This window comes from Triturus cristatus, chromosome 6 (assembly GCF_964204655.1).
Source record: "Triturus cristatus chromosome 6, aTriCri1.1, whole genome shotgun sequence".
Taxonomy (NCBI): domain Eukaryota; kingdom Metazoa; phylum Chordata; class Amphibia; order Caudata; family Salamandridae; genus Triturus; species Triturus cristatus.
The window spans coordinates 1689971381-1690259738 of record NC_140589.1 but is presented as its reverse complement, the minus strand read 5'-3'; the positions used below and the strand labels follow the sequence as shown (position 1 = coordinate 1690259738).

The 288358-nt window shown below is 45.1% G+C and overlaps 1 pseudogene; it reads left to right on the top strand.

Annotated features, from left to right (window-relative positions):
• The first annotated feature begins 140058 nt into the window (after window positions 1-140058).
• Window positions 140059-140209, top strand: LOC146821843 (U4 spliceosomal RNA; annotated as a pseudogene).
• Window positions 140210-288358: the final 148149 nt, after the last annotated feature.

Sequence of the window (288358 nt, the reverse complement as noted above, 5' to 3'; positions counted from 1 at the left end):
ACAATGAACTGAAGCAGGCCTATAATATATGACCGGACAAAGGAGGCCTGCTAAACAACACAGCTTTAATACACAAATGAAAATGAACATGGCTACGAAATGATTGGAAAGAAGTTACACATCAAGCACACACATCCCACAAAGGTATTTCACACACACACCAACAGAGAAATACACCACAGCCACATTTAGCATTTCAAATAATCCTATGCCATCCATGCCCTACATGATGTTGAAAATTCTACAGACACCACGAAACATGAACCCATGGGTACCCTACTGGCTGAAATTGCAGAGAAAAACAACTAGGCCCCTATTGAAAGCACAGGCCACCCGCCACAACAATAATTTTAAAAAACAATGAAAAACCCAGAAAAATGTAGGTAATACAAATACAAGCCCCAATGAAACAAACACACCAATTCTCCAACTTACTTGTAGTAAATTAAATCTCAAATCAAAAAGTCCTCAAATAAATCCAATCCAATGGTATGAGCAGACAGACACAAAAAGTGATCCTTCCAGCTCCAAATCCAAATGAAAGTGAACAGCACATGCACAAAGCACTGGGAGGAGCCTGCTGGACAGGAGCAGGAAGTTGTAGACTCAGGGGCACTTCCTTCCTCTTGGAAAAAAAGAGTTAAAAAAATTAAAGGACTCCTCCTTACACAAAAGACTACAGCAAAATCACAATCTGAGGAGTTTTATGAGCTAAAGGATCATTTTAGAGAAGGTTTTATGAAGATCGCGAGATATTCTTCGCCAGATTGTAGTTTTTGCATGTTCGGGATCGCGATCTTACCAAGACAGCCGCCGGAAGTCAGCTCGCGCTCCCGAATGATGTGTTCGCGTTCACACACTCTCGCGGGATTGGGCAGCCATAGTACAAATCTCGTGGCGCTCGCGAACGGATAGAAAAGCAAGTTGGCGATCGCAGAATCACGGTAAGACGTTACCGCGCACGCGAGAATGAATATTGAGCGCGCGAGCAAGCAAAACTACTACGCTACGTGCTAGATTGCGTAGCAATCTGCAACTTCACGCTCTATGCGGATCGCGAAGTTGCCTAAACTTCGCAAGCTCCGTGAACGGAGCGTAGTTCAACGCCCAGGCTTAGCGTACATACACCCATGGAGTTGTGCTCATCTGATCATGATGTACCCACCCCCATGACTCTGTCCACTGCTGGGAGTGATAGGCACCCACCCCTCACATGTCTCTGTCCACTGCTGGGAGTGATATGCACCCACCCCTCACATGTCTCTGGCCACTGCTGGGAGTGATATGAACCCACCCCTCACATGTCTCTGTCCACTGCTGGGAGTGATATGCACCCACCCCTCACATGTCTCTGGCCACTGCTGGGAGTGATATGCACCCACCCCTCACATGTCTCTGTCCACTGCTGAGAGTGATATGCACCCACCCCTCACATGTCTCTGGCCACTGCTGGTATTCCTCTGCACCCACCCCTCACATGTCTCTGTCCACTGCTGGCAGTGATATGTACCCACCCCTCACATGTCTCTGGCCACTGCTGGGAGTGATAGGCACCCACCCCTCACATGTCTCTGTCCACTGCTGGGAGTGATATGCACACACCCCTCACATGTCTCTGTCCACTGCTGGGAGAGATATGCACCCACCCCTCACATGTCTCTGTCCACTGCAGGGAGTGATAGACACCCACCCCTCACATGTCTCTGGCCACTGCTGGGAGTGATATGCACCCACCCCTCACATGTCTCTGTCCACTGCTGGTATTCCTCTGCAGCCACCCCTCACATGTCTCTGTCCACTGCTGGGAGTGATATGCACCCACCCCTCACATGTCTCTGGCCACTGCTGGGAGTGATAGGCACCCACCCCTCACATGTCTCTGTCCACTGCTGGGAGTGATATGCACCCACCCCTCACATGTCTCTGGCCACTGCTGGTATTCCTCTGCACCCACCCCTCACATGTCTCTGTCCACTGCTGGGAGTGATATGCACCCACCCCTCACATGTCTCTGGCCACTGCTGGGAGTGATAGGCACCCACCCCTCACATGTCTCTGGCCACTGCTGGGAGTGATAGGCACCCACCCCTCACATGTCTCTGTCCACTGCTGGGAGTGATATGCACCCACCCCTCACATGTCTCTGGCCACTGCTGGTATTCCTCTGCACCCACCCCTCACATGTCTCTGGCCACTGCTGGGAGTGATAGGCACCCACCCCTCATATGTCTCTGTCCACTGCTGGGAGTGATATGCACCCACCCCTCACATATCTCTGGCCACTGCTGGTATTCCTCTGCACCCACCCCTCACATGTCTCTGTCCACTGCTGGGAGTGATATGCACCCACCCCTCACATGTCTCTGGCCACTGCTGGGAGTGATAGGCACCCACCCCTCACATGTCTCTGGCCACTGCTGGTATTCCTCTGCACCCACCCCTCACATGTCTCTGTCCACTGCTGGGAGTGATATGCACCCACCCCTCACATGTCTCTGTCCACTGCTGGGACTGATATGCACCCACCCCTCACATGTCTCTGGCCACTGCTGGGAGTGATAGGCACCGACCCCTCAAATGTCTCTGGCCACTGCTGGGAGTGATAGGCACCCACCCCTCACATGTCTCTGGCCACTGCTGGGAGTGATATGCACCCACCCCTCACATGTCTCTGTCCACTGCTGGGACTCCTAGGCAGACATCCACCCACCCACCCGCACCCTTGGTGCTGTACACTGCTGTCCTGGCCATGAACACACCCCAATATACTGGTTATATGCTGCACCAGGCCCTAAGCCAACATTCGTGGCGTGTGTACGCCTTGTATCACTAATGTACTGGTACCCTAGAGGTGCAGGTGATGTGGTCCGTACCCCCGCTCTGAGGGCGTGGGTACGGCCCGTGCCACCATTGTAGTGGTGATGTAGGAGTACGCGCCGTACCCACGCCCTCAGAGCGTGTGTACGACCCGTACTACGCGTACCCCTACATCACCACTACAATGGTGGTACGGGCCGTACTCACGCCCTCAGAGCGTGGGTACGGCCCGTACCACCATTGTAGTGGGGATGTAGGTGTACGCGCCGTACCCACTCCCTCAGAGCGTGGGTACGGCCCGTACCACGCGTACCCCTACATCACCACTCCAATGGTGGTACGGGCCGTACCCACGCCCTCAGGGCATGTGTACGGCCCGTACCACGCGTACCCCTACATCACCACTACAATGGTGGTATGGGCAGTACCCACGCCCTCAGAGCGTGGGTACGGCCCGTACCACCATTGTAGTGGTGATGTAGGAGTATGCGCCGTACCCACGCCCTCAGAGCGTGGGGACAGCCCGTACCACGCGTACCCCTACATCACCACTCCAATGGTGGTACGGTCCGTACCACCATCAGCGTGTCCCTATGTGACTATGTCAGGTGTGTGTCATGTGTTCCCATGAGCTTGCTGTTAGTTTTCCGTCAACTGCATCTGCTGTTGGTGCATCCAACATCGGTCTGTGTGGAGATGGGCATGGCACACATCTACGCACACCATGCCACATGTGGATTCCCACGGCTGTAGGGTCTGTGTGCATCGGACATCATATTTTCCCAGGCATACATGTCTGCGTTGTCTCAATGGCTGTGTTTAATTGTTGTCACGTGTACCCCTTCATTGCAATATGTGTCATATGTACATTTGACATTCCATGTGACCTGTGTGTGTGCCTTGCAGTCAACTGTCTGGATGAGATGACATCCTTCCAATGCAGCTATGTGGATGTGTGTCACTCTGGTGATATCTCTGGCTGTTCACTCAGACTTGCCCCCAGCTCATTTCAGGGCCTGTCATGTAGACTTGACAATCAACAGGTGTATCTGGCTTTTGGTAGGAGTGCCAGCAAGGTGGCATATGTGTCCTGGATGTATTGCACACACCAGACTCCATAGTTACCTGATGTGTAGTAGCAGTTTAGCATGTGCTATGTTCATTGACATTGATGTTGGCAGACTCTCAATCTTCATGATTCCTAACAATGTCTTGCAGGGCACCGCCTGTCCCAAGAACAATGCCAGACTCGGCTGCCATGGGGACGTGCCTGCATCCGACGTTACAGATTCACTCAACAGTTGATTGAGGACTTGACCGACAGGCTGGCACCACACCTCCAACCGCGACACAGGTATCCTACTGCGCTGACCCCAAAGATGAAGGTGATGGCAGCCCTACATTTTTTTTGGCACAGGTACGTTTCAATTTACCATAGCTGATGTTGGTGGGATGTCACAGACAATGTTCAGCCGTGTCCTGCGTGATGTTTTGGCAGCCATGTTGGAGCACCTTGATGAATTCATCAAATTTCCTACTCCTGGGGAGTTGACAGATGTCAAGGGTGATTTCTATGCCCTGGGAGGGATGCCCCATGTCATTGGGACCATTGATGGGACACATGTGGCTTTGGTACCACCACAGACACAGGAGCACGCCTATCACAACCGTAAACATTACCACTCAATAAATGCCCTTGTGGTGTGTCTTGCTGACATACTGATTTCCCATGTCTGTGCACGTTTTCCAGGATCAGCACACGATGCCTACATCATGAGGCGTAGCAGGGTGCCACGAATGATGCTGCGGCTGCATAACGAACAAGCATGTCTTGTTGGTGGGTATACTCTGTTGGTCCTGTGTGTTGTGGTATCTTTGGCTCTTACGGCATCTCCTGACCCACTTATTTACATGAAGTTTCCATGTAGGGGACTCTGGATATCCCAACATGCCATGGCTAATGACACCTCTCTGCAACCCAAGAACAGCTTCAGGTCACAAGGTACAACAATGCACACGTTTGGCCTCCTGAAGAGCCGATTCCGGTGCCTTGACAAGACAGGCGGGTCCCTCCCATATGCACCGGAGAAGGAGTGCAAAATCTTCATTCTCTGCTGCATGCTGCACAACATGGCCGTTGAGAAGGCAGTGCCACTCATCCTTGATCCTGATGAGGAGCATGTTGTGGTACCATGTATACATGTCTTCTCACCATGGAGCATATAACATGTAGCATCACTCCCATGACATGATAGTCACCCTTCTTGACAGTCATCTGTAGTGGAGTGTGGAGTCTGATGAAGGCATCAATGTGCGTAAACCTTGCCTCTGAAACATTGCGGATGCTACGGGTGGACATAGTGTGGGACATCACAACAACAGGCTCTATGGTGAATTGCAGCCTCTCCGTGTGCAGCAGGATGTGTTTGGCTCATCCCCTTGACTTGTGTGCCAGTCCATTGGGATTTACAACATCCGTGTTGTGAAGGAAGGGGGGTCCAGCGTATGTCCCACACGTTTTGTCAACTGACCTGTGAGTCTGTTCGTATGGATGCATTTCCCTTTGTGTGAGTTTGTGCAATAAAGGTGTTCTGCACAATCCAAAGTTCCTCATCTCTGTCACTGCATATCTCTTGCCAGTTTGCATGCGTCATCTATGGCATAATTGTCAAAGATTGAGCATATGAGTGTATGTGTACTTCGGCAACATGCATGCATTTCTTCATGGCTAATAATCTCTATTGTGCATGAAGTGCCTGGTGCCTGGTTGTGTATGTATTTGTGCAGGTTGCTCCCCACGACGGGACGTCAATGCCTGCTGATGGTGTGTCTCCTGTGCGCAGCTCCGCATTTTGTTGCCTGATCCTGTGGCCGTCATTTTTGTTGATTCTTCATACATTTTCTCGGAGTGACCCATGAGTAACCTGACACTCCTTCCTTTACATACACCTGTTGCACTGTGCCTTTCTGACCTCCTTGTCTTTGTGTGCTACTTTTTGCCTAGTTTCTCACCCCTTCCGCCTGCTGCTGCCTCACCTGCGGCCCCGCCCCACCGAGTGCCCTGATTCGGCAACCTACACGCCTACAAAATGCTCCTCCCTTCCCCCTCCACCCATTCTAAATGCAGCCAGCAGCTTGTCTGTGCCACTGCTGCACCAACGCCGTGCCAAAGGCAGGACCGTCTGCGCCTGCAACGTGCACAGTGCACGACCCTCTGGTCTTGCATGACCCACGTCACACAACAGGCTCATGCTGCAGCCACCCTCCAAGCAATGTCCTCCAGACAATCAACCGCCTGCTATCAGGCAACCCCTAAGCGCATACATGACACCTTTGCATGCTGAGTGTGCAACTCCAACTGCCTACACAGCGCTGCCCCGCCTACCGGACCCTGTCAGAACAACCAGGTCATGTGCCTCCTACTCCACACCCGCTCCGTCCACAAGCACGCCATTGGACTCTGTTACCTCCTCAACACAACGGCCCCACACATCACCTTCATGACAGTAACCTGGTCAAAAGCATCCTCAGCACACAACTTCTTCATTGCCATCTCAGACGGATACAAGATCACCCGCAGGGACGGCAACAACAATCCCGGAGGATGAATTACAATTTATTTCCAAGTACACCCTCTGAGTCACAAATCCGGTTTTGCTCCAACCACCTGGCAACCCTCAGAGTAACACTCATCTACAGATCTCCAGGCCTACATCCACAATTCCGCAAAACCATCAACACGTACATCTCCACGCATGCCCTCACCTCCACAGGCTACATGTGGCTGGGGGCCAGTAACTTCTTGCTGGAGGAGAACCACACCACCATCCAACATTGGTCCATCAACATTTGCATCCACGTCTCCGACAAGTAACACACTGGGCCACACCCCGCTACCGATCCCCCAAAGATGCTTGATGTAAGTCACCACAGACCAGCTGTGTGGGACACTCGAACCAACACCACCGCCACACCCTGCAACCTCACACACTGGATCAGCTACTGATCCAACAATCTTGCCACATTGACGGACTTTCCTGTGAAGCACAACAACAATTAAGCCACCTGGGACAAGGCAGACCTACTGGACTCATACCGATCGAGCCGAACTCTTGTGCAAACCTTGCAACACAAAGTACCTTCATTTACCTTACAGCCCTGGAAAACGCCACATACAGCCATCACCATATCATCAGCAAGGACAAGTGGAGATCCTTCAGATAGGGCCGAGGCACCAAAACACACGACATCAAGGAGCTCATCAGCATTGTGAGTGAACTGACAGCAGAGCAGATCTCCATCCAAAAGACACCCCACCCTTGCAAGGCAGATCACATCCCTTGCAACTTTCTACCACTGCAAGCTCATAGCCATACACGACAGCCTTGGCACACAGAGGCAGACAGCACTATTATCCGCGTGACAAACCCCCCTCAGGTTCTGGACTCCCGTCAGCAACAAATACACCACCTGGCTCATGTGCACCATCTCCATCAGGCCCCTTCCCACACAACATCTCAACCACATCATTCCCCATCCTTGAAGCCCACGACCAGGGCGTCCTGAATGTCTCTTTTGAGTTCGCCACATTCCATGGGAGCTGGACGCATTCCGAGACCCAGGCCCTTCTTCAACAACGGATGGCAGTACCGCAGGATCTCCTGGAACATCACCCTGCTTCCCTACCCAGCAAATGTCATCAGGAAGGCACTCAACAAGCGACTGACAAACTTCCTCCGCGCAAACAGCTCCAGGCAACCGGCACCAGAACATCTTCCACAGTAATCACACCACTGCAACCGTCATCATTGCCACCACCAACGACAACTTAGCCCTACTAAACAATGGTGAGACCACCCCCCTTGACCTCTCAACGGCATTCTACACCATGTGCTACCACACTGTCAGCTCACACATCTCCAACACTGGTATCCAGAGGAGGGCACAGGATTAAATCACCAAGTAGCTCACCAGCAAGGCCCAGGGAGTCGGCCTCCACCCAGCAGCATGTAGTACACTGGGGTCATGTGGCCCATGCCCCAGGCCTAATCTCTCAGCGTGACAATCTTCAATGTCTCCATGACCCCCCTCTCCACCATCACATGCGCACACGACCTCATCATCATCTTGTATGCCATTGACACCCAGCTGCTCCTCAACCTCAACAAAGACCCAGTCATTGCCAGATCCAACATTCAAGAAGGCATGAGATCCGTTGACGAATGGCTGACCATCAGCCACCTGAGGCTGGACTTGGACAGGACTGAGGTCATCATCTGAGGATTGTCCCCTTACGGCTGAGTCAACTCCTTGTGCCCCACCGGCCTGGGCACCGCACCTGTACCCAGGAGCCACGCACGCAAGCTGGTGTTCATCATGGACTCAGCACTCACACTTACTATGCAACTCAACACCATCTGTACCTCATGCTGCAACACCCTCCGCATGCTGCAAATGATCCACAGATAGATCCACTCCAAGGCAAGACAGACCTTCCCCCAGGTCCACGACACCAGCCGGGTCAACTACAGCACCACCCTCTACGGAGGAACAACAGCAAAACTGCAGGAGAAGTTGTCCACATCCAGGGTGCATCCGCACACCTCATCTTCAACATCCCCCGCCCCAGCCACATCACCGTCCACCTGAGATAGCTAGAATAGCTCACTGTCTGCTGCAGGATCACCTTCAGACTCCTGAACCACACTCAGGAAGCAGTCCACAACCCCAGACCCAAAACCGACCTTGGACGTCTGTCTTCCAACACCTTGTTGGCCCAACTTCGTGCAGCCCACCTTGCCCTGGCCACCATTCATCACATCCACAGAACAACTGCATGCAGGAGATAGTTCTCCCACCTCGCAAAACAGACCTGGGACTCCCTCCCCGGGCACCTCAACATGACTCATGATCTCTACACCTTCATGATACTCTGCCAAATTGGTCTGTCTGAGCAGTATTGCAAGACCCCCTCAGCAGCTTGAGGCCATCACGTGTGAGTATTGGGCTCCATGTCTGTATTTGGTGATACATTGTGACCCATGTGTGTCCTCGACCGGACTCAGATCCAAGTGTATGGATGGCTGGAGTTAGTTCCACACTCAGGCATACTTTGACATATCCCCACACGTATGTTGTGGACTCATGCTAAATGACTGCAACATAAAATTACAATTATAAATGTATTTATTATAGGTCTGGGGCGTGATTTGTGCACAGAAAAAGGTGCAATACAGGGACCATAGAATCCAAAGTTCACAGGGGGAGATGGGATCCTTGGCATTTGAAGTCATCAGAGTCCAGGCCACAGTGTTTGGCAGAATTGGTCAGACTGTGACCAGCAAGTCCATGTGGCAGATGATGTCAGTCAATGAGGTGATGCTGTCACACATGGAGGCCAGGTGCCACGCCAGGTGACCTGGGAGATGTGGATGGTCCGCTGCCTCTCACGGTCTTTTCCGTGGACGACCCACCTTCCTCCGGGGACCCTCAAATGCAGACCTTGATGATGCTTGGGACGCTCCGTCGGACAAATCCTCCTCCTCCTCCCTCCCTGTGGCTGGTGGTGGTCTTCGCCTGGTGGCACAGGGAGGGTTGACCATGTTGTCGGCGATCCGATGGAGTGAATGGCTTATGTCCCTTTGCACCGCCAGGAGCTCAACCAGTCTTGCCTCCATCCGTCCTTGGTGTTCTTGTTGACTGGCATGTTGCTCGGCCTGCTGGTTCTTAATCTCTGTGAGGGTCACAACTACCTGGCTGAACTCCCTGGTGTCACGCCGGTATGCGTCCATGATGTTGGCTATGTGTGACATACCGGTCCCTTCAGCTGGCTGGTCAGGTTCTCGCCTCCGCCTGCCTCCACTCCCACCACCCCTGCCCACATGAGCCTGGGCTGCCGTTGTGGGCACATCGGGTCTACAGGACCCCTGAGGGATGGCAGTGGCAGTGTTGTCTGCCTCCTCCTGGGTGCCCGGCGCACCTTGTCCCTCCTGGTCAGACTGGCTCAGGTGTTCACTGCGGGCAGGGCTCCTCGGTGTCTCCTGGGATGTGGCAGGAATGGGGGTGGTGGTTGGCACAGATGTTCCTGAACCAGGTGCTGCAGGGGCTTGGACACCAGAGGCTCCAGGTCGGTCGGGTTCACCCGCGGAGGGTTGAGAGGCGTCGTGGCCGGTGGGATCAGGTTCCTCCCAAGCCTGGGACTGTGATTGTTCACCCCCATTGTTGGGTGGAGAATCATCACGTTGCCCTGTGTGTGAGAGACAGACAATGTTAATGATGTTTCATACACATTCAAGTTGGCACTGTTCCTCCAGGTAGTTGTATGTGCCTTGCATTCTCCTCAATGTTCACTTGTGGATGGGTATGTTGCGGGGGACAGATTGATATGTTCTCCTGAGTCTTTAACATGTAGATTTGTGGCTTGGATGCTTCTTCGGCTATTTATTGGTGTTGTTGTGTTACATGTCCATTGTGACAGTGGGTAAATCCATTGCGTGTCCCGGGGTGTCTGCTTGTGTAAGGGGTGTATGTGACAGGGCCTGCTGGTGGGTGTAATGTGATTTGGCAGTGGGGCTCCCAGGTGATGTAGCTGTCCCCCCATGGAGGATGCTGCCATGACAGTGAGTGTGAGTTCCTGTCCTAGATATCTGACCTTGTTGTCTTGGTGTTTGTGTTTGCACTGGTCACAGGAGGGCCTTGTGCTGCCTACACCCGGGCCAAGTGTCAGCTATCTTGTCAGTACTTTCCCAATCCCTGTGCATTGCGCATGGTGCATGGGTATGTACCTGGGCCATATGGGATGAGGGCAATTGTGTCTGATTTGGAGTTCAACAATGCGTTTAGTGACACCCACCCTCCCAGCATTCGGGACATCCATTCTTGGGTTGGTGCTTCGTGTAGCATGGGACATAGCATGGCCTTGCTTTCTCAATGGGGCATACGCATGTTATTGGCATTAGTTGTTTTTGACTGTGGTTGTGGCCGGTGAGCGCTTGGGGGTAGTTGTGTGCATTTTGTGTAGTTGGGGTGTGGAAGCCATTACCCCCATGTTACGTAAGTTGTTTGTGTACTCACCAGGCTCTGGAAGTCCTTGAAGTCCATGTACTCCCACCGGCTGAAGCAGGGCCATCACCTTCTCCTCCCAGGGATGGAAATGTACTGGTCTGCGGGGCTCACCCCCTCCAGTGATGTTGCTCTGGGCGTAGTCGTCATTCATTTTTCGCTTGACCGCCCTCCGCAGATCGTACCACCTGGCTTGGCATTAATTCCTGGTCCTTTTGATGGGTGCAACAGCATTCACCCTATCGACGATCCTCTGCCACAGGCGTGATTTTTCGGGTATGCTGGTCTGTCTGACCAATGTTCCAAACAGCTGTGGCTCGACTCTGATGGCTTCATTGACAAGGATCTCCAGCTCCTCCCTTGTGAACTTTGGATTCTTGTCTGTGGGCATGGTGTGGGGTGATGGTGTGGATGGTTGTGGGTGTGTGGGTGTGAATGTGAAGTTGTGGGTCTGAATGTGAATAGGGGGTATGTGTGAAGGAGGTTGTGTGAAGGTGTATATGTTAAGGTGGATGGGTGCAGTTGTTGGTGTGTGCTGCAGTGAGTCTGTTGCAAAGGCTCATGGTTTGTGTGTGTGGGCCCTTTTTATTGGTCCATTTGTGGGTGGGCCTCAGTTTGAATTTTTGGTGGGTGTGTTATAAGGGGTGGTTGTGAGTTTGCCCCTCTGTTTGCCTGTTTGGATGTGGCCAGGTCAGTAATTTCCATGTTTTGTGCACTGTAGACGTGTTTTGTGGTGTTGTGCGAGTCGAATAGACCCTCCTTGTGCTGTTTTACATTGCCTATGTACGGTGCGTACATGCGCGATGATGTTGTTGTGAGGTGCATACATACGTGATGTTGGGGTACGCACTGTACATACGCGATGATGTTGTTGTGAGGTGCGTACATACGTGAGGATGTTGTTGTGGGGTGCGTACATACGCGATATTGGGGTACGCACCGTACATATGCGGTGATGTTGTTGTGAGGTGCGTACCTAGGTGAGGATGTTGTTGTGGGGTGCGTACATACGTGATGTTGGGGTACGCACCATACATACACGATGATGTTGTTGTGAGGTGCGTACATACGTGAGGATGTTGTTGTGGGGTGTGTACATGTGCGATGTTGGGGTACGCACTGTACATACGCGATGATGTTGTTGTGAGGTGCGTACATACGTGATGATGTTGTTGTGGAGTGCGTACATGCGCGATGTTGGGGTATGCACCGTACATACGCGATGATGTTGTTGTGAGGTGCGTACATACGCAATGTTGGTGTACGCACCGTACATACACGATGGTGTTGTTGTGGGGTGCGTACATACACGATGTTGGGGTACGCACCGTACATACGCGATGATGTGAGGTTGGGGTACGCACCGTACATATGCGATGATGTTGTTGTAAGGTGCGTACATATGCAGGGGGAGGCCTGTACAACTCGTACCCCTGTACGACTCGCACCCCGGGAACTACTTTTCCCGGGATACGAGTCGTACAAAGTTTGCTTTGTAGTGGGTGAAGTCATTCCCCGTGTACGGGACGTTTTCCATACGAATCCTAAATCGGAAAGCCGGTCCAGATCGTACTTGTACGGTCGGACTGTATTTTTAGGCTTCGTACGGAAAAGTGTCCGGCTCCGTCTCGTACAACTTTTCCCGATCTAATTCGTACGGATCGGGACGATCCGTATGTATTTTTCCCGTACGAATCGTACTTCACGGGTGGGACGGGACTTGTACGATTCGTACGGGGAAAATTACGGATGCGAGTCGTACGGGAAAAAAAAATACAGGATCGGAATCGGCCCCTAAATATTTGCCGTCAACTTTTTTTTACATTATCATATCATGATTTACAAAAGTTCAGGAGTTGGAATATATATACATTGTACATTTTATTACATTATGTTTTATTATATAGCATATTAAATATTATTTTAATAAAATAAAATGTAGTATGTTAAATAATTTACAACTTGTTTCCAATGATATTTTGCAAAGTACTTATATATGTTTGAACATTTGTATAATATTTGGAAATTAAAAGTTTATGTAATAAACATATATTTTGATATACATTAATGATTATGTTATAAGTTTTTTTATAATAAAATAATTAATGTATATTTTAAATTTTTTATCTGTTTATTTTAAACATTGTTTAAAAAAATATATATATATACAATTTTATACAGTTTTAAACTTTTTTAAAGCATTTTTTATTATTTTCCATTCATTCCTATTGGGAGTTAGTCCTATTTTTGTTTTAATTAAGTTGCCATTTTATTTTTCTTTATTAACTTTTTGACCTATCTACTTCGTTGTTTGGGTCATTTATGATGACGGAACCTCACGGTTGGGAGCTGCGCCGTCTCCGTTCCTGTAAGTTTACTTTTATTTACTTTTAAGTTAGTTTTAAGGTAGTGGTAAGTTAGTGGTAGTGTCAATGTATTTGTAAAAGTGTTATTTAAACGTTTTTACAAAAATTACGTGTTGTTTAGATAGGTTAGTGATTTTGTGTTTTATTTACTATCGAATGTTATTAGAATGCAATGTAATTATACTTATTACTTTACTATGTGTGTTTATATTTATTATATGTTGTTATTTCGATTTGTGGGTTTATATATTTGTTATGGGTGGCTGTTGTTTGTTTCTATTAACAGGTTCTGGCTTTGGTGAACAGATGGAGTTGTACATGCACTTTTTGTTTTTTTTAATAAAGGCAATTGTTTCTTGTTTTAAAATAAGTTGCTATACATTTCCTTTTTTTGATCAGGTTGTTAGAGCGTTTTTTACAGCTAAATATTTTATGGTTTAAGAAAAAAGAAAAAAATATTTTCTGGCTTTTTTGGTTCCTTTATCGAGAGGATTGCCGCGTTGGATTTTTTATCTACAGTTGTATTTTTCCATTTTTTGGGGTGTTTCGTTACTATATGGATTATTTTTGCCTTGGATTGTTTTTTATTTCATCTATTTCGAGGATATTCTACAGCTACACAACTGTAAGTTGTTTTTAATATTATTGAAGGTGGGCAAAGTCTATTTGTGAATTTCATTTTTTTATTAGTTATATTATGTCATATGATATTGAGTTATATAGAACATTTTATGACATCATTTAATTAATATAAATATAAAAAATACTTTGTGTGTTTGATATGTTTTTAATGTTTGCTATTTGTTCTACATTAAAGAATGGATTTTGCAATCATGTCTATGTATTGTAGACCTTGGATATCTGGATACATTCACGTTTTTTGTTGGAGGTATTCGTACATACTACTTGTTTGTTTACTCAGTTTTGGTCCTAGTTTGCTCAGAGATTGTTCCACTCTGAGCTCTTGGTAACTTTGTTCTTTTTTTATTGATTGTATAAGTTTGTGGAGTGCTGGTTGCCCTCTCCCTATTGTGGCCTGGAAGACATTATGCCATCCTTCTACAGCGTTTTTGCTTTTTGTGCAATAGTGCTGGCGTAGACATTCCACCAGGGAATTTGACATTTTGGCTGTTTACGGTGACCTGAATGATGCAAACTCCCCACCCAAGTGTCCTAAAAGTAATCCAACAAGGGACTTAATTTTGTTTAATTTCTGCGGTAGAAAGGACTCTCTATTAACAAGTTATAATAATTTGCTACTTATGTTGTTGGCACGTATGCTAGTGCAATCAATTGTTTAATTTCATATGCAAAGTTGCTGTTAGTAGAGTACTCTATACTTAAGGTAGATTTTTGGAGGTGTCTCCACATACTTTGATTAAAATGGAAGTAACACCCTTGAATTGCAGTATGTGGGTATATTTTAAGAATAGCTTAAATCATAGCTAGTTCAAAATTTATTATTATCCTTTGAGGATAATTATTATCAGTTAATTCTTTTATTGTTTTTAATAGTTCAGTATAGGTGGGATTATTTTTATTTGGCAGCAATGAATAAATGAAGGGAATATTGGTTTCCTGAAATTCACCATGAATGGTGTAAAGTTGGTAAAATGGTTTTGGACACACATTAAAAGTTCCGTCCATCATCCATGTTTCACAGAGTTTCAATCTCTGCAAGTTATTATTCGTTGCAAAAACAAGAATTCTTTTATCTTTTCTTTGGTTGTCATATATCAAGAATTAGTCCTCTTTGTGGGTGATAATACATTCAGGCAGTATTTCAATTTCCTCAAAGGTTTCGGGAGTGGGTGGAGTTGGATCGGAAGCTCTTTTAGTTTTAGCGATTAATTGTTTCAGGTTGGGAATAGATGACAATTGTCATGTGACATGTTCTGGTAATTTTGTCAACACATTCTTCAAGATTTTAGTGCTTGTCTGTTGGGAGCCTGTGCTTGCTTCTGAAATTGTTTCTAAGGCTTCCCTTACTTCTAATTCTGTCACATTGGGTGGATGGTTGTGCTCTCTAACTTTCACAACGTTGTTATCTATAGTTGTAGCTCGACCATAACATGCAGTTGAATAGTATTTGCTACATTTCCAATGTGTCTTATTATCTTTCACCTTTTCTTGGGTGTAGGTATAACTAAGGTTCCCTGTTTTCCGTTTTTACTGATTTTTACACATAAATAAAGACAGAAAACCATTTATTTTCTTATCTGTATTTATTTTTAGATGTGGATAGAAACGGAAATTGGGTGCTTTTTGAGTGATTCTAAATACACTTTGCCATGATTGCTAGGCCAATAGCTGTGTGGATTGATAGGTAAGGGGGTTAAAAAGGATTTTTAGTAAAGAGGCTTAAACAGCAGTAGATATGCACAAGGCTGATACTGAAATGTGCATATTTTCAAATAAGTCCATTTTTATTATTTTCTGCGGGTGTTCATATCACTGAAACCTGGCAGGCTTTCAAGCAGGACTATATATTTATTTGTGAAATTAATGTGGAAATATACCAGTTTCAGCTTTACTTTTTTCACAAAACCCTTAATAAATATGGATAAATACAGACGGAAATGTCCAAAAATAAATACTGTAAAACCAGGAGCCCTAGGTATAACCCATGTAGCAAAGCATTCATTTTCCCTTTTGCGATGTAATAAAGCTTGCTCCTTCAGCCATTTCTAGGGTATATCTGTGATGATATATACATATGTGTTGAGTAAATATGCTTTTGAGATTTATAAATATGCTAGTTTTAGTAGTAATTTAAAGAAAATACTTACATTATTGTTCTTTCTGTTTTGTTGATGGCTTTATGTGCTGCTTTTTTATTTTCACAGTTGTAATTTCTATATATGGGGTAGAAAATTGTTTATGTTAATTATATTAGAGATTATTTTTAGTTTCTTTGTCCTAATCATTTTTTTACACTGAATGTATACTTACTTTTTGCAGTAGATGAATTTATTTGGTGGATGTTCTTTTGTAGATGCAGTTTGTCAAAACTGTGAAGAAAAATGTATTTATTAGTTTTGTTTTCTCATTTAAAGCATGTAACAAAATCAGAAAATTTTCTTTTATTTCTAGGTAAAGTTGCTTTTTTAATAGTTCATGTTTTTTTAATATGTAGAGTTAGATAAGGTACTGAATCACATTTGCATTTTTTTTTGCTGTGCTTGTTAGCAAGTTTAGTTTTGATTTAAAAAGAGGAGAACATTTAATTAATTTAGGTAGTTAAGTTAAGGAGGTTGAGGCATTTATAATTAAAAAAATGTTTTTTCTTACCTGTGTTGTAGTATAATCTGTTATAGTAGTTTTTGTAGATCTTCTTTCTCTCTCTCTCTCTCCAGCAAAGTAACTTTCTCCCTCCGGCTTGGCCGATAGACTGTAAAGTTAATTCTTAGTTTGTACAGTGTTTAGTTAATTACTTCTCAATTTAATTGGTTTGTGCTCTTTTAGTTTAAAATCATTGGTTGAGTTACGTTTTTTGAATTTTGTAGCAGTTACTTTTTAATTGGGTAAATATATGTGTTGTTTGTTTGATGTTTATAATATATAATTTTTTGTACTTATTTTAAAATATTTGTTTATAATGTTACTTTATAACATTAATAATTGTTGCATATTATATATATGCGAATAATTATGTGTTAGTGAGTATATTTATTGTTTTTTGTGAATTGATATATTTATTAGGGCTTTTATAATTGTTTTAAATATATATTAATTTTATATATGTTAGTTTTATTTAATATTATTTGTTTTAACATATTAAATAATTATATAGTTGTAAGGAGTGTTTATTTAATCTTGAATAGTATTATTGATATGTTTTGTTTAAGTTATAATTATGTTTGTAAGTCGATATTAGTGTTATCGATATTTTTGTTGTGTCTCTTTATAATTTGAATTTTTTTATATTTTTGTTATCGATATTTGTAGTTGATATTTTGGTTCCCTATATTTATTATGGGGATATTTAAATATCGTTCTTTGTGTAAAATCTTGTTTAAGTATAGGATGGCGATATTTTTGTATACGATATTTTTATATCGATATTTTGGTATGTTGGTGTTTTTGTTATCGATATTTAAACAGTGATCCGTTATTCACAATTCAACCACATATCCCAGGTCATGCCCAAGGGTCTTCTGATCTTAGTTTGGGTTTGAGTAAGATTTCCCTTTAGATACATAACAACTTGCTCAAACTCAATGGCGATAAAGTAGAAGTCATGATATTGGGCAATAGGCCCGATCTTTGGGTACCTTGTCACTGGCCTGTTGATTTAGGTGTTCCACCTACACCTTCACACTAGGTTAAGAACCTAGTTTTTATTGTAGGCGAATCACTATCCATGAAACCACAAGAGGCTAAGGTTACGGCTACTTGCTTTTTGGTACTTAAATGGTTAAAAAAGATCCTTTGGCTGCTCCCCTTCTTGGTATAAAGGACTGTGATTCAAGCTCTCTTTATCTACAGATTGGATTACAGCAATGTGTTATACCTGGGAGCTGATAAATCTGCTATCCATCGACTGCAACTTGTGTAGAATGTGGCCGCTAGGCTTCTCTATCGATTACTCAAATTTGCCTCAGTTTCTAACCTTCTCCGTGAGCTGCACTGGCTTACTGCATTAAGTTTAAAGCTTTATGCTATATGTTCAAGGCAGAATCCGGAGTTGGTCCCAAATATATTTTGGACTTGGTCCATCCATATCATCCATTCCATCCTCTGAGATCTTCTCAACAGACCCGGTTTATTGTACCAAGATTCTGCCTCTTCCATATGAAAGGCCGTTCTTTTGCCTAACTAAGCACTCAACTCTGGAACTTCCTTCCACTATCTTTGAGGAACTCTGCATCTCTCTCTGCTTTTCGTAGGGGCATAAAGACCTGGGTCTTCTAACTCACTCATTTAGCTTTCAGAATCCCCCCTACTTTGCCTTGTGCTGGGAAACCACTTGGGTAGCTGTGCGCATTATAAGTCCAATATACTAATAATAATAATGTGATATTTCCGGATACAACCCCTGGATCCATATACATACTCTTCTGCTTCAGGCGGTAGTCCATAGCCTAAGTCCATTCCTTGATCGGAGGCACCCTCTCAGCCCACTAGTATTGAGCCATGTCTCTCTTGGCTATCATCAGAACCAATGCCAAGTGGTTCAGTGGCCTCCCAAACATCCATAAGTCCCAGTAGGGTCATCTTGGATTAATGGATAACATGTCTACCCGCAACTCTAGACAACATATCTACGGAGAAACATTATACGAAATCTGTGTTACTGGAGATATCGGATAACTTGAAATTCATTACAGATAGCAGCAAAAAGGCAGTTCTGATCCTTTTGGATCTGTCTGCCACGTTTGATACCATCTCTCATGAAATCTTGCTAGCCAGATTGAAATCTTGTGGCATCTCCAATTATGCCCTGGCATGGATTACATCCTTCCTGATGAACAGGAAGCAAGCTGTCTCCCTGGGAACCTTTCTCTCCTCTGTACGCCACAGGGGGCCTCCCTCAGTCCACTCCTTTTTAATATATACATGGCCCCACTTATCTCGCTTATCTAGGCTTATGGGATCGAAACAACGTCTTATGCTGATGATACTCAGCTGATCCTGTCCCTAGAAAAGAACTCCACGGAAGCCAAAGAAATCTTCAACGCCTGTCTTACGGCGGTCATTAAATAGATGCAGAATAACCATCTCTGCTGCAATACCGATAAGAACGAAATCGTATTGATAGGGAAAAATAATCAATTTCAACCCAAGGATTGGTGGCCTTATGAGGCAGCAGCCCCTCCATCTACTGTGGAGGTGGCAATAACTTGGAGGGGGAAGTGTTTGTGAACAAGGACCGCTGTGCCCCAGAAGCTATTGGTGTATCCTGAGTGGTAGGCTCTGGTGTAGCTATTGCGAGCCAGAATCATGCGCTTATTACCTAGTAGGTGAGTTTTCTGACATAGAAGTAACTGTGGACCATATCATTTAAGATACTAGAAAATTGTCCCTGCTTGACTTTATTATTTGAGCTGTACACTTTCCAGGAAATCAGGCTAAAAGTGTCAAAGGAAAATGTTATGGCAGTGTGTGTGTGTAAGATAAGTATGGAAGCATTTGGCTGTGTTACTGCTTTTGACAAAAAGAAAATAAAAATCTGAAATTCAAACATGTTAAAAAGTGGGTTGTTAGCAGTGTTCCCAGGAAGCTGCGCGCATGTGCGCATGCGCACCTCTTTCACTTCGAGCGTGCAGTGTCCTATTTGAAGCGCGCACACAGCAGAACCCTCAAACCATTAGAATCGCCGGGAGTGGCAGGAGGTAAGTTTGCTTTTTTATGGCAGCCTGTGCACGCATTCAGCAGTAAGAAGCTCGTGCACTTGCTGCATTTTATTTCTTAATGGGGCTCTGCTGGGGGCTGATTGTGGGCCATTGTGAAAATATTTCTGTTAATTGCAGCGCATGACGGTGCTGCGATTAACAGGAATACTTTCACAAAGGCCCACAATCAGCCGGTAGCCTCACTCCGTTAAGAAATTAAATGTAGCAAGTCCAAAACCACGATGTGTGCTTTACACGTTGTGGTTTTGGACTTGGTGCAAGTTTTTTTGTTAGTGGAGCGCTGCCGCGGGCTGACTGTGAGCTTTTGTGAAAATATTCCTGTTAATTGCAGCGCATGATGGTGTTGCAATTAACAAATACTTTCACAAAGGCCCACATTCATCCCTTAGCCGCGCCCCATTAACAAAACAAGTATTTGCAATGTAATAGGTCTCGCATTTATGCGAGCTTAAGCTATTGGCATTGTAAATGACAATGCCTTTTATTTATGTTTAAAAAAATTAAATAAATAAGGCATTGTTATTTGCAATGTCAATAGCTCAAACTCGCGTAAATGCGAGACCTATTGCATTGCAAATGTGATAATGCGCTGCCCCCAGGGTAGCCGCTTACTCTTGCTGCCCATTAGTGAAAGATGGACCACCAAACTGAAGCAGTCTTTCAAAGTGTGGGTGAAACCAGCCTGCACTTTCAGAGGGACAAAGACTCCCATGCAGGTGAGCACAGTGAGTGACTGCACTCACTGGCATGGAGAAGCATAAAGGTGTCCAAGGGACCCCCTTTCAAATGGTGCACTGACTGCGGGCTATCTAGGACCAGGGTCCTTTCTCAAGTGTCTAGGTCTGCTCCAAATAATTTGGAAATGATCTCGTACGAAGTAACCACTTGCAGGCTTTAAATTGTCAGAGTCTGAAATAACCTGTCACTACCTAATAAACTAGCAGTCTTATTAAATAAGTTTTTAGCTCGAGTTCACAACCCAGATCTGAGCTTTGACAGTGGGTCTGACGATTCACGATAGCCTTTAAAAAAGGATTTCTAGCTAGGCATGTGCAAACCAGTCCAATTATTCATACACCATTTTGTGCATGTGAATGTGCCTGATGTGTCTTTTCAATTAAGGATTTGTGGTTTTATGTGTTATTTTTGTGGGATTTAAGTATTTGTGAACTTTATAAAGGCTATTTTTCATGTTACAAGGCACTGTTGTATTTTCTGAATGAAAAGAACATGAACATTCGATATCTGCGATGACAAGCTACATTGTGTTCTGCCACTTTCTTTGCCGAACTTTCCACATACATGTGCAATTAAAATGGCTTTGATGTAATGTAATTTGTCTTGATTTACGTTACAAGGAATACACTTTTCAATGCATTTCTGCTTATTAGGGGTTGATTCTGAACCGGGTCATGCAGCTCTCCGAGAGCTGTTCGCAGCCTTACCTTGCGACCGACCCGTACCCAGAGCTGGTCTGTCCTGTTGATGAAGTAAGATGCGCATAACTGCCAAAAATCCGACTGACACGTAGGCTGTGATTCAAGCTCCATTCTCCGTCCGAGCCGGAACTCCTAACGCCGAACCGAGTCGCCCGGAAGCAGTATCCATAGCAGTTTCCGCCCGGACAAGTACGATGCGTACTTCCTACGCGCCGGATGGGTCACCATGTACGGCACGTCACAGCATCCGGAAAAGAAGCATATCAGCTACGATTCGCGCCAGAACTCAATCCATGGCTACGAGACGGACCAGCTTGCAATGGGTACGAGACGGAGCAACAAGCAGCGTGTACGAGATGAACACATCATGAATCCCATCGCGCAGGTCATACCAGTACTCTACATCTATGACCGGATCAGGATCAGACGCGGACAGCGCAGACGGTAAGTCAGACACCCACCACACAAACAAACAACACGTACCCACAAAATGTCACACACACCCAGGGGATCCATATCCTGGCCACTAGCAACAGGCAACCATAGGGGTTGCATGGCCAGAACCACAACCACCCCCACCCATAGGGCTTATGTTGCCCATCACTACTGCCACCCCCACCCATAGGGGACCTGTTGCCCATCACTACTGCCACCCCCACCCATAGGGGACTTGTTGCCCATCACTACTGCCACCCCCACCCATAGGGCTTATGTTGCCCATCACTACTGCCACCCCCACTCATAGGGCTTATGTTGCCCATCACTACTGCCACCCCCACCCATAGGGGACCTGTTACCCATCACTACTGCCACCCCACCCATAGGGACTATATTGCCCATCATTACTGCCACCCCCACCCATAGGGGACCTATTGGCCAGCACTCTTGCCACCCCCACTCATAGGACTTATGTTGCCCATCACTACTGCCACCCCCACCCATAGGGGACCTGTTGCCTATCACTACTGCCACCCCACTCATAGGGCTTATGTTGCCCATCACTACTGCCACCCCCACCTATAGGGGACCTGTTGCCCATCACTACTGCCACCCCCACCCATAGGGACTATGTTGCCCATCACTACTGCCACCCCCACCCATATGGACTATGTTGCCCATCACTACTGCCACCCCACCCACAGATATGACCATGCAAATGAAATTTACAGAGTGTCCACTAATTGTTATTCATGACACACCCAGTTAGCTGCAAAGGTTGATATGGATAACGACCAGAATAGGATACATATTTCATGGACCACATGGAGCACCTCACATCAACACCTCAGTATTCAGCATTTGAAATACAGCATTACAACTGCAAGGTCATGCTAAACATCATCAACATAATGTACAGCTAAATCAAATTCACAAGGATAAAGAAAAAAGCTTTATTCAGCAGATGAAAAATTAAAAGTCCGTTCAAAACAAAGGCCAATGGCCAGTCCATATCCAAATGACAAAAAGTTAACTTGAGTGACAACTGTCAAACATTGCTTGCCTGCACTGGTAAGGACAGGGGACATCCCCTTGGAGGGGCATACATGGGGGCAGGCCTGCCACTGCATGGACAGGATCAGGGCACAGCAGAAGGAGGTAGTGAAGGGGTGGTGAATGCAGGAGAGTCACTGGCAACAGCAGTGGAGATGACTGAAGTAGTGGCGCAGTCACAACTGTGGGGCACAAGTCAGATGGGGTGTGTGCCGGCACAACTGCAGTGGGCAGGTCAGATGGAGTGGACTGGGTCCCCACTGCAGTGCCCAAGTCAGACAGGGTGGTCGTGGACTCCACTGCAATGCCTAACTCAATGTGAGTGGAATGGGGTTCAGGTGAGGTCGGCAGGACAGAGGAGGGACACGGTCCCCACATCAGTGGCACTAACTGTCTGACCGGGGTGGAAGAGCAAGTGGTAGGGGGGAGGGCCTCAGCATTTTGGGGATGGTGTATCTGTGGGTGGGGGAACCTGGGGCAGGGTGTGGCAGGGAACCTCTGGAGTGTTGGCCTGGGGGATGGAGGACAGAGACTTCGCCGTGGACCTGCGTGGTGGGGTGGGGTCTTGCTGTTCCGGCTCTGTGGGGACTTGCGGGTGGGGGCCTCAGTCTGACTGCGCCTGGGGAGGGTGTCCGGGTGTGAGTGGCACTCCCCTCTGTGTGTGGGGACTTCCTCTTCCCCTTGTAAGATGGATCTGCTGGGTCGGTGGGGAAGAGGCCAAGGTCACAGAGGAAGAGCTTCTGTGGATATGGGGTTGCAGGTTAGGCAAGGGGGCTGGGAGGGAGATGTATCGAAAGACTGCGGAGTGGTTGTGGATGACTGTGTGTGCAAACCATCCCCTGTGAGTGTGGTATCAGTCCCCTGCGCTTGCTTGTGTGCACGTCTAGCCCTTGGTTTGGGTGTTTGTGTGCTGCCCGTGTCTGTGAGTTTGTGAGAATGTGTAGGTGTGTGTGTGCTTGGGACAGGTAGGGTGCTAGGAATCGTGGGTGGTGCATGGGTAGGAAGGGTGTGGGACTGTTGGAGGAGGGACACTGCTGCCGTCAGGGAGGAGGCCACGGACTGATTGGTCCTCTGTAGGGCAGACATGCCCGATGAAATGCCCTTCATGAATGACACCAGTTGTGTCAACAGACTGGTATGCATTGTCACCCGCGTCGAACCTCATTGCATTCAATGGCAAAGCGCACGCACGGCTCAGTCATGAACCGTGCAATGCGTACACATTGTCACCCGCTTTGGGCCTCATTGCATTCAATGACAAAGTGTACGCACGGCTCGGTCATGAACCGTGCAATGCGTACGCATTGTCACCCGCGTCAGGCCTCATTGCATTCAATGGCAAAGTGTATGCACCGCTCGGTCATGAACCGTGCAATGCGTACGCATTGTCACCCGCGTCTGGCCTCATTGCATTCAATGGTAAAGCGTCCGCACGGCTCGGTCATGAACCGTGCAATGCATACGCATTGTCACCCGCGTCGGACCTCATTGGTGTGACTATTTGACGGCTTCAACACACAATTACTTGCCAGGGACTCATGTGCACACCTACCACACTACAGCATTGGCCACACAGTGTCCCATGGCATGTAAGGCTGCATTCCCTGTGTGTTGGGGGGGCAACATTTGGTTTGTTGTGTGGCACTTTTGTTCAGCCACTCCCAGGCTGTGCACGTGTTCATGGGGGCAGAATCCTTTGTGTGTTGTGCACATTACCACTGTGATGTTGAACTGTACAGTTATGGGCATGAATCATGGACACAGTTACAGGTTGGATATGTTTCGGACATGTCACATACACTCTGAGTCCTGGGGTGATGGCATGTACGTCACAGTGAGACCTGTAGCCACAATTCTGATGTACACCCACAGTCTATGTGCATGTTTTTTTTTATTTTTTTTATTTTTCTTTCTTCTTTTTGTCCTCATATTACGTGCTTAGCTCCAATCTATCAAAACCAAAGGACCGCCACAGAGCAAAGGAAAGAGTGGTCGAGTGCAGTGCTGTCTCAGCTTATAGCTGGTAGGAGAAAGTTCATTCGGGAGGGAAGAAGACCGGTTCCCCACAGCAACAATCGCAACAGCCAAACATGATTTTGCTTAGGGAAGTGCCTCCGGAGATAGTGCCCAAGTTATCGAGACCCCCATAGCTCCAAGACTGTTGGTCATGGCAGCGAGGATAAGCAATGTACGTGTTAATCATAGGACCTGGGAAAAAAAAAAAAAAAAAAAAAAAAAAAAAAAAAAAAACCCAGGTTTATCGCTGCTATCCCAGCATTGCCCAAAAAGCTCTCCTATTGGGGTTTCCTGCTCTGGCGAGATCGAGTTTGGAAATTTGAAGAAGTGAAACTCGCCATTCATGCTCTGTAGGTGGTTGAGCATCTTTCCAATGCCTACATATCTCCCTACGCGCCGCTAAAATGGAGTAGAAAGTTAGATTGGTTGCGGCATTGCGGATTTTACTCTTGAGACCAAATATAACAAGAGCTAGGTCTATGGAGATATGTTCACCCAGAAATTGTGAAAGCTTATTACTAATGGCTTCCCAAAAAGCGGATAAATTTGGACAATCATAAAACATATGAGTGTCTGATGCTGCGATTAACCCGCATCTTGGGCATAAGACTGGGCCTGTTAAAGAAAACTTAGTCAACCTCTGAGGGGAATAGTATGCCCTATGTATAGTGAATAAGTGGTTTCTACGAAGTCTATGTGCATGTTGTGTCTCAGATGTGGCTGATCAAATGTGCCCAATGTGAGACAGTCTCCACATCCATGTGGTTTGTTCATCAACCTTGTTGTTGTGTGTGTGTCTACGAGACATACATGTAGGGCCTGAAGAGACAACAGTGGCCACTACCTGTGGGACTCACGGTTGCCTTGTGGCGTAAACATGATATGCCATGTCATACCAGTGTCGATGTGGCAACACAGGGACCTGGGGTATCTGCATGGCAAAGATCTGTGATGCCTGGGAGACATCAGGACTCACTTGTCACTGTGGTGTGTGTTTGTAACGTCACAGCAGTACATAGCTAGGGTGACACAGCCCAATGATTGGCCATTGCAGTACATGGGACTTATGTGGACATGTGGACTTGAGATGTGAGGTGATGGCCATGTAGGTGACATATGTGGCCATGCCCAACAGCACACACCTCAGTACATTGTGTATTGTCATGATGTATCATGTAATATTTTGCTTGGTCATGGCCACATGGGTGGATGAACCGACAATCTTCCTTTGTGCATCTCTGTTCTGCAGGGCACCAGATGGCCATAGACCGTTCCCAGACCTTGAAACCATGCAGGAACGCGACTGCATCCGATGGTACCGCTTCACCAGGCCCCTGATTGGGGAGTTGGCAGAGCAGTTTGTGCCACATCTGCTACCTGGCCGGACATACCCTACAGCACTGACCCCAGAGGTGAAAGTGATGGCAGCCCTGCACTTCTTTGCTACTGGTACCTTCCAGTACACTGTGGCTACTGCTGGTGGTATGTCGCAAACTATGTTTAGTCGTGTGCTACGCGATGTCTTGGAGGGGATGTTGCATTTCCTTGACCTGTTCATCAAGTTCCCTAGCCCAGCTGAAATAAAGGATGCCTTTTATACACTGGGGAGAATGCCGAACGTCATCGGATCTATTGATGGTACACATGTGGCCCTGATACCACCACAGGCACATGAGCAGCCATACCAGAACAGGAAACATTTCCACTCCATCAATGCTCTGGTGGTATGTCTTGCAGACATGTGTATCACACATGTGTGTGCACGTTTCCCCGGTTCTGCGCACGATGCCTACATCATGAGGAGTAGTCGCATTGCAACACTGATGTCACAGATGCCAGACCAGCGTGCCTGGCTTGTCGGTGTGTACTGACTGTTTACCATTGTGTGTGTTTGGCAAGTTGTATTCCGCCCTCCTACAAAACTCTGCTAATTGTTCAATTGTTTGTCTGTAGGTGACTCCGGATACCCCAACATGCCGTGGTTGCTGACACCCCTCAGGAACCCTGTGACACCAGCCGAGATGTGCTACAATGAGGCACATGTTCGGAGCAGGAGGGTGATTGAGCGGACATTTAGTCTCCTGAAAAGCTGCTTCCGCTACCTGGACAAGACCGGAGAGGCCCTCCCATATGACCCTGCAAAGGTGTGCAAAATGATCCTTGTATGCTGCATGCTACACAACATGGCAGTGCGGAAGAAGGTGCCTCTCATCCAGGATGACGATGACCGCCCTCCGCCACCTGTTGAGAATCCCGGCCTGGGACACGATGCCAGTGATGATGATGATGAGGGTGACATCCGCAGACAGCTCATCAACAACTTCTTCACCTGAATGTGAGTGTACAGGATTGTTATGTCAATGTAGGGAGTTAGACTGAAATGTGTTGTGGCTGCTCTGTTGCTGTCTGAGTGTGTCTGTGTGCCACTTGACTGGATGCGTGCAGTGATGTGTCCATTCAGGTGGTCTGTACTCCACAATAGTGTAGTACTGCTAACTTGTTTCTGTGTAGGTTTCTTGTGACATGTTTTGTGCATGTGTATTGCATTTCTCTCCTGTTCTGCTGTGCTTTTGACTGTGTCTTGTGTCTGTCCTTCCCAGGGTACTTTGCCTGTTGATTGGTCAACACTGACCCCCAACACCCAGAATCCGACACCAGTGTGGGAGTAGTCAATTCCCATCAAGTGATGTGCCACACACCCCTGGACTTCAATTCTCAGACACTCTGTGACCGTGTGTCCACTGTAACGTACAATTGCCTTGCAACTATTTTAGAATAAACATGTTGCTGATGTGTAATGAACCTGTGCTATGCTTTGTTAGGTGCGTTGTCTGTCTTCCCACATCTGAGTGACATTTGCTTACCTCACCTGTGGACTTGTTACCACTGACTGTGGATAGGTGTTGTGTCTGTGCATACCAATGTGTTTCAGGTCAACATCATTGTGTGGGATGAGTAACATGGCCATGGTGAGTATGTGTTGTGGTGCCATAGTGGTGTGTCTCCCTCACATGTGTCACATCACCATGACTCACATAACGGTGGTCACATTGTTGTAGTATTCGGCATGCACTGTGTTGTTTAGCAGATCAACATCTCCATGACACATGACAAGTTGGAATCAAGTATGGTGTACTGGTGAGTTTATTTACAAACATGTGTGAGGATAGTGCACAGGATGGTGGGTGCTGTACATTGAGTTTTGAATCCAAAGTTCACAGTAGAGTTGGAAGTGTTGGTAGATGAAATGTCCAGAGAAAGGCCACAGTCATCTGCTACATTGGACCAACATGAACCCTCCATGGCATGTAGGCGAGTTGTGTCCGATCCGACAAGGTGAACGGGTTGCGCACAAAGAACATTGTCCAGAACAGGTTTAGAGGCCCTTGTAGATGTGCAGGGACATCTGCGTCTCACATGTCCTTCTTTGGACGACCCCTCTTCTTCTTGGGGGGGGGTAGCCTCAGGTGCAGGCCTCTGCAGTGCGGGGGACTCTCCGCCAGAGTCCTCCTCCCTCCCTGTGGCACTGGCAGATGGTGTGGCAACAGATGTTGTGGCCACACAGGGAGGTGTGGACATGTTTGTGCTGATCTGGCGGAGGCATTGGAGTATGTCCCGATGCACCGCAGTAAGTGCATCCCACTTTGCCTCCATGCGGGCATGGTGGGCAGCCTGCTCTTGTTGTATGTCCTTGAGGATCCCCACTACCTGGCCAAATCCTCCGGTGCTATCCTGGTACGCATTTAGGATGCGTGCCAGTTGGGGGTCATCATGCAGTCCAGACCCCTCTGCAAGGTGCGCCCTCTGCCTCCCACCCCTCCCAGCACCCCTATCCACATGGGCAGGACCAGCGGCGGCACGCACAGGTGACACTGGGACCCCTTGGGTGGTGTTGATGGTGGTGTTGGCTGTAGCTTCCGGGGGGTCCTGTGTCCCTGTGCTGTCGGTGTTCTGTGGCCATGGTCTGTCCGTGTTGGCGGGGGTGCCCTGTCTGTTTCCAGATGCTGGAGGCATGGGTACAGGGGGTGCAGATGTTGGTGCTGCTGGTGCTGCATGATGACTCACAACAGAGGTGCCAGGTTGTTCGTCGTCATCCGAAGAGGACAGAGACAGATTCAAACCAGAGAGCTCTGTGTTCACCAGAGTCTGGGACTGTGAATCCTCTTAATTTGGTGCTGTGTCCCCAGCACCACCTGTGTTTGGAATAGGGGTGGGCGGAATTTGCAAAATTCACTTTCGCAAATTATCGCGAAAATGTTAAAAATCTCCGCAAACACGCGGAAATATCGCGAAGATGCAGAAGTTTTTTTCCCGCCCGTTCGCAGTATTTTCTGCGTGGTCGCGGCTCACCAACTTACCCATGCGGTTGCTCGCGGGCGCGGCCATCTTGTTTTCACTTGTTTCACGGTGCATGATCGCGAGAAGAAAGACGTGATCGCGCGACGCATGACGTTACAGCGCAAATGGCTACCAACAATCCAACATCTCGTGGAGAACGCGACCAGATCGGGAAATCTTGTCGGCGAACGCGGGGATTCAGGTAAGGCGATCGCGTTCACGCGAGAATGTATTATTTTACAGCGCGAGCAAGAAACAAATTATCGCTAAGCTGCGGAATGCGGAAATTTTGACATTTTCGCGCTTTCCGCGGAAAGCGAAAATGCCAAATTATCGCAATTTCCGTGAACGGAACAGAATTTTGGCCCAGGCCTAGTTTGGAAGAGACACACAATGTAAGTTGTGTTTCTACAGACATCAATGGTTCACAAACATGACATTTTCTACTGTACGAACGGATGCCTGCCTGTACACTGCTTTGTCCAGGGTTGTCACGGACAGAGATTGATATTGTTGTTGTACGTTGCCCAGCCAAAATGAAACATTTCAATGTGCATATCGAAGTGTGAGCATGCCCAGCTCATGGATAGATTTGTCTGTACATGACCATTACTACTCAAGTGCCATCACGTTGCTGACACAGGTGTGTCATTCCTGAACACATGTGAGCTTTAACAAGGACATACGTGCTATTCCACTGGGGATATGTTGTACTATTGGGGCATGTGTGGTAGCAGAGTTTGCTAGTCTTTGTGTGCCACATTGGTGTGTTGGTACGAAATGGTCACCGTCTGGTATGCCTGTGATATCTTTGGAGGAAGTGTTTTTTTACAGTGTTCCTAGTTCCCATCTCATTTCATACAAGTGATGATGTCACCATCGTTAAGGAGTCTGGTGCTGAGTTTTGTACGTGCCTATGTGATTTGACTTGTCAATGTTCTCCATGGTGACATGGATGGGCAAGGTAGCACTCTGGCTTTTCAATCCTCATGACAGTGAGAGCTGTTGGTGTGTGTGTTGCAGTTTGGCTGCTGTGAGTAGCATGTCTCCTCCAATGCAGTCCAGGTTTGACCTTGTGTCTACAGTGTCTATGTCAGTGAGTGGTGTGTTGTGTGAATGATGGATATGTTTCAGCACGATGTAGGAGTGGAATGCAGCTCACAACAGCCCAAAGTGTGAATGCGAACATGCTATGGTGTCGGCTATATTGGTGTGTCCATTCCATTCACTGTCAGATGTCCCCTGTCAATGATGTATATGTGAGTTCCTGTGTGTTTTGTGCAATGTACCATATATGGCTCTCCACATTTGTCATCTGCAAGACACACCTCCCCAGCCCGGCCAGGGGGCACCCCTGGACACTGCATCCCCAGACAATGATTTGGAACATATGGTTGCAATGGCTGTGTGTGCGACCGGGTTTTGTTTGGCCAGTGCATATGTGTGATTATCAGCCACATCATTTCTCAGGCCCAGTGTCAGACATCTTGTCAGTCCCTTCCCACTCCCTGTGATGCGAGCATGGTTCAGTGTGAGCTTGCTGGGCCATGTGGGTGGGTGGGGAATGTCTGTGACTGTAACTCCCATCATACTTTTGGCTACACCCCCTTCCCAGCATGCCCATACTTCCTTCCTTTTGACTCTGCTTCCCTGTGAGGGAGTGTGACAGCAATGGCAAGATGGCAGTCAGTGCAGTCCTGGTGTTTGTTGTTGCCCAGTTCCCAGCATGGCCTTGTGCTCCCCACAACAGAGCCCAGTGTCAGACATCCTGTCAGTCCCTTCCCACTCCCTGTGAGGCAAGCATGGTTCAGTGTGAGCTTGCGCGGCCATGTGGGTGGCTGGGGATTGTCTGTGACTGCAACTACCATCATGCTCTTGGCTACACCCCCCTTCCCAGCATGCCCATACTTCCTTCCTCTTGACTCTGCTTCCCTGTGAGGGGGTGTGACAGCAATGGCAAGATGGCTGACTGTGAAATCCTGGTGTTTGTTTGGCTACAAGTCCAAAGAGAGCCCCTGTGCTTCACACAGCAGCACCCAGTACGGTGTATCTTTTGCTGATATTTCACTGAGGTGCGGGTCAATGCATTCTACCCGGTGAGTTGTGTGGAGTTTGTGTTGAGGGGTGTGTGTGTCTCCACATGCTGGTAAGTATGGTCAGAGCTGGCAGTCCTCCTTCCCACCCGGCCAGACATCCCACCATGAAACGTACTTCCATTGGAGGGCGTGCAAGATGTCTTTCAGGATGTCAGCCAGTGGTGTCCTGCTTCTGATTTGTGCACAACCCCTACCAGGGCCTTGTGCTCCCGACAGCAGGACCCACTGTCAGCCATCTTGTCATTCATTTTCCACTCCCTGTGATGTGGGCATGGTTCAGAGTGGTGTTGATGGGCCAATTGGAAGGGGGAGCATTATCTGTGACTACAAACCCCATCATGCTTTTGCCTACACTCACTTCATCTGCATACACACTATTCCTTCCTGTCAGTCAGCTGCACTGTGAGGTAGTGTGTTTGTGGTGGCAAACTGTCTGACAGTGTTTATTTGGCTTTGTGCCACTGCCTTGCTCTATTTGTTTGTAGGTTGGTACATGTCATGTCACAGTTCCAAGTCACTATGAGATGGCAGTTATTGTGTTTGTCTGACTGGCATACACATCTTGGGATGATTATTTATTGGTTACTGTTGCTTTGCTAACGGTGCACGGTTTCACTATCCCCTTGCCACACAATATTGAGCATGTTGTTTGTGTACTCACCAGGCTCTGGTATGTCTGCTAGACCATGGACGCTCTCTGGAGGTATGAAGTTCCGCACCTTCTCCTCCCAGGTCCTGAAGTAGACTGGTTAGGCAGGAGGGCCACCGCTTGTGTGCTGACTCAAGGCGTGATCCTTCTCGATGAGTTTCTTGACCCTCCTGCACAAGTCATATCGCCTGTTCTGGATATCGTCCTTTGTGCGCCTTGTTGGTGCTTGTGCGTTCACCTTGTCCACAATCCTCGCCCACATCTTGGTTTTCTGTGACATGGGGCCCTTTGGACCAATGTACCAAACAAATGTGGCTCTACTTTGATGATCTCGTCTACCAGCACTTCTAACTCATCATCTGTGAACTTTGGATTCTTCTTTGGGGGCATGGTGATGGGTGGTGGTGATGAGGGAGGTGTGTGTGTGGGTGCAAGTGAGGGTGGGTTAGTGTTGGTTTTGCTAGCTGTATGCATGTGTGCTTTTGGTGAGGTGCTAATGGTGTGAGAGTTGTGTGATGGGTGAGTTGTGAGTGTGTCTGTGGTTGCTGTGTGATGGTGTTTGCTGCTGGCTGTTGTCTCCTTTTGCAAAGGGATCATGGTAGTGATTGATGTCCTTTATATAGGTGAAGTTGTGGGTGTGTCTTTGTTCCAGGTGTTTTTAAAAAATATTTATTGGCTTTGTCATTGCTTGTTTGGTCCTTTTTTTGTCTTTTTTCCTTTGGGTTTTCTAGGCATGACGCTGATGTTGGCTCGTGCGGGCTTCTCCGCCTCTTCACGCTGACTTTCTTCTGTGTTTCATACACATCGGCCGCGGAGATCTCTATTGCTTGGGCTCCCTGTTTTCTGTGCGTGGCGGTCATGCGGCTTGGGCTCCGTACGAGTCAGTCTGGGTTTACATGCATTGCATCGTACTGCGCGGATCGGACATCGCGGGTACGTGTCAGTCGGGTTCATTCCGGGTACGTGTCGGTCGGTGCAACTCGCGTCGGTTTTCCGGCCGAATCACTGTTTTCCCTACGGCTCGGTCGTACGGCTTGTATTCTGTACGTGTCGGTTGTAATTCGCACGCATTGCATCATACTGCACGGGTCTTACGGCGCCGGTCCATGTCGGTCGATCTCCGTTCCGGGTCCGTGTCGGTCGGTACGATTTGCGGCCGGAATCGGAATCGGCCCGTGAGTCTGTGATTTCATGGGACTGAAGGTCATTTTTCACGCGCAGTGACTGAAAACGGACCGGCTCATGTCTGCATGTGATTGAAAATGAATGCTTTTGTTACTTTGTGACTGGACCAATTCTCCACTCCCCCATATACACATGGAATGAATGAGCAGCATTATCTGTAAAATAAAAAATGCGTCTGTTGTTCTGTTGTCATGTTTGAGTTTGCGTCAAACTTGAATGGCATATGAGACATCTACACAGCTTACAAGGTGTGGAAAGCCGTGCGAAAGTATTATGGGATAGAGAGGATATCACAGTATACCCCCCTCACAGCTACAATACTCCTCCCACCGATATTTTGGGATAGGATCATAGATAGATGGCGGACTAAAGGGATCCATTATTTAGGAGATCTATATGCCAATGGGAGTTTAATGTCCTTTGAAATGTTAATAGACAAATTCCATCTTATTAGGTCTGAATTTTTTTAATATCTACAAGTGCGTGACTATCTAGGGAAACATCAATTGAATCGAAGCTGTGAGGAACAACGCATGCATTGGGACATTGTATAATATATTGTTAGACACAAAGGGCAGTGATTTAGAAATTCATAATACTAAATGGGATGGGATGGGCTGGGGTGTACTGGTGTGTGGATAGAAACCTCCATTGAATTGGCAGGGAGATTGTTAATATCTGCGAATCTCCGAGCACAACACTATAAGACTGTGTTCAATCTCTATTACACCCCAGCCAAGCTGTCTAAATGGGGGGGGGGATAATGAGAAATGATTAGCGGAAATCCTGGGGGGCCCAGTCAGTTTGCCTTCTGGGACCTTATACACTTGCACTTTAATGAATTTTATGTATTTAGTACTGCTACCTTTTTTCTATGTATCATGAAATGTGTGTGTTTTAAGACATCTTATTGTAATTTTAAACCATTGTTTGTAATATATTGTAACTTGTGGTAACTTTCATGGATTAATAAAAAAAATTTTTTTTTAAATTGAATGGTCTATGAGACATCTATTAAACGTGTTATATGAACCACTTTTTGCACCAGCAGCGTGCTCACTAACCACGTTTGATTTACGTGAAAGAAAAGAGGGCCTGATAGAAAGTTTGCTGACGGGTGTTTGAGCGCATGCATGAAGGATATCCCATTCCATTATTTTAAGTGCATAGGCATTTAAAGCACTTATAATAAGGTGGAACAAAAACATAAGGAGGAACAGAAACAAAAAAAGGTACAGCTTTAGCAGCCATTTGTGGAGAACCCCCTACGGACGGAGCTTTTGCCTTGAAGTATGTTATACCTACGAATGAGGGTGCCGTGCTTAAGCAAAGAGTGGCACTCAGGATAAACACAAGGAGAGGACACCAGCCCGGCAGAGGCCTCCCTCCTCCCTCCCACCGGAGGCACCAGAGGCAGCCGAGGGAAGCGCCCCAGAGCCATGCAGCTGCCTGCGCTGTGAGATCTGCACGGATGTGAGCTGCGGGGGCTGGGATACCTGAATAGGGCAGGCGCCCACCAGGGCAGGACATGGTGACCTCATCAGGGCAAGGTGAGCTGGTGGGATGTGCACTGGAGTGCTGGAGGGGCAGGGTGAGTGCACCTGGAGGCGCGGGAGCATGCCATCCTGACGCAGCAGGAGGCACTGCAATCTGTTGCAGAGCAGGGATGGCTGTGACCAGCGGTCACCAAAAGCACGTCCATGGCCCACGAGCTGCAAGACAATGTACAGCGGGAGGGGGTGGGAACAAAAGGAACACCGACAACGGGAGGGGGGCGGGAACAGTACACTAAACAGAGCAGCACTGGCTCAGACGCGACCTAAACAAGCTGTTGCCATTGCGCGAATAAAAAAAAGGGCTTATAGACTAATTGAAGAAGACAGTATAGCGCTGCAAGTAAACAATCCAGTCCTGATGGGTGGTCCCAAAAGGAGACAGGGCGGTAACAAGAAGGGACTAAGAAGCCTCATTATCAATCGGAAGCCAGCGTTTACCATGGACGATGACACCAGCCAATGAAAAATATGGGCGGGGCTTCCACACCACTTTTAAAAAATACCCTGATACAGCATGCCTCGCAAAGCATGCAGCGCTTTGCGCTGCAACGCTAGGCAAGACCTAAAAACATGCATCAAGTCCTAAAGCACGACTTGCACAGCTGCTATGGTTTCAGACTGCTATGTGTGACTTTTAATAATTTCAGTGATTACTAGAGACACTGTAGTTTGACGTGGTGTTTGTAAAGTGGCTGAAATGGTCTAGGCAGTTCCTTTCCACCTTTCAAAAAGTCCCCTATAGTGTGCTGTTGCTCATCGATCTTACCCATTAGATTGGGATGCCTGGCTTTTATGAATGTCTACCATGTACAGTCTGATAATAACATATAATAAGGATGGTTAAGCTTTATATACAAAACATTTGCAGCCTCTGATGAAAATCTGAACATGATATATGAACGTCTGCATGGCGTTGGATTTATGGTTCAGAATTGAAGATATATTTGATATTCCTAAAGGGTCTACCTTTCTGTCAGATGCTCAGAAGGTTACTGATATTAAAAAAATAATATGGCCGCGCCCCTTTCTTTAGATGCTGCACCTACGTGCGTGGTCTGGTTCCTGGCGCACATAAGCTTGGCTGCAGCGCCTTACACTGCCGCACACAGAGGAAAAAAATTAGAGGGAACATTGGTTATTAGTAGTGGTTAATGTGTATCTACCACTTGCAATAAGGCCACTAACACAGTCTAATGCTTAGTACAGGTCTCAGTAAATTATTCCTATGCTCAACCCTGGGTAGCTTGCTACGAGCAGGCAGGCTTAAGTTAGGAGACAGTTATGTAAAGCATTTAAAAACACCAATTCAGTGAATAATTCGAACACAACACACCATAAAAGTCCAACACCAATTTTAATAAATAGGACATATTTTTATCTTTAAAATGACACCAAAACAATAAAAATTCAATATACGGAACCAGAGATATGAATTTTTAAAGATTTAGCAGTATATATCACATAGAAACCTATAGTGTCATCTTGTGACTAAGTCTGGGCGGTGAACTCCACTCCGCTCGCAGAGATTTCAGAGTTTTCTGCACTCTGCATTACGCAGAGCTCGCGGAGTTCCGTAAAACTCCGCTCTGAGTTTTTTTCCTCGCTTGCGTTAGTCAAAGTCAAGTTGGCGAGCACGAGCGAAGAAAATCTACCTCCGGGCGAGATTTTTCCTCATTCGCGATCGTCAACATCAAGCACTCGGCAAGATTTTTCAACGCGATCGGTCAGATTTCTCGTTGCAAGTGGTCACTTATGCACGCTACCGCTCGCGTTGGAAAAACCATCCATTTGCGTTGAGAAAGCTGCTGCTCGAGTAAAAATCTACTTGAGCAACAGAAAGGAAGCAGCGCCCGCTTGCTCAGTGCAAGGTGCCATTCACGATGATTGCATAGCACGGACAAGCACCTGGCACTGAAAATCACCCCGAACTTCATTTATCTAACGCACTCCGCTGCTTGCGGAGCTCCGAGTAGTGCAGCAGAGTTTGTTTGCACTTTGTGGAGTTCCGCCCAGCGGAACTCCGCGAACTCCGCCCAGGCTTACTTGTGACCAGGATAAAGTTAAAGTTTGAGGCCGACCGGCATGGATCCCTGCTCGGATTCCCCTTGCAGTAAGCCTCGGTTGAGATTTTACCTTCGGACTAGAAAACGTTTCTGGAGCTTTTTCTGCCGGGGGCCCTCGATGTTCTTCTCCAGTACGTATTCAGTGAGGGTTCACCGGCTTGCTTTTCAGGGACCTCCTGGTCAAAGTCGAACTTCCAGAGCTTTTTAGTGGGACGAAACAGCAGGTCAGGCGGGCTCGTGGTTGAAGGTGGCCAGCTTGGCTCTCACGGTTGAATCTGTCTGTTCCCTTATGGAGTATTTATCCAAAGTTGCTCCAAACTTCTGGAACTTCTTCCTGAAGTTCCTCTTAAGGGTCTAAAGTGTTCAAAACACAATCCAAGAGTCTGGATTAACCAAGATGGTCCTTAAAAGATTGGGACAACAATTCCCACAATGCCCCTGGCCAAAACCCTTACAAATTCATGGGATGCACTCCAGGCAGGGCATTCTTGGTGGTGATGATCCAGGTGAGCTGTTATCCTGTAGCTTGTAGGGAGTCCACTCTTTATTCCTCTTGAAGCAAGGTACATCCAAAGGGCTGTACTTCCTGATAATGCAGCAGGCGTAGTCAGTTAGAATACAGGGCCTGATGGTTCAAATCAAGTTTCCAGCTTGGCAAGCCTTCTTCTCTCTTAGTTTCAAGCAGAAGATCTGAGAGGCTCTGCTCCTCTCACATATTTATTCAGTGTTCTCTGGGGTCAAGCAGGAGAGCACTCCTGTTCAATGAGGTGCAGGGCAACACCCAAGAGCATGACCACTTCCTCCAAAGTGTGGCATAATCTTCTCCCAGAAAGCACTATTCCTCCAAAGTTCTGCATTGGCTGAAATCTCAGCAGAGGAGCCAAAACTAGTTAAACCAACCTCCAGTATGGCTCATTTCCATAGCTCTTCTCCCCATACCATCTTCCTGCCTTAAGTCTGCTATCTGTCTGGGCCATAGGGGGTGGGGGGTGGAGGGGGTAGATGGAACTAGCATTCTCTGCCTGTCCTATTCCTCCTTTTAAGTTCATGCTTTACACCCCTCCCCCTGCTCTGGTATTCCTGTGTAGCAGAGCTCTCTCAAACAGTTAGGCTTTCTCTGGGGGAGCCATTTATCCCTTCATCGAAGCAGCTTGCTAATCCTGTTAACTCTGACCAATCAGGGGAGACCACAGGAAGGCTTAATTGTGGCTTACAGACAAGAAAGTCTTATAACTTATTTTCTGTATATTTTAGGATAAATTCAACAATAGCATATTGTTGAATTTATCAATAGCATTCTCCCAAGTCCTTGAATGCTATTTCTTTAATTCATATAGATAGTTAGGCATTAATAAACTATTGCCATGTTATCCTAAGGGGCTAGGTATCTACAATGGGGAAATGAAATGTGCAATTTCTCCATCACCAGGCATATGAAACATATTTTATAAAGGTCCTGCTTATAGTTACATGACCCCCCACCCCTGGCACACCTAGGGAAGACTTTATGGGTCCTGAATATGCAACAATAGTGTAGATCCCCACTCCACAATTCTCCTAGCACTAAAGTTGATTTTGGTAGGCACTTAACTACATTGTGGGAAGTGAAACGTGCAATTTCTGTATCCCAATGGCACATAAAACATCTTTTATAAGGACCCTCCTTATAATGACATTACCCCTTGCCCTTGGGACACCCAGGGGAGACAGTGGGGGTCACTAGTATGCCACAATATTGTAGGTTACCACTTTTTAAGTGCCCCTACCATCAACGTCGACTATGGGTGCGATTTATTTTTTAAAGCAGTGCTGCAACTTAGGGGCTGATTCCGATGTTGGACGGACCTGAGTCTGTCTGACATCGGTCAGGAACCTTAACCGACCCACCCACTGTCGTCGGTCACACCCCTGCAAGTACGATGCGACCGAGCCCTGTTTGGTCGCAATCGTATCCCACACAATGGGAGCATGCATTCCGGGCGGAATGCATGCCCGCATTGTGCAATGGAGGGGTGCAGTCCATCCCTGCGCCCTGTGGCCGGCACCCCAGGGTGTCTGCCACCGGGTGCAGTGATCTACACAGGGGCACCATAGGTGCCCCCAGGCCACCATTCGGTGGCCTTGCACCCATGGGGGCCCTACTGGGGGCCCCCAAAGACAGTTTCCGACTGCCTTTTCGTGCTGGAAAGACCGGGACGAAAAGGCAGTGAGGAACTGCCATCATACTCCCTCGGTCGTAAAGAGGTGGCCGGGGGAGTACTGAAGGATTTCCAGATGGCGGTCGGGCTCTCCGAGCCTGTCGTCAGCCATCTGGAAATCCGAGTCGGATTCCTTTCCGACCGAGCCCATCAGAAGGAATCGGTCGGAAAGGAATCTGGCCGGCAAATTCCGACCGGAATCGGAATCGGACCCTTAGTGTTGCTTTTAGAATGAACGCAGGCTCTCAGCATTGCACACATGCAAGTGTAACAAAGGCTGCTGGCCTCTAAACTGCCATGCCATATTATATACTGGGGATCTCTAGGTAGTTTTAATCCCACTGCTCTATTATCTACTATGGACGTATAGGGTAGGTCATGCCAATTATAAGTGTACCCTAATATATCGTGTCCCTTCTTGTATGTGTCTGTTTTCACTGGGTTTTCATCATAGCACTGGCCTAGGACCTGGTAAGCCAGAGCCCAGGGACAGTCAGAGTCAGTTACCACCAGTGCCAGTTAGCAAAACAAATGGGGGTGCACAGGGCACACAGGATGACTTTGCAACAAAACATAACTAAAATCTCAACTCTCCACCCAACATTTCCTAAACAAAGTACCTGTCACCCCAACCTAATTTGTGGACCGTAAGGCAGGGAATGAAATCCATAAAAGTCATCTAAGTGTCATATGAAGACGAATAAATATAGACAATCCATCGAATAAGTATATGCAACATTGCAAGCAACCACAAAGTACCTACCCTGGCCTTGACCCAACAATTTGACCCTGAACAGCAAAAGAAAGTTCTGGCGATACAGAAAGGAGCTAAAGTCACTCTTCATAAGTGTTAATTGGTGCCCCACTGAAGTAGTCACTGTAGCGAAAAATGCTTAATGCCTGATGCCATCAAGGATTTTTCACTACCACCGTTCTCATGACCCTCACCGTTTGCCTGCCATCCAGTCCAGCCACCGAAACCCTATTGTATCGGATACCTCTGCAGCAACACCCCCAGCGCCACCCCTCACAGGGGGTGGGGTTCGAGGATCAATCTCCCTCACTGTGTGTCCCCTGCTTAGGAACTACTGGTTCCCATGTACCAGGAGGGTCCGCTCCTCATGCCAGTCCCACGCCTCCTGTGGTGTTTCAAAGAAATGTGTTTCCCCCTCATGGATCACGTTTCATTTTGCTGAAAACAGGAGCATATAAGTAAGCTGCATTGTCTTCATTTTTGGTTTAACCGCAAGGAAAGATTTCCTCATTTGTTGCACTTGTAGCAGGTAGTCTGGGAAGACAGTAACTCTGAGGTCTCTCTCTGTATATGTCATGTAAAGCATAACTGGCAGAGTATTACTGCCAGCAAAGTTTATGAAATGGGCTATTATAGCTCTTGGCGGAGCCCCTCAGGGGGGCCTCACTACCAGGGAAGGGCCAGTTGTCCCACTCTGTAAGAAAACATGTGGACAGGAATTCAGCAGGCATCACTTTATGCATCCAGGTATCCAGAAAGTGCTCCTCGTTTGTCCCATTCAAGGACGTCTGAAGCTTCCATGAAATGGGGCTTGTTCTGTAGGGATCTTGCCTTTGCGCCCTCGATACAACCTTCCAGATGATTTACCATCTGCTTTAGGCAAATGCCATCTGGGTTCAAAGTGCGCACAGTGTCTTCCATCCTAGATATTCTGTTTTTGGTCTCTGTTACAAAAGCTGCTATTTTCCAGAGTTTCAGTCGCAAAAAGGCCAATTTCAGATTCCACACCTCCGATCTGAACATTCAGGGCTGTGCGTGTGGTGCAATCATTTCTCTGAAGTAAATTTTGACACTCGAAGGGTTGGGATGAGAGGTCACTTTTTCCTGACAATTAGGAGCCATTGTAGGTTTGATGGATTTGTCAATTTTGGTCAGTCGCTGGGGTGACCCCCAAGGCTGTTTCTTCCCCATTATTGTAGCAGCGTATGGGGGCTAGTCAGGACACGGAACTCACCCCGATGGGCAGGTCGATGGCCACAGGTCCAAGACACAAGCCTAGTCTCTCTACACTGGTCACCAAACAAGCCGTAGGGCTAAGAGGGAACCCGGTTACCCAGTTCGGGGCAGTCACTAGAAATACCAGCCTTATGGGTAACAAGCCACCTTCCCTTCCACAGCAGCCTCGGAGACCTGGCCCAATGTGTCCTGCCTAGATATTGTACTTCTAAGGGGCCCGGGTGTGTCAGCTATGTAGAAGAAGTGAACCAGCTAATCTCTGACCCAAAATTATATAGCGAGCATCAAGGTGTGCTCGGGTTCCAACATCATTTGTGCTTGCAAAGCATTCCAAGGCAACCCCACTACCACTGGCCTCGATAATTATAATTCTCTACACATGCTGGGAGGAACACCAATCAGGAAATTCCAATTCCATGCTGTTTTAATGCAGGTGTGGAAGGGAGAAAAACATATTGCACGACCAGGAGGATCTCTGCTGAGAAAGGCCCCCCTTCCTGTGGCCAGTAGGGCCAGAATCCCAGCACTCAGTTGCTGCCCACACCATGGGCCTAGCATTCATCCCTGAGAAGGCACGGGGAGCAGCTGGGTTGAAGACAGTAGGAGACTCACCGGTGGAAACAAATTAGAGTCAGTCCAGGCTCTCCATGTGCACCAAGGCCCACTCCACCACCATGGTCTCCTCAACTCAGCGTGGCCCTGTTCCATCAGGTATATTTGCAGACCCACCACCCACAAGCCCTGCAGCAGTTACCGAGTCCTTAGCCGCTGCACAGATGCTTGGAATTTTATTGTTTCAACAGGCCATGGGGGATCGGCTCCCCTGATTGGGATAAGACATGGCTGATAAAATCTTGGTTCAGCTAGGATGATTACGGATGGTCAAAAGTGCCCTAGAATTCATCTGTCATCCTGTATATCTCAGATGAGTCAATCTCAACTCTCCATACAGGATGCTAACATCATGTACAGTATGGAGAGACAACATGACAATGACATAAAGGTCACAAATACTTGGGTGCCAATTACGATCCGGTAAAAAAAATTCCCGTACGACTCGTATCCGGTCTTTTTACCGTACGAATCGTACAAGTGCCGTACAAACTGGCAATCACGATTCGCATGGGAAAAAGCCCATACGAGTCGCATTGGGAATAATTCCCCACACGTCCTCGGGTCGGAAAAAGTGTCCGACACGTCCTCGGACAATTTACCGTACAAACGTGAAAAGCGAAGTCCGACCGGGGAATCACGATCCGTCCCGGGCGTCCGAATGTACAACCGTATGGTTAAAAGACCGTCCGCACCGAACTCCTATAGCAACCATGGAGACGTCCAAACAGGTGCCCGGTATGCGCCGTACCCCCCGCAGCCCCCGCATGTACGCGCCGTACCCCCCGTGTATGTACACCCGAGTGCGTGTCGAACTGTACGTGTCGAACCCCCCCGTGTATGTACACCCGAGTACGTGTCGAACTGTACGTGTCGAACCCCCCGTGTATGTACACCCGTGTACGTTCGAGTCGTACCCCCACCCGTGTATGTACGGTGCGTACCCCCAGCGCTACGCCCTGGGGGTACGCACCGTACATACACGGGTGGGGGTACGACTGGTGCAATTATGATTTATTGCTGACAGTCCGCCATTACGCTTTTCGACCTGAGCAGGTCTTGATCACATGACGCCACTGCATTGTGGGACAAAAGTATTTAAAGTGACAATTGCTCAACTGTGGCATAAACACTGTAAACAGACTGCTCAAGCGCTCAAATCTATGGTATTCTGCCTCCTTCTCCTCATTTTTCACCTTTATCTTGACTCTTTCTGACCATTGTTGACGATAATTCTGCCTCTTTCTGCAGCAATAAAAACCACGATTTTAAATACCTGATTATTGCAATTTCAATAAAATGCCTAATTGCATATTGTAAAAAAATGCATATAATTAATACCTTAAATGTTATATTTTATTACATGAAAAGATGTGAGAAAACTTTTGTTATTACCCATGGCCATATTCTCATTGTCTAAAGTGGGAACCTCTTTGTTTAGAGGGGCTCTTTCAGGGCATGATAAAAGGAAATCATAGAGGCACTCCTAATATGAGCCTAAAATATATTTACAGAGATTTTACTATTGCCTTCAGTGGTGATGATTCCTTTGATCTTTTGGGGATCTTGATTGCATGTTCATCACCTTGATTCTCATCTGTCTTGCATGTTATATGATATATCGGGTCTTCACGTTTCTTAATACTGCTTCCCTGTTGCCTCCTCTTCTATGGCTAGGAGTAGAGTCCAGTAGATAATATCTGAACTGTTCTAGATTGTTATTATGCCTTTCCGTGAAGTGGCAGGCACCGGGATAGGTCGGGTCTGAGTTGGTGATCACCCGAATGTGTGGGAGGATCCGCTTGTGTGCCTGTAACTTGGTACTACCCACATAGCGTAGTCCACAAGTACACTCCTAAACATACACCACGTGATCTGTTTTACATGTCAGAAATTCATTAATTCTGCAATCTTTGTCACTAAAAGCAGTTGTATTTGTTGTCTTATTGACCCCAAACTTGCAGGCTTGACAAGTTGTACATTTGAATAAACCTTTTCTGGATGAAATGGAAGGGTTTCTAGGGAGAAGCTTGACAATGATAGGGTCATCTAACACTAATGGCCTATTTCGTCTGACAATGTTTCTCAGTTGTTTTTCCTGTTTGTTAAATGTGAGAATTAGTCTTGTTTGATCTTTCTTCTCATCTTTCTCCTTAATGGCTTTGGAGATTGATTCGCAACTGTTTTTGTTGATATTTTTATTTATATTTTTATTGAGTAAAAGCTCAGATCTGTTCAGCAACCTTGTTTCAGTAATCGTCACATTTATATTTTTTTCCGATTGTTGGTGATTATCTGATTGAGTTTATTTTGTCTTGTATTAGTGCATATAAAGACTGCTGATTAAATAATGAGGCGAATAAGATTCAAACATGTTAGTGGCCATCCTGATGGCCTAGTTGCTGCATGGTGGCCAAGTTAAAGGCAGGTGAACAGATCCCCAGTGGCACTGAGATCCCCCGGTGTTTTGGTCTCTAATTCCCAAATATATCGGGTCTTCAAGTTTCTTAATACTGCTTCCCTGTTGCCTCCTCTTCTATAGCTAGGAGTAGAGTCCAGTAGATAATATCTGAATTGTTCTAGATTGTTATTATGCCTTTCCTTGAAGTGGCGGGCACCGGGATAGGTCGGGTCTGAGTTGGTGATCACCCAAATGTGTGGGAGGATCCGCTTGTGTCCCTGTAACTTGGTACTACCCACATAGCGTAGTCCACAAGTACACTCCTAAACATACACCACGTGATCTGTTTTACATGTCAGAAATTCATTAATTCTACAATCTTTGTCACTAAAAGCAGTTGTATTTGTTGTCTTATTGACCCCAAACTTGCGGGCTTGACAAGTTGTACATTTGAAAAAACCTTTTCTGGATGAAATGGAAGGGTTTCTAGGGAGAAGCTTGACAATGATAGGGTCATCTAACACTAATGGCCTATTTCGTCTGACAATGTTTCTCAGTTGTTTATCCTGTTTGTTAAATGTGCGAATTAGTCTTGTTTGATCTTTCTTCTCATCTTTCTCCTTAATGGCTTTGGAGATTGATTCGCAACTCTTTTTGTTGATATTTTTATTTATATTTTTATTGTCAAGTCAAGTCAAAGATAGCTTTATTCGATTTTAAAATTAAAATCATAAAAGCACAATTAATGATACATGGTTAAAAACACAATCAAATTACATACAGGTTATATTCATCATGAAAAAAAAGGAATGGCAGAGATAAAAAAGAAGAAAACATTAAAAGTTAATCCAGGGTTGATCTGCATCGAATTGCGAATTTTAGAAACTTAGATACAGCACTAATTGTTAGTTCGTCATCTAACAGGAGTAGCTTTAAGTACGCAGGTCTGCAGCGTCTTAGGCCCCAGTGCTTAAGAAGGGGAATCAGGTATTTCTTTCTTCCCCAGGCATAATACTTGCAAAAAAGAACACAATGTATCGAAGATTGCAGAGCAATGTCGTCGCAGGGGCAATTAATTAATTTTAAAGACCAATCATTTCTGGCTGGAAATGTTATCAACCTATGATAAGTACCAGTTCTCAATCGCGATAGCAGCATTCTGTCATATGCTGGGTAATCAGGGGACAAGTAAAGCAGTAAGCCGGGGCTCTGAACAAGTGCATTGTATTGAGTTACTGATGTCTTAGTCCTCTCCTCGAGGCATCTTTTGTTCTCGAGGAAAGCAAGGCAACTTATCTTAAAAGCCTTTCTAGAGATCAGAGATAGCGAAGAGGGATTATCAAAAAAAGGTTCATGCCCCATGTTAGTCATGAACTCCTTTACATAGGAGATCCAATGAATATCTTTCCATCTCTCTAGTTTAAGGCAGTCACTCAAAATGGTTCTATTAAAAACGGTTGCTTCTGAGGTCCATATCTTGTGCCATAGGAGTAATGGATTGATTTTAATGAGGTCCGAAATATAGACTAAATCCAATTCCCTGTGACATATATATGTGGAGGTCGATTTAGGGACCGCTAGCAGATAGCGTAGGAAAGTGTTTTCTTTTACTTGGATTTCCTGTGAATCTGCGATGCCCCATATGCCAGATCCGTATAAAGCAGTTGATGTGCATTTGGCCTTATAGATGTCTAGTAAAATACGTACGGGTCTGCCTCCTAATTTATTAGCAAACTGTCTGATTGCTCCTAACGAACGGGCAAATGCGAGACTCCTGGCCCTAATTGCTGCTTTCCAAGTACCTTTTTGATTAAAAACAATCCCCAGATATGAAAAAAAGCTAGTGAGTTCTATCTTAGACTTGTCAATAAAAGTCTTACAAGAGAGTTTATTCTTTGACGAGCAGCACATAGTAAAGGTTTTCCCTATGTTTATTTTTAAACCCCTAGAACTCATAAAAAAAGAAAAGCTGGTCAGAGCCTTTTGAAGACCCAGCTGAGTTCTGGCCATGATAACTGCATCGTCCGCATATAATAAAATGGGAACTGGGGTGCCGTCAATTTGAGGATAATCTAACTCTTGTTTAATTAAAAATTCTGCCACTTCATTAATATACAGGTTAAAAAGAAAAGGTGCCAAAATACAACCCTGTCTGACACCTTTCATAATAGGAAACTTAGCAGAACACTCCCCTTTGTTGCCAAAACGCACCTTGGCCCCTGCGTCTCTATACAATGCTTTGATAAAATTAATAATATTTAAATCTATGCCCAAGCCTATTAAAGAATCCCAAAGTACGTCGTGGTCCAGGCAATCAAATGCTGAGCTAAGGTCAACAAAGGTCATGAAAAGGTTACCCTTTTTTGCCAGTGTGTATTTGCCAGTTATTAAGGCCAGGTTGAGCCCTTGTTCGATAGTACCTAAGCCAGCCTTGAAGCCATACTGGAACTTAGATATAACGTCGTATTCCTCTGCCCAGATGTGTAATCTGTTTAAAATAATTCTGCCTGCCACTTTCATCAATGAGTCGAGTAGGGAGATAGGCCTGTAACATTTGGGATCGGTTCGATCTCCCTTTTTAAAAATGGGCACCACAATGGCTTCCTGCCAGGTTAATGGGAACCCCTTAATATTAAAACTGTTTAACACATTAGTCAACAAAGGGGCCCATAAAGGGAGAGTATCTTTATATATATCTGTAGGGACCCCGTCAGGCCCAGGGGCTTTGTTTCTGGCACTTTCCTGTAGGGCCAATTCTACTTCTGAGACAGAAAAGACAATCCCCAGGGGAAATGAAACAGGTGCAATGGGTTCAATATCAGCCTGCTGGATTAATGGTTTAGAGGCTGTAGTGAGCGAAATATCTTTTTTGTAAAGCTCGGTAAAGTGATCCACCCAGATTGATTCTTCTATCGCAGGTTCCAGCTTATCAGAATTTCTTTCTGCGAAGAAGGGGGCATTTACTGCTTTCCAGAATGCAGTGTTATCTCTCAAGGAGCTTGCCTTTACCAGTGCGTTCCACGCATTCTCCTTGAGCTCTTGTTTCCGTTTTTTTAACGATATTTTATAAACTGCCCTGGCAGCTCCAACTTCCAACCTGTTCCTAGGTTTTTTCTTTAAGATCTGCTTTAAGTTAGAGTGTGCTTTGGAACAATCCGAGTTGAACCACCCAATGGTTTTTTGATTAGCCTTATCTCGTAGAGTTCCTGTTAACTTTTTGGCAATAAATGAAGAAATCTGGTCAAAGGCACTAATAATCAAACTAGGATCTGGATTGATCTCTAGACAGATCCTTATATTTTCGTGTTGATCCAGAACCAAGTTCTGAAGAAAGTTTGATGGGTCGACCTTCTTCCATTTTATGGCATAGCCATTTTGTCTTGCCAAAGAAATAGCATAGTGGGAAAGATTTTCCACTACGCTCTGGGCAGATCTAGCACCCCTATCAATATCAAAGATTGAGCTGATTGGGAAATGGTCGCTCATTGCGATGTCTAATGTTTTAAACAACAGGACTTTGCGATTATGAATGGTGCTAACCATAGTGTAATCTATAACAGATTCAAGACCGCGACCATTAAAGGTAGGCTGGAAATAAACCGGAGGCGTGCACAGTTCATTTGCAAATCCCAAGTCCCAGTCAGAAATTAAGTTATTAAACATATTTCCCAGTGGAGTGTGTGTATTTTTATTGAGTAAAAGCTCAGATCTGTTCAGCAACCTTGTTTCAGTAATCGTCACATTTATAGTTTTTTCCGAATAGCCTCGTGCTGTGAATCTGAGCTTACTCTCCTGTTGGGCCACCTCAAGGTCTGTATGGTTGCTACAGATTCTCTTTAACCTAAGCATTTCCCCATAGCGTATGCTTTCTATTAAATTCCTGTGATGGAAACTGATAGCATGCAGCACAGTATTACCGGCTGTTTCCTTGCGGTGTAAATTAGTTTAAATTTTATTATTCACAATGTAGACCTGTACATCCCAAAAATTAACTGTGTTCTCCTTTACTATGGCCGAGAAATGTAGATTAATTTCATTATCATTGATTGTTGATACAAATTCCAAGGCACTTTCTTTTGTACCCTTCCAAACCACAAATAGGTCATCCATAAACCTTAACCAAAACATTACATGCTTGTCTAGGATTGTCCCATATTTTATTCTGAGAACCAGCTCCCCCCACCACCCATGTGTAAACATGCATAGCTTGGGGAGAAACTGTCTCCCATAGCAACTCCACGCATTTGTTGGTAAATCTGATTCTGAAACATAAACAAATTGTTGTTATTTATATATATATATATATATATATACAAACATATGCAGTTAAAGTTCCGCCATGTTATTTTGACATCAATATTTTGGCATAAATAATCAAAGGGGGAGGGATCACTAGTTACTGGCACCAGGGTTCAAGTGGTTGTCTCTGGTATAGGTAAAAAACCCTCAATCACGTTAAACGTATGTCGGGGCGGTATATCTTGATTCTCCGCCGTTTAAATACGTGATAGCATCATCATTGGGTTGATTCCATGCATCCTCCACCCGGAGGGAACCACTGGGTTTTTCAGCAGTGATCAGGGAAAAAATGATAAAATAAAAAAGTGAAGAGTGCTCAAGTGAGTGATAAAAAAGGAGTTGTTCCTCATGCTACCTATAAAAAACTTTATTCTGATAGGTGCTGGGGAGACGTTAAAAAGAGATAAAGTTGCAGGTAGGATGAGTAATGGACCCTCTGCAACTTTAATCGTGGTGATTGGTCGACATGTTTCAGCTCATACACAGCCCAAAGGTCAGGGAGCTTTCTTCAGGACCACAGGTGAGTAATGTGAATTGAGGAAGTACATCAATTGGAAGTTCTAAGGTTGATTCAAATGAACTTCAAACAGGACTAATACCTATATACAGAGAAAAAAACCTTAATGAGGGTAGAAAAGGTGCCAAATGAAGTTTTTTTAAAAGAAAGGGGGGGGAAATGTAAAAGCAAATATAAATGGCAAATCTTTATATACTTATTGGCATACATTTTGATCTGCAAGTGAGGTTGCGAACCATCGCTCTTACTTAAGAGAGTAAACAGCAAAGTCCCTAGGAGACAACGACTGGTGAGAGATAATTCAAACATATAACAATTCATCAGACATACATGTAGAATAAATATATGCAGCGGAGGTGGTGAAGACTGCTCGTAATGTACGTGTGTTCAATTCGCAGGTAAATTGTTTAGCCATACCTATTGGGAGTTAGAGGTTCCTTAGGTCTAACGTTTGTAATTATAGACATGCGAAAGAATTTATAATCAAGTAAGGTGTGCTATTTGGAGACAAGTATCAATAATACCTCTAATATGGAATTAGCGTGCAATATTCACTGTTAAATACCTGAATGTTTCAAAGTACGAACTCCGTACGAAGATACAAGGCTGCGTAAATACTAGACAATGAAAGAGAGGAAAAGAAAAACAAACATTACAAGGGGAAACCCCAGGTTAACGTTACGTGTCTTCCAAAGGCTGCAGAGGTGGAGGTCTCCATACCGCATGGTCCGCTACGACTTGTGCTGACTCTAGTTTCCTGTGTGAGTACGTAGGCATAGGGGTGTGTCTTAAATAGTTGGTAGCGTAGAGACAGTGAAAGGACTAGAGAGGGCCGGTTTGTAGCCTTGAAAACTTTATTCAATTGTTGTCTACGGTTGCCGTGAACAGAGTACCAATCAGCGTATCAGTTTTATTCCGTCTGCTGCGTGGTTTCGGAAGAAGTTTCTTGAGAGATAAAGCGGCAACGTTGTTTCAATGCCAAATGTAGTTACCAAGAGCGGATGTGACCTAAATAGTTACTAATATAAAAGGGCCATCGTTTTGGGAAACTTTAGGGATCCTTGTTTACCATGAATAGAGTGTAAGCTCTGAGTAGCGCATATGTTTCATTTCGTCTGTTGCTTGCTTTTTTGCGCTGTGTCTTGACAGATAAGGAAGGCACAGTTGATGGTAATACGGTGATACAAAAGAGTTGAAGTGCCAATGGGGAGCTCGAAAGGGTCACATGAGGGAGACAGTTGTGGCTGGTGGAAATCTCCGTTTATACGCTCAACCATGGGATATCATCATTCAGTCCTATGATGTTAGTCTTGAGTCGATGAACCCAACGCTGTTCTTTCTGGAAGAGTAATTTTTCTGCATTTGATGTTTTTAGTACCAGTGTTTCAAGGACTATCCAGCTCAGCTCATTGACTGTGTGAGGATGTTCAATGTAGTGCGAGCTCAATTTGGTTGTTCCTCTACCGCATTTAATGTTGCTGCGATGTTCGCATATTCTTTGCTTAATCTTCCGGCAGGTCATTCCAATGTATCGGAGATGACATGGGCATGTAATCATGTAGATTACATGTGTCGTGTTACAATTAGAATGTTGTCTCATCGTCCAGGTCAGTTTAGGTGATAGGATCACACTCTTAGTGATTGTAGTCAGGGAACATACAGAGCAATTGCCACATGGAAAGTGGCCCGTTACTGGGGGAAGGGACCACAGGGTGCTCTGACTTGAATTTGGTTTCACGTCAGGTGGACGAGTGTGTACCAGGATATCTTTGTAGTTTCGAGTTCGTCTATTGGCAAACATGGGTTTTGGCCAAGTCAGATTTCCAGATGTAATGATGCGCCAATTTTTGTTGATAATTTTCTTTACAGAGTTTGTAACAGGACTGTAGGTGGTGACACACGTCAGTTTTTCTGTAGATTTTATTTGTGGTGTCGGTTCCAAGAGGCTTTCTCTAGGCTGGTTCCGGGCTCGTTTCTGACATTTTTTGATAATCTTTTCTGGATAGTTCCTTCTCTTGAGTTTGTTTGAAAGGTCTTGAGCTTGTTGTTTATACTCACTTAGTTCACTACAATTCCTTTTGAGGCGAAGGAATTGGCTATAAGGCAAATTCTCTCGTAGTGGGCGCGGATGGAAGCTGTTGAAAGAGAGCAGGCTATTCTTAGCTGTTGTCTTAAAGAAAGTCTTAGTTTTAATGGTGTCATTTTCAATGTAGATGGTAAGGTCTAGGAAGTCCAAGTGATCATTATGTGCCTCCAAGGTAAACCTTAGACAAGGGTCTTGGATGTTCATCCAGTCGTGAAATGTTTGTAGATCGGTTTTGGTACCTTCCCAGAGCATGATGACATCATCTATATACCTTTTCCAGAAAAGGATTCTTGGAAGGAAGGGATTGGTGTCATTAAGGATGTATGTACTCTCAAAATTGCTCACGTAGAGCCCTGCCACACTGGGAGCAAAGGTACTTCCCATGGAAGTACCGTGGCATTGTTGGTATAGAGTATCCTCGTATTCAAAAAAGTTCTCAGTTAGGGCCAGTCTGCAGCATTCTAGGACGAAGTGTCTTGGCGTATGGTGTGGCCATTCGTCTTGAAACAGTAGATCTTCTAGAGTGTCTAAGGTGGCTTGCTGAGGTAGGCTCGTATAAAGACTCTCAATATCGAGTCCTACCAATAGCATAGTTGCACTGGAGAAACTTCTGTCCGTGAGATGATCTTCTGAATCATCTCACGGACAGAAGTTTCTCCAGTGCAACTATGCTATTGGTAGGACTCGATATTGAGAGTCTTTATACGAGCCTACCTCAGCAAGCCACCTTAGACACTCTAGAAGATCTACTGTTTCAAGACGAATGGCCACACCATACGCCAAGACACTTCGTCCTAGAATGCTGCAGACTGGCCCTAACTGAGAACTTTTTTGAATACGAGGATACTCTATACCAACAATGCCACGGTACTTCCATGGGAAGTACCTTTGCTCCCAGTGTGGCAGGGCTCTACGTGAGCAATTTTGAGAGTACATACATCCTTAATGACACCAATCCCTTCCTTCCAAGAATCCTTTTCTGGAAAAGGTATATAGATGATGTCATCATGCTCTGGGAAGGTACCAAAACCGATCTACAAACATTTCACGACTGGATGAACATCCAAGACCCTTGTCTAAGGTTTACCTTGGAGGCACATAATGATCACTTGGACTTCCTAGACCTTACCATCTACATTGAAAATGACACCATTAAAACTAAGACTTTCTTTAAGACAACAGCTAAGAATAGCCTGCTCTCTTTCAACAGCTTCCATCCGCGCCCACTACGAGAGAATTTGCCTTATAGCCAATTCCTTCGCCTCAAAAGGAATTGTAGTGAACTAAGTGAGTATAAACAACAAGCTCAAGACCTTTCAAACAAACTCAAGAGAAGGAACTATCCAGAAAAGATTATCAAAAAATGTCAGAAACGAGCCCGGAACCAGCCTAGAGAAAGCCTCTTGGAACCGACACCACAAATAAAATCTACAGAAAAACTGACGTGTGTCACCACCTACAGTCCTGTTACAAACTCTGTAAAGAAAATTATCAACAAAAATTGGCGCATCATTACATCTGGAAATCTGACTTGGCCAAAACCCATGTTTGCCAATAGACGAACTCGAAACTACAAAGATATCCTGGTACACACTCGTCCACCTGACGTGAAACCAAATTCAAGTCAGAGCACCCTGTGGTCCCTTCCCCCAGTAACGGGCCACTTTCCATGTGGCAATTGCTCTGTATGTTCCCTGACTACAATCACTAAGAGTGTGATCCTATCACCTAAACTGACCTGGACGATGAGACAACATTCTAATTGTAACACGACACATGTAATCTACATGATTACATGCCCATGTCATCTCCGATACATTGGAATGACCTGCCGGAAGATTAAGCAAAGAATATGCGAACATCGCAGCAACATTAAATGCGGTAGAGGAACAACCAAATTGAGCTCGCACTACATTGAACATCCTCACACAGTCAATGAGCTGAGCTGGATAGTCCTTGAAACACTGGTACTAAAAACATCAAATGCAGAAAAATTACTCTTCCAGAAAGAACAGCGTTGGGTTCATCGACTCAAGACTAACATCATAGGACTGAATGATGATATCCCATGGTTGAGCGTATAAACGGAGATTTCCACCAGCCACAACTGTCTCCCTCATGTGACCCTTTCGAGCTCCCCATTGGCACTTCAACTCTTTTGTATCACCGTATTACCATCAACTGTGCCTTCCTTATCTGTCAAGACACAGCGCAAAAAAGCAAGCAACAGACGAAATGAAACATATGCGCTACTCAGAGCTTACACTCTATTCATGGTAAACAAGGATCCCTAAAGTTTCCCAAAACGATGGCCCTTTTATATTAGTAACTATTTAGGTCACATCCGCTCTTGGTAACTACATTTGGCATTGAAACAACGTTGCCGCTTTATCTCTCAAGAAACTTCTTCCGAAACCACGCAGCAGACGGAATAAAACTGATACGCTGATTGGTACTCTGTTCACGGCAACCGTAGACAACAATTGAATAAAGTTTTCAAGGCTACAAACCGGCCCTCTCTAGTCCTTTCACTGTCTCTACGCTACCAACTATTTAAGACACACCCCTATGCCTACGTACTCACACAGGAAACTAGAGTCAGCACAAGTCGTAGCGGACCATGCGGTATGGAGACCTCCACCTCTGCAGCCTTTGGAAGACACGTAACGTTAACCTGGGGTTTCCCCTTGTAATGTTTGTTTTTCTTTTCCTCTCTTTCATTGTCTAGTATTTACGCAGCCTTGTATCTTCGTACGGAGTTCGTACTTTGAAACATTCAGGTATTTAACAGTGAATATTGCACGCTAATTCCATATTAGAGGTATTATTGATACTTGTCTCCAAATAGCACACCTTACTTGATTATAAATTCTTTCGCATGTCTATAATTACAAACGTTAGACCTAAGGAACCTCTAACTCCCAATAGGTATGGCTAAACAATTTACCTGCGAATTGAACACACGTACATTACGAGCAGTCTTCACCACCTCCGCTGCATATATTTATTCTACATGTATGTCTGATGAATTGTTATATGTTTGAATTATCTCTCACCAGTCGTTGTCTCCTAGGGACTTTGCTGTTTACTCTCTTAAGTAAGAGCGATGGTTCGCAACCTCACTTGCAGATCAAAATGTATGCCAATAAGTATATAAAGATTTGCCATTTATATTTGCTTTTACATTTCCCCCCCCTTTCTTTTAAAAAAACTTCATTTGGCACCTTTTCTACCCTCATTAAGGTTTTTTTCTCTGTATATAGGTATTAGTCCTGTTTGAAGTTCATTTGAATCAACCTTAGAACTTCCAATTGATGTACTTCCTCAATTCACATTACTCACCTGTGGTCCTGAAGAAAGCTCCCTGACCTTTGGGCTGTGTATGAGCTGAAACATGTCGACCAATCACCACGATTAAAGTTGCAGAGGGTCCATTACTCATCCTACCTGCAACTTTATCTCTTTTTAACGTCTCCCCAGCACCTATCAGAATAAAGTTTTTTATAGGTAGCATGAGGAACAACTCCTTTTTTATCACTCACTTGAGCACTCTTCACTTTTTTATTTTATCATTTTTTCCCTGATCACTGCTGAAAAACCCAGTGGTTCCCTCCGGGTGGAGGATGCATGGAATCAACCCAATGATGATGCTATCACGTATTTAAACGGCGGAGAATCAAGATATACCGCCCCGACATACGTTTAACGTGATTGAGGGTTTTTTACCTATACCAGAGACAACCACTTGAACCCTGGTGCCAGTAACTAGTGATCCCTCCCCCTTTGATTATTTATGATTAGCCGGAAGACGGTCGGATCACATCTTCTCTTTCCCTATCCTGATTGTACCATCAATATTTTGGCTACAATACTGGTGGATCTCAGAATCCAATTATTAAGGAAAAAGGCCCTAGGGATTGAGAGGAAAATGGGCAGTCACTTACTTGCATCCTCCCAACCTGAACTAAAACTAACAAAATGGAAGAAAGTGACAAAAACTAGAGCAAGAAAAAATTAATTTACTGGGAATTTCCCTTTGTCAGAAATAGTGTTTCTAGTTGGCAGAGCTATGCCCCTCTCCAAGCAGGAACCACAATCCTGGGCAGGGTAAATCAGATACACACCACAAATTAACCTATGACCCCCCCTCTCATAGCTTGGTACAGAGCAGTCAGGCTTAACTGAAGAGGCAATGTGTAAAACATTTGTGCAACACTTAAAACAGTAAAACTGTGAAAACACCACAAAAAATATACCACAACTGATTATAAAAATAGAACTTAATTTATTGAACAAAAGACCAAAACGACTAAAATCTAATAAGTAGAACCGGGGTTATGAATTTTTAAGGAATATCTTGAAATATAGTGCTTAAAAGCCTAAAGCGTGATCTGGTCACAATGGAATGGGTCAAATCTGAAAGTTAAGCCCAACCTCAATGGAGCACAGGTTGGATACAGGAACCAAGTTGGTCCCACTGAAAAGTACATTTGTTGCACCGTCGATGGAGCCGATATGCATGCAGGATAAGGTGATGCGTCGTGCCAAAGTAGAGGATTTGTAGATGATGCGTTTTTGTTGAGCCATGCAAATCTTGGATGCTTCGACGACGAGCTGCAGACTGTAAGGTATTGAGGGTCAAGAGCCACGCAGATGGCAATGTGATGTCCTCAGTCGTTGCGGTGGTGGTGATGCATTGACGTTGAGGAAGATGCATCGGTTCCAACCGTCAGAATGTCATCAATTCATAGATTTTGGTACTTACAGCACTTTTTACCCACTTCCAATGTCCCAGGACTGGATTGATACCACTTTGCAGAGCAGAATTATAGCAGGCAAAGTTTAGGTGCTGTTGCAGGTGAAAGAAGTTTCTTTGATGTCCCTCAGAACAGCCCTTGGAGCAACTCTGTGTTCAAGTGGGATAGGTCCAGTCCTTCTCACCCAGGCAAAGATGGCAGCAGGCAGGTCAGCACAAGAGAAAAGCGGTTTTTCCAGAGCAGCAGCCCAGCAGAGTGGCAGTCATTAAGCAGCACAGCAGTCCTTCTTCCTGTCAGAGTATCTACAAGTCCAGTAGTATGCTGAGTTGGTGATGTCAGAGGTCCAGTACTTATACCCAGTTGTGCCTTTGAAGTGAAGGAGACTTCAAAGAGAGGCCGTTGAAGATCACAGAGCCCCTGCCCTTTCTGCCTTGACTCCAGATTCACTCGGGGGTATGCAGCCCTTTGTGTGGGGACAGAATCCAGCCCATTGAGGTGTAAATGTTCAGCTCTTCCCTCCCAACCTGCCCTGGATTGCACATCAGTATGTGGATGACCCATGAGTCATACCTAAGCTCTCTGTGTGTGTGCCTGTCTGAGGAGAATGCACAAAGCCCAGCTGTCACCCACCCCAGACGTGTATTTAGAGATGGTAAGAAAAAGCGAATTTTCTAAAAGTGGCATTTTTAGAATTACACTTTAAAATCTGACTTAACCATAAATTAAGATTTAAATTGTGATTCCAGAGACACCAAACATGGGGGTCCCAATTCTTCCCAATTGGAAATTACACTTATAAGATGTAATAATGTAATCTCAATGTTAAGCTATGGGAGAGATAGGCCTTGCAGTAGTGAAAAACGAATTTGAGAGTTCCTTAATACCTGGACATGTAAACCTTAAAAGTACATGTCCATCTTTTAAAATACACTGCACCCTGCACTTGGGGCTGTTCAGGGCTACCTTAGGGGTGACTTATATGTATTAAAATGTAATTTTTGGGCCTGGCAAGATGTTTAACTTGCCAGGTCAACATTGCAGATTAAAACTGCAGATACAGGCTTGACATGGCAGATTAAAGCTGCACATACAGGCTCTGCAGTGGCAGGCCTAAATCATGTTTAAAGGACTACTACATTGGGTGGCACAATCAGTGCTGCAGACCCACTAGTACCATTTAATTTGCCAAGGATGCCATTTGAAACAGCCTTCAATCAGGTGTCTTTAGTACTATATCTCAAGACATGTGTAGGACACACAAGATTTTTAAAAAATGATAGTTCTGGCCTCAACCACCTCCCTAACCCCCAGATGTCATTCTTCATCATCGGCCACACCTCATTGTTATGTTATGTTAAATGAATTTATATAGCACAACATATTCCAGAGGGTGTCCTGGCACTAATAGCTAAGCATAGTACGGGAGCATGGTGGAAAAGACAGTTCACAAGTTAAAAAGCCAAGTTTTAAGACGTTTTCTAAAGGCCAGCAAAGAAGATTAACTAATGAAACTCCTAGTGTTGAATGGGCTCCTCACGATCATGAGGAGAACTTTTGAGAAAATGAGTAACTGTGGGAACAAGATCTAGAAACTATAAAAATCCCTGTATTGACACACGGGATTAGCTAGTATCACTGCATCTGTAGGGTTTGAAATTTTTCAGCCTATCAACTGGCACAAAGCGAATTCCAGGATTTCTTCAGGACACCGGATCCCTATTTTCTTGACTCCTAACTGCAAATACAGGTTAACAATCATACGTCATCAGGCACACAATACTTGTTAGTATGGTTCTGTGGACCAGCGTGTGCTGCAGTTGCATGGTTGCTGGGCCTGCAAAAATCGTGAAATTTATGATACAGAAGGTCATTATTACAATCACATAACAGAAGACATAGGGCCTGATTACGACTTTGGTGGTGTGAGAGCAGACCGCCACGCCAGAGCCCTGCTCCCACAAACACCAAAGTAGGTTGCTGCCCACCCACCAGAATACAAGTTATTTCACGGTCTGGTGGACGGGTGGCGCGGCGGTCCTATGGCGGTGCAGTTCAAAGGCTTATATGTTAACCTTTGAACTGCAGTGCCGAAGGAGTGCCAAAGCAGTCCATGCAGTGCAGGAACTGAGGTGCATGCACACAGGGGGCACACTATGTGCCACCCTGCATGTATCCCCAGGCCCTGTAGGGCCCCTTAGTTTCCTCACCACCAGCACTTTCATGGCATCAGCATCGCCATGAGACTGCTGGCGGTAAGGAAACTCTTAATAAACTTGACTGTGCCGCAGCGGCTCAGTCAAGCATATTGCGGACTCAGGTCGCAGTGCCACTGCTAGGGATTGCAGATCCCTGGTGGTTGTGGCAGTCCTATGGTGATCCGACCGCCGTAGTTTTAATACGGCATTTGGACAGCTAGTGTGGTGGTCCTTTACTGCCACTGCACATCCATCGCGAGTTTGGCGGTCCGATGGACCGTCAAACTCGTAATTAGGCCATAGACATACTAGACATAAAAATAATAAGAATAAAAGACATTAATTTTCTTGTCTGGGTTTATCTGTTTGTAACTGATGTTTACATGTGTTTAGTGCGCACAGTAAACTAATATAATCCTGTGTCAATAGTGCAAAACATGCCGAACTTCAATCACACAACTCATCATTCGCTTACCCTAAGTACTACAAAGGAAGGCGCCATGGATTGGTTCACAGACAAATCTGTGTAGTCAAACACTGTGAAATAAAGATATCCGTACAGAAAAATATTGTGAATAGCTTTGGAGGAAATGTGTCCACCCCGTGGGTACCCAGCATGTACTTTGCCAAAGGTATTACCCCTCTGTCGCACCTATAGAGGTCTAACGAGGACTCTGTATGATAGCCAGTATTATAATGAACCAGCAGTTAAAAGCATTTTGCCTTTGTCGAGGAGTCCCTGTGATGTAGGACGGCACTCCGACCCCATGTGAATGGATGTGAATGAGGTGCTGATGTCATAGAGAGCATTATATGCCACCCAGGAAGATGGGAAATTAAGTATTTGGCAAAAACTAGATGCTACACATGTATATACTTCAGGGAAAAATAAAATATTTTGAGATATGGAGGTTCCATGCTCTATATGCCCATAATTGATTACTAGTGTGTAGAACTTGTCCCTTTACATGGGAAGATTAAAAAATGGACATGGGTACTGGATTATATATATTTTTCATAATGGACCCTGGATGTTTCAATGTCCCCTATTGTTATAATTTGACCGAGCATGCGTAGAGAAGATGAGCTGATGTATGTATTAGGAGGGTTCTACTATATATATATATATTGGTATTTACAGAAGGCACTTACTCATTTTGGTATTCACAGAAGTTAGGAGTCCTAACTTTAGGACTCCTAAATGTCTTCTGTGAATACCGAAAGTCTTAAAGTTAGGATTGTTCTCAGTTTAGGAGTAGAAAAGTTAGGACTCCTAACTTTACTACTCCTAAACTGAGAAAAATCCTAACTTTAGGACTTTCGGTTTTCACAGAAGGTATATAGGAGTCCTAAAGTTAAAAGTCCTAAATTAGTTCTGTGAATCGGGCCCGTTATTTACAAGATAACTTATTCAAATGGTTTGAAATATATTAGGAGGACCTCATGGAAAATATGCATCAAGATCAGTGAGCATTGGAGCAACATAAGATGTAGGAAAAGTTCCACCAATGTTTAATCTTGTATAGTTTAGTGCAGATACTTGCAGACGGGGTTTGGTATATAAATTAAATTATATGGTATGACTCTAAAATTTTCTTTTCAAACTCCCAAAACAACATTTGTACAAATACACATCAAACATGGATTAGAAGATAGTGTATCGTCCAAATCACACTCGGGAAATTTGTTCCACAGATGGAAAATTACAAGAGGTATCTTGCAGCTGGAGTTTGTGAAGTGGTTCATGAATGAAAATCTGAGTCTCCCTTTGGAATCTAAATCAAGGAGACACTGAGGTACCATCGCCCAAATATAAGTTCAGAAACCTACTCTCCTAGTTAATGATGGCTTATTAGTTTGGTAAGTATTGTAGAGCCCTGTGAGTGCAAGACGGATGAACCAAAATCTAAGGGAAGACTACGGCAAACCCCAGAGTAGTGGTAAAGCCATAGTTCACATATAAAATCATAGATACAGGTTTAATGAACTATCTCACCTACTGCATGAACCACTATCTTTTCTAAACCTGTTTACTTCCATGGTGCCAAAACAATACTTACAAAGTACCAGAAAAGAAGGTAAAAGGTAAAAACATATTTTATAGAGTGAAGGGCATGGGGCAAGAAGGTGGCAAAGGCAATAGATCCATAGTTTAACTGGCACAGCTGAAATCTATGAAGCACATGCTCTGGGTGCATAGACGTGTGGCATGGGGCATGACCAAAACCACAGCCTGTGACCACTGCCCATTGAACACAGGAAAAAACACACCTTTGTTCTGCTAATAAAGGCTTCTTGTAAAACATTGTATTAATATTTGGTGTGAGTGAATACCCACCCAGGGAACAATCACAACCCTTGTCAGGGTGAACCATCAAAGCTACTAAATTAACCTGAGCTCAGCACCCTTCTACCTATAGCCTAAATGTTTAACTTAGGGCAATGCGTAAAGTATTTATGCAGTAGCAAAACTGTAATAAAGACAAACTGCATAACAATAAAAATCCTAAACTGGATTGAAAAAATAGAGTACAATTTAGCAAACAAAATGACACCAAAAGGACACAAATCCAATAAGGGGAACTGGAGATATGAATGTTTAAAGCTTTAAGTAGGAATAGAACCAAGAACCACCAAGTAGCAATGATAGCCAATGGTTGTGGTAGGCTGGGACCTAGGGACAATTTGACACTGATCCCAATGGTGCGCAAATATACCAACTATATTCATGCTTGTCAAAAAATGTTCCTTCTGACTTTAGAAGTGTCTTCACGTCTTGTTCCTGTCCTTTCAAATGTGCCCCAGTGTTATATGTACACCCAGCAGGCCTGTCAAGCAGGATTTGACTTTGCAGAGTCAAAAACAATGCTCAAAGCCCTCACCTTTCTGCTGAGCTCAAATGAGTCATCCCTGCCTATTCAGGTCGATCTGTCAATTGCAGTCACCTATTGTGTAGGTTTTGGAAGAAACTTCTCATTCACACCAATTCAAATGCTAATCCCTTGCTGGGAACTGTTGGGGAGCAAATGCAAATTAGCCTCCAGAAACTTTAGGCAGGGAAAATGCAAGTTTTTAAAAGTTACTTTTCCTTTATATTTATTTTAAAAATCTGACTTAACTATTGATTTGGACTTTTAATAACTGTTAAAAAATAGATAATTATTTTTCTACAGAGTCACATTCCCGAGACACAGTATTAGGATTTTAATCTGTACTTTTCTACAAGAGACAGCTAGGTCTGCCACAGTGAAAAATTGCTTTTGAGTGCTAATAACTTTAAGGACATACACATTAAAATTACATTTCTACATGCTCTACTTTTAAATGCCATGCACCCTGTCTTGTGGGCCACATGGCATACATTGGGGTGACTTGTTAATATTTAAAAAGGAGGTTTTTACTCATCAAAATGCAATATTTTGTCAGGTCAAATTGCAGTTTTTACACATCTAAAGACAGGCTACAATGGTAGTCCTGAAGCCATGTTTGCACTGCCACTGTAGTAGATTGGCAAAATAGGTGCTGCAGTCTGCGAATAGTATTTAACTTCCAAGCCCTGGATACATTTTGTACCATATACTGGGGACTTATAGGCAAATTCAATGTACCAGTTAGGAGTACACTAATTCAACCATGTGAAAAGCGGTAGCACATGCACTTTACCAGGGTTGAAGTACACAGAGTTCTTCAACCAGCAAAAAAATATAGGGTTCTTCAAAAGGCAAAAAATACCAGTGACCATGCAGAAAAGGCAGATTTTGTGGACCATTGCAGATACATTCATCTGCAATAGAAATTGTAAAAACGAATAATATGGCTGTAAGACTGTAGTACCACTACATCCAGAAGCTCCCAAATAGATTATATATAAGAACATACTTAATTTCCTTATATTTGAAACAGTAAAAATTATTGTGATAACATGTATTATGCCAGTGGTTAAGTCATATTCTATGTCATATGTAATGCCATGTGTGAGGCTTGAGCAATGCACTGAGAGCCTTATAGTTGTGTAGCTTGCTTTAACTGTGGAATTTGTCATTTTAGGCTTTGTAGTGTAACCATAAAGTCCCTTCAACTGATGTCTTAAAAGTAATTCATAATGTTTTTTACATTGTTTGTTAATTATAGTAGACAGTTGATGTCTAATAACAAAAGTTGCTTCAGTGAATATTTAGAATTTTATAATAGATGTGATTCTGTAATCCCTGTGTAAATGTATGTCTCTAATTTCTATATAATCGGCGACTAGTGATGCACTCAGTCGCTGATTTTGAAGAAAAGACGTCAGAACTCAACTGTTATAGGTTAGTACACTTAAGTTCTGATGTCACAGTGCTTGTTGCCTGAGCCAGCAGCTGAGGTGAAAGGCGGGTCAGGTTGCAAAGCATAATTGAAGCAGCTGTTTAAAGCAAAAATACTGACAGTTGTTTCCCTTTCTTCTGCTCTATTTTTAGAGCTTAAAGTGACAAGCAGAGAGAATGTATTTACTTTTTATGGGGCATATTATCAAGGGTGGCGTTAAAATTATTGCTGCTTTAGCGGCAGGAAACTGCCGCTGAAAGCGGCGATAATGGGCTTGATAATATGCCGCAGAGAATTCCAATAGAAGCCCATGTTCTAGTGTGAACCTGGGCTTCTATTGGAGTTCTCTGCGGCATATTATCAAGCCCATTATCGCCGCTTTAGCGGCAGTTTCCTGCCTCTAAAGCGGCCATAATTTTAACGTCATCCTTGATCATTTGCCCCTATATTCCTTAGCTAGAGAAAATCTGGGAACTTCCTGCACGCTTTTACATATTCCAAGCCATGGCATCTTTTTTTTTGTTTAAATGACTTGTATCGAACTGTTTCTAATATCTGTTTGCAACAAATATCGAACAGGTTTTTGATATGTTTCATTTGGCACTAGAGGTTTTATTTTTATTCTTCATGTTTGCAAACATGTTTGCTCTTACATATGAAAGAGCTACGCACCAAGGTTTTAAATGTAGGAGTGTGTAATCATGTATTATATGGGATAAAGTAGCCCCTGGTGTATATGTTAAGGATATTGCAAGTTACCTCAGAGTTCCATACCCCTATAAAGGAACTGGACAATCGAAAACTTTTCTATGTATGGTTATGGAACTTCTCTATGACCTGCAAATCATAATGTACGGCATGGGGTACTTCATCCCTTATAAAAAAATAAAATTTTCAAGTGCCTGGTATTATTCTATATCTCTTTCTTCAGTGCCCCTTGGCCATAGCCTCTGGTTGTTCCAAGTCAGGTTTCTCAAACTGGGGCAAATGAAAAATTACATTTGCCAAATGGATTAATCTTCCCAGCTCTATATACAGGGCATGATTCACAAAGTAAACTTACCCTTTTGTGTAAGTTTACGAATGTTTGCTCTTGAAAAAGGGATTTACGATTAGTATCATCACGAGTGCGGAGTCTCCACACATATAGAGATAGGACTGTCCAATCTTTTTATGTGAGGGGACTCCACACTCCTTAAGATACTACTCGTAAATCCTTTTGTGAATATCAAATAATCATAAGCTTACACAAAAGTGTAAGTTCACCTTTGTGAATCAGGTCCACAATGTATGGATCACCAACGCTATTTTATAACATAACTACCATAGTACACTCAATGCAGATAAGCTGATGTTGTGGTCGTTTCACTAAAGCATTTCTAAGTGCACAAAGTGGAACTACAGGATTATTATTTTACCGACTCTAACATGTCTAAAGATCAGCCCGAAGTGTCCAATTCCCTATCAGAAAAAGTGAAAACAAGGCACAGTTCTATTTGTACTAATTATATATAAATAGTCCCTTGTTATTCCCTCTCTATTCTCATTTTTAGATGTTTTGGGGAAAATTCACAAAGGCATGTAAGAGTATGTAAAAGAGCACAAGAGTACTTCAACATTTTTGCATTTGTGACCCCATAATTTTTATAACAAATCCTCTGCATGTTAATTGTCAGTCGCCCCTCCAACATACAATCTGAAAAGAAAAGCCATCCAATGTCTAATCAAACGCCAAGCGACCAGTCCAAGGCATCAGATGCTTGTCCCAATCTGAGAGACTGCTCATTAGCAATATATAGAACAAAAGCTGAAGGCAAGTCAAACAGCACCAAATGACAATGCAGTGGCTTCAAGTCGAGGTTAGCAGAAGAATGTTGATGCAATTGTGCTTCGGGAAGTGCAGTTTAATTTGCAGCTCACTAATCGGGTTAAGAGTTACTGGAGCCAAAATAATTAGCAGTGAGCTAGCAGATCTTGACACATGAATCAAGCCGGGTGCTCCTCTGAGTGTTTCGCCCTTGGGGGAATGGAAGGTAAAGAGAAGAGTGAGGGCATTGGGGGTGACCTTGCATGACTGAGTGGAAACAAGCTGCTGAATCAATGGCAGGGCTGGCAGAGGGAAGCCAGCAGCAGGGCTATAATAGCATGTCTGTGTCTCACTATTGGCAGAGCTCTGTAGGGGAGAGGGGCCAGAACATGAACTTGCAACAGTGGAGAGGGTCTGGAAAATTAGATATATATGATACACTCACTCTGCCAAGGTATCCGTCCATATTATATCTGCAAGTAATGTGTGTAAGTTGCCATGTCTCCAATGGGTCCTATCGCATATTTGAGAGATATGGGAAATTCTTCGGGTTTTAATAATCTTGGTGCAATGTGATAATATTGCCATAAATATTTTCTTGAAATGCCTGATATGGGGCTCAAAATGCCCTGCTACTTGATAGAGGCCCCATCTTGATTATGAGATCTGTGTCAAAATTACAGAGAGTGTTTTCGGGGCACTACAGCTATTTACAGTGCCTTCCTATTTTTTCTGCCTTGTTTTTATAACACTAACAGTGAATAATCCGATATTATTTACTATTAGTGTAATAAGAAATGCTGGCACTCGCTGTGAACAAGGGTCTAGCAGCCAGACGAGACATGTGTCTGATGCAAGCACCAGCAGTAACTCTCAAACAGGGTGTCTAAGGCTGTCAAAGCCCCAGCCCTGGCCCTAGGGGCCCTCCACATCTCAGGGCCCCATGTGTGACATGCTGCAGTATCACTGCTAAAGGTAAACCCATGCACTTTAGGCTTAAACCCTGCACAGGCAGCTGAGATACATAGAGAAATATTTCAAATGTATGTTTTGTGCATGCATGCAGGTGAATGTGTATGTGTGTGGATTTAAGAGAACATGCACATGTGTAAGTGTATGTGTGAGTGTGTGTGACTGTGTGAATATGTGTGTGTAGGGGGAGTGAGAGTGAGTGACAGGGAGTGAGTGAGAGTAAATGAGTATGAGTTTATTAGAGTCAGAATGAAAGAGTAAAAGGGACTGCATGTGAATGAGAGTCAATAAAAATAATGTGTAAGAACGAATGTGATGGACTGTAAGAAAGTACAAGGAAATGTGAGCGAGAATGAATATCAGTGAGAGACAGTGAGAATCAGTGAGTGAGTTAGAATGAGTGGCTGAGAGTAAGAGTGACTGTAAATTAGTACGAAAGTATGACTGAGTGAAAGTAAGAGGGGGAGTGAGTGAATGCAAATACATTATTGAAAATGATAAAGTTAGAGTATGTGAGGATCAGTGAGACTGAGTGAGAATGAGTGAGTGAGAGTAAAATGAGAGTCTTTGGGTGTGAGAGAATGAGAACATACGAGTAAATGAGATAAGATTAAGTGTAAATGAGTGTGAGTAGGAGTGGGCAGGTGTAAATGAGTGAGAATGAGGGAATAAGAGTAAAAAGGTGAGTGTAAAAAAAACGTGTGAGAATGAATGAATGAGAATGAGTGAGAATAAGAGAGAGTGAGAGTGAATGTGAAGTGGGAGTGAGTGAGGGAATGTAAGTAAGCATGAGTGACAATGTTGTGTTATGCTTGTATGTGTGCCGTTGGCCCAGGGTAAGTAATTGCTAAATGTTGGCACTGGCATACTGGAGGCAACAGTGACCTAACACTGATATTGGAATACTTTAGGTAATATTTAGAATATTGGACACTATAGTAAAATGCTGGTGCTAGCACACTGGATCAAATTCTTTGTGTTGGGACAGCCAAGGCAAAATCCTGGCATATTTAAAGTGTTTTGGCACAAGGAAGGGCAACAACAGCATGTGGGTGGGTGCACCCATTACTCACAAATGCTGGCCCTGCCAATCTAGAGGTAGGGTTTGACATAAGAGTCACTCATGGCATTTGGATAACATCAGAGGCAAAATTCTGGCATTAGCATGTACTACGTAACTTTTGGTATAAAGGGGACCCTATGGCATATTTGGGCACATTACAAAATACTGTCCCTGCCACAATGGAATTAATTTTTGACAAATGAGGGCACCCTTAGCACATTTGAGAAAACTGAGCAAACTCCCTCGAAGTATCAGGTATTGGTTTAGCACACCGTGAAAGGACTTGAATATTTCATTAGTGCCTGATCAGAGACTAAACTTTGAAGCAAACCTTTGTGAAAATTGTGCTTCAAAGTACACCTTTTGGACTATTTTCTTTTAACCCCCCTACCCTCGTAGCCATCTAGAAAAAGTCAGTCTCCATCACTTTGCTCAATACAATTCAAGCCATAAATTATTTTCCTCCTATGCAAAGATCCCCAGTTGCAACAGCCACCAGTGCACTGTAGTATTTTTTTTAAAGTGCAGCATCTGCTTGTGCAGCTGCTTCTATAATACACATCGCACTAGTGTGCATTTGGCACTGGCACAATCAAAATTTGTTAGGAGGCATGACCCTATTCAAATGAGAGAACACTTTGTCTTTTCCTTTGTGCCATTTTACAGAAGTAGGCACAGAGGCAAAGAAATGGTCAAGAGGTGCATTGGCAGTGTGGCTGACAGAGATGGCACACAGTCATTGAAGAGCCACTTGAGAGGAGGGGCAGAGATCCCCTCCTAAATTACTGATACCCCTGTATCAGTAACTGTGGGGGGTGGGGGAGGAAATAGCAGATCAAAGGTCACGGAACCTGTAACCCCACCCCAGAGGTGTGGATCCATGCTCTGTTGAAGAACAGATTTAACCTTACAAGCCCTGAAAAGTTTTGTGGCAGCACACATCTACTAATCACTTGAGAGACTGGGTTGAACCGACTGACATTACATGCAAAACACAAGTGGACTTCTACAAACCGCGCTGGAAAATTAAACATTATTTACATGTAGCCACATATGTGAAAAATACCTAACCATAAGATGGCCATATATTCTCAGGAGACCTGTCATACTTGTTGGAATTTATTTTTATTATTTTATGGACAATAGTCACCATCAAATGAGGAAACAGTGAGTGTCTCCTACTGTTCAATCAGTATTGCTCTTAAAGAGCTCAGCCTAAATTAAGATCTTATCTGTTCCAAAATGATGTTAGGGTCTGAGTAGTTATCCCTGCTGAAAACACATGGTGTGCCTAAATCCCTTTGTGGTGCTGCTGCTGGGTAGATGATAGGCTTATCAGAGAAACTGAGGGAAAATAGGGAAAAGTGGGAAGATAAGACCAAGATTGAATTAGCCCTTTAGGTGGATTTGTCTCAATCAGTTGAGTTGTCAGAGGAATATAACTTCTGGGACTTCAAGGAATTATGGACTGACTATAAAAGGCAAGTAGAAAACAACAGTTAGGAAAATGAAACATGCTATAGAGATGAGACCAGAGAAACTATGCAGATTGGTGGAAGGTTCTGTAAATGAGCAGAAGACCAGAATAACAGACAGGAACCCCAGAATGTGTATACAGTAAGGAGCTGTAGAGGGAAAAAAACCCAGGTCGCCCTCCACTCAGACAATCTATTACTACGAAGACCTAGGTTTCCGAAGGTATACCAGCCATACAAATTGGTTCAAAACCCTATAGGTATTTTGTACTCCCCTTAATTTGAGAATTTTTGGGTAGTTACCAACCAGTTGGCCACCTTCACTTTTTTAAAAAAAACACAATAAAAGATTTTACTTCAAGCAGTCTCCCAAATGATCGTCAAGGTGTCTAAACTCATGTATAGTACACCATGAGTTTTCTCAATTAACTTGCCTTATGAGAAAAACGTGGAAAAAGAAATGTGAAAAAATGTGAAAGAGACGTGATGGCACCTCACGTGCGCAACCCCAATCGAGCCTGCTGGCTGGTACTCATCAGCTCTGCCCACTCTTCTCATCATCGGTAGCCATCACGCTCGAAAATAATAAACGAGGTGTCCACAAAATAAACCCAACGAAAAATTTGTAGGTAAGTGATGCGACTGAATAGTGAAGAATAAAAAGTGAAACAGGTACACCCTCTATAGGTTCAAACTTTATTCCGCCTTAGGAGTGCACCTACTTCAATGCTTAAAAAGGTTGCTAAATATGCATACCATTCTTATATGCCAACATGTTTCATCGCCTGGAGTCCTTCTGGCGATTTCGTCAGGGCAACAACAGTCGCTTGGCACACGATCGGGACACTTCTTAGAGTCACATTCGGGGACTGCCAAAAGTAAAAATAAACAGACACACACAACACTTTACCATTATGATCACCCTTTCTTCATAGAACAACATGATATCTCTCTGTTGGATCTATAGAAAATTACCCTCGTGGAGCCATGGCCTCGCGTACCAGCTCATTCAATGAGGTCACCCTAAGGCTCCTTGTGTGAGTCCTCGTGGTTAGTGCAGCATTCAACCGTAATGCCAATCTGTCGATAACATAAAAACACTTAAAATCTTCTTGTGTAGAGACTCTATTTGTCAATTAGGGTACCACAATCCTAGCCAAATGTCATACTACTGAGACAAATCCCTTATTGTTCCTAATATCGTTTTTCTCTCCATATTTATCACTACTACGTTTAGGATGCTCTTGCTCGGCCTGTTATTTAATCACCCACGTGACTTGTAGTGCTCATGTGTCTTTTAGTCAAAATGGGGCTATGATTCCGGACACTTTATTCCCCAAGTAATTTCCCTCTTCTCTGGAGACCCTCAGAAGCCATATCATGATCTTGTGGTATTCCTCTGACACTAGGAATTACTAAAGCTTTCCCTATCAGTAACTCCAGGTTGGGGATATCGGACTAATTTCTGTCCCATCAATAATTGGTCCCATAGTCATTGATGGCAGAAAAGAACGAGAATCCCCATATGTCCTACCTAGTTCACTGCATCTTGCAACACAGGAGGTGTTGTTTTCACCTCGTTTATAAGCAGGTTGAAAAGTGGAGGAGTATTGGACCTAGCTAACCCTTTCTGCAAGGTCTCTCCCAGATTTTGGCCTTTTGTTGCAGAACCCGTTTCTGTTGGCCTTAGGGCTCTGGGCCACTGTTTTTTTTCCCCTTGCGAATCAGTTGTAAAATGCTTGTGCTCTCTCTTTAATAATGGTAAAATTGGACTGCACCTAATTGGCACTTTTAATTTACTTGTAGGTCCCTAGTATATGGTACTACATGTACCCAGGTCCTGTAAATTAAATGCCTGCAGCACTTATTGTGCCACCCACTAAAGTAGCCTTTTAAAACATGTTTCAGGACTGCCACCAACGTTCCCTTTAGGTTTTTCTCCATGTGCGACAATAAAGGTGCTTTGTGCACTGAAGCCAAGGCTGTGCGCTGAAGGTAGGCAAAAACTTAATATACAAGCATGTGCAGTGTGCAAGGTACCAAAATCAGTGGCATAGTAAGGGTTCCATGGGCCCTAATTCAAACCAGTAAAAAAAGAATACCCCCAAACACTTACACACTACTCTGGGTTGGTATTAAAAGACACCCATTATTGGGGAGCAGAGGGCTCCTTGTACCCCTGGGCATAGGTGCCACTGCATCTTGTGTCCTAATCATTCTACCTATAATTCCTCTCTATTTGCTATCTATATGCCACTATTATCTCCTACTCGCACCTTTTGATATCTCTGTCCACTGCCACTTGATCTTCTAGATTGTCCTTAATCACCTTCTTCCCCTTTTTTAGCTTTTTTTCTCTTCCTGCTCTTCCTTACAATCCCACTTTTCTTTCTCTATTTCCACTCTGCTCCACTTTTCCCTCATTCTGTCTCCTCTCCTCTATCTATGTCCTACTCTTCTCTCTCCTACAAAGTCTCTCTAATCTCCCTGTTATCACTCATTCCACCATTACTCTGTCAAATCTATATCTTGACTATTCTTCTCTCTCATCTTGTTCCTCTCCTTGGCTCCGACCTCCTTGTATGCCACGTCTTGGTCCACCTACTCCCTTTAGTTTGTTTTATCATCCTTTTCTTTTTTCTTTCCCTACCTTTTTCCTTTACTTTCTATGTTTCACTCACCTTTCTTTCTTTTCCTGCCATATCTCATCCTCTCCATACATGTTTCCCTTTCTCTCTACACTCAAATCTCCCCTCACACTCACAAATCGTCTTTCTTCTCCAACTCTTTATTATTTCTGTCTTTCCTACTTTTCTAATTTCCTATCCAGTACCTTTTCCTACTTTCAAATCCCTGTTCTCTTCCAATCTGAAAGATCTGTCAACAGACATTTGGCATGCTCAGTGCCAGGCGCAAATCATTTTTCTCTCATGCTTCAGTGGCCCCTTCTCTGTGGCATCTTCATTGCCTTCTGGTTTTGCACAGTAAAGCAACATTGGCTCATCATATTGACAAGTACCTGTTTAGAGGTTCTGATCTATATTTATTAACTCTTTGCACTTTGTTTGAATCACAAAAGTGACACAAATCCCCCACCTAATGATGTGGTTGGATTTACCTTCCAATGCACATCATGATTTGTGGAAGTAGGTTGCCCCCAGTAACGCAAAGTAGCACTGTGTACTAAATTGTGCTACTTTGCATCAAGGGGCATACTATAGGTGGTACATGGGCATTCCAAGCAATGTCCCATGGGTTTTGAGGCAATGCCTATCTAATAAAATTTATAGATGGGGAATTTAGCCCAAACCTGATGTCCCCTCAAGGCAGGCGTAACAGTGGAGTAATTTTTAAAAGCCTGCATATTTTTCAAACTTTGCAAGTATAATGCACTTTACAGCACACATACAGTGAAAGATGTCTAATGGATATTTTTTGTAATGGAGGGATCCCATTCCAGTATAAAACTTATGCTTGACAGAATGCTCACATCCTTGTTCTGAGGGGAGGCACTGGAATTATAAGATTTTACATCCGTGTATGACGCCACATGTGCCACATAATTCATCATCTGCTGTATAATATGCAGATTTTAATCCCCAAAAAGTTGCTTCTAGGTTGAATGGATAAAAAGTTACTAAAACTGGCTCTGTCCCTGTTGCTGTGAAGTGGAAGACCTTTTGCAAAGGTTGACTGGTCACCTATCTGTTGCTTATTGTTGTATTTGGGTGTTAAATGGTACTAATGAGGTGACGCATTTGCCCAGTTAGTGTTAGCATGTGTAACATGCCAAAATAATAAAGTAAAACTATCATAAAATATACAGCATTATGCTGCATATATTTTCTTTTCTTGCCACATAATTCAACCCTGTTGCATAATTTGGTCCTCTCCTGACGCATAATTCCAGTGACCCGGACTATGGCAAAAGGCAAAGGTAGGCGAGACAACAAATTAACAGGGATAGCTGAGCCATGGGTCTGCTCTGGCTCTTAAGAACCCATACACAATCCAAGCCTTGAAAATATGTGGCATGTCAATCATGCAGCACAGATTATGTTAGACTACAGTAAAATATCGGAAGCACCTCTTTTTTTTCATATTTCAAATACTTTATTGGTTTCCATAAAATACAAAGAGTAATACTGTTTCACGATTAGCTTAACATACTTGTAAAGCAAAAATATAACGTGGATAAAAGCATATAATAAGCATATAATAAGGTTATTATCCCTATGAGAGTATCAAGAGGCTAACCCAAATGATCAATTGAGAAAGAAGAAGAGAAGTCGAGAGAAGGAAAAAAAAGAAAGGAAAAAGAGGAGAAGGAAAAAGAAAACAAAGATTAGACGAGTGGTATAATCTACATCCTGGATTTATCCAGCTCTTTTTTTAGTACATCAGATTACGTTCAAAGTATTTATAAAACATGAACCGAGAATCGTTCCAGCTTCCCCACCACCTCCACCCAGAAGATAATGCTATTAGTGAACTAAAAGGCAAGTCAGGGGTTGTGTACAGTGCAAAGCCTGAATTCATGTATTTGAAGGTGTATTCTTTGTGATGATAAATAAAAAGGAGGATTGTTTAAAAGTATTTGCCTATACTTTAAGATGAATATTTAATGGGTTTTTTTACAGTTTTTTGAGTGGCCTCAACTGGAAAGTATTAGAGCTCTTTATTTGAGCATCAAGACGGGAACCTATTTCCAGGTCCGGCTTTAGCGCTGGTGGTGCCCAGTGTGACACTGTTTGTTAGCACCCCCAATGACCACCTTCGCCACAGAGTCCCTTACCACCACCCTTTAACAGTATTTAAAATGTAACACCATGGTTGGGGGTTCTCTGTAATAATAACAATTGTTTACTACCCAAACAAATCTTTTTTGCAACACTAAAAAAATGAAAGACTGGGGAAAAAAATCTTAACACTCTAATATATACCTTGTAGTTTACATGCAGCTCTTTGATTACAGTTGATATCTCGCTGTTCTACTTTAGGATTTTAATTTATAAACTTCAAGTAACTAAAGGATCCCTCTAACAAAAGCAGTAATCCACTGAGCTATCTTCATAAATACAGGTCTGTTATGTGCATGGTACACGTCTTTTGCATCGGGCAGCTTAAACCTCTATGCTACCTCACAATAAGTCAAAACTTTCACTAGATAAAACTCCAATCTCACTCCAGGAAGAACATTAATCACTGGAGATATCTTACAATTTTTATTGTGGCTAGGAACGAGGCAGCAGGTGTTTTTTAAACTTTAATATATTTGTCCTAGAGCCGGCCCTGCAATGTTCCCCGAGTTCCAATGTCAGCAGCACTGGCCGTAATGACACATCCACACCCTCTCATTGCAGTGTGAAACACATTCACATATGATAAGTTTCACACTGCCTGCTAGGGGCCTCTGGGAACACTGTAAGCAGCCCCTTTGTCATTGCTGTACTGGGCCTCCTGGTGCGCTGCCCGCTTTGAAAATGGGCGCTTTCGCAATGCCCTTTTGTTATATATTCTGCTTCTCGAGGGGGGAGCGCGCTCCCACAGTGTGTCTGGGCACTGTAAGAAGCAAGACTGTGCACACGTGAAGCCTAGAGGGAACATAGCCTGCCACTGCTGCCTATAGTGCAGGTTTAAACTGCCATTTCAAAATAAACTTTTTGCCAGGCCTAAACCTTCTTTTTAAATACATATAAGTTACCCCTTAGGTCGGTCCTAGAGGTTCATAAGGCAGGGTGCATTGTATTTAAAAAGTAAGGCATGTGTGATTATGTTTTACATGGCCTGGGAGTGAAAAACACTTATTACATTATTACCTTATTTCATTTAATAAGTGATAATGTTTGATTGGGAGCAGATAGAAATATGGTGTTTACACTCAAATGAATTGCAATTTAAAATACTCTTAAATTGTAAAGTCAGATTTTATGACATAATTCTTAAAATGCCAATTTTAGAAAGTTGGCATTTTCTTGTCCTTCCTAGTTTCCCTTCTGCCAGTGTTCTGGGTCACATGATTGTGAATGGTTCTGCTGTTGGGGTTTGTGTATCCTTCCCACAGACTGACATAAGGGGTACTAGGTGTGGACAATATGGGCCACCCAGGATGGCTGGGGTCGGAGGTATGCCTTGCCCTACTTACACTTCAAAGGGCTGCCTCTAGTGCTCTCAAAGGAATCTGACACTAGTCTTTTGATGCTGCAGACTTCCTGGAGCCTTAACAGTGGAAGGGAAGAACTTTCCAGAACCCCATGTGGGGGAAATATAGGGAATCCCTCCACTTTAAAGGCTGGCACCATGGATAAATATTGAACCTCTTGAGCCACTCATCACTACACTCCTATCTATGGAGACTACAGAAGAAGGACTACCTTGTCCCCCAGAAGGCTGCCCTGCTGCAACCATAGGACTGCCCTGCTGCATGAGGACTGCCTCGTTTTCTGGGAAGGAATATGATTTGATTTGACCAGGATTTGTAGCACACGAAAAATACCCGAAGGTGTTAAAGTGCTGAAGCAAACGGAGGTCCAATTCAGCCCTGAAGCACTTAGACACAGTCCAAGAGTACTAAGGGGTTCACTATAAAGTAAACAACCAGGTCTTTAGGGCCTTACTAAAGGGCAAATGCACTTTGATCAAAGTCAGAGAATGGGAAAGCAAGTTCCACTGTCTGGCTGTTGCGATTGAGAAAGTTCTACCATCCCATCTCTTCTCCCGGAGTCTGGGCAGAGTGACCAAATTAAGATGAGCTGAGTGGAGATTTCTGCCTAGAATGTACTGATGGAACATCTCACTGATCCCAACTGGGCTAGCATGATGAAGAGCCTTATGTACTATACAGAGGGCCTTAAACATGATACATTTTTTAATAGGAAGCCAGTGCAATTTGCGCAGCCCAGTAAAAACCGACTGATGTCTGGGGATGTCAAGTATAGCCGTGGCTAAGGCATTCTGCCCTACCTGCTAATTTGCCTGGCAGCTGTTATTAGTGCCCAGAGAGAGCGCATCATAATAATCAATTCTGGAAATAACCAGGGCCAGGGTGACCTGTTTCCATGCAGGGAAGGGGATAAATGAGAAGCTTTTCTTTAGCCTTTTTATAAGTCAGAAACAAGTCGCAACTGTACAATTGGCCTGTCCATTCAGAGAGAGCTCGCTGTCCAAGATTAACCCGATATTTTTGGCCTGCTCTGCTGGAAAGGGCAAAGTGTCTAGTATTTCCAGCCGCCAGCTGTTGTACCAAATGGAAGCTTGCATACCAAAGAGCAACACTTCGGTTTTCTCCCCATTGAGCTTCAGGAAGTTCCTTACCATCCATCCTGCAACAGCTGACATACAATGGGGGAAATTGGCTGTGGCAGCTGTCATGTTTTTAGGAATCAACACAATGATCTGGGTGTCATCGGCTTACAACACCGCTTGTAACCCATTGGAATGGATGATGCTGGCTAGTGGAGAAACAGTAAGGTTAAATAACATAGGGCACAAAGATGAGCCCTGTGGTACTCCACATGGCAAGGAAAACAAACGTGACTGGTATTGGTTCAGCATCACCCACTGGGATCTAGCCTTGAGGAAGGCGAACAATAATGACACAAATCTCTATCTGTGATGCCCATTTTCTATAGGCGTTCAATCAGCAGAGAAGGGGAGAAGGTATCAAAGGCAATGAATGGATTCAACATGATCAGAGCCGCGCCTACCCTTTGTCCACTAGCCACCTAATATAGACCGCGGTTGACACCAGCTCCATTTCAGTTCCATGTAAATAGCCATCCCTGCTCTTCAACAAACTCCATCAAATGGCCATTAAGATGTCTTTCCAAGATCTTAGCAGATAATGGAAGTAACAAGATTGGACGAACGTTTTTAAGGTCTTCAATGTCAAGTTTGGGCTTCTTAAGAAGGGGCATCACCACCGCCTCCTTCCATAGCAGCAAATAGCAGCCAGAGGAACTAGCCTTATTCATCAAGGATGAAAGAGAGTGTGCGACAGTACCAGCCACTATGTGCAGAAAAGCAGGTCCACATGGTTCAAGGAGAGAACCCGACCTGGTATTAAGGAGGTGCTATTCAACAGTTTCAGGGCTAAGTAGAGGAAATACTGTGAGCAAGTTAACCTCTTTATTTTTTAATAGGAAGGAAGACTGAACCTACTTCCTTCAGGCCACGCTAACCTGAGTGAAGCTGAGGGTCAGTTGTCTAACCTTCTGTCTGAGCTACAGGGACACAACGACCTCCAAAGGTCTCCATGCAACTGTCCAGCTGACCTGCCGCACTGGACCTGCTTCCACCTGGACCTGCTAGAGCCCTGTTGGCCTCTGCTGGAGTGAGTTCCTGATCCCCAAAAGGTACTTTCCCAGGTCCGGGACCCTTGGCTTGCATCGTTCAAGCTTCTCCTATAAAGAAAGGTAAAAATCCTGAAGCTTAGGGTTCTTCACAACAGTTCAAGCACTCCTTTGTGCTAAGACTCTGCTGGCCATGATGATCGGCAATGCGAAGCTCCTATGAACCCGACTCTTTGCGCTACAGCAACCACGAGTGACGACCGGCAAAGCGAGATATACACTTTGCCCTACTGCAACGACCGTCTGCGATACCTGACTGGCTCATGGTGCTAGAGAAACAACAGCCTTGCCAGGCGGCCTGCTCATCGTACTACAGCGACGACTATCCGGGCTGCTCTCCTTACTCCTCGCAGCCACAAAGGGACCTCTTGGGGCCAGACTTTGAGACGGTATGTTTTTAGCGGACTACCCTAGCCCCCATATCCAGCCCACACTCCATCGTCGTCGGCCTGAAATTGTGACTTTAATCTGGTCTAGCACTAACAGATGACTACGAGTGATGCTTAAAGGTGGCTATTTTAACCTAAAACTTTAACATTCAATATCTTCAGTTGCACTGATTGGATTGTTGTCATTCTGGTCTCATGTTATTTATCAAAATGTACTCTGTTTTTTCTAAATTGGTTTTTTGTGCGCTGCATACATTCTTTACATAAATTGTAATGGGGTAACCCAGTGTCCCTCAGAACCTGGGCGTCTAGAAAATATACTGCAAATGGTTCTGTCGGGCGAACAATTTCTTAGCATTCCATCATTAATGTACAGAAATATAAAAAAGAAACACACAGAGGTGAGATTAATCAAAATTAGTATATTATGCTCTTTTTTCTTTTTCTTTTTTGTATATGCGAGGCTGTAACAAAAACAAGTTCATAATTGAAAAGAAGAAAGAGTGACGTATCAGTGAATAAGTGATCTTAGAGCGGCCAAGTGTTTAGTGAAGGCATTTGTTTAAAAACAACATATAAAATGTTTAGATCAATCGACATCCGCCCCTAAGAACGCAAATCTCCAGCAACCCTCCTATGGGTTCTTTTATTTTTTGTGGTGTTGGAGAATGTAGGGTATGGATTGTCAGGATACGTCGATGTTTCGACCCAAGAATATGCGTTAATGCTAAAGAGTCACCGTGGGTAATCTTCAGGACAAGGGCATGGCCACGTAATTAGTGAACGAAAGGCTTGACTGCAGTTCTGACCATCAGAATCAGACTCTACCCTCAGCAGACTGGTTCTTTAATTACTCCAGCGCATGCTGACCGAAAGAATCCATTAATTCCCCTAAGGACTAAAAGTGGTATGCAACACCACTAACACTGGCTGTCCACATCCTTGTCCTTGTTGTAAAATAACCCATAGGAGGGTTTCTGGATATTTGCATACATTCTTTACACTTTGACTCTAAGTTAAAGCCGATTGCTTTGTGCGATGCTACCAAAGGGTTAAGCACAGGTTAATTTAGGGACTTTTGTGTTTCACCTAGACAAAAATTGTGGTTGTTGCCTGAGTGGGGCTTCCAACACCCCTCAACCAAGAACCTCTTTCTAAGAAGGTGTAAGTGGAGTATTTCAGTTTTCAGATATATTTATAGCTCAGCAGTATCATAAGATTATCAATATATCATTACCGATTATTACAGTGCAATATGTAACCAGCAAAGTTTCCCATCAGCTATCAGTTGTAGGAAAGCTCTTCTGTAAAGAAGCTATATTCACCAGCAGTAATGTTATTTACACTGGTTATTATTCATATCTATCACAAAATAGGTTTCATAATGTGTTAAAACCTCATTAATGTGTTCCCTATTTTGAGCCCAGTATTGATAAAATTGTCCCCCCCGGCACGTAAATTGTTCTTACAGTTCCGCTATATGACTCTACCCACCAAACTGTTTTGTTCTAAATGGTCCCAAAATGATTTTACAGATGATCTGTGTCCTATGTGTAAATCCTGCCCGGAATCCATTGTCCACTTACTTTTCTTTTGTCCTCATTATTCATCTCTGAGGAATAAATTGATATTTCCATTGTGTAGATTGGCAGGCCGGGGAAACTACCTCGAGGTGCTACGAATTCTGTATACTGATACACGAAAAGTGATGGTGTATGGCCTCCCGAGATATTGGTATGCACTGTGGATCAGGCATGGGAAATCATTTGTATGAAGCATTTTTATTCTTTTTCTAACTTTGTGTACTATGCATTTGTAAACTACTCTATACCAATGTTGTTTTTATAATATTTATCTACCAATGTCTTTTTTTATTGCTCTGTGCTGCGTGCTTTAATGATCTTTGTGATTAAAATAAAGTTGTAAAAAAAAAGCTCACTATATCTGTATTACTACCATACTGTAAGGAAGTTGTTCATTTACAGTGACTCTCTTGTGTCTTTTAAAACTCTGATAATTTCCTCTCCCAGTTCCACTCATTAAGGAGCTTTTTGTCAAGCATTTCCTAATATTTTTGTAAGCTACCCTACCTTACTGGCTTCAGAACTAAATGCAGCTCTAAGACACTGACTATCCAAGTTGTGTTTAACTCCTTCAGTGCCCATGACGAGATGGTCTCGTCATGGAGCGCGGTTGCGCTGTGCCCATGACGAGACTATCTCGTCATGAACCCCGCCCGCTAATGCAACGCCCGGCACAGGGCGGGGAAAGGGCGTGGCACTGAAGGGGTTAAAGTCCTGCGTATCACTGGCATGGGTGATCCCTGTCTCCTCAAAGATCTCTGCAGCATTCAGTACCTTCAGGCTCAAGCCTGATCATCAGGAACGGAACAGAGGATTTGTGAATTACTCACACCTCAAATATGGGGTCCAACGCAATACTGTTGATTCTACTTAAATCAGGTATTTTAGACTAAAGTATCATGACAATTTTCATCCTCAAGGCAATTAACTAAAAATGGACAGTGGAAGAAGTTTGAGCAACGAAGTTAACACTGTATGTACACTCTTGACAAAGGCGCAGAGGAGCTTAATCCCCGAAGGCATTTTTTTTTCATTCTTTTTTTGCATAATATATACTTTTTAAGTACCCAACCACTGCTTGTCAAATGTTTTATCAACTGAAGTTTAATGACTATATCTTACTTTATGGTAATGTATCTGTAGTTTAGGTTATGAATACATAATGATAGCATTACATAACATTGTATTAAAAATGAAATATGTTCAATTATCACTCCCTCATCTTGGTGACTGCTATTAATTGAGATGATTTTGTTACTTATGCAGCTTATTGGACCCATGATGTCACAGAGATGCGTTAGGGTCCAAACACCAATAAAATGTTGATGTTAAAGCTAAATGGCTATTGTATGTTGCTGTGAAAAAAACTATTTTTAATCATGATAAAAAGGTGTAATAAAATAAACATTAACACAAACGTATTGGTTGATGTATGCATTTGCACGGCAATGCAACATGTTCTCATAAGAGCAAGCATCATGATGTAACCCATGTGTTAAAATAAAATTCATTAGTGAGAGCTCCATTAATGATAACAAGGTATTCGATGGCCAATAATGGCTGGTATCAACCTTCTGTTCTGTAGTGCTATGTGTGTTAGAGATAGCGGAACCCCTCAGGTCCCTGATGAACTCCGTAGAATAGTGACATAAGTAATTGGGTGTGGTTAACAAAATTAATGAGGTAGTACGTGCAGTTGACGGTTACACTCTGAACAATAATATAAACCTCACAACTGGAAGAACCGAGAATGCTCTCCCTGGGAGTTTGTCTTGGTCTAGCAAACTGCTTCTGTGTGCCACTATGTGCCTCAGTCAAAGTGAAAGTCGACAGTTGGCATACATGGAGTCAAAGCGCTACTCCAGCCAGTTCACAGCCTGTGAAGAAAGTGAAGGTCTTACAGAAAGTTTGTTTATTGTTGGCTAGAAATTTGCTGGTTAAGACGAGACCAGAGATACTACACCACAGCCTAACAGAGCCGCCATTCATACAGTACGACAATGCTAAAGGCAGCGACAATCAAATACAGAGAAGTGCTAAAGGCAGTGGAAGCCGAGTGCAAGGAAGCACTAAAAGCAGAAACATTTCTGCGAGCTATGCTGGAAAGGCTCGAACTCAAATTATTTATTCACTCTACTCTTCATGCATGGAGATCAACTCCCCATTCTACCACAGGTGAAAGCCCTCCCACCTTAACGTTTGAGAGAGCCATGGGAACCAAATCGCCACAATGGACAACTGAAAGATCAATTGACATTGATGAGCTGAGCATTACTGATTCATCTCACAAATGCAGAATGAAGACCTATGCGGATAGGCACTGCTGTGCTCAAGGCATTGTGTTAAAAAGAGGGGAACAAGTAATTGTCAAGCAGAAACAGAAACTCAATGCTGATGATCCTTTAGATGCTGACCCACTGAGGGTTGTGAATAGTAAAGGACACATGGTGACTGCTCATCGTCGTGGAAAATCCATCACCAGAGATTCTTCTTATTTCAAACAGCTGCCTCGAGGTACGTTGACTCCAGATGTTCAGAGTGAGACCCTTCCATCTGGGAGTCAGGCGATACCAATGGCTGCATCTGTGTCTGCGTCACCTATCCTTGCCACGGATGCCTCTCCTTTGTCTCCTCAACCTCACACAACGAGGTCTGGAAGATTAATTTTTGCACATCTACAACTCATTGAGAAGTTATGATGTATATATGTATTTTTTCTACTTTTTATTTAACAAGGGGGGAGATGTAGTATTTTTTGTGTTAGAGATAGGGGGACCCCTCTGGTCCTTGACGGACTCTGAAGAATATTGACGTAAATGATTGGGTGTGTTTAAGAAAATTCATGACGTAGTACATGTAGCTCACGGTTACATACTAAAGAATAAAGATGTGCAATACCAAGCTCCCTGTATGGTGTGATCATTTACATGCACCCGGGCTGGGTAGAACGCTACACGTTCCAACATTACAATGCTTGTCTTTCTGATTCTCCCTCTTCAGAACATTCTACCTTCTGTTATTGCAATGTTCTAATAGCGTTATCACCCCCGTCTCACACTGTACTAGTTGATAGAGTCCTTCTCCCTCGTTAGTGCCTCTCGCATGCAGCTCAGTCATGTAACTCAGTATTAACCTCCCAGATTTTCACTCTCCATGGAATACAGTGATTGGCTCCACCGACCAGAAGGTTTATAGGTTTATAATGTCTGTATTATGTATTGTTATTTGCCTGCATTGACAGCTGCCCAGAAATGAACATGACACAGGTGTCAAGAAACAGACCAGAAGAGTGGACCTTTGTACCTACATGTAAAGTTGCTCTTAATTGTAGAAAGAGCTATCGACACTTGTTAGTGCCATCAGCATAGGGCAATAGTGCAGTGTTTTTATTTTGAGAATGAATCCTTAGCCTAGTCTTATCTCCTCTTGGCTCTATTCTAATATGGACCTAGAACGGCTGGGTGCATCGAGTGACGCTGCATGCATGCCATTCACAGAGCTCTTTTTATCATGAATGTTACGCCTATCACTAAAATATAGGCTCAATTAATTTAAATCTGTAAATAGAAATGCATCATAAACTACCGTTTCTAATTTTCTATCTCTAAAATTCAGTAGCTGGCGTTCACTTGGCGTTTTTTTCCCCTAAATTTGCTATGTCAGTCTGGATAGTTTTCATAATCGCCAGAAATACCTTTCAGAGTCAACAATTTATTAAAAAGGGCAACACCTCGCGTGTTATTCAAAACCTTTTTCTAGTCTTTTATCCTATCAGAAGTTGTGACTAATCCGTCCATTGTATGTGTGCGGAACACTGGAAAAACTCCTGGGGTCAAAGAAGAAAAACAAATGCATTTGTTAGTGCACTCAGTAATTGAAAATCAATATCCAATAATCTCTGACTGATAATAATTATGTCCTTCATTTCAGGAGTAGCACATGGGGAAATTCTCACACGTTTGACATCGCGGGGCTTTTTCAACATCTTTAAAACAAAGTATTGACATTTACAGCTGAGTGCACCATAGATCACTCAAGACAAGTTACAGACATGGGGCATTTAAGGATATAGCTCTTTCAGTCAGAAAAAATGATCACTTGCAGTAAAATGAAAACACGACAAACACTATTCCAAACTAGCCCAAAGATGCAAATTATTTTGAGAGAACTCTCTAATGCATCATGATGTGAAACTGAAGAAATGTACGGATTCTGTATGAACCTTCGACACAACACCTTGACTTTAATTAAGTTTTTCTCACATTCCAGCTGGACAAAGATGATTGCAAGTACATCCACCACCCCAAGGCAACTAAAAACAGATTAAAAACCCAATGATTTCCACTTTGATAGGTCGTCTAGCTTTTATATTCCATATATAATTATGTTTGTGAAGTATGGTGCTCCAACTACTGTTGTTGAATTCACTGACTTACTGACTCTCTGAACTGTCTAGACTAGGTGAAGTAAGATGCTGAAACAAAACAGACCTGCCCTTTAACTGATACCAGGGATGCTCTCCCGCCAGACTTAATTACCGATTGTACTTGAAAAATCTTAACTCGAGGACCCAACTCAGATTTTAGGGGGTCGAGTTAGCGTTCAAAAGAACAAGTGCTTTCATGAGAAGAGACACATTTGATCTGTCCACACTAGAAAACCAATCATATTCATTGTTTCATTCCTAAACCAGTGACAAGCTTCGGCTGAGGATGTCGATCTGCTGAAAGTCTCAGCTGCCCCAAATCTTGCTAGAGTTAATGACAATGGAATGCTAAAGAGAGAATGAAGGGGAAAAGGGAGACAGGAGAGGGTAGACCCAGGAGCGCTTGCTGTTGCAGAGCAAAATCTGCGCTGGAGTAGTATAAACTTGTGGATTTACCCACTTACTCCCTCTTAGATGGAATTAGGAGTAAATGAGTACGGGAGAGATGTAGAGGTAATTAAGTGGTTAGGATCAGTATATAGTAAATAGATGGGATCTGAACCCCATCAGGATCCCCAAGCTTACCCAAAACATGGGCAGACATTGTGGTTATTATTAGAGCAGACTGTGACCTGGCGTTGCTGCCCAAGACACCCAGGAATCGCAGATCATGGATCAACAGCTGATGGCCATGCTCCAAAATGCAGGTAGAGAAACAAATAGGAACAAAACCACTAAAGAAGTTCAGGTAGATCTTACATGAGGATACAGTCAAGGAGATAAAAAAGACAAAGACATGCAGAATTGGGTGGACAAACTAAAGGAATCAGCAAACCAATACAGCTACTAGTCATTGCAAGGCAGGGAGTTCTGTGTATAATGAGATTATATATGCTCTGCCACTAGTGACCCGAAAGAGTACTGCAAACAAAAAGCACCCACTTCTGCGGTGTTTAGCAGTCTAGTTTCCTGAATTTCAACTGCTCTCCTTCCACTGTTTCAATTTTCTCCCTTGCTGGAGTTTGGTGATTCGGCAATTAACCCAGGGGGCAACATTGTTATCACCTAGTCCCTTCCCTATGCATTTTGGACCTGAAATCAAGAAAATAGATATCCAGCAAGTTTTTATTAGATGTGTGTAAAATTGTGCAATTGCTTTCACTAAATTACACAAAAGTTTAGCAAAAGTACATGAAATTAAGTGTAATTACACAAAATGCAAATCCGTCATTTTGTGCTATAGTTTATCATGAATTAAGTCATTGATTCAATTTTAGTTAACACCTTTAACCAAAAGCTCTGCAAACAACCGCCTCTCGTGTTGTGTTCTTCGCATGCGTTCATGGTAAATTTTTATAGTAAATGTTTACGCAAAGTAGCATTATGGTGTTGCTTAATGAATTTCATGTAACAAGTGTAACGCAAAACTACTCAAATTATGCCGGCAAAATAAAATTCCTCCCTGTCCTTCTTTTTAACCAATGTAAAAGCACTATAGGTCCTATAAAGTGTGACCTGAAAGGCGTGCAATGGCATCTCTGGGTTTTTTGTGGGCAAAACATCTAAAGTTCACCTATATTTCACAGGAGTCTACTCACAAAAGCCAGTTTGGAGTATGTAAATTAATGCTTTTTATGTACTCCAAAATGCAATTTATAAACCTCTGGCAGGAGATATCCGCCTCTCCTAGCTTTAGTGTATGGAGATCTGTGCCCCAGTTGCAGAGATTCTCATGCATGTAGGCATAGGTTTTAGTAATAAAGGGGGATTAGTGAAAAATGGGGAATAATTAATACAAAAAAGGTAGGGTGTAGGGAAATTAATGAAAGGGGTTTAGGGAGCGACATGCAGACACAAAACATTTCACAATGTTTACAACAATTTCCATTCACAAAATATACACCTACAATGACTTCTGTTGTGACAGAATACGCTTAAATGTACTCTAGCCTATCCTTGAAGTAAGTCAAGCACCATATATGGGCAACCACTTGTGCTTAGGCAGAAATCAATTGAGGCAGGCAATATTAACAAATAGGAAAACATATACAATACATGAAATCAAATATCATTAAAAGTTGAACTTCATTTAAACTAGTTTTATTGTTATTACTAAGTAAATGAGGATTTTTAATATACATAAGAACATTTTAATAAAATAAATTGTTAATGATAAATATTTAAATAATCACAAATAAAACAATACACAACTTGTATAAAAGATTGTGACACATTCAAAATAAATGATACTGTAATGGGTGTGGGAGGGTAAAATCAAATTTAGAGCCTCGTTATGATGTCGGTCAGAAACCATTCCGACCGACTCCTTGTCAGAATCGTTTTTGACCGACTCGAGATCGGCAAGTCCAACCGACCGACAGATTATGATGTTTTCTAACACCGTTCGGTCTGACTCCCATCGACTTCAATGGAAGCCGACAGAAAATAGAGGCTCCTATTTGAAGAGAGGGGTGTTTGGGGAAAAGCTTGCACCCTGTGGCGGGCACCCCATGGTGCCTACAACACTCTGCATGATTGGAAAGAGAGGTCCCATGGGTATCCCCATGGGACCCAACCGGAGGCCTCCGAGTGAAGGGGGCTTGCTACGGGCCCCCAATGTCAGTTTCCGACAGCTGTCTGTGTCGGACAAACCGATTCAGAAGGTCTATCTGAATCCCATATCATAATACGTCGGTCCATAGACCTGTACGATTGGGCTCCGACCGACTCGGAGTCTGCGAATGCTGGTCGGAACAAGGTCAGAAAGACCGAACGCTTACCTTCCATTGTAGTGGGTTGGTCGGAAATGTTTCCGAGTCGCTTGGAAACAGGGGTTTCGACACGAGTTAAGTAAATCCGAATGCCGTACGGAGCCTTTCCAACCGACATTGTAATGAGGCCCTTAATATCTAGACAGTTATCTCCACAAGGAAATGGTGACTATCATCCATAAGAAGATTTACACCTTGATGACATGTGAACTTACCTTTGTAATAGCCCTCAAAATGTTGTAATAGGGTGCCAGCATTGTCTCCTTTCAAGCCCTCTGTCGCTGATTTTAACCCAATGTGACTGGACCGGGTATTGATGTCAAAAAATGAAATTCCTCTAACATAGAGAATTACTGAAACAACACAATCTTATTGTAGCAATTATTCTTTAATATTAGTTTGAGTATAACTACTGTGATGAAAGTATCTGCTCTTGGTTACAAAAAACAGGTTCCCAATAACCCATTCATGAAGCAACCTATCATTGCAATCTATGCAAAACTAAAGGGGTTAGATAGCAACTGGCAAGTTAAGGGAAACATAAACAAGCCACCAACCAACTTGTAACGTGTTATCCCAAAAAAATTCTTAAGAAAGGGGACATTAATAAATAAATAAATTACATTAATACTTTGGGGCTGATTATGAGTCTGGTGGTCCACCGTCTACCAGACTAGCGGGGATGTGGCGGTCTTCTGACCGTCCTATAATGACTAGGGCAGTCAGACTGCCATTACACTGCCGCAACTGCCAGGAATCGAAGATCCCTGGCAGTGGTGCAGTGGTGCAGTGGTCTTGAGGCCATAATACGCTTTCCTCTGCGCCACGGTTTTCATGGTGGTTCCTACTTCATGAAAACCGTGGCATAGAGGAAACAAAGGGGGTCCTACAAGGTGCTCAGTTGCCTCTTGGCTATGGGGTGCATACACATGTGCCCCCTGTGTGAATGCACCCCAGTTGCTGCACGGCATGGACTTGTGCAGTCCATGTCATGCAGGTACTGCCTTTGAAGTTCCCATTGCGGTGCCTATTTCATAGGCACCACCATACGAATGCCAAAGAACAGCCTGCCAGTGATTAAAAAAGTCATAATATGGTGGGCGGTGTGCATACAAGGTTCAGCGGTGGAGTGGTCCCGCCGCTGCACCCCCAAAATCGTAATCAGGGCCTTTTTGCAGAATCATCTTTTTCCTGCTTTATGAATACAATGAAATCCTAGATAAGGAATACACACTGTCTCACAAAAATCAAGGGAAAACATCTCATCATCCAGGGTAAAGTGAAGAAAGCTTCTGAGATACTCCTTGAACTCTCAGAAGCACATGATACCATGAATCTAGAGATCCTAGGACAAAAACTTTGTGAATGTAAACAGGTGTCTAACATTGACTTACAATATACTCACTAATTCCTCCTTAATATAAGTCAGCAAGTGCATGTTGGATCAGAGGTCCCATTGACGACACAAAAGGAGAAGTGATTGATAGAAATGGGGTTTCTGGCTGTCAGAGTATGTAACCTGTACCAGCAGGAACCACCAGTATAGCAAGGGAAAGCTAAATACACACTAAATGATAACCTGTGCTAACCCCCTGGTGGCTTGGTACAGAGCAGTCAGGCTTATCTAAAGAGGCATGTGTAAAGTATTTGTACAAAACACACACAGTAACACAACGAATACACCACTAAAATGCTCCACACAAAGTTAGAAAAACAGGATATATTTGTATGAGTAAAACAAGACCAAAATGACAAGATCTAATAAGTTGAACCTAAGTTATGAATTTTTAAAGATTAAATCAAAATCTAGTGCTTAGAGTCAAACAGTGCTTTGGGGTTACTTGAGGTTGCACTGGACGGGGGTGAATACAAAGTTCAGGCCAACCACGATGTAGGACAGGCTGGCTACAGGACTCATGCTGAAAAAATACCCTTGATGGATCAAAGGTCAACGGCTCAATGCATCAGTCCCGATCCGTACATGGGTTGAAGGCTTCATCGGCAAACCCTTTTATGATGCAGGCACTGCGGCGTTGTCGAGCTCCACTGCCCATTGTTGTTGAGCCTCTTAGCCTGTCAAAGAGATGGTATCAATGAGCTCCTGCATCGGTATTGAAGGGCAATGTGTCAGTTCCGATCTGCACAAATTGGTAATTGAGTCAATTGTGATGGTTCTGGACAGCAGAAATCACCTTTCAAGGGCCAAGGACTGAATTGGCATGACTTGGCAGGGCAGTACTCACAGATGGCAGAGCCCAGGTACTGTTGGAGATTTGAAGGAAGCCTTTTCAGAACAGAACAGGAGGCAAGCCAGCAAGCCCTTGGAGTCCCCCTGGGTTCAAGTGAGATGGGTCCAAAGAACTGTTCTTCCATAGCAGCAGTCAAGCAGACTGGGAATCCTTGTAGCACAACAGTCTTTACTCTTGCCAGAGGTCTTCACAGGGCCAGTCGTGTGCTGTCTTGGTTGGGTCAGAGGTCCAGTACCTATACCCAGTTGTGCTTTTGAAGTGGGGGTGACTTTAAAGCAGGCCCTTGAAGAGTACAGGTCCTCCTCTCTTCTGAGCCCTAGCTCCAGACTATCAGTAGGGGGCAATTAGCCCTTTGTGTGGGAACCAGGACACTGCAGATTCATGTGTAAGTGTCAGTGCCCCTGGTGGCGGAGCTTGCTCACGACCAAGATGGCCACTTGAGCCTTTAGCTCCGTACATCGTCCGACTATCCGGCAGATCATCCGACAGCATTGCTCCCTAATCACGGGTGCATTAGAGAGGCTCTCCAGTCCTTCTCTGCCCGCGAATACCGAAGATACCGAGGCATGACGGTACCCGACTCGCAGGCCTCAGAACCCCGGGCTCGAGTTAGGCGGAGACGCGGTGACGCCTGAGGTGCGAGCGTCACGGCGGTGGCACGTAAGGACTGGTAAAAGTGCTGCACACGCGCACCCTGATTACTGTGACACGCCGGAGGGATGCCCTGAGCACGGAGTGACGAGCTGCTGCCTGCACCACCGTCTGGAGTCAGGCGTGCGTGGAAGCTCGGAGCGTGGTGCCTGCCACAGCGAGGGGTCCCACTGCTGCGGTAAACTGGCCCGGCGTGTGGACGAAGAGGGTCGTTTGCCTCTTGATTCGGCGGACGCTGCTGTGGCCCACTGGTGTGCGGCGGAGCTGTGAGGGTGAGTGCTATACTCCGGGGACCGCAGGAACCAACCAGCCTCGCACCGCGGCAGGAGCCACGAGAACCCCCCAATGCGGCAGGAGCCGTAAACCATTACCGAGCGGGGCGGGAAGCTGCGAGTTGCCTCCTTATGTGGTGGATGCCGCAAATCATCAGCTTGGTGCGGCGAGTCCCTTGCAACGCGGCGGGAGCCGGAGCACATTGACTGACGCAGCTTTGATTGCCACTGAGGGAAGTTTCATAGTGCTCGCCAGCAACTCAGCCGCATTTTAGCCTCCCGTTCTGAGGCTCGCTCAGAGTCGCCCTGGATACCTGAGTCCCCGACGTCTCCGAGGTCCCTGAGAGCAGCCATCTTGCTCACGCGTGGCGGGCGTGCCTCGCCCAACCAAGAGCAGTCACGCGGTGAGAGAAGACTGAGCACGCTGCACCTGGAATGGGGTAACTCGAGGCAGCGCATTGACTGACAGGTGAGCGTAGGCCGGACCAGAGGTCACTGCGGGATCGTGGCAGCGTGAGGGTCCCTGCATCTGCTATGTCCCCTGGGGAGCCCTGCACATACCCGGCGAGTGCAGACTTGTAGACGCACGGAGTTTGGAGCGGGCGTGAAGATGGGCTTTTTGGTATGCCCCTTTGCACCGGTACACTGGCCTCGTGAGTGGTCTCCTGAGTGTGTGCTCCTGCGGTAATACTCAGGAATGCGCGAAGCTGGGGGTTGCATGAGGTGCGGCAACGAGTAGGCCTGCTGGTGACTGTGACCTGCATTGAGCGCGCAAACCTAGATGCTGTTTATTGCTCGCTGGCAAGCGCTCTAGTGGATGACTCAGGCGACGTGTGCCGGCACCCGTGAGCAGGTCTACGGTGCCTATTGGATTGGGTATTGTCCATTGCGATGTCTGGAATTGGTGAAGGATTGTAGAGGCCTGGAGACCCTCACGGCTGTCCCTGAGGAGCGGTTTCCAGGGCTACGGTGCTGAGAAGTGACGGAGTACTGCCTGGTGCACCCTACTGGTAACGAACATGGGCAGAGTAGATAGGGCGCAGCCCAAACTCTCTTTCAAGCAGAAGCGGTCAAAATTGCATGACGCCTCAATGGAAGATGCTGCAAGGATGCAGGCCTCTGCCAACCCCGGCACTGACATCCGGAGCATGCTACTGGCCATGGAGAAGAGCCTGCAAAGCGGCCTCACCTCCCTGTGTACGAAAATGGACGCTCTCTCCTATAGGATGGACAGAATGGCTGAGCATTTAGACAAGCATGCTGAACGATTGGATATGTCAGAAAGGAGACTCACTGAGATTCAGAAAGTGCATACCACGCTTGATACTGAACACAAGCAGCTGGGTAGAGTTATACGTGTCCTACAAGAAAAAACAGAGGACTTAGAAGCGCGCTCTCATCACTGTAACCTCAGAATCGCTGGCCTTCCGGAGTCCACCCAGACTGGTGGAGCAATTTATCGAGAGGCTGTTGGTCACGCTGCTGGGAGAAGAGGTCTTTTCCACTATGTTTGTGGTGGAGAGAGCGCATCGCCCGGGGGCACCACCGCGACCGATCATTGCAAAACCGCTCAATTGCCGAGACAGAGACACTGCCCTGCGATTAGCGAGAGACAATCAGTCATTGATCTACGAGGGTTCCGAGATATCGCTATTTCCGGACTTCACAATCCGAGTTCAAGAGGCGCGCCGACAGTTCATCCCAATGAAGAAACATCTGGGCATAGACTATGCCATGTTGTACCCCGCTGAGCTTCTAGTCAACAGGCAGGGCCAATCCCATATCTTCATGGTCCCCAAGGCGCTACAAAAGGCTTTAAAAGGTTGGTCCAAAGAACAACGATGCAACCCGGACCAGCAGCTGCTCGGCGAGGCGGCAGAGGGCACCCTGGACGACCAGGACTAGCTGCGGCGGACTGTGGCACACTGCGAAGTATGGCTATGGGGCTAAAAGGTGGGAGGGGAGGAGGTCATTTGGGTCTCCTGGGCTTTGCTGTTTGGGGCCTGTGGTGGCGGGACCGCAACTGTCTAGCTGGGGTTAACTACGGGCTAAGTTAAGATCTTCCCTCGGAATTTGTCCTGGGTAGCCACCCGATAAGTAGTTCTTACATGCCTGGGAAGGAGGTTTGGTGAGACACACAGGCGGAGACCACATAGACTTGGTGTGCACTATCCCGGAATCTTGGTCCATTTGATACAAGACCAAGGGATGAAGTTGCTACATTATTGTACTATGCGATTGTTGAGGTCTGTCGCCCTTGGGACTGCGATGCTGTGGTTTTTTTTGTTTGGGACGATGTGCGGGGAGCGGGGCTGTATAATGTTCATATTGTTCCTCCTTGCAAAATAAAGCAACATCTGCCCACAAGTGCAACACACGAGAGTGGTAATCTCTGATTAGGGTGGGGGGTGGTGGGTGGTGGATTGGATGCTTTGGGGGATGCTTCGCGACCAAGTTGGGGGTGGTCTGTCAAGGGTGGAGGGAGGATGGGGGAGGGGAGGGTATTGTTGTTTTTGTTGTCTAAAGTCTCATATTGGTCTCTGAATGGTGCGGAATCTAACTACAGACTGCTTAGGTCAGGTTGCATTACAGACAGTATTGTTAACGATGGCGGGACCTAGTTTAACTCCTGTGCCAAAGCCGCTAGACTCCCTCCGTGTGCTCATGTGGAATGTCCGGGGGCTTAACGACCACCGAAAATTACGTAAGGTATTGCACTACTTGCAGAGACAGAACGTTGATGTAGCCTTGGTACAGGAGACACACCTCCCACTGAATAGTGCAATTGTAAGCAGTAGAGGGTTGGTGGATCATGTTAATGTCTCGGGCTTCACCACACACGCCCGAGGGGTGCTGACATGGGTTAACCCTAAATCTTCCTATACATTGGTCCAATTAGACTCAGACAAGAATGGTCGTTACGTGATTTCTAGATGTCAGGGGAAGGGCGTTGACTTAATCATAGTGAATGTCTATGGCCCTAACTATGACTGCCCGGAGTTCTTCACTACACTTGCAGCCGCAGTAACTAGATTCCCGGAAGCACGGTACCTCTGGGGTGGGGACTTTAATTTGGTCAGAAACCCAAATTTGGACAGGTCTGGTGGCCAGACGAGGAGGCCCACGGCAGCTGCTAGAGCACTTGAGAGCGCTATGGTGGGCTTGGACCTCTGCGATGTCTGGCGCACACGGCACCCGGAAAAGGAAGGTTGCACGCATTATTCTGCCTATGATAACTTGTACACCCGCATAGATTACTGGTTGGCCTCTTCTTCGCTTATGGAGCACACTCGGGAGTGCTTGGTACTTCCGAGTACTCTATCGGACCATTCTCCTCTTCTGCTGGTTCTTACCTCGCCTAGGAAGACAATTCCGCCATTCACTTGGCGCTTTCCCCCTTATTCGCTATTTGACCCTCTTTTTAAAGAAGAATCAGCTGAAGCCATAGAAACCTTTTTTCCCCATTAATGTGGGCTCAGTGGACAGTTTTCAAGTAGTGTGGGAAACATTCAAAGTTTATATTCGAGGCGTGGCCATGGCCAAGCACTCGGGGGTTCTCCGCTCGATTCGTGGTAGACTATCTGCTCTGGAACGGGAACTGGGTGCTTTAGAGCGGCATCAGCTAGCGAGTCAGGATGAGGCTACCACGCAGACAATAAAAGACCGGTTGGGGAAATATCAGGAAGCTGCAGATAGCGAACTGAAACACTTGGGTAAATATGCTACAGCATGTACCTACGGGGAGGGTGACAGGCCCGGTTCGGTCCTGGCGCAGGTTCTAAAGGCTAAGCGCGGCAAAACACTGATTACTGAGCTTAAGTCGGAGTAGGGAGAGCTACTTTCTGAAGAAGCGAACATAGCAGATAGGTTTAAGAGATATTACGGGACTTTTACACTTCCCAGTCTTCCGGTACAGAGGAACAAATCCTGGACTACCTTGAGCATATCAAATTGCCATTCCTTACGAACACGCACCGTGAGTTCCTCATGCGGCCCATAGAAAAAGACGAAATATTACTGGCCCTGTCCGGTATGAGGGCATCTAGCGCCCCAGGAGCAGATGGCCTAACCGTTGGTTTCTATAAGACCTTTGTAAATTTATTACTCCCACACCTCTCTACGCTTTCCGATGACATGTGCGTATCGGGCACAATGCCACCATCGATGAGGGAGGCGGTGATTGTTGCCATCCCTAAACCAGATAAGCCGCGAGATGAGTGTGGGTCCTACCGCCCACTCTCTTTGCTCAATGTAGACACCAAGCTATTTGCAAAGGTGCTCGCCAATCGTCTTTACCCCCGGCACCGGTATTGGTGGCTCCTGAGCAGGCGGGGTTTGTACCAGATAAGAACCTTACATATAACCTCCACATGGTGTTCAGAACCATCCAGCATTTTAGGCAGGATGCTAAGGCTGTCGCGGTCTTCCTCGAGATGGAGAAGGCCTTTGATTCGGTCGAGTGGCCCTTCATGCGTCACGTTTTATCTAGGATGGGACTTGGCCCCGTCTTTCTCCAATTGATCGGGATCCTGTATGACTCACCCAGGGCGCGAATAAAAATAGGTAATTTGGTAATGGATCCCATAGCCATATCTCGAGGGACGAGACAGGGCTGCCCGTTATCCCCCGTCTTATATGCCCTGGTCGCAGAGCCACTGGCGTGCGCATTAAGGGAATATCATAGTCACAAAGGTATCAGTTTCCCGACTTATAAGATAGTAGTGTCCACCCACACGGACGATACATTGCTGTACATCCGAGATCCAGAGAACAATCTCTCCTCTATCCCCAGGGAAGATGTGCACTTTGGAGCACTATCAGGATTATGAGTCAATTGGTTTAAATCCATAATCTTCCCACTCACCCCAGTTACGTCGCGTTTTGAACCGGATTTCCCACTACACTGGTCCTCTGATGCGATTCGCTACCTGGGCATACGTCTCCATACAGAGTCGGAGATTGTGTTTAGGGAAAACTATGGTACAGCAGTCATTAGACTGGAGGATGACGTCGAAGCCTGGATCAAGCTACCGTTATCGCTACTCGGTAGAGTCTCCATCATGAAGATGGTGATTCTGCCCTGGTTCCTGTTTCTATTCACAAATATTCCCCTTGTCTTACCAGCCTCATTTTTTCACAGAGTCACTACGTTATTAATAAAGTTAGCCTGGGCGGGCAAGCAAGCGAGAGTGCGCTGGCAGATACTTACTCTCCCATACCTTATGGGAGGGCTAGGCGCGCTGGATTTGAATTTGTATTACAGAGCAGTGCAGGGCGCTCAAGCTTACTACTGGATACACGGTTCGCCAGACATCCCGTTTCTCCGCATGGAGAAACTCTTTGCCGACCTGCTTCACCTTCCAGCCACGATATATGAACCCTCTGACCGCAGGACGGGGATACTGGACTCCATAAATTCGACACGCCACGCCTGGCATAAATTACTGCAATTGCAGGCGGGGGCCCTGTTGTACTCTCCGGTTATGCCACTGGAGTGGACCCTTTGGTTGGCTCCATGTAGGGATAAAGGGGTGGTTCGAGCGTTGCAGTCATTGAATGTACTAACTGCGGGAGACCTATTTCAAGACGGTACGGCAAAGACATGGGAGGACGTGGGGGGCTCAGCCGTTGACAGCACTCAACTGCAGAGATTTCAGTTTCATAGAGTGCAGAGGGCTCTACGCGACGTACTGAGGGATGACCTGCAGGAACCGCCTGAGATGCTGGAACTGTCTTACATCATTAAAGCTAAGTCGCCTCGCAAGGTGGTTTCCAACGTTTATAAATTGGCAATGTCTCACAGAGCGAATCGCTTTCTGAAAGCTAGGCTGGCCTGGCAACGGGACTTACAACTGGAGATAGATGACGCTATGTGGTCCTATTGTTGCAACAGTACACGGCGTATATCGTTACACGGCCGGCATAGGCTTGTCCACTTCAAGTACTTGAACAGAGTGTACTACACCCCAGAGAGACTATTTAGATATGGACTGCGGGAAAACCCGGCTTGCGATAGGTGCCATGCACATACTGCAGACTTTGTTCACCTTGCATGGCATTGCCCGGAGGTGTACCGATATTGCGAGTCGATCTTTCCGGAACTGGGGAGGGTGGTGGGCACGGAGCTCACTCCGGACCCGGCCCTGGCCCTCCTGGGGTATTCTAAAAAGCTGCCTAAGGAGGTCCGCAGACTGGTGGACATGGGTTTAGCTATATGCTGGTGGAAAGGCCCTGTACCCACATTGACGCAATGGTTGCATGACATGCTTTACTGCAGTACCCAAACTGAGACCTTTAGTGAATGACTCCCCCCAAGAACTTTTGGGGATTATATACTACATATCTGCTTACCAAAGATATAGCCCCGGGTGGGACAACCCCCACCACTCCTGACACTAATAACCACGCTCCTGGCACTTGATTTTCTGATTACAGGATACTCTGCGTGACACTCCCCTGGACGCCTTGCTGATGGGAGAGTTCTGCACCCGGAACGCCTGGCAGGTTAGATGGGAGGGAGGCTTGGTCTGGCCATAATCGATAAGAATGGTATCCCACCTTCTCGACACCAGTGCATGTCTCTGACCTTAGTATGCTGTTCACGGGTATTGCTTTACAATGATTACTGTAAACTATGTATGTTTTCCAATTGATGTTTTATGGTGCACCACGACCACTACAAACGAATGACCTTAAGATATCTATGGTTCCTGTACGCTGCCTGCCCCTTGGGATGTCGGCTCTATAGCCGTGTATACTATTGTGAATTAACAAGCTGCCGGTCCCCCCGGGTTGTAGGTGAGAGGCTGTGTTGAAATGAGACTTATGTTCAATAAACAATTTGTTTTTTTAAAGTGTCAGCGCCCCTCCGTCCTCGAACTCAGGCAGAGCAATCAGAATGCAGATTAATGCAGATTAATTCTCTGTCGCATCCATCCTTCTTGTATTTGTGGCTATTAAGAGGGAATGCCCAAAATACAGCTGCAACCCACCCCAGACGTGTACTGGAGACAGGCTGCAAGGCACACAGAGCACTAAGTGCAGAGAAATGCCCACTTTCTAAGAGTAATGTTAAATCCAACTTTACCATCAAAGAGGATTTATCATTACCATTCCAAAGATAAGAAACAGGATGCTCCTTTCTAATCAGGAATTACAGCTTTACAGTGCATTAAGAAATTCCCAATGCTAGCCTATTAGAGGGGTAGGCCTCAAAGTAGTTAAAACCCCATTTAGCTGTTTGTCAGTGCCAGGACATGTAAAATGTAAAAGTGCATGTCTACCTTTTTATTACACAAAACCCTGCCCTTAGGGCTACCTAGGGCCCACCTTAGGGGTGACGTGTGTAATAAAAGGGAAGTTTATGGCTTGCCAAGTGGTTTTAAATGGCAAGTTGAAGTAACCTTGCAATGGCCTGAGGCAGGTTTGAAAGGCTACTTATGTGGATGGCACAACCAGTGATGCAGGCCCACCTGTAGTATTTAGATTACAGACTTTGGATATATGGTATACCACTTTACAAAGGACTTACACGTAAAGTAAATATGTCAATTGTGCATACCCCAATGTTACCATGTTTAAGGGAGAAGCACATGCCCTTTAGCAGTGGTCAGCAGTGGTAAAGTGTCCTGAGTCCTATAGTCAACAAAACAATACAAAAAAGAATAGGAGGTAAGCAAGCAAAACGTTTGGGAAAGACCAACTTAAGGATGACAGCTTTAACTGTGATGTTCAACTGGAGCCCTCCCTATCATCCCTATTGTTCATCACTGATAAATTCACTTTAACATGTATGCATTTACACAAACTCAGGTCAGTTAAAACAACAAAACAGGAAACTAGGCAAGCTTTACCAAATATATTATGCTTATGTTCCATTGGTCGATTGAAAACGTCATCACCCTAAATGGATCAAAAACAGTGAGTGTGATACTTGAGGGACGGAGCATAGCATGCTTCTTTTTGAATGACCTAACATTCTGGGGTTCATCACAGTCTCATCACAAAATACAAGAAATACAAATTTGCAAGTGTAACTGTAAGTACTGCAGTGACTCCCGGAAGCATAAAGAACCGCCTTCAAAACACTTTGCACAATCCAAAAGTCTTCTTAGAACAAAAGCCCTATTATTTGCCAAGTTTGCAAGAACACTACACCATTAAAATAGTATTGCCTGGACACACATATTTTCAACCTTGGTTTATAAATGTTGCTGGTGCTTCTCAGTAGGACAGATGTCACTTGGGACTAAAATACTGGTAATCACAATGTCATTTTCTTGTCCACTCAACGAGAGCACATAATACAAGAAAACTTCAATTTTAAAGTATCAAAGTGTTTTATTGTACATTTTCTTCCTTTCACAAACACATTACTTTTGTATATTGAATTTGGTTTTTATGCTACATAATCTGTTAATGCATTATGACATATATAAGCATCCCTACTTCATGTGGTAATTATTCCAAATCACCTTTTCTTAGATGCTGTATGTCCAAGTCGATCCTTCTTTTTCCATATGATACCAGTGTTCATTCTCATGGATAGTGTTCCTCTGTTCTTCTTGTGTTGGGCACAGTCTTATTTCTGACGAGTGCTTTCCAAAATATCAGTGATAGATACTATTATTTATCAACATTAGATGAAATTTAATAAGGGAAATTGTGTGATCAGGTCTAAAGTGGATCCCGTGTGAAGTATAACTGCCAGTCCAAAAGATAAAACGTGATTGCTGAATTTCAAACTTAGGGCCTTATTAGAGTTTGGCATATGGAATACTGCACCAAAACGTGGTGGCTATCCTGCATGCCATATTGCAAGATAAAAAGAAAATACTGGGCATTGTGTATTCCATCGGCACCAGGGTAATCAAGGCCATATATAGAAAAAAAATGTTCCAAAGGAAATCATTTAAAAGAACTTTCACAAATGTAGGACTATCCTATTTAATCTCCCTACCATCGCAATCAGTGTGTCAAACAATCAATTTGATTGTGTAATGTTACAAGAAATTGAAATGTAGAAATGGCAATACAAATACAAAAAAAGTAGGTGCTACAGGTGATGGTGGCACAGTGTACGTGAAAGTAACTGAGTAAACAGGACGAAACCAAAAAACATGATAGTGCGTATAACAAATATATTAATTAACAATCAGGAGAGCAATGTAAAATGGAATCCATGCAAAAGTACATTCTCAGATTTTCCTAGGATCCAGCATCCAATGCAATTATGATTAAGACTCAAATGTCGATGTTTTGACCCCTGTAGTTCAGTTAAATGAGGCCTTCTCAAGAGAAAAAAGGTAGCAACCTACAGAGAGATATAGGGACTATCAGAATCTGTATAGAATAGAAGGGAGGGACCTAGATAAAAGATATCCAAAAACAGTTTACCTGAGCAGAAACCATCATACATGTACACTATGGGTCTGATTATGATGGGGGTCGAATGAGCGTCCGACCACTATCATTGAGGAAACGGGACTAGCCGACAGGTAGTCGGTGGTCCCGCCCGCCATATTACGATCTGACCACCTCCATGCATCTTAGCATTGAGGCTTGTGCTGCGGCTTGGAAAAGGGCCGCAGCACAAGCCCCAATGCCAAAAAGCATGTTTCTAAACATCCCGTCACCTTGTGGCAGGCACACACGATGCAGGGATGTTTAGGGAGCACCACAGGCACCCCCCAGGACCTATAGCAGAGGGCGATGGGGGACAGGGGCCCTGCTGGGGGACCAAAAAAGCCTTTCCGGTAGCCTTTTCACGGCAGAAGAACCTACGTGAAATGGTTGGCGGAAAGGTGGATCATAATCCTCACGGCAGTGCTTGAGAAGGCACCGCCTCCATTATGGGGATTTCGATCCGACCAACAGGATCTCTGAGCCCGTCAAAAGCTGTTGGTCGGTCCCTGGGGCAATGCGGTCCTACCGACTGCATCATAACACGGCGGTCTGACCATGGTTGTAGATGCCGGTGGGACTGACAGTACATCGGTGTCGGTCCCACCTACATCGTAATCGGCACCTATTCATGGAACTAATCCTGGATGTCTAATGTCCATATAAATGTTACAAAAAGGACTATATGAAGAAAAAGTGGGACCGGAACTCAGAATCAAACTGATAAAATATTGAGATAAGGCAAAAGAAACATGTATAAAATGGGAAGAGCACTGCTAACAAGATTCCTACAATAAATTTCTGTAAAATGAGTGGGTACAAGCAGTTGAATCATGCCAATAGTATTGCAAAAAGCCCAGCAAAATATAACAACCATCACATTAGACCACAAAGAACAGAGGGCAAATGCGCAAAAAGAATCTTAAGTTATAATGGGAGGTAGCCATGCATAAATAGCTCCCAAGTGCTCATCAAAAATCAGAAAAATGGGTTCATCTGGGGTCAGGACATAACCGGTAACATGCACCCAGTGTGGCCCAACACACATGTAGGAAGGTGAAATGCTAATAAAAAGGGACTTGCATTATTGACAGTGGAAAAGCTCACTGTAAAGGGTTCCTTCTTTTGCATATCAGTATTTCTTAAAGACACATCAAAAACTGCTACCTGCAACACAAAGGATCTGTGGCCGTGATCAGACATCAAAAGAAAACAAAATAAACATGCAAAGTGGAGTGCAAAGCAACAAGAACAGATGGTACTTGTGCAAATCGATTAGGTATCGGAACTGCACGTCAGCTGATGAGCCAAGTGGGCATCTCCAGATATAAAGCTAACAGAGGGGCTAACACCACCCTGGTGTGCAACCCGAAGCGGTGTCTCAAGGGCTAATGAAAGCGACATATTGAAACATATATGAGGAAATAAATAAAAAGTAGACAACAAAGAGAAGGGCTACAAAGATATAAAGTAGTCTGCTATGTAGGAGAATTGGTCTCACAGGATACAATTACATATGAGAATGAATAGAGCACTCGTAGCCTGAAGCGGGTCTTCTCACAAAGTCAGTGGCAGCTTCGTAAAACAAGCGCCATCTTGTAGTGTGCATGATGGCCCGAATCGAATGGGCAAAAATTACCAGGAGGGTCCATAAATACAGCAGGCTTATTTGAATGACAGTCCTGAAATAATGCATGGACATATTCTCCCAAATTAAAACACCAAAAAAAATTAGCTACAGAAGGCCAGAGTAAAGACAGAAGCAGAGGAAGGGAAAGGAATATCTCTATGCTATAAGCATAATGAATTAAAGATGAAGGGAAATACCTATAATTCACCCTAACAGAATAGTATCTTACAAAATCCATTGTAAAATAAACAGAGGGTCTCATTTGGATGTTGGTCTGAAAGCCTGTGACCACAGATTGGAGGCTTTCTGACCAACATCCAAGGTTTGACTTCTGACCGCCTATATTGTTATCCTAATCCTATATTATATAGGAATTTAGGGGCCGATTTGGATGTTGATCGTAAAGCCTCCAACCACAGGTCAGAGGCTTTCTGACCAACATCCAAGGTTTCAAATCCGACAACCTTATTACAATGTAGACGTTCAGAAGTCAAACCGGGCAGTAATTTTTGGCTAGCTTCCGACAGGTTCAAGGAACCCGTCGGCCAGTCAGAACAAGCACGTAATCCCTTAAGGATGGCATTTCCGCCGTTGGGATTACGATGTCGGTTTCTCACAGGCTTATCATATTGGGCTTTCCGACAAGAAAAGCCTGTCAGAGAGAGACTTTGGGGGCCCCTAGCAGGGTGCCCTTTCAACTGCGGCCTCCAGTTGGGAGCCTGGGGGGCACTTATGCGCCCCCCTGTAAATCCCTGCAACGTGTGGCAGGCACTGTGAGGTATTTGGAGTGAGGGATTCACACAACGTCCCATTTCTCTATGGGAGCTTGTACTGTGGGCGGTAAATGGATACAGCACAAGCTCCCATAGAGAAATGGGAGATTGGTGCAGTCGCATTGCAATCAGGCGGTCGGACACGCCGACCTACTGTCGGTCGGTTCCAACACTGAGACGATGTCGGGCGAAGGCAAGTCCGCTCGACATCGTAATAGGGCCCAAAGTATGAATCATCATGTCAGATATATACTGGGAGACAAACTCAATAACATTTAGTTCAAAATAGCAGAATCATATCAAGAAAAACCCATTAGGCAATGAGCAACATATGGTTCATCCTATCACGGCTGTTGAACATTGACTCCATTCCTCAATGGTATTAAGATCATGATCTATGTCTTTCAAAAGTTCAATCCATTTGCTGTCCTGCATCAGATGTTTGGAGTTGTTGTTGCCACCCCTCGGTTCCCGTTTTGAAACTTTAATGACCTGACATTTTATGTCTTCAATAAAAAGTCCATATTGCTTGTTCCACCAGTGGGGCTCTGATAGTGTCACAATTAATTGTGCTGCGATGTTGGAGTGCCTTGAGCTTCTGTGAGGGCTGTCCAATATAAATTTTGTGACCTGGACACCATATTGCATATCACATGTATATTCATTATTTGCAAAAAATGTTGCAGTCTGCTTTTGCAAAAGAATCGTTGTGGATTCAAGTCTCACCATAAAAGACTTTTTTGTAGGAACAAAGCTCAAACCCTTGCTGAGTAGAACCATTCCATGGGAGGTTAAATTATACGTAGACAAGTTGAATATGGGTAGTGTAGTTCTGTCAGTGGGACCAGATATAACCCTTACTACTGGTACCTCTCTTCCATGTATGTCTCTCCCCGTGTGAATCCGTTTGAAAGTTCTCCAGTCCTCAACCAAGACCTCTCCCTCAACCACAGCATGTGCCTCTTGGGGCTTGGTAGTTCTTTCCCGTAGGCCATTGATCTCGTCCCCTTGTTGCTAAAAACATGGGTTGTAAGCAGGTTCCTCCTTTCTAGATGTCAAATGAACTGCTCTAGTACACTCTTTAGTGTCTGATGGCTCAGAGTTAGAAGTATCAGAAAAAGTCACAATTGGTTTTTAGTATTGTCGTCCTCTATTAATGAATGTCCATTTCTCGTCTTGTTGATAGTACTCATCCGTGAGACATGTCTTGTTTTTGTTATAGTTTCTGATATCTCTAGGTAGTTTGTCTAGTTTTCGTTGTTGTGTGACTATTCTGAATTTAGAAACAGTCTTCTCCAATGCAGCTAAAGCTTCTTTCATTAATAAATGATTGGTCGTGTAGTGCTTCACTTTTAACTTGTTCATCACCTAGAATCCTCCAGTGAGATGAACAATTGTTCATCGAAACGTGTAAGGCCGAAGGATGAGAAGCTGCATGCTTCACTAAAAATGGTTTGTAACCCACCTGAATGCGGAGTGCGGCCTCAAACCTGGGTGTTTTTTTGTGATATATATATATATATATATTATCTACTGGCGGTCGCCAGTAGATAGTTATAGTTAGGATCGTGTTTCCATAGGAAATCCCAACATTCTATTTGGAATAACTTTGGCGCCGATTGACGAATCCTCGCGAAATTTTCAAAATAGGTGGGGCGCTCCGCTCCGCTCCTTTCCTGAAAGTCTCGGGGGGATTTGTCAAGCGGGGGCTGAGAAAAAGGGGGGGTCCCAAAACACGTTTTCCCCATTCATTTTTCCATAGGACCTTTAGTCCAAGCTACAGCCCGAACGGCTGAACAGAATTACTTGAAATTTGGCAGAGAGGTAGTCCTCAGGTCAGGGATGTGCCTCTGGTGTAAATCTGTTCAGTATTTCCTGAGAAAATAGCATTTAAAAGCATGTATATATCTATAAGCGCGCACCGTGCGCGTACGGTAAAACTTACCGTACGCGCACGCTGCCGTGCGCGAGCGCGATTCTGATTGGTTGTTAGATCTTAGTAAACATTCGAATGGGTCGAAACCAGGAAGTGTCGGCCGCCATTTTGTCTCTCGCAGTCTGAGGGGGTGAAAAACAAAGGTGGAGAACGTGAAAAGGGGGCAGGGTGGACAGTTCCTGACCCCCTAGCCTTTGTCAGGGGGTCCCAGAAGGACCCCCAAGGGCCAAAATTTCCTTTAATTTTTTTTGCGAAAAATCACGGAGCACGCGGAGCGTGCGCGTACGGTAGAAACTGATAAATTCCGCGAACTGCGTAATGTGGGCGCACGGTGAAACACCTTAAAAAAAAAAAAGAAATACATAACTTAGCATTTAAAAAAACGTACAAATTCACTGAAAAAACCATAGGTTTCACACACGTTATAGTTAGGAATTAGCATTTAAAAAACCTTGCAAATTCACTTAAAAAACCATAGGTTTCACACATGTTATAGTTAGCTGGACATTTCACTCGTGAAAAACCATTGAAATTCCCCCGTTATAGTTAGTGCAGGCAACTATAACTCACGCGACCGCAATCCTCTGCTGATGACGTCAGATATTACATCACTGATGACATATGTGTCTTTCTGAAAAAAAATATTTGTGATATATGTATAGCTAAAAATTAATGGAAGAAGACATGGGTAAATAAGTGTCTAAATACAGTGATGTAATATCTGACGTCATCAGCAGAGGATTGCGGTCGCGTGAGTTATAGTTGCCTGCACTAACTATAACGGGGGAATTTCAATGGTTTTTCACGAGTGAAATGTCCAACTAACTATAACATGTGTGAAACCTATGGTTTTTTAAGTGAATTTTATATATATATATATATATATATATATATATATATATATATATATATATATATATATATATATATATATATATACACATATATACGTATGAGTGCTGGATATTGGGCTATTTCCTAAGGACTTAAGAGCGGGCTTTCTTTTGAGTTGAGGAAAAATTGTGCAGTCTTAAGCGAGGCATTTGTAGTATTGTTTCTTTCCTACCACCACTGATGATTTGGATGCACAGAAGCAAACCCACAAACTCAAGAGTAATATATATTTATACATATATATATATATGTATATGTACATATATATATATATATATATATATATATATATATATATATATATATATATATATATCTGCAGCAACTCGCCTTCACTTTCTATTTTGGTAGAAACAAACGAGCGCAGACCCAGTAATTCTTGTGCTGTATTTTATTTAGCCAATTCCGCCATTACTCGCACGACTGCCGCTCTATCACAAGGATGATGTCATCAGTGATGTCAGACTCATGAGTGATGCCACTGACCATGTCATGAGTGATGTAATATGTGACGTCATGAGCAGTGGATTGCGGGCGCGCGAGTTATAGTTATCTGAACTAACTATAACGGGGGAATTTCATTGGTTTTTTACGAGTGAAATATCCACCTAACTATAACATGTGTGAAACCTATGGTTTTTAAGTGAATTTGCAAGGTTTTTTAAATGCTAATTCCTAACTATAACGTGTATGAAACCTATGTTTTTTTCAGTGAATGTATATATATATATATATATATATATATATATATATATATATATATATATATATATATGAAAGCCAAAATCCTGGAACAATCCTTAATGGGATCCAACAAGCAGGTACGGACCACGAAGTGGAGAGTAAATTCTTTTATTGAGTTTGCAGGTTAAAGTGCGTAGTGCATAGAAATCTCACGCAAGTGCTCAGCTTGACGCGTTTCGACTGCCCACGGCAGTCTTGATCACATGACGCGCAGGACCAATGATTGACTTTATATAAAGTGACTAATAACACAACCGCTTAGATAATTGCCAACACAGTTTACGAATAGACATAAATATAGGACTGCATTTTTTTCATGTATATAAATAAATACAAATATTTTTCTAGGTGCTAGCACATTAGCCAATCAATATTGAATGATAAAATATTACCACCATGATAGGTATGAGAATATAATTGTCCAATTAGAACATAGTGTTCCTATATGCTCATTACCATCTATAACATCGCTGTTTTGATGTTTAACATACAATGCTTGATAATGTTATCAATATTTGTGAACAATCTGATTATTTGATAAGAACAAAGTGTTCATTTACCTCAACTCACAACTATCGAACTTCATTAAGGTGGAAATCATACTGTCCATTGCCAATAATTATATCTAAATGCATAATGCATTTTTGTTAACATCTGATGATTGGCATATTTGCCTATTAGCAGAATAATTCTATGATACAATTTTTAAATAATACATTTTTTTAAAACACAAGTCCATAGAGATATATTAGGCATATTTGGCGGTAGTTATGAACAATGGTGCAAAATCGTGCAAAGTAACGTGCTGGTATTAAAGTGCATAATAAACGTAAACTTAATAAATTGAATATAAAGTACAAAGCAGCTTATAATTGATGTTTCAGACGTTTTTCCATGTTTCAAGTAATTTGAAGTGCAATGTCCATACAGATACACGCGTCATCCTCTTCAAAACTGATCATATTATTAGTATCTAATGAAATAAGGAAATCAAGATATTTTTGAATTAGAATTAAATACAGACCTAAAATGTCAAAACTGCTAAGTAGCCATGTAGGAACATATAAGTCTGAAAAATTCAATAAATGGCAGCAAAAGATCACATATAATTGCACAACTTAAAATGATGTCTAAAATGAATAAAATCTAATAGCTTAAAACTAACAATAAAATCCCATAAAACCAAATAAAATCTAGGAACCTAGATAAAACATGGTAAAATTAAGGATAAAACGTCTGTTAAAATAAACCAGGAACTGATCAATTCCTCAACATCATTAATTCATTATAAAAAGTTATGCAAATCTTCATTGTTGTTAAGCCCATTTGGCATCTTAGTATCTAGTAACATAATAAATTCAGACTCCGCTTTTCTCAAACTTTTCTCCCTGTTTCCCCCTCTAATGTTTTTGGGTATTGCACTGATAACATAGTAACTGAGGTCATTAAGGTTATTCTTGTGTACCAACTTTAAATGTCGCGCTACAGGATATGAGGGATCGGAATTGACCACAGCTCTCAAGTGTTGTAAAATCCTGTTAAAAACTTGCAACTTCGTACTGCCTACGTATAATAGATGGCAAGTGTATTCTAAAATATAGATTGCATATTCAGTTCTGCAAGTCAGATGTCCTTTTATTTTAACTGGATCAGGACTAAATGCTGTGACATATTCCGATACATTTTTTCCGAACTTACATGCGCGACAAGAATTACACTTCAAAAAAACATTTCTAGCCATTAACCAAGTATTAGAAGTCACCACCTCAGGACTATTTCTGACTAGAGCATCCCTTATTGAGGGAGCCCTTCTAAAAGTCAAAAGGGGGAGTTCTGGCAGAATTTGAGACATAGTAATGTCTGTCCTAACTATTGGCCAATTTTTGTATAAAATTTTACGTATCTGTCTTTCTTGTCTGAAATAATTAGTTATCAATCTGATGTTGCTTATGGATTCCGAGATAGTGGAGTCACTATCATTATTGCCGAGCCTTGATACTTCTTGGGCCTCATGAACAATGTGTTGATAAGCAACCAGAGCTGTATTATTAGCCTTGTCTTGAGCTAAGTGCAAATCAAGAGCCGCATAGCCCCTATTTAAAAATCTTTCAAATGTATCTTTTTGACAAGTTTTTAAATCTTCCTCATGGCTGCAAATCCGTTTAATTCTTAAAAATTCCCCATAGGGGATACTGCGAATAAGATGGCGAGGATGAGAACTTTTGGCATGTAATACAGAGTTCCCGGCTGTTGCTTTTCTGTGCAATCTAGTGTGTAGTGTGCCTTCTCTAATAAAGATTTCAACGTCCAGGAATTGTACTATGGTATTGCTGATATTTGAAGTGAACTTGAGATTCAATGTGTTTTCATTAATTTCTTCCACAAAGGTATTGGCAGACTCCGTGGTACCTTTCCAAATTAAAAAAACATCATCGATAAATCTCCACCAATGGAGCACATGTTGTTCAAATACCATTTTGTGGGTGGCCATCAAAACATGCTCCTCCCACCAGCCCACGTGTAAACATGCGTAACTGGGGGAGAAGCATGCTCCCATGGCCACACCGCGCAACTGTTGGAATACTTCCTTGTTGAATAAAAAGTAATTATTGGTCAAACAAGTGGTAATCATTTTTACAATCATTTTGTTATGCTCATACATATGTATACTTCTTTTGTCCAGATAATAACGAACTGCATTAATACCATCACTGTGCTTAATGCTGGTATACAGTGAACATATGTCCATCATTATTAAATGACAATCATTTTCCCATTTGACATTTTTCAATTTAGTTAAAAAGTGTCCAGTATCCCTTATGTAAGAAGGCAGGCTCTCCACAGATTCATGTAAAAAATAGTCTACATATTTCGACATAGCTTCAAGTAGACTCCTCTGTGCCGATATGATTGGTCTGCCTGGAACCGGTATTGTATTCTTATGTACTTTAGGGATAAAATATAAAATGGGGGTCATTGGGTGGTCATTTGTTAAAAAATTGTGTTCATTTTTAGTTAGTAAACCCACTCGTTTCCATTGCAATAGTTCAGCAAATACATTTTCCTTTATTTGGCGCAATTCCTGGAAGCTAGCTTTCCTATAACAACTGGCATCATTCAAATGTCGCCATGCTTCCTCCATATATAAAGATCTAGGCCACAAAACAATATTGCCGCCCTTGTCCGCTTTATTTATAATGACTTCCGTGTGCTTCTGTAACTTGTGAATATATATATATATATAATTCACTGACAAAACCATAGGTTTCAGGGGTGTTATAGTTAGCTGGACATTTCCCTCGTACAAAACCCTAGCAATGCACTGCTGATAACGTCACATATTACATCACTCATGACATGGTCAGTGACATCACTGATGACATCACTGGTGACATCCCAAATGACATCACTGATGATATCACTGATGACGCCATCCATGTGAAAAATTAGTGCATCTTCTCACACCCTAATATAACCTTTGATACACCGACTCAAAATTTCAGACGGCCATTTTGACAACCATAGATACTCCAATACCAATAACTACTCACCCACTCATTTACTTTTAAGTCTACATACATCTCCACTCACTCACCTGTACAGTCACTCATACTTACACTAACTCTGTGCATTTATACACCTATATAGACACTCACACACCGCCAATCATCCATTGAGGTACTGACACATCTAGTCAGTCATGCAAATAATTAATCACAGTAAAATTTACTCACCTATATAGTTAAAAACACTCAAGTTCACTTACTCATAAGAATACTAACAAATTCTGTGTCTTCCTGCAGAAAAACAAACAGCACATGACACAGATATCCTTGCACTATGGCGCATACAGCCACTCCCAAAATCACACACTCTCACATATAGATAGTTATATGCTCTTACACACATATACACTGTGTTTCACATATGTAGTTACTGACACATGTACAACTGAGATATACATTCAATCACTAACACACCCATACATATTCTCACCCAACCATACAGTCCATCACAGATGCAATCTTAAAAACATGCACCCACTGAATCACCCACTCACACATCTAATCACAGAGTCACACAAACACTCAGGCACCCATACAGATGCTCAGACAACCAATCAATAACCCATATAGACACTCATATAGCTATTCACAAAACCATGCAGCCACTTATACACCAACACACAGACACATACAGACATTCACACAGTTTAGTCACTAGTCTGCAGTAAGATACATTTAATGACTCACTTATAGACACAGTTACGCACCTAGAAAATCATCCATTCACACACTTGTACACCCACTTATTTTTCAACAGGCCTTTCCCTATATATATTAAACATAATAAAACTGTTCAGAAACACATACTCAACGGATGATGTCATCAGTGATGTCATCAGTGATGTCATTTGAGATGTCATCAGTGATGTCATCAGTGATGTCACTGACCATGTCATGAGTGATGTAATATGTGACGTCATCAGCAGTGCATTGCGGGGGCGCGAGTTATAGATAGCTGAACTAACTATAACAGGGGAATTTCTAGGGTTTTGTACGAGGGAAATGTCCAGCTAACTATAACACCCCTGAAACCTATGGTTTTTTCAGTGAATTTCTAAGGTTTTTTAAATGCTAATTCCTAACTATAACGCCCCTGAAACCTATGGTTTTTTCAGTGAATTTCAAAGGTTTTTTAAATGCCAATTCCTAACTATAACGTGCATGAAACCTATGGTTTTTTCAGTGAATTTCAAAGGTTTTTTAAATGTTAATTCCTGTCTATAACTTATCTCTGAAGATATCATGAAAAGCATTCTTTTTTAAAAGTAGGGTGCACATTAGTTTTGTGGAAAAGCATCTTTGTGATTGGTTAAGAAAAAGCAGTTTCAACGTGGAGTACATATCATAGGATAAAATGTGCTCAGCTCAACCACACCTGCTACTTGCATTTGGAGGGCACAGTTCGAACTTAAAACAATCGTCAACTTTTTGTAGAATGTTCTAGAAAGTGTGTTGATAGAATACGTTGCACTTCTGACTTCTATGTGTTATTGAATATTTAAAAAAACGGTTCAAATGGAAAATTAAAAAGAAACCAATAGAGAAGTTTTGAAACCTAAAAGAATCAACGAACTATTCTAATTTATTCTTTACATGTATTTATGTGTGCAGCAACAAAATTATAGACACAACAGCACTAGGAAAAGGAAGAAACAGGGAGTGGGGGGAGGGGGGAGATGGGCCGAATGGTACACATGCACAATTAAGTACAACACACATATAGACTAACAATGGCCAAAATGAAACACACCAACAAGGAGCACAAGTCACACAACCTGCCAACATCACACCACTGAATGAGCATAGAAGTGAAAACCACGCTGCATTCATACAGGATGTGTACAAAGGCCAGTCTTTGGTGTTGTGGGATGTCTGCGACCGTGGTCATCATGGATGAGATGCCCAGCATGTGGCACATGGTCGAGTTCACTGTGTGTTATGTTGCCAAACGGCTGCTCCTCCCTCCCACAAGCCCCCACACTTTTGTACGGTGAGCTGTTGTATCTCGTGCACTCGTACGGCACGCCATTGTAATGCCTATTTGCGCATGTCCTGCTACATTCCAACTACAACATCACAGTGCCGTTTGGAGGTGGTGCATGCCACTTTACAACATTGACTGCTGCGGCTCTTGTAACAGGCCACACCAGAACACAGAGACACACTCACCGCACTTCCTGTACACGGACATGTCCGAGACACCCAGCTCCCCTTGCCGGATAGGCACACCCCTGCACTGACCTGTGAACGACAGACCAGCACACGTCAGTTGTGCATGCAGGAGGATGCGTACGTATCTACACATCCAGGCTCACTGCCAACGCTGAGGTGACAGCACACTGTGATGTTGCAGGGCTTGTGCCTATCATGCTAAGACAATGACCACAGGGACACACTTACTAAGATGTGGGTTTGGGGGGCATTGGCGGTCCTGTAGTTGTTGAGATGAGTCTTCTGGCCCTCATGGGTATCCCAGTATCATGCTCATTGACTCTATGGCACCTGTGGGTGTTCTGGTGTGGCTCTTGGCTGTGTTACCTTTCATGGTGCAGGTAGTTGTCCTGCTTAACACCGGCAGAAAGCAGGTGTAAAATCCCTGGTGCTAACGTGTCTTATCGCTGGAATTTGTATCACATTGCAATTGGTGAGAAAGTTGTAATGTGATTTTTTTCATGTGCACAACAATATACGAACTGAGCAGTGTATCTCGTCAAGATCCAGCACCTGACGCACTATTCAATATAAATACAATGAGATTTCTTAATAGATTTTGTGTGTACACTGTAAGTGCAGCCAATACCTCAGTGCAATACAATACAGGATTTTAGTATTTAGAATAAATCACAAAGGTGCACCTCATGTCTTTTTGCACGGGAACGGCTAATCTCCATTTCATTATCAGCACTTTAACGGAAGTAAAGTTGAGATAAATCTAACACACTATTCAGAAGTTGGTGCAAACTGCAGATATCACCAGTATTCCAGCGATAAGTGCCCCAAAATTTAACACCATGGTGGGCTCCATCAAATAACAGTAATAAGAACAAGAAAGAGTCACACAGCAGTTAAGAGAACAACCAAAAACATTATTATATTTTTTATTTTTTATAATAATAAATATATAAACGATAAACTATTTTCAAACTTTATTTTTTTATTAACATAAATATAAACAATAAACTAATAAACAAAATGTAACAACAATAATACAAAACAACAAGGCGGAACACTACTGTGGGAACCACGGATGTCGACGACAGAACTGGAAAATCAGAAAGATTGTAAAAAAAAAAACAACATGGTATTCTCAACAAAATACCACAAGAAACAAATCACAGATATATAAAATGTATACAGCTAACAAATTCTATAAGTTTAACTTACAAAAACTGTAAATGTTGCCGCTTTAAAATATTTACCGAATCTGAGGATTTTTTTTTGCAGAAGGCACCACGCCCACAACAAATTTTTAACTTTTTCTAAGGGGCTAACAAAGACCAATGCCACCTTCTTCATTTGCAAGATTTGCCAAAGAGTTCTGTTACGAGGGGATCCTAACAAAAAATACTCGTGCGGCACAGCAAGTATGATGAAACACCTAAGGACCCTTCATCCAAACAATCTTGCACGAGAAGAGTGCAAACAGATGAGAAACACTCCTGTTCTGTATCTGTAAAAAAGAATCACAAATAAATGTATATTAATAACTTTCAAATTTATACTATTCCATTACTGTACAAACACATATTATATAAAAACTGACTAAGAAACTATAGCCCTGAACCACAAGTGTGACGATTGTTAAAACACTACATGCATAGCGCATACTACTTTGAAGCAGTTCATGCCCTAAAGCCTACCTCATTAAAAGACTACATGCTAACTGACTAAATGATTACAGTACTATAAGGAGACACACTGGGTGAGTGACAGGGTGTTTGCTAGAAGAGTATGAATACTAACTAGGGAATTGAAGGTGTGAAACACAACTGTGTAGGTGATTAGAGGACTGCATCCATACTGCATAGGCATTTAAAGCAGTCCATGTGCTAAGGCCTGGCTCACTGCATGACTACTTGGGTACTGACTGAATGATTAGAGTACAGCAAGGAGAGTGCCTAGGTGAATTTATAACTGCTAGGCTTTTCGCACAGGGAATGGATTAGTACTTGGTCACTAGAGGAGTGCAAAGGTAGTCACAAGTGCTGGACTGTATGGATACTGACTAGGAAATTGAAAGTGTGAAAGATGTGTCTAGGTGGTTAGAAGACTGCATGCATAGTGCATAGGGGTTTGAAGCAGTCCATGTGCTAAGGCCTGGCTCAGTGTATGAATACTTAGGCACTGACTGAATGATTAGAGTACTGCAAAGATAGTATCTTGGTGAATTTATAAGTGTTTGGGTTTTAGCACAGTAAATGGATTAGTACATGGTGCTGAATGGGTCACTAGAGGACTGCAAAGGGAGTGACAGGGTATTTCCTGGAAGTGTATGGATACTGACTAGGGAATTGAAGGTGAGAAAGACAATTGTAAAGGTGGTTAGAGGACTGCATGCATAGTGGATAAGGGTTTGAAGCAGTCCATATACTAAGGCCTGGGTCACTGGATGAGTACTTGGGTACTGACTGAATGATTAGAGTACTGCAAGGAGAGTGCCTGGGTGAATTTATTAGGGTTTGGCGCAGTGAATGGATTAGGACATGATGCTGAATGGGTCACTAGAGGAGTGCAAATGGAGGGACAGGGTGTTTGCTGGAAGTGAACGGATACTGACTGGGGAATTGAAGGTGTGAAAGACAAGTGTGTAGGTGCTTAGAGGACTGCATGCATAGTGGATAGGGGTTTGAAGAAGTCCATGTGCTAAGACCTGGCTCAGTGCATGAATACTTAGACAGTGACTGAATCATTAGAGTACTGGAAAGAGAGTGTCTTGGTGAATTTATAAGTGTTTGGGTTTTGGCACAGTGAATGGATTAGTACATGGTGTTGAATGGTTCACTAGAGGACTGCAAAGGGAGTGACAGGGTGTTTCCTGGAAGTGTATGGATACTGACTAGGGAATTGAAGGTGTAAAAGACAAGTGTATAGTATGTTAGAACTCTACATGCATACTGCATAGACATTTGAAGCAGTCTATTTGGTACTTAGAAACTGACTAAATAATCAGACTACTTCTAGGACAGTGCTTAGGTAAAACCTTTAAATTTTCAGTTCTGCCACAGTGAACAGAATAGTACATGGTACTGCACCTTAGTGTCAAACCCTGACTCATTTTATCAATGCATAAGCAAAGACTAGCTTCTAATGCTACTAAAACTTGACAACATGAGAAGTTTTAAATTAGTTATCTCTCAGCAAATACACAATCTTACCAAATGCTTCTCTCACAGTGGTTCTCAAATGCACACAGACTCACAGTGTAATTCTAGACAACAACCACTATACCTAGGTTTTTACCAAAACTCATTCACTACTGTGGAAGTGGTAAGCGAACTGCACACAATCTACATATTTAAGTACAGCACATTCGTGTCAAAGCATGACTCATTTTATCAATGCATAAGCAAAGACTGGCTTCTAATGCTACTAAAACTTGACAACATGACAGGTTTTAAAACAGTTATCTGTCAGCAAATACATGATGTTACCAAATGCTTCTCTCACAGTGGTTCCCAAATACACACTAACTCACACTGTGATTCTAGACAAGCACCACTATCCCTAGGAGTTTACCAAAACTCATTCACTACAGTGCAACTGGTAAGGGAACTGCACACAATCTACATATTTCAGGACTGCACTTTTCTGTCAAAGCCTGACTCATTTAATCAAATCATAAGCCATAACTGTCTTCTAATGCTACTAAAACTTCACAACATGACAAGTTAAAACAGTTATCTGTCAGCAAATACACGATGTTACCAAATGCTTCTCTCACAGTGGTTCCCAAATGCACACAGAATCACTGTGTGATTCTAGACAAACAACACTATCCCTTGCACTATACTAAAACACATTTCTTCATCTAGAAGTAGTACTACATTTTAGTATAGAAACATAACATAACTCATTTCACAAATTCATAAACAATGACTGGACTCTAATTCTACCAAAATATAAAAACTGCACAGTTATCTGTTTACAAACACATGAAAAACACAAATGCTTATCACAGAATGGTTTCTACATGCACACACATTGTAGAGAAAAAAAGTACTCCCTACACTTTAGCAGGAAAATACATTAGTCTGATTAAAATCAAAATAGTCTACATACATCCCCTCACAATTAAATAACTCATCTTTCAAGTTCTTTTGTAGATTAAGAAGTATATCAATCACTCACCATATTTTCTTTTACAGAATCTCTGCACTGTGCACCTCTCAGCAAAAGCAAAGAATGAAAAAGTTTCCCTTTCATTTTCCACACATATACATGTAAACATCAAATCACAATCCTTCGCACATAAACTCAAAAGCAAACACACATTTCTATTGGTTAAACATTTCAACCCTTTCCAACTGAAATACATTTCAACCCTCCCCCCAATCTGCCTTCTGCCTGTTACCATAGAAACAGATCATGGAACACTGCACTGAGCTCACAGGTCACAAGTTCAGCACACAATGTTCCTACACAAGACAGGAAGTGTGCTTGACTTTTCAACATATCAGCTTATCATATATAATGTTCCTTACAATCTGTTTTTGTTAACCAATAACAATCATACCTTTAAAAACAGAAATATACACCCTATCTTTCAGTGTAGAAAGTTGTCATACAACCAATGATTTCTTGTCGTTTTTCAAAAAACGTTGCCCTGGATCCGCGCACCCACCGCGAGAGAACATTGTTATACAGTTACATGAGGATGGAATCAAGACTTTTGAGACATCATGATACCAATGTTACTGAATGTTTCTTTACTAGCACATGAATTTACAACCATTAATATATGAAATGTCTGGTACTATACCATAACTTAGCTTAAAGTGCCTTTTCCTGTTATTTAACAGTCGTAATTGAGTTTCCTTTTGGATAAAAATACATTTTTGTTTTTTACTGCACTACATTTCCCACAATGCAACATTGAGGCCAAGTGGGTGTATAAATGGTGCACTAGAGAAAGGACTTACTGACCGTGATCAAGGCCTTGATGGCTGAAACGCGTTGGTGGAGCTGTGTTGCAAAATAAATAATCTTTTGAAAATCTCTTTCCCGAGTGCCGCATCTTTGGATTTATAATTGACTTTGGGGCCTGGATCCGGCCCGTATGCAGAGCACCCGCTGCCAGTGTGCCCCGGAACTTTGGGTCCCTTTGTTTGGAGATATATATATATATATATATATATTTATATTTATATGTTTTTTATTACCTACTAGCAGTCACCAGTGGGTAGTTATAGTTAGGACCTAGTTTCCATAGGAAATCATTTTTTGATTTGATATAGATCTTTGGCATCGCTTGATGAATTACCTAAAAATTTGCCCTAGTGATTCTTGTTGTACATGGAAAGTTTGGGGTGATTCATCAAATGGGGGCTGAGATAAGGGGGGTAAAAAATGTGACTTTCCCATGGTAATTCCCAAAGGACCTTTAGACAGGGCTACAGCTCGAACTGCTGAACGGAATTACACCTACTTTGGCAGGAAGGTAGGAATTGGTCTAGGGAAGTGCCTTTTGTGATTTGGCATAAAATCTGTTCAGTAGCTGTTAAATTAGTAAGAATAATCTCTATTTGTATATATAGTTACACGGATCACCCCTGGATCTGACAGTCCCCGTGCTCAAATCTGATTGCTGCCAACACTTCACACCAGGAAGTGTTGTCAGCCATTTTGGGATGCAGCTTGAGCTGAGTCCCAGAAAAACATAAAAAAGTAAAGAAAAGGGGGTAGTGTAGAAAGAACATGACCTCCTAGGCCTCTTGGGAGGGTCCCACAGAAACCCCGCAGGGTTAAAAAAACATTTCCAGCTGGATCTGTGGCTCTTGCTGAAAATTTAAAAAACAAAAAAAAGCGTGCTCCCCTGCTTCGTTAGTAATCGGCCCTTCAGTTGGCCAGGTCCTGGGGACATTTTCAAAATAAAGGAGGGTAATGGGCAGGCCCCCCATCCTGGGCTTATTAATGCCCCGGGGATGACTACCTCCCCGGGACATATTTATTTTTAAAATGGGGGGGCTCTCAGACCCCCTCGGGCCCTGGGGACACCATCTCCCCGGGGCCACATTCTGAAAGACAAATCAGGGGCCTCTTGGACTGCCCTGGCCTCAGGGACCACCACCTCCCCAAGGTCTGTGCAGCCCCCCTCCAGAACCGTTCTCTGTTCCGGGGACTTCCACCTTCCTGGGGCAGGCTGTAGAAGAATAAAGATGGGGGGGCCACGCTGCCACCTTCCTGGAGCCATCGATGGGACTGGGGACCGCCACCATCCATGGCCGCGATATAGCTATTTGCTGTGGCTTGGTGGGAGCTTTACTGCTCTTGTCATTACACAGCAAATTCTCCACTTCCATTAGCCCCTCTCCCATTCTACAATGGCCTGGCCCCTGGGATAGGTTCCCCGGAGCCGAAATTAACCCAAGGAACGGGTACTACACAGCTCCCCTCCCCTAATGATAGAAACTTTTTCAACAAACACGCCTACTGGCACACTACTAGTTGGGGGATGAAGTCCTCTAGACTCCTGAGGGTCCTTGGACCAACTAACCCTCCTGTTACCTCCAGCAAGTCCCAAACAGCAGGACTGCTGAGAGGTCATCGGAGGCCCTCCCCCCTTTTTCCATCACTCTGTAAAACGCACCTCCTGGTGTACTGGTGGTTGGACGATGTAGTCCACTTGGCTGCTGAGGGTCCTTGGGGGGAACAACCCCTCTTGTTACCTCCAGTAAATTCCACACAACGGGATTACTGAGAGGTCGTCCTAGGCCACGCCCCTTTTCCGTACCACTCTGCAAACACACCTCCAGGTACACTACTGGTTGGGAGATAAATTCTGCTTGGATGCTGGGGGTGCTTGTGGACCAAGAAGCCCTCCTGTTACCTCTGGTAAGTCCCACACAGCGGGATTCCTGAGAGCTGGTCACTGCCCTACACTATATTTTACAAAGAAAATGCTGAATTTTTCCCAAATTTTTTACACATTCAAAAAAGAATTACAGAGTACTGCAGTACAACCTAGAAATTACCTGCCTACCTAAACAAATATTTTAAAAAAATAATATGTAAAAGTTATTAAAAATAACACTACTACATTATGTTTAATGGGACAGATACTGTAGTACAGTGTTTTTTAAATTTTTAGCATATTCAATGTGCTTTGATTTTCCACTAAGTCTGCATTCTAGATTTTAATTGGAACTAAAGTGTAGAACAATGTGCTGTTTTAAATTGTGAAAAACACTGTTCTACATCATATTTCCCTTTAAAACCCAGAACTCACACCCAAGGGCTCATTACGATGTCGGGCAGAAAGCCTGTCCGACACAGTCACGAAGTCAGGACCAACCGATTTGTGGTCGGCAGTTCTTGACCGACGGATAACGATGCGACCGAAGACTGTTTGTTCGAAGTTCCATTGTTCCTTATGGGAGCTCATATTATGCCTGACAACCGGCCGTAACACAGGCTCCTATGGGAAAAGAGGTGTATGCGAAAAAACCCACGTTGCCTGCCACACAATTCAGGGTTTTACAGGGGGGTCCTTTAGGTACCCCCCTTGGCCATCAACCATAGGCTGCAGGGATAAAGGGGCCTTGCCAGGGGCCCCCAAAGTCACTTTCCAACAGCCTTTCTATGTCGGACAGGTCGAGTCGGAAAAGCTGTTGGAACTCGACATCGTAATCCCGTGGGCAGAAACGCTGTCCATAGTGGCCCCTCCACCCTCCATAATGCAAAACGTACAATAAAGGGGTTTCCATGGACGAGGACGGCAAGGACAAGGAAGGAGGGAGAGACCATGGCGAGGAGGAGGCAACCACAGCAGGTAAGTGCCTTTTAAGGTGGAGCCTAGCATTGCAGCACATGCGCTGCACACTTTGCGAGGCATTCAGTATTCAGTATAGTGTGGAAGCTTCCTGGAAGCTCCGCCCACTCTCCACCCATCTTTTTCATTGGCTTAGGTCCTAAATGCTGCCTCCCGATTGGTTTGAGGCTTGTTACTCCCTCCTCATGATAGCCTTGTCCTCATTTGTATCCTTCTATGGCTATTGGCCCCTTTACTCCGAACACTATTTTCTTACCTATCTCCCCCCGCCCCTCCTGCAGTCTGTGACGTCTCACCCCCCCACCCCACCCACTCCCATTCGTGCCTTCTTGCCCACCCGCACTCCTGTTTCCAATGCAATAGGTCTTGTATAAATGCGAGTCCTATTGCATTGCAAATGCTTGTTTTCATTATCTCTCTTTCCTCCATACAAGGTGATGGAACATGATTCTTTCTTTTGTTGCGAGCCTCCTAACATTGAAGGCTTTTGAAAGGCAGTGCGGGGCTCTGGTCAGCTGTCCATGTCTAGCCCTGTCAGAGAGGGCTGTGATGGCGCATCCGGAGGCATCATCTCTGCTCCTCTGCACATCCAGCAGTAGAGAGAGCGAGACGAGCGACGACAGTGCCTCGTCCGCACCCGACCAGAAGCGCAGGTTATGTGGGCTCCATGTGCAGCAGGACTGTGGTTACCTTCACATAAATCATGCATCTTTATTCACATAAAGTCATTACACGGCACGTCCAGTGCAGTAGAACAGTGTGCATACACACCACACCGGCTCACTGAACCAGGGGCTGACTAGGCACGCACAGTGCGCAAAACACGCCCCTAGCCTTGTAAAGACACCCATTATTTTACATAAAGTTATTACACCAAATGCACACACCGCACACTCTGGAGGAAAAGTGACGTAGGAGTGGTGACAACGAAAGGGGACGCTTTGTCGGCTCTGCTCCTCAGTACATCCAGTGGAGCGCAGTCACTTATTCACAGATCACGCCCCCAGCCCTGTAAAGATGCCCCATTTTGTATAGAGAGTGCTTTAACATAATCCAAACACCAAAATGTGTAAGGAGAGGTGACTACAAAAGGGGGCGGTGCTGCACTTAAAACCGCAAGTAGATGCACACAGCAGCGCTAGTGCGAGAAGTTTGCAGGCAGAGTCCGAAGCGATGCAACAGCCCTTCAAGGTGCCCCTCTCCCTGTCCGCAGCCGGAAGATCCATAGTAGTGTTCGATGCCACGGCAGAGCCCTTCAAAAAGACATGCCTCCTGGCTTGCGCACTACTAGGTCAGGTGGCAGTGCCCTCGAAGAGAGCGTGCCTCTGTCCAAAGCCACCGTGGAGCACCAGTCGCATATCGAGTAGCCCAGAGCCGGCCCCCAACGCAGCTGCAATCAGAAGACAGGTGAGTTTGGGGTGTACCCGCCCTTCCATCTACTGCTTTCATGAGGCAGGTACTCTGTCAGGGCATCTTCTGCCACCACTACTCTGCCGGGACTCTATACTTGTACCATGACCATAGAGACGCTTCTCTGCAACAAGCCGGCCCTGTGGCAGGCGCACAACGCCTGTAGGGCTGCCCCCCATGCGTGTCTGAGCCCGTGCTGATGCATGTTTCAGGACATACCGGCACACAGAGCTTGAGCTGCTGTGGGCTGACAGTGGATGACGCCTTATCTCTGCCTCATCTGCGAATTTCAGAGGCCTTTAATAGTCTGATTACTTGTTAATGAAACTTTTTTACACCAGTTCCCAGACCCTCTGCATTTCCACTCTGCTTATTTCTTAACTCTGTAAGTACTTTTGCTGCCACAGTGACTTCTAGGAGGCAGTTTAGGGGTCGGTCAGACTGACTACCACCCTATGTATGGTAAGGGTACCTCCCTACTTTTAGGGTCACGAAAGATATAGGGTGGTTAGGGACTTGCCCTGAGGCTGCCTTTACCCCCACTACGCCTCCTGGCAGGCACTTGTCTGGGGACATTAACCGGTTCACCACCATTGTGTGATGGTACCAGGTCTCTCAGGGCAGTAGTGGTGATCCCAATTACCTGATGTGAGAGTGCCTACTACCATCCTCTGGAATCACCAGCATACCATCCATTCCTTCTCCGAGTTAAAAGCTACAAGGATTTCCTAATCTGAGGTCACCTCACTAAATGCTACACTAGCCACCCCAGTGGTCACCTTTATCGTGGAGCATGCTACATCCCCTCTGTGATGTCCTGGCTGCTGACAGTCAAAGGACAACCTCTTCTCTGAGAGTTTCTTTAACTCTGGGTCCCCACTAATCTGCTTGCTGAACGTCAGCTGGTTCTTGACACCCTACTTAGGGCTTTGTGGATCTGACATAACCTCTTTGGTAGACTTACCACCTCCCTTCCTTCCCTTCTATGGGCCTAAACCCTATACTTGGGATCACCCCCGGGTTTCCTTGGTTACTCTTGTCCTACCCCACTTACCTGGTATCTTGATCAGCTCTCTGGGGCTAGATAACCTCAAGTCTAGATGTTGGTGTAACTTTTCTGTAGAACAGCTAGTTAGAATGTGCTCCTTAACCACCAAATTCTAGAGCCCACCAATTGGAGAGGCCTCCCTAAGTGACCACGCTGTTCCCTTTTACCCAAGCATTCTCAAAGTCCACCCCGTCTATGTTGCCCCCTTTTGTGTTGTCCTAAGCTTCTGCCTGTACTCTTTGGGAGTGAGACCAAACAACATTACAAGTGCTTCCTTCATGTGGGTATATGACTCTGCCACCTCATCCTCAAATGTGAGTATCCCATCTCTACCAGCTACAGGCACTAATTCCAAGAATAGTGTCCCTCAGTGTTGTGTACCCACCTTCCTCATCCTAAGAGCTGTATCATGGGATGCTACTCACTTGTCTTTATCATCCCCCTCGGCGTAGCTTGGACTAATCCCTTTGGGCAATCTGGCCTCTTGAGCACCCTTTTCAGATACCTCAGTCACCTTTTGCTGCACCTTTCTCTTTGGGCCTCAAGCCCCGCTTGGCTGTTCTTTTCTTCAAAGGCCAGGACTCGCTCCTCCAGGGCTGCCACCTCTTCCTGAACTGATCTTCTGCACTGAGGGAGCCCTTCACACTGTTTGCTCCAAGGGCACCCATGGCTGGGTGTTTGGGGCAAGGATCTTGTTCCCCCACCCCCATCTCTTCTGTTGCTGACAGTCCTATCACTCTCCCCTTCTTCTTCCCCACTGGATGTGCCATCTCTTTCTCCAACAATAGAGGGGCTCGGTGGGCTTCCTCCCAAACTTTGTGGTCCCTTAACTATGACCTGCAGGCCCTAGGTACCCCTAGCACCATATACAAGGGACACATAAGTAAGTTAAGCTCCGCCAAGTGGGGATAAGCTCATTACAAATGTACCTATTCTTAAGGGTCTGAGCAGTTGCACCGAGTCCTGATTATCAGGGCTCGGGGCATTTCAGAGCCATTAAACCAGTGCCTTGTAGATGGGCTAAAAGTGGTGGTGAACCTGAAAAAAGCCTTCTGTGTCCTCAGCTGTGAGTAAGGTTGAGGTAAAACCAATGGGAAACAAGAATGGTGATGCTCACATAGGGACTAAAATGATGGACAGTAACACGAAGGCCAATGTGAAAGGTGGTGACGGATAAAACTGGTGCTAGAAAGGGTGGACAAGGGACGAAAGGGACTGATTACAAGAAGTCACCTTATATGGGGTTGGTAAAACCACTGGCAGCTCATTTGTCAGATGCAACAAAAGAAAGGATATGGAGAGTGGAATTTGTGGATGTGTACTAGATGCTGCATAGAGAGATGCAAAAAGAACAATTGATGGACAGAATGCAGAACAATGTCATCCATTCACCCCAGTACAGAGATCTGGACCTAAATCCATTGTTTTTTTGCTCCCCATGCCATTCCAGTTTGAACCCAGCCATATGCAAATCAGTCTTGACCCTGCGCCCAATGGGAGCTGCCACTCAAAACTGCTTTATGAAGGGAACTCTTTCTAAGCCGAATCCCAACGTACTCCCTCATTTCGCCATTCCCAATCCCAGAATCTGCCAAATAACAGGAGAGCTCTTACACAAGCAGGACTGTTGCCATGGTGACCGGTAGAACCTTTTAAAATATGTTTTTTTTTTAACAACATAACTTAAACACATTGGCAGAGCCAATAGCTCTGGCTAAACACTTATAATGTCCCGAAGGCGAGGCTGATTGCATTGCAAAAGCTTGTTTTAATTATAATTACATTAGCGAGGTTGGAGGGGAGCAGAGCGGAGCAGAGCGGAGTTCCACGGAGTTTCTTTCCAACTCTGGGAAAAGCTGCGTAGTGGCATTACGCCAGCTCCACCTGGGGTTAGTCATAAGTCAATCATATACGTTTTTGTGATCAGCATGTACCGCTGTATACCATGAATTTCCTGCGGTTTACCATGGACCAATATATCACTAAGTTTTGTGCCATATGGCCTGATTCGCAAAAGCAAACTTACTCTTTTCTGTAAGTTTACCATTGTTCATTATTTGCAAAGGCCTTTTAATTATAGTAGCAATACAGCTGTGCAGTCTCCACACATAAAAAGTTAGGATTCTCCCATTTTTTATATGTGGAGACTTTGCAGTCTTAAAGATACAACTCATAAAATACCTTTATGAATAGAAAACAACTGTAAACTTACACAAAAGTGTAATTTTGCCCTTCTGAATCATGCTATATAACTTTAAAACTATGCAAACAATTCAGATCTACTACAAAAAAGGACCCTTTACACCACATAATGTATATTTCTGACACATTTTATCTTCCACTATTCAGCCATTAACACACTACATCTGTTTAAACAATACTCTATGACGAGACACAGCACTCCACTTAACTGTGCAAAATGCCACTCCATTCTACAACACTTCAGTCCACTCCATGACATACTATACACTCAACTCTATGACACCCCACTCCACTCTATGATACGCCACTCCACTCTGAACCAATCCACTGAACCACTCCACTGTACGCTTTTACACTGTACACCACTCCACTGTATGCCACTCCACTCAATGCCACTCTACTCTATGCCACTCCAATCTATGCCATTTCACTCTACACTACTCTACTCTACTCTACATCACTCCACGTGTTACTATTCCACTCTATGCCATTCCACTCTGCCACTCTACTATACGTCATTCCACTCTACACTAAGGCACTCTACTCTATGCTATTCCACTATACACCACTTGACTTTATGCCACACTATGCTCCTCCATTCTACTCTATTCAACTCTACATCACTCCACTGTATGACACTCCACTGTAGGCTATTCCACTATATGCCAATAGATTCTACACCACTGGATTCTATGCCACTCCACTCTACGCCACGCCAGTCTATGCTATCCCACTCTACACCTTTGCACTCTATGCTACAGCAATGTACGACACTCAACTCCATGCTATTCCACTGTACGCAACTCGACTCAACACCTCTCTAAGGCACTCTACTGTGCGCTATTGCTCTTCACGCCACTCCATTCTATGCCACTCCACTCTATGCCACTCTGCTGTATGCCACTCTACGCCGCCTCAGTCTACTCTATTCCACTGTACGCCACTTAACTATGAGTCACTCTATGGCACTCCACTCTACGTTATTCAACTATATAATACTGCACTCAATGCAACTCTACTCTACTTCACTTCGCTCTAGGCCACTTCACTCTATCCCACTCCACTCTTCGCCAGTATTGAAAACAACAATGTTGAGATACAGAAATATTGTATAAAAAAATATGGAGTACATAAATATTGTTTACTTATATTTATAATGGTAAGTGCAAAAATATTGCACAAAAAATATTGTTTCACATTGATATCATTAGAAACATACATAAATAATGGGTTTTTTTAGTAGTAAATCATAAATATTTTAATATTTAAAATTAATATAATGGGAAGTAAATAAATGTAAATAATATTCAATATTATATATAAATATATACTTCTATAAAGACACACTTATGTGTGATTATGTTTAAATAAACATATATACTGTAACATTATTATTAAAAATATCTATTTTACCTCATATAAAAATATTGTGGGTTATTTAAATGTACAACTATAAAAAGCTTAAAAGTAAACAAAAATATTAATAGATATATTTAAAAAACATTAAGAAAAGTATTGAAGTCTGGGAATAATAGATATACTTTTCCAACTCCAGTTTGTGCAACAATAGTGAAAGCGTAGGCTTTCAGAGGGAAACATTTGCTATTCCCACTCCAGTCTGTGCAACAGTAGGGAAAGCATTGGACTTCACAGAAGTTCTATTTACCATTCCCACTCCAATCCGTGCAACACTAGGTAAACCATTGTACTTTGGATAGGTAAGATTTACTATTTCCACTCCAGTCTATGCAACAGTAGGGAAAGCATTCCACTTCTGAGAGGAAGGATTTACAATGCCCACTTCACTCTGTGCAAAAGTAGGGAAACTGTTGGACCTTGGAGTTGTAACATTTACCATTCCCACTTCAGTCTGTTCAAGTGTAGGGAAGGTGTTGGACTTTGGAGGGATTAAATTTACAATTCCCATTCTAGTCTGCACAACATTAGGGAAAGCGTTGGACTTTGGAGGGATTAAAATTACCATTTCCGCTCCAATCTGTGGAACAGTAGGGAAAACATTGGAATTCGGAGAGGTAAGATTTACTATTCCCACTCCAGTCTGTGTAACGGTAGGGAAAGCGTTGTACTTTGGAGCTGTAAAATGTACTATTCCCACTCCTATCTGTGCAATAGTGGTGAAAGCATCCCACTTCAGAGAGGGAGGATTTACTATGCCCACTCCAGTCTGTTCAACAGTAGGGAAAGCATTGGACCTCGAAAGGGTAAAATTTACTATTCACACTTCAGTCTGTGCAACAGTAGGGAAAGCGTTTGACTAGGGAAGGGTTAAATTTACTATTCCCACTCCAGTCTGTGCAACCGTAAGGAAAGCGCTGGACTTCGGAGGGGTAACATTTATTATTTCCACTCCAGCCTGTGCAACAGTAGTGAAAGCATTGGACTTCTGAGAGGTAACATTTACTATCCCACTCCAGTATGTGCAACACCTGGGAAGTCTTGGGACTTTAGAGGGGTAAGAATTACTATTCCCACTCCTCATGTGCAACAGTAGGTAAAGCGTTGGACTTTGGAGGGATTCAATTTACTATTCCAACTCCAGTTTGTGCAAAAGGAGGGAAAGCATTAGAATTTGGAGGGGTTAAATTTACAATTCCTACTCCTGTCTGTCTAACAGTAGGGAAAGCATTGATCTCCAGAGAGGTAAGAATAACTATTCCCACTCCAGCCTGTGGAACAGTAGGGAAAGTATTGGACTTCGGAGGGATTAAATTTACTATTCCCACCCCAGTCTATGCAACAGTAGGGAAAGCATGAGACTTCAGAGATGTAAGATTTACAATTCCCACTACAGTCTGTGCAACTGTCGGGAAAGCATTGGACGTCAGAGGGGTAAAATATACTATTCCGACTCCAGTCTGTGCAACAGTAGGGAAAGCATTGGATTTTGGAGATGTAAGATTTACTTTTCCCACTCCCGTCTGTGAAACAGTAGGGAAAGCCTTGGACTTCGGAGAGATTACATTTCCTATTGCCACTCCAGCTTGTACAACAGTATAGAAACCGTTGGACTTCAGAGGGATTAAATTCACTATTCCAACTCAAGTCTGTTTAACAGTAGGTAAAGCGTTGGTCTTCGGAGAGGGTGAATTTACTATTCCCACTCCCGTCTGTGCAACAGTAGGGAAGGCGTTTTACTTCAAAGGGATTAAATGTACTCACCGTACTCAAGTCTGTGTAACAGTAGGGAAAGCTTTGGATTTCAGAGGGGTAAAATTTGCAATTCTCACTCCAATTTGATGCAATAGTAGGAAAAGCGTTTGACTTCAGAGGGATCAAATGTACTATTCCCACTGCAATCTGTGCAACAGTAGGGTAAGTGTTGGACTTCAAAGGCGTACATTTTACTATCCCACTCCAGTCTGTGCAACAATAGGGAAAGTGTTGGACTTCGAAAGGGTAAATTTACTATTCCCACTCCAGTTTGTGCAACAGTAGGGAAAGCGTTGGACTTCGGGGGATTAAATTTACTGTTCCCACTCCAGTCTGTGCAATGGTAGGGAAAGTGTTGGACCTCGGAGGGATAAAATTCACTATCCCCACTCCAGTCTATGCAACAGCAGGGAAAGTGTTTGACTTCGGAGAGATTAAATCTACTCTTCCCTCTCCAGTCTTTGCAACAGTAGAGTAAGCATTGGACTTCGGGGGGACTAAATTTACTATTCCCAGGCCCATCTGTGCAACAGTAGGGAAAGCGTTGGACTTCGGCGGGATAACATTTACTCTTCCCACTCTAGTCTGTGCACCAGTAGGGAAAGTGCCGGACTTTTAAGGCATACATTTTACTATTCCACTCCAGTCTGTGCAACAGTAGGGAAAGTGTTGGACTTCGAAGGGATTACATTTACTATTCCCACTCTAGTCTGTGCAACAGAAGGGAAAGTGTTGGACTTTGGAAGGGTTAGATATACTATTTCTACTCCAGTCTATGTAAGCAGTAGGGAAATTATTGGACTTCGGAGGAGTTAAATTTACTATTGCCACTCAAGGTTGTGCAACAATAGGTAAATGAATTCACTTCAAACACATAAATAATTTGAGTAACCGTATTAATAAACATAAAACTCTCAATATGAACATTATCAATTAACCAAAAATGCGTATGTATATAAAAATAAAAAACAATTAACATTTAACATGATTATTAAACCATTTAATAATAAATTATCAATTAAATTAAATGTATTTATCACTTAATTAACTTCCCACACAATACCACCATAAAGCTAGCAGCCCACACTTGAACGATAACAAAATAAATGAGATATAACACAATTAACATGATTAATAATCGATTCAATAATTTATTAATTATTTGGAATAGTAATTGTTAAATAATTGCTAATAATTATTACTTAATTAACTTCCTTGGCCATACCCCTACAAACCTAGAAGCCCGCACCTAATATATAACTTAAAATATATAATTATTTTACAATTTACAAAGTTAATAACCAATGAAATAATTAATAATAAATAATTAATGAATTGTTGGTCGACGGCGGTCTCCATGACCTGCTTCTGACACTCACCACAGTAGCTCCCCCGCCCTCGGCCGACTAACATCACATGCTCGGTAAGCGATGGCAAGCTCTCACCGGGGTGCTCGGTATTGATTCAAGATTGAGTGCACAATGGTAAAAACAATGATTCTCATGCCCTAATAAATTGGACCTTTAGATTTTGTGGAAGGCAGGTCAGGGCAATATCTGTGTGCACCTAAGGACTGGTGGGAAGTGTGCGGCTGGCAGGGGCTTTGAGGTAGTTGGGGCTGTTCACAAGGAGTCGCGGGGTGGACTTGCCTGCGGTAAGCTTGGTCAATGCAAGGCCGGCTTTAGCTCCGGTGGCGCCCTGTGTGACAATTTGTTGGCGCCACCCAATGACCACCTCTGCCACGGATTCCCTCACTATCACCATTTAACAGTGCACCTTAAGTCTCCATAACCACTCTCTGTCAGATTCATTCAGTTTTATAGCACCACTCATACCACTATAAGGTTTCAGAGCACTATAATTCACACAAGCATTACACAATCATACATGTGTAAATCAGTGCATGGGAAGTGTTAGATACTGGTAGACAGTATACTTTAGGAGTCCTTGGTCTAGAAAAGGACAAATTCAGAATTTAAAACCATTGTTAGGGCTTCTCTTTAATAAGAAGAATTGATTTCTACCTAAATGAACCCTTTTTGCAAGATTAGGATAACAAAAGAGCAAAAAGACATAGCTCCGGGGGCGTGGCTTGGTCGGCCAACATGGCGGACGCAGCTTGATTCAGCTTTGTGCGCCTGCCTCACATAATCCGCCTAAAATCCTCATCTATCTAACTTCAGTGCAACCATCCGAGGCTGAACGGACGGAGAATCTGCCCCGCGTGCCTGGAGTGAAGTCGGAGTCTGATTGCCGCTGTGACACGTAGAGAGGGCTCGAACACTGCATGAGACGCACAACAGACCAGGCCCAGTGCCTCACGCCTTCTGCCTGATCCTATGTAGATGCGGCCGGGCACTGAGCGGTGCTTGCGATCCGTCCCTGAGGTGAGGAGGAAGGTAGTGCTGGGGGGGAGCTAAGCGGGTGCGGCCAATCTACCTCTACCCTTGCCCCACTGGGGCCTAGCTTGGGCAGCGGTCTCAGCTTCCGGCCATGGTCCGGGTGGCGGTGGAGCCTTGTCTGCCCAGTAGTGTTCCTGTTGTGGTCGCGGGGCTGGCGCGGGCCGGGGCATTGACTGGTGTGGGGTCTTGCTACTGGGGGCCTTGGGGGAGTGGGGGAGGGTGGCACTGTATGCTGTATCCGCAGGGACCACTCAGTGCCACATACAGAGGAGCTTCTTCGGGGTGGGATGCCCACCCACCTGCATTGAGGCGCAGTGTCCCGGTCTGGGGCTGAGATATGCCTAACCTCCTTATGTGCTAGTCTGGAAGAAGCTACCAGACACGAGCCAACCCGTAGCTCCAAACCACGCCAGGATCTCGGCGTAATTTGTACTTTAGCCACCATTTTGACTCCTCCACTCAGCCACTTCAACCGAGACTCTAATCCAGGGTGGCTGCATTGAAACTACCATGTAGCGGGCCCGAGTGATACAGTGGGCGAATCAGAGGCGCTGTGCTCTTGTGTGGTGTCCCGCTGGACCTGAAAGTAACGAGGGGACACTGATTCCTGCATTGCTCCCGACTGCGTAGTTCAGTTGTGCTGAGGAAGAGGGGTGGTTCTGCGAGCAGATGGTCCGGCGAGCTAGGTTCCATTAGAGGGGCCTGCTTGGCTGTTCACTGTTGGCTGCGGAGGTGCTTGGATTAGATCCAGTTAGACTTGTGGCCAGGCAGTGGCCGGATTCCGTGAGGGCCGGCTGCGGTGTGCTCCCTAGAAATCCCCCCGGATTGGCTACCTGGCGTCCCCATGACCCTGAGTGCCACATTAGACCTGCACCTATCCCCGGGAATATTTGGAGTACTAAATTAGTGGTGCCACAATGGGGAGAGACAAACCAGGAGCCACAGGTCTGAAACAAAGCACCCTGCACCAGTTTGCGACGAATGTGGACAGGTTCCACCGCCTGGCCCCATACCGGATAATGCAGCTCTCTTAGCGGCCATTACAGAAGCAAGGGACACCCTGGATGCCAAAATTGGTGCAGTGGGTGCTGAAGTCTCATTTCAGAGACAGGACCTGCGAAAGGCTGTCGACCGTATCACCGAAGCTGAGATGCTGATGTCATCCATTGAAGATAATATAATGACCCTCCAACGGCAAGTCAATGAAGTGACGGTCGTATCTCAGGAACTTGCCTCCCGTGCCAAAGATGCAGAAGGCCGCACATGGTGCAACAACCTCTGATTTGTTGGTTTTCCAGAGGGCTGGAGGGCAAGTCCATGAATCGGTTCCCTACCACATAACTCAAAGAATGGCTGCCTGCGGACATGATCTCAGCCTGCTTCGTGGTCGAGAAGGCTCAACGGGCACTTTTAAGAAAACCACCCCCGGAGAAAATCCACGGCCAGTTATAGCCAAGCTGCTCAATTATGCAGACAGAGACACAGTGCTGTGGAATGCCCGACTGAATAAGGATAAACTTGTCTTTGCGTACCGGCCTATTATGATTTTCCTGGACTACACGTGTCTTGTGAAGCAACAAAGACCGTGTTTCACAACTGCAAAACATACTTTTTCGACTCTCCCAAAGCAGTTTTTATATGGTCGGATGAGAGGGCCCACTTGAAAACCACACTCTCCACCACCACTGGAGTCTGACTCTTCTAGGGGCTCGCAGCGGAACAGATCACGCAGGATGAAATCAAAACGACCACATCGCTCTGGGTCTGACCGGCACTCCTCCAGCCCTGAGTGAGTGCCCTGATTGCCCACAGTTTCTCTTTCTTTGTTGGCTTACAATTGCATGTCCAAAGTTTGGATTTACTCCGCCGACTCTGCATCTGAAGGAGGTGGACAGTGTGCACGGTGGCTGACCTACACGGACACTTGTCCCCCAAAGTTTATGTTCTAACGGATGGGTGGGATCCATTGGGGGGGCCCTAGGATCCTCGGGTGGGGTCCTGGGGTGCTCCTCACCGAGACAGATGCTCCTAGTTCCTGGCAGTATCGGGGGGTAGGAGGGTGCAGAGGGGGGGACCTCCTGAGATTTAGTTAGGTTATTTTGTTGTTGTTTACACGCGCAGACACACCTCCCTATCTCCGTTTGGGGAACTATTACCCACAGACCCAGCTTTGACCTATGGCCACTCAGGCAACAGTACCATGCATAGGTGACCTGACGGTGGTGACATGGAACATTATAGGGCTGCTCAACAAGGTCAATCGGGGGGGCGTCCTTATACAAGCTAAACTCTACAGGGCTGACATTCTCTTCCTACAGGAGACACATCTCCTGGGTAATAAGGCTATATGCCTTGCAAGGTTTGGGTACCAGCAGGTATATCATGTGAGCTTCACTAGGGGTTCCCGCAGAACAGCAATTCTCATCCATCGCCGCGTTCCCTACATCTATGCCACACACTGGACTGACCCTTGGGGCAGATTTGTTTTCTTGTGGGGAACGCTCTATGGGAAATCACTTAATCTAGGCAGTGTGTACCTTCCCCCACCCTGGGGTCCACATTTGTAGACAGCGTTACCCTGATGGGGGGCAAACTCCCAGAAGTCCTGTCTCTCTTAGGGGGCGATTGGAATGATACCATGACACAAATTGATAGGAGTCGGGGGTGAACCCTCCCGCTGTAGTCACAAAACTGTCATTGCTTGCCGGGGTGCTGGGTTGGGTCGATATATGGCTGGCATACCATCCGGCCGAGATAGGCTACACATACCTGTCTGCGGTTCATGGTTCCATGTCTCACCTGTATTATTTTTTACCCCACAAAGCTATATACACAGGTTTGCCCTAGTTTCCCATCTCCTAAGAGGACTGTCCGATCACTCCCCGGCCACGGTGACACTTCTATTGCGACATCATAAGCCTCCCTTTAGATGGCGGATGTCCCCGTGGCATCTGCGGGACCCTGATTATCAGGAGTGTATACACACAGCGATTCAAGAATATTTCACCTTAAATACTGACTCAGTACCGTCTAAGGAAACCCTGTGGGAGGCCCTGAAACCCACTATCAAAGAGATGGACATCCGTTATAGGGCCCATGACAAACGTAAACGCGCCGCACAGCGGACGAAGTTGGAGACTCAGTGTGTATCCTTAGAGACGCAATATGAACAGGATCCGAACCTGACTCTCTGAAGAAACCTGTCACCAACATCTTATAAAGGAGGCGAAAGAAATCCGGCTGTCGTCTCAATACTGCATATATCAATGGGGGGACAAATCCAGCAAAATGTTACATAGGCTCGGTCAGGCCGGGCATGCCCCAGCCACAGTTCCAACAATTAGGGGTAGAGATGGTGCTTTGCATACATCCCCTAGAGAGGTGGTGGAGGAGTTAGCGCATCATTTTGCCACATTATATTCCCGTAAAGAACAGCTCTAAGAGAACCTGATAGCTGAGTTCCTTCGAGATATTCCCCCTCTGAGGCTATCAGATCAGATGCGTGACCAATTGGACGAACCCATTACATTAGACGAGTTGACAGCCGCATTACTTCGATGCGACCAGGTCGGGCTCCGGGTCCCAATGGGTTCCCTATGGAGTTCCTCCGCTCCAATATGGTCACACTGGGCCCTCACTTATTGGAAGTAATATCTTAATCCCTCAAGAAGCAACCACTGCCTCTGGACTGGCTCCAGGCTGAAATTGTCCTGTTAAAGCCCGGCCTCCCGCCAGAGGACCTGTCCTCCTACTGCCCTATCTCCCTAAACAATTTTGAATCCAAGTTATAGGGGAAAGTCCTTGCAGACCGCCTGTGAGCCTGCATCCAAGATTTAGTCCATCTGGACCAATCTGGCTCTATGCCAAACCGGGCCACTTGCCATAACATCCGCCGGGTCCATAAAGCGATGGCTTTGGCTCCGGAGCTGGGCCCCCCCCCGTGGCCTTGCTCCTTGCCGATATAGACAAGGCCTTCGATTCCCTTAGCTGGGAGTATCTATTCCAACTATTGGAGGCTATTAATTTCGGTCCACGCTCCCTGGCATGCGTGCGCCTGCTTTATACTGGGCCTATGGCCTCAGTGCGAATTGCTGGCCATCGTTCCCCCTTTTTCCCCATCAGCCATGGCACACGGCAGGCTTGCTCCCTGTCCCGCCCTTCTTTTTCTCTTGGCGGTGGAGCCCCTGGTGGCATGGGCTCGTGGGGATCCGGTTCTCAGAGGCTTTCATTGGCCACGCTCACAGCCAGACCGTATTGCATTATATGCAGACGACGTTTTTTTTTTTTTATGACAGACCCATGGGTCTCGGACCTGCGTATCCTGCAGATCCTCTGGATCTTTGGACAAACCACTGGGCTTCATACTAGCCCCGCTAAATCGGTCCTGGTTCTCGGTATGTGGTCAGCAGGGCAGAAACACCTGGGCATCTCAGCTCAAACATGCCTCAGAAGTGTTCCAATATCTAGGAGTGTTTGTGTCTCCCTGTCCAAAGATCTCCTGGGCGCGCAACATAAATCCGCTCCTTGCCAGCCTTCACGCCAAGACTGCTGTCTGCTCCTCCCTACCTCTCTCATCGTATGGAAGTTCAGCTATCTACAAAATGGTCTCGCTCCCCAGAGTGCTCTACCGACTTCAACATTTTCCATATCATATACCGCAAGAGTGGTTCGCATTTCAACATTATACATATTAAATTCATATGTGGGGTAGGGGCGATTAGAGTAGCACTGCAGATCTGTGCGCAAATCCACCTATTGCGGCGGCATCGCCGCCGCCGATGTTTACTCCTACTACGTGGCAGCCCAACTCTTAGTTATTAATGATTGGTGGTATATAATTCACCTGTGGACCCTGCGTTCGCTCTGGAACACACGGCCATGGAGAGGACTCCCCTCCTACGGTTGCTATATAGTGCACAGAATTTGGACTCTCTACCACATGCTACCCGAACAACGATCCAACTATGGCGGTATACCGTCCGACGAATGGGGTGGCACATGCGGTTGACACAGACGACACCCCCGTGGCATGGTGATTATCTACAGTATTTAAATGGAGACACTGTTCCTAGAGAGACAGAGGGAAATATATAAATGAAGCGAGAAGCCTAGGCTAATATTAGGCCCAACTACCTAAGGATAGGGGGGGCATTCCTTAGTTTCTCATGTTGCCCTCACACACCCCGAAGGATGTCATGCTTCATCATTGGGCGTTTGCTCCTCGTCGGGCCGGCGCTGCAATGCCCTACGGGTCCCCCGAAGGGTCACTTTAGCGGAGATCTTTTAGAGAAAACGCCGTTTGGTGCATGCGGGTGTGTGGTTTGGGTCCTAATAAAAAAGATGATGTGTGGTGATGGAGTGTGTTAGTGAAGTGATATCCTAAAAATGTCTAAGGGTTACTGGGATAAAGTTTAATGTGAATAGCACCCTTGACATAATAAAAGACCCGTAGGTTTGGTGTTACCTTATTGAAAGTAATGTACCAATAGGTAACTTGTGTGTGGTCAAGCGGTCGACATGTTTCGCGCCCCAATGGTCCAAAAAAGGATCCCTGGCGCTTCGTCAGGACCAAAAAGGAGTGAAAGTGAATGTGCCCTAAGGGATACTACCCTCAGTTTTCTATCCGGGCGTACACTCCGAAGTAGCACTGCTCTCTGTGTGAGAGTCAGGTCGCACCAGGATAGACAGCCTAGGAGAAAGTGGAAACAAAGAGAAAGGAGAACATCCTACCTATTAAAGAATGTTCACCTTTTCAAGATATTCAAAAAATGAGTGCATAATCAAAGTATATACAAAAGGGATATCACCTCCACTCACGGGTGGTGGCGTGATGGGGTCTCAACGGTAAGCTTACAGGTGCCTGGGCCAGGAAAAAAGGGGCCTGGGAGGGAGACAGCCCGTCGCCGACCGGAGTCGCCCATATGTGCAGGCACTAACCGTGGTAGAGGTTGAACCAAATGTCCACAGACTAAAGTGGAATACAATCTATAGGTCTTTTATTACGATTCTTACTACGATATGTTGCAAGCACTCACCTAAAGGCGCGGAGAATAATGCTCCATAGGTTAGGGGACGAGCGTACACACCTTCTAGTGCTGTGAACAAAGGAATAAATGACAGGCAACTGCTAGTCAATCCAACTCCTATAGATTCCAAACTGGTCTGAGCTGTCTTGTGCACTGTATTTAAGTAAATAGCCAGTTTCCTCAGTACTCATAAGAGCGTTTTTACTCACAGTTTTGCTCCGGCGTGGCCTCTTTACCACCTACCCCAGTCGTCCTCCTACCTGGAATGGAGACGAAGATCACCCCGCGTTTCTTAAGTACTGCCCGTGTTGACTTAATTAGGGCGGGATCCGTGTCCGGTCTTCAAACGAGGAGCAGCTGTGTTCTCGCTAGTGTGTGTTTGCCGCGCATGCGCAGAGGGTAGACAGATGAGCGAGGCGCATGCGTGTAGCTAGAAAAGTGGTTCCGGCTCACGTATTGTTGTTGCCATGGTTATGTGTCTGTGCAGTACTAAGTGTTATGTATATCCAGCTGAATAGTGCTCGTAAACTTTCAAAACGCTTCGAAAAAGCCCATCTGGTGTAATAAACGGGCGGTAATAATATGAATGACTCGTATAATTGTAGGAGCCTCATGGTGCCACTGAAGTACAGTCAATGGTGAACTCGAGAGGGTATTATGATTGATTACGTGAGTCTAGGGGGGATCGAGGAAGGTGGGGGGAACGGGGGGAAGAGGGGGGGGGGGGGTTTCGTTGTGTGGCAAGTGACCCCGGGAAGCCTATTCTTGACCCTCTGATCTCATAAAGATGCTCAAAGAGGAGAGGTCTCGCGAGGATAGGGGAGACCATGGACATGAGTGTTGTTCAGTGGGACCTCATGGTCAGGTAGTCATGGGTATGTACTGCTGATTTCGCTGCCAAACCCTCATGTTGGGTTATAGTTCAGTCCATGGTATATCGTCGTTCAGGCCCACCTCATTGGTCCGGAGGCGATGTACCCAGCGTTGTTCTCTACGTAGAAGGGTGTTATTATTCCAATGTTGATTGTTTTCCAATATTGTCCACTTGATGTCGTCACATGTATGTCCTTTTTCCATGTAGTGATTCGTAAGTCTGGTTGCTGTTCTCCCCCGTCGGATCGTGCTTCTATGTTCGCTTATCCTTAGTTTCACCTGTCTCGTGGTCATCCCCACGTAATGCAGTGTGCAGGGGCAGGTGATGAGGTACACGCAGTTTTTTGTGTTGCAATTCGTGTGGCTCCGTTGGTCCCACCTGATTTTGTCCAGCTCCAAGTGTGTAGTATGTTTGGTGAAGGGACATGCACTACAATTGCCGCATGGGTAGTGGCCTTTAACAGCAGGGAGGGACCATAAGGTGGATTCCTGACGAATAGTCTTCACGCGTGGTCTCGTGTTGATCAGTTGGTCCCGTAGGTTGGTGGTCCTCTTGAACGCAAAGCTAGGGCGCTCCAGCATGAGATTACCTGTATTTAGAATTCTCCAGTTATGGTTCACGATGTTCTTAATTTGGTTTGATAGAGGGGTGAAGGTTGTGACACAGGTGATGGTATTATCGGCTTCCTTGGTCTTTTCTTCTAGGAGTGCCTGGCGGTTGTTGTTCCTGGCTCGTTTGTATGCACGTTGTATGACCCTGTTAGGGTAATGTCTTTCTTTCAGGTTTGATGTGAGGGAGTTAGCTTGAATGTCATATTCCTGGGTGTCACTGCAATTCCTGCGGATCCGCAGGAACTGTCCAAAGGGCAAATTTTCCCTCAGTGCTTTGGGGTGATGGCTGTGAAAATCAAGAAGGCTGTTACAATCAGTCATTTTTTTGTAGATGGTAGTGTTGAGTTTACCCCTCTCGAGGGTGATCAGAAGATCCAGGAAAGGGATCTCTTTTACACTCTCCGTTTTGGTAAAACGTAGGTGAGGGTTCAAGTTGTTAATCCATGTGTAGAATTCTTGGCAGGTCTCCGTACCACCCTTCCATAGGATGAGCACGTCATCGATGTATCGTTTCCACGTGATCATGTTCTCTCTGTAGGGGTTATTCTCAGTGAAGATGTTAATAGCCTCAAAGTGCGCCATGTACAGCCCTGCTAGGCTCGGCGCGAATGTGCTCCCCATGCTGGTCCCTTGTATCTGATGGTAAATGGTGGTCTTATACATAAAGAAATTGTTCTTCAGGGCCAGCATGATCAGTTCCGTGATGAAGCTCGCAGGGGTGTTGGTAGGTAAGTCTGTCTCGAGTAAGAGTTGTTCAACTACTTCGATTGTTGCATCTTGTGGAATGTTTGTATACAATGCCTCTACGTCTAGAGTTAAGAGGAGGTCGATGGGCTCGGTATTGTTCTCGTTGATCTCTTGTATCAGGTTCAAGACGTCCCTGGTGTCTTTCAGGTATGCCGGAGTTGCTTGTACCATAGGTCGGAGGAAAAAATCACTGAATTTGCTCAGTGCTACTTCGGAGTGTACGCCCGGATAGAAAACTGAGGGTAGTATCCCTTAGGGCACATTCACTTTCACTCCTTTTTGGTCCTGAAGAAGCGCCAGGGATCCTTTTTTGGACCATTGGGGCGCGAAACATGTCGACCGCTTGACCACACACAAGTTACCTATTGGTACATTACTTTCAATAAGGTAACACCCAACCTACGGGTCTTTTATTATGTCAAGGGTGCTATTCACATTAAACTTTATCCCAGTAACCCTTAGACATTTTTAGGATATCACTTCACTAACACACTCCATCACCACACATCATCTTTTTTATTAGGACCCAAACCACACACCCGCATGCACCAAACGGCGTTTTCTCTAAAAGATCTCCGCTAAAGTGACCCTTCGGGGGACCCGTAGGGCATTGCAGCGCCGGCCCGACGAGGAGCAAACGCCCAATGATGAAGCATGACATCCTTCGGGGTGTGTGAGGGCAACATGAGAAACTAAGGAATGCCCCCCCTATCCTTAGGTAGTTGGGCCTAATATTAGCCTAGGCTTCTCGCTTCATTTATATATTTCCCTCTGTCTCTCTAGGAACAGTGTCTCCATTTAAATACTATAGATATAACACGGAGCACAGACACTGGACCATAACTAGCTCCCGGTCCCCCCCCCTCCTTCTTTAAGTACAGATGGTGATTATCTACACCAGGTGGTTGCATTGAAGGGGTTCCGCCAGTGGGACCTGATTGGCACTTCCACACTGGGGGGCGTTATGCGGGGCACCACTCTCAAATCCTATCAGCAATTGCAGGTGGAGTTCCAACTACATAAAACCCAGTTCTACAGGTACCTCCAGTTACGCCATGCTTTGACCCCCTCACTTCTAAACCTGCCTGACCTACCTGAATTTCACCTGTTGGAGGGCCGTCTCCTCATGGGTGATCTAGGTGCACACAAAATCCGACAAATCTACCAAACACTGACAACACACTCCATCATGACTCTCCACAAAACGAGGAACGCATGGCAGGATGTCATCCAGGACCTGACGGACGATGACTGGGCGGAGGCAATAGCTAGTCCCCGAGGACCTGCGGTAGCCTCCAGATAACGTCTTAGCCTGCTCAAGTATGTCCATCGTGTATATTACACCCGTCTACGTCTCTGGAGGATGGGAGTCATTGCATCTCCTCAATGCCTACGCTGCGACAGGGAGGAAGGGTAATTTCTCCATACGGTATGGAGCTGCACCGCTTTGCAGCCCTTCTGGCGCAGAGTATTGACCTGCCTTAACGAGGTATTGTCCTGGGACCTTCCACATGACCCTCGACTATTCCTGCTTCATAGCACTGAGGGCATCGGCGGAAACCATTATAAGCAGCACTTACTTTTCCTCGCTCTCACGATCGCCAAATGCGACATTGCGCAGTTATGGAAGGGCACCTCACCCCCGATGATAAGAAAGTGGCGACAGGAGTTGGACAAATGTATGGGCGCTGAGATTGCAGTGTTTCAAGGGAGGGGCTGCCCCCACAAGCACAGAAAAATATGGGCTAGATGGGCTACATACTGGGGCATTGTCCTTCCCCCACTTCCTTCACAATCCCCGTAAAGCAGTTCCATTGGATGTTTGTGGGTCTTTGGGTATTCCCATGTATTACAATTTACTTTAAATGCGGGCGGGGTGGGAAAGTCTGCGTAAAGTTTACCGCTTTTTCCTGTTGGTTATGTATACGAACTGTACCCGTGGGTGTCCCCATGTCTTGTAACATGTCAATATATTGTCTCCAATTGGATTATGTCGGGCGATCGCCCAAGTGGTACCATAAAAAGGTAATAAAATATGTTTAAAAAAAAAAAAGACATAGCTCCAATATATGCATTTCAGTTTGCAGGCAGCTCTTTTATGACATTTAATAGCTCACTGTTCTATATTAGGATTTTAATGTATAAACTGCAATTAACAAAAGGATCTCTCTGACAAAAGCAGTAACTCACTGACCTATTTACTTTATATACAGTTTGTGATCTGCGTGGTACACATTCTTTGCAGCAGGCACATTAACCCTCTGCGCTACCTTATGATGAGCCCCAGCTTCCACTAGACAAAACACTGGTCTCTCTCTAGGAAGAACATTAATCACAGGAGTTGTTTTGTCATTTTTATTGATGCCTGAAAATTGCTGGAGGCAAGGAATGCGGCAGCAAGTGCTTTTAAAACAATAATATACTCTTAATACTTTAAAATCAAAAATATGGCACCCCCACCCCAAGTCAGTGCCCAGTGCGGTGGCACCAATCGCACCCTGGGTCCATGCAGCCTACTGTCATGTGACAGCAACGCCCAAAATCGACTACTTCGGTACCCAAGCAGTAGCGCAAAAAGGCCTCACAAAGTCAGGTAGCTGGGTGGCGCGAGAAGCAGATGGAAAGCCCATCAAATTCTGCAGTTTTGTCATTAAAGCCCTGGCTTGTAGCTGAGGCAGCAGGGGCAGTTGGGCTGATCTCACCTCATACACAGACATTAAGGAGGGAGGTAATGGCAAAAGAAGAAGCCCAAATTTCGCCTACAACATCTAGTGCTTCCGCGAGGTCAGCGGATTCATCACTTCAGTCAGAGCTAATATCTCCAACTGGGCATGAAGAGTCAGATAAAAGGATGTGAGCCAGAGCCTGCAGCAAATTTCAAAACCTTCCCATTATTCCCCAAAATCCCCTCTAAAAGTATTCAGGCTGACGATACCATAAAGCATACGGCAGGTGATTTCGCAAATGGAGTCTTAACTCAATCATCTATGATCTCTATGATGCCTGGGGGTCCTGTATCGTTGACGGCTGAGGCAATGTGTGGGTTCAGAAGTGAATCAGAGGGGCCAAGATCTATGTCAATTTTAATATCACAGACCATTGAAACAGTGTCTCACTTGAATACTATACCTCAGGAGTTACATCAAATTGAAGGAACTGGGATGGAGATGGAGGTCCTGGAACATTTGTTCTCTCTCACCACTAACAGTGGTAGCCAGGATTCCCTGCCAGAGCCCTTAAAGACAGCATTGGACACAATATTAGCTGAGATACGGGGCTTAAAGATTCAACAGGCTCTAGATATCGCAATGATGAACCAAAGGTTGTCCAAAATAGAAGAAAACCTTGTGATATTATCTAAGCAAATCCAAGAAGCTGAACACAGAACATTGGACATTAAAGATGAGCTATTACAATTTCATAATCATTTTTTCTCTGGAGCTAAGCAAGGTTTGCCAGCTAGAGATTAAGCTGGAGTCTATGGAAAATCACTCCATGCGCTTGAATTTAATATTCACTGGAATTCCGGAAGGAAGTGAGACTCAGGGAGAAGTCCAGTCCATGCCACAACTAATGAATTGATTGATTAACAAGTACATTCTACCTTGAGCTCCAGATGATCTTACGATTATGCGAGCACACACAGTGCCCTTTGAGCGAGCTGCGGATGCCAAATATCCACTAACAATTTAAGTTAATTCTTCTCACTTTCGGATCAAAGAAAAATTATTGAACAGAGCTATTTAGCAGAAATCATTTTATGTCTTGGACATGATTTGTCAGTGGCCTCAGCATGGTGCTGGAAGGCCTTTCAAGAATTGGTGCATGAGTTTAGGCTTCTAGGAGGGCAGGCTTCTGTGCTTCAATCTGCTGAACTAAAGGTTTTATGGAAAGGTCAATTTAAGTTGTTTGTGTCACTGGAAGAAGCATAAACCTTCTTAAAGTTATTCAAAAGTTAAAGGTGTGACTGAAAAGAAGGATATGATCAGTATGGGTTGGAGATGGGGTGCGCTATGGATGGGTGGGCACTGAGTATGATTCCATGCCACCCTTTGTAGTGGGCACTGGGTGCGAAGCAGGAAGGCAAAGGGGTTATCACATCGTGTTCAGGGAGTGTCTGGGGGTGGAGAGGGGAATGGGTTGCAGCGAAAAACGAGCAGGTGAAGAGCCAAATATTTTCTTTTTAATAAATATTATTCAAACCAGATGTAAAAAAAGGAAGATGAAGATTGGAGTGAGTTTTTGTGAGAGATAGTAAAGGATGCAGAGGATTAGGATAGTCACTTGTAATGTGAACGGATTGCTGAATAATCGAAAAGCGGGTCCTCTGTTAATTTGGCTATCATCCTTTTCCCCCTCAGATTATATTCGTCCAGGAGACACATTTTAAGTCAAATACTCCCAAATTTTCCTTGCCTAACAAATATACTCACCCTTACTTTGCATCAGCAAATTCTGCTGTTCTTGGGGTTGGGATATTACTTTCTAGCATATAGGTTTGAGTAGTGGAGCAAGTTATTCTGGATCTTATGGTTCCATATTCAGTGATATTGAGGCATTGCAGAAAATGTATGACTTATTGATTTTATTAGGAGTCCTTAGTTTTAGGAGGGGATTTTAATTATATTCAAGATGTTAGGTTGGATACGTCAAATAAAACTAAGAAACAGCTAAAACCAAAAACAATAAAATTGTTGAATAGTATGAAATATGATCTGGCCTTAATAGAGCCATGGCGCTTAGAACATCCAGGGTGTTCACAGTTCATCTGCTATTCCTCTAAGCTCAGGTTTGCCTCGCGTATAGATATTTTTCTGGTTGATAAATGGTTAGAAAGAGTGCAGTGGCAGTATCGTAGCCAATGAGGTCTATCCGAGGGGCGATTATTGCTTATTGAAAACTTTACCCAATATCCAGACATGTCAACTTGAAAAATAGTTGATATTGGCAATAAGGGGTCCCGCATCGCCACGAGAGGCTGCGAATTGCCACCAACGCTGCTGTGTCTGGAGGAGCCGCGGGAGGAACCTGGGTGTTGCCGCAAGGGAGGTCAGGCTGTGCACGGGACTCCATTGACCAGGAGTCCGTGCGTGATCTCAGGTGCGCTGCTGCCCGCCCTTCCGCCCACATCCCTTCAAAGAAGCTCGCGGAACCCGCTGGCGCGGGTCCCGCATCGCCACGAGAGGCTGCGAATTGCCACCAACGCTGCTGTGTCTGGAGGAGCCGCGGGAGGAACCTGGGTGTTGCCGCAAGGGAGGTCAGGCTGTGCACGGGACTCCATTGACCAGGAGTCCGTGCGTGATCTCAGGTGCGCTGCTGCCCGCCCTTCCGCCCACATCCCTTCAAAGAAGGTCGCGGAACCCGCTGGCGCGAGTCCCGCATCGCCATGAGAGGCTGCGAATTGCCACCAACGCTGCTGTGTCTGGAGGAGCCGCGGGAGGAACCTGGGTGTTGCCGCAAGGGAGGTCAGGCTGTGCACGGGACTCCATTGACCAGGAGTCCGTGCGTGATCTCAGGTGCGCTGCTGCCCGCCCACCCGCCTATCAGACCACGCCTATTTACTCTTCGCCGCCTGCCGCTGCGCGGGACGCGCGCGGGTGCCGCCGGGAGAAGCCCGGGACAAGGGCGGGACCGTCTGTGGCCGTCCGGGGCCGGAGGAGGCCGGGCTGGGCCACCCCCCTTGACTATTGATATTGATTCCTGTTTGCGCTGGAAGCGGCTTGTGACTCAGGGGGTACAGGTAGATCATTGTATTGGTACCTAAAAGATTAACACTGGGTCCATTTCTGTGTTAGTTTTGTGTTCGGGGTAAGTGGCAATAAGGCTGGTGGGGTGCAAACGGCCTCACTAAACGAGGGACTTGGTGCAGGACTGGCCTGAAGGAGGGTGCTTTATTTCCCCAACATATTTTTAAGGGCAGGGCCATCAGGCGCTAGATATATGTCAGGCAAAACGGGGACACGATCAAAAAGGGCAAAGATGACATCGCCATTTGCCCTTCAGGCGCAAAACTCACTTCCCTGTTCACCACTCCCGGTTACTATGCAGCCCACAGCAATAGATCTTATGCTCAAAAGGGCATTAGGGGTGGTATCGAGCGAAATCGAGCGAACAGAAAGGCGTCTCTCCACGCACTTAGCTCCTGACTCATCTAGAGGCTCCTTTGATGATAACCAGGAGGTCATGTTACTCGCACCCCCCGTACCACTAGAGACAAGTGAGCAGGATATTCCTTGCGCCCAACTATCCGCCAGTATGTCCAGGGAGACTAGAGGCATAACCAAAAGCGCCTCCACACAAAAGAAAAAGAAGGGCGGCCCCAGGAAGCAGAAGCCCAAAAAAAGCATAGATAGCCCCTCTCACCTTTTGACTCACCCTACGATTAGTAGAATTGCCGGGGTTGACCGAGCAGTACAGACATCTTTTTCCTCAGAGCCTCCAACATGGCTGTCGCAAATTACGTTGGTTTTACAATCTCAATTAGAAATTTTTATTGTGAATCAATTAAAACCACTGACAAGCCGATTGGATAGGATCATGAGCGAACTTAAAAATAGGAAGAAAAATGCCGGTATTGGAGGGGATATAAGGAGCCTGCCTATCACTCCTATTATGTCTGTTATTAATGTATCTCCACACAGGGAGACAAATAATAGTACTAAAGGGGCTGTTTATACAACAACCGCACAGATACATAAAGCCCCGGTCTCGCACCTGCAAGGGCAGAAGGCCACAGACTGTAGTGATGGAGGTTCAGACACCAAAACTGAATTAGGCGTACACCAGCAGGAAAGGCTGCCCCAACTGCCTTTGGCCCCCATAACGCGATTAGCACATCACACAGAAAGGCCTGTAATATCTAACCCCAATGCCGCATTGCCTACAATAAATTTGCCACCGGAGTCATGTCCACTCGTAGTGGTGTTCGCTGGGACCCCGGAATTAAAGCCAGGTCAGAGCGAAACACATCAGGAGTTAAAGAATAAACTTACCCACTGGCTGACTCTAAACAGACCACTAGCACCCAATTTGGATAGGGAAATCCTATTGGTTAGGAGAGTGAACTGGATTGGACATACACATAAAAATATAGAAGGCAATTGTATCATCGCAAATTTTAAGGACAGAGGGGTGGTTGAACATATTACCAGATATGGCTTTACTGACCGTTCGAGTGTCATAAGGCCGCTGCCCCTTAGTTATTTTTATCCGAGACAGCAGGAAACTTTTGAAGGGCATAACGTAATATGGAGAAGAGGGGAGGGCTTATACTCCCTCCCAAATAGGGCACCACATGGTTCCCATGGACTGGCAGGAACCAGAGAAAGATTATACCCAGGTTGGGCAAATAGATTTAACCCATTAAGATCGCTAGATGAGAACGACTGACTAATGTCCCAGCATACCTCACCAAAACAGGATACCATTAACATAGAAACTGGTCGGGATTCCCTGGCAGGGGGAGGTTTAGATAATAGAGGGGGGACATTGGCTACTCCCCTTCCGGCGAAGGAGGTTAGCCAGGTACTCCTAGAGGTGGGCAGGCGCAGGAGCTCATCACATATGTTGGAAGCCCCTTATTACACGTTGAGGGGACGCCCACACACACCCCCAGGATTACGAGGATTAGCCCTAAATCAAACACAGCAGGGCAAGAACTCTCAGAAGTTACCTCATAGCCCCAAAACTGGGTTACCGATCAATTTTCAAAGGATGTCTGGGACAGGGCCTGTCAAAAGAGTGGAAGAGGGATTGAGAATAATCTCATGGAACATAGCTGGCTTGGCCGGCAAATTTGGAAATGTGGACTGGCAGCAATATATTGCTCATTTCCACATAATTTGCCTGCAAGAAACTTGGGCCACAGATAACTCCCAATTTCACCTGGCAGGATACAAATGCTTCTTCATACCTGCACAAAAAACCTCCTCAGGTCGTGCTAAAGGAGGTCTGTCAATATACGTTGACTTAAATATTGAAGGCTCCTGGTCCAGTGCAGATTGGTTTGCTTGGAATATTCAAGCTCTAAGGTTTAGGAATAAAGGGGTAAGGCTAGTGCTGTTTAATGTGTACAACACTGGCCCCCTAGGAAATGGTAGTCCCACTTTGGGCGAACTAGACCATAGATTGAGTCAAGAGCTGGCACCGGCTAATGGCGCTGCGACCCCACTGACAATAGTAGTGGGTGACATGAACTGTCATTTATGCCCCCTATTGTTTCCCATTAACGCTAATTGGTCAAATTGCCCAGTAGAAAAAGGTCCTCATTTTAGCCATTCATTGAACGGTGTAGAATTAGGAAAGCTCATTTCCTCTCATGATCTGGAGCACACGATTGACTTAATTCCACTGGGGCAAGATGGCACTCTTCCACCCACCTTTAAAGGCAGAGGGTGCTCTTCCTTTATTGACTATATTTTTGTCCCCAGATGCCTAAAGCACCGTATTATCACTGTGGGAATTGAGTGGAGCCCCTTTAGCGACCATAATCCCTTGGTTATGGAGTTTTTCTATCTGCCTAAACGAAAGTGGACCCCAGCTGAGGACATTGCCGAGAGAGCAATAGACCAAGGAAGAAGACTCAGGTGGGCGAAATTAGATGGCGAAAGATTTTACCGGTCCTTAATGGATAAAGGTAAATCATGTATTGACAAATATCTAGACTTGTCAGTTGAGGGGGCTAGTTTAACCCACGCTTTTGGCCAATTAACCAAACTGGTGGACGGATTGTTGCGCACCAAGGCTCCAGCAAAGACCCCCCCCAAATTGCCCGAGATGGTTTGATGTGGACTGTACACGATCTCTGAGGGATTTAAAAAAAGCCCTCAGCAGTAAATCCAGGGACCTACCAAAAGTCCACATGTGCAGACTAAATTACAAGAAGGAACTTATAAGAAGGAAAGTCGCGCTGCAGGGGGAAGCGTGGGCGGCTTTGAGGGAGGCCTCTGAAAATAGGGATATAACGGAATTTTGGAAAATAATAAATACCCCTTGTTTTCAGGACAAAGCATCTCCCTCAGCTGCCACAAACATCCTCCCGGAACAGTGGACAGCGTATTTTGAGGGCTTGTATAACCATGGGGAGGGGGACAGTATAGAGGAGAGGTGGGTGGCTACGCAGGGACAGTTCCTAGAGTTCACGCTGGAAGAAATAGTTTTGGGCATAGAGGGACTAACTAAAAACAAAGCCCCGGGTCCTGATGGGACCCCCCCGGACCTGTTTTTGAGTAACGTGGAATTATGGGCCCCCATTTTAACCAGAGTAATAAATGCTGCTATTATGGCGGGCTTGCCTAGGTCCTGGTCGTCAGCCATTATAGTACCCATTTTTAAGAAGGGTAACAGAGATAACCCCCAATGTTATCGCCCAATCTCCCTGATAGACGTTCCGGCTAAAATTTTAGGAAGAGTCATACTGAACAGACTGATCGATTGGGCTGAGGATAATAATATTACATCGGATGTTCAGTATGGCTTTCGTTCAGGTAGGTACACTACCGACCAATGCCTGAACCTCTATATGTTGGTCGCCAAATATACAAAAGCTAGTAAAGAAGCCATTTACTTGGGATTTATGGATTTGGCTGCGGCTTTTGACCACGTAAATAGGAACAAGCTCTGGTTAATGTTGAGTCATTTAGGGGTTGACCCGGGTATTATTTGCACGCTGAGGGAACTGCACAGAGAGACCTCTGCCAGAGTGCGTTATAACATGGATGGGGGGTTGACTGATCCCTTTAAATGCACTAGTGGTGTCAGGCAGGGTTGCATACTGGCCCCTTTTTTATTTTCCATATATATAAATAGTTTAGAACAATTTTTAATTAATTTAAAAACAGACTGTCCAAGGGTAGGTGCACGCAACATCCCGGTGCTGCTGTATGCAGACGACGCGGTCCTTTAGGCACGCACCCCTAAAAGTCTTCAGATTTTAATCGACGGGTTTGTTGAATTTATGGGTGCGCTAGACCTGTCTGTCAATTAAAAAAAATCGTATGTGATGACAGCAGGTCACAAACCCCGGACCAGCTTTACTTATAAAATCGGGAATCACACGCTAGACAGGGCGCAATCTTTTTCATATCTAGGTGTGCTGTTCGATGAGGGCCTGAAATTTGCCCCACTGGTACAGGAAAGATGCGGCAAATTGGCGGCATCAACAGGGGCAATAGCAGGATATGGGAGGAGAGTTGGGCGCTGGTCCCCGGAACAATCAATGAACCTGTATAGCTCGATGTGTTGTTCTAGAGTCACGTATGGTTCAGAAGTATGGGGTTTTATAAACCTTGACCCACTGCAGAGGGAAGAAAACAACATTTTTCGCTCAATCCTAAAAGTCCCTAATTGCACACCTGCTTTTATCGCACATAGAGAACTGGGAAGACCCTATCTAGAGGATCTGATTAAACTCAGACCAATCCTGGTGTGGTTAAAAATTTGGTGTAACCCGGAAGCTGTACTAATCAGACAGATCCTAACAGATTGTTTAGGGAGGGATAAAAGCCTAAACATCCCATGGCTGAATTACGTGAAATCTAGCCTGGATAGTATGGGCCGTAATGATTTGTACCTAAACCCGTCAAGGATTACCCTACAGGACAAGAAGACCCTTAAGAGAAATTTTTGGGACCAAAGATCTCTTGTCAGATCCATTGTGGAAGGGGCTAAACCCTCAGTGATCACTCATAGCAGACTTGAAACTAATGACGGGATTGAACCTTACCTATGTGTTGTGTATAATGCCCAAGACAGGTTTTTAATGGCACGTTTTAGGCTCAATTTTTTACCTTTTTTATTAGCTGAACCAGCTGGTTTTAGTCATTCAATTGAGTAGAAGGGTGCCTGCGGTTGCGACAATAAGTCTCCGCAGGACACCCTTCATTTTGTACTTCTATGCCCCTGGTATGCAACCCCAAGACGCAGATTTTTAAAGGAGATTTTAAAAAAGTCTAGGTTTATCCATGCTAAAGATGCACTGATCTTTTTACAAAGGGCCAGTGACCCACTAACCTTATGCTCTGTTATCAGTTTCCTGAAATTTGCACTAAGACTCAGGATAACTAGAGGATAGTTCTGTTAACGACCTTATAGGATTCCCCATTTTCCAATAGCGATCAGGTTTTTTATGATGTTTGTATAGTGATAATGAATTTTATGCTTATAGTCTCATTCAATGTTCTTGTATATTGATTTAATGCTTTTTAAAAAATTGTATTATAATGTACTCTTTTATGATGGTTTTTAACCACCGAATAAAGAACTATTGAATTGAATTGGTTAGAAAGAGGGGCGTCTGAGATAATTACGAATTCTTTCTCCAATCACTCAGTAGTCTCTGTTATAGTCAAAATAGATGGAGGAGGGGCGAAGAATTGGCCTTGTTGGGAGTTCAATAAATCCTTACCTGAAGACCTAGGATGGATTGAAGAAATGGAGCTTTTTATTCAGAACTTTTTCGAATTTAAGGAGAATTCGGCCTCAATATTTTCAGTTTGGGAAGCTTTTAAAGCTGCTTTCAGAGGCCAGGTTATTTTGTACAAGGCAAGAATAAATAAGCAGCGATTACAAAAAATATAAGCCCTCCAGGCAGCTCTAGAAAGGTCTAGGTGAAGGTTAGATCTTGGTAGATCAGTGTCTCAGACAACCATTTTGCATCAGGACCTGGCCAGTGCAAAAGAGCAATTAAAGTACTTTTTTTTTATTTTGGAGTAAATATCTGGGAATAAGGCTTATAAACAAAAACTATACAAGGAAAGCCATCGATAATATTTGGCTTAGGTTACCAAAGTTCAAAATAGTAGACATGTAATTGTCCAGGTGAGGGATCCGAATACACGATTATAAATTATTTATGACAATTTAGGCATCACGGTTGGCTCTGTGTCTGCAACAGGTGGTCCATAGAGATCAAACGGGATTTTACCACAAAGATTAATGGCTGCTGACACATATTTTTTAATGCAGGCCATTGATTACCTGTCAGTCAGCAAGGTCAAGGCAGCTATTTTGATGCGGAAAAGGCCTTTGACCCTGTTGACTGGCAGGCTTTGTTCTTTTTACTATGCAAATTTGTGTTTCCCTCCCCATTTGTCAAAATATTACAAGACTCTATGTAGGATCAGAGGCTAAAATGATCATAAATAGAGAACAGGCAAGGGTGATATGGATAAGACAAATGACTAGGCAGGGATGCCCACTGTCCCCTCTCCTGTTCTCTTTGTTTATTGAACCCTTGGCAATTAAAATGTGTAATCATCCTCAGGTTTTATCCCCACTTAGTGGGATGGCTGAGATAAAATGATTTGCTGCTGACGTCATTTTATACCTGAAAGCTGATCTTATAAATATTCAGACCGTTTTCGAAGAAATACAAGCTTTTATAAAGCTAGAGGGTTATAGATCAAATCAAGCCAAGACCGAAATACTGCTGTTTAATTCAACTGTAAGGTACTACCCATTGCCTATGCAATGGATATTGTCTCGATCTATTAGATATTTGGAAATATATGTGCCGAATAATTATGATCAATTGTTCTCGTTCAATTATGGCAATACTCTAAAAAAAGTGAAAGCGCTTTTAGATAATTTGACCTCTCTTCCTTTGTCATTAATTGGATGGGTCATACACACAAAAGAGGCTTGAGCGCCAACCTCAGGGATCAGTTAGTCCACACTAGACCACAGGGCAAACGGTCGCCCCAACAAAATACACTCTGGAATCTCCGACCAGTGAAGGGGCATTTTCCTTGTGAAAGCTGCAGTGTCTGTGCACAAATCATACATACTACCACCATAGACATAGGTACGGGCCTCTCATGGGAATTTAGACAACACACTAACTGTAACTCAGAGTGTTTAATTTACCTCATTACTTGTCCATGCGGACTGAGGTATGTAAGTATGACCACGAGGAAGGTGAAGACGTGGATGCTGGAGCATAGGAGCACAATACTCTGCAAGAAACAGATCAACAAGCTCACTACAGACTTCCTGGAAAAAGGGCATGATGCCAATAATTTCACATGGGTTGTTCTAGACAAACTAAATATTATGTTATGTTATGTTATGTTAAGGGCATTTGTATAGCGCGTGAATCACCCGGGGGCATCTCAGCGCTTGCTTTGTTCTTCCCAGAGGACGAGCGAGCGGGAAGGTGGTGCATCCTTATTTTCATTATGGAGCAAGGAATACCAAGGTATTCAGTTTTTTCTTGAACGTGGTGAAGGATGAGCATTTCCGAATGTCGATTGGCAGCAGATTCCAGTATCGAGGCGCCAGGCAAGAAAATGACTTTGCTCCTGTGCGTGCTCGCAGAATTCTAGGTGTTTTCAACAGTTCCAGAGTATTGGAGCGTAGGTTTAGAATCGGGGTTCTGTTCATTAGTTTATTGGCCAAATATTTAGGGCCCAGGCCGTTTAGTGCTTTAAAGGTAAGGCAACAGGTCTTAAATTGGGCCCGCTTCCTGATAGGCAGCCAATGTAGTTCCACTAGAATGGGGGCTGAAGACGAGCCGGGCGGACGGTGCAAGATCATTCGGGCAGCCGTGTTCTGAATGACTTGAAGTTTTCTTAACAGGGAAACGCCGAGTTCGGCCAGCAATGCGTTGCCGTAATCGAGGCGACAAATCACCATCGCCTGAACTAATGTTTTCCGGTGTTTAGTGGGAAGATACGGCAGCATCTTTCTCAACAGCCGAAGGCTGTAGTAGCAGGAGCTGGAGATTGAGGCAACATGGTCTTTCATGGAGAGGGTTTTGTCTAGTATGAACCCCAAATTCTTCACTCTATCCTTCGGTGTCGGGGCCGTGCCCAGGTCTTTAGGCCACCAGTCTGGGGACCAAGAGAGAGATGCTTTTCCTACCAGTAGTATCTCTGTTTTGCTTGGGTTCATCTGGAGGAGGTTCTCTGTCATCCATTTGGAAATGGCAGACATTCCTGCTGAAAAACATAAGTTTTCAGTTGGGGAGTTTGGCTTGATTTTGAAAATGAGTTGCGTATCGTCCGCATATGAAATAATCTCAAATCCATTTGCTTCCGCGATTTTGGCTAGTGGGGACATGTAGAGATTAAACAACGTAGGACTTAGGCAAGATCCCTGAGGAACCCCTTTATCAAGCCCATGTTTGCCAGATCTGAAAGGCCCTAGCATGGTAGTTTGGTTTCTTCCTGTCAGGAAGTTTTGGAGCCATTTTAAAGCTTGTTCTTGAATGCCACAGTGTCTCAATCTTTCAGTCAGTTTGGAATGGGCCACCGTGTCGAATGCTGCAGATAGGTCTAGGAGCACCAGTATTGCTGATCCTCCTACGTCCATTTCTCGCCTCAAGGAGTCTGTAACCGCTAAGATAGCGGTTTCAGTGCTGAAGCCTGGCCTAAAACCAGATTGCGATGGGTCCAGGTGTTCGTTCACTTCCAGATAGTGACTCAGCTGTTTATTTATCGCTGCTTCTAAGGATTTTGCCAACAGTGGAAGTAGCGAGACAGGACGGTAATTTGCGAACGTGAGGGGGTCTGCTGTCGGCTTTTTCAGTAGCGGTCGGACGAAAGCTTCCTTCCAGCTTGGAGGTATGATGCCTGATTCTATGGAGCAGTTAAAGATTGCTCCAACATCCGAGGCACAGCAAGGTGCAATGAGGGCCATAACCCTGGGAGGGCAAAGGTCAACGGGCGAGCCGGACTTTGCTGATGCGAGAAGGGAGTGGACTTCAGGAACCGTTAGTGGTGTGAATTGACTGAGTTTACTTGTAGACTGTCTTTCAGGTTCCAAATGTCTTATCAGAGGAGGGTTGATGTAAGATTGAGTTGGGGCCAGATTGGAATAGATCAAATTAATTTTGTCCTCAAAGTAAGCTGCTAATGAGTCGCATAAGGATTGGGACTCTAATTGAGGCAATTTGCACGCCTGGGGGTTAACGAAGTCTTTTACAATTGTAAACAAGGTTTTTGCAGAGTTGGATGCCATATCGATTTGTTTTAGAATGAATGTTTTTCTGGCTGATTTTATATTCTGGTGGTAGGTTGCCAGAGAGAGTTTGTATCTCTTGCGATCTGGGGAGGAGTGACTTGTTCGCCAGGCCCTCTCCAAACCTTTGCATTTCGATTTTTCTAATCTAAGCTCTTCGGAGTACCATAAGGCAGATTTTCGTAGTTTGGTAGGGGCGATTTTTTTTATCGGGATTAGTGTGTCGAATACTTTGGTGAGTTTGGAAGAGAAAGATTCCAGCAGCTCCGAGGGGTCTGATTCTAACGAGGGACAGGCCGGGGGTAGAGTGTTGTACATAGCTGAAAATGCTTCTAGCGCTAAGTTGTTCCAAGGTCTTCGCCATTGAGAGGCGCGATGTTCTGGATTCATTGGGCCGGTGCGGTTCCGTTGTTGAAGGTAAAAGGGACCAAAAAATGGTCCGACCATGTTAGAGGAAGGGGGGGGAGAACATGGAGATCCTCCACCGAGGAGAAGATCAGGTCCAGCGCGTGTCCTTCTCTATGTGTGGGGGCATTTGAGAGGAGGGAGAGGCCCATTTGTTTGAGACTTATTAGGAGGTTGTCGGTATCTGGGTTGCCTAGGTCCTCTCCATGAAAGTTGAAATCCACAAGCAGAATGAAGTTCTTAGCTGCTAGTGTATGGGGCGCGAATAGTTCTATTAATTCATTTACAAATTTGGACCTAGGACCTGGCGGACGATAGATCAAAGCTCCGTTCCAGGTTTCAGTGGGGGATAGGCTCAATTTGAAGAAGCCGACTTCCAGTGTGGGAGACAGGTGTGTGTCTGTCCATTGAACCTTTAAATGTTCTTTGAACCCAATTGCAATTCCCCCACCTATTTTTCCTTGTCTGTCTAGATGTATAAACTTGTATCCTTCTGGGATCGCTAGGTTAATCTGAGGGTGATTGGATGCATTTAGCCAGGTTTCTGTGAAAAAACACAAATTGGGGGAATATGAATTCATCATGTCCCAAATTTCAATAGGGTGTTTTGCTAAGGACCTGGTATTACATAATAGAAATATTGGCTTGAAGCAGCTTGTAGATGGTTCAGCCTCCGCTTTTTGGGTGGTCATAGTGTGAGTTGTGCATCTGTAGGTACATTCTTTACATGCTACTGGTCCTTCTAGATGGTGTGGGAAGGATTGCCGACAGCCAGCATTATGGCCAGTTAGAGCCGTATATGCTAGTCTGAGTTCTTTCAGCACCTTAGAGGAATAGTTCCGGCGTGTAGGCATATCGGATGTGGTGTCGAATTGGGCAGGGGTCTCGGGCCTGGGACTGGACAGGACGCGGACGGGGGCAGACGGGCTTGCCTTTGGCGCGCCCTTGGCGGGCCCGCGGCGCGCCCGCTGCGCGCGTCCGCTGCGCATGCGCAGTTGACTCGGCATTTTATGCAGATTTGACAATCACTAGACCGCCTCCTCCTTGTAGCCCCTAAGATGGCGGCTATCCCAAGGAGGAGTCCGGTCAACCCCAGGACCCCCAAGAGTATCGGGTCGCTCTGTGGAGCTTCGACTATGCGGTGAATAAAACAGTTTCCAAAGTTTAAAAACACAGGTAAAAACGAATAGCAGCAAGGATGAATAAAAACCACAGTTTTAAAAGCACACGCCTACTATTTCACAACTTAGAAGAGGTTCCCGGCTTCCGCCTCAGGAACAAAGCTGCGCGTGCGCAGTTGACTCGGCATTTTATGCAGATTTGACAATCACTAGACCGCCTCCTCCTTGTAGCCCCTAAGATGGCGGCTATCCCAAGGAGGAGTCCAGTCAACCCCAGGACCCCCAAGAGTGTCGGGTCGCTCGTTGGAACTTCGACTATGCGGTGAATAAAACAGTTTCCAAAGTTTAAAAACACAGGTAAAAACGAATAGCAGCAAGGATGAATAAAAACCACAGTTTTAAAAGCACTCGCCTACTATTTCACAACTTAGAAGAGGTTCCCGGCTTCCGCCTCAGGAACAAAGCTGCGCGTGCGCAGTTGACTCGGCATTTTATGCAGATTTGACAATCACTAGACCGCCTCCGCCTTGTAGCCCCTAAGATGGCGGCTATCCCAAGGAGGAGTCCGGTCAACCCCAGGACCCCCAAGAGTATCGGGTCGCTCGGTGGAGCTTCGACTATGCGGTGAATAAAACAGTTTCCAAAGTTTAAAAACACAGGTAAAAACGAATAGCAGCAAGGATGAATAAAAACCACAGTTTTAAAAGCACTCGCCTACTATTTCACAACTTAGAAGAGGTTCCCGGCTTTCGCCTCGGGAACAAAAGCTCAATATTACACAGCCCATCACCAACACGTCCCAGTTCCTATTCAGGAAGGAGCAGCACTGGGTCTTCAGGTTACGCACTGACAGCAGGGGCTTAAATGATGATATCCCTGGTTCAGTCAAATCTACACATAATGGGTGCTGCGAGCATTATTTCTGCTGACCCATGTACACCCTCTCATGGGTATATCATTTTTTTGCTTACCAAAATGGGTACCTGGATTGCATTTATTGACGTTTGGGCTGTCCTCCTACACAGGGTCTCTTTAGACTTGCGTGGTGAAGTGGGCTAAAGAACGATGGATTCAAACCAGATCTGTGACTGGGGGTGAGTGTCTGAAAAGTTTCAGCACTCAGCCCATCATCTTCTTGTGTTTGCTTTGTTCGCCCTAAGTTGGCAGGGTATGCCCAGACGTGGGTCCCTTGCTCACTTTGCCACTGGATTCAAGCTAGCCTGGCTGATGAGAGCTAGTAGCCCAAAACCAGTCCCAGGATGCTTGTTTACGGTCCTGGGAAGACATGGCTTGGCAGTTTTGGCTTACTACCACGACTTGGACAACTGCAGCACCTGGCATTAGCCGAGACCAGAGAAATCTTCGGGTTTATAAACCCTCGTTAAAAAATACCGAATTACCTGAACACCCGCCCTGAGGAAGCCCCAGGCCTGGTGGCCAACTAGGGGGCGAAACACGTGTTGGCTGTGCCATCCTTTTTTCGTTTGCAGCTACCAACAAGAATAAAAAATACAAACATCAACCGGATCTACTTGTATCAATTGGATTTTATCCCAAATAACGGAAATTCAAACTCTAGCCCAGACACACCATTGCAAAACTAGTTTCAATTTAGGGGGAAAGGGGCATCTCCCCCTGTCTCTGGGCAAGAACCAGCACATGAAGGCTTCTCGCTTATTATATGATGAGTAAGGGATGAGGATCTCTTTCCCCTCGCACACATACATCATCTTCTTGTGTTTGCTTTGTTCGCCCTAAGTTGGCAGGGTATGCCCAGACGTGGGTCCCTTGCTCACTTTGCCACTGGATTCAAGCTAGCCTGGCTGATGAGAGCTAGTAGCCCAAAACCAGTCCCAGGATGCTTGTTTACGGTCCTGGGAAGACATGGCTTGGCAGTTTTGGCTGGTCTGTTCCCATGAGGCACAGGGTCAAGACTGATTTGAATATAGCTGTGTCTGAACTGGGGTGGCGAAGTGAGCTAAAGAACGATGATGGATTCAACCCAGATCTGTGACTGGGGGTGAGTGTCTGAAATGTTTCAGCATTCTGTCCATCATCTCCTTGTGTTTGCTTTATTTAGACCATGTCTGGATGCCTGTCCACCGATGTCTGTAACAAGGATTGAGATTCTCCCCTCCACTTAACCAGACTGTCCCTCTGGTAGCTGTACTTACACATTTTGTACACTCCAATCGTTTACGGTCCACGCACAGAACACGTGTAGCTTCTAGGCACCGAGACCTTTACTTAAACATTTCCACCAGGGAGAACCCATCTTTCATACCTCCACGAACCAAGATGTATGGTCTTTTCCTGTACTAGTCTTTTGGTTTTTCAACTAAGTTTTGAGGGTCATACTTTTCCATCTTCGACTGCTGCCCTGTCAGCTGTCCCTTTCATTCCTTGTTGCATACATGGATATATATGGCACTGGCCTGTATTTGCCATTTGATATCCCCATTAGGTCGACTTCCACCTTGTAATTTCAATAAAGCTGTGGAGACCATTACCATCCCATGTTGGACTGTCTTTTTTTAGCTGTCCCAACAGAGCTTTGCCATTTTCCATTTACTACCCGGCTCATATTTTTGAGCTTCTCAAAAAGGCTTTCCCCTGCATGAGTTCTGGTACTATTTTTTAGTATTTTTGGTTCTTTTGATTCTCAAGGTCCGTATTACATTTTAGGACCCTTCTCCGAGGTTCTCTCCCCTTCTGGAGTACCTCTTCACTTTCTGCCGTTGGTTGGATAGGCGGAGCTTAGGCTCCAACAGGTGCCATAAATCAAGCGGGCCAGTCAGTGCCTCTCCCCCTTCCTGTTGCACAAACCGGTGCGAGGTATCCGTCACAAAGGTAAGAACTGGGACGGGACTTCCGTTGCCAGTTGCCTGTTTTTTTCATTTTTTACAATTTATTTAGGCTCCGACTTGTTTGGTTGTCCTCCCTCAGACATGGACTGCTCAGCAGGCTTTGAACCCCTGCATTTGAGGTCCAGCCGAGCAGCACTTGATTATGACGACTGTCCCGCTATGTATTCCCGCCCAGGGGCACCTCTTCGTCGGAGCCATCACCTCACGGCCCTGAGGCCCTTCCCCCCTTTTGGTGTACGAGCATACCACAATATACCGACACGGGCGCCTTGACCAGTGATCATGTTCACTGAAAGGGCTGAATTTCTAAATCCCTTATTCCTATCTGTTTTGAGCCTTTCATCCGCCTGCGATCTGGGCCCTCTTAGCAAGGCTCCCCCACATTCCCCCCTTTGTGCACTCATTATGAACAGCTTTCACTGTAGGACAGGGGCCCCTGCATACATGGTTATTGATGATTAGCCATGTGCCTTCCTAGCAAGCCATCACTTGGCCTATGTTTCTCATTACCCTAATTTTATTACCTCACCTGCAGAGGGGTCTTTGTGTCTGCTGTATTCCTCCTCTCCACAGTACGTCAGGCTTATTCTACTATCAGAGTCAATGAGCTCCTCTGAGCCTCGAGCGCGGCTGACCCTATAGGTAGCCCTCTGCCCCCATACAGGGGGCCCGTTACTCAACCTCCCCTCCTATGCTCATGTCCTGATTTGCCCTGCCAGGTCCACCTAATAGTGGCAGGCCAGAGACAGTACATCAAGGTTGTAGCCCATTTTTCCCTCTAGCTGCCCTTCATCTAGGACATGCTCTACTCGGCACACTCATTCCATATTAGGCCAATTGTGTGTCTGTGTTTATGTATGACTGCATGCTACAATCAACCTTTTTTTTCCTATTTCCTATTTTAGGATTTGGACGCTACTTCGAGTGCGTGCGCAGAGGGTAAGGTGCCACTAGCTTACCTGACTATAGGCCAGATTTGATCCGGAGGGCTTTACAAGTGAATCGTGCTGAGCAAGTCCGACCAAAACAGTATGATGCAGCCGTATGCTGACGGGTTTGGTTCGCTCTGACTCCCATTGAACTCTATGAGAGCCCGTGTACCGACACATACACAGGCTCCCATAGCAAAAAAGGGGTGGGTGGGGAGAAGCGTACAGCCTGTGGAGAGCACCCCATGTTGCCGCCACACTGTGCATGCCTGGATCGGGGAACCCATAGCCACTCCCCGTGACCGATTCAGAGGGCTCTGGGGGCAAGGGGGCCTGTTACAGCTCCCTGAAGTCCAATTCCGACAGCTGTTTCGTCTCACTGAGACTGAGGCGCTACAGCTGTCCAAATCGTGCATCGTATTCTCTCGGTCGGAATCTGGCTCCATTACGTGGCACGATTCGTCTGCGAATGAGTTGGTCGGACAGGATTGGGTTCCGTAAACGATTCGGTTGACATAGACGAGATCTTCGCATTGTTCTTGGTAGTTCAGAGCGGGTGATGACTCGGTCGGAAACATAGGCTTCGAATCGGATTTGCACGTTCCGGTATCCATCTGGAGGCCTTCCTGACGAGATCGTAATCGGACCCTGTGGTTGGAGTCCTTTCTTGGTGACAGATCCTTTAAGGTCTTTACAGAAAATAGCTGCTCTCCAGCAATGCCATTACAGTGTGGGGTGCCACAGGGCTCCTCCCTCAGCCCCACACTGTTTAATGTTTATATGGCGCCCCTGGCAGAAGTAGTTGCCTCCTTTGGGATCCAACTGGTAAGCTATGCTGACGACACCCAGCTAGTTGTTTCTCTTAATCAGTTGGAATCCTCCCCCTCCAGGCTCTGTCACTGCCTGGAGGCAGTAGCAAACTGGATGGACCTGTCCCACCTGAAATTGAATGGAGGTAAAACGGAGCTGATGCTTCTAGGAAAACGAGCCACATTTGACAACTCGATACATTGGCCCTCCTGTATGGGTCCAGGACCCACTCCAAAGACCGAGATAAAGAGTCTCGGCTTCTGGTTGGATGCAGAGTTGTCATTTAAGATCCAGGCAAGGAAAACAGTAGCCACTTGTTTCGGACTGCTGAAAACAATCCGGAAAATCCTTCCTCAGTTACCCGAGGCAGCAAAGAAAACCATTGTCCAGTCCCTTGTTCTATCCAGGTTGGATTATGGAAATGCGCTCTATCTTGGAGCCCCCGTGTCGGTTATCCGGCAACTTCAGGTTGTCCAGAATTCCGCAGCACGGCTACTCACGGGCACTAGCCATCGTACATCAGCCAGGCCCGCACTTGGCACCTTGCATTGGCTCCCCATAAAGGAGCGAATCTATTTTAAGACCCTCTGCACGGTCCATAAAACACTCTATGGGAGTGCCCCCCCCATTCTAGATGATATGATCAGACCTTACAACCCTACCAGGAATCTTCGCTCGAACCAACAAAATCTGCTGACAGTTCCTAGGATCAGCAGATCCCGCACAGGAGGTCGCCTGTTCTCGCACAACGCGGCTGGGCTGTGGAATGCTCTTCCCCCACCTCTCCGCCAAGAGCCTAACCTCCTTGTCTTTCGAAAAAAGTTAAAAACTCTTCTGTTTCCAAAAAACTAGTTAAAATAACTCTTCATTTTTAATCCATCTCTGCTTGGTTAGTCTTAAGCGCTGGGATGCTCCCGAGTAGCCATGCGCTATATAAGAGCCTTTTAATAATAATAATAATAATAATAACCCTAAGCGGGTAAGCATCACATTCGGATGATCCTGTTATTTTGTGTAGCCACATTTGAACCCATAATCTATGCATCTGGCACTTAATAAGAGAGTGCGCGTTAAATGTGTTAACATTGTTCTTTCAACACTTGTCTCTTGTCAGGGAAAACGTTGACCAGCAGAACTCTTGATTGGCTCAAATGCCTACTAACTGGTTGTATGCTTCTTAACCACCAACTAATTTTGGTATGCGTGGTCGACTCACTTTATCTTGCACTTTTTTGGTCCTGAAGAAAGCCACGGCACTTCTACGGAGGGCACAGCGGCTGAAACATGTCGACCAGTTAGAGTCTGTGATAGGTTGAATTCTCCTGTCATAGCCCACATTTTCTTAATCCTGATGCCTGGCTGTCCTATTAAAGCTTGTCCTGACATACCAAGTAGTTTGTTTTAACCTTACTTTCACCTTTTCTTGCACTTCCTCCATGCCCGGCTCATCTGAAAGTTTTAGAATACCTCTTGACCACATCATGAAACATCCCTGAGCTCCTCCCTCTCAGCGAGGGGGTTGTTGCCCTCACTGCGACTAGGTTCACAGTGCAAGGAGGTTACCCAATGATGAAGCATGCCATCTATGGGTGGGTGAGGGAAACCGTCCTTTGAAAGGGATCTCCTCACACTCCTTTTTCAATCTTGACCCAGGGGTTCTATTTTGTGTTTCCATATAAATTGAACGGGTAGCAGTGATTAAAATTTCCATTCTAATATTATTTTTATTTCTGTTTATTAATCTTCCTCTCAAAATACCTAAATCTTATTTTAAGGAGTTAGATGTAATCATTCGACCAGTTATTTGGGCTAATAAGCTGCCAAGACACTTCAACTGGGTACATTACAGGGGGCATATCTCTCCCGCATTTTGCGATATACTGTCAGGCAGCACTGGCTAATCTATTAGTTCAGCTTGCTGTGTTACCGTCCAAAGTGCTTCGGTGATGACGATACTCTTGCAAATACACAAGAATAAATTGCTTGGAGAGGGTAGCTCGTATTGTCTTTTGCACCAGACTATTAAACCAAAAGAGATAGATCATTTCTTGTTAAAAGTAGAAGACGAAACAGTTTGCAGACTAAATATCAAAGAATGGCAGTTATTAAGTGAAGGGGAATATAGAGAATTGAGAGCAGCCAGTCACAAAGGATGGCTTTTCTATTAGGATGGTTGACTTATTATACCCCTATAGGCTTACATAAGAAGTTTTCACTCTTTTTAGATCAATGTTGTAGGTGTCAAGCTAGAGGAGCAGGAGGATGGAATCATATATTTTTTCATTGCTGCCATTTCTAACAATTCTGGGAAGAAGTGTTTAAGGTTATCAATTGATTGCTGTTTGTGCAAATTGCGCCATCACTCAGATTGGTGTTGTTTGGTTCCTCATATGAGTATTATCATCTGAAGAAATATCATCAATATTTTATCTCAATTGTTATAGCGGTAGCTAGATCCCTGATCCTTCAGAATTGAAAATTAGGTAGGATACCATCAGTAGAGCAATGGTTTGGTAAGATGGCTAGGACATAATTGTTCGAGGAGGCTTATGCTAAATGTATTGGTGCTTTACGCAGATTTAAGGAGATATGGTCAGGCTATTCTTCATTATGGCAGCAAATGGATGATGATTATGAATAAATAAAGATGAAGTGTGATATTAAATGCAAGATGCTCAGTTCTCTGCTCTTAACCTCTTCAGTGCCCATGACGAGATAGTCTCGTCATGGAGCACGGTCGCGCTGTGCCCATGACGAGACTATCTCGTCACGAACCCCACCCACTAATAAAACGCCCGGCACAGGAGGGGGAAAGGGCGTGGCACAGAAGGGGTTAATGGCTAGTGGTAACGGTAAATTTTGTAGATGTAATGCTATTAGCACATATGCAAGGAAGTCAGCAATCTACATATTTTGTTTTAAAATGAAAGTAGGAAATAAGATATGCTTACTGGTTAGAATTGCACCTAGCACTTTGCACTTTGTATTAGGTACTTCTCTTTGGAGTAGCAGTAGAGTATTTAAAGAAATATATAATTATTATTCGGATGTTACTGAGATGAGCTAGGAGGTGATTGGAATTTAGTAAGTGTGTTATTTTTGCTTACTATCAAAAAGTAGTAAATGAAAAATAGTGCCCCAGGATGTATGGTTAGAAAAGTGCACTTAGTAAATGCACTTTTAGCACAATGCACTTTATGCGAATTTTTACTATTGCATTTTTGCAGGTATTTTTCCAGCTGCTATTCAAGATGAGATTTGAGAAGCTGTTATTTATTAATTTTAGTATTTTCTCATCAAGAAATAAATGCTATATGGGAGAATACTAGGATATGATGAAAGGTTGAAACATTGCACTTTATATTTGGTACTTGTTATGATGACCTTTCTTGGAATCAAAAGTATTGTATTGTTTGCACAGAGTATATTTTTGCTGCTTTTGGTGATGTTTATGGTCGGAGATATGTCCAATTCTGCTTCTTCTTTTTCTCTGATAGATGTCGCTTTGCTATATGAATTGTAAGTACTGTGTTTTACCTACTCAAATAAATGTTTTAATTAATAATTCAAAGAAATTAAAAACAATATTTTTAACAACTATATTATTGAAAACAATATTACCAAAAACAATGATCTTAACGATATTACATACCTGAAAAAATCAATATTCTTGACTATTATATTTCTGCAGCACGATATCTTTATATCACAATATTTCTGAAACTCGATATTTAAGACTCAATATTTTGTCAAACTACCTCACTCTATGCCACTCCACTCTACCCCTCTCCAGTGTATGCTACACCATTCTATGCCACTCCACTTTACGCTCCTGCACTGTACAGTACTCCACTGTGCTCTATTCCACTGTATGCCACTCAACTCAATGCCACTCTAAGGCACTCCACTGTATGACGCTATTCTACTCTACGTCACTCCGTTCTATGCCATTCCAGTGTATGCTATTCCACTCTATATCACTCCACTCCAATCTACGAGGTCCACTCTATGGCACTCCATTCTATGCCACTCCATAGTAAGCCACTCTACTTTATGCCACTCCCCTCTACACCGCTTAAATCTATGCCACTCAAGTCTATGCTACTCCACTGTATGCCTCTCGATTATACACTATTCTAGGTCACTCCACTCTATGCTATTCCACTGTACGTCACTCTAAGCCATTCCACTCTACACTATTCCACTCTATGCCACTCGAATCTATGCTACGTCACTCTATGCCATTCCACTCTGCTCCACTTCACTCTATTCCACTCCATTCTACTCTATGCCACTCCACTCAATGCTATTCCACTCTAGGCCACTCCACTCTGCGCCACTCCACTCTACGTCACTTCACTCCAGCCCACTCCACTCTATGGTTTTCCACTCTACTCTACGCCACTCTACTGTATACCACTCGACTCTACACCACACCACTTTAAACCCCTCAAATCTATGCTATTCCACTCCATGCCAATCAGCTCTATGCCACTCTATGCCACTCCACTCTATGCTATTTTACTCTAAACCACTCCACTTGACTTCTCTCCACTATACGAAACTACACTCTATGACACTCTCCTCCACTATACCTTATGATCCTCCATTTAACAGCACTCCATTCTACGATTTGAAACACTTTTTTATTAAAAAATAAAAACCTTTGAAAGTAAAGGGAAAAAAACTAAAGATAAAGCTTAGTTATAGCTAGTAAAATGTTATTTATTCTTTATATACAAATCAAACTTAATCTACACAATCATTAGAAATGCTATAGTTTTAGTTATATTTTACAAATATAATCTACGCACCACCTTCAAATTACTTTAAATCGAGCACCTTTGTACATACCATTGGCACCTAGCTAGCCAGAGTACACCCCAATTAAGTCTCTTCGCACTATTGACAGATAATAGATGTTCATTGTACCCAACTTCATTGCGCTCATTTTGTAGACCTTTTAAAGGGAAAAGGATGAGTGACCTTGCCAGAACGCAAGCGTGTGACCATGGGAGTCAAACACAGATCCCTGCAGCATATAGTTTGGCCCACTGAGCAATCATACCCTATGGGGCTATCCATGTTCCACTAATATCTCTGGAGTTGGGGAGTTATGTGTGACCAAATTTCCAGTTAGGAAACAAACAGGTAGTTTGTTCAATAGGTACCGATGGATGGATTGTGTTCATACTGATGTTGGGTTTTTGGGTGTTTAGTTGGTGAGGGTGGACCTCAACGACCGACTCCAACTCTACCAACCCTCCAGACAACGAGACTACAGCTCTCTCCCTCCCTCGCACGAATCCCCCACATCTGCATAAACAAGAGAGGAGGACACACCTTCTCCTTCATTGCAAAACTGGTATGAACTTCCTCAACACATCAGAACTGCCATACCATGTCTCAACTTCTGCAAGAAGCTAACGACTTGTCTGTTTAACTCGGAGCATCGCTGGGCCCACCCCTCCTGCTCCATCATCTGGACACCCTCACAGGTGATAAACTGTGACATAAAAATCCACATTACATAACATAACATATAACATTTAGGGTTGAAATGGAATCTGCAAGAGTGAGATAAAGAGACAGGAAGTGAAGTGCGCTGGAAGAAGAGGTAGAATTAAGTAGGCACCCTTGGTATTAGGCAGCCTAGACTTCTGCCGTGCCTACACAAATATGGGCCCTTAGATCTATTCCACTACAAATTTAGCAGTGTGAATAGGGCTCAGGAAGTTACCACAATTCGCTGTACAAACACAGTCTTATGGATAAGGCCTTCGTGCAGATAGAAGCACAGAAATGACAACTAGTGAAACTGGACCGTGACCTGATAATCAGGGTGACCAGTTCCTGAAAACCAAAAGCTGGGACATTCCACAAGCACAGGAGTAGGGCGATAATTGTGCATCAGCCTAGGGTGAAACATTGATGTAATAGCGTTAGTGACTGCTAACTAAACACTTGAAAACGTGCCTGCCTCTTTTTGAATTCGACCCTTTCTGGAAACCACGACGTGCTAAATGTACTGAAATTTGCAAGGACAGGTGGTGAACCCCCGGGTTGTCCCAGTAATTCCGGGATACCTAGTCAGCTTGCTGAAAGTGCGAATATTTAACTGGATTGGTGATTCAAGACATTGTATTGCTGTAATACGTATGTGTTATGTTTTTACCAAGACAACCAGCAAATAAGCTCCCATGTCTATTGCCTTTTGGTAACTTGCTTTGCAATAACCCAGTAAAAAAATCACGTCAGTCACTTTCCACATAATTCCTTGCACGCGCATTCTAAAGACAGCCTAAAGACAACACATTCCTAGCAGCTTCCACGTACGGCACAGAACAACGTTCTGAGATTACGTCGCGTGCTCACATATTTGAAAGCACAGTTGCACCCGACAAGTGAACAGATCTAAAAGAAGACGGAGCCCCCTGCTTTCAAGAACAGGCTACCGGCTCCTTTTCATCAGCAATAATAGCCCTGGTCTATTTCCGTACGGCTCGGATTGTCGAAGAAATGTTCCTAATTCCTAGCACTTTGATTCACCTCTCCAAATTTAAGCCTTGTTCTGGGTGGCTTAACCTTCGTGCGTTCCGCCTATTATTAGTACACAATTAAGCCCTCTCCAACCCCCCGCAAACTCCGACGACGTCCCCCTGTCCTTATACATACATATAAATATATCTGCATCTGTCTCCTAGCAGAAAGTTGCGCATGACCTCCCGCCCGCCAGAATCCTTGGCACGAGGCCCCGCTTCTCCGTCTATTGTTCTCGGAGAGAATGACAGGGGCGCGCGAGCGTCTTGCTGACACTCTCATCTTTAAAACGCGGAATGCCATTAATCAATCAGCCGCATCTGTTAGGAAAAAACAGAATAGCGCAAGTCACGGCGAAATGAGTGAGTAATCCCGGGACAATGCGAGATCAAGGGATCGCAGGTCTGGGTGGACTTCGCGTTATGAGAAATCCTCTGCCGTTCTTGCCGGTGACCTTTCCGTTGTTGAGGCAGCGAGGTGCCTTCGTTTGTGATGCAGTTGGTGTGGTGCTCGCTTAAGACTCCCAGCTCAAAGGCTCAGTGTGACAAGTGACAAGCGCCCACTGCACTTGGGCATTGCTCGGAGGGCACAGAGAATCAGCCAGCACAATGAATAGAACAAAGACGGGCCCACCTGTCTGCTTTCACGTTGTTTGGTTAAACTAGTTCTGGATAGCCTGGCTGGTTAAAGTGCTTGTGCCAAAGACTGTGCAATGCACGCAGGCCTCAGATTGGGTGGGTGGAAAGGTTAGGAGAGGGGGTTAGGCGACCCACCTGCTGCAGGTGAGGAGTGTGCAGGAGGTGGTGCACCCTTGCAATCACCCGCCTCTGCCTGCAGCTATCCTAAGCCATTTAGCTATTAAGAGGTACAGGAGTGATGCAATGTTTTTTTGCACTACAGGCAAAACCGCCTGTTAACTGTTGGTGACCTCTCAATGCACCGATAAAACACCAAAATGTCATTCCTTTTGTTATATTTCACCATATTACACTACAGGCCCTGCGGAAGCACCACACAGTGAGGCTAAGAAACGTGGCAGGCAGAGACAACTATTATAGAAAACCTCAACTGGTTTGGAGCCACATCCTGCAAACCCAAAAGTAAGTAATAGCCTATACCTGTAGACCGCATACCATATAGGTACCATCTTGAAGCCGTTGAATTCCAACAGAGTTTTCTTCTAATACAGACTTACAGAGGAGAGCCTCAGGTGCCCCATCCCTTACAGGTCTGAAGACCAGTTGTTGGAAATGGGATTTTTGGTCGGCTCGAGCAGTCAGGCTTATTTTAGAGGCAGTGTGTAAAGCATTAGCACATAACCAACAGTAATACAGTGTAAGCACTACAAAAGGACACCACACCAGTTTAATAAAAAAAAATATCCAATATTTGTATATACTTCAGACAAGAACAAAAACGATATAAATCCACAATACAGTACTTAAAAATCTTCAGTTATCAAAATATGCTTGAACAACAGTTCCTTGATGCCCATAGCTCCATCCGGGGCTACCACAGCGTTGTGAGCAAACAAATTCAAACAGTTCTGGCTGACCGCGGCGTCGTGGGCCAGCTACGGGGTCAGGAAGACCAGCAAACAGTACCTCTTAGAAATGCAGGGCGCCGGTGACCTCTCGTTGAGCATCCGAAAGCACGGCATCCGCAGGCGTCGGTTCCAGAGGTCCGTGCAGGAGTCGTCGGGCCCTCGAAGTCACACGCGTTGCAGATCGAACTCCTCTCTGTTAAAGTCAGGAGCGCTGGCGTCATCAGGCATCAGGTGCTGCGTTGCGGTGCCCTCAGGTCGCAGTGTGAGCAGCAGCTCGGTGGCGGCATCAGATGGCGTTGTCGGTGAGACCAAGGTCGAGGTGCGCAGTGAATGCGGTGCACGTCGCAGTGCTGGCAGGTCGCGGTGCAAGCAGCGTCGTCGTCGTTGCTGAAGCGCTGTCGTCGGCTGACGAACTGCAGTCCACGGCACCGGCAGGCCAAGGCTGCGGTGCGGGAAGAGAGTGGTGGGTTGTGTAACTTTACGAGAGGTGCCCTCGAACCACGGTGCAAGCAGTGGCGTAGATTTCGGCATGGAGCGGCGTCATCTGGGATACCAAGGCATCATTGGGAAGCGAGGTGGTGCGGAGTGCGGGGTTCACAGGTGGCGGTGCGAGCAGCGGATTGGTGGCGGCGTCAGCAGGCATCGTTGGTGAGACCAGGGTCACGGTGCAGCATTGAGGTGGTGCCCTCTGCGGTGCCTTCAGGACACAGAGTCGGCAGCGTCGTCGTCGACGTTGCTGAGTTGCTTTTTCTTCTGTTGCAACACAAAACACACAGTCCCCAGTGCTGAGGGCAGAAGAGCTTGAAGTCTTTGTTGTTCCTGAGACTTCATGAACAGGGGCAAGCTCTACTTCAAGTCCTTGGAGAAACTCACAAAAGTAGATTGCAGAAAGTTCAATCCAGTCCTTTCACTGCCCAAGACAGAAGCAGCCACTGCAGGCCAACACTGCAAAGCACACAGCAAAGTGGCAGTTCCTCCTCACAGCTTCTCCAGCTCTTCTTCTTGACAGTCTTCTTGGTCCAAAAAGGTTATAAAGTTCAGAGGTCTGGGCCCCAATATTTATATCCCAAAATCCTTTAATCTTTTAGGCAGAGAGTGTATGTGCCCAGCCAAAACCAGTTCCGCCTTCTATGGTGTGGCTTCCTGGCAGGAGATGGAGACGGCATTGTCAGAGGCAGACCAGGCCCATTCAGGTGCAAGGAAATCTCCTCCTCCTACTCTAAATGCTCCCCAGCCCCTGTCATCCTAAACCCAGACAGTCAATCCACAAACCCAGCAGCGGCACACTGGATGGTTAGGCAAGAAAATACCTACTTTCTAAAAGGGGTATTTTCAAACACAGAATGTAAAAATCACCTTCACTAAAAGATGCATCTTTAGATTCTGGGTTAAGGCATACTAAACGTCATTGTCCTACCAAGTTCCCAGGGCCAGTTATGTTTATAAGATGTTATAAACAAACTCCCCATTCTGTCCTATGGGGAACAGGTAGCCTTGCAATAGTAATTCACTATCAGGACATGCCACACACACCAGGGCATGTCCTCCCTTTCACATACACTGCACCCTGCCCACAGGTGTACCTTGGGCCTACCTTAGGGGTGACTGACATGTAAGAAAAGGGAAGGTTAAGGCCTGGCAAGTGGGTGCACTTGCCAAGTCGACATGGCAGTACCAGACTGCACACAGGCTCTGGAATGGCAGGCCAGAATTACCTTTTATGGGCTGTGTGTGTGGGTGGCACAGTCCAGTGCTGCAGCCCACCATCAGCATTTGATTTACAGGCCTGGCACACACAGTGCACTTTACTAGGGACTGACACATAAATCAACCAGGCCAATCATAGAAACACCAATCTATAACACAATCAACACGGAGAGCATATGCACTTTAGCACTGATCAGTAGTGGTAAAGCGCCCCGAGTCCTAAAACCAACACAAACAGGTCAGGAAAAAATAGGAGGGAGAAGCAAAAAGTTTGGGGATAACCCTGGAAAAAGGGCTATTTCCAACACCAGTGAGTCACAAGAAAGAGGGCTGTCAGATCTGACCAGAAATACAGACACATACAGGAAGTTACTGGTTCCCCATATTACCAAAGACACAAGGACACCGACACACCACTGCAGACCAGGAACCGCAGCTTCTATATGTCACTGCAGGGTACAGACCATCAGTCACTGCGCGTTCAAACCCTATCCCTCCCACCACAAACAATGGATGGCCTGGATGCAATGCCAGGGAATCCACCCTGCAAGATATGACCTTATCTGAACCATCATCAACCAGTAAAACCAATGTGAGAAACTAAACTTTTATTGGTAATACACTAAGGTGGATCCAAGTCAAACAAGCGACTGCTCACCCGTTGGTAGTCTAAATGCTTCTCATCTGACTCACGGTCATTGAATCAGAGTACAAAGTCTTTAGCAAGTACAACATGAACCACGGTGTAGTAATTAGTTTATAAGTAGGGTAAGGAACACAGTGGAATATTATCAAGGACGGCGTTAAACTTATCGCCGGTTTAGTGGCAGAAAACTGCCACTAAAGCGGCGATAATGGGCTTGATAATATGCCCTGGAGAATTCCAATAGAAGCCCATGTTCACACCAGAACATGGACTTCTATTGGAATTCTCCAGGGCATATTATCAAGCTCATTATCGCCGCTTTAGTGGCAGTTTTCTGCTGCTAAACTGGCGATAATTTTTAACGCCGTCCTTGATAATATGTCCCACAGTTCTTACTGGATGTTTTTTCACCAATGTGGCTGAACTTAATACAGACCCACAATCAATGCTGATCAGACTTTCAAATCCACAGCCTTTAAGCATCCATTAACATAATTGTAGTCAAAACCTCAAAGCCTCAAAACATTCCCTCAAGTCCACAACCTATTTAAGAGCACAAATTTACATTCTCAGGCTAAAAAAAATGATAGCTTATATTGCTTTCCTGGCTTTTCCAACCAGGGGGTATATCAGCAACGAACGGCGATGAATAACGCAAAGTGCGCTTAGTGCTTTGTTATTCATCGCCATCTATCGCTGAAATTTATCGCCCTGGTAGCGCGTTATCAACAACGCGTTGCTCCAGGGGGATAAAAATTCCAGAGATAGCGGGGGAAATCGGCGTTTTGCAGGGAATATCGCTGGCCATAAAATCACCCACAGAGGCTGAAGATGCGCAATAGGTGGGGGGAGCAAACCTCGAGAAATAGGCCATAAACTGTGATTTGATCACTGACAGTTTCATTATTTCAAGTATGCCTCATGTCTTGCTCAGGCAGCCCAAATTTCTCCTTCACCATGACTGCAACTGAAAGGTTACCTGGATACGACTCCAAGATCCTGAAAGTGATACTGACTCTGCTTCTCCAACCACAACCCAGACCAGCTCTCTTGTTTGGCTACTTTCATCCTTGAGCGGACAAGCAAGGACAGAAAACGATGTAGGAGGTTCTTGATAATCTGACCACACTGAGTTTTGCTGAAAGTATCAACATGCTATCCAGGAAGTGGACATTGCAAAGAAATTCATATTTTTACTGTGTTCCTCTGGTTATTATGTTTTTGATCTTTGTAGTATAGTGCTTGGGGCCTGCTAAACAATCTTTAGTCATGTGCGTTGTTTAATTCGACATCCTCCTTTTCCAGAGTTCCACGCTGATAACTCAACTGTCTGCAAAATGCCCCTCTGCAGTGGTACAGATTGCAGTAAAAGGTCACTTTGTAATAAGTGTTCCTGCAATTTAGACTGCATGACATATATACAGTATATAAAATACTTTGTAACCTCTAATCTGCATTATTTGATTGTCAAATCCAATTGAAAGCAAGCTCACAGTGTATAGGCGGGGGTTCTCCCACAGGTTGATCACAAACTAACAGTAGCTTACCTATTGCTTCTGAGTAACTCCCACACGGTAATAACCCGTCAGCTGGTTTGAGAACATGAAGCCATCTGCCTGCTAAGGCCATGTTTTAAAAACACTGGGGCATATTTGCAACAGGCAGCGATAATTATCGCTGACCTTGTATACCGCATTTTTTTCTATCGCTGGAATATTTCGCCAGGCTAGCGTTGTATTAACAATGCTTAGCGCCATGGCGATGTATATTCCAGCGATAGCGCCCTTTTCCATGGAACATCTCTGGTTTTCCAGCGATGTTCCATGTAAAACGGCGATATGCTTGATGATACGACCCTGTGGTCGTATCACATGAATCCATCTCCCATGTTAGGTATGCCTTAGTCAGGAATTTACCAGACATTAAATTCCTGCGTTAAGGCATACTTAGCGCGATTAAAATAATCGCTTCCCCGCATTGTAAATATCGCGAAGCTGCCTTCACGATATTTACCCATGTTGTTGCCACAGATACGCCTACTTTGCATCTCATTAGCGATGCGAAGCTAGGCGTGCTGGAAACGGGAGCAAAATCAGCAAAACACGCGCTAGCGTGGCCTTGCGGATATCGCTATAAACTTATCTCCGCTTTTCGCACGTAAACGGACGCTAAAGCGGCGATAAGTTTAGCGCCTACCCTTGATAATATGCCCTACCGTGAGCCTAGTTCTGTAAAGCTGAGAAAGCAAACAGTGTAGGATTATTCAACACTCAACGTTGTCTGAAATTTATTTTTTCCCCACTTTTTGATATACTTTCTTTTTTTAGTATTCCTTCTTTACTTTCAGTAGTCTTTCTTTCGTTTTTCCCCCCACTTTCTACATTTCATTTTTCTTTCTGTGTAAGCTTAATCATACATTTCTATGTATTACAGTACTATTGTTTTATATATGTATGATGAAGTGGATAGCAATATATTTTATAAAGTAATAATGATGTTTTTTCCTATTGATTTATAGTATCCATTAGCCTTCAATTTGCTTGTTAAGTTTCATGGCTCTATTAGGCCCAAAAGCTATGTTATTTAAGGTTATACATTTGCACATTTCTGCAAAGCATAACCTAGCTTTCAATCCTGGCAACTGGAAGCAGGATTTTGAGAAAAAGTGATTTCAGTATTGTATTCATGAATGATATCTTCTACTCGGGGATGTCTTGCACTTCCGCAGGGAGAAGAACCTGCCACCTGCTCTTTAAATAAGCTTTTGCTGAAAGTAACACGTTCCTGACACATGACAACTTTCCATTAACTTGTGCTGTGAGAAAACCTGTAGAAACTGCTCAAACGTTCATGCATGTTAGCATTTTGCTCCAAATGACCCTTTATTAGCGAGAGCTCTGGTCATTTGAAATGACAATTGCATTTTACTTACTTGGCTGTGCTGCTTGCTAGTTTGCATTAGACTTAAGTTAGACTTTGGCTTCCACGTGTTGTGTTTTATTTTTAACAAATCTAGGGGCATATTATCAAGGACTGCATTAAAAATTATCGCCGGTTTAGCGGACAAAAACTGCCACTAAAGCGGCGATAATGGGCTTGATAATATGCCCTGGAGAATTCCAATAGAAGCCCATGTTGACACCAGAACATGGGCTTCTATTGGAATTCTCCAGGGCATATTATCACGCCCATTATCGCCGCTTTAGCGGCAGTTTTCTGCCGCTAAGCCGGCGATAATTTTAACGCCGTTCTTGATAATATGCCCCCTATTTTGTTTTGTTATCTCGCTTCCTTGCTATCTTTGTTTCACTACTTTTTTCGTTCTTTCTCACTTTCTTTTTGTCTTGCACCCTTTTTGTTCCTTTCTTCTTTTAATTTTTCTTCCACTTTGTCATTTCCTATCTTTCTTGGATTCTCCTCTCATATTTATTCTTTTTTTTCTTTCTTCTGTTGACTCTCTTTCTGCTTCTCTTTCTCTCCTGTGTTTCTTTCATTGTCTCTTTGCATCTCTTTCTCTTAGTTTTGGCTCTCTAAGGGGCATATCAGCAACAACCGGCGAAAATTATTGCTAAGCGCACTTAGCGCTAGGATAATTATCGCCGGCTAGCGTGGATTTTTATCGCTGAGATAGCGTGCTATTAGCAACGCTTATCTCAAAAGCGATAAAAATCCTTACGCTAATTGCCTAACGTGAGATTATAACCAGCGATAATCTCACGCAATGTGGCGTTAGCTTGATGATAGGGACTCACAAACTTAGCCATGATATCATCCTTCCATAGGATATCATGGCTAAGTCAGTCCTGAAGCAGGCGTAAGGAAAGTAGCGATAACAGGGGTTATCGCTACTTTTCTTGCCGCTATGCTTCATAGCGTGGGGCTTGATGATAGGAGAAATGCCGCTTAGCGACATTTCTCCTGTCATGTCAGGTCAGGAACGCCCACTTTGCATCTCATTAGAGATGCAAAGCTGGGCATTAGGAATTCCAACGCTAACGCAAGTTTTCACGCGTTAGCGTGAGCTTACTAATTAGGCGATAAAATTATCGCTGCTTTTCGGCCGAAAGCGGCCGCAAAAGCGGCGATAATTCTATCGCCTCGCCTTGGTGATATGCCCCTAAGTTTTCTCTCTTTTTTACTTCATTTTACTTCCTCTCCATTCTCTCTCTCTTGATATTTTGGCCTTTCTTTCATTTGCTCCTTTCTCAATTTCTTTTTCTACCAGTTTGATCCATTTTTTTCAGGTTCCATTTTGTGACACTCAGTAGAGAAGCCTGCAGAATGCGTTAAAGTTGCTGATCTGTTTTTCTCCTTCTGTACTTTTTCAGACCCTTCAGTTCAGCTTCACATCAAACCATTGCCGAGTTATTACACCACACTTATTCATCAATGTCTGTGCTTTTGTTGTAACTACAAGGCCTTGAGAAATGACCAAGTCACAAGTGTGCTTGACAAGCAGATTCTATGGCTCTCTCAAGTTTGCTTTAGTTGAACGCCCATATATAGGCCATAATTGAAAACATATTAATGATTGGATGAATGCTTGGAAAGCGCCTATGCTGGGGAATGTCCCATTGGCTGTGTATTATTTGTGCAACATTTATAATATATATCTCACACGCAACCTCTGTATATTGAGCGGGTCCACACTGGCACCTGGCTCCTTGCAGCTGTTGAATAATAAGATACATTGGAATCTCACTGTCTTATGTCTTTTATTTATTAATTGCAGACTTACACAAATCTGGTGAAGAATGCACGTCTGAATCGGGATCTCCTTGTGAGGATCTTGCAGTCGAAGAACAGCCCTTCGCATTGGTGAGAGTGGACAGTTTGGCGGCTATCTTCAGCGCCATCCTGAAGGACCTGGCTTACTCTTTGCAGGGACTTCTGCCTGTTCTCCACCTCACTACAGGTTAGTTCCTCCCAGCTTCATGCTTTCATTATTCCCGCTGTTTACATTGGCAGTTTGAGTCTAACTGTAACTCTAGATGAACACACTTTAGTTAGGTCCTATTTTGTTCTCTGTACACATTGCTGTGGTTGCTTTCTTGTACTGTGAACACGATTGCACAAAGCTTCTCTTACCATTTGACATCCTTCTCCAATAGTAGGCCACAAGTAAATAAGTGTAGTGGCCCATAGTCACTATTGTCTACATGCACCTTTTTTAGGCTGCCCAGTGTATATGGGTTGTCACCACATAGAGAAATGCAGGCTTGTCTCATTAACCTGGACGCCACACTGCTCGATGCAGATGGACACCGCTTTGTGGATTGCACCTGCCTAAGGGATCGCTGAGGCGCTTTGCAAGCCTCCTATGCTGCCTGCACCGCACAACACTTTATAGAGGTCAACAGCTGGTAGGTGTCAAAAGTGCCCAGGCAGCCACATTGGTTGCTCTGATCATAGCTTGTTGTATTGCTAGTACAATGAAGGCTAGCATTTACACTGATAGCCAGTATGATTTGGGGTAGCCCATGGTTTTGGCCTGCTATGGGCTATGAGGGGTTTCCTCACATCTGTTGGTCAACAAATGCAACATGCCCAACTAATTTGTAACCTTCTGCATGCTCTGTTATTACTATCTAAAGTAGCAATAATTAAATGTGCAGCACACACTTATAAGAAGGATTATGTCTCCAGGGTTAATGACTTTGTTGAAAGCAAAGCCAAAGAAATGGCATTGTCAGACTTCATCGTAATCAGAGACAGAGACTACACCTACTGATGTTCATTTTGACCCACAGTCCATTCATAAACAAGTTCCAAGTGAAGAATTCCGATTATAGTCACAAGGTGGGTGTGTGCAAACAGAGGAGGCAATATGGGTTGGTTCAAATGGAAATATAAGTCTGCCTATGTCTCTTTTCTCATCAATGGCATGATTATTTTTTGGACCCTCTCATATGGGGAGGAATGAAATGCTCACACTGTTTTCTCAATGTTGGTATCATTAACATGTTTGCCATGAAGTTGAAAGACTGCCTAAAAGTTGAACAGGGTGTGCACAGTATAATGTTGGTAAATCTGGACGTTTTCCTCCATCGCAGGGACATTTTGAGAGTTTGCAAATGGATTTAATTAAAATGACCACTAGTAACAAATATGTGTTGGTTAACGTTTGCATGTTTAGTAAGTGGAGTGAGGCCTACCCAACCAAGAACTGTGATGCAGTAACCGGGGCCAAATGCCTCTTGAAAGAACTAATACCATGCTTCAGTGTACCAAAACAATTAAGCTTAGACAATGGACCGGCATTTGTTTCCCAGGTGTAATGGATGTGGCTTCTCACCAATACGCCACACCCAACCCCTGCACTCCCACCTGGGAGGCAAATGTACCACTGCACCTTTAAAAATACACTTTGAACAGCACTTCCTTTAGACAAGGCAAGAAAACAAACCCAAATGTAGGTAAAATAACACACACACAAATTTATTAATGAAGGGTAGGCCAAATATATCAGTAAATGCAGATTCATTAGTATACTTTTAAATGAACAAGTAAAATAAAATGTAGGGACTCTCTCTCTTTTAGAATATGGCTTGGGGATTATTAGATAATGCTCTCTAAACAAAGGCTGTCTCAGATGCCAAATGCACAAGCATGAATCAATAACTGAGCAAACTATAATCTAAATGGCATGAATCAATAATTATACTGATTGATTAACAAGCAATAACTAATATATGATAAGATACACTGGACGTCCTGCAAGAGATCAGAAAGGTATACATATATATATATATACACAGCAGAGGAGTACTCTGGATGTGCACCTCCCACACCACAAAGAAAACACCTCAAATGATCAAAGAAGCACACAACTAAATACATCACCTGGTGCATACTCTGCCCACTTCTGACCGGGGGAATCCCAGCCAGGGATCAGAGTTCAGCATGCCAGGGTTCAATCCGAGATAGACACTTCTGCCCTCGCTCGGAATCCAAACTCCCAGTTTCTCAGCCTGCAACCCTCAGCTTTAAACACACTAGAAGATTCGTGAAAGACCTCCTCCCACGGCCAGAGGAATTTTACCAGAACTGGCCAAGTTCCAAGCAAGCATCCTCATGGCAGTGAGGAGCTCTAAAGTCTCTTCCTCCATTCGCACTCCTTCCAGCCTCTGTCTTGACGAAGCTCTCACAAGGCCTTCCAGAGTACATTTAAACAAAAACAATTGCTCAGGAAAACAGCAAGACCTTGAATGTGAATAAGCCAAGCAACTTGCAAGCACTGCAGTGCACTCAGAGAGACAAGGCAAAGTCAACCCTGTCAAAGCCAATAGTAAGCACCTATAATTCTCATCATCCACACAACTTACAAGCCCCACTGTGCACACAGAAAAGTTTGAAGCAAGGTAAAGTCAGAAAGCAGGATGACATGAGGCCATGTCAAAGAACGACAGCAAGATCACAGGATAGAAGAGAAACGGATATATGCAGTTAAAATGGTGGTAGTTGGAGGTCATCATAGGGTGCCAAACCACAAGAGTGGCTCTTTCACTACACCAGGGGATAAAAGGAATATACAAAGGTCTGGGAATAACATTGAAACTTCACTGTGCCTATCACTCATTTCATTTCATAAGGCTTTATTCGGAACAAAAAAGCAATGTCCATAAAAGCACACATATAATAAAATACAATAACGGTTCGATTACAATCACAATAAACAGCTGATAATTAAAAAGAAGACATATAATACAGGCGAGGGGAGAATAAATAATTAAAAACGTATACTTTTCCTAACATTGATAGCCTTTAATAAGAAAGTAGCAGTAAAAAAACAAATGTCAGGGTGGTGCAGATTAAAGAGCAATTTCATGGAATCATGTACAGTCCTGACACCAAACTTAACAAAAATGGGTTTTAAAAAGTCTTTACGGAAGTTCCCATATAATTGACACAGCAAGAGAAAGTGTGTAGTGCTTTGTGCTGACAAGTTATCACACGGACAGGGACCAACAGGCTGCTTGTTCACGGAAGGGAAAGCAACCAGATTATGCACAATCCCCATTCTTAGTCTAGTTAAAACAAACTGATGCGAAACTCTGGTCACTTGTGTCAAATAAGGTTGATAACCCTCCATTTCATTCATATTGCTGTAACGCACACAGGTGGATAGAATGCCAGTATTACAGGCCCGTCTCTCAGTTTTACACATCAAAAAGATATGCTTCATTTCTGACTTTGGAATTTCTGAAGCCCCATATCTATCAGTTTTAACCCCTTGGCTGCGGCGGGAATTCCGCCGCAGCGCTGGGGGGGGTTGGGGGCAGCGCGGTGGCGCTGTGCTCATGACAGAGTCACTCCGTCATGAGCCACGGGTGAGCTGTGCTCATGATGGAGTGGTTCCGTCATGACACTGCCCACTGCGCTAATCGCCCGCACAGGCGGGGAATCAGCGCAGCGTGGGAGGAGCGGCGGCCAACGGCCGCAGCATGATGGAACCACTCCGTCATGAGCACACGGCACCCGTGGCTCATGACGGAGTGGTTCCGTCATGAGCGCTGAAAGGGTTAATATCAAGGCCATAGATCTCCTGGAAACTGTTGATAATATATTTAATCCATGGGATCTTTAAATGGTTATCAACAGTGAGACAATCATTAATAATAGCTCTGTTTAAAGATGTCTCTTCTTTCAGCCAAATTGATCGCCACAGCAATAATGACCTCAGGAGGATCAGATCATTCAGAAATGGAATACCAAGTTCTCTATGGACTAAGTCATTAGAAGCAGATTTGGGCAAGCACAAAAGTCTTTTTAAAAAGACATTCTCCTCCACCTGTAAGCTCCCGGCCGGGGCAAAACCCCAAACCGCCGCCCCATAAAGGGCGGTGGAGAGGCATCGTGACTGAAAGATCTTAAGCATATCGCTTATCCGTTTATCCCCTAATTTAGTGGCAAAACTAAAGACCCCATTAGCGCTCCTTGCCATCTTAGCTCTAACACTTATATGCTCGCTGGCCCAACTGCAATTCTTGGAAAACGTGATACCAAGATAACTGAAATTATTGACTTGTTGGACCCTATGTTCATCTATATAATAAGAGTGGGGCTTACTCTTCCCCGGCCCACACTCCATGGTATAAGTTTTGGTTTTGTTAATCACTAATTTTCTAGATTTAATGAACTGTGAAAACCCATCCATTAAGCGTTGAAGGCCTATCGGGGTCCTGGACAGTAACACGGCATCGTCCGCATGTAGTAATACCGGGACGCTAATATTACTAACTCTAGGGGCGTCTGCCGCTACCGTCTGTAGGACGGAGTCCACTTCATTAATGAAAAGGGTAAAGAGCAGGGGGGCAAGAACACACCCCTGTCTTATGCCCCGTCCGATCAAAAATTTGGTGGTACACTCCCCACTAGAACCATATCGTACGCTAGTACGTAGTTTGACATAGAGTCGTGCCAAGAAAAAGACAAAACCCTCAGGGGCCCCCATTTCAATCAACTTGGCCCAGAGAATTGCATGGTCCACCATATCAAAAGCACTACTCAAGTCTGCAAAGCAGAGACAAATAGAGCCCTTCTTAGCCTGGGTGTATTTCCCAATCAAAAGTTCGAGATTCAAACATTGCTCAATCGTCCCGCGTCCCTTTCTAAACCCATACTGGCAGTTTGCCAGGATGCCATTGGATTCTGCCCATTCTTCCAGCCTGACCAAAAGTACCCGGCTCATTATTTTCACAGAGGAATCCAGCAGGGAGATGGGACAGTAATTCTTCACGTCCCCCCAATCTCCTTTCTTAAATATTGGAATTATAATTGATTCCTCCCAAGTTGGGGGTACCCCAAAACAAACTGCTGCATTAAAAACTTTAACCAGAAAGGGTCCCCATACCTCCGGGACTAACTTATAAACATCGATGGGCACCCCATCGGGACCCTGAGCCTTTCCCCCTTTGCTTGCACCGATGCTATCCAAGACCTCGGTGATGCTGATGTCCAAGGGGACAATGGGCCAACAGTCAGAATGGTTACCCAGGGCTTTATCCGAATCAAAAATTACAGAAAAATGGGAAATCCATGTTTCCATACTGACTGTAGATGTTAATTCTGGTACCTTCTCATCTTTTAAAAATGGACAGTTAACAGTGGCCCAAAATAGTGTACAGTCTTTCCTTTCAGCAGCCTGTGTCAATTTATCCCAGGCCTCGTGTTGTAACTCCGTCTTCCTTTGCTTAACTGTAATCTTATAATTTAATCTAAACTGGGACACCTGGCTCCTATCTCTGGGTTTGGTTACCAGTGCATCTTTAAGCTCTTTGAGTGCGAGGGTGCAAGCATGATTGAACCATCCCCTTTGCTGATTGGACTTACGCTCAGCTGATTTGGTACATTTTTGATCAATGATGGAATTAATTCTAATAAAGTGTTGAATAGAATCGGCAGTGACGTCAGCCTGCTCAAGAATCTCAATAATTTCAGATAAGCAGCTATTAATAATTAGATCAGACGTCATTTCCGCTTTGTCGCCTTTCCATCTTAACCTTGTACCATTTGGTCTATGTGGTTCAATATTAGCTATAACCCCCGTTTCAGGTACAGTTTTTTTTATTCCATATAGTAACCTCAACAGTAATACAGTTATGGTTGCTAAGCATTATATCCACGACCTTAGGTGCCAAACTCCATGGGACAAGGCTCGATGACAAACTGATAAAATCAATAACAGTATTTGCCACCCTCCCAGAAAATGTGGGAATACTCTCACCTATATAATTCTTTTCGTTGACCAATATTTCCATATCATGTGCCGCCAAGAGATGGTTCAGGGATTCCCCATACTTATTATGAGGGAAATGGAGATCCGCATCCCCAAAGCGGTTTGTGACCCCACACGTACAATGGTTGGAGAGGGGACATACTGCAATATTAAAATCCCCCGCCAGAATATATTCAAACACAACATTTGAACCCGCTATAATATCAATCAGAACACTACCTAGTGCGTCTACCACCAGGTGCCTGGTGCTGTCAAAGATATTATTATAAAAATTAATTAAAAGAATATTTCTTCCGTCCTCCTGAGAAAGCCATAAAATCTGGGAGTGAGCCCCCACTAAGACATGTTTTTTGACAATAATGGGTAGTTTGATAGAGATCAAAACCAGAAGCCCTCCCTTAGCTCTACCGGAAGTAGATGCCGTAGCAGGTAACTGGTAAGAGACAAAACCATTGTAACCGGAGACATTTTTGAACCAGGTTTCCTGGAAACAACAGATATCGAAAAGGTCGATAAATTCTAACCACCCCAGACTATCTTCTTTGGATGCTAAACCCGCAACATTCCAGCTGGCTAGAAAACTACTCGAGGACCCAGTAGATGTTTCAATAACTTCATCGTGGTTAAAAAAGCTTGGACTCGGACAATGGTTGTCTACTACAGGCAAAACCCCACTTCCTCCCTCAACATCACCCACGAAGCTGGATATCGGGCAACAGTCAAGAAGCACACTAACATTAGCTGGGGGCCCTATAGTAATTCCTTCTGACTCTACTCCACAGAATACTGTTCCAACTTCAAGCAGCGCCTCATCAAGAACCAGTCAATCATTAGAGTCTAAACCACTCAAGGGTTGAAACCGGTTGGATGTAACCACCTCAAACCTACTAGGCACACTAGAGGCACAGCCACTACCACTTCTAAAATCATTGGGGGGTTGATCAATTGAATGTTGATAGAAAAATCCCAAAGGTCTGAGTAAGATTCCCTGGTTATTCAGGGGTCGAGAAGTGGCTCTGAGCAAGATAGTAGTAGCAAGTTGGGGATTTTTAAGGTTAACAATTACACAATCACCACTAATACTTTTGTGGGAGTTCCCAATCCAGTTGGCTCTGGTAGTGGTTAGAATTTGATCGGACAAAGCTACTGGGAAACCGCACTCTCGATTAAGCCAGGCCACAGTTTTAAACTTCAGAAACTCATGGGTTTCTAAGTTACTGCGAGTCCAGGTGTCCGAGAGTGGTGGAACGTTGGTTAAAACCACCACATATGGTGCACAATCCGGGGGTAAGTTAGGTGTTGGGTATCCATATCGTTTAGACTTCGCTTCGATGTTCCCTGGCTTAACCACTGTCGCAGTTTTAGTTGGAGTACTTAAACACACCACTGGGTTCGGTACAACTACAGTAACTGGACATGAACCCCCATTAGGTATCTTAAGCGTCTCCATTACAGGGCCATTGACCTTTATAGATTCTTCTGGGCTAACCTTTGACCCAATATGTGAATTCAAAAGGCCTCCCAACCTCTTTACTTCCCCTGAAAGAGTATCAAGTTTGTCCATTAAGGGTTTAATAATTTTATCAAGCTTTGCATCTATAATGCTAATCAGGAGCTCTAGCTGCTCGGGGTCTAATTTAACTTGAGAGTTGTTAATTACTGTACCTGGGTCACTAACAACACACTTGGGTGGGGGGTCAGATCTTTTTTTATTATGATTCCTCCCCCGTTTTGGAAGCGGTATCCTACCTAAACCCCTCCCTGATCTTAGTACTCTCTGGGCTCTCGGTGCAGGAGAGCGTGGAACTGGTGATACATGGGAAGACTCTGGCGTGATCAGGTTGGGGTCTAGTTCTAAATGGGTAACTGTAGTTGAAGGTGCAGGAAACTCCAAGTTATCACTAACATCCCCTAATGTGGTGGACAGGGAGATAGATGAGTTAGGAGCGCTGGGTAATGGGGCAGAGGTACTTCCCCGACCCAAGGATTGTCGGCGCTCATTATTAATTTTGTCGACTACTTTAACGAGATAATTGTCAAGGGTAGCTGAAGTAGGAAGTGCGTTCTCCTTGTTAATTTTAGACATCTCTAGATAAGCATACAGCCAACTCTGCGGTTAAAAACCCGAAAAAAGCCTTAATTGGGAGCTGCCAGTATCCCTTAATACACTTATGTTAAAACACTATCCTACATGCAAACAGATAGCAAATGGGCCACAATAACAATCCCTAGATAAAAGACCTAATGATAAAATGTTCTATTACCCAGTTCTGTGTGGGTGTTTTCAAAAAGTCAAGGACCAAAGTCTGTGGCCCAGCCCAGCCTCGTACTGCCCTGGACGGCCTGTTCCCTCCGCAACGCGGAGGGAACTAACGCAATTTATGCGCCTCCGGGCGCGCTGGTCCTGGAAGTGGGTGGGCGGTGCAGGATGTTGGCGCAGGGCTTGCTGGGAACTGTAGTCCCCCCCCCACAGCGGCCGTGAAGCTGGCAATCACCGGCGGCGGGAGGAACAAAAAGCGTCAGGGCCCCAGCAGCAGAGAAGAGGTATGTCCGCCTAGTCCCCTCCTCAGCCCGTTAAGATGAAGAGAAAGTCCCCACTCCTTAGTGGGAACTACCGCAATTTATGCGCCTCCGGGCGCGCTGGTCCTGGAAGTGGGTGGGCAGTGCAGGATGTTGGCGCAGGGCTTGCTGGGAACTGTAGTCCCCCCCCCCACAGCGGCCGTGAAGCTGGCAATCACCGGTGGCGGGAGGAACAAACAGCGTCAGGGCCCCAGCAGCAGAGAAGAGGTATGTCCGCCTAGTCCCCTCCTCAGCCCGTTAAGATGAAGAGAAAGTCCCCCATCATTCATTCGCAATGAGTGCAGTGGATAGGAAAAATTAGGTGCTGAAAAACAAGATAGGGAAAATATGTGCATCCACTGATCTGTCTAGGATAGATGCACTACCATTGGCACTGATGGCAATGAGAGGCACCCCTGAACCCCATGATGACATGTCTGTAGTGCCACTGACTAAAGCTGTAGAATGTGCCTTCTTATATGAAATGTAATACTGGGTTCTACCCCTCCTTCATGAAGAAGATGGTCCCAGATAAGAAATGAGAAACAAGACAACTGGGTATTTGTACCATTCATAATATCAAAACAGAAGAAGTACAGCTCATTGCTTAATATGATAGGAATATCAGCGTTGGCTTTGGCAATCATACTTTAAAATTAAAGGATGGGGCGTGTGGCTTGACTGGAAGTGGAGTAGGACGCTGTCCACCAGAGCTCCGTATTCCCGCGGTCCCTGCAGCATGTTGCAGCGGAACATGGCGGCTCCACCGAAATTCCAATGAGCGGCCCAATGTGGGAGGGGACCTGATCTGTTCATTTGCCTGTGATTATGGTATATGACACTTGTGAGGGGCAAAAGAGCCTAATATGCTCCAGAGCCCTTGAGCCCGGAAACAGCCGCCATCTTGAAGGGGGAGGCCTGACAGGCTTAGAAGGACTCCGCATGGAACAAACATACATGTTCTGTTGTTGGTGTGACTGGGGAGACAAGTCCAGAGGACCTCGCTGACGATGTGGCACTCAGGCCCATGCTCCTGGGATACGCTGCCGACACAAGCATTTCACTGAAGCGAACCCAGTGCAAACTTGACGCTCTCAGTAGTTGTATTCTAGGGGGTCTATGCTCGTGGGTCAGCTGCTTCTTTGCTGGGGCTGGCCCCCAAGAAGAAGAAGAAGTGTGTACCACCCAAGGACCAGTCATTGAGGATCGGAGTCCCCAGCCATCATTTTGATGCTCGGGAGGTACCCGCTTGAGTGACGGCAGCAGGCGCAAGGTGAGCCTCGGGCATTGGTGATTGCCGGGATTCAGCTGGCAGCCGGCACTACCCCCCTTAGAGTGGCAGCACAAGTGCAGGATCAGGAGGAAGCAACCACATTAGACTTACACCTGGGTCCATGACTTTGGGGGCCATCACGAAGAAGAAATAGCGTTGGCCCAGCACGGCCCCCTCACAATCAGCACTTATTTCCTGGGGAGCCCAAGAGCAAGCAGAAGCTGTCGTAGTTCTGGTGAGTGCCCCCAAAATTGAATTGACAAGGCACACAGCACTGAGGGGCCCAAACGGTGGATTGGGGATCTGTGGAGCCCTCTTGCTTACCCTGCCGGAAGGCCTTCTCCTCAGTGGCCGTAGCTGGCCAGGAGGAAGGCCCCAGCATTGATGCCCCACAAGCTTGAAACAATATCTGGCAGCCCTCCCAAAAGTGAGGTACCGAACAAATCAACACAGGAGGCGCCTATGATCTGCCCGATGGGGGCCACAAAGGAGAGGTGAGGGGGACAGCACAACATTTTAAGCATAGGGATCCATTCTGACGGTGACGGGGTGCTTAAGCTGGCACAGTAGGTGCATACCTGGAGACCTGGAGGAGTCCTGCCCCAAATCCTAGCCAAGAGCCCCAGAGCAGTCCAGTGGAGAGACTGATTGTACCTGCAAGGGAGGGTCCCCACCTGACAGTGTTTGCTCTGCCTGTTCATGAGCGGTGCCTCGGGGACAGTGGCACCGCTCATTCCTGCCTAGGTGTCCCCCCTCCCCTCCACTCGAATGCCGATCCTGCACCAGAAGTCTCAGAGAGTCTTACTTTGATCTACAGCTTCTGACTGATTCTAGGGTGGCCAGTAATGGCCTACCCACTTACAGTGCTGAATACATGGCTAGCTTTGGTGCCCTCCTTCATTGCTATGCTCAGAGGCAAAGCTACCAGTAGCAGTTCAATGGCCTCCCTCTTGGCCAAATCTTCCTCTGCGGACATGAGTGGTAAGGGTGAGTCCTCCTCACAGTCCCCTGAGATACCCGCTCTTCTCCCCAACACGCAAGGCTATGTGGAGAATTCCTCTATGACATCTAGCTGGAAATTGGCTCCCCCAAATTGGGTTTTCAAAGTTGTATTCAGGACCTTCGCACAGACATCACCTCCGTGGGCGCGAGAGTGGTCGATCTTGAACAAACAATAGACTCGCTAGCGGAGGCCAGAAGACACGTTGGAGCCACATGGTCACTCTGGAAGAGAAACAGATTGAACTGCAGGCCAAGCAGGAGGACCTTTAAAATTGAAGCCGCTGATCCAGCGCAAACAACAACTCGGGGAAAAAGTGAGAGCACAACTATCCTCCCTGCGTCGCTGACCTGCCGTCACACTAACTCATTCACACACGCATTCATTGGTGGGGCCCATAACACCAACACTCGTACGTTTCACTTTCACAAGTCTGCACACAGGAGGGGGAATGATGCGCCGGACATGTGGATGGGAGTATCTTATAACCTATAGGGAAAGAAAAGTTATCTTACATCATATATATTAACATCCGTCACCTATAGATTCCTAATCCTAAACATCAAGGCACTCCGCCCACTTGGTCGATCGGACCAAATAGTTGGATTGGTTGATGGTGATTTAGAACCAGCTAAAACACATTTAAGACTCAGAATCCTCTATTCTCTTTAACGAAGAACCACAAACTCATAATTTCTGTTAATCAATATTTGTTTATCTAAAATTTCATTAAATTAGCATTTGTCTCTTCAAATCTTAGATTTTCTAGATCAATTTAATTAAATCGCAGAACACCATATTTACCTATGCTGGCTATCTGGGTTTCCTCTATTTCATTGGATCAGCAAAACCGAATTTTGTCGTTAAGTTGTCCAAAGAACAGGCCAGATCTCAGGGTCTGAAAGTCCTTTGCTCAGCACATTACAGTCCCAAGATCATCAAAGGACCAGAAGTTGTGCTAGCATCCGTCATCGCCTGTGGAGTCAAAGAGGGTGTGCAGTCATAATAACCGCCGAATGTGATCGAAAAGGTCTGGAAAGAATAGAGCGATAGGATAGCCTCTCCCTAACCCACTACTTTTTTTAAAATAAATTTCGGGATAACATGAAACATTTGTGGGCGGAGAAAAGATGCGATTGGTCCGGGGAAAATGTCCGATTTTGTATAGTCCAGGTTCACATGGATTTTGCTGATATGTTTCCGGTTATGAGCAAGTTCCGAATGTTGCAATATTTCTAAAATGTCTATTGTTCATTTATACCAGTTCTGGTCTTCCGGGGTCTTTGGCAGTCCACCAATACCCTATCCTTGACAGGAACGGTGTGTACAGAGGTCGTTAGGGAGTTCACGGTACCATCCGATGCTGCGCACTAGACCTCGCGCCTCACGAGACGGTGCCACTTCTGAACTTGTACCCTGCTGCCATCTTTTGCTAGGCCAAGATGTCAACTTAAGCGAAACAAACACAAAAGAGTAATTAATACAAAGAAATGATACTGCTAATGTTATACCCTCACTAATCCCTTTATGTATTAGTATTTTCCTAGCATATAGCAACATTTAAAGCAGTATATTCACCTACGGTCCTCCACAAAGGTGCTAACGTCACAAAGCAACAGAAAGCATGCCATATGTAATTACCACACATACTACTGTTAATATGCATATGTATTTTAGTTATTAGAGTTACTTTGCCATGCAAATAGCAAGTTCCCACGTGTAATTTGTGTATGCAGGTTGGATAATTTTTTTTTTTTATGTTTGAAAGCTTTATTAGAGAAAAATAAGTAATACAATAAGGTGACATCAGCCAATATGAGAACAAAGGTATGAGATGGGACAAAGAAAGTAGAAGCAGCCAATATCACAATGAAAGACAAAGCATTTTAAATGGTGGGGAGGGAAGGAGGGGGGGGAAGGGAGGAGAGAAGAAAACAAAAACATGGTATTGATCTTAGAGGATGGGTAAGCAATAATAGGAAATACAGTCAATGGCAATCAAAAAGTACAGTAAAAGGCCATCATATGAATAATTGCATGAATGAAAAATAAGTATGAAGAAGGTCAATATAAAGCTAAAAAATAACAATATTGAGACTGAAAAATATCATGAAGAACTGCAGGCAAGAGTACATGAGTTCAGGGGGGCTTGAAATTATCTGAAGATAGTGGCGAGTAACACTTTTTGGCGGATTGATCAAGGTATAGAGTGAGAGGTAGCCAGTAAAATTCAACATTTCGGGAGGGTTTACAGGAGGAGGCAAAAGCGACATCAAGTCTGTGTGAGTGACATACAAGATTCCACCAACAGTTGAGAGACAACTTGTTCAGAGATTTCCAATTAGAGACAATATGTTGTAATGCCAGAGCCAGCATAAGGTCAAAAAGACCGCGAGAATGTTGGGGGAGGTCTAAATCCTCTGAAAGGCTACCAAGAAATACTAAAGGAGGAGAAAATTGAATAGAGAGGTTGAAAATGCGAGAAAGGCGAGAGAATATCTGAGACCAGAAAATACGAGTTGAAGGGCAGAAGAAGAAGAGGTGGAAAAGATCCGCAGAAGGGGCATTACAGGTCCAACAGTTAGATACAGCATCAGGTTGAAAGCGGGAGATAGAAAAAGGAGAAAGGTATAGTCTGTGGTAAAAGAAAAATAAGGATTGAGTGAGAGAAGCAGTACGGGAAATCTTCAAGGACCGAGCCCATATTTTGTCCCAGAGAGAAGTCGGCCATGAAGAAAGTAAGTCTGTCTCCCAGGACAATTCTAATTTTGATTTGAGACGATCTGGATTGGGGGCTGAAAAGTACCGGTAAATGATGGAAGCTTTAGGAGTTGTAGAAAGGACAGTGAGTAGAGAGGAAGATGAGGCAGGTAGGTCTTCAGAGGGGAGAGAGTAATAACGATCTAAAATGGTTTCCATAAGGATGGGGAATTTCTTTGCAAAAGAAGGAGGGCAGTGGAATTGAGACCGAAATGCAGGAAATGAGCAAGGGGATGACCCATCAAAAAGATGACGTATCCAAATGATACCTTTCGCTCTCCATGAGGGCCATGCAATAGGTCGATTGTTAATTAATAAAAGTGAATTGTACCATATAGGCAATAGTAGGAAGGATTCCTGCGTTACTGAGGAAGGTGAAACTAAAGGGCGCAGAAGAGAAGAAGTATGCTTGAATAAAAGGGGATTAAGGCATGGGGCTTTAGAGGTAAAACGAATTACTTCTTGGAAAGAGTACGGGAGCAGTAGTTCCTGTTCAACAGAAAGCCAGAGGGGAGAAAAAGGGGAGGGTTCCTGAGATAACCAGCGGGAAGCCTGTCGAAGGGAAAAGGACTTATGATATAGGCGAAAGTCTGGAAAGTTGGTACCACCATTAAGTTTAGATGTACGTAAGTTGGAAAGCGATATGCGGGCTTTTTTCTGCTTCCAAAGAAATTTGGACAACGTAGAGTCAATGCGGCGGAAATAGGAGTTTGGGATACGAAGTGGGAGCATGGATAATAAATAGATCAAAATGGGGGCAATCATCATCCTGATGGAGTCAAGACGGCCCCACCAGGAAAGAAATAGTGGATTCCAAGAGGTGAGTAATGAGTCTATCCTAGATATGACTGCATTCATGTTGAGTTGAATGGAGGAGGATATAGAGCTAGAAAAAAGAACGCCGAGATATTTAATTTTTGTAGAATTCCAAGCGAAGCCAGTAGCCGTGAAAAAGTGGGGAAGACAAAGTGTGGTTAAAGGAAGAATCTCTGTTTTGTCCGAGTTTATTTTGTAACCGGAGACCAAGGAGAATTGCTGAAATTCGTTTAGTAATGCGGGGACTGAGGTAGGCGGGTCAGAAATAAATAAAAGAATATCGTCAGCATATGCAGACAATTTGAGATGGCGTTTACCGTACGGGAAGCCAGAGATGGATGGATTACTGCGTATGGAGGTAAGGAAAGGTTCAAGCGCTAAAATAAATAAAAGAGGTGATAAGGGACAGCCCTGACGAACACCCCGTTGAAGTGTGAATGGGGAAGTGAGTTGACCATTAACGAGAACAGACGCTTTGGGCATAGAATATATCAAAGAAATATAAGATATGAATTTAGGGTTAAAGCCGTGCCATTTTAAGGAAGCCAGAAGAAAAGACCAGTCAACCCGGTCGAAGGCTTTCTCAGCATCTACTGAAATGGCTGCAAGGGGAATCGATAGTGAAGGGGCTTTGCTTAAAACATTAAGAAAGAGTCTAGAATTGTCCGAGGTCAAGCGGCCCCTGACAAAGCCGCATTGTTCTTTCCCTATAAGATGTGGTAGGAGCGGGTCAAGGCGAAGAGCTAATAGTTTCGCAAAAATTTTATAGTCAACATTAACTAGAGATATAGGTCGATAATTTTTACAGAACTTAGGGTCTCTACCATCTTTAGGGATAAGGCATATGGTAGCGTCCTGAAAAGAGCCTTGGGCTGATCCAGTAGAACAAAAAGACTGAAATAGAGATAGAAGGTGGGGTAAAAGAAGGTCTGAGAAATGTAGGTAGAATTCAACTGGGAAGCCGTCCGGTCCCGGGGTTTTCCCCTTAGTGAGAGAGGATAGAGCAGAGGACAGTTCCGAAATCGTGAGGTCAGAATCAACAGCCGAAATATTAAGGTGGGAAGTATCTGGTTGAGGTATGTTGTCAAAGTAGGATTGAATAAGCTCTGGGGTGGGAGGGTTTTCCGGAGTATATAGAGTTTTATAAAAAGAGTGGAATTGTTCCAAAATTTCTGCATTGGTATGAAGAAGTACATTAGAGGGGGAATAAATAGAATCAATATTAGTACGTTCTTTACGAGATTTTAAATAATTAGCTAACAGTTTACCTGATTTATTTTTACCTCCAGAAAATCGCGCGCTGCTCCGGAGAAGAAAAGAGGAGGCAGAGTCTGTGGTAAGTTTGTTAAAGGCAATCTTAGCCTTAAGCAATTCAGGAGACATAATCTTATCAGAGGAAGTATAGAATTGATGTTCCAGAGATTTGATATGAGCAAGGGTGACTTTACGTTTTTGAAGGAATTTTTTCTTCTTTTTAGAGACAAAATCAATAATAAAACCTCGGGCAGTGGCCTTGAAGGAATCCCAGAGAATATGAGGTAGGGTATCAGGCGTAGAGTTAAGATGAAAAAATTCAGAAGCAAAAGCACGAAAAGAGGAGGAAAAAAGAGGATCAGTAAGAAGAGAAGGGTTGAAACGCCAGCGAGAAGATTTAGGAGTAGGAGGAAGAAGGTCAAAAACAGTAATAATAGGAGCATGGTCAGAGATAACAATTGGTTCAATAGAGGAAGAAATAAGGTGTTGAGAAAGAGATGAAGAGAGAAAGATATAGTCTAAGCGGGAGAAGGAAGCATGAGGAGGAGAGAAGAAGGAGAAATCCATAACGTCTGGGTGAGTGAGTCTCCATGAGTCTACAAGATGAGTTTGGGTAATAGTATCAAGGAATTGTTTATGTGATTTATGAGGGGAGAAACGAACAGAGGATCTTCGGTCTAAAAATGGGTCAATGATCTGATTACAATCTCCACCCAATAGAAAAGCATCATCTTTATGTTGAATACATTTTGCTGTAATGGAGGGCCAAAAAGAGGAGTCAAAACATGTGGGACCGTAAACATTGAATATCGTAAGTGGGATATTGTTAATTAGTAGTTTAGCTAAGACCCAGCGTCCCTCGTCATCCTTTTCTTCTAGAACTACTTTACACTGGAGTCGCTTATGAATCAAAATGGCTACTCCATTCTTTTTTTGAGAAGCAGGAGAAAATAAAACATTTCCAACCCATAGTCGCTTTAGCTTTAAAGATTCGATGTCAGATAGGTGAGTTTCTTGAATAAGGACGATGTCTGGATTGTAAGAGGAAAGGTGGGAGAGTACTCTTTGCCTTTTGATAGGGTGATTAAATCCTTTCACATTCCATGAAACAACTTTGAAGGTGAAAGCTTACTAAACTGATCTAAATCAAGAATTGCAAAAGCATACTGTACATGTAATAATAATTCAAACTGTATAGAAGTATTAACCATAAACCTCTTCAAAAAGGAAGAAGGAAGAACAGGTAGAAAAGGAAGAAGAAAAAGGAAAAGGGAGGAGGAGAGGGATGGGAAAAGGGAAGGGAGATCAGTGGGGAAGGAAGAAGGAAGAAAAGAGAGAATGCATAGAAGACAGTACAAATCCAGAAGGATGACTGTATTAAACATACCTGAAAGAGAAAAAATACACATAGGGAAGGTGGGGAGGTGATGATGCTTTACAAGACGTACGGACCAGGATCAGGAGGAGAACCACATCGAGACCGCACAAAAGGAACATGGAATGGGACAAGGTGTTGAGAAGAGTATCCGATACATATCCGTCTGGGGAGGAAAAAAGGGAAAAATGTTAACAAACATAACACGTAGACGTAAAAATAGTAGTCTAGAGAGTAGAAAAAGAAAATAGAGGGATATATAGGAGATGCCAGAAACAGATAAAGGAGAGAAGAGATACGAAAAGAGAGTGTAAGAACTGAGATGAAAAGTAAGGAGAATACACGAAGTCAAAGACAAGCCATCAGGAAGACAAACAAGTTAAACAATAAAAGTCCAATTTCAGCCACTGGTCGAAGCAGAGGAGGAGGCGTCCATCCCTTCTCCACTGTGTAGAAGAAGAAAGTTCCTTAGTTCTCCAGGTTCCTGAAATGACCAAGTCTTTTCTCGATAGGTGACTCTGAAAGTACAAGGATGAAACAAGCCATATCTTGCTCCCAAGGCGCGCAGAGAGGGACGCATAGCCAGAAATTCTTTACGTCTGGAGGCGGTGACATTAGAGACGTCTTGAGAAAAATATACTCGTTGACCTTGCCAAGACACTTGTTTTTTACTCCTCGCGGCTGAGAGAATCAATAAAAGATCTGTGTATTTCAGAAATAAAATAATGACTCCACGAGGTTTTGAAGAGGAGCCCGTTCTGGCACCCAGTCTATGGGCTCTTTGTATACTAATGGAGGTGGAAGGTGGTAGGTCCAGAAGTTTCGACAAGAAAGTGGTGAAGAAAGTTACTGGATTATCCCCCTCAAGATTTTCCGGCAAATTGTAAATACGGAGGTTATTCCTCCTATTTCGATTTTCCAAATCCTCTGTATGCTTTTGGAGTGAGAGGACCGTTTTCTCTAAAGAGTCTATACGTTGTGTGTTGGACTGAACTTCAGGAAGGTGCTGTTCAACAGTAGAGAGACGGGCATCCATATTTTCCCATTTATCTTTTAAAAGCTGCATATCTGTACTCGTCTTTTCAATAAATGGGCGCAGCGCACGCAATTCCTCTAGAATTTGGTCAATAGAAGAATGAGAAGGATTGTCTTCTGGTGTAGGAGAATTTTGCTTGAGGCGCTTGCCCGCCGGAGCGGGTGGGGGAGACTTACTGGTGTTAGTATGAGCCAATGATGATTTTGGAGTCGTCATTTTCGCAGATACAGTGGCTCTATTTGTACCAGATGAAGATGCACCTGAAGCACTCCTCGATGGTATGAAGACAAATTTAGGTTTGCGTAAGTTGACCATAGAAAGGAAGGAACGTGCAACAATATAGGCTCAATTCCCTGTGAGAAGACTAAAGGTGCATGTGAAATGTTCCAGAAATATCTCCAAAGAAAGGGAGAAGCACCCAGACGTAACTCAGTGGGAAAGGCGACAGAGAATTAGAGTATGCTAAAATAACGAGTACAAAAAGGGGAGAATGGCTAAAATGGAAGCACAGGAAGGAGCATCCTGAAGTAGCTGAGGCGCAGGAGAAACGGGCAAAAAGTCTCAGAGAACGTTGTTATCATAGCACCATGAGGAGGAAATTTAGGATAAAAAGTATTTCAGAGCAGCGAGCATGTTAGAGCGGGAAACATCCAGTTGTCAGGGGTGAAGCGCTGTAAAACTGCGTATTTGGACGTTTCCTCTAATGTGGAGGAGGAGAGAAAAAACGGAGTAAAGGTGTCTTGTACAATATATATAAATCTCACCCCTGAGGTGAAGTCGGTGTCTGAAAGTTCATTGGTGTCCAGTGGCCCATCGTGTAGTGACAGCTCGTAACAGCAGAGGCTCAGGTGCTCGAAAGAACTTCAAAATGGCGGCTCCGTGAGGGGCAGGGAATTCATCACGGAGAGGGGCGAAAACGGCTCCCCCAGCGATGAAAAGCTGCTCCGCCGATTCCGCTGGTGTTCCGTCAACCAAGTCCGGCAACGGTGCTCAGTAGCGGTCCCGTTTACATCGGGAAAAAACGCCGTGAGGTGTTCGATGTGGCGGAGCTCCGTACCTAGCCGGCCATCTTGCGCGGCATCCAAGCCACGCCCCCAGGTTGGATAATTTTAATATATCACGGCACACTATTAGTAAATTATAATAAGTAGGTTCTTCAATTAATACTTTCATGCAAAGTAGAGGAGGTATACAAAATTTTGCACTACCTGCTCCATCACCGCCATAACAATATTTGCATACGGATGGTACCTCGGGGAGCGGGGGGAGGAGGTCATGACCTTCACTAAGGATTTACTTCGGGCCATCCAGCCACTTACCCTGGAAAGGGCGAACGGCATCATAGCTCTAGCTGGTCATTCAGATGGAGCCCCTCACATCCTTACCAGAGTCCACTTCTTCCAGGACAAGGAGACCATCCTGAGGACCATGCAAGGGAAATCTGACATTGTCTTCCATGGATGTACCCTGCAGATCTTCCAGGACCTTTCTCCACTGATGCTCAAGAAGAGGAGAGACTCCAAGTCAGTAACTGAGAAGCTGCGTGACCTGGGGCTCAGGCAGTGCTTAATTTGAGCCGGTTGTTTTCAGTGCTCAGCACCAGAACTTAATTGTCAACACCGGTGCTTGTGACAGTCTGTTAATTATTAATTCAATATACATTACAAATTACTATTACCTGCTGCTCAAGCCATTCTTATAGATTTGGGGGCCTGAAATAGTTTGAATTGTCACACTTGTAGGAGTGTAATGGTTAGTAGATGTGTTGTTACTGTCCTTGACAGCATAGCAGGGGCAATGTCTGGTGCAAGCTGCAATGGCCTCATGACGAGAGCCCTGGCACTTTATTGTTTTTACAAATTAAGCATTAGGCTCAGGTATCAATGGACCCACACCTTTGGACTTCATTTTCAATGGAATGGCAGGCAAAGACTGGTGAGATCGCTGGTTGAGGCCAAACGTCTGCTGAGTTTGCCTGATGGGTCGCCTGGCTGGAAGTCCTCACCCCCCCCCCCACCTGCGAGGCCAGATGGTTGCCATTCTGTCTGGCACACGGTCTAAGGCTGTGGTTCAGATCCCAACTTCAAAGCAAAAACCCTACATACCGCCAAAGAAGACATCATCTCTCATCTGCACAACATGAAAAAGGAACACTCAAAGGCCTTCAATGATGACATAGGATGAATGCTGGACTTCCCTCGTCTATACAAACACTGTATTCATGGGATGTGGCAGTATGTTAATCTGACTCCCTTTATCATTGCAGGGTCCACGGACTCAGAGTCGGGCGCTTTCGTACTTTTACTACATTAACATATTTACTGTTAGTATCAGCTGTTATCATACGCCACTACACCCTGCTCCACAGGTATTGGCACTGTCCTGGTCACCACCTCTCCCACCTCTACCCGACTCTGGTCCATCAAGGGTGATGCCTCTATAAGGACGGATGTATTTTGGTACCAGTCTACTGATGGAGAAGTCCACTATGTTGGGCCCTGTTGGTCTGCTTGTTCTACCCTGGTTTAGTCCTCTCTTTCTCCCTCCTCCTGGCTCTGTGCCTCTTTGGATCAATGGGGTTTGTGCACCCTCGTGCTCCAAGGACGGGATCTACAGGGACTCACACTGCTTATCTGCTGCACCACTTATCTTCTGTAGGCCATGCGTCTCTCACAATGTTTAGCTTTTGTCCCTAAATGTCAGGGGCTCAATCTCCCCAGCAAGCGGAAACAAATTTGATGTTACATCCTCTAGCAGGACTTTGATATTATTTTTCTACAGGAAAACTGCTTAGAGAAGACTGTCAGTGCATGGCCCACTCCCAATATCCTTGCTAACACTCGGTGTACGGTGATTCTAAAACAGCCAGGATTGATATCCTCTTTAAGAAAGGTTTCTACTCCAAGCTGCTTAAGACTTCCGGGGACTCGGGAGGGCGGTTTCTAACCCTGACAGTTGATAGGGGGAAGTCTGTCTTGACCCTCCTCAACTTATATGCCCCAAATCAAGCTCAAGACACATTCCTATGTGGGGTACTCAAAGACCAACTGGGCTCTGCTAGAGGGGACCTCATAGTGGGAGGGGACGTTAACCTAGTCTGGGGCCCTGAATTAAACTGCAACACATCACACTTTTAGGGCGTGGGAGCCTTGTCTGGACAGCTCAAAGGGAGTTTGTGGATGCGGACTTGGTCGATGCATGGCGATACTTATATCCGGATGCGAAGGATTACTCCTTGCTATTCACACATACACCTGTCCTACTCCTGCATCGGCTATATATTCCTCGCACACTCTCTCCTAAGGGGCCTTAAGTTGGCTCAGATTTCAGACATCTTTCTCTCAGACCACGCCCACATCAGACTCACATGGACTCCAGGCAGTGCTTTTATACGACCTCCCCCTCTGGTCCTTACACCCCCAGCTCAGGTGCGACCCGGTAGACATTGAATCTAATAAGGAGGCAATAACCGAATACCTTGATATCAACACTCTACCGGACACTCCCCCCCAAAATGCTCTGGGATGGCTTTAAGGCGACTTTCAGGGGTGTAAGTCCTCCATAGCTATAGCTAAAACATGGGAGGCTCGCCTGTTTGAAGTCAACCTCACTGAGGAAATCCGCTCTTTTGAGCACTCGGACAAACAGCATCCCATGTCGTACCCTAAACAGTAGCTGGCAATGCTGAGAGGCCAGCTGTGGGCACACCAGATTAACAAGGCGGACTGGTCCATACTGGCTCTTAAGAAAAGATGCTGCGAGGGGGGGGCGACAAAGTGTGCACCCTCTTGGCCTGCAGACACTAATGCAATACACCCATTCCAATATCTCTAAGCTGCAGATGGGGAATTCCACTTGGGCCATCAGCAAGCCGGATAGACAAGAGGCATTTCAGTCCTTTCATCAGAATCTCTATTCCAGCACAGGGGACGGTCCAGTTGACATTGATTCCTATCTCTCCACAACTGCTCCAGGCTCCCCTTGGACCGCTGGTTTGCTCAGGATCTTGATGCCCCTTTTTCAGTGGTGGAGCAGAGTTGTGCCCTTAAGCAGTGGCGTAACAAATGTTTAAGGGGTCCCCTGCAATGCACACAGAGGGTCCCCTGATCTGGATTTAATACGGAGCGCTCAGGTTTTATTACTGGGCTGAGGGGGCCCCCTGCAGCTCAGGGCCCCCCGCACCGCGAGGTATGCGGGGGCCTGTGTTACGCCCTTGCCCTTAAGGGGCTCCCGGTAGGGAAGACTTCGAGTCTGCTGGCCTACCTATCTCCTTTTACAAGCTTTTCTTCCAAATTGGAGAACAGTACCTGCTTGAGCTATACAATTACTTTACACATGCCACCGGTCTTATGCCGACGATGTCTGTAGCTGAGATAACATTTATTCCCAAGGACCCCATTGTTTGCGCTTTCTCTTAGCCAATGGCATTGCTGAACACAGATGCCAAGATCTACACCAAAATGCTGGCTAACCTCCTGGAGACCCTGCTGCCGGGGCTGGTAGACCCTGACCAGGTTGGCTTCATCATGCAGAGACAGGGCCCCGACAACATCAGGTGCCTTGCTCACCTGATTAAGAAGGTCCAGGTTCATTACATCAAAGCTTGCCTTCTCTCCCTTGATGCAGGGAATGTATTCAACCAGGTCACCTGGGCTTTCCTGCGTGCAGTCCTTCACAAGATAGGTCTTGGCCCTAATATGATTAGTAAAATCATGGCCTCTTATATTGCACGCACAGCTACCATCCGAGTAAATGATCAGGTCACTAAATCTTTTGCTCTCCACTGGGGCACCCAGCTGGCGTGGCCCTTGTCCCATCTGCTTTTTGCCCTTATAGTGGAACCCCTGGCCATCAGCCTAAGGCAAGACTGGGTTATAGCCGGCAATCCCTTTGGAGGGCAGCAGCATAAGGCCCTTCTTTTGCTGATGATCTATTACTGGCCCTGACATAGCCAGAAACTTCCCTCCCTGCTGTGGTCCAGAGCCCGCCTGCAATTGAAACGGTGTCTGGCTATAAGATTAACACGACAAAATCCCACATACTTAACTTAACTATCCCACCGCAGCATGTTTCGCTCCTGGCATAGCTAGTTCCCTTCCAGTAGGTGACCCGTTCCATACAATACCTCCGCCTTACCATTACTTCTTACCTGCAGACTTGGTCCCAAGCCAACTGGCCGCCGCTTTACAGGGCCATTCTGGAGGACCTTCAGAGATGGAAACCCTTCCATATTTCCTTGTTGGGTTATATAAACGTGGTGAAGATGAATGTTCTCCAGAGATTGTTGTATCTTTTCCAGGTGCTCCCTTCACCTATCTCTGCCAATGATATTAAATCCATGCAAAAGGATCTCTGATCCTTTGTCTGGAAGGGAAAGCGACCCCACATTTCGAACATTCTACTGATGCCTACCCTAATCTTCTATCAATCTTCTAGACTATTACTAGGCTGCTCATCTGTGCTACATCTCCGAGTGGATGGCCCGGGAAAGTGAAAAACATTGGCTGCATATATCCAGGTGTTGGCCTGTAGTCTGCTGTGGGACCTGGCCTGACTCCTGAGACAACATTGCCTTGCAGTGCATACCAGGAGACTCCGAACCACATGGTCCTCAAGATATGGGACAGACAAGCGATTGAGAGATGCCTCACCTCCTTTCCCTCCTTGAATACCCTGATATCCTGCAATCCTGACTTTATACCTGCCCTCTTCTCAGGCTCTTTCCCAGAATGGGAAAAGCGTGAATGTAGGATCTTGCAGGACCTTTTTCTCGGGTTGGCCATCAAGCCAGTAAATTTGAATTCGACGTTCCTGACAAATCTATCCATCAGTACTTACAGTTTTGTCATTGGACTCTATTCCCCCCTAACACTACATGTGCCACTCGGTCCCTTACCCCATTTGAAACCTTACTGTGGGGCTTAGAGGGCTCTAGGGGTCTTATTTCCAAAATGTATAATATTCTACAACAGTCCCACCCACTCCCCCACCATCCTTATCAAACCACATAGGAGCAGGATAGCACTCTGGGTTTTTCCCAGAAACAGTGGGAACTTCTGTGGCGCTAGATTCCCAAGAACTATAAGTGCATCTCCCAGAAAGAATTGGCATATAAACTAATGCTACAACTGTACTACACCCCTGTGCACTTAAACACCATGGGGCAGATTTATGTTTCCTGGTGCATCCCTGCAAATCAGCAGGGATGCGCCAGGAAAGATGCGTCACGCAAGTTTACCCTTGCGCCACCACAGATGCGCCGCATTTACAATGCAGCGCATCATGGCGCAAGGATAAACAGATGCGTGACGCATCTGATGGCATAAGGGCGGCGCATTGCTGGAGTCGTGTCGCAAGCACGACGCAACTCCAGCAATGCTCAGGGGCTGCCCATGCCGAACATGCTGCGTCATGCCTTACGCCTGCTTCAAGCAGGCGCAGGGTTTTGACGCAGCAGCGTCGGAAAAGTGACTCAGTGAAATTTTGTAGATTTCACTGCGTCACTTTTCCAAGGCTTTTTCCGATGGAACGCCCACCCTGCATACATTAAACCTGACGCAGGTTTAATGTAGCACAGGGCTTTACAACGTGACGCATCTCCCTAGATGCGTCACGTTGTAAATAAGGCGCAACGTGGCGCATGGTTTACGCCGCCGCTGCGTCACAGAAGTGACGCAACGGCGGCGTAAATGTCTCGCAAGGGGCTTGTAAATCTGCCCCCATGTTCCCTGCGGCAACAGCTACTTGTTGGCGTTGTGGCACGCAGATTGGTGATTTCCAACATGTATGGTGGTCGTGTCCCTCCATCACTACACGTTTGAAAGAAATCCTGGGACAAATTACGAAAACACTGGGGTTTCCCATACAAGTGGATGACTGCAGTATCATCCTAGGGGTTCACCCAGTTACACCCAAGTCAGTGACCCATGCGGACTGATACTTTGTCCACTACATGACTGGAGCAGCGAAGCTACTTATAGCCCTGGTCAGGAAGACCACATCTGCCTCCTCAGTGGCAGCCTGGTTCACTCGGCTATGGCATACCTTGGCTATGGAACAAATGTTACAAAAGATAACTTTCTCTGAAAATAAATGTACTCGTTTCTGGCAGCCTCTGATTGATTATATGTCCTGAATGGAATACCTGTGCTTCTGGCCACCTGGCTATGAGCCCTCCATTTTTTTAAGACTAACATCCTCACTTGGCAACATGATGGAGCCTTGGGCACCGATGGGCATGGGCGAGAGGGGGGCTCTCCCCCTTGTGGTCCCCCATGCTTGCTTCTCCCTTACAGATTTCTTGATGTTTACTGGCACTGCTTAGCTGGAAGTTCCCCTTTCCTCTTCCCCTTGGTATTAGTTTTCCTTTTTTCATTGTTGGGCCCGTTAGCCCCCTGGTACCTTTGCCAGTGCATGACTGAGTAGGACCTGTCCATTCTCCCTTAGGCGCCCTCTTACATCTACCAACCATTAGTCTCCCGGGGGCGAAGTGTTCTCTAGCATGCTTGGCTCTCCTACTCATACCCTAGCCAGCACAGACATAGGGGTCTATCCTCATAACTTTGCATGTAAGTTTCATGGTATCTCCCACAGCTGTGTCTCCCCTCCATTTGGCCTCCCTTGCTGACACTTGCTTAGCCTGTTACATTTGCGTTCTTTATAGCTAGTGACTGAAATTACTGAAATACAAATTTATGTTTGAGCTTGTCTATGCTCTGACACCACTATACTGCATTCAATGGCAAGTCATTGTATTGTATTGTTTGTTGAAAATCTAATAAACAGATTCGGAGTAAAAGAAAACATTAAAGAATTGGGTATCAATACTGCAATATTTAAGAATAGAACAACAAATGATGGGCCATTTATTTGCCAAAACTCACCAATCATCAGATTGTCGATGGAAGGAGATAGCAATTGCATCATAAACCATCTGTTTCTGGGCAATGCACCTGTCGTGAGTATATTGATTTGTCATCTCTTAGCCCAGAGTATGAGTGTACAATAATTGCTTTCCATACAGTAATAGGGTATATATGTACCCCAGGGATGGTGTGGTAGCTGTTATCCACCATCTTTTTTCATGCTCCAAATGTTTCATGTGACGCAATTACCAGAGACAAGAATAAGGTCAAAAAGAGTGGCTGTCTGGATAATAAGGTGCTGACCTTTTTTGGGGTAATGGTACCACCACTAGGAATTGCCCATACTAGCTATCAGATAAATTAATTAGCTAAACTAATCGAATAACTATCAGAAAAGGCTACTGTGGCACTGGGCAACTACAGAAATGAGATGGTAGCCATAAGAAGTGTCATAAAACAAAACAGAATAGATCTACATATCATCCTGGCCAAAGAAGGTGGGGTCTGTCAGGAAGTCAAGCAAACATGTTGCACATACATTCCTGACAATAGTGGGAACATTTGGCATGCCATACATAGTATGCATGATATAGCAAGAGAAGCACACATCCTGGATGTGAGGCTCTGGAATTCCTTAGCCTTCTGGCTTGTTGGATTGGGTACATGGATATTGGAGGCAGTATTGATTGGCCATGGGAATACTGGTACTCCTTTGTAAAGCACCTAGATTGAGGAATGCCCCATTGGCTGTATATTATTTGTGCAAGATTTCTGTAATCTATATAAGCCACATGCAACTTTTGTATTTTGAGTGGGTCCACACTGGTACCTGGCTCCTCACAGCTGTTGAATAATAAGCTGTGGTAGAATCTCAATGCCTTATGTCTTTTATTCATTATAGACTTCCACATATTTGGTGAAGAATGCACGTCTGAAATGGGCTCTCCTTGTGAGGCTCTTGCAGTCAAAGGACAGCCCTTCGCATTGGTGAGAGTAGACGGTTTGGAAGCTATCTTTGGAGCCACCCTAAAGGACCTGGTTTCCTCCTTGCAGAGGTTCCCCATATTTTTCTGACATTACTGTCTAGCTTTCTCGTCCAAGACAACCTATAGGTCAGTATGCAGAAATGAATGATATCTACCAGGTCCAACGAGCAGGGATACAAGGACCAGTCTTAGCTGAAGTATGGTCAATAATAATAAATGAAGAAGATAAAGGAATTATGGCAATAGAAACAGAAAACGTGTGCTTGCAGGAAGGTGGAATCTGACTGCATGGTTACCCCCACTTTTTTCCTGGTGTTTTGCTAGTTTTTGACTAGTCTGACTGGGATCCTGCTAATCAGGACCCCAGTTTATCTGCTTTCTCCCTAAATTGATTGCATGTGATTTATTTGACTGACTTACTGATTGCATGCACTTTAGGTACAAACCAGATTGGATTCTGTGGTTCCCTTATAAGTCCCTAGTATATGTATACTATGTACCCAGGGCATAGGTACCACAGAGGCCTATCAGGGGCTGCAGCATGTATTATGCCACCCCTGGGAGACCATTCAAAATGACACCACAGGTCTGCTACAGTAACCTGTGTAAGGTGGTGCAGGCACCCTTTACTTAGATATAGGTTCACTATATCTATCCTATATCACTGCACATATAAACCTATCAGTCACCCCTATAGCAGGCCTTATCAATCCTGAAGGCAGGGTGCTGGGTTTTATGTGAGAAGGTGCTCCTGCATGAGCAGAGCCCCTCTGGAGCCTTTGGAACCTATATTCAGGGGTTGTGTGTGATGCAGCCAACCATATACTCTTAAGTGCATTATAACCTCGTGGTAAATGCTAACTTTAAAACGGCCGCATGGAAACATGTCATGTTTGGTGTCAAACACCTTGGAATCATACCTCCCTGCCCGAAACTGGCGGGGAGGTATCATTCCACCCTCCTAGAGGGAGAAATATGACAACACCGGTACACCCGGTTCCAGCTTTCTCGACCCTGGCATCACAAGATGGATGCTGCCAGCCACAGACACGAGTCCGCCCTTCTGCTGATGGACGAAGCTCTGGCAGCGGAAGGCTTGACAATAGGTTTCCTGTCACAGGGAGGTGTGACCACCTCCCAGACAGGCTTTAGTGTTTTGGGGCTAGGTGGGTGCACTCTGAGAGTGCTTTGATGTCTGCACTGGGGGCACATTTGGTGTCCCTGTGCATAGTCCAGCTCAAACCGGTTGCAGGAGCCATTTGCTCCTGCTCTGGTGCGAAACTGGACAAAGGACATGCGTGTAGCCAGCCCTCTGTCCTGACCCTCCCATAGGTGGGTCCCCAGAGTTTGTCCCACCCCTTCCTTGGGTATAAAGTAGGAACCCCTGACTGCAGGACTTTAGATATTACCTGGACTAAACGCTGCTACAGAAAACAAGTACTTCAACGATCTGCACGATGCTGGACGACTGAAGAATCTCACTTGGAGTAAAGGAGTTACTCCCCTGCTAAGCAGGCACCTAAACGCATCTGACCGGTTTGCATCTACGAAGCTCCTGAAGGACTCCGAAGATTTCTGCAACACAGGAGGTGGGTTCGCATGGTCTCTGAGGTTGATCTGTGCTCTCAGCTATTCTGAGGCTCGTATCCCTTGTGGGGACTGTACAACTTGAACCCCTGTGCACTGTTTACTTTTGCAGCAGGATATGCTTTCCGGTGACCCCTGAGGCTGTGCTTTGGGCTTCTTGTAGTCCTGACCCTGTGCAGTGTTTCCACTGAAGATTTTCGGCCTACATTCCACGAGAGTTCTGTGGGCTGGTATTTTGTTATTCCTCTCGAGGTCCCATTGCGATCCCTGGTCTGTCGACCTGTGGGTCCCTGTGAAGGTAACTTTAACTTTCAGTGGGCTTTCCAGGTTGCTCCAGACATGCCCTGACTCTCCATAGCTTGGAGAGTCCCCAGGACCTTGCTGGTCCCTACCGAAGCTGATTTCCTCTGACTGCATTGGTTGCAGTTACCAAGGCTTGCTGGTGTTTAATCCGGACACTGACCCCCCCAGCATTCGACAACCTTTTTGGTACAGCTCACCTCAGGACTTTGGTTGTCGTCAACGTCTCCTAGTCCCCGTGGCTGCAGAGTCAAGCTTCACCTCTTCTCGCCTGAAACACCAGACATCGGTGGGCATTTGTCTATCGTGCCCCTGGTCACTGTAGAGTGACCCAGACTCTATCCCCTCTGCTTTCAGGTTCTTCTCAGCTCTGATCCAGGCTTGGATCACACCAGACACTTTTCATCTTCCCAGCAGCAGCACTTCTGCGCATCACGCCATTGAAATCAACTAGCGTTTCCGACACCACTTGACCCCTATGCACCCGGCTCCCCTGGGATAGGTAACACGGGTACCTCGGTACTCTCAAGGGTGCTGGCCTTAGAACCTTCTATGTTCCAAAGGGTTTGCTTGAAGTCCTCTCCTAAGTGTCCTTAATCTTCAAAATTCCAACCGCGACTTTCCCATATAGTTGTACGGAGCACGCGTCTGTGTTCTCACACTGCACCCGTCCTCCGTGGGTCCCCTGTGTCACTACCTTAAGTGGTTCCTTGGGGTCCCAGCAATTCTACGTTCTCTAGGCACTGTGTCTAGTCAAGTCGTGGTTGTTATATCACTTTCTTAGTATATGGTTTGGTCTCCCCCTGGAGCTCGCTGTGCATTGTGCTATTTAATGACGTTCTAGTGTTTTAATATTGTGTGCTTTGTTCTCTAATCTCATAAAGAGGTTAGAAGAGAGTGTTTAGTAATAAATACATATATTTTATATATTCATGGTGTGGTTCTCCTGTCATTTGGTCAGTCAGGAGGTTATAATGTGGTAAACCAAGCTGCTTTACATTCCTTCGAGACTTAGCCTGAAGGCTGCCCTCCATAGCTACCACTAGGATAGCTTTCAATAAAGGTTGTCTTTAACATAATCATCAATAAGGGTTGTTTAGACCGGTACAAGGTGCCCACTTTAATTTGTGGTCAGCATATACCAGGCCAACTTCTCACAGTGCTGGGATGCAGTTTTACTTGTAGCAGACTATGAAGTCAGCATATCATTGCAACATGTTTATTGCTAATAGTTAAGTGTGCAATGTATGTGTTAAAATATAAATTTCTGATTTGCGTGGTTGTGGACATCACCTAATGTGATTCAGATCAAATAGCCAAACAGTGGAAGTCTTTCATGTCATAAAAATGAGAGCAGTGGCATACTGTTTGTTGAATAGCAATAATGCCTTACTTCCCAAAGAGCCCCTGCTCAAAAGTGGTTCATAAACAAGAGAAAAGGGACAAAACTGATTGTTGGGGACAATACAGCTAAACCTGTTGAGATACAACTCATCTGCTATTAATGCTGTATGCTAACTGCAGCAGAACTGTGGTACATCAGTGACAGTGTTAACATTACTTGGCTTTTATGATTCCATATCCAAGCCACATATTAACTAGTAGCTCAGGATAGTTTTCTTTGATCAGAAGTAGCTTTCACTATAGGAAAGGTTGGAGACACCTGGTTTAGAGAATATGGAGTGAAAAGGGCAGTAAAGTATTTTGATTCTCATGGCTTATAACTTTTCTATTATTTTGGCAATATAAAATGTCTAGTGCCTAAGTTCAGATGAGCACATTACAAAGTAATATACATTTCTGTGACCACACCTCTCTCTATATTCTGCTTTCTGACAACTCTGGGTATGCAATTTCTGACCCACAGAAATGAGTAATTGTCCTATTCTCATGGAAGTGGAGCCTGGGAGTAAAGACTGATAATGACTTCTAGCTGTAGCATCAAGTGGTAGCAATTGCTTCTTAATTAGAGGTGGGCAAAATACGCTGTTCCGCCAGCGGAATTGGTGACATTTTGGCAAATTCGCGTTTATATTTGGAGTTCCGACCAAATTCCAGCATTTGCCACGTGGTGGAATTTTTTCATGCATGTGAGCCAAAACGGTAAGTTAGCGAGCGAGATTTGATGTCCCATAGTGTGATTTTCAGTCGCCAGAAGGACATCTGGTGCGATTTTTCCAACGCTGGTGGTCACAACCGTTCATGGTCAAAAGGCTGCTGCTCGAATAGATAATAGGAGCTGCACCCTCTGGCATGCCGAGTGGCTTTCTTCACACTGATTTTTCAGCACAGACCGCGATGCTGGCACTAAATCACAGCAAATGCCTATTTCTGCTCGTTGGCGGAACTTCACGGAATCTCACAGTGTTTTTTCGTAACGCAGCGGAATTCCGCAGAGTCAAATTCGGTAAAGTCTGCCCACCCCTATTCTTAATGCAGTTAGCCAAATAAAAGGCTCCTATCTGTTCCTCACTATCTAACAGAGGGTGGTGCATGGCAGAAGCAGTGTTAAATGAACCCAGGCTACACTATTGCAATGCCCCTTCTCTTAGACTTGTCAAGAGCTTAATAAAGTGACTTAAATCTATTCAAAATCTTGTTGCGAGGTTGGTTGTGGGGGACCCCATACTTTACCATGGCTCCCCCGATTTGTAAAGGTGGCACTAGTTTTCTAATTAAACTTTCTGTTGAAAGTTTTCTAACATACAAAATTATTTTCTGCAACTCATCTAAAATACTATACAGACTCTGAATTGATATGTACAATGGGGAAGTTTGAGGTCAGCTAGCAACTATTATTTGTCAGTTTCACAGGCAGCAAAGCTTTTACAATCTTAGCAGCTGAACTATGAAACTCTCTTCCCTTGAAATCAGGATCATTTATCACTCTGACTTCTTTTAGGAAACGTTTAGACCCTTTCCATTTTTTTTTATTTGCTCTTTTTATCGATGTTTGCATATTCTTTTGGTACTTTTCATCTAGCACCCTGTGAGGATTTGGGTGATTGTATGTGCTTTTCAAGAGAATAATAACATAATTTGTATTTGCCTCTACTGCCCAGGGCCTTAACTGATGCAAACAGACACCTAGGAAACCGCTGTTGCCTATGAAAAAATGCAAACAAGGTAAACATTGCATCTATCTTAATATAATAGGTAAAGAACACTTACTTAAAGTTGGTTGAGTTCCTAAAGCGCTACTATTATGTTACTCTCTCAAAAAATCTGTGCCCTCTCCTTGGCCATCAGAAGTGCAAGCAAAATAGACTTGCCGAGGAGGTCAGTCGTGGACTCGCACATTTTCTTACAAAAGGCCTGTGAATAAAAATAATTATATTAGAGAAACATGGTAAACACAGAGGTCAGAATATCTGACCCAATCACAAATGGCTTATGTGAAACAATAGAACTAACATTTTGATGGGCAAAGTTGGATACAATATAAAATAACAGCAGATCCCACAGTTCTTGAAGTTAAAAAACAGTAATTTGGCAAATTTAAATAAAACTACGAGGATTTAAATCATAATCATCATTGGATCCTGCAATATGAGAAAAACTACATTGGCAACCAAAGTGACAGCACCAGAACATGTCTGGAAATAAGCATTCGTCATGCTTTATTGATGAAATTTGCTGAAAATCCGCTTTTGTCAAATTGTGGCATTCTAGACAGAGGCCTACCTTATTCAAATCAGTACTGCCCTTGTCCCTAATGGTAACAGTCTATCCCAAACTTCCATGTGAGGCTCTCCTCAGAAGGGCACACAAGCAGCCCCATACTTGTTTTGTTCTTTGTAGGCCTCATTAGTTAGGTATAGCTTGGATCCTGTGGTCCAGCAAGCAAGAGGTCACATCTGACCATACCCACTTAAGATATTGCATAAAAGACACAAAAGATGATGGAAGGCTTGCCTATGTAAGACTCAGCTTCCAATTTAGGACACAACAGCATACTCTACTCTTCTGTATTTAAGCCAATACATGAAACTGAATTCAAACTGTTTGCATCTTTGTTTATCATTCAATCACTTTTGTGGAATTATTTTCTTCAAAGATATGCCCTACTAGACCTCTCTGCTTTCTTCAGCTCTGCCTCCCGCCCCATTCTCATTCAACGTTTTGTGCGGCTGGGGTGGTGGTAATGCTTTAGTTTTGTTTCTCTTTTGCAAGGATAAGCCTAGCAGTATCTTTTGGATCATTTAGATCTTCTCCTAAGCAACTTGGGTGTAGAATCCCCATGCTCTTCTCTCAGCTTAACATTATTCAGTCTTTATTTCTGACCTTTAGCAACTTTGATTCTTTGCTATAGATTTGTGCTCTGCCAATATGCTAATAATACCAGCTTTTCGTTTGGCTGGATGATAAGAGAGATGATCTAACAATGATTTCAGTTCTTTTGACTTCAGTATCTGAGTGGATGAACATAAACATAGTGCAGCTAAACAATGGATGAACTTAAGTCATGGTTGTACGAGACTAAGAAAGTATATGGTATATTTCATGATGGAAACACCTACTTCACTTGATTGCTCACAGTTATATGTTTTCGTATTTTTAGGACACAAAAAAAATCTTAGCACTTGTTCCTGTTGATTGTCATAAAACCTTAGTCCAGACGACAACTGCTTCACACTTGGACATTGGAAATGTACTTCATGTAAGCCTTCCCAAATATTTTACAAACAAGCTGTAGATAGTACCAAATGCATATATTCCATTGTCTTCCTTTTGATATTATCAGCTTTTCGTCTAGAGTGCCTTAAAAAGCATTACATCAGAGCTGGCACTTATTCTCTGTGTTTTTTACACGCAGGGGCCGAATACAAGTGGCATTCCCTTGTGGAATACCTCTTTGCTCAATTATTAGTGGGCCTGTGTTTCCGTACCCAGATTGTCAAAGTACAGAAACACCAGACTCAATTTTTACCTGCCAGAAAATCAGTCTGATAAAATTAAATAGGACTTGGTTTCAAGATAAGCTATACATCAGCTCCCGGCCCAATAATGTCCTACTGCAAAGGAGAGCTTTTATTGCTCCACTCTTGCAACCCACTACCACCCCTGTCCCCTGCCATCTTCCCTAGCCCTGCCCCACACCAGTTCCCTTCCTATACCTGCCTCCTATTAAAAGCAGGAAGTAAATGTGACAGTCAATCTAGACAGAATTGGGACTCCTGTCCATAATTCCATATAAGAAAACTGGGTCTACCCATTTGTTCCAGTTTTGTGGGGATTAACTCTTGATTGCACATTATTGGTGGGGTATTACTATGGGTGCTGAGTTTGCACCACGCCAATACCATGTAACTCATTATTGAGGCTTCCGATCATGTGGAAAATACTTCTAATACTAATCAAGAGCAAAGTAAACGACTAAGACCTCCATTATGAGGTTTCTAGAATGGCCTCCCAAATTTTGCGCACCCAGTATAAACTGGTACCTCATAGTTTTGAATTTAACAGGTGTATTAAATATTGTCTATTGCAACCTCATCTCTGAAAAAGGGGGCATTTTATGTTGTGTTATGTTATAAATACTTGGATGCGCGGCTAATCACCCGTGAGGGTCTCTAGGTGCTGTCCATAGGCACAGGGAGATTAAATGATTTGCCTAGAATCTCAGGATGTTGAGCCAACGCTGAGACTTAAACCTGGATCCCCAGCTCGGAAGTCAGCCTCTGGCTGTTACGCCACACCCTCTCATGTTTTGTTATGTTTTGTTATGTTATGCGAATTTTGCACAGCACAGCTAATCGCCAGTGAGGGTATCAAGCCGCTGAGTAGGACAGGCTCAAGGAGGAGATCATGCCTGTATCATCTAGAAGAGCCATGTCTTAACGTTCTTTGGGAAGTCCATAAGGGTGGAGTAGGTTCTGAGGTGTTTCAGCAGATCGCTCCAAGTCTTGGCTGCGAGTTATGAGAAAGAGGGCCCTCCCGCCTCTGGTCTTCTCAATGTGGGGGAGGAGGGCTCTTGCCTGGGAGACAAATTGAAGGTGTCTGGTGGGTTGGTAGAAGTTGAGGCAGTGGTTGAGGCAAACTGGACCGTTGTTGTGCAGAGTTTTGTAGGCGTGGGCGAGTAGCTTGAACTTACATCTTTCTTGGACTGGGAGCAAGTGGAGATTATTGAGGTGTGGAAAGACGTGGCTATTTTGCAGGATGTTCAGGATAAGTCTGACGGTGGTGTTCTGGGTGGTTTGGAGTAGGAGTGGGCGGAATTTGTGTAGTCGCGCTGCGCAAAGCTCCGCAAAACGGTAAAAAATCTCCGCGAGCACGAACAAATTCTGCGAACGTGCGGAATTGCTTGTTTGCGATGCTTTTTTCCTGTTTGCGAAAGCTGTTTGCGTTCTCGGGGGGAAATATCTTGCGAACATGCATTTTGAGAACGCGAACAAGCAAAAAAATCCGCGAAGCCGCGGAACGCAGAATTTTGGGCAATTCCGCGTTCTCTGCGGAATGCGAAATTAACCAAATTACGCAAATTACGCAAATTCCGCGAGCGGAACAGAATTTACCGTCCAGGTCTAGTTTAGAGTCAGCGTGGAAATGAACAGGGATTCCGATGTAGAGGGTGTTTCCATAATCAAGTCTACTTGTCACAAGAGCCTGGGTGACCATTCATCTGGTGTTTAGTGATGTCCACTTGAAAATCTTGTTTGGCATTTGCAGGATGTAGAGGCATGATGAGGAGGTGGCTTTGATCTGTCTACTCATGGAGAGGTTGGTGTCCAGGATGATCTCGAGGTTCTTGGCATGGGTGGGGGGCCAAGTTCAGAGGGCCACAAGAGGCGTACTATGGGGAGTGGTTGTTGCCGAAGATTAGGGTTTATCTTTGTTGAGCTGGAGGCAGTTGTTTTTCATCCAAGCAGCAACGTTGCTCATGCAGCTGGCAAAGTTTGCTTTGGAGATGCTGGTTGAGTCACTAAGGGAGAGGGTGAGCTGTGTCTCATCGGTCTAGGATAACATGTTGATGCCGTGGGCTCTGACGGTGCCCACAAGAAGAGCCATGTAGACATTGAAGAGTGTTGGGCTGAGCAACAATCCTTGAGGGACACCGCAGATGAGTTTCTTGGGTTCTGACGTGTAGGGGTCTAACTCACTGAGTTCGCTCTGTGAGGAAAGAGGATATCCACTTTATGGCCGGTCCGCAAATACCCAAGTGCTGAAGCTTTCTGATGAGTGACTTGTGGGAGACCGTATCAAAAGCTGCGGAGAGGTCAAGGAGGATGAATGTGGCCAGTGAGGATGTTTCTGATGTCATTGGTCATCACAACAAGGGCGGTCTCTGTGCTGTTGTTGGTGCAAAAGCCTGGTTGAGTGCTGTTTAGGAGTTGATGGAGTTGTAGATGGTCTGCAAATTCGGTATTGATGACTTTCTCCATAACTTTTGATGGAAAAGGCAGGTGTGAGATGGGTCTGTAGCTGCTGAGGGTGCTGTGGTCCGCTGCTGGTTTCTTCAATAGAGCATAATATGTGGATTTTGCAACAAAGTTCACATTTGGTCATTTTCCCTTGATACATTTTAGCAAATTTGGCATGCCAAACTATATCCGGGGAATACAGACTTCATTACACCTGAGAAAAATTATCAGGTGCGATAAATTTAACTTGTAATTCAAAACTGCAAAAATGCATGTTTATGCAGATGTCACTATTTAGGTGTAGAACTCGTAATGAGGTGCACGTGACTTGGGCATTTCCAGACACAGATGCAGGACTCAGATGAGGAACAAGGAAGCGCACCTCATTCCTGCTCTGCGCTTTAAACTCCTGTGGCACCTTTTGGCTCTCTATGCCTGTTGTCTGGCGGCGGAAGCCCACAACTGCTGTGACTGAAGTCCGGCTCCCTCAGCTTGCTGGGCTGTTGGCTGGGAAGTGGCAGCACTCCAGTGAATGGCAGCCGCCGCACAGGAGCCAGAACCACGCTGAAGCATCTCAGGATTGTCTAGCAGCGAGGCAGCAGCGAGGCAGTGAGGTGAGCAAGTGCGGCAGCAGTGAGCCTCCAGCACGGTCTCAGCTGGAGGGAACTAGGAGCTTGGGGTTAAGCAGCAGCAGGGGAGAGCAGTGGTGGCAGAGCCATTGCAGTTTGGTCAAGCCCCCTGGTCATGGATGCAGCCCAACTAGGTTTGAGTGCGCCTTGCGGCCTGGGGGGAGCACCCACCCCCTAGCCCATGCCACTCAGCCAAATCCATGTCCTCATGCATATTTGGCTGCCTAAATATACTTCATCCTCGAAAATCAGACTCGAGTTCAGCATACAGAAGTAATCTATCGCAAGACAAGGGGCATACATCATTACCTGGGATAAATTACAGAAAGCCCCTCCAGGAACTTTAAATGAACAGCTATGTATGTATGTATGTATAGATATACTTATATAGCGCAATGACTGTCACCCAACGGGCATCCTGGCGCTTTAGACATTTGATGGAACCTGCACGATATGATCAAACCACTGTATAAATTACGCCACTCTTGGGAAAATATGTGTTTTCAGGGCTTTCTTAAAAGAGGGGAAATCTCCCATCCTTCTCAAAGTCAACGGTAGAGAGTTCCACAGGGTTGCTACTGAAAACCTGAAGGATCGGCCACCCAACCGAGTCCTCAGGATTTTAGGGACTACCACCAGACAAGCTGTAGCAGAGCGGAGAGATCTAGACGGAGTGTACCACGAGAACATATTTTGTAGAGGAATGGGGCCTTGTTCATGAAGAGCCCTAAATACTATACAGAGGGCTTTAAATTCGATCCGCTGAGGGACTGAAAGCCAATGAAGGTCGCTGAGCGCAGTGATGGAAGAGTCAACACGCCGGCGTGACAAGGCCAGTTTAGCCGCAAAATTCTGCACCCGCTGCAATTTACCCACCAGAGTCATCGGGGCTCCCAGAAGTAGTGCGTTACAGTAGTCGAGCCTACTTAGGATGGTACTTCGCACTACCTCTGGTCTTGCCTGTGCTGGGAGTAGTGGTAAGATCCTCCTTAACGTGCGAAGCAAACCCATGCACGTTACCACTGTTTTGTTGACAGATGTATCCAGTTGAATGTTGGAGCCAAAAAATGGAAGGAGAAAGAACGCCACACCCCTTCACCTGCAGCGAGCTATCTTAAAAATGGCTTTACTAAAATTGGGATTTACAAATACCAGTGTCCTTAAGAAATTGGTCTGGAAAACAGTCAAATATCTCTCATGGCTGGAGAATAAAGGCTCACTCTCAGAAAGGGCTTGCGGATGGATGACTCTGAATACTTACCTTGAGCCAGTCGCTCAAAAGTACTTCAACTTGGGCTATGCCAAGCATATAAAAATTAGCTTTATGAAGTATAGACTTGGTCTGATACCCTGCATACAGCATCTCCCACCCTGGCAAAAGGAGAAGGCGGGCCTTATGTGCCGCTTATGCGGTTCAGCACTGGAAGATCTGCTGTATCTACTATGTTACTGCAAAGAACTTCTACAAAAACGGAGACAACTATTGAAAGGCAAATTTAATCAGCGGGTGATACGAACCAGGAGGCAGGCAGTTCTGGCATGTTTTACACCAAGCGACCCACAACTGAACTGTTCCTTGGTAAAGTTCTTGAGGATATGCAAAAAGAAAATGACGGAAACATAGTATTAGCATACTCAACTCAGCCATGAGGAGCTAGTTGTTAAGTACTAATGAGCCCTATTTTGAGCTGTAAGCGCCCCATTCATAAGTATTACATATTCATATATAAATGAAAGCACGGACTTAAATCAGATACCTTGGACCTTGGACAATAAATGAGTTGTGCACAGTCGGACATTATGTGGCTAAGATATTGACATTGGATTTGTAATTTTGTATAATTACAGTATAATTTTAAAAAAAAAGAATTTTAAATATAATGCTTTTAGAAGTATGGAGTTTTATACGTATATACTGTTTTGATATGATTTTTTTTGCACTGCAATTGTTTTAACAAACTATGCAAATAAATGAACTTGAAGCTTGAAACTTGAAACTTGAAGTCCACACTTTCCATCACTGTCCAGGCAGTCAGAGACACCCTGGCCCACCCCCCACTGCAAATCATTTGGGGGTACACCTCCAGCAGTAAGGTCAGAAGACCTAGAGTGATCTACAGTGGCCACGTTGGCCCATGGCCCCTTCATGGAGTCACAGTGAGGCCCCAGCAAAGCCTCAGAAAAGCTGCCACAGCGTACGCACAAACTCTAGGACAAGGAGAAAACAGGGATGGCACAGTGGGTGAGGCGCATAAGCGACTGATGAGTTGGGCCAGCACTGCAGCGCCCACTAGCCAGACCACTATCGAGCACTGATCCCAATACCTTAACCAGTTCTAACCAGTACTAATCAGCTACACACCCCTCCAGTTGCACACCCCTCCTGTCAGGCAGGATGATAGTCTGCCACTGACCCATGGCAGACCGCCGGGGTCTAATGAGTCACCTAGACATACCAGAAGAGCGCCCTGAAGAGTACCTGGGGGCGCCTATTTCGTGAAACAGACGGAGGTGGGTGCACAATATGGTTAAGCCAAGCCCTTGCTTTGTTGGCGGGCTTGAAGGTTGTCCACAGGCTGTTTTTACAAAGGAGGTCAGTGGCAATGTTGAAGGGGAGTAAGCGGAGGTACCAAAAAAGAAACCTAACAAGAAACGGTGGTCAGAGGGGCGTCCAGGAGGCAGTGAAGGAGGAGGGGGCCACAGGCTCGGTGGACACTGCAGACTTTCTAAAAGTGGACAACACACACCCTGAAGAGACAGGAGTTTGCAGGGAATCAGGCACACCAGTCATACGGTTGCGACTAATAGCCTTCAGTTCAGGGTAGAAAATTGAAGGTAAACAAGAGCAGAAGACTAAGACTCTGACTGAGTACTTCCCCAGAATATCAAAGGGAACCCCCGCCCTTACCATCGGGTTGGCTTTCATTAAGCCTGCCAACTCATTAGCTCAAGATACGTTTGGGCTCCTATGAGAGCTCAACCCACAGTGCTGCCATAAAAAGCAGTGTAACAAAAGGACAGACCTCCCTAAACTCTGAACAGGACGATGCATCTGTCATCGAGTTGTCCTCCACCTCAATGGACTTCCCAGGGAGTGGAAAACGCTACAAAACCTGCATCAGTCGTTCCGGACCTCAAAGGCCCACAACAAACAAGGATGTAGGGGACAATAGCAGAGGTACACACCAAAGAAGCAGAGCAGGAACAGACAGACAATATCCCAGAGAACTCACTGGTGTTTGATCCAGAAAATCAAGACAGGAGTCATGGACAGAGGAATACCAGCAAGGACCAAGCCCGATCAGCATGATCTGTGCTGCAAATAAGTCATACGATAACCTTCAGTATGGCAACTTCGAATCAAGCCTTGAATCTACCAAGAACCAAAACAAGCCACTGATATCAATTCATTCGACTCTCACAGCGGCAATAAATGCACTCACTTGCAGTCACAGAAATTCCAGATTCAAATGGACACCATGCAAACAACAGCTCTTGCTATAGCAAATATGGCAATCAAGCTTAACAATTTTGAGAAAAGAGTCACAACAAAAGAATGTGAACTTTTATTTTTTTTTACAGAGTTTTATATAGCGCAAACTTGACCCGAATCGGGTATCGGAGCGCTTTACATAGCACTAGTTGCATTACATGAGGACACATTCATTTTTGTTAGGCACGGGGAGATTAAGTGATTTTCCCAGAATCACAGGATGTTCAGCGTCATTGCCGAGACTCGAACCTAGTTCCCCTGTTTTGAGGTCGACCTTACCTGAAGTACTTACAAAGATGATAAGGGACGTAAGAAATTTTAAGCCAGTAGTCGCACTAAAAAAAAGGATTGAAAAGTAAGTGCTGATGCAAAAAAAGAAAGGGCCAGAACTCAATCAGTGGCGCAGACCCTGTACGCCACACCACAACACTGTACGTCAGTCCCCTCTATGGTATTCCACGGTACGCTACTCCACTCTATGCCACTACACTCTATGCACTCCAGGATTCTGCAGTCAACATTCCACTCCACTCTAAGACATGCCACTCCGATACTCCGCAGGCCACTCTTGTCTATGATACTCCAAGCCACTCCAATCTATGACATCCCATTCCACTCTATGACACTCCTCTCCACTCTACGACATACCCCTCAACTCTATCCTACTCTATTCTACGACATCCCACTTCCCTCTATGCCACTCCAATCTTTGCATCTCCACTCTAAGACACTGTACAACATGCCATTCTCTGACATGCCACTTCATTCTACTGTTGAACACGCCACAACACTTTACACCACTTCACTCTATGCCACTCCACTCTATGCCACTCCACTCTATGTCACTCCACTCTACACCACTCCACTCAATGCTATTCCATTCTATGCCACTCCACTATATGCCACTGCTCTGTATGCCACTCCACTCTACGTCACTCCACTGTATGCCTCGCCACTCAATGCTAATTCACTCTACACCACCCCATCTACACCACTCCACTCTATGCTCCTCCACTCTATGCTACTACACTCTACGCTACTACACTCTATGTCACTCAACACCATTCCACTCTATGCCACTCCACTCTTAACTATTATACTCTAAACTACTCCACTCTACACTACTCCACTCTACTCTACACCACACTATGCCACTCCACACTACGCCACTACACTTTATGTTAATCCACGCTATATGCTACTCCACTCTATGCCACTCCACTCTACACCACTCCACTCTATACCACTCCATTCTATGCTAATCCACTGTATGCCACTTCACTTTACGCCGCTCCACTCTAAGTAATTTCACTCTACGCTACTCCCGTCCACCACTATACTCTATGCTACCCCAATCAATGCCACTCCACTCTTTTCCACTCCACCCCACTCTATGCCACTCCACTCTTCACTTTTCCAGTCCACCACACTCCAATCTATGCCACTCCACTCTACACTACTCCACTCTGTGTTATACACTCTATGCCACTCCACTCTACTCTATTCCAGTCTACCTCTCCACTTTAGCCACTCCTCTCTATGCTGTTCGACTCTATGCCATTCCACTCTGTACCACTCTAGTGTACAGCACTCCATTCTTCACCACTCCATTCAACACCATTCCACTCTGCACTATTCCAATTTACGCCACTCGACTGTGTACCACTCTATGCTATTCTACACTACACAACTGCTTTCTACACAACTCCACTCAAACCTGTTCCAATCTATGCTACTCCACTGTATGCCACTCCACTCTATGCCACTCCACTCTATGCCACTCCACTCTGTACCACTCTACTTTTTGGTATTCCACTGCACGCCACTCCACTCTACATCAGTCCAGGCCATTCCACTCGACACCATTCCACTGTGTGCTACTCCACTCTACGTCATTCCACTCTACGTCTATCAACTCTAAGCCACTCCAAGTTATGCTATTCCACTCTGCACCACTCCACTCCATGCCACAAGACTGTACGCCACAACAGTGTATGCTGTCCACTGTATGGTATTCCACTCTATGATAATCCACTATATGCCACTCCACTCCAGGCCACCTCACTCTGCACCATTCCACTGTGTGCTGCCCCACTCTATATCACTCCACTTTATGCCACTCCACTCTATGCCACTCAACTCTACACCACTCCACGCTATACTATTCCACTGTGCGCCAGTCCACTCATTGCCACAACACTGTATACCACAACTCTGCACACCACTTCACTGTACACCACTCCACTGTACAGTATTCCACTCTATACCACTCCACTCTACACCACCCCACTCTGCACCACTCCCCTGTATGCCACTCCATTCTTTGCTCCTTCACTCTCTGCCACTCCACTTTTTGCTACTCCACTCTATGCCACTCCACTCTATGCTATTTCAGTTCACCCCACTCCAATCTATGCCACTCCACTCTATTTTACTCAACTCTATGCCTCTCCACTCTTTGCCACTCCACTGTATGCCACTCAACTCTACGTTATTCCAGTCTGCCCCTCCACTCTATACCACTCCACTCTACGCTATTCGACTCTACGCCATTCCACTCTATGCTATTCCAATTTATGCCACTCAACTGTGCATCACTCTGCTCCATCAATCTACAGCACTCCATTTTACACCAGTTCACTCTATCCTTCTCAACTCCATGCCACTGCACTCTATGCCGCTCCACTCTATGCTGCTCTACTCTATTCCCCTACACTCTACGCCATTCCTCTCTATGCCACTCCACACTACACCATGCCACTCTACGCCATTCTACTCCACGCCATCTCACTATGTGCCACTTCACTCTATGCCACACCTTTTTATGTAATTCCACTCTATGCCACTGCAGTCTAGGCCACTCCAGGACACTCCACTCTATACCACTCAAGTGTATGCTACAACACTCTATGCCACTTCACTCCACTATATGCCACCCAATACTACGCCACTACATGCTATGCTATTCCACTCTATGCCACTCCACTCTAAGCAATGACACTGTATGCCAAGACACTGAACGCCACGCCACTGTATAATATTCCACTCTGCACCACTCCAATCTGTGCCTTTGCACTCTGTGCCACTGCACTCTGCGCCACTCCACTTTATGCCAGTCCACACTTTGGCACTCCTCTCTTTGCCACTCCACTCTTTGCCACTCCACTCTACTCTATTCCAGTCTACCGCACACCACTCTACACCACTCCACTCAACGCAATTCCACTCTATGCCTCTCCACTCTGTCACTCCACTCCACTCTAGACCATTCTACTCTAATGCCACACTGCTCCACTCAACCCCACTCCACTTTATGCTACTCCACTCTATGCCATTCCACTCTACATCACTCCACTCTATGCTACTCCACTGTATGCCACTCCACTTGATGCTATTCCAAGCTACACCACTCCACTCTATGCCAATCAACTCTATGCCAATCCACTGCAAGTCACTCTATTCTACCCTAATCCACACGATGTCACTCCACTCTATGCCACTCCAATCTACACAAGTCCACTGTATGCCTCTCCACTCATTTCTAATTCACTCTACACCACCCCATCTACACCACTCCCTCTATGCTCCTCCACTCTATGCTACTACACTGTATGCCACTCAACTCAACGCCACTCCACTCCACTCTATGCCACTCCACTCTTCACTATTACACTCTAAACCACTCCACTCTACACTACTCCACTCTACTCTACACCACTCAATGCACTCCACTCTAGGCCAGTCCACTCAATGCCATTCCACTCTATGCCACTCTATGCCACTCTACTGTATACGACTTCACTCTATGCAACTCCACTCTATGCTATTCGCCTTCGCACCATTCCACAGTACAACACTCCACTCTATGCCACTCCACTCTATAGCACTCCACTCTATGGTACTCCACTATACACTATTCCACTCAATGCCACTCAACTTTACGCCACTTGAATTGTAAGTCATTCCACTCTATGCCACTCCATTCTATGCTTTTCGACTCTTCACCAATTCACTCTACGCCACTCTGCTGTATGCCACTGCACTCTAGGCCACACTTCTCTACCCCACTCCACTCTAAGCCACTCCACTCTATGCCACTCAACTCTATGCTATTCCACTGTACACCACTCCACTCTACGCCAACTCCAAGACACATTACAAAAAGAAAGCCAATGATGAATTTACTTTGTGATATGTTACAAAAATAATTCAATAATTAAAAAGATATACAAATTCAATGAAGAAAATCAAAGTTAAAGATTAGTTATAATCAGGAAAACTTTATTTATTCTTTCTATACAAACCAAACCTAAATTACACAAACATTAGAAATTTGAAAGTTATTGTTATACTTTCAATTTATAAGTTAAGCACCACCTTCAAATTACTATAACCCTCGCACCACAGGACACAGTGTTGTCAACTCGCTAGCCACACTACATTAAGTATAACTCGCCACTCTACCATGCAGAGAGTTCTCAGAAATGATGTCATTTGAAATGTCATATGAAAGGGTATAAGTAGTGCATCATAAAGGAGCAAGTTATAATTAATGTAGTGTGGCTAGCGAGCTGACAAAACTGTGTATGGAGAGCTCGAGTTATAGTAATTTGAAGGAGGTGCGTAAATAAGTTCAATGTATAACTCATGCCCAAAGGTAACTATAACTTGAGCCATACACTACTAAAAATTACACCACATATTACATAGCTCATGACATCTTATGTGTCATCATTGATAATATCATTGCAACATTTGAAATTAAATTATTAATGAGAAAATTGTGCATGATGAGGGCTTGAGTTATATTTACCTCAGGGCATGGGTTATAGTTACTTGAGGTAACTATAACTGGTGAATTTCAGTGGTTTTGCAAATTTAAGATGTTAAGTTGTCACTAACGTTCTCACCTAACTATAACATTTCATTAACCTTTGTTTTTTTCAGTGATATATGTCATAAATGCCTCCACATTAACATTTGGAAATGCGTCAGACTGCCTCGAACATATTATTATGTCTTTTTATTTTGATCTCGTGTGTATCATTTTTTAGATCTAGAGAAGCCAAAGAAGCAATTTGAACAATTGGGCTTTGGGTCTGCCCCCTCAGGGACAGGGTTGTTTGGGACAGACCCATTAACTGATTGCCTAATTGTTCTGTCTATGACATTTGGATCAATACAGAATATTGAGCAGTTATACATTGTGTATACTTAGATTTAAAACACTGTGGAAACATCTAATTGTCCAAACTTTAGGACAATATTTTAAAACCCATCTCTGAGCTGAGTTCGCCGCACACCTTTGAATCTCACAGGCACATGATATCAGGATGCATACATGTAATCCTACAAGGATCTCCTGAGCCTGATAATTAATACGGATTAAAAATATTTCTCAAGAGGTAAGTTTTAATTCAGCAGCTGCAGAGCATTAACAGATCCAATCTACTTTGGCAATATCCTCCAAATAATGTACTGCTCAAATAGTGAGTCTAGGAGGTGGCGCAGACAAAGATATCCAGTCGATCAAGGCTCCTTGGTACAACACATACTTGAAGCAAGTTTTTGCCTTGGGCAACCAGACCTGTACTCCGTCAGCAGAGCAACATCTTTATTGTCCCCTTATCATCCTCTTTCCATTGTACAACTCCCTCCCCATGTATACATACAGCGAGGCATGCAAAACATCCTCAGAAAGTTTGCATTTGAAGATAGTCAAGCACTGACACTGGGATTTGAACCACAGTTTCCAGAATCCAAGGACAGCTGTTTAACCACTGTTCCATAGCTTGTGCTATGGTGGGTGACAAAATATTCAACCACGTAGGTTCTCTGTTTTATGCCAGTGTCCTCACCCATGTCATTGTTGCTTTTGCCCATTCTATTACACACAACTATCTCTATTTCTGTTTTGTTGTATCACGTGTTGAAGTAGTAGAATTCAAGCTGCTCATTTCTGGTATTCATTATAACAGGAAAGTGTTCATAGAACGTCTCACCATCAATGTATAACTAGCTTTGGCTATACCAGTACTAATTGATATTGTATATGAAGGGTTTTTAGTGACTCAGGAGGAAAAAATGTTAGTGAGTGTACAGTGCCACCAGGCAAGGGGAAAAATCCCTAAACCCCTAAAAGTGTGTAAGGAAACCCTACACAGAGTCAATAGCACAAAAGTCCCGGGCACACGTGAACGAGGTGTCAATCAAATGAAAGTTTGTAAGAGGTTCCAAAAACAGAAGTCTCAAAGTTCAATCTTCAGTGTATTCTTGTTGTTTGTTCAAAGCAACACACGAAAACAAGCCGACACGTGTTTCGTCGCCAATGGAAGTTATCCCGCAACTTCCCCAGGGCTTAGAGAGAGTGGTGATAGTCTCGTAGAAATGCTCTGCCTGTGATAATTCCAACCCGGCTAGAGTATGGTGTTCCACGAAATGTGAGTAATCTGTAGTTGCGTTCTTAAAAAGACCTTGTAAATGAATATTACCGTCCTAAAAGTTGGTGTAAAAATCCTACACCGGCTCTGTCTCTTCTAACTAATAGTATGAAAAGTTCCAGAATCAAAAGGAACAGAGTAACGAAAGAAAGTGGTGTTCCAGAGAAGACTTGTACAATACGAACAGGTTATCGGAGGTCAAAGTTCAAATGGTAATAGGCTGAATTTGTAACAATGTTCTCTGCATATGCAAGAGGAATGCTACTGTGAAAAAGGTAGGGAGTCTCCTTTGAACCTCAAACCAGCTAATTGATAAGGAAGGACGGCATGTGTTGGTACGCGGGCGACTGTGGGGATGAGAGGTCCTACTTGGGAGCATTTATGCCCCCAACCAAGGGCAGATTCACTTCTTACACAGACGTTTAACCCCACTGGCTGAGCTGATGTCAGGAGATGTACTCAGGGGAGGGGACCTTAACATGGTGGCGGATGTCCTCTTGGATGGTTCGCTACCACCAATGCCTGGAGCTCTAGCACACCGCACTGCAAAAGAGATAAAGGAGTGGATGACAAACTGGTGAGTAGAAGACATATGGAGAACACAACTTGCGAACACCAAAGATTATTCCTATTATTCACCACTACATATGTTACACACGCGCATAGATACATTTTTGTGCTCTCCCTCGTTGAGCACAGCTGTCCAACACACTGACTACTTAGGACGCATGATTTCAGATCGATGCCCGTTACTACTTGAGTTTAGGCCACTGCGGAACCGTCCACGGATCCCATTGTGGTGATTGAATACACGGGCGTTTTAAAGATAGCTGTTTAGGGAAACGCTAAAATCCAACATAGATAACTACTTCTGCGAAAATGCACAATCCGCATCCTCGAGATCAGTGGAATGGGAGGGATTTAAGACAGTGATACGAGGGCACTGCCTAGGACAATCGCAGTTAAAGCTGAAAGCTGCATAGGAGGAGCTGCATCGACTGGGGAACACACAGGGCACAGGAACTGAAGATCCGGAGAGGTTGAAAGAAATACATGTACAATATTGTTAGAAATTGGATTTCTGGTTGGGTAGGGCTTGCGCCTAAGCCAGGCAGAAACCACCAATCTAGTCAGGGCAAGGGAGTTACACGCTGAAGATAACCTCTGCTCATCCCCCTGGTAGCTTGGCATGAGCAGTCAGGCTGATCCCAGAGGCAATGTGTAAAGCGCTTGTGCAACACACACACACAGCAGCAACAAACCAGGCACACCACAAAAGAAACTCCACACAAGGTTATATCAAAAATAGCCTTTGTATTATTATAAACACATTACAAACATAGTCACACAAATACACTGCGCCAACTGGCACTGGGCAATATTCACAGGGGATTATATACACTTGGCAGGGCCACTCGGGCCACTGTCAGAACCTTTTAGAAAGCACTAGTAACAAGTAGTAAATAACGCAACCAGTAACTACTGGTAACATACTGTACGTAGCATTATATCACCTTAGCAACATAAACACATGATGCAATAATACCATAGCATAAACATTCTAACAATCCCAGTAGGCATAACATCAGGGCCTTGAGCCCTGCCAGCACTAGTACCCACCATGACCCCAGGCCAACTAGCCTTTCTCTGTGGCCCAATGCCCTTGCATCCAGAATGTCAGGGCTTGGCTGCCAATGCAGCAAAATCACTATGGGCAAATGCGCTGGGGGTGCGGGTGCTTCTCACCCCTTCCGGATGAAAACACAAATGCCACGTGTTGCAGCTGCCCGCGCTCTCGCAGTGCAGCTGTGGCAGATATGAGCACTGGCACCAATGGTGCCTCTGGAGCCCCACTCTAGGACTCCTATCATCAATTTGCAAAACGTTGCAGCTGCCTGCGACTGCAGCGCAGCTGTGGAGACAAAACAGCCCTGGCACCAACTGTGCCTCCTTAGCCCCCTTGCCGGGGCTCCTATGCTGGGCTTGGACTCAGCCTCCTAAAAGAAATCGGCGCGGGCACCACTGGTGCCTGAGGAAACAGCACACGTGTCAGCCCCACTCACAGGAGCTCTGCACAGGCAAAAACGAAGGGGGTGCCACCGTAGGCACCAACAACACTCAGGCTGCGCCCCACTCACCGGGGCTGCTGCTCGGGGACTCCTCCAGTTTTCTTGTTTGCCTGTAGGACTCCTCGCTGCTGGGACAGGCACCAACACTGTGCCGCGGCTGGTCCTGCACTGGGCTCTCCTCAGCCAACACCGCAGGTCTCTCCCCAGCTCACGGGAGCCCCGCTATGCAATCGGCCATTACTTTGCCCGTCCTCCCATCGGCACTTCGCTTCTGGTCCTGCCCACTGTCAGGCCGCGGCGCCTGACTTCCGGTTTCGGTGGTTGCTCTCTCTGGGGCTGGGAAATGCGTGGTGGACTCCCGCTTCCCAAGGAGCGCAAATACAGTGGGGTAGGCTCCTGCTTTTAAATCGGCATAAATGGGCTCCTACTAAAAAGAAGGCATCAACAGCGGGGTAGGCTCCCGCAACGGAACACCACAATGCGGGGTGCGCTCCAGCTCTTCACAGGCAATAACGCGGGGTAGGCTCCCGCTCCAATAAACAGCCAATGCGGGGTAGTCACCCGCTCCCCACTCTGTGCAGGGGAATCCCCACGCTGGGATGCTCTCCGGACACTCTGGCAGCCCAGCGCTGAAGAGCACACATGCTCCTCTCTTTCTGAGGATGAACAGATAGCACTCACGAGGTGCTAAAGTCTCCAAAGGTCATGAGGCACAGCTGGGCCCAGGCAAGCCAGCACACAGGGCCCTCCAGCAGGGACGCAGTCCCTCGTGGCGGTTCCTCCTGGAGCCCAGCAGCAGCAGGACACCTCAGCACAGGAACAGCACAAAAAACATGGGGTCACCATCCTACATTTATACTCAGTTTTCCTTTGTCTGCCCTGGCACAGGGCTTGGGGGAACAAGTCCCAACTGGTTCTGCTTTTTTATGGAGCACTCTGTTTACTGGGCTCCTCTTCCCCTTTGTCAGGTGGGGGCTCGGTGATCAGACACACCACAGGGGGCGGAGCCAGCATTGTACAGGCTAGGCACAGACCTATTCAGGGACCAGGGACTTCTCCTCCCACTACTCCAAATGCAGATGTCCCATTCAGCCTAGTGCTGACTCACCCTGCCCCTCCTGGTGCCACACACACCTCACCAGCCCCTGCCGCTCCAAAGCCAAACATGCAATTCACATCAGGCAGGCACACACATAGCACACAGAAATGCCAACTTCTAAAAGTGGCATTTCTAAAATAGTTATAATAAATCTGCGCACACCATTGCGTAGCATTTATTATTACTATTCCAAACATACCAAACTTGACCACGCTGCTCCTCTCATATCAGGAATTACCACTGAAACACTTATCAGGAAATCCCCAATGTATTCCTATGGGAGGGCAGCCCCATAGCAGTGAGAAACCAAAATGGCTGTTTGTCACTACCAGGACATGTCACACACTTAAGGTACATGTCCTACCTTCTACCTACAATGCACCCTGCCGATAGGGCTAGCTAGGGCCTACCTTAGTGGTGACTGACATGCAGTAAAAGGTGGGTCACAGACATGGCACACACTTCAGTGCCACGTCACAGCGGCAGTAACACTGCACGCACATGCCCTGCAATGGCAGAGGCCTGAGATAGGTTTGCAAGGCTACTTTGGTGGGTGGCGCTGCAAGCCCACTAATAGCATTTAATTTACCAGCCCGGGGTATATGAGATACCACTTTACAAGGGGGTGACAGGTAAATTAAATAGGCCAAAAAGGTGTAGACCAATCTGACCATGTTTACCACAGAGAGCACACCCACTTTACACTGGACAGCAGTGCTAAAGTGCCCAGAGTCCTAAAACCACCAACACCATGTCAGAAAAAAAGGCTAGGAGAAAGGAAATACGTTTAGGGGTGATCCTGCAAAAAGGGCCAAGTCCAACAAATGTAATAAGGTTTTAGAATGGTTGGGGTGCCATGACCTCAGGGAATATTACTTGAAAGTCCAAGTAAGAAGAAGGAAAGCCAGGTCGGTTACTAGTATGGTTGATTAGGTAAAAAACTAGAGGATCCCCGATCTCACAATTAAGAGGGGAGGAAGGCCGATCTGTAAATGACACTTTGGCAGTTAACACGCTGTTCTATAACTATTATACAGACATATACAGTGCACCAACCCCTCTTGCACCACAAGTGCTAACTGAATTTACAGCTGGGGAAATTAGCCCCCAGACTAGGGAGATGTTAAATAGCCCAGTGACAGAGCAGGAAATCCAAGTCGCCATTGAAAGTATGGCAAATGGGAAGACGCCTGGCCCAGATGGCCTCCCTGCAGAATTCTATTCAACATATGCTGCAGTGCTGGCCCCCAGACTGGAAACCCATTATATGGAATCCCTCAGATTCCGATGCCTCCCAAACTCAATAAATGAGGCAGTTGTGATTCCACTCCTTAAAACCACGAATCCACTAGCTAGTAACACAGATTCCTGTTCACTTTCTATGTTAAACATGGACTTTAAAATACTTACTAAAATAATGGCCCTCCGCCTCCTTCCGCACATCTCTTTGATGATCCACATAGACCAGAATTGATTTATTGCATCTAGGAACACCTCTCTTAATCTATGTAGACTCTACTTGATCTTATTTCACCCAGACACCCAAGCCATCCCACAAGCTGCCTTTTTGTCGATTGACTTGGAAAAAAGCCTTTGACACTATTAGGTAAGATTTCTTGCTTGAGATAATGCATCAAATGGAGTTACGGTGAGAAATGTTTGAAGTGGATGCAGCTCCTGTACAGAAATCCCACAGCGAGGGTCCGAGCAAGCAAGGTAGTGTCCCTACAATACATGTTTTCCCGGGGAACAATGCAGGGATGCCTATTATCTCCACTTCTATTTGCCTTAGAAATTGAACCTTTGGCAATCCTGTTCCAGATGGGAGGGGATGGCCTGGGTATCCAGTTGCGGGGGCGCGAGCATGTCATCTCATTGTTTGCGGATGATCTCCTGATATATGTATCCGATGTGTCAAAGGGCACAGTCACAGCCCTCGAGCGCTTGCAACAATTCAAAGCGGTTTTGGGCTTAAGAGTTAACAGAACTAAAACCTGGCTGTTCCCTGTGTCCCCCTCTCTTGCTCGGTCCCTAGAAATCCCACCAGACATTAACTGGACAAATACAATCTTCTGATACTTGGGGATCCATATGTACCATACATTTGAGGTCCTACGGGAGGGTAACTTGGGGAGAGCTCCTAGATCACTTAGAGCAAATGTTCAGGTTTGGCGCACACTAAGATTACTTATCATGGCCCGAATCTCACTGTTTAAAATGATTATGCTTCCCCGATTATTGTACTACTATATTAACCTCCAGATAACCAAGTCAACTGGATGGTTTCGGCAATTGGACTCCTTATTGAGAGACCTTATCTGCAATACTGATAGGCAACGAGTAGCCGTGCACACGCTACAACAACCCACGCGAGAAGGCGGCCTGGGGCTGCCTCACTTCGAATCATATTACTTTGCAGCCCAACTTCAGTGGGTGGTCCACTGGTTGGAAGGCAGGGGTTTGGAGGACATGCACTGGACAGGGACGACGACAGACGCGTCTAAGCTGCTTAATCCAGCTGTATGCAGGACGCGACAATCACCGCTCTTGACAACGGCCTTGAAATGTTGGAGTAGAGGGGTCTCAAGACTGATAGACATCCCCCGATATTCACCGGTTTTACCTATGATGGGACTGCCAAACGGAGACCTCCTTTCTGTTTTTACAGCTACACAGCTGGAGTCGGGGTGGGATAAGACATGGTAGGAGATCTTTACTATCAAAACAAACTAATCCCATTCGAGGAACTGGTGAAGGGCGTGGGACTCCCCCCTGGGCAATCCTACAATATGAAGCATTAATGCGACCATTTAAAGAACTGTGGGGAGGGGGGACAGAGGAACCCACGACACATCCAGTGTTGCACTCTTTACTGTCACTGACATCTGCTGGTCACATAGTGAAATGGCTCTGTGGTTCCCTGGGGTATGCAGCTTGTAACCCTCTTACACAGTTGCGTGAACGTTGGGGACAGTAACTGGAGAGGGGGTTCTCAGTTATAGAATAGAATACTGGTCTACCGCAGAACGGTATCTCGTAATACGAGGTTTAAGTACACACAATTTAATTATTTGCACATGGCATACATGGCGCTACACAGGTTAAATGTAGTCTATGGTGGAGAGGCACGTGGCTGCCCTCGATGTTCACATGAGAACGCAGACTTTGTACATATGACGTGTAAATATGACCCACACTGAAGCCGTTCTGGGAGGAGCTGGTTGTGACAGTGAGCAAGACACTGGGACGGCAGCTCAGTCCTACGATTGGGGTTTGTTTGCTTGGGTTTTTTCCCCACCCACCAAAATGGAAGATTGGGAATAGGTATGTAGACTTGGCTTTGGTCCTCGTCAGACGGAGAATTGCCATGTCTTGGACATCAAGTGCTGGTCCATCGCTGAGCACATGGAGCCAGGACTTCATTTATTGGGCGGGTGCCGAGGGGAGGGACATACTCAGAGAAGAGGCGAGGGGACTGCACAGGTTCCCTTTTACTGCACAATGGAGAGAAATCCTTGAAACTTGGGAACACCCAGAAAGGGAGCATGACTCAGAAGGTAGTGACACGAATGGAACAAAGGAGAGACTTAGTGAGTAAAGGAGACGAATGAGGGGAATGGCACAATATAACTTGGGTGGCATCCAAGGGCGCCCCATTGACCCTTCTGTGAGGACGCCGGGTTGAGGAGCTGCAAGTTTCATGACCTAGGTGGAGTTCGCCTTCCCCCACCCCCCGTCCTCACCGTCACCCCTCCCTACTTATCCACAAATATGAACCCCCCAAAATGAATCATACTAGAAATTTGCATACCGCTCTGCATATGTTTGTTAGATTTTAGTTTGGTTAAAATGCGAGTTTTGGGGGGCATTATCAACAGGAGCCCCTAAGTAAGATGGACAAACTCATGAACAGATTATTGATGCTTACAGTATTGGGAGATAGGAGCAAACATCATGGGACATAGTCCGTGCAGATCCTATTGTATTTAGATACTAAGTATTACTATAAAGCTAAGGGGGTTGTTAGCTCTAGATAAATGCAGATATAAAATGCCTATTATGACAGAGTACGAATGATAGAGATGACTAGACACTGTATTGAAATATGAAGGAGGTAAACTTAAATATGGTTGTTACAGGCTTGATGTAACTCTGATAGATGGCAATAAAAATATGTCTAAAAAGAACTGAGACAAGAACCATTACAAGATGTCCTCCACACATGCACGCGTATAAGTAGCACCCATCTTGTAACATATATTTTTTCTTGAAGCAAATGACAAAATATTACAAGAAGGCCATTACACATGTGCACACTTGCAGAGCTGACTTGTACGTATTTTCTTGAACTAAAACAAAAAACATTACAAGATAGCCACTAAACATGCAAATGTGTGCATGGTCGCCTACTTCAAGTATTTTTCTTTTAGTTTAAGAAAATTAATTCCAAGATGGCCACCTTACATGTGCACACATTCCTTTACTTGGGTGGCCATCTTGGAATGGTCATGGAATGATTTAAAACCTATTTTAAGATGGTCACCTGCTGTACTACTAGGTGGTGCTCAGAAGACAAAGAACTTGGGGGGCAAGTGACTGCCATGGGAGACCACATATTTTAATAAACAGAGTGTGGGGTGGAAAACCTGCACCGTTGAGCAGAAAGAGAGTGTGAGAGAAAATAGTACATCATGCTTGCAATGCAAGGTCTGACATCAGTGGAGGAAAAATACATTAATCCAATCAAAATACGGTGAGACCAAAAATTTCCTTGAGAAGTACATAGACAGGAATACTGGGGAATGTCTTTGAATCAGGCGCAGATAAGTGAGATAGCAAGAAAGACATTACATTATAAGTAAGGGGTGAACACAAAGCCCATTCTAAGTCTGTATTGGATAAAATATGTGTGTAGTTGAAGTTGTCTGTTGGCAAGACATACAAATTGTCAGTCTTAGAGAGGAAAAGGGCATTCTGCTTATTCTTCACTCATGGAGAGAATGGCAGTGGGGACAGCAAAGCGCAGGTAGTGTTTCAGGACCCATAAACAGTATTTTTCACCTAACGTATTTTTTAAACGATAGAAAATCAAAATAGGAATTGAGATTGCAATGGTCAGATTTGAACCTGTGAACTGCAGGCCACACTCAGAGTTGGGGCAAAGATTTGTAAAAGAACCCACAACACTAGGGATAGCCTATACATGTCAACGTGTTTTAATGCAAAATAGCTTTTCAGCAGTCAAAACTAATGCAAGACATTTGCCTTTTCTATGGACCAGAGCTTCATTCTTGATCAGCTGTGGCATGCAATGCTAAAATTCAAACAAATTTCAGTCATTTTATGTATTTTCTCTCAATGCAAGTGAACCGGAGCAGAAATATGTGACAAAATAGAAATTTGGAGACAGCTACGAATGAACAGGTGCCAGGGTCTCCTTATGAGAAGGATTGTGAGAAGTACCTGAGAAAGAGATACAAGTGACACTAACAGGAGCCGACACCTCTACTTTCTATTATCCTCGCTTCATTGAGCCAACTTCAGAAAGAGGCTACGCTTTAAGAGCACGGTTCAGTAAATGTGCATAGTACAACACGGAGTTACGCAAACATAGTACATTTAAAATATGCATAAATGTGAACATTTGTAAAGTTTTAGTGGGGTCAAGCAGATATAAAAACCACATTGCAGCTGAATTATAAAATACAAGAGCGCACATTGTAACACATATGAGCAGTCGCGTTGTCATTTCAAAACATTCATGTATTAAGGCACATATTTGGATAGATTTACATTCTCGAGCTTGACTCGAGAAGGTACTGTACTGAGACTCTTAGTATTGCCCATACCTCTGCACAACATATGCACAAATGCAGGTAGGTTAGTTGCTAGAGTTGTACTATAGTGCACAGCTGAACGGTGGCCCCATGTCTTGGGTGATTCAACATTCGCCCATTCGACAAACCATTCTGGCCCTCAGTTACTTATGCATGCATCAGCACACTCAGCCATTCACTGACTCATCAAACTTCTACCAGCTCCGAGATGCAGCAACTGTTTCATCCATTCACTCACTCATCCATAAATCTACCCGTTCATCCTATCTATAGTTCATTGATCTCTTGACACACAAACGCACAAACTCACTAACCAAGAAATAGACCCTCTCACTTAACTATATGAGTCCAAACTATTGGCTTTACCAGTGCTTGTTGGCAGTGCAGCGTGTTTGCTTGTGCGGTGCGTAAGCGTTGACGTGCACCTATTACATGATGCTGGCTGTCCAGTAAATTATGTGTAAATAAGAGGCCTTAGATGCAGTCTAATTAATTGTCTTTAAGTGTTGCTATTTGTACGCCTTGTGTCACAATGGTATAAAGTTGTTACTGTACCTCAGGTTCGATATGATTTTTATATTGTTAGATGACGCAATCAAGATGTTGGGGCGAACAACCCCTTTTCCACGCAGGTGTCCGATACCATGATACCTACCGAGGTCAGTCAGGAACGTTAAAGTTAAATATTTAAAAGCTTTGTACAAGAAAGAAACTTAAAAATAATGCAGCCGGGAGCCCTCCTGTTAATAAATAGTTGACGTGTGTCTTTTGTTCAGGAAGGTCAGGGTTTAAATCCCTGCAGCGCAGGGGCATTCCATCCACCTTACTTCATGTCATTGTTTTCTACAAGAGGCCGAGATTAAACCGTGGAAGGAAAGCTGGCGCACTTGCCTGTGACTGGATGTGTCAGAAAATGTGGCGACACCCCAAGTACAAAGCAAGTGCGAGGGAGGGGGCCGAATGCCGGCCCTCCAGACGGCAGCGGGGATTTCAGCTGCTAAACTTCTTCAGAAGGTTACACATTCTCTGCATCTTCCCAAGTTTATTTATGTACTATATACAATAATACAGCTAATAATATATTTGAGGTTGCTGTTCTTTTACACCAAAACTCCACCTGGGTGTTTTTCCGTCATTTTGGTGGGCAGCACAAAAGCTGGGTATGCTTGCATTCATGAGGCGTCCCCTCAATGTTTGCGTTCCAATAATGTTTGCACCCAACCTTAATTGGTCTTTGTGCCTCGAGATATAGTATTACTGTGCTATGTGATATCTGTGAAGCCCGGAGACTCAGCAGGAACGTGCTTGGCTGCTCTAACAGTGGGCGTGGCACCGCAGACCTTGACACTTACTTGCGAGTGCTTCACACACCGTGGAAGGGTGCTTGAAATGTGAAAGTAATTGATAGCTCTTGTGCGAGGTCGCGAACGTAGGCGCAAACTCCCTTATCCGCAGGCAACACATCCCTGATTAAGTCATAACCGAAGCATGCATATGTAGCCTTGATGTTCATATTGCTTGCCTCCCAACAATCTGCATTACACTTAGGGGCGTATTTATGAGAGTTTTGCGTCATGTTTGCATCAAGCAATGTGGTGCATGCGTGCAGGGTTGGATTGGGATAAAAAATCAGCCTGGGCACACTAAAAAAAAAAGTGGCCCACATGTGCATATTACCTTTCCGCAAAACACAGCTTTGGCGAAAATTAATAATAAGGGGGAGGGAGTGGCGACGTTTAAAAAAAATGCACGGATTAGTTTACACTGGTGAAACACACCTGAAAACAAGTGAGGCCACTTTTGCTCAGGCCCCCTGCCCTGCTCAATATGCATATATTTATGGGCCGGTCCACCTAGAGAAAGGGAGTGACACCTCTGCCGTTGATAAAAGGGAGGTAATGGACGGCCATCTACCTCCAGAAAGGCCACACGGGCATCCCCTGGGCCGCTGGCAGCATCGAACAACGCAGAAACCGCCCAAATCGTCCCCCAGGCTGCTAAAAAAGCAGCCCACAGCTGGAATTCGGATACCGGCCCCTCGGGCACTGCCCAAGTGCCCGCGTTACCAATCCAACGCTGCATGCGTGACGCAATCCTCTGAATCAGCATCATGAAACCACACAAAGCTACTATTCATGGCTTTGAATGGCTTCAAAAATCTGGAGTAATGCAACGCAGCGCAAATCGCTGAATTGCATTGCTCTGAGTAAGGGAGGTGGAGTTCCATGGGCGTTCAGTGCATGTTCCCACACAACACCCATGGTTTTTGATGCATTCCCAGATTTACCAAACTTGGTAAACCTGGTAATGTGCCTAATAAGATACACCTCACCAGGAGAGGCATAAAGAGTAGAAATATCTTCCTTTCTCCTGGTTACTTTCGCTTTCTATGTGTGCTGCATATTTGCAGCACACATAGAAAGAGGAATATGCCTCTAAGGACTGTTTGTGTTCAGGAAGGTGTTCCATCCTGTACAATAACAATCCTGCGTGCAATGCAGGCACCCTTGCACCATGGTGCAAGTGTGCCTGCATTGGCTGTAGGTTGCCAAAAGGGCACCAGTGCAGGGGAAAAGGACAAGAATGTGCCGTATTAGTTTGTTAGACCCCCCACTCCGGGCATTTCTTGTTTGAAGAGCCCTTCCCATTTTGCCATTTACGCCAGTCTTATTTTTCATACCACAAACATTACACTCCTAATTGGCCACTCTCACCTCACAAAGCATTCATATCATTCATGACACTCATACCATTCAACTCACTGACATTGCTCACCCCACTTGCATCAATCATACCCTTACCTCAATCAAATCACTCCCAACACTTTCATCACTAACACCACTTATGTCACTCTTGACCCTTATAAACATTTGCTCCACTCACGTCACATCTCCCTCAACACATACATCACACACACGAATCACATCAATCACCTGTATTACACAAGTCACTTGTTGCAGTCACATTACTCGCATCACTCATTACTCACATCACTCACACTGCTCTCAGGGAGACAGGATCAGACTGCATGCTTGCATTGCCAAAGCACTTGACATAATTGAATGTAATTCTCAAACTAAGTAAACTCTCCTTGAACTTGGTCAGAGATTGATTTAAGTATATGTATCAGTTCCAATAACAATGACTTTGTGTATTCAGAAGTGGGGCTAGTGCCTGGTGTATCTGCCTTTCCCAGCAGACCTCCAGTGGGACTGGCTGGTGTAAAGCGTACACTGTTATGGTGTTATTAAAACTTGGGCTGTTGAAAGCATTCTTGGTCTGATGTGACCATCCCAGCTGCAGTGCTCCTACTTGGATAACGGTGGCAATTCCATACATTCAATTCAATTCAGTTTTAGTCGACCATAAAGGGCCCAAAAAACAAAACACCTAGAAAAGTTATACAATAAGCACATAGAAGAATAAAATACCATAATTTAAAATAAAGAAACATCTCATAACACATTAAAAGCAGATATACAATACACATTAACATGCAGTTCTTATTTCCATCACAGAATAAGTGACAACAATAGTTGTATGATTTGCAAATTTAAGAAGGCAACCTAACAGTTTGTAATATTCAGGTCCATGAATAATGGCTGATAATCCTCACTCTAGGCATTTTGTGCAATTCTCAAAAGATCATGAAGTGCATCATTGTTTGTTGTAACCTATTGTCACAGTGACATAGATGATTATTATCGAAAGTAGTTCATCCCCTAGGAGTAGATAAGAGGTGGTGTATAATAGTCTGAATTTAATTATTCGAATGCCTTCATACACACTTAGAATATGATCAAGATGCAGTTGTAGACAATGGTTACAAATAGGCAATATACATGATCTAGCAGATGACTTAACTAAATCAATATCTTCTCTCCCTGAAGAACAATACTTAAAAAAAATATTTTCACATGAATCTTATCTGATTTAACTTTATTTTTGGATGCACAAGCAAATCAGAACTGGCAATTACAAAGCAAACATTTTTGACATATTTGAGCCACATGGGATGCCTGTCTTTAAATTTAAACAATCACAAATAATACGTTGTGATAATGTAGCTGCTTTATTAACCCAGTTGGATATACACAGGAGCATTGCAGCCATTTGTGTTATATTCTCCATATAATCTAAGCCTAACATCTCATGATAAATATAATACAAACATTTTTGTGTAGAATCTTGATATCAACCAAACCCGCAGCCCCATAAGTGGCCACATAGAAACATTTGCTCCTACAGATCCACTTAATCAATTTCAATGGTGTGTCCACAATCTTTTTAGAGAAATTGATTCTAGCATCCAAAGACCTAATGAATTACAACCATTTCCCATGAATCTGGTTTAAGCACTTAAGGCCCCTATTACGATGTCGGTCGGAGTTGCCTCCGACTGGCACCGTCCTGGTGTGGGAACCGACCAACCGTAGGTCGACAGTTACGAACACCATATTTCAATGCGACCGCACCTGGTGCAGTCACAAACTCCCATTTTTCTATGGGAGTTTGTACGGCGGGTGGAAACCTCCCACAGCACAAGCTCCCATAGAGAAATGGGAGTTTGTGTAAATCCCTGCACCGTGTGGCAGGCACCTTATGGTGCCTGCCACACGGTGCAGGGATTTACAGGGAGCACCTCGCCCCCCAGACGGAGGCCGCATGGAGTAGGGGGCCCTGTTAGGGGCCCCCAAAGTCTCTTTCTGACAGGCTTTCCATGTCAGAAAGTCCAACATGGAAAGCCTGTCGGAAACCAACATCATAATCCCGATGGTGGAAAGCCGTCCACACAGGATTATTGTGGTTTTCCAGCTGGCTAATGGGCTCCATGAGCCTGTTGGAAGCCAGCCGGAAAGAACAGCCAATTTGACTTCTGACCACTGTAATCGTAATACGGCTGTCAGAAGTCAAACCAAGGATGTCGGTCGCAAAGCCTCCGATCTTCGGTTGGAGGCTTTGCGACAGGAGTTGAAAAATCAAAATAAATGCTCAAAAAAGAAAAGGTATGGAACCGTTTTATTAAGGCTTGTAACCAAAAACACTCTGGTCTAAGCTGATTTAGGATTCAGAATACGAATGAAAGGTTTAGAAAATTTGGAAGCAAGTCACGGGTATTAGTACAATGTACATATCCATCTCTCTTGGCCATAAAGACTTTATCAAGAGTCTAAGTCCACATGGAGCAAGAGTGGACGGATGCCTGAATTATTCAAAACGTTTATCATACTGTTAGTGTGTCCCTTTTAGTAGCTTAATTTCACAACATCATCATTATTTCTTACTCCCTATTCCTCCATTTGTTCAATCTATTTTGTCTTGTCTTCTGTGACAAGCTCTCCCACCATTTTGTTAAAAATGGTATGCTGATGGTGGGAAACAAAAGATTTTTGTGATAAAAAGCAAATACTTTAAATTACAACATGGAATTCTGTAGATAAAATTCAGGAATCCAAGAACTAGCCTATACAAAAGTCCAGAGTCCAGTAACCAAAGTCAAATTCTCCAAGCCCTTTGAGGAGAATTCAAGTCAGTTAATGAGGTTTGGGGATGAAGAAGTGGAGTGATTCTTGGGAACAGTACATTCATGTGCTTCTCTTACTTCCCCCATATAACAAGATCTCTGAGAAATCCATTCAATCCTCAAGCTGAGAGCAATTCCTCATTAACCGTGGGCAATGAACTCCGCTCGTGGCAGTTGCGGAGATTTGATAACTACACATTTCAGTTTCGCAATGGAGTTACCTACTATACCCACAACCCTTTGGTAAATCAAGTTTACCTTTACATGCTCAAAAGCATATAACCAATTCACTAAAGTGAACTTTGAAAAACATCAGGCAAAGAAATAGGTGATGATTTTGTGGTCACCCAATACCTAGGAGGAGGGAAAGCAGATACCTTGAACACAAAGAGCATATCGTGGTGAACGGTTCTGTGGTGGTCCCATCCTCCGAGGAACACCCCAAGCAAAGTTATGGGCAAAAATACAATGCCAACCAAAGGCCCAGCAAAGCATTATGGGGAGAGATTCTAGAGTTTAGTGAATTTTATAGTATTAGCTCTCAGCTGAGCTTGAGAGCCTGTCCCTTGAGGAATGTTTTGATATTGGATACTATAATATTCACTGCACTCTAGAATATCGTTCCATAATGCTTTGCAGGGCCTTTGGTTGGGATTGTATTTTTGCCCAGAGCTGTGCTTGGGGTGGTCCTAGGAGGATAGGACCACCACCGAATCATCACAGCATGATGTGCTCTTTGTGTTCAAGGCATCTGCTTGGTCCTCTCCCTAGGTTAGGCAGGACCCCAAAATCATCACGTTTCTCACTGTTTGTTATTTTTCATTTTAACTTTCACTTTTTTGAGATGACTATATCCATTTTAGCATGTCAAGATATTATTATTTATTGTTTAATTGAAAGCACTGTTTGCTATATTTTCATTTTTGTGAGATGGCTATATGTATTTCAGCATGCAAAGATATTTTTTTTATTTTTACAAAAGGTATGTGAGATTTCTGTTTAAAAGTTTTATTAATACACGACAATGGAGTGCATGCAAAAACTCAAGAATAAGCTACTGCACCCACATTCCATTGATAAAACAATGTTATCTATACATGCTATAAAGCATGTAACCAATTCACAAAAGTGAGCTTTGAAAAATATCACTTAATGAGAGAGGTGATGATTTTGGGGTCCCCCCTAACCTAGGCGGAGGACCAAGCAGGTGCCTTGAACACAAAGAGCATAACATGTTCAATGATTGTGGTGATCCCATCCTCCTAGGACTACCCCAAGCAAAGTTATGGGCACAAATACAATGCCAACCAAAGGCCCATCAAAGCATTTTGGAGCGAGATTTTAGAGTTTAGTGAATTTTATAGTATTAGCTCTCAGCTGAGCCCCCGAGAGCCTGCCCCTTGAGGAATGTTTTGATATTGGATACTATAATATTCGCTGCACCCTAGAATATTGTCCTATAATGCTTTGCAGGGCCTTTGTTTAGGATTGTATTGTTTGCCCATAACTCTGCTTGGGGTGGTCCTAGGAGGATGGGACCACCACCAATCCTTCAGCATGATGTGCTCTTTGTGTTCAAGGCATCTGCTTGATTCTCTCCCTAGGTTAGCGAGGACATCAAAATCATCACCTCTCTCACTGATTGTTGTATTTTTATTTTCACTTTTGTGAGGTGATTAGATGCATTTTAGCATGTAATAATAGAGTTACATGTTGTTTTACCAAAGGTATTTGAGGTTTCTGTTTAATTAATTGTGGTGAGACAGTATGGAGTTGCGGAATGGAGTTTTAGATACATTTTGCAGAATTCTGTGTAGTGGTACTCCGCCAACTACGCCCACCCTTGCTCCTCATATTATCTAATTTCCTTTGTTTCTCTGTTTCCAAGTTATTCCATGAAGGTAAAGAGAGGCTGAATGTCTCAGCATTAGTGTTGCTGCATGCTAACCACAACCAGGACATATTTATTAATATTGACATGGTGGGGTTGAACCACAGGGCACAAGTAACATGCATAGTTTGAAGGCACAGTTTCTCATAGTGTCTGGTACTCTCTCTCTCTCTCGCTATACACTCCTTACTTCAGTATTACCATGTGTATAAATAACAATTAAATACTACAGTGATCACTTAAAGAAAAGTATTGTGTGATTAATGAACAGTTATGCTATTAATTGAGAATTGGCTACATGCAATATTACCGCCCTCAATCACAGAATTACTGTAAAATGTTTCTGCCAGCAAAGTCCAAAAGGTAAAACAAGAGGTAAAAATGTTTTAGTATTTAGGTCTTAGCATAAGATTTTTTCGGGGGGCTCTAAATGAACCCATGAGTGTGTTGTCATTCCTATCTGCTACTATCACTCTTTGTGCAGACCAGGTTTATGGTTTTACTCTATTTAGCTGCCTATGTTGACAAGCATACCAGCTTCCATCTCCATCTTCTTAAGTTTTTGCTCCTGTGCAGGCTAATGATGTATGCATTTTCACTTCAGTTCTACAGTTGTGAGCCACACCCATCATTAATTTGCCATATCATATAGGATTATCTCTTCAGCAGGTGTCTTTGCCTGTGCCTTTGTTGCTAGGCAGTCAATACTATGCTTACAGGACACATCAACTCTTTAAAGAGTGTTTCTTTTTTTTAAATAATGAAGCTAGGCTAACCAGTCCGACCAATAATACAAAAGATGTTGCCTTTCTGATATATGAACTGTCTATTGCCATATCCTGTGAAGTAACAAAAATGCATGGTCTACCTGTTAACCTATATGAGCAACAAAGAGGTTCTCTACTTCCTCCCACTGCTCCGCCATTACCATACTCCTCCACCCTAATAGCTTCCAGCAAAGCCTACTCACACACTACTGGAAAATTGGGAGCACTATTTAAGTTTATCACTTCAACCACTGCTCCACTATCAGCTGCTCAACACAGGCAAACTCCCCATCTCCCTTTCAAAGCAGCAAAATACCAAGACAACCCAATGGTTTTCAGTAAGCTTGACTCCTCCAATAATCTACTAGTGGGATATCCCTATAGCAAAATGATCCACTTCACGTCTCCTAAATCGGGTACATCACCACCGCACTCACACCCTATGTGCATCCAATGCATGCCATCTTTCAGTGCTTATCCCCCTAGAGGTAACTCTGAAATGCAGTTCTTCAAACTTCTCAGTGTACAACGTTAATAACGTTTCTAAAATATTTAGGCACAAATGTAGTGTAGAAAATATGTGATGATGAGAATATTGTGAGACAGAATATTACATTAAAAATATAAATTAATTGTAGTGCTATTTAATATTGTTATATATAATATTGTTTTTTTTAATTTAATTTGTGTGTTACAAGTTATTATTTTATTGTTATTTATTTATTCATTATTTTTGGTGTTCCTTTGGTAGTATATATAAAAAAATCTTTTTTATACTGTTTTAATTGTCCTATTTATTGGCGTGTTGTTGGGTTTGTGTGGGAAAGAAAAAGAAGTGCTTTAATATATATGTTGTAATGTTTTATAAATTTCTTAATTCTTTTTAAATTTTGATTTGGTTAATTAGATTATTATGCAATGTATTGGATTGTTTGGATTAATGTTTTAAAACCATTTTATTGTGTCATGTTTAAAAAAAAAATATTGGCCATATCACAACGGCGGACGGTCAGTCCACCGACCTCCATCGTATCAGGCAGGAGACAGTCTGACAATGAGATAGCTGTCCCGCCTGCCTAATAATGATGAGACCGCCAGCACGGCGCTCTGAAAGTGTTTTTTACTACTGTGTGGCCCAGGAAAAGGACCACAGCGTAAGCCACAGTAGAAAAAAGCACTTTGTGCACATCCATGCACCGAGTCCTAGGCACCATGTGGGCATGAGCCCTGCTTGGGTTCCCCAAAGTCCTTTTCCATCTGCCGTTTCATGGCGGTCGGACCAACATGAAAAGGCAGTCAGAAGGGGACATCCTAATTCCGACCGCCGCCTGACGAGATCTTGGATCTTGTCAGAGGTGGTAATCTTTACTCCAACCACTGGGCTCAGACTGCCTGTATTGTAATCCGATTGTCGGACGGATGGCCTGGATGTTGGGGGGACTGCCACCGATGGCCTGTCTGTGGCGGTCTGCCCAACATAGTAATGAGGCGCATAGTTAGTATTCTTCTTGTATTTTTTTATTTAATTTGATTTATTTTTATACTTAGTGTTATTTTAAAAAACTTGTGGTTTGTTGGATTTGAAAGGACTAGGGTGGGAAGTGATATCTATCTATATATATATTCACTGAAAAAACCATAGGTTTCAGGCACGTTATAGTTAGGAATTAGCATTTAAAAAACCTTAGAAATTCACTGAAAAAACCATAGGTTTCAGGGGCGTTATTGTTAGCTGGACTTTTCACTCGTACAAAACCATTGAAATTTCCCCGTTATAGTTAGTTCAGCTAACTATAACTCGCACGCCCGCAATGCACTGCTGATGACGTCTACATATACTAGGGAACACTATGCGTTGGGGTCCCCCTGTGATCAGCATGACCTCCTCTGTAAGCCCCTAGTATATAATAGGGCAGGGGATTAAAAACTACCTCTTAAAACGTGCCACAGGGCGTGTTTGCACACGTCACCTCAGGCCCCGTCCCCTCACTTCCCCACTGTGTAAACACGCCCTGTGGCTGTTTTAAGTTGGGAGATTAAGGGGGTGTTTCTGCCAAGTGAGACCGGAGTCACAGTCATGAACGTCCTCTTCTTCCTGAATAAAAGTGAGATTATGCTGCATACTTGTTCATATTTTAAGTAGTTCGCACAGACACACATTTTAAAAACAAAAAAGTTCCTAATACCCACCTTCTCTGAACAGTTAGCTTGCTGCCCCATCCACCTCCTCCCTATCCTCTGTTGTCTGAATCCATGGACTAGCCTCCTCCCTCCTGCCATGCATGGTCTGATGTGCTGCCACTGCCCTCCATTTAGCATGATGTAGTAGTCCACTCCTCCTGCCCTCCATTGCCCAATTCTATGGCCCATCATTGACCTCCTCCTTAGCCTCTGTGCTTAGCTTGCTGCCCCTATTCTCCTTCCCCCTGCCCTCCGATGTCTTTGTGCATGCCCCTGCTCCATCCTTTTTGCCCACCATGTTCCATGGACCTGCCACTCCTATCTACTCTGAGTGTTCTGTTGAGCTGCCACTCCCCTCCCACCTGCCTAGCATTGTCAGATGACTGTAACCTGTCCCTGCCACCTCCACCCTGCCTGTCCACATGCAATGCCCCTATCCCCTTCCTCCTGTGCTCCATGGTCCATTTTACTGCCACACCCTTCTGCCCTCCCTGGTCTGTTGTGCTGCAACTGCTCCTCCTGCCTGCCCCGCGCGGTCTGTTGTGAGGCCCCTTCCCCTGAACTCTCTTGTCTGTGCCCAGGTCCTGACCCTCCCTTCTATCCTCCATGGTCCTTTGTGCATGCCCCTGCACCCTCCTTCTTGCCCATCATAGCCATTGTGCTGCCACTAACCCTCCCGCTTGCCATGCATGGTCTTCTGTGCTGCCATGGCCCCTCCCACCTTCCCTGTGTGGTCAGCAAGCTGCCCAAGACCCCCTCCCACCTTCCCTCCATGGTCTGTGTGTATGCCATCATAGTCTCATTGTTGCTCTCCATGGTGTGTCTTGTTTCTAGTGCCCATCCTGCCTGACCTCCATGGTCATCTTGCTGCTCCTGCCCTGCCCCCTTGCCCCCAGCCCTCTGTTTCCATGTGCAGACCCCTATTCCCTCCCTCCTGACTTGTCTGTTCCATTGTAATGCCCCTGATCCGTCCCTCTTGCCCTTTATGGTCTGTTATGCTGCAGCCCTCTCTCCTGTCTGTCCATTATGGTCAGCTAGCTACCATTGCCTCTTCCCCTCTGTTCTCTGTTGTACATGTGCATGGTCCTGTCCCCTCCCTATTGCTTTCTATGGATTGTGGTGCTGCACTCCCATCCCACATGCGCTGTGTGGTGTATTGGGCTGCTGCAAACACTGATGCCTGCCCTGTAGGGTCAGTTTGGTGCACCTCTCCATTTCCCTCCTGTCCTCTGTTATCCGAGTCCATGTCCCTACCCCAATTCCTCCTGCCTACCATGATCCAATGTACCATACTTGCGAACATTTTGAACTTGGTAAGAGGGAGATTTTGAAAAAAAATGGGGTATTGATTTTCCCCTTTGAGTTACATTGAAAAAGAGGAGATTGTAGACAGGAGACAGATCAAATAAAGCCCATTTGAGCTTAAAAACATTGGACGTTTCCTGGCTGAAACGGGTCTGTTGGCATGCTTGGTTGTACTACCACTGCCTCTTTCTTCTGCCCACAATGGTCTATTATATTGCCATAGCCTCTCTTGCGAGTCCTGTATTGTTGGTTTGTTGCCCCTGCCCCCCTTTCCACTGCCCTCCATAGTCTGTTGTGCTGCCACAGCCCTTCCTGCCTGCCCAGTGTGGTCAAATTGTTGCCTCTGCACTCTCCTACCTGGCTTCAGTTTTCAGAGTCCGTGCCCCTGGCCTCTGCCACTCAACAGTATCCCAATGAACAACTAGATTGCTAACATTCTATATTTATTACAAAAGTGTGGAACGCCTGACGTCATCTTGATGTAATCAAAACTGTAATACCTAGAGTATTTCCTTTAGAAATCACATATATGAGAGGGTCTTATTTGCATCAAAAGTATGGTTAGTGCTCTAAAAAACTAAAATGAGAACTTATTTTCTGAGTTTTCAAATAGTGACAAAGAACTTTTAAATTATTTGTAATCTTTATGTTTTTTTATCCAGTTGACCACTTGATTAAATGTTGCACCTAGGGGAGAGGATGTGGTGTTACTTCCAGAGCTGCAGACTTAGCAACTGGGGAACCAGGTTGGAGTTTCTGCTTCAGCTCAACATTCTGTGATTCTGGTCAAATCACTTAATCTCCCCATGTCTACAACCAAAATGAATTTGATCTTGTGTGATGTAACCAATGCTCATGTAAAGCACTCCAATACCTGACAAAAATGCACTATATAAAACTGCAAATACACAACAAATAAGGTGCCGATTACGATCCGGTAAAAACCGGGTACGAACCGTCGGTCGGAGCGTTTTCTCCGTCCGACTCGTACCCAGTTGTAAAACTTTACAAACATGGAATTACGATTCGCACGGAAACACCATTTCCGTACGAATCGTAAAAAACACCGACCGACGAAAATATACATACGAATGTGATCCGGGAATGCTGCGATGTGACGTCGGGACGCTTTCAGGCAGCGTTTCACGACCCAGGAAGTACGATTCGAACCGACAGCAGTCCGGACGGCAATATTTTCACGGCACCCAAAAAGTGCCGGAAAAGCGAAGTACGCAGCGAAACGACCAGAGTAGGTGGCCCGGTACGCACCGTACCCCCCCCCAGCCCCCGTAGGTACGCGCCGACCCCCCCAGCCCTCGTATGTACGCGCCGACCCCCCCAGCCTCCGTATGTACGCGCCGAGCCCCCCCAGCCCCCGTACGTTCGAGTCGTACCCCCCCAGCCCCCGTACGTTCGAGTCGTACCCCCGTGTACGTTCGAGTCGTACCCCCACCCGTGTATGTACACCCGTGTACGTTCGAGTCGTACCCCCACCCGTGTATGTACACCCGTGTACGTTCAAGTCGTACCCCCACCTGTGTATGTACACCCGTGTACGTTCGAGTCGTACCCCCACCCGTGTATGTACACCCGTGTACGTGTCGTACCCCCCGTGTATGTACACCCGTGTACGTTCGAGTCGTACCCCCACCCGTGTATGTACACCTGTGTACGTTCGAGTCGTACCCCCACCCGTGTATGTACACCCGTGTACGTGTTGTACCCCCTTCTATGTACACCCGTGTACGTTCGAGTCGTACCCCCACCTGTGTATGTACACCCGTGTACGTGTCGTACCCCCCTGTGTATGTACACCCGTGTACGTTCGAGTCGTACCCCCACCCGTGTATGTACACCCGTGTATGTTCGAGTCGTACCCCCACCCGTGTATGTACACCCATGTACGTGTCGTACCCCCCGTGTATGTACACCCGTGTACGTTCGAGTCGTACCCCCACCCGTGTATGTACACCCGTGTACGTGTCATACCCCCGTGTATGTACACCCGTGTACGTTCGAGTCGTACCCCCACCCGTGTATGTACACCCGTGTACGTTCGAGTCGTACCCCCACCCGTGTATGTACACCCGTGTACGTTCGAGTCGTACCCCCACCCGTGTATGTACACCCGTGTACGTGTCGTACCCCCCGTGTATGTACACCCGTGTACGTTCGAGTCGTACCCCCACCCGTGTATGTACACCCGTGTACGTTCGAGTCGTACCCCCACCCGTGTATGTACGTTCGAGTCGTACCCCCACCCGTGTATGTACACCCGTGTACGTTCGAGTCGTACCCCCACCCGTGTATGTACACCCGTGTACGTGTCGTACCCCCCGTGTATGTACACCCGTGTACGTTCGAGTCGTACCCCCACCCGTGTATGTACACCCATGTACGTTCGAGTCGTAACCCCACCCGTGTATGTACACGGGTGGGGGTACGCACCGTACATACACGGGTGGGGGTACGACTCGAACGTACACGGGTGTACATACACGGGGGTACGACACGTACACGGGTGTACATACACGGGTGGGGGTACGGCACGTACACGGGTGTACATACATGGGTGGGGGTACGACTCGAACGTACATGGGTGTACATACATGGGGGGTACGACACGTACACGGGTGTACATACACAGATGGGGGTACGACACGTACACGGGTGTACATACACGGGTGGGGGTACGACTCGAACGTACACGGGTGTACATACACGGGGGGGTACGACTCGAACGTACGGGGGCTGGGGGGTACGACTCGAACGTACAGAGGCTGGGGGGGCTCGGCACGTACATATGGGGGCTGGGTGGGGATTCGACTCGTACATAGGAGGGCTGGGGGGAGTGTCGGGCGCGTATGCGGGCACATGTCTCCATGGTTGCTATGGGAGTTCGGTGCGGACGGTGTTTTTTCCATCCGGTTGTAACATCGGACGCACGGGATGGATCGTAATTCCGCGGTCGGACTTCACTTTTCACATTTGTACGGTAAATCGTCCGTGGACGTGTCGGACACATTTTCCGACCCGAGGACGTGTGGGGAATAATTCCCAATGCGATTCGTATGGACTTTTTCCCATGCGAATCGTAATTGGCAGTTTGTACGGCACTTGTACGATTCGTACGGTAAAAAGTCCGGATACGAGTCGTACGGGGAATTTTTTTACCGGATCGTAATCGGCACCTAAGTGTTTTGCACACTTCTGTCATTGGGCTACATGTAGGCTACATCTGGGTGATATTTGTGCTACATTTGGGCTCTTTTGTCTCTGGTGGCCATCTTGGGAGATTTATTTGTTATGAAGTTTCCTAATTTCCTCATTTACTGCAGTCTCCTCAGTGGGAATACTGTCAGTTTTTTATTCCGGTTCCATCAAGAAGGCATTCAGATGTGTCACACATTTGCCATAAATTCTGAATGTTAGCACTCTAGTTGCTCATTAGATCACTGTAGTAAAACTACTGCTCACCAGGGAAGTCTGCTGCTGGTATTCAAAGTGCATGTTTCAGTCTGCATGTCAGAAATTGTTTATGAAATAGAAGAGGATTTGAGAAGTCAAAATGTGCCCTAATTTTTCTTTCTGCAGCACTAATCATAATTTCTATGGCAAAATGAACCCCCTCATTTTGTTCCTTTGTAAATTAAATGTTTTAAGTGTTACCACTTTATTCCAATCAAGATGGCTTCAGGTGTGCCATACTTTTGTCATAAGTAAGACTGTTAGCGCTCTAGTTGTTCGTTAGAACACTCTGAGACATTCTGTCATTGGGCTGTACTTGGGCTACATCTGGGTGATATTTGGGCTACATTTGGGCTCTTTTTTCTCTGGTGGCCATTTTGGGAGACTTATTTGTTATGATGTTTCCTAATTTCCTCATTTACTACAGTCTCCCCAGTAGGAAATACTTTCAGTTTTTTACTTTGATTCCATCAAGAAGGCATTCAGATGTGTCACACATTTGCCATAAATTCAGAATGTTAGCACTCTAGTTGCTTATTAGATCACTGTAGTAAAGCTACTGCTCACCAGGGAAGTCTGCTGCTGGTATTGAAAGGGCATGTTTCAGTCTGCATGTCAGAATGTTTTAATGAAATAGAAGAGGATTTGAGAAGTCACTCAAAATGTGCCCTAATTTTTCTTTCTGCAGCACTAATCATACTTTCTATGGCAAAATGAACCCCCTCATTTTGTTCCTTTTTAAATTAAATATTTTAAGAGTTACCACTTTATTCCAACCAAGATGGCTTCAGGTGTGCCATACGTTTGTCATAAGTAGGACTTTTAGCGCTCTAGTTGTTCTTTAGAACACTCTGGGAAGCTGCAGTAGAACACAAAGGAATCAACTGACAGTCTCTGCCCTTGTTGGATGTACATGTTTTACTGAGAATGTCAGACTTCATTCTCACATGACTGAGAAAGATAATGTGAATTTACAGAAAATATGCTCTCAGTTTAGCTTATAGATCACCTTCCAAACCTCTGTGGGCAAAGCATGAGAAAATAGTTTTCTCTCAAACATGATTCATGATATCACAGCAGAAGGCTTTTCCACATGGTAAAATCACCTAAGAACACACCACAATTCCTAAAATGAGTATGGTACCATCAACAAATGATTTATAATGTAACTAAAGTCTTAAAACCTTCTATTAACTGCAATGCTTTTTAATGAGGTGCTATCATGTATATTGGTCCCAAGATGGCTGCCAACACTTCTTGGATGAAGTGCTGACAGCCAATCAGATCTCGCGATGAGATGTGTGATTAGGCTCCGCCCAGATATATATGTGATTTTACTTTTGAGTTTCTCAGGAACTACTGAACGGATTTACACCATTTAAGCAAAAGGCACGAGTCTGAACTGAGGACTACATCTTTGCCAAATTTGGTGTAATTCCGTTCAACACTGCGGGCTGTAGCTGCGTCAACAGGTCCTATGGGAAAATGCATGGGGAAAACGCGTTTTGGGACTCCCCTTTTTTCTCGGCCCCCGCTTGACGAATCACCGTGAAATTTTCAGGATAGGAGCGGACCGGAGCTGGCCAAAAGTTTGGAAACTTTCGCGATGATTCATCAATCGACGCCAACGTTATTCCAAATAGAATGTTGCGGATTTCCTATGGAAAATAGGTCCTAACTATAACTACCTACTGGCGACTGCCAGTAGGTAATATCAACATCTATCTCTCTTTCTCTATAAATATATGCACACACACACCCACACACACATATATTGATGTGTTTTAACTTGTTAAATATTTTTTTATTATTTACTTTGTTTTCAGGTAAATAAATTATTCATAATTTTTATGTGAATATTTGGTTATTTAACAAAATGTAATTCTTTATACTTTTATTATGATATATTTATAAATAAGTTGTGTTTGTTATGTTTTTGGCTGTATTCTATTTAATTTTGTATTTAATGTGATTTATTTATTTTTATATTTAGTATTATTTTGACATTTTATTGGGCTGTTGGATTTGAGGGGATTAGGGTGGGAAGCTATTTATATAGATATATTTTCAACGTTTTTGATTGGGAAAATATATTTTAATTGATGTTTTAAAAATTTTCAGTAAGTAGATTATTTATTATATTTTTTGTTACTACTTAGGGCCCGATTACGATGCCGTTAGGAAGGCCTCCTCATGGAATGTGCTTTGTCCGAATGGGATCAGGAACGTGTCTTTCCGACCAAATTGGAAAGGTTTCCGACCGACCGATCACAATGTGAGTTAGGCCTAAGGAATATCCCAATCCGATCCAGACGGCATTTGGCATGACCTAGCCGTACAGAGCAGGATCGTATGTCTCTATGGGCCGCGTTTCCGAGTGACCGATTACGATGCTGGATTCAGACAGCCTTTCTGAATCATGTCATCCGACTCGAATCAGCAGTCGGAATCAGACTTTGGGGGCCCGTAGCGGGACCCCCTGCATTCGGACCCTTCCCATTCTGGTCAGTGGGGGTACCCATGGGTCCCCCTTTACCAGCCATATTCAGGGTGTCAGGCACCAGGGAGTGCCCGATTTTCTCCAGCCTCCCCTTTCTTCAATGAAAGGCTATGCATTCAGTTGGAACATAGTCTCCCATTGAAGTCAATGGGTGTCTGACCCAATCGTGTCTGGAAGCATCCAGATGCATCATAATCGGTCGGTCGGACTCTCCAGATCCAAGTGGTCGGAAACCATTGCCAAACCGATTCAGTGGGAATGCTTTCCTAAACGCATCGTAATCGGGCCCTTAGTTGTATATTTTTAGTTATATTGTGCTTACATTTATAATGTTTGCTAAATATTATGAATTATTTTAATCAATTTAGTTGGGTTGTTTAGTTTTGTAGGGAAGTATGAACATCATTATTTTATATATATATTTTAATGTTTTGTAATGTATTAATTTGTTTTAAAATTTAGACATTCTGTTTATTATATGGTTCAATCTTTAATGTTTAGCATAGAAGTTTTTGTTCATGTGATTTTGATTTGCAATTGATATATATCTGTTTTTTAATATATGTACTTTTTTACATTTTCTGTTTGCTTTTATGTTATGTATTCCAATTTGTTTATAGTCTTATTTATTTTCTATATTTTGAATTGATGTTTTTAATAATATTTATGTTGTGAATTTAGTTTATGTATATTTTTCATTAATTGATTAAAAAAAATTACGTTTGTAAATTATTTAAAAAATGTAATACTTGAGTTGAAACTATTTATATAGAGGGGCATATTTATAATAACTGACGCATCCCTGCATATCAGCAGGGATGCGCCAGTTATTTTGCGCCCCAGCTCCGCCACCATGGATGCGCCGCATTTATAATGCGGCGCACCATGGGGCGTCACGCATCTGTGCCGTAAAAGTGGCGCATTGCTGGAGTTGCGTCGCAAGCGCGACGCAGCTCCAGCAATGCTCTGGGGGGCCCTATCTTCACAATGCTGCGTCAATCCTTACGCCTGCTTCAAGCAGGCGCAGGGTTTTGACGCAGCATGGGCTCAAAAGTGACTGAGTGAAACCTTGTAGATTTCACTCAGCCACTTTTAGGAGGCGTTCCCGTGCCGGAACGCCCCCACCTGCCCTGGAACGCCTACATGTGGCGCAGGGCTTTACAACGTGACGCATCTCCCAGATGCGTCACGTTGTAAATACCCCGCACCATGGCGCAGGATTTGCGCCGCTGCTGCGTCACAAAAGTGACGCAACGGCGGTGTAAATGAGGCGCAAGTCAAACATAAATCTGCCCCTTAGTTTCTTCTTATATGTCTTTTTAGCAGTAAGATTGTTTTTTTATTTTTTATTTAGTATTGGGAATACAAAGTAAAACTCTTTCCCTCCTGTTGATTAGGTGGAGTGGGGATTCCTCTAAAATAATGATTCCCATACTGTTGCTTACGTTGGAGTGGCAATAGTGTCTTCCTCCAAATGCTAACTGTTTTTATACACTTTTTTATGTTGAATAATGATTATTTGTATGTTTTGTGATTGTTTAATGTTTGCTTCAGTGCAGTTTATTAATTCAATGTTTTATATTTCTCAGTTAAGAGGTAGAATTGTATATATATTTTTTTCTTTGTTTAGGTTGCATCACTTTTATTCATGTTTGTAGATGTTATTGGTTATTTTTTATTTAAATGTTGTTTTCTCTTTATATTTATTTTTTAGAAACTTTTGTTATTTATTTTATGATAAATTTAAAGTTGTATGTGGATGTTGTAGGGCAAGGTTTTTTTCTCCATGGTGAAGAATGTTGTTTGTGAGGAAAAAAACCTAGGACTGGATTTCAGGTTGCATTTCCCCATATCCTCAATGTGAAATTGAACACTATAATATAACTTTGGGGAAATGGGAGTCCAGGAAACTTGCCTCGCGAAAGAATGTTAATTCTCTTGGAAAGCTGCACCTTGGAGCGTTTTCTAGATGTACTACTGGAAATGTTATCGGATTCCCATAAGTAGGAAACCTGCTCACTACAACAGGTGCAGTTTTACTATTTTTTGCACAGACGCCCAGGAACTGTATCTTTTTTTACTGACTGGATTTTGAACCATATAGAAACGCTGAGACTGCTCGTTGTTTTGCCCGTCACTGACAGTGTAGGAATATAGCCCCTACGTCAAATATCAAATAGTCTTTTTTATTTTATCAGAATGTTATGAGGTAAATAGGAATCAGACCATTTTAACATTTGCATAGTTGTAAAAGATTTTTGTACGGAATATGTGAAAAAGCAAACTTTAAACGCTGCCTAACTAAGGGCAATTTTTGAGCTGAGATACGAATCAAATAAAATTATGTTTACATTTTAGTCAGGTAATTGCTAGAAGCGAGCACTGTTGTCACGCTTGTGCTGTATAACAAACCCCAAAGTCTTTTAACCACCATGATTTAAAACTTAGAAGCCATGAAAACGGAACAATCTAATTTGAAAGGTTAACAAGTGGAAATATGTCGAGGGTGAACGTATTTACCAAATATTTCCCCCACCGTGAGAGCATTCCTTGGCTTTCGGCGCTGGGTTTTATCAGCTTCGTGTGGGGTGAGTGAGCGCTGCCTTCCGTCCTTTGAAGGTTAGGGGTCGGATTTGTCGCGATCTGTGGGGCTGAGCTGTCGAAACAGCAAACCAGTCTCCAGATCCACCGAACGACACTTCTTTAAAGGCTTCGGTAGAACACGTTGTACTAGAGACTGAAACCACTCACTTTCCTCTCTGACGCTCCAAATATGTTTGTTCACTTTCAAGAGGTAAAAAATTAATTTGATTTCTGTAGAGAAACAGGAAGACCAATCTTTCCAACCACAGTGAAGAAACCTGCATATGATGCACTTTTTTAAATAGGGGATTATTCACAAGGGTGTTGTGGAGTACATAGTACTCTTGTAGTACTCCTTTACATACTCATACATGCCTTTGTCAATTGCCCGCCAAATTATCTAAAATGAGAATGAAATGGGAGCATTTATATACAATTTAGTACAAATGAAACATGTGCCATGTTCTCTTTACAGTTTGCCACTACATCCTGTAATGATGTTTTAAACTGTCATTTCCACCTGAAAAAAAACCCTTTTGCCAGGCCTAAATCTCTCTTGTTAGTATGTATTATTCACTTCTAAGGTAGACCCTATAAGGCAGGGAGCATTGTATTATAAAACATAGGACACATGCTTAAGTTTTAGATCATGATGTCCTGGCCAGTGAAAAACTCCTAAAGCAGTTTTTCACTGTTGTAAGTCCTCTCTCTTCCATTGACTAACACTCAGTTACCTTATTATATTTAATATGGGCTAACCTCAGATTGAGGCGAAAAGAACAATCGATGGGCATGATGCAGAACAATGTCATACATTCACCCCAGTACAGAGATATGGGCCTAAATCCATCGTTTTTTTGCTCACCATGCCTTTCCAGTTTGAACCCAGCCATATGTCTCCCCTTGTGCTTCGGCTCCTGGTAAGATTGTACCTCTGTAACTCCGTCGCTGTTTCCCCCGGTGTACTGCTAGCCCCCTGTTTTATTTTCTGTATCCCCGCTCTGGTTCAGTATTGTAGTTTTGTCAGCCCCCTGTTTTATTTTTGTATCCCTGTTCTGTTAGTACTGTAATATTGTCCCCCTGTGCTTTCGGCGCCCCCGGCCCCTGCCGCGCTTCCCGCCACCTCCCCGCCCCTCTCCTCTGCAGCCCTCCCCATTCGCCGCCCTGCTCCCCGCCTCCCAGCTGCCCCTCCCTCCCACTGGACCATATGGGACGAGGCGGGCGAGGCGCTGTGCAGTGACCTCTGTCCCTCTGGGCCGGTCACCCCCACGCACCTCGCACACTCCTCGTGAGTGCGACCAGGCTGCCCCTCGCTCCTTCCAGTGCCGCCGCTGCCCGCAGCCGGGACCCTGCCAGCTGTACCCGCTGATTGCTGCCCTTGCCCCGCCTGCGCCGCGCTGTTACCGCGTTCCTCCTGTCTCCCCTTGTGCTTCGGCTCCTGGTAAGATTGTACCTCTGTAACTCCGTCGCTGTTTCCCCCGGTGTACTGCTAGCCCCCTGTTTTATTTTCTGTATCCCCGCTCTGGTTCAGTATTGTAGTTTTGTCAGCCCCCTGTTTTATTTTTGTATCCCCGTTCTGTTAGTACTGTAATATTGTCCCCCTGTGCTTTCGGCGCCCCCGGCCTCTGCCGCGCTTCCCGCCACCTCCCCGCTCCCCGCCCCTCTCCTCTGCAGCCCTCCCCATTCGCCGCCCCGCTCCCCGCCTCCCAGCTGCCCCTCCCTCCCACTGGACCATATGGGACGAGGCGGGCGAGGCGCTATGCAGTGACCTCTGTCCCTCTGGGCCGGTCACCCCACGCACCTCGCACACTCCTTGTGAGGGCGACCAGGCTGCCCCTCGCTCCTTCCAGTGCCGCCACTGCCCGCAGCCGGGACCCTGCCAGCTGTACCCGCTGATTGCTGCCCTTGACCCGCCTGCGCCGCGCTGTTACCGCGTTCCTCTTGTCTCCCCTTGTGCTTCGGCTCCTGGTAAGATTGTACCTCTGTAACTCCGTCGCTGTTTTCCCGGTGTACTGCTAGCCCCCTGTTTTATTTTCTGTATCCCCGCTCTGGTTCAGTATTGTAGTTTTGTCAGCCCCCTGTTTTATTTTTGTATCCCCGTTCTGTTAGTACTGTAATATTGTCCCCCTGTGCTTTCGGCGCCCCCGGCCCCTGCCGCGCTTCCCGCCACCTCCCCGCTCCCCGCCCCTCTCCTCTGCAGCCCTCCCCATTCGCCGCCCCGCTCCCCGCCTCCCAGCTGCCCCTCCCTCGCCCCGCCCCCCCACTCTCCACACATGGCAGAGTGGCCCAAGCGCAGCGTGCACGCGCAGCGGGCGCGCCGAATGAGCGCCGAAGGTGCGCCAAAGGTAAGCCCGTCTGCGCCCATCCGTGCCTGGACCGCGCCCAGCGCCAGGACCCCTGGCCCCCGCAGACCCCAGCCCACCCGCCGGACGTACGACGCCGCCACCCTCAACGCACTCAACGCCGGTCGAATCCCAGGATGCTACCGAGCCACCCTGAAACGCACCCACGGACCCTTCCGCTGCAACTCCTGCAAGTTCACCTGCATCCGGACCTGCACCACTCCAGCACCACCCAAGACCAAGACGAGCAACTGCAGCAACCACCTGAAGTGCATCCTGCTCAACACCCGCTCCGTCCACAGACACGCCATTGAGCTCTGGAACCTGCTCGACACAACCTCACCAGATGTCGCCTTCCTCACGGAAACCTGGATGAACGCCTCGTCAGCGCCCGACATCGCCATCGCCATCCCAGACGGCTACAAGATCATCCGAAGGGACCGCATCAACAACAACACCGGAGGAGGCATTGCCATCATCCACAGGAACACCATCCGCATCACGACCAACACCGACGACACCATCGCACCCGCCGAACACCTGCACTTCCAGGTCCACATCAACCCTAAGACCACCCTCAGAGGCACCCTCATCTACAGACCCCCGGGACCACGCACACAATTCAGCGAAGACATCGCCGACTTCATCAGCCCGCACGCCCTTCCCTCCGCTGACTACATCCTCCTCGGGGACCTCAACTTCCACCTGGAGAACAACAACGACCGCAACACCACCACCCTGCTGGACAACCTCGCCAACCTCGGACTCAAGCAGCTGGTAACCACCCCCACCCACTACGCCGGACACACACTCGACCCCGTCTTCTCATCCAGCAAGGACATCGCCTTCAGCCACGCCACCGGACTCCACTGGATGGACCACAGCTGCGTCCACTTCAGCTTCAGAAGGACCACGACCCACCATCACCAGCAACAGGTTGCACGCAGAAGCTGGAACAAGATCACAGCCGACCAGATCGCGACCGCCCTGAGCAAGAACCCACCCACCAGCGCAACGAACCCCAGCCAAGCGGTCACCAACCTCACGAAGTGGATCAGCGACTGCGCAGACGACCTCGCCCCCCTGAAGACCCCGCCTAGCAGACCCGGTAGCAAGAAAGCCCCATGGTACACCGACGAACTCAAGAGCTCCAAGAAGAACTGCCGAGCCCTCGAGAGAACCTGGCGCAGAGACCCAACACCGGACAACATGACTGCCCTCAAGCTCGCCACCCGTAAACACCACCAACTCATCCGCACCACCAAGAAAACCGCATTCAAGGAACGACTGGACAACAACGCACACAACAGCAAGGAACTCTTCAACATCGTTAAAGAGCTCTCCAACCCCAACGCCGGAAACAACGACATCACCCCTTCGCAAGACCTCTGCAACTCCCTCGCCTCCTACTTCCACAACAAGATCACGAACATACACAACAGCTTCAGCTCTCAACCGACGCACGCCACGACCGAACCACCGCCCCCCACCACCACCCTCCGCGCCTGGACCCCGATCAGCACCGAAGACACCGTCCGCACAATGAACTCCATCCACTCCGGATCTCCTACCGACCCCTGCCCTCACCACGTCTTCAACAAGGCCGATGCTGTCATCGCACCCCACCTGCGGGACATCATCAACACCTCCCTCGACACCGCTACCTTCCCGGAGAGCTGGAAGCACGCCGAACTCAGCGCTCTACTAAAGAAGCCATCAGCCGACCCCACCGACCTCAAGAACTACCGCCCCATCTCGCTGCTCCCGTTTCCTGCAAAAGTCATCGAGAAGACCGTCAACAAGCAGCTGGCCGCCTTCCTTGAGACGAACGGATCCCTCGACCTCTCGCAGTCTGGCTTCCGGGCCAACCACAGCACCGAGACCGCCCTGATCGCAGCCACCGATGACATCCGAGCTCTGCTTGACAACGGAAAAACAGCGGCCCTCATCCTCCTAGACCTCTCCGCGGCCTTCGACACTGTCTGCCACCGTACACTAGTGCAGCGACTCAGCAACGTCGGAATCCAGGAGAAGGCACTGGAGTGGATCATCTCCTTCCTCGCCGGCAGGACACAGAGAGTCCGCCTCCCCCCGTTCAGATCTGAAGCCACCGAAGTCATCTGCGGCGTTCCTCAAGGCTCCTCGCTCAGCCCTACCCTCTTCAACGTGTACATGAGCCCCCTCGCATACATCGCACGCCAGCACAACCTCAACATCATCTCCTACGCCGACGACACCCAGCTGATTCTCTCCCTCACCAACGACCCCGCCACCGCCAGAGCCAACCTCCACGAAGGGATGAAAGAGGTAGCCGAATGGATGAAGAACAGCCGCCTGAAACTGAATTCGGACAAGACGGAAGTCCTCATCCTGGGAGCCTCACCCTCCACCTGGGACGACTCCTGGTGGCCCCCCGCCCTAGGCAACGCACCCAAACCAACAGACCACGCACGCAACCTGGGCTTCATCCTGGACTCCTCCCTCTCCATGACCAGACAAGTCAACGCCGTCTCCTCGTCGTGCTTCACCATCCTGCGCATGCTACGAAAGATCTTCCGGTGGATCCCCACCGAGACCAGGAAGACGGTCACCCATGCCCTCGTCACCAGCCGTCTGGACTACGGCAACTCCCTCTACGCCGGCACCACCGCCAAACTCCAGAAAAGACTTCAGCGGATCCAGAACGCCTCAGCACGACTCATCCTGGACATCCCCCGCCGCAGCCACATCTCCGGACACCTGAGAGACCTGCACTGGCTCACGGTCAACAAAAGAATCACCTTCCGACTCCTCACCCATGCACACAAAGCCCTTCACAACCAAGGACCAGGATACCTCAACAGCCGCCTCAACTTCTACGCTCCCAAACGCCAGCTTCGATCGACCGGCCACGCCCTCGCCACCGTCCCCCGCATTCGAAGAGCCACCACAGGGGGACGATCCTTCTCCTACCTCGCCGCCAAGACATGGAACTCCCTCCCGACCCACCTCCGCCTGACCCAGGACCACCTCGCCTTCAGGAAGCAACTCAAGACCTGGCTGTTCGAGCAGTAGCGGACCCCCCTCCCCTAGCGCCTTGAGACCCTCTGGGTGAGTAGTGCGCTATATAAATGATTTGATTGATTGATTGATTGATATGCAAATCAGTCTTGACCCTGTACCTCAGGGGAACAGTCCAGCCCGAACTGCAAAGCCAGGTCCTCCCTGGATTGGAAACAAGCATCCTAGTTCCGGTTTCAGGGTTTCACCCCTCATCAGCCAATGGCAGCCAAATGATGGAATCTGCATCTCAGCCTTGCAGCTCCTCAGAACAGACTGGGCGCTGCATCCCCCATGCCTGACTTTGCATCACAAGCCCCGTCGACAGGACCCTCGACGATGATGCAATAGAATCTCACACCGCAGCCTCGCTGCATCTCAGAACTGACGCATCACTTTGGCTGCGCAGTGCATCTGTGAGGCTGCTCCACACAGCGCTCCGCAAATAGTAATTTAGGTACTCTTCTCAGTGGGCCCAACTGAGTCCCTGTACCTGACCCAAGCTCAATCGCAGTTGGCCTGAACTTGTGACTTTGTCCTGGTCTGACAAGACCAGATATCTTCAACTGGCACTCTGAGCTTTTTGCCACTATTTTCACTTCATGCTTTAAAATTAAATATCTCTTATTCTAACAATTTGATTTATGTTGGTTTGGTCTTGTTTTATTGATTAAATTAAGCTCTAGTTTTCCAACCTGGTGTGGGATCTTTTTGTATGGTGTTTTCACTGTTTTACTGTTTGAAGTGTTGCACAAATACTTTACACATTGCCTTTATGTTAAGCCTGACTGCTCTGTGCCACGCTTGGTAACAAGATGAACTGCTGGATCAGCACCAGTGTCCAAAAGGAGTTACCTGGGTTGACCCCAAGAAAGGTGGTTCAGGTTCCCCCCAGAAGAGTGAGGGGGCAGTGAAGGAAGATACAGACACGTACTGGAGTAAGGGGGGAGGAAAGGTTTTCCATGCCCCTTCTTTGAAACAGGGGGAGGTTCTGGTGGAAGGTGGCCCAGGGCACCGCATTTCCAGCCCTTGATTGTCCCCAGCTAGGACACCAGCAACTGTGTGCCCTAAGAATCCACCCACTGGTGGTACCTCTACAGGGGTGGCCAATGTGGCTTAAGGATAAGTAGTCACCACGGGCAGGTTATAGACCATGCAATGATCTCCCTTAGCTGGGGAATAGATTCAGAGGGTGAGCTGTGATCCCTGAAGGTGGGAGTTGCACTTCCACCAGGTGAAAGGGAATGGGGTTGCTGTCATTGCACTGAGGGACACCAGGGCTAGCCACACCATGGCAGTGGAAAGGCTAGTTTCTCCAGATCAGTACACCGGACAGGTGGGGAGGGCAACTCAGGCCTATAGGCAGGAAGTCTTCTGCCATATGGCTCTGGTTTCCCCTGGAGTGGGCGGGGAGGTGACTCAGAGGAGAGCCATAGTTGGTCCCCAGATGCCCATAGACTGCATTCTGGGGAATTAGTAGCCCCCAGTGTCAGCAGAACTGGGAGGGGTGGTCACCAGAGGTTCCCCGACAGTTCCGTTTTCTGGTGGAACCACTCTCAAGTGAAGGGTATGGGACACCAGATGGAGGGAAAGGGTGAATGAGAACTCACCCCTGTTTCCTATTCAGCCCCAGGGTACAGACCCTGGGCTGAGTGGCCAGTTTCAGGATACCACCCTTGAACTGGCAGGAGATAGAGTGGAAGAAGGGTGACAAACACTGCTCCCCACTCTGAGAAACCTCAGAGGTCAGAAGGCCCTGGATAGCCGGGCCTGGCTATTGACACTTACAGCTGACAGTGGCCTCTGTTGGTTGTTGTCCTTGTGGACAGTGTTTTCCTTGGGTTGGGGACAAAAGTCTGATCCAAACGGTGGAATGGGCCGCATCACTTTGTTGGACATGGGGGTTCTGTCTGCCTACTGAGATGCATCTGTGAACAAGGTAAGGTTAGGTACTGCACATACGGGGTCCACAGAGGAGGAGACGTTTTCCCCATGGGTCAGTTAAGTGGATCAGGACAGTTTAAACAGTTCAGAGAGGAGTACAACTCACAAGTGCCCCTGAAGTAAAGGGCTGTTGTACACGTTCTATCGCCTAGGCAGGGAAGTCCATCAAGGTATTGATTAGTCTAAACCTGGCTTCAGGCTGGAGAGAGGATATATTGGAAATGTCCCTTTCTGCAGGGTCCCCCCAAACAGTATACATTACTCCTCTTTTTACTGAATTTGTTTTATTTGACTTTAGGACTCTTTTCACTTTACCGCTGCTAACCAGTTCTTGTGCTCTCACCTCATTAGCATATTTAATGTAGTTCCTAGTAAAGTGCATTGCATGTGCCCATGGCATGTAATTTAAATATTACTAGTGTGCCTGCAGCACTGATCGTGCCACCCACTTAAGTAACCCGTTTAACATGCCTCTGGCCTGCCCCTCTAGAGCCTGTGTGTGCAGTTTACATTGTCATTTCGACCTGGCAAAAGAAACCTTTTGCCAGGCCCAAACCCTCCCTTTTAATACATATAAGTAACCCCTAAAGTAAGCCCTAGACAGCCCTGAGGGCAGGGTGCAGGATATTTAAAAAGTTGGACATGTACTTTTAAGTTTTACATGTCCTAGTAGTGAAAATCTGCTAAAATAGTTTTTCACTACTGCAATTCCTATCTATCCTATATGATTACATTAGAATTACCTTATTGCATTTTATAAGTGTAATTTCCAAATGGGAAAAGATAACCACTTCAAGTTTGGTGTCTCTGGAATCACCATCTTAAATCCCAACTTATGGTGAAGTCGGATTTTAAATTGTATTTTTTGAAAATGCCCCTTTTAAAAATGTTGGCATTTTCTTGCCTTAGCTATTTGGTGCTTGTAGGCTGTCTCTGGTCATGTGACTGGGTGTAGTTGACAGTTGGGCTGTTTCTATTCCTCCTAGACAGCCACACACAATGGGAGCTTAGGTGTGATGGTGAGGGTCATCACTGTCAGGACGGTAATGACCCAGCCTCACTTACACCTGAATAGGTTGTGTCCCCACCCACAAGTATGCATACCCTTTGTAGTTAGCCTGGAGCCTGGGCAGGGAAGGCAGGGCATCTGTGCACTTCAAAGGCACAACTCTAGTTGCTTCTCCTCACTTCAAAGGACACCTCCTCACACACCAACACTTATTTATACTTCTGAACCTGTGGATACTCTGCAAGGAAGAAGGACTGCTGTGCTGCTGAAAGACTGCCACTCTGCTCTACTCCTGCTTTGCTGTGCTGCTCTGCTCCCTGCTGCCCTCTTGCCTGGGTGAGAAGGACTGGACCTGCATCTATTGAACCCAGCATCCAGAGTGACACCAAGGGCTACTTGGCCGCCCTACTAATCTTAAGCTATAGGGCATAACAGGCTTCCAACTACCTTGCACCTGTACCTGGACTCTGACATCTGTGAGTCTACACTGCCAAGTTGTGCCACCCCAGTCCTGGCCCCTTGGAAGTGGGCCTAAGGTGCTTGCTAGTGAAACCAATGCATCTTATCTGCTGAGCGACACAGACCTGACGCATCTCCTCGGCTGAGCAACGTATCCTCGAACAGAACCGATTCATCATCGCTGCTGCATGGATTGAACCCGTCGCAACGACCCACACCGACTTGCAGTCATTGGAACTGAAGCATCGCCTCGATGGCACAGCGCATCCACAGCCCAGGTCCTCACATCTCTCGTTGATGGCAGCCTCGATGACGGAATCCCCAGAATAGCAACAACGGCAGCAGCGCACCACATCCCCAATGCCTGCCTTTGCATTGCAAGCCCTGTCAATGAGACCTTATATGCCGATACAATAGGACCTCGCACCGCAGCTTTGCATATCTCTGAACCGATGCATCGCTTCATGCAACGCTTCGCAACCCAGGTTTAAGGTCCTCTGTTTAGCGGGCCTAACTGGGTACCTGTAGCCGGCCCACATTCCATCGCTTTGTTCGCCATAAGTTGGCAGGGTATGCTCAGACGTGAGTCCCTTGCTCACTTTGCCACTGGATTCAAGCAAGCCTGGCTAAAGACGGCTGAAATGCCAGAAACCGGTCCTAGGAAGCTTGTTTCCAGTCCAGGGAAGACATGGCTTGGCAGTTCGGGCTGAACTGTTCCCATGAGGCACAGGGTCAGACTGATTTGCATATGGCCATGTCTGAACTGGGGTGGCAGAGTGGGCTAAAGAACGGTGATGGATTAAACCCAGATCAGTTGACTGGAGGTGAGTGCTTGCAATGTTCAACACTCCGTCAATCATTTCCTTTGGTTTTTGCCACATTCCATCGCAGTCAGCCTAAACTTCTGACTTTGTCCTGGTCCTCCAGCGTGATCAGATATCCCCAACTGGCACTTAGTGCTTTTTTTTGCTATTTTCACTATAAACTTTATAATTGAATATCTCCGGTTCTACTAATTGGATTTTTGTCATTTTGCTCCTGTTTTATTTATTAAATTAAGCTCTATGTTTGTAACCTGGTTTGGGATCTTTTGTGTGTTTTTTTCACAAATACTTTACACATTGTCTGTAAGTTAAGTCTTACTGCTCTGTGCCAAGCTACCAGGGGCAGTGGCGTAGCGTGGTTTGTCAGTGCTTGGGGTAAGGCAAATATTGCACCTCCTAACCCGTGGACCATTAGCACTTCCAGAGTCCCTTCCACCAATCCCGTATTAAGACCTTTACCCCCAAGCCTATGTATTCGATTTGAAGAAAATACTGATGTAATTAAAGTAAAATTAATTTGATGGTAATATACTGAGATGTATTTAAAAGCACCTGGTTTTAATTTGTGCAAATTCTTCATTAACAGAATTGAAATCTGCATTGAAATTTCCCTCAATTGACAGTATTGCTAGGTTAGTCTATCTTGGCTCATCATGGATCTCCGATATGTTTTGATTAGTTTCAGTTTTGAGAAACTTCTTTCACAACTGGCAGTTGAAACAGTGATAGTTAAAAATATTTTGGAGAGCTCTGTAACACACCACCGCATATGTCTCTGATTCAGCTTCTGTAATCATGCCACACAGTATGTCACACTTGTTGAGTGCACAGAAAAAGGAGTGTGTGTTGCCATGTCTTTGACTTCTCTAGGCTTGTACAGTATTGAGATTGTAGCCGATCGCACAGTTTATGACTCTACCTCCTGCCTCCAGGGTATTGCTTCTTCTGAGAGAGGGCTACTGTGGAGCCTTGGTGCCGGCCTAGCTGGGGAGAAATGGAACTAGACCTTGGTCATGGCGTAGTATACTGTTACCGGTACAAGGAGCATGAAAGTGTTGGTAGTTGTGAGCACACGGAAAGACGTTTTAAGGGCACTAGGAGGCCAGCCAGAGAGGCGAATGTAAAATGCTCACTTCTGTTGGCTCCCCACGTGCATTAATTTCGAAATTAATCCTAAGCCTGTGCTTTTGAAGCCTGAAGCCTCCTTTGCTCCAGCTCAGCCGCAAGCTAGCCCCTACCTATAATTTTCCGATGGGAATCCAAGGCAGGGTGCAGACGCAGTGACCAATGGGTGAGCTTGGAAGCCGACTTTTTCAAAAATACAGCTGCCCAGCCAACTGCATTATTTAAAAAAAAATATCTGCACCCCTGCTACCAGCCTTAAAAAAAATCTATAATAACAGCCCTGCAATTAGAGTTTGGTACCCAGATGGATAAAAATGAAACAAAACAACCAGAAACAATTAACTAATAATCTAACAAAGAAAAATAATTCCTCAATGATATGTCAAAATCGGAGAAAGCTACTTGTACGAATTTCTTTTCTTTTAAAATTTTGAGCCACTAAGAATTTTGCACCTGGGCCAACCACCTCTGTAGCCCCGTCCGCGCTGCACCAATGCTGCTTGAACGACTGCCTTGATATATGAGAAGGAAGATTGGACCTGCTTGCTTTCATCCCAAGCTAACCAGAGTGACTCAAAAGGTCAGTTGGTTGACTTCCTGTGTGAGCTACAGAGACACAAGAAGCTTCAGAAGCTTTCCTGGAAATGCCCAGCTGACATGCTGCAACTGGACCTGCCTGAGCCCTGCTGGCCTCTGCTTGAGTCCCTGATCCTCAAGAGGTGCCTCCCCAGGTCATGACCCTTGGTTGGCATCATAGTGTACTCTGCCTAAAGAAAAGCAGAAAATCCTGTAGTTTGTGGCCCTGACGACACCAAGCGGGCTAGTTTGTGCCAAGGTACTGCCACCTGGGGCAAGCACCAAGGCAAAACTCTGGTAAAACCGGGTTTTCAAGTAAACAACAGTCCAAGGCGACTGGCAACATGAGACCTGCACTGCGCTACAGCAACAACAGCCCATGACGACTGCCAATGTGAAGTCACAGCAATGACCGTCCAGACTGCTCAACTGGCTCCTCGCTCTACAATGACGACCATCCCCGAATCCCGACCTGCTCCTCACGCTACAGTGATGACCGTCAGCGACGCTCAGCATGCTCGTTTTGGCTACTTCTAGCATGAACAGAACTCTTTGTGCCTGACTTAGAAGATAACTTTTCTGCTGTACTAACCTGGTCTCTGTATCATACCTACGCCCCATCACGTGTGGCCTGAACCTGTGACTTTCCCCTGGTCTAGTGTGACCAGATGACTGCGAGTGGTCCTTTGTGCGTTTTGGCGATAGTTTTATAAAAAGCATTCAATTAGATTTTTTTCTGGTTCTAATGTTTGGATTTGTGTCATGTTGTATAATTCTATTTATTTACATTTACTCTATATTTCTAAATTGGTTTGAGATTTTTCTTGCACTAGGTTTTCACTATACTCCTTTTTGTGTGCTGTATAAGTACTTTACACATTGCCTCTCAGTTAAGCCAGACTGCTTTTGTGGCAGAGGGTTAAGCACAACATAATTTAGTGATTTTTGTGGTTCATCCTGATGAGGATTGTGGTTGTTACCTGAGTGGGGCTTGGACCCCCCCTCAACCAATAACCCAACTTTGAAAAGTATTTTTTTTTAAAAACATATTTTATTCGTCAAAAAAACACGTAAAGGGCGGAGCTCTGTGACCCAGAGACTTCCGTAGCATCAATATACATTATTGTGATTTTGACAGTTTTCTCATATGCATAGGAGAAATTAAAAGGGATTGCAGTTAAATCAAAACAGAAAAGAAAAATACACAACACCTCCCTCCCGCCCCCACCCCCATCGCACTGTCAACCATTAAAGAGCAACATATACAGTCAAAGCCACAAGCCAAAGCTCACCATGTGTCGTTTCCAAGAAGCTTCTATCCCACCACATGTGCACCAGGGACACCTTAGAGAAGAGGGAAGAAATTAAAGCCGGTCTGGGCATTGGGCAGGGACAGGTTCTAGTTCCAGGCTCGATAGTCCGCCCAGCGCTTCCAAATTTTGTAGTTTTTATGAGGACACCCTCTCGCCACAAAAATGGGAGTCTCTAATCCCATACAAAAGTCTAGGCCATTCTTCCATGCGGAGACGGAGGGCGCCACTGTTGCCTTCCAGGCCCTGGCAATGTCTCGTTTGGCCAGAGTAAAACCTAAGAGCATAAGATGGCGTTTATAAACATTGCCCCCGATACCGTCCATGACATGCAGGAGAACCAACTTGGGTGAGCAGGGATGATCCCAACACAGAACTACCGAAAGGCAGGTCATTACCCCCCTTCAGAACCGCGCCAGCGTGGAACAGTCCCATATGGTATGAAGCAGGGTGCCCTCCTCATGTGCGCAACGAAGACACACCGGGGAAGCCACCAAGCCAGCCCTGTACAGCCTGACTCTGGTATAATACACCCTATGGAGGTATTTAAACTGGATGAGCCGAAGGCTCATTGCAATGGCCGCCCCACGTGGGGAGGCCAGGGCCCCCGTCTAATCTTCCTCCTCCATCAAGCCCACATCACCCTCGCAAGCCTCCCGGAAATGCTGCAGGGACGGAGAGCTATGCGTGACCAGGGACTGGTAGATTTTGGAGATCTTGTGATCCTGCAAATCTCCCATGAACACTTTTGCTTCCACCGGACTGAACTCGGCTAGTGCCTCCAGACCCACCAAGCTAGGGGAAATAGCATGTCGAAATTGCAAGTATTTAAAGAATTGAGTTTGTGGCATTTGAAAATCTTTTTGCATGTCTTGAAATGATTTCAAAACGGGGCCCCGCATAACATCCACCAAAGTAAAAATCCCGAATGCATCGGAGTCGCGGAATCCAGGCAGAACCGCCAGCTGTGGCAGGTGTCCATTGAGCCATAGAGGGGTCTCCCAGGTCAACCTGTTCTACCAGCCCATCCTCATTAATGCCTGCCTCCAGATCTGAAAGAGAAGCTGTGTAGCAGCCGGCAAGGAGCGCCGCAATGGCACGGAGTATAGGATCGCATGTAGCGTGTGGTCTCCCATACACTGCCGCTCAACAGCATATGCTGGATCCGACCTATCCCCATACCACCATTCGTTGAGGACCAATAGGTGCGAGGCCATATAGTACAAAAGAATATCAGAGGTCGCCAGCCCTCCACAATATGTGGAGTGGAAACAGGTACGTAGGGCCACCCTTGCCGCCCCGCCACCCCATAGGAACTGGCCCAAGGCTGTATTAACCTGACAGAACCATCTAGGAGGAACAGGATATGGATGACTTTGCAGCTGGTATAATAGGTGTGGAAGAGAGACCATCTTGAGGATGGCCGAGCGACCATAGATAAAGGCATGTGGGACCAAGCCATAATATCCTCACGTACCCTATCCCACACCGGCATCAAGTTTCTGTCCCATGAGGTAGTCTGCGAATCGGATAGGAACACACCCAGATATTTAATTCTCCTGTGCACCACCTGTACTGCGGATGCCCAAGCACCAAGATCGCCCCCCTCACCCAGGACCCAAAGGGTAGACTTCCGTGGGTTCATGTAGAGGCCAGAGGTCTCCCTGAACACCTGCATGATGCGCAACAACTGTGGGCCCGTCCTGTCTAAGTTGGTAAGGAAAAACAACACATCGACAGCATACAGGGCTATGCGATCCGACAGTTCATCTGCCCATTCCAGGCCGGTCACCTGAGCGTCAATTCACACCCAGACAGCCAGGTGCTCCATGGCCAAGGCAAACAAATAGGGAGACATGGGCACCCTTGTCTGGTGCCCCGACCAATGAAGAAAACTGATGAGACAGAGCCCGCCACGCATACAGACGCCGTTAGGTCGGTATATAGCAGAGTAAGATAGGACAGAAAATGAGGCCCTATGTTCAGTCTACGCAGAAGCACAAATAAATACTCCCAACTCAAAAAATCAAATGCACGGTCCATATCCGCAAGCAGAAGCGCCGCATGCTCCCCCAAGCCTCTGACTGTTGCAATAGCTACATGTGCTCGACGGATATTATGGCGGGTCGCCCGCAGGGTCATGAACCCGGCCTGATCTGGATGGACTAGGGAGGAAATGTGAGGCCGGAGGCGGTTGGCCAACGCCTTAGCCAGGACCTTAGCTTCAGCACTGAGGAGGGAGATAGGGCGATAGGACGCGTGGTGTTCGGGAGGTCTACCAGGCTTGTGGAATACCACAACTTCTGCATGCCTTCAGTCGCTGGGCAGGCGACCCCGCTCTCTAACTTCCTCCACCACCTTACGGTAATGAGGGCCTAGCTGAAGGAAATACCGCTTAAAAAAATCATTTGGGAAACCATTTGGACCCGGGGCCCTCCCAGGGTGTAACTCCTCAAAGGCAGCACCCAACTCATCTTCTGTAAGTGGGCAATCCAGCTCCACACTGACATCATCTGGGAGGGCCCTTGGCGGGAGGTCGTCCAGGAATCGGCCTATCACATCTTTCGAAAAGTATTTTTGACAGTCATTTCTCATCTACTCCACCTTATCATTTCCCTTGTATTCTCCTCTTCGCTTCTTCCAGATATACACTTACTGCTTTCCACCCTGGACACACTCTCATGTTGTGGTTTGGTAAAGCTTCAAACAGAGCCATACATCTTTAATATGTGGCTTAAAGCAATACACAACCAACCCATCTTTATTTTTTTGCAGAGTTTTATATAGCGCGAACTTGACCCAAATTCAATCAGGTATCAGAGCAATTTACATAGCACCAGTTACATTACATGAGGACACACATTAATTTTTTTGTTAGGCACAGGGAGATTAAGTGATTTGCCCAGAATTACAGGATGTTTTAGCATCATTACTGAGACTCGAACACAGTTCCCCCAGGTCCGAGGTCAAGCGCCCTAACCGTTAGGTCAACTCCTCTCTAAATAATTTGTCAGAATCCCCTTTCCTGTCAACCATATCTTGATATTGTCTGAAGGGTACTAAGGGTCGGATGTATCAATATTGGATTTTGCGATTCCATAATAGCTAATTTTACAGATTCGCTATTATGGAATCGCAAAATGCAATGTATGTAGGTTTTGCAATAATAATTATGATTCCTATATATTCCTTATTTGCGACTCGCAAATTGTGAGTCGCAAATAAGGAATGGCTTCCCATTCATTTCTATGGGTCTAGAGGCCCATAGGAATGAATGGGAATTGCATACGCAATTTCAAGGGTGCAAGGGTGCCAAATGGACACCCTGTTGCACCCCTGATATATGCATGTGTGCACATCTGGCGCACATACATGCCCTAAGGGAATGTATGTACGCCACATGGCACCTAGAAAAATGCGAAAAAGTGCATTTTTCTTGGAATTTGCAAATTACCACCAACTTGGAGTTTGTGGTAATTTGCGATTCCTTAAAGCAAGGTCGCAATTATTTTTTGCTTCCTGCATAGCATTTAAGGAATCGCAAATTGTGATTCCTTAAATGCATTCGCAAAATAGGTAATCGCAAAATCGCAAAATTTTTCCTGTTCGCAAACGGGCCGATTCTGTGAATCGGCCCTTTTGCGAACGGGAAAACGCTTGATACTTCTGGCCCTTAGATCTTTAAGGGTCTTAATTAATCTTTCCACTAAACCATTGGTTTCTGGATGATATAAGGCAGCTATAGAGTAGAAGGTGGCTAATTTGATGCAGTTCTTCTTTAATCATTCATCCATTTCCACCAATACTGTCTGTAACAGATTGTATGACTTTATCAGACAATCATTTTTCTACTGATATTGAGATTATGTCAGCAAAAAAATCTAAAATGATGAACAAAAGTCTTAGGAAAATGATTATTGATTTTGAATTATCAATGAATAATTGCATTTCAACTAAACTTTATTCAGCTAAAAAAACATAAAAGACAGATAAAATGCATACAAAAATAAATACATGAATAAATCTCATGATGAAAACACAAAGGCATACTATAGAACAGAATTCTATAAACAGTCCATATGAATATCATGAAGTGTCAAGTGCATGGCCAAGGTCTCAGAGTTCTAATACCAAAACCAGATAAGAACATCATAAAATATCCTGTGCATAAGCAATAAGAAGTATCTGGATAACAGGCACATATAGGTTCACAAAGTGGCAGCAATATTAGTTGACCCATGATCATAACTTAGCAGACCAGAGTACCAATGCTTAAGAACGTGCTGAATGTAACTAACAGTACACAAACAGACACTTGGAGATGGGAGTGATTGCAAGTAGGTCATAGCTGTCTTATGGTCTCAAATATAAGTATCGTTTAAAAGTGAAAGTATATTTTTTCTCAAAAAGCGCCACAAATTTACAGAACAACATTAAGTGCAAAGTAGATTGTACAGACAAATTATCACATGGACATGAAGCAAGAGTCATGGGATATCTAAAAGGTTCAGGGAACGCCACCAAAAAAATGTAAGGTGCTGAATCTTAACTTGCTGCTAGTTATTACCAATCCAAATGAGATAAGGTTCAATGATCTGACTTTTTTCAGATTAAATACAAGCACTGGTTATAAGATTGGGAAAGTTGATACCCAGCTCTGCCTGCGGCAATGTGGAGCGGTTGGTACATTCTTTCACACGATGCGGGCCTGCCCTGTAATAATGTCATATTGGAAATCAGTCATGTCCATCATCACGAGGGTGAGTGGGAATCTAGTACCTACAGAACCCAAATGCTGATTACTCAATATTTGGGAAGCGACGGACCTCAACTCGATGATGCAGGCCTGGGCGACCCTGGGTATAATGTCGGCCAAGAGAAATATTGCTAAACGCTGGGGTGTTGCCACCGCCCCCACACTCACAGAGTGGTGCAGGGATATGGACACGGCCATGGAGGCGGAAAAAAACGTATACGTCCACAGGGGCTGTCCTAAAAAATGGATAAGAAAATGGGGAGGCTGAAACACCTGTAGGGGGGATATTTGTGAATTGCCAATAGTGACCCGAGAATTGGAATAAAGTAATGCAATTGATACTAATATCTGTAATAATGTACATGCAAGCGGCAAGATGCGAACAATAATGTATTGTATATAGAAACAACAAGGAATGTATACTGTGTGGACCGTAAATACGATATTTGATATGTACAAAGAATTGATGATTGTGCCATTCACGATTAAATCAATACAAAAAAGTTTTAAAAATAAATACAAGCTCTGGTATGCCTGGTCCACTTTCAGAAATTATCTTTGATGGTCTGGCCGGTGGCAGTTGAGAGGGCCTCAGAACAGATATAGAGATCAGGGATGCTCAAAGTGTTACTCATGTTTTTAATGTAGAGTAGCCATGTAATACAGATGGCTTTGTATAAACACAAACAATCCCTGATCATGCTACAGCAAAAGTTAGCTTCAGGCTTTGTCCATATTGCTAACCGTAGGAGAAGTGGGCTACTTTTAATAAAATTAGTGACATAGTCGAGGTCGAGTTCTGCGTGACTGAGATAGTACAGCACGCAACCTACCAGCAAACTTTTCAGGCAGCAATTCTCAACACTCTGTATGGCCTTGGCATCTTTAATACCCCAGACTTTGGAACCATATGTAATCACTAATAGACATGTGTCTGTGTATACTGTAAGGAACTTCTTTGGGGTTTAGAGCCTAGTTTTTTGTTTTTGGTAAACTTGAACAGGTCTTCCACAGTGCGAGAAAACTTGGTTGCAGTAACAGTGCCTAGCTAATTCCAAGTACTTCAGTCATCAAAGAGAATCCAGAGGTAGGGAACAGTAGAAACTGGCGCAATTTTGGTGGCGTTAATAAAAAAAGTTTTGCGCTTATTTGATTTCGGCCCATAAATCACAATGTGGGTTTTGGAGTGATTTACAGGCAACTCCAGCTCACTCATAAACCTCACATAACTATCCAAAAGTTTTTGTAAGCCGAGTTTGGTGCTGACAATTAAAATTGTGTCGGCCAAGTAGAGCAGCACAGGTACCGACTGATTACCAACATGCGGCACATCGGTACTTATGTGAACCAGGTGTTGTTCTAAGACCATTAGTATAAAGTTAAATCAAAAGGGCACCAATAGACAGCCCTGCCGTACCCCCATGAAAAATACAAAACTATCAGTGGTTTCCCCTGCGGGGCCAAACCTGTCAGAAGCAGAAATATCACTCTATAATTCTCTAAGGAAATTAACAGTAACCTCAACTCCAATATTTAGCATTATACCCTGAAGTTCACATGGTCAAAAGTAGACTTTAAGTCCATAAATGCTAAATAGATTAGCCAAAGTGTATTTGTTGATCATTAACTGGAGGTTTAGGCACCATTCTTGCCTGGAATCCAAATTGTAAATTAGAAACAATATTTCTCTCCTGGGCCCACGCCCAGCCACGGCTGCTGCAGGTAAGAGAAGTGGGGCGGTGGGGTCAGGTGAGGGGGGATTTTGAGAGACGACCTCAAGGGAAAATTAATTCTTAATTTTCCCTCGTGGCCATCTCTCGAAATCCCCCCTCACCTGGCTCCACCGCTCCATGACTCTTACCTGCAGCGGTCGCGGCTGCCCAGGCCTCTAGCCGGTCCAAAATATTTCTTCACAAGATCTTCACTACAGAATTGATTAGGGAGATGGGAAGGTAATATTTGGGGCTGCCTCTGTCTCTTTTCTTGTAAATGGGTACTATGACAGAATGTGACCAGGATTTCGGTGGGCCAACCAATAATACACCATTCAGGACAATTGTTATTAGAGGTGCCCTAAAATCGATATCTGTCGGGTAACACAATTGCTTAGAAACCAAATCAATTCAATGGTGAAAAGAGCAGCAGTACGATTTTTTAAAACATAGCAAATAATGTGCAGTGAATCATATGAACATAAATGTGAATAAAGACACACCACAGACAAATAAACCTTTTAGTTCGTTTTTCGTATATATATTAAGTATAACAGCAAATGTTACACATGGCTGTCACATATACAAATAGCAAACACGAACAACAATAGCGTGACTTTAGTGAGCCATGTGACATAAAGTGCATGCATGCTTATAAACAAAAAAAAAAATAACCAGCAGGTACAACTTTCATCAACATAAAAACAGTGAGGATGAAAGTAAGTCCGTCCTAATTATATATATGGTTCAACATCTCTCCTTTAGAATCAATCCTTCAAAGTTTTAAGGGTGATGAGACTCTGGACATAGATTGATCAAGACTGATCGATATTTCTTTCTCAGGATTGATCTACAACATGTGGACAGCCAAGTTTGAAAAAGTATACTCCCCCAGACCTGGATGGAATCAGAATTTACACGGAAAGGCTCCCTTAGTTATCTCTTAGATTGAAGCATTCAGGTTCAGAATTGGTAAATAGGGTCGAGATAGTGCAATTAATCATGTCTCATTTGCTAGTGAACCTGGGCATTTGTTGCCTGCTCTGAATAGAGATAGTTCAGAGTATCCAAAGTGGAGAACAAGAATCTTAGAACACCAAATGGGGTCCCTCAATCAATACTAATCAGTCACTAATATAGTCTCTAGTCGCCTGTGTTCACGGGTGCCTGTCATCGGTTTTGGATTGCACCGCTAACCATATAATCTCCCAGTGGTTAGACCAGCATCTCCCAGTTGTCCTCTATTTAGCCCCCTTACAACCATTATCTCAACCCAGGTCAATTTTTAGATATCTGTCAGTCATCAACGGTTGCAGAGCTTTCAATGACATTGCTATGGCTCACTTTGCCAATATGCAACCAGGTCTTGAAATTTGAATGTTTATGTGGTGCCGGGCATGGCATCTGCCCCAGCAGGCATGTCAATAAGTCTAGATGTAGTGTTCTATCAGAACGTAATTTGCCTGCAGTATGGTATTATAGCAGTGCAAGTCCAGACCATGTGTAAGATATCTGCCCTGGGCAAAAAGGACAACTATCTTGAAACCCCTGGGACATTTTTGCCGAGCTGCAGTCAGGAACGTCTGATGTAAATAGTTAAATTGCATGTATTTAAAACATGAGTTCTAGAGATCTTTTTTGTGTATTGTAAGATCATATCCCATTCACTGCCCATAATCACTCTTTTCAGGGCACCCTCCCCTTTGGTCCTAATAGTCCCCAGGTCTGTATTCTGGCCACTGAGATGGCACTGTACCAGTTGGTTATAGTCCGCTTCTCCACCCATCATGTGAGTATTGTGCACAGAGTATCACCCACATGTCTTTAATTGACCATATGAGGGCATTGTGTATGAGAAACTACCCAACACCCAGCTCTCATGCATCAGTAAGAGTATTATAGGAGTGGAGGATACCATTGAAGAAAAAATCTCTCACCAGCAGGATCCCAGCACCAGTACACGCCTGGTGGTTATGATGGTTCATCAGTCACTTGAAGCCTCAGAGCCACAGAGGGATCTCTTGGGAGTATAACCCACAGAGCCCTAGTCGATTTTTGTAGCTTTGCCAACACTGTATCGCAACCCGTATAGCTTGAAGGCAGCAGCCAGGCAAAGGACAATTGCCCAGTACTGCATCAAACGAGAAGGTAGAATATAGAGATCAAGTCAGTTCCATACACGGCCAGACTGCTTGACTTACCTTCTGACTATGTACTTGCCTCCAAAGACCTCTTTATGCACTCAACAATTTGGCACAATAAACATTTATTAATCCATAATAGACCGTTTTATTGGAAAACCTGGAGGGATAGAGGCTTGATTTGGATCCACCAGCTGTTCTTGGATTCAGAGTTTCTGACTTTTATCGCACTTAAGCAGCCATTTAACCTTCCAAATTCCTTCATCCATAAATACATTTTACTTAAAAAAGCTATCTTGGGAACTTATTCACAACTCCCTATCATACCTGCTGCGTCTACCAAATCACAGCCCTATTTACAACTTCACACCCTGTTACAAACCGCACCCAATGCCTCGACTATTTACAAACACCTACAACGCACTATTAATTACAGACAGAAAACGAAGATTGAGGAAGCTTGGGAAAAAGATTTTGCGGTATGTTGGCCAATCTCAGGAAAGACATTTGGTCCAAATTACATAAAGCCTCCAGAGCAGCTAATACCACACAAACATTATTTTTTGTCTACAATAGACTTTTATTCACACCAGCCATTCTGTGTAAACGTTTCTCTACTACTCTTGATATATGTTGGACTTGCTCCTCCCCCAGTGCTGACCTCTTCCATATGTTATTCACCTGCCCTCAAGTACACGCTTTCTGGAAGCAAGTTTGGTTACAGATTAACTTGATTTAAGGTAGTAAGTTTCCTTTTTCCTTCATTCATATCTTCCTGGGCAGCCTCTCTTCTATCTGGGATGGAGCTCTATCTAATGTCAAGATTATTGACTTATTATTAGCAATTGCTTTTCAACAAATTACTGTCAATTGGAAAGAGTTTTCAAAAATTTCGTATAGAGCCTGGTGGTACAATGTTTGCCACAATCATAGATTAGACACTGCCTTTGTGTACCCTCCTCAAATGGCTACCTAACGTGCTGTCTTGTGGTCACCTGTTACAACATTTATTGATGTTAGCACCAAAAGATGTTTTTTACCTACACCATCTCAACAGGAGGTTCCCAAACCACCCTAATTCCCTGATTGTTCCACAATTTCTTCTTTTATTTTCCTTCAATGCATATATACCCATTCTATGTACATTTATTATGTCTCTTTTTTGTATTATTAGTCCAATTCCTTTACCTTTTAAGCAACAGATTTGGATTGATGTGTTGTAAAACTCATTCTATCTACTTTGTATGGTCACCTTGTTTGCTTTTAAATAAAATTACTTGAACTTAAAAAAAAAAGTCAGTTCCATACCCATGGCTTCTCCTCCCAGTGACAGCCAGGGCATTGACCACTGGAGTTGCGCTGTTAAATAATAAGCGTCATAATTTGGAGCACTGAGATTACCCCACCCCATCCATTAGACATTGTAGCGTATGGCAGGCCACTTTTCTCCTGCCCTTATCCCATATCCGTTGTCTGAGAAGAATATGGCTGTCTCTAAAAAATTTCATGGATAGCAAGATCGGGAGAGCTGAACAATAATAGAGAGCCCGGGGAAGCAACATCTTGACTATTGCTATCCGGCCCATTGGCGATAACAGTAGATTACACCAGAAATCTAGAGATTCTCTGGCATTAGCCAGCACCCACTTAATGTTGCCACCATACATCTGCTCTTTGTCTTCATATTTATGCCCCGAAGTATCCAAATTTAACTTCTTCCCAAGAAACAGGGAAACCACTTGCCTGGTCGTTGAGTGTAGTAGATACAATCAGGACTTAAGTCCAGTTAACACGCAACCCAAACAGCTGGCCAAAGGTTGTCAGCAACAAATTCACCCTAAGGATAGAGGCTTCAGGGCCTCACAGCTACAAAGGAGTATTGCCCACATACATGAACGCAATATGCATTTCATGTAGCAATGAGATGCCTCAGTGGTTTCCCTTACTATGTAGTAGGTGGGCCAATGGTTCCATTGCTAAGGCTAAGAGAAGAGGCGACAATGGGCACTCCTTCCTTGTACCTCAGCTGATGGGCCATTCCTGAAACACCACATAACCCATGCATACCCTGGCCAACGGCTGTGTTTATAATAATCATATTCATCAAAGGATTTTAGGTCCAAAGTGGAATTTCCAAAGAGCGGCAAACAGGTAGTGCCACAGGATAGTGTTAAAGGCTTTCTCTATGTCTGTAGAGAGGAGTAATGGGGGCCCCTACCCCACATGACCCCCCATCCACAATATGAAACAGGTTCTGCAGATTGAGGGAGGTGTTATGGCCAAGTTGGCATGAGCTATTGGATTCTAACTGCCAGTAATTTACCCAGTATCTTCTTATCTGTGTTAATTAAAGACAGTGGATGATCTGACCTCACATCAGTAGGATCTCAACCTTGTTTAGGCAGCACTAAAATCACAGACTCTCTCAGGGATTGTTGCAATTTATGCATGACAAACACTTTGTTATACATGGTGAGCATGTGCAGTGCCAGCTTGGTCTTGTACACAGCGTAAAACTCTGAGGGTAGTCCAACCATCCCCGGTGACACCCCCATCAGTAGTTGTTTTATCACTGTGCAAAGGTATCATTAAAGTCAGTTTGAGTATGCCTGAATACACCTGTGTTATCTCAGATCACAAAATTCAGGCTACTGGTGGTTTCTGATTTAAGCAACCAGATTAAAAGGCACCTCACCCTATACCTCTAGTGATACTGTTTTGAAATGTATTCTTGGTAATTAACATGTGATAAGCAAGCAAACCTCTCTTCATACTGTTTCCTCACAGTGGCCAGAATGGGAAGAAGAGAGAGATCAGTAGCAACCTGTCTTTCAGATTCACACAGGTCTGATTCCAGAGACCTAATCTTATCTCAGAATTGCTTCTTGACTCCATATGCAGTTTGATACATTGGCCCTATACAACCACCTTAAAGATGTCTCATTCAATCCCCCGTCAGTGTGTGGAGTTTGGGTTGTCTTTAAAGTACTGATCAATGTGGTTCTCTACCAATCCATGGAATGACATGTCATGAAGTGCCTCTACTGAGATCTGCCATGTAGGAACGAGGTCATGCCCATAACAAGGACAGCAAAAGACTGCTGTTATCCAACATCACCCATCCCAAAAACTCTGCTTCCTCAATTAGCAAGGTTATTTCTGTATCTCCTAAAAATAGATCCAATTGAGAGTGAACATTGTGCACAGGGGAGTAAAATGAAAATTCTCTGTTAGCTCGGTGAAGTCTGTAATGTTTCCCAACTGGGCGACACAGAGGGGCCAGCACCATGTGGACGGGTAGTTCACCTGATGTACCCCGCCCTTCATGGATAGTTTGGTTTAACCCACTCATGACATGGGCCTGGAAATAAAAGCGGGAAGCAAGGACTGCAACAGCAGTTGTGCGCTGACCATTTTTAGTAACCTATCTGCCTCCGGTGTCATTTTGTCTGCACCAGCAGCCTGCATGCTCCACCCCACCGGGATAACCTGCAGCTTGTCCTGCTCTGCCATGGCACCTCCTGTAAACTGCTACCTTGCATAGAAAAATGTATGTTACAGCTCCACAAGACTTTGACTACCAGGTGGAATTCTACCCCATGGTGAACAACCCGGCATATTACCTCTCCCGTCACCCGAGAGAAGCAACGCGAGAAGAGGAGGTGGATGCAGAAGACACAGAACAATATGTCAGATATGTGGTAAAATGGTCTCGACCATTGCCTCCATCCCTGTACACGATCTGCCAAGGAACGGAGAGTGATGAATGCCTGCAGTTAGCCCTCACAGCAATGAAGTTAGAAAAATGAAAAACCCTCACGGAACACAGGGCACACAGGACACTGGAGGTGAAATTAATACTAGACTCACTCCACCAGGTGCACCAAGAGCTAGTGACTGTTGCAGAAGGGTACACTCAATTGATCCATAGATAATGGATCATGAGAAACTAGCCTAAGTCAACAGACAGTGGGTTCACCAAATTGGTGAGTCTCAACAATTTAGAAAAGAAAAATGCTTTTCTAGAGTCCCCTCACTCACCCAGGGTTGCCCCTAGGTGACATGCTTCATCATTGGGGCCATCCCAAGCATCTACTGCTTGGGGCGTGCTACGACTTGCGAGATTTACGTAGGAGCACTTTTTTTTGTGAAACTATGTGTTGTGCAGTGTTGGGGGAGTGGTGTTTGTGTTAGTTAAAAATACCTAACTAGTGAGTTAACAATTTATTCCTACTCCTAGCTGGTAAGATAAAAAGGGGTTAATAACAGGAAAAATATAACTGTTATGTGGCTATATTGCCTATTATTTTGTCAACATGTTTCAAGGTATTTTGTACATAAGTCAATCCCGGCACTCTAAAGTCATATATTGTTCTTGTTGGTTAATAGCCAAAAAGAGAGAAGGACACAGTAATAATGAAAGTAACTGACTACGGAACAGAATAGGTCCTCACAGAAGTATATATCAGAAAGCAATTTAATACATAAGTTTCACAAAAAGGAAAAACACATTCATGAGTAAAAAATCAGAACTCCCTAGTTATTGAATGACAGGGAGACTTCAATTTTCTGAATCTTGATAAAGAAGGATGACAGCCGACACGTGTTTCGTCACGTATAGTGACTTCCTCAGGGCTTTGGAAAGAGTCTTTGAACGCTTTAAATGTCAGACATATAATTATGCTACTGTTAGCACGCAGTAATACGTGTGGATAATTTCAAGCGAAGACTCCGATGTACGAGGTGGTTCCAAGAATTTTTAGAACCTTGTGAAGGTTTGAAAGAGCAAGTATTATCGCCAGACGGTCTCCTGATAAATGTATCAGTTGTGTGTTGATAATAGCAGATCTTCCCCAGTAATTTCTAATGCTATTACTATAGAGAAGATCATCCACAAGTAAAAGATTCACAATTCTAATTCTTGTAACCATGAACAAGAGTGATTCGTATCTCAGTAGAGGTTCTTGGTGTCTTATAGCTATATTTGGAGAAGAACGGGTATCCACCAAGGTATCGTGATATGGAACTAATTTGTGAAATTGAATCAATGGGACGATCTTCATGTAGTCATCTGTGTGGTGATTTTTCGTAAATTATTTATTGGCTTCCTCAAATTGGGTGAAGTGCACAAACCGGCTCTGGTAAGCCCTCCTAGTAAGGTGGTTCTTGTCTGAAGAATCGACTCCCGTCCTCTCGTATCGACAATTGTCGATACGAGAGGAGACCGTCTGGCGATAATACTTGCTCTTTCAAACCTTCACAAGGTTCTAAAAATTCTTGGAACCACCTCGTACATCGGAGTCTTCGCTTGAAATTATCCACACGTATTACTGCGTGCTAACAGTAGCATAATTATATGTCTGACATTTAAAGCGTTCAAAGACTCTTTCCAAAGCCCTGAGGAAGTCACTATACGTGACGAAACACGTGTCGGCTGTCATCCTTCTTTATCAAGATTCAGAAAATTGAAGTCTCCCTGTCATTCAATAACTAGGGAGTTCTGATTTTTTACTCATGAATGTGTTTTTCCTTTTTGTGAAACTTATGTATTAAATTGCTTTCTGATATATACTTCTGTGAGGACCTATTCTGTTCCGTAGTCAGTTACTTTCATTATTACTGTGTCCTTCTCTCTTTTTGGCTATTAACCAACAAGAACAATATATGACTTTAGAGTGCCGGGATTGACTTATGTACAAAATCTGTTAATTACGAGGATTGCTTTGCATGATACGTATACTTTAGTACTCAGGTAGTAGGGTGCTTTCTAATCCCGAGTGGCACCACTTATCCAACTTGTTACTGATATCATTAATTTTCCGGCAAATATTACTATACACCCAACTTGATGTTAATTAATGCTATGATGTGCATCCTCTGATACATTACTACCCCATTTTCTTGTTGATGTTTCAAGGTATCCCCTAACCTCTTCTTCAGGACAGCATGGGATCCAGCCCCACGTGTACCACTTCGTGCAGAAACCTAAATTAAGGTGAAAAATTAGACTAATAACGTGCGCCTATTGAGCGCACTTGGTTATATACATACGGTTATTGATGAACACGTAGTATTTATATGGTAGCACTAATATGCCCCATGGTCTGTCTGGGTGGAGGGGCCTATAGAACCTGTTCTCGGCATCCCTCCGTCAGTGTGACCTGTAAGTCTCAGGCTCGACCGCATGTTGCGGAAGGGTGCCTACTGTGAGAGCCTGACAAGTTATACCCTCCAGCATTATGGAGCAGGTGGTACAACTGGCACTCACCGGACATCAAGGGGTAGTGAAAACCAAGAATTGCCTCAGGAGCATGGTATGGTTCCCGCTCAATGACGAGATTGTAGAGACTATGGTACGCTTGTGCCAATGGTATCAAGTAATCGGTCCCTTGGACCTACCAATGCCTGTGCTCACCCAACGTGGCCTTCAACAACTGTGGAGATGTGCCAGCCTCGATTATGGTCCAAATAGATGATTATACCAAAGACCCTGAAGTGGAACTTGTGGCCTCTCAGAAAGCCAGTGAGACTCTGCCTAAACTAGAGAAATTGATGGCCACTCACAGATTTTCAAAGGAACACCGGACTGACAATGGTTCATCGTTTCAAGGCCAGAAAGTTGTGAAATACTTACACTCTTTGAACAAAAAACTCAAGAATGTGACCCAAACCAACGGGGAGAAGAGGTTCATGCAAATGCTCAACAAAATGTCCACTTGAATGGGCCATATATGCCTTTTTATGGGAGTACCGCCAGACCCCACATTCCACAACAGTGCAGGCCTCAGGACATGCCATCATGGGTAGGGTGATAGTGGGCACTATTCCCCATCATCCCCACTGGCAAGCTCCCCCCATTTATGACCACCGAACACTGCAGAGGAGGAAGGCCACCAACCAAAGGGCAAGCGTCCACTGAAGAGCCAGGGAATCAGATATTCAACCAGGAGATTGAGTGTTCGTCGAGGACAGGTATCCCAGGAGCAAAATTTACTCCCATTTGAACAACACCAGTAGGGAGTAATCTGGCAGAAAGGCACCATGGTCACCGCTCAGTGTGAGGGAGAAGAAGTTACCAGGAACATATAATTTTTCAAACTTGCCAGAGTGGGGCTTGATGAAGAGATTGCACAACCAGCCAAATTGGGAGACTGACGAAGGAGCCACAGTGGAGCAAGTACCCTAGACACCGTCTGTGAGTTAAACAAAATCAGGTCCTCAGGAAGTAACCGGCAGCCCCTCGTCCTCTCCCTCGGAGAAGAGCCTGGAACAACACACTGCAGGTTGTCTGTCCCTCACTGGAGGGGTCAAGGGAGTCCGAAGTGATCACACGAAGTATCATTTGAGAAATAGCCCACCATCTTCCCTCCAGCTAAAGTACTGAGTACTTTGAAACTGTGATCCATGTTCATGTCCTGAACTCTATGTTTGATTTGTTATATTTCATTATGGTTGTGAAGCAATGTAATGTTTCCTGATTGGGCAACACCGAGGATGCGGCAACATATTGACGGGTAGTCCGTCTGACGCACTCTGCCCCCAGAGATAGTTTGGTTGTAGCCCACTGGTAGCGTGGGCTGAAAATAAAAGTGAGAGCCATGGGCTGCAACACCGGTAATGAACTGACCATGTTTAGTAGCCTACCCGGCTCCTGTGTCATTTTGTCTGTGCCAGCAGCCTGTGCACTTAATCCAACCAGGACAACCTGGGGGTGCACCACTCCCATGCTTAGGCTAAGTTCCTCCATAGTTCCCTTATAACATCTAAAAAAATGCCCCTGTCACAGCCAGTCAGAGAATCTGGCAGCAAGTGAGACAGCCTGTGTGCCTCTAAGAAGAGGGTGAAACCTGCCCTCCATGCCAACATGTACCATATTCAAATTGCCCCCCCAACCTGTGCCGACCCAGCATATCTAAGACAGAGAGGGGCCTAAGTGGTTGAGAAACAGCATTTTCTGCACATTGGAAGCATAGTTGCTAGCCAGCACCAAGGCCCTACTGTCCAGTGTACTCTGCAGTATTGTGTATTGTCCCTCAGGGTCAATATAAGAACCGCGCAGTAGGTATTCACGCAAAGGTACCTCTGGAGAATGACTCACCTTTTCCTTCTCAGGTTGGCTAACTCCAAGGCAGTCATGTGGGTCTCTTGAAGACATGTAACATGTACGTGGCGTGTCTTCAAAAAATAAAAGACTGGATGTCTCTTAGCTGGGGACCCCACCCCATTAGAAATATGGCAAAACTTAAAGTGTTACAAAAACAGCAGTATATCATCCCCATATGTCATAACCCATGCGATGTGTAGTGTGCAACACTGTGCATGCAGAGCGTGGTATTCACTCTGAGGCCCCAGCATCCAAGAGTGTCCTGTGCAGAGACTAGGCCTGGGCCAAATTCACAGAGTTCCACCAAGTGACAAAAAAACTGCAGAGGTCCATAACAGGCAGAGTAATGTAAGTTGCACTGTTCTCACTGATATTTAGCGCAATCGATTGCCCTGCGGTGTAAAATCATCACAAATGGCACCACGGTCAGTACAAGAGGGCGTAGTTTCTTTCTGCCACTTGAGTAGATGCTCTACTCAAGCAGCAGCTTCCTCACCGCGAGCGGCAGGTTTCTCAACAAGAGCTTTAGTGAACTGACGCGACGGCCCATGTTTAGAAATCCCAACTGTAGGTGGTCTAGCGTTGGATTTTCCTCACTTGTGCTTGCCAACTTAACATTGGTGAGCCATGAGAGATCAAAAACTCCACTCTATGCCACTTCGTGGAGTTTTTTGGAACTCCGCGCTCTACACAGAGTGATCAAAATGCCACAAACTCCGTGCGCAGAGCAGAGTTTACCTCTCAGGCCTAGCAGAGACTGATCTGGCCTGAAAACATGCAAGCAATTATATCAGCTCATCTACTAATATATGGTCAAAAGATCATATGCAGCTTTTGGTGTAAGTGTGGTCCACTTAGCAGCACATCAGCCTCCTGTTCCACATTGTCTCCATCCTCACTAACATGAGTCTATTCTTCCATGCCCTGGAAGCCCCCTGCGGACCATTGGTGAGTTAGTTGGTCAAGCACCGCCTGCTCCGTCATAGGTTTGTTTATTGATCTAATGTGGTCTGGCCATCTCCTACGTCGTTGACCTCCCATACTGGGCCCGGACAAGGCCTTATTAGCAGTGTTCACTCTGGTAGACTCGAAGAATTGCCATACCTCCTCTGGGGTGTCGAAGAAGTACAACTTGTACAAACCAAAGCTGGGCCAGGAACAGAAGAGCATATGGAAGTTCCAGCTTGCCCAATTTTCATTTGACAGAAAGGAAGGAACTACATTGTTTCTGGATCTCTGTGGTGTAATGAAGACAAATTTACATTGCCACACCCCCTATGTTTCTGTGCACATCGAAGGACGCAATCTCTGTATCAATAATTGAGCAGCTGTGCAACCATTGCTGATGGTAGCGCACTTGGTGAGGGGGCTCTTCCCTGGGCTCTATGGGCTCTCTTCACCAACAGCAATTTTGTGGGGCAACCCCCATACATCTCAACAATCACCCAATTTCTGAGATAAAGTTCCAGGCAGGGGCCCTCAGTACCCTTTGTGAGCTCCACTATACATATTTTAATACATTATTCTAGTTTGACTATGTCATGCTGTTGCTCCTCCACGGTGTGTTTCAGGCTTTGATAGCCACAATCACGTCCTGCAAGGAAGTCATGTCAGCCAACACCTTTTTTATGAGGTTTTTGTGGTCTTCCTAGGGGAGGGTGATGTCTACGGCTACTGCATCAAATTTGGTCTCAAGGGCAGCCTTAGTGTCCAGAATAGCTTGCAGGATTTCCATGAACTTCTAAAAGTGTGCATCCAATTTGACCTCCATCGAGTTGAGGGTCAGGACTTCAGTAGCTGTTGGCGGATGGTGGATGGCAGATGGTGGAAAAACGGTTGCATCGGTTGCATCGGTTGCATTGTTGAGGCACACTTTCAGCATTTCGGGCTTCAACATGACTTCTCCACAACAGTCGCACACAGAATAGCAAGAGGCAGAGAGGGCATTGTGTCGGCATTGTGTAAGTCCAGCTCCCAGGAGCCCACCTACTGTCCTCTGCGCAGAGAGGCAAAAAAGCACAGTCCACAGTGGCCTCTCACTGTAGCCATAATATCAATTAAGGACAGTTAGGCTATGTAGGCTATGTAGAAGTGGCCACCATGGTAGTATCAATCATGTGTTGCCACCGCTATCCACAGATAGGCGCAGCTGAGCTGCCCAGGGTCTGTCTAATTTCGGGTGTGTCAGCGCAACACCTTCTCCAAGTTCCTGTGACTCACATGGTCCAGAGTTATGCTCAAAAGGGGGAGGGACAAAAGATCTCCAGTACTGTTCCATGGGCTCAGGTGCACAGTGTGGACTGCTGCCTGCACTATTCAGGCTGTGTCTCCTATCCCCCAGCTGGTCTCCCGAAGCCAAGTTCCGCACAGGGGCACTATACGTGCCACAGCTCTTTCCAGCATCAGTAAGAAGCCCCCAGCAGGACCAGGTTCCGTGGAGGGGGGGGGGGGTCAAAGAGGGTCCCAGGGCAGCAGGGGCTGGCCCACCAAAGGTGCACTACCTTTGTATTGCCTCCGCCACCCATGTACATTTGGGTGCGTCCCTAATGTCAGGCTTGATTTGCCTGGAGAGACACAAAGGATCTAGGCCCAAGCAGCCTGTGACAATAGAGTGCCCGGCGTCCCCGTCCCTATGGGGCATTCGCTGAATGCCGCTGACCCATGTGACTGCCCGGGTCCGGCACTCATCGATGGAGGTGTCAGTCAAATAACGGCATCCGGCATCTCACCAAACACTGCAACTGCCATCTTGGATAGCCACACATATCTTGGGGTGTCGCTTCCCTGATGACCTGGACCCCAGCAGCAATCAGGCTTGGCGTGCTCACTCTCTTTTCCTCTCCATAACGCTTGTGGGTCATGTTGTAGCGAAAACAGTGTAGCAATTTTCAGGACAAGTAGTAAAGAATTTTATCTTTTTAAGATTAAGCCAATTTGCTCTTTATTCTTTCGCAGACCTTTGACTTTCATGGCATAGCTTAAGCTTCCTTGGTAGCGCTCAATATAACCCTGGTCACCAGCAGTGCTTCAAGTTATTCTTCTTTTATGAACTACTCTTGTCCTGACACATAACCAAACAAAAAAACTCATTCTTTTCTACCTTGGACTTTTTCACTTCCACTGCCAATCTTGATAAACAGTCGGGATTGTAACTGACTTCGAATCTAAGTTTCCTGAAGTTGTGATACCCTTTTGAAATACATATTGGATTCATATCTAGTCCCATATCTTCCAAAGCGTACATAAGAAAGTTGTGATCCCTTACAACTACAAAATCCCATTAGAATCTACTTACATTCCAATACACAGAGTACCCCTATCAAAGCACAAACCTTTAATACTGGCCCCTAAGTAGGTTTGTAGGAAAATGAATATTTTGAATTCTTCTCTTTCACGCCTCTTTTTGAAATAAAAGGGAACCAAGAACAATTGACTAGTATCATTCATAACCTTTTTTATCTGCACTGCACGTGATTCTTTTTCACACTTTCTATTGCCTGCTATTTATTTCCTTTACTTACTTTAATTTTATTACCAATTCTTTCCCACCCCATCTCTCTCTCCCCAGAACCATGTCAAAGGGTAGGGCTTGCCGCAGCCAGAGCCGCGACCGCCTTCCTTGTGGAAGGCAGCGCCCACAAGGGGTGCAGGCACGGGCCTTATTTGGGGAGGTGGAGTTGGCTGCACTCATCTTCTTTGTGCAGCGCCACCTACCCTCAACCCTGGCAGCAGGTGGCAGGCCTGGGTCTGGGTACGGGCTCCGGGAGCGTCGACAGTGGTGGGGGAAGGTGCGCCGGGCAGTGATGCGCTGCTCTGAGGTCCGGCGCACCCAGGCGCAGTTGACGCACCGGTGGTCCAACATCCTGGACCGTGAGCAGGACCTGCTAGACCTGCTAGGAGTGGAGGTCCCGGGTCTTGGTGAGTAACTATTTAGGGGCAAATTATCAAGCCAGGCGATAAAATTATCGCCGCTTTAGCAGCAGAAAACTGCCGCTAAAACGTCGATAATGGGCTTGATAATATGCTCTATGGAATTCCAATTGAAGCCCATGATAGATGTGAAGGACATCTAACATGGGCTTCAATTGGAATTCCATAGAGCATATTATCAAGCCGATTATCGCCGTTTTAGTGGCAGTTTTCTGCCGCTAAAGTGGCGATAATTGTATCGCCTGACTTGATAATATGCCCCTTAATTATTACTACTTTGTGTCTGTTCTTCTGCTCTGTGTTATATATTGCGAATATCTTTTGTTCTTCCAACCAGCTAGAATGTTGCTGCTTACATTCCAGGTTAATTACGTTTAAAAGTCTTCCGTGATGGTTATGACACAGGTGCTCCTCTGCGCTACTACTAATCTTACTTGTTTGCAACTTTGCGCTCGCTTAGCGTGATTATGTATGAGTTTAGTTTAGAGAAATTAAGTTACATAATGCTACAGTGACTCTAGTCCTTACTTTGTCCTGTCACTAAGAGATAGGGGCGGATTGATACTTAGGTTTAGTTACTTTGTATGAGTTTGAATTTTTTAGCGGTATGCGTGATGCCCCCTCAGTTACGTCATGTGCTGCTAGTATGCCAGTCTTTATTAGAACCTTTTCTAGTTTGTTCAATGAGTGGTGGTAATAGGCTTAGCACTAGCAGAACATCAGCATCAATCAATCAACCCAAAATTCGGTGTATACAAAAAATGTAGTCATGTGTCCTCCATTTGACCATATGCATTGTTGAGGACTAAAAGAAGTGGAAATGCATACTTAATGTACAATTGGCATGCCTGGAATAGGTAGGCTAGGTCGGGTGGTACGTTGTACTTAGGCTTAGTTAGTATTCTGGAATCAGAATGGAAGACTGGATTACTGTTGATAAATAGTAAGTTGTCGATCCTTGAATCCCCCGATACTACTTGTTGACCAGATGAGATCGCTCAATTTAGTTATTGCAATTGTTGTTTACATAAGTGTTTTTTGACCGTTCTTTAAAAATATTTTATTTGTTTGACACCATCCATCAATGTTTGTCTCATTCTTATATCTTTCCTGTTCAGCACCCAGGGGCAGGCAGACAGGGATTGGGACAGTGTTGGCGGGAGAACAACACCACCAGGAGGACACCAACGAGGGCTCCTCTGCTGGCCCTAGTAAGTCTTCTTGTTTTTAACATTAATTCTTATTCCATAACTTTTACTGCACCATATTTTTCCCGAACTATTGTTTCAGTTTCCCAATGCTATCTATGGAGGTGTCAGTCAAATAACGGCATCCGGCATCTCACCAAACACTGCAATAGCAAGAGGCAGAGAGGGCATTGTGTCGGCATTGTGTAAGTCCAGCTCCCAGGAGCCCACCTACTGTCCTCTGCGCAGAGAGGCAAAAAAGCACAGTCCACAGTGGCCTCTCACTGTAGCCATAATATCAATTAAGGACAGTTAGGCTATGTAGGCTATGTAGAAGTGGCCACCATGGTAGTATCAATCATGTGTTGCCACCGCTATCCACAGATAGGCGCAGCTGAGCTGCCCAGGGTCTGTCTAATTTCGGGTGTGTCAGCGCAACACCTTCTCCAAGTTCCTGTGACTCACATGGTCCAGAGTTATGCTCAAAAGGGGGAGGGACAAAAGATCTCCAGTACTGTTCCATGGGCTCAGGTGCACAGTGTGGACTGCTGCCTGCACTATTCAGGCTGTGTCTCCTATCCCCCAGCTGGTCTCCCGAAGCCAAGTTCCGCACAGGGGCACTATACGTGCCACAGCTCTTTCCAGCATCAGTAAGAAGCCCCCAGCAGGACCAGGTTCCGTGGAGGGGGGGGGGTCAAAGAGGGTCCCAGGGCAGCAGGGGCTGGCCCACCAAAGGTGCACTACCTTTGTATTGCCTCCGCCACCCATGTACATTTGGGTGCGTCCCTAATGTCAGGCTTGATTTGCCTGGAGAGACACAAAGGATCTAGGCCCAAGCAGCCTGTGACAATAGAGTGCCCGGCGTCCCCGTCCCTATGGGGCATTCGCTGAATGCCGCTGACCCATGTGACTGCCCGGGTCCGGCACTCATCGATGGAGGTGTCAGTCAAATAACGGCATCCGGCATCTCACCAAACACTGCAACTGCCATCTTGGATAGCCACACATATCTTGGGGTGTCGCTTCCCTGATGACCTGGACCCCAGCAGCAATCAGGCTTGGCGTGCTCACTCTCTTTTCCTCTCCATAACGCTTGTGGGTCATGTTGTAGCGAAAACAGTGTAGCAATTTTCAGGACAAGTAGTAAAGAATTTTATCATTTTAAGATTAAGCCAATTTGCTCTTTATTCTTTCGCAGACCTTTGACTTTCATGGCATAGCTTAAGCTTCCTTGGTAGCGCTCAATATAACCCTGGTCACCAGCAGTGCTTCAAGTTATTCTTCTTTTATGAACTACTCTTGTCCTGACACATAACCAAACAAAAAAACTCATTCTTTTCTACCTTGGACTTTTTCACTTCCACTGCCAATCTTGATAAACAGTCGGGATTGTAACTGACTTCGAATCTAAGTTTCCTGAAGTTGTGATACCCTTTTGAAATACATATTGGATTCATATCTAGTCCCATATCTTCCAAAGCGTACATAAGAAAGTTGTGATCCCTTACAACTACAAAATCCCATTAGAATCTACTTACATTCCAATACACAGAGTACCCCTATCAAAGCACAAACCTTTAATACTTGCCCCTAAGTAGGTTTGAAGGAAAATGAATATTTTGAATTCTTCTCTTTCACGCCTCTTTTTGAAATAAAAGGGAACCAAGAACAATTGACTAGTATCATTCATAACCTTTTTTATCTGCACTGCACGTGATTCTTTTTCACACTTTCTATTGCCTGCTATTTATTTCCTTTACTTACTTTAATTTTATAACCAATTCTTTCCCACCCCATCTCTCTCTCCCCAGAACCATGTCAAAGGGTAGGGCTTGCCGCAGCCAGAGCCGCGACCGCCTTCCTTGTGGAAGGCAGCGCCCACAAGGGGTGCAGGCACGGGCCTTATTTGGGGAGGTGGAGTTGGCTGCACTCATCTTCTTTGTGCAGCGCCACCTACCCTCAACCCTGGCAGCAGGTGGCAGGCCTGGGTCTGGGTACGGGCTCCGGGAGCGTCGACAGTGGTGGGGGAAGGTGCGCCGGGCAGTGATGCGCTGCTCTGAGGTCCGGCGCACCCAGGCGCAGTTGACGCACCGGTGGTCCAACATCCTGGACCGTGAGCAGGACCTGCTAGACCTGCTAGGAGTGGAGGTCCCGGGTCTTGGTGAGTAACTATTTAGGGGCAAATTATCAAGCCAGGCGATAAAATTATCGCCGCTTTAGCAGCAGAAAACTGCCGCTAAAACGGCGATAATGGGCTTGATAATATGCTCTATGGAATTCCAATTGAAGCCCATGATAGATGTGAAGGACATCTAACATGGGCTTCAATTGGAATTCCATAGAGCATATTATCAAGCCGATTATCGCCGTTTTAGTGGCAGTTTTCTGCCGCTAAAGCGGCGATAATTGTATCGCCTGACTTGATAATATGCCCCTTAATTATTACTACTTTGTGTCTGTTCTTCTGCTCTGTGTTATATATTGCGAATATCTTTTGTTCTTCCAACCAGCTAGAATGTTGCTGCTTACATTCCAGGTTAATTACGTTTAAAAGTCTTCCGTGATGGTTATGACACAGGTGCTCCTCTGCCCTACTACTAATCTTACTTGTTTGCAACTTTGCGCTCGCTTAGCGTGATTATGTATGAGTTTAGTTTAGAGAAATTAAGTTACATAATGCTACAGTGACTCTAGTCCTTACTTTGTCCTGTCACTAAGAGATAGGGGCGGATTGATACTTAGGTTTAGTTACTTTGTATGAGTTTGAATTTTTTAGCGGTATGCGTGATGCCCCCTCAGTTACGTCATGTGCTGCTAGTATGCCAGTCTTTATTAGATCCTTTTCTAGTTTGTTCAATGAGTGGTGGTAATAGGCTTAGCACTAGCAGAACATCAGCATCAATCAATCAACCCAAAATTCGGTGTATACAAAAAATGTAGTCATGTGTCCTCCATTTGACCATATGCATTGTTGAGGACTAAAAGAAGTGGAAATGCATACTTAATGTACAATTGCCATGCCTGGAATAGGTAGGCTAGGTCGGGTGGTACGTTGTACTTAGGCTTAGTTAGTATTCTGGAATCAGAATGGAAGACTGGATTACTGTTGATAAATAGTAAGTTGTCGATCCGTGAATCCCCCGATACTACTTGTTGACCAGATGAGATCGCTCAATTTAGTTATTGCAATTGTTGTTTACATAAGTGTTTTTTGACCGTTCTTTAAAAATATTTTATTTGTTTGACACCATCCATCAATGTTTGTCTCATTCTTATATCTTTCCTGTTCAGCACCCAGGGGCAGGCAGACAGGGATTGGGACAGTGTTGGCGGGAGAACAACACCACCAGGAGGACACCAACGAGGGCTCCTCTGCTGGCCCTAGTAAGTCTTCTTGTTTTTAACATTAATTCTTATTCCATAACTTTTACTGCACCATATTTTTCCCGAACTATTGTTTCAGTTTCCCAATGCTATTTTTTACCAACAATTATCCTTCGATCTGTATTGTTTCAAAAATCAAAAAAATGTTGGTGATGGTAGGTTGGACCTTCCTCTAGGCCTGGGCGGTAAATTCCGTTCCGCTCGCGGAATTTGCGGAATTTGGGTAATTTCGCGTTCCGCGGAGAACGCGAAATTGCCCAAAAATCTGCTTTCCGCGACTTCGCGAAATTTTTTGCTTGTTCGCGTTCTCAATATGCGTGTTCGCGAGATATTTCACCCCGAGCACGCAAACAGCGATCGCGAACAGGAAAAAAGTATCGCGAACAAGCAATTCCGCGTGTTCGCGGAATTTCTGCGTGTTCGCGGAGATTTTTTACCGTTTCGCGGAGATTTGCGTAACGCGATTACGCAAATTCCGCCCACCCCTACCTTCCTCACACACCTCAATCAGAAATTCAGAACCCACCACAATCCCCTGCCCGACTAGTTATAGTAGTGTCTTGTCATAACTATTAGCACTCCGAACCCTCCCCCCTAGATACATAACAAGTAGACAACCCAACCAGAACATAACACACCCAACCTCTCAGTCGTGGAAGCAATGCACATGCACATCCTTCCTTTAATTTGCTCACTCGTGTAAGACCACAAAAAATACCACCAAGTCTATGTAAGTTCAAAATGTTTATTTTGAATTGACAAGCTCTGTACGTTGTTCTATTATAATGCAGCACCAACAGGAAAATCAATAACATTAAAACAATAAACATTGTTACACTTACTTACAGTTGCGAATTAAATCATGATAACTGAACAGTGGTGGAAGCACCACTATCCCCTCGGAATTTAGTTTATATAAATTTATAAATGAAGATCTCTGAGTGAAGGGACCCCTCACCTTAGAAGAACCTAGTACTGGTAGTTGTTGCATCATAAGCTCTGCAAAGCTCTGGTTCGTAGATGGGAATCTTCCGTCTGTAATGTGAAAAATGAAATGGTGCGCGTTAGTATATTGCAAGCATTTCTCAGCCGTGCCAAAAAGTGTAGCATTTATGGATAAGCAATATGGACTAACAGTACACCAGTACTTCATAAAAAATTGGCTTGTTAATGTTTTGGTTGACCGCTTGTATGCAGCGCGTAAACAGTAGCAGTGTGAGGTCATGTGGGCTCAAATGTGTCTTATACAACAAGCTGCAAGGTAACGTCACATGTGCAAAAATAAAAGACACAAAGGTAAAATGGTTGCATGGCTCGGGCTAACTAAGCAAAGGCTAGAATGACCCAAGGGGGGACCATTTATAACTACTAGTGTCTACTCTACTACTTCCTGATTTGTGCTAGTGATGTATGTTATATATTATTAACTCATTTTTTAATCTTGCTACTGACCAATAGGGGGAGGTGTATATGATGCCTAAAAAGTGTGTAATGTTTTTCTAGGTGCACTACCGACCACGACGACCATTGCCGGGGCCAGCGAAGGCGACGCGGAGGGAGAGGATGCGGCAGTTGCCGATACCGACGATGGAGCGGTAGGGGGAGTGCCAGCAACAGTGGCGGGCGGTGGTAAGTTAAATTCATAATCCTTAACTATTGTTGACATTACACTCACTGCAAGGGTGTACTGTATGTATACTGTACTGCTGAGACTTAGGGCCCCATTAGGATGGCGGGCGGATTGCCCCCGCCGGGCCGGCGGTAGTCATCGCCGACCCCGCAGGGACAAGCCTCCCATCATCCCTGTAGATATTACATTTACAATGGCTGGGGGGTCCGCGGCGGATAGAAACTGTCCGCCGATTTTTCGCACAGTCGACATGTCGACCAGGCGGAAAAGGGTTCAATATGGTGGCGGTGTCTGAACACACCGCCAGCCATATAATTTGCATTTTGGAATGCCTTTCCGTGGCGGCAATGTGCGGAGTATGCTTGGGGTGCCCTTTGCGTGCCCCCATGGAGGGTACCTATGCTATGGTACCCCCCTGCCTTTCAAAGCACAACGTGGCAGGCTCCATTCGGGGCCTGTCACGTTGTGCTTGGAAAAGCACAATATGTATTTTTAGCATTGCGGCAGGAGGTGCTTTTGGCACCGCCCACCACAATGTTAAAAAAATGGGATGCGCCCCCCACTGTGGCGGGTGCATCCTAATTGTCCCCACGGGACCCCCGCCCTTATGGCGGGCGGTCCCTTTTTAGCATGAGGATGGCGGGCGGACAAAGTCTGCCCGCCATCCGATGTCCTAACTAAGTAATAGTTGTTGTGAACGTTTGAAGAGTGAAGACACCCTTTAATTGGCATAGGGGCGGGAGTATTGAGTAACCAATAGCCTCATCTATCTGATTTCAACTCCGCTTTGAAAGTTTTATGGAGAAGACTAAAAGTCAGATCAGATCACCTGGTGTTCAATTAAAACGTGAAAGATGGGTGGAAGGAAGAAGGACGGGCGAGATTTAATAAATGTTATGTACTGTGCTTTATAGTGCTACCATGCCACTATGTGTATAATTACCTTGTCTTACTGTTCTTCTAAGAGTATATTTTACAATTGTCTTGTTTTTTTCTTTTGATACACAGCTACTCCTTCCAAAGTTAATCGGAAGGTGTTGGCCGCCAAGGCACGGCGCCGCAAGCTGGAGGCAATCCAGCAGGAATATCGGCGGCTGGTGGTCTTGGCAGAGGAGGAGGAGGAGACTGCAGCACTTCATGCCTCCTCCAGTGCCCCAGGCCCCAGCCACCGCCCTCCAGCGGTACGGCACCACCATCTGGCAGCTGCCCGCCACCGCGCCCTCAATACCATCTCTGGTGCCCCCCCCCCACTGTGGCTGCAACTGCCACGCTCTCAGGCGCCGCGTTGCCCGTCTAGAGAGGCAGATGCGTGTCGTCCTGCAATCCAGCCCCACACCTCAGTCTCTGTCTTCTGCCCCTTTTTTAATTCTTGTTTGGGTGGGTGGGAATTGGGCGTTGGGGTTTTGGACTATTTTGGACTTTCTTACGGACATTG